Consider the following 234,009-nt stretch of genomic DNA (forward strand, 5'->3'; position numbering starts at 1 on the left):
ATCAGCAATGTGTCAACAGGGGCTGACCCTGGAGGTAATATTCAAATCCTTATTAGCTGTTGCCGTGCTCCTAAAAGATGACAAGCACTGATGGATAGCCCAGTGATAGCCAGAGCTCCTTCTGTGAAAGTATACCGGCATCCTGTCAATCAGAGTGCTGCACTGGAGAGGAAGATTGTTTGTCATCGCAGGGCTGCCGCAGGTCAATTAAGATGACAGCTGTGAAACTTCATGCCAATCAAGAAGGTGTGTGTGTGTATGTGTGTGTCTGTCACTGTGAGGAGGATTTCATATGCATCCATGTCAGTAATATTTAAGTAATATTTGCCTATATGTGGTAGGGGGATTACTCTCTCCTCAATAGAAAAATGTCGTTACCCAGGAGTAATTTTGAATGAAATGATTGAGCTGGTACAATCCTCATAGTATGGGTTACCACTGTTTATGAGATGAATTCACTTACATGTGAACCCCTAAAGGATTTATTGCAAGTAGTTCAGTGATGATCTAGTCAGACAATGTACTGATTGTGATATTTTGCTCATGTACATTAATGATGTAAGTTGATTGTATGAGTTCTAGATGTCGCAAGGTGGCAGGGTGAGCACGGCCCGTCGAGTAGAGGTTAAAGTAATGTGGAATTGCTAACATGTTCTAGACATCCAAACAAGACATCTATCACTGACAATGTGTTAGCTCTTATGGCCCAAATCCAATCAGATAACATCTGAAAACACGTTGAGGAAAAATGATTTGTTTAACTGGCCTTTGTCACCGAACAATTCTATTTCAGGATACTGAATAAGCACATGCGATCATCAAGTGAAATCAACCATTAACACATCATGTTAGGTAAGTCAGGGGCGGGGGGGAAGGTGAAAGAAGGGCACAGTGTAGAACGAGAGCTACTGGAAAATGTAAATGAGCAATGCTCTCAACCATGCCCCAACCTCATCCTCAGATGTGCCCTTTGAAGGTAATGCAATTAGACGGTCTGGGCCGTTTCGAATACTCATGCGTCGCACTGCCAGGGACGCTGGATCTGTGAGAGAACGAGAGGGGATGTGACAGCCTGTAAATGGGCCGTCCAGGACCCCATCGAGGCAGGGACAGGGAGACCCCGTCTCGTCTCCCGGACAACCCAGCTGACTTCATCTGACTCTGAGATGGGTGGTGTTTCTGACAGAGGTCTGTGCTGGAGGTTACCTAAGCTCCAGCACGGCTATCAATATCTTGGAATCACAAGGCAGTATAGCGCACAACTATCCAAAATCAAGAGCTCCGAACACATTTTGCAGGTTGTAGTTCTATGGTACTGTTAGGAGTTTGTGTGAATGTGTGCATCAGAAAACAGGGATGTTCCGCGACACTTTCATCAACTGTAGTTGTGAACCTAACACACAAGTGCACCGTTACAGTTGTCTTTTTTTGTTTTTTAATGTCAGTCGATGTTAAATGTTTATCTGACGTCACTTGTGATACTAAAATATATTTGGTGATCTTTGTGTACGAAGAATATGAACATTGCTTCATCCCTTGTATCCTTGAGGGTATTGTAGTGTGTTTGAATGTGTGTGCATGTGCCTGTATGTTTGTGTGAGCACTGGTATCTTTGTGTGTGCACGTGTGTGCATGTCTGTGTGTGTGTGAAGGCCTTCTCTTCCTCTGGCCTCAGTGCCTCCTCAACTGTGTGTGTGTTTGTCGGCTCCCCAAAGCATTCACGTGTTTACCTCTTCATTTGATTGACAGGGGAGATGCGGCCTCCCTTCGGGTCAGTGAATAAGTCATCTGGGTAGCGGCCCGGGCCTCACAGACTGACAGTCGGCACTATCACAGTCCAGTCAGAACTGACAGGGGGCCCCCTGCGCCCCCCCCCCCCCCATACATACACACACACCATCCCACCCCACCACCGCTCCACAGAACCAGACCAACAGGGGTTGGCATCCATATTTAAAACCACAGTGAGGAAAAACAACAGCCTTCAGCCTTGAGAGGGGCTGTCCTGGGTGTCAAGGAGAATCTGCCCGCGGGGATCTTCCCTCCGTCAGGTGCGGCTGATGGGTGGATTGTGTGCGGGATGCCAGGGACAGTGGCCACGCTGTTGGTTTCTGTGGGCTCAATAGGAGCCCCTGAGGAAGAAACCTCTGCCAGGACACCCTTTCATCCACAGGGAACCTCTCACGTGATCTCTGTTGTTATTGGGTGGATATTTAAAGGATGCACTGAGTTATGCAGACAGATTAACGGGCAGACTGCTTTTATACTCTGCATGATGGTAGCATAAGGGATGGTCCCTTTTCAGTAGCTAGATGTGTGCAGACCCATGTTTAAAATGTAGTCCTCTCCATAAGCTTGTGTGGATGCCCATTTGATCCAACTGCAAAATCCAACAAGCATGTCGTGATAACCAACCTACTTGCAATGCCAAGGCTGTTCACACGGCGGAACCGAATGCAAAGTGCTGTCTCCATTTTTATCTTCCAGTCCACCATAAGAAGTGTACACACCGACCTATCGCTAACTTGCAAGCTGGCTGCTACTTCTGGTGTGCTTCAAATGCCATTACAAGAAGGGGCAACCTCTGTACTTTACTATCTCCCTCAGTTATTCTGGTGTTGTTTGGTGGCTGCCAGTTTCTCCACACAACCACATGCAATGGAGATGGACATGGGGCAAGGGTGTGTGCAGAGCGGGTGGCCTTGGATAGGGAGCATCCTTATGGGATGCCACTTAGACAAAAGGCTGGTTAATGAGCGTAACGATGGGTCCATGGTGGTGGTGAGTGAACTGGAATGGGCCGGGCAGATGTCACCTCAGCTCTTCTGGGGCCCAGGGGGTGGGTTGGAAAAATCCATCGGAAATAGAGCATGCTTTTTGAAGAGTTGTGGAATTGGCTGATGGGTACGGTGGTTTTAGAAAAACGTCATGGAGCAGCTGGCCTTTCTGATTGATCACATGAATCACATTGAGATCGAGATTCCCTACTCAGGGGCTGTAGAGCCAAGTGAGAGGCCCTGAAAAGGTCAAGCATTGACCCCAACCAATTAACATTAGTCTAAAGGGTTGAAGGTCAATGTCAAAGGTTTCAATATAGGTATTTAATGCAAAATGTTGTTTACATGGCTTGATCTTAATTACAAAAATGTTGAAATTATTTAGTGAGTTAAGGGTGAAATGCATCCAGAACATACATTTTTCTCTATAATCACAATCAATTAAGATGTATTAACTATGCCAGGTGATCTTCACAATTGTTAATACTTTCTGTCTGATCCATTTTGAAGAGCTTAAAGGTCAAAGTAAACTAACACTTGCTGTAATATGACTGTGCAACTGTTCTGGGCAAGTTTCCCTTGTGCAAGGATACACCCTGCTGGTGAAATGTGTGAGTCTCTCTGGTGGCAAACGTTGGAAGCCATATTTAAAATGCACATTTCTTCAGTGTGTCTATTACAGATAGATTGAGTTATATATTTTTTCTTTTTATGATTTCATGTAATCTATTCGACTGCTTGGATGTAGTCAAAGAAGCCATGTGTGTGACTCGTGTTTTCACAGTAATGCTTTACATCACAGAAGATCAAAAGTCAATGCTAGAACATATAAAATGTTAGATCAACAACAGATTGCCAACCAACCAAAAAACAACTGTTTGACGTCAAATAGTTTGGAGGCACGAGAAAGGAAAAAGAACAACATGGAAGGAGGAGAGGACTGAGGAGAGACCAGCAGAGAGACCAGCAGAGAGACCAGCGGAGAGACCAGCAGAGAGACCAGCGGAGAGACCAGCGGAGAAACCAGCAGAGAGACCAGCAGAGAGACCAGCAGAGAGACCAGCGGAGAGACCAGCAGAGAGACCAGCTGAGAGACCAGCAGAGAGACCAGCGGAGAGAGGAGAGAGAGAAGAGACAGTTGGGGATGGAGTACAAGCTTCATAAAGAATGAAGGACTGTTGCATGCAGGGATGGAGGTGGATTGGATTGGCGAAGGACAACACTAGACACCATTCCAAGATGTTGGAGGCTGCAAAGATCTAAAAGATGACAAAAGAGGCTGAAAGATGACGGTCGAAGGGAAGGGAGACAGAGACAGAGTGTTGGAAGGATAAAAATAATCTGATTCTATGCTCGAATTACCCCTTTCAGACTGAGCTTCGTACCTGTGTTTATAAAACATTCAGATGCCTATTTTTAGAGGGTATTTTAAGAACGAGTCCGAGGGATGTTTCCTACATGGCTAATTTTAGTCAACAATAAAAAAGCTCACTAGCTTTTCAGCTGAAAGGTTGGGATGACAATTCACGTCTGTTTTTTGTTATTAAATACTGTGGGGTAGTGCAGCCACTTACAAAATGACAAATGACAACATTACATTTTTGTAATGTTGCAAGAAAGCGTAAAATAAGTTACATTGTTTGTAATTGTTCTCCTCCATAGCTGTGATGCAGTTCCCTAAAATCTAATAAATTACTTCAACATCTAACCACCTGGTGTCAGCATGATGCTATGTACAGTACTTCAAGGCACATGAGCTTGCTAAACCTTCTCTACAAAAGATGCAAGCAATACATGTTTGGCCTTAAAATGTTGCTTATTTTCCAAGTATTTTGTGAAATACTGTAAGTTACCTCATAGTTGTCAGTAACCGTTACTGCTATTGTTACAGCTAATGTTATTCTTTGAATGATTCAGCAAACAAGGTTGTTTATAGTGACCAGCCCATAGATATATATATCTATGGACCAGCCCATTGACCTCGGTTTTATGTAATGGATCTGAATCACTCTAATACATTAAGATATTGACTGGACCTTGACTGGCTTACAAATTCAGAACTCTAGCTTCTGAATGTGTTTGAATGCCTTTATTTTTGTTATACAAGTGTGTGCAATTGTGTGCAACAGGTAGACTGGCTAGACCAGTATGGAATAATGTGCCTTTAGTAATCCTATATTGCCAACATTTCTTGTTCAGATCATCATTTATTTGCTCTTAGATCTTGTGAAACTATAAATTCTCAAAAATGTTCACTTGAGATTGAATCTGTTGTTGACCCAACCTTATTTAGTCTGCTCTGGTTTGTGGTACTCGAGAGTAAACAAAGGGATGAGTTGCCGGCTGTTTGTGTTTCACTCCACTGGTTTTGCAGCAATATCAGTTGGAAGAGTATGTTCCCACTGCTTTAAAGGTACACATAGCAACGTGACATCAAATCCAGAAAAGCAGGGACTCACCAGGCATTCTACGACAGAAGACATTTCTCACATTTCGGCTTCTGAGAGTGTCCGCATTCAAATTGAATGAACCAATAGAGCTCACATTTACATACGTGTGACACGTTGCATGTGACGAACGTTCGGGCAGCTGCTACAGTAAGCCCCTGTCAGTCAGCAGAGACCATGACTTGTGGTCAGTCGCAGTCAGTTCAGGAGGAAACAGCAACAATCAAACAAAACCAAAAAGCCCCCTAATGACAACAATCAGTCCTGCTGAAACACAAACACATGCCACCTACGAAAAGGGCCCCCAAAAATCCTCAAAGGCTGTTCAAACAAACAGCCCACAGTCTGAGAAAGCTTGCAGTGTGGGAAATTTCTACAAAGCAACTTGGTTCTTCCTTCTAACACACAATAGAAGTGCGGCAAGTGCGGATGAATAGGGGTGCGCTTATTTGGTAGGGTTGGGCTGGAGTTCAAGTATGTTTAGAACCCCCATGAGTGTTTTGGACCCCCCACACCCACATGTCCAAAACACTCATCTTGACCTTGCAGCATGACTGTGGTCACGTACTGTAGAGTGCTGACTAATGACTGGCCTTGTGGCGAACCTACAGTACAGTGGTGAATGTCCCCATGTCATCTCACAATCTACTTTATTTACTTCATCTAATTTGACGGTATATTTATTTTTTTCGTTGCTCTGACATTTTATGCTTAGCAATTCCAATTGTCACCTATTCCTACCAATGATGGTGCTTATCTGTTTTTTTTCCCCCCCTCTTTCTTCAGAGATAGCGTTGTCTTGTTTGTGTGCATGCTGTAATCTTAGGGAGAAAGAACATTCTTTACCTCGTCGTGGGAATACAAGGAAGTACAATTTTCCATCTATTTACATATGAATCTATGAAGGGTCATCCTACCAAATGACTTCAGCTGGTTCTAAACCCTGTGAACAGCCAGCTAGAAAAGTTCAGAAGAGCACCTAATGTCATCAAAAGCAATACACTTAGCATAATATGTAAAATTGTCCTTTCATGTTTAGTCATTTCCATAGAACAAATCGAAAGAGCAAATCTATTTTCTGAATGGAATGGTTTCTCATCAAACACACAACGGTACTGTCAATGCTAGTACATCTCAAGGAACTATGTGAAAAACATACTATATGAAATTATCTTCTGTATGGTTCATTCTCTATTTGAATCTGATGAATCACACTGTTTGTTTTATATTCCCTTCCCACACCCTAGAGACCCCCTGGAACTTCTGAATGTTGGCCAGATGCTAGCTATCTAGCTTCAGTCCTTAAATTAAAAAAGTCTTGTTTCCATTGAAGCTTGTGTTCAACCAGCTATCCCTACACTAATAAAAGGTCAACCTTCTTTGGAAACAATTTACATTAAAGCCGCAAAATGTGATTTAGTTCCAGGAAGTCATTCTCAGACGCTTCCGAAAGAAAACATACAAACATGATGGACAGAGGACAGCAGCTACTGCAGCTGAAGAATCAGACTTCTGTTTTCAGCAATTCTGTAATAACATCCCTCTATTGATAAGATGCGAACAGCAAGACCGATTTCATTCATTTTGGTTCAGTCTTTTAACATTTTTTATTTGAGGAGTTTTCCACAAACCCAATATCTGTTCAAAGTTAAGGAGGACAGCTATTCCATCATGTCCTGACAATAATATGCAATTTGTTTTTTTAACTCTCATTTATCACCTAGATCATTCTCTTCGGTTGATGGGGAATCCATTTAATTCAATCTCACTTGAGCAGTCCTGTCTCATTCAGAATCATCAACTAAACCTAAAAAATACCCCTCTTTCCCCCCTTTTATCCTCACACAGTTTGTCTCTTCTGAAATATGTTACACCTATGATATGTTATTATGGTCATTTGGATTGGAGTTTTGTTCTTTTAGAGACAGTCTTGAAGATATTCATAAATGGCTTTATCAACAGAATTGATGTCCTTTCTCTAACCACTGTTTCGCTCTACATTCTCTTGCAAAGCATTTCATAATTTTGTTTACTGATCCTGATTATTGCTTTGGTTTGATGTATGTTCTAGATGTTGGTATAATATACTGTTCAAAACTGTTAATGTTTCATGTTATAAATGATAAAGTTTGTCTGTCTAAACACAGCACTGACTGCTGTGTAGTGCTGTATCTGTGTCTACAGTACTTGACCTCGAAGTCATACATTATATACATTCGTCATGCTGATCGGGCAAAAGAGTGTTGTGATTTAAACAACCGCAATGAACAGACACAATGCCAACACTACTTTCATTTATTGATCATGGCAGTGAGTTGACAGTTTTACAAACGTGTCATTGCATATGGATGCTGCAGCGACGTTAAGGGCCATTTTTCAGAGGTATTTGACACCATGCTATAAGAATATTTACGTACAGATGAATGAGATGATATATGCTGTCATTTGAATACGTTCGTTAATGGTTCTTTCATCGTTTAAGTGAGAACTAGTGGCTAATGTGTTCAGTTTTTGGCAGTTTTTTGTTTGCTGTTACAAATTACACAGGAGGGTGGACTGATGGCATGGTGGCTAATACATGAGATCCAGACGTGTGGCTTGTGGGCGGTGTGTGTAAGCAAGCTGAGGGGCCTTCAGGATTTAGGAGGATGTGGTCTTTGACGGTACTCTGGGAGGTGATGCATGATCCAGCCCGCTGGGACCAGCATGGCGACAGCAAACACTGACATGATGAAGAAGCTTTGCTGTGGGAAAGAGGAGAACTGACATTGTAAAAACATGTTGAAAATGTTACTCTTTTTAATGCTAATAAACAAATGGTGATAGGTACAAGCTTTAAAGTCAACTTTACAACATGGCACATATGAAACAAAAGATGTTTTGATTTATTGCACGGGTGTTAGAAAGGCACTTTGAGACTATTTTGCACACCTTCCTAGGAGGTGTGCAAGAATTGCATTTCTTGCACATTCAATTGCATTTCCTAGAAATGCAATTGATTTACAGTAAATTACAGATACCTGTCCCCCCAAATCAATTACTGTTTTTCCCTTTACCCTGGTGCTCACTGGGCCTATATATTTTACAATTGAGAGCCCTTTGGAAGAGCTGATTCCCCTTAGTGGAAGATATTGTGATCGGCCAGACATGCATTTAAGAGTTTGTTGATAAAGTGATTGTGTATAGATAATCTTGAAGACTACTGACAACTTCCAGTTTACCAAAAGCTGCTCCTCAGGGCATAGCATGAAGCCCAGGCAAACACACAGAATCAATATTTTGCCTACCAATCAAATGTGTATGTATATTGAACAATAACATAAGATCATGATGGTCTTGTCATAACTCATTACATCCAATTGGATAGAATAATTGTTTCTGGACAAAATCTCTCAATGCTGGAAGAAGACCAAAGACCATAAGGAGGTTTTCACATCAAGAGACTTGCTTGGTAAGTAAGTCAGGATTCTATTCAAATGAAAGCACATAAATAAGTAATTTATCATTTTCATTGCTAAGAGTCCCACAAGGTTTGAATGTGTTTATGCCTTTTCATTTACTGAATATAAATATTGAACACTTCTGAAAGTAACACGTACAGTATATCTAGCATGACTTAATATAGGTTGGCCAATTAACAAAGATAAAGTTAACTTTTCATAGACAACATTGACTATAGTTGATTAATCGTTAAATGACTTACCAAATGGTGATGTAGTACTACTATAATAAAATACCTTTCTCCATGTATCTATAGAGGGGCTTAGAACGACAGCAGAACTCACCCCTGGTCCAATCTTGTTTTTGGGCGGCTTGCTGTAGATGTTGGACCTCATCTCCTGCAGGACTGCCTTTGTCCGGATCAAGGCTGAAGTTGGGGAGCTTCCCCTCAGAATAACCAACATCCTGATGCTGGTGTCAGGTCTGTCCGGTGAGTGTGTGTGTGTGTGTGTGAGGGATGGGGTGTGGGATACGGGGCATTCAGCTCTTAGGTCTGATCTCAAGAGTGCCTGAAAGACTCCCCACATCCTGAGAAACAGACAAGGACCTAAAAGAAGAAATCCAAACCAGCCCATTAACAGGGAGGAGCCTGGTAGATGATTTTGGCAGTCGTAAGGGGGGGGGGGGGGGGGGGTCACTTGTCCCTCAACCTTCTCTTCTGTCGCTAAGCAAATCATGAACTTGAAGTAGACAGTGTCTGCAACCGCAAAAAAAAAGCTTCCAGAATGTTCCAGTTGCTTTCAGACTAGTGAGGTAGTGCTATGATTTATTCGAAAGAAAGGTTGGTCAGAGGTGCCACTAATAAGGGGAAGTAAAAAAGAAAAAAAGCAATTATGCCAGGCCTATGATGCAAGACAGGTGATAAATATCACCCTTGGTGATGTAATAAGCGTACATTACCACAAATACAGGCCTTCCCAAAGACAACCTCTAGCCTCTCTGCTCCATGGATACTACTGTTGGGAAATCAGAAAAAGAGTTGATTGGACAAAATAGCAGAAAGGGGAAGTTCTACCTAGTCCATCAATTTCCATTCAGATCTAACACCTTTTCTTGTTTCTCAACAAGATAATACTGTTCCTGTCTCACAACAAAAAGGAAGGTAAGTACAGGATGTACACTGATTGCTCACATTCTTACTTTGGCCACGAGGACAGAGGGGCAAATAGAACCTGGCACAAAACAATCCAGCATCTGGTGTTCTGGTCTTTGTCTGTGCAGCAGGTGTTTTGTCCAGTGTGATGGTCGGCTGATTGCAGGTGATTTGATTTGCTTTTCTGATCAAAGGAGTGAGAGCATGATGGGGAAAGCAGCCAACTGTCTTTTGTGTTGCCTGTCAGGGTCGGTCTAGAAAAGCGTGCCTCATCGGTGACAGCTTCTTTGTTGTGCAATATTCCACCCCTGTGAGCAAGTTGCTAGTGGCCACTGGCCAAGCAAATATACAACTTCCATACTGTGATATTTGAAAGGACAAAGCCCCTTCAAAAAGAGGAATTGCACCGCACAATATGATTCAAACTGGTTAAAAACAAACATGCATGTTCCTACACTGTTGTCCTTTTAATCTGCCAAAGGCATAGACTTACTGCAAAAACCGGAAGGGGAAAACAAGTTCAAGAGGATTGGATCGGACCAGCAGCTGATGTAGAAACAACATCTGAAATTGGTTTTATTGTAGGCTGGGATTATGCCTGGGATCTTTGTTTTATGCAGCATACATGTAGACCTAGGTTTAATATCACACTAATGATTAATTCAGTTGCAGTCAGAGTTGCTTACACCACTGTCAACCAATTGCAGTTCAACATGCAATCAATACCACAACACAAAAGCTATACTGTACTTTGTCACCTCCCTTTGGAGGAATGACTGTACTGCCTTATTATTACTTCAAACTGGAACTGGGAAAAACAGACAGCAATCCATAACATGTAGTTTAGTTTCATTCAAAAACATTTATATGTCCAAATGTATTCTGGGCATTTGTGATGTATATGATCGTGCATTATATATTACAGTATTTGCTGTAAATTGTGATAATTTTTTTGGTAGTAACATTCAAACAACTGTTGAAACACCTGTGGTTTTGTTTTATTTGAAAAGCTGTGCTGAATTTAATTTTAGACTTGCACTTTCTATTGACTGTATAAAGCTTAATAACCTGCAATGATGAGGTTTTACAGCTAGTGGGAGCACGAAACCAGTATACTTGCATTTTAGAATTTCGATTTTAGTTTTTCCCACTCTGGACTCAATCCCCTGTCACTGCCACGGCTGGCAGAGTAGCTGAAGACTAGCTAGCTAGAATGGCAATGTTAGTAATCACTTGACTTGTCAGAGACCAGTAGATACACTCAAAAACCAACTCTGGGCAGTCATAGTAAGTCAGTAGTTACATTTTCAGGATTTTAAAACGGAATAAAGACGGTAACTGAAGCAACGACACTAACTAGCTGGAAGAAGGGACGACTTCGTCGGCTGTGGACGGTAGGTGTGTGACGCGTAGTATCTGAACTCGCCCGAGTCCGACACATAACAGAAATGTAGCTATCTAGCATTCAAGCTAGATAGCCAACCACCATACAACGTCTACCAAGCTAATAAATTAGTAGCTAGCTAGCTATTTAGCAACACTGGAAGGACTTCTTGTTGTCGACGCACCGTGTGAACTTTACCCAGGTAGGTTTCTAGGTGGCCATAGCTCGAGATAACATCCGTTCGCCTACTGTTTTCCACTGACATTCTTATGGTACAACCTCGCGTGATTAATTATATAGCAAGCTAGTGCTAACAGTCTAGCTAGCGTCAATTGAAGAGTAGTCTAGCTGGCTAGCTTCTTTTCCTAACCTCCACTAGCTAGCTACCTGGCTAATGTGGTTTGAATTTAGTTGACAATGCAGCATTGACAACTGATATCTACCTCTACGCTTACAGCAGCCAACTTACTTGATATTTTGTTAGTAACTATTTAGGATACCTTAAATGACAACTACTTTGAGGCTAATTAGTCTATCTTAGCTATCCAGGTGTTCTCATTTAGCTAGCTAGCTTAGTAGCCTAGAAAAGAGCATCCAAGTGGCTACTGGCTGGTGTTTAGTTATTTGGAGCTGTGTTTGCGGTCTCAAATAGAAAAGCATCTACTATACTGAGAAAAATAAAAAATTTGAAATGTACTGAAAAACCCAACAATATGGACCTAGTTTCCTTTTGTATATTTCTTGGGATATTTGGATCGGTAACTACTTTCACGTTTCTCACAGTTTGCATAGACCTTACGTGTGTTCTGTAACATTCAGCAGGAGAAGGATTAGCTCGCTAATCCAATTTCTCAAGCCCTCCAAAAGTATACATACTATATGTTGTACAGAAACTACTATTATAGCCACCTGACAGGCCGTCAATGTTGAAATAGTGGTTTGGTTAAACCTAGTAAAATGGGTACAAAATGAATGATGAAGCTAAATATGAAACGCTTGCACGTAAGAACTGCAGTAACAGTATGACATTTTATTCTTCTCATCACTTCCCGCTGGCTCCTATTTCCCTTATTCAGCTTTTCAAGTACTTTCGGTAGCCTATCCCTAGAGGCTTTTACCATTGGTGGCAGGGCTCAGGATGTGTTGTTTTAGCAGCAGGAATGCATTTTCCGAGGCGGTGGTAAATAAGAGTGATTGGCATTGACCATAATGTCACAGCGCACAGCTTTACGGGCTTGATACATGTAGCCTAAAATCGATTTATTTTTCTCCCAGCAGTTTATGTAAAGATTCTATCGAGTGGCTAGATAACACCTGTGTGTGAGAGTCTAAAGTGTGAGGTTGTAGACTGGCTGCTTCCTAGTGTTTGTCCATTGGCAGTGTTTTTAGTCAGTGGAACAGGGTACCATTGGCTCTCATAGAGGTATCTGAAAAGACACCATCTCTTGTGTCCAACTGTGGAGGGTAGCCTATACAGTGCCGTTCACCAATGATTACGTCAAAGTTTCGCATTATTAGGCAATTCAATCACTCAAAAGACTTGTTTGCATTGATAAACCTTACTGCGCCGTGGAAGAAGATAACTGCATATCTTCTTAAACAATTTAATCAATTGAAGTGGCTTGGAAACACTGGAATAGATCAGATTTGCTTCATATACATCTTGGTTGCTGCAGTGCTTTGATTCATTCACCCTCCCTATTGGGACCCTTATAGTGCCTCAGGATAGAAATAAACATGAAGTGTCCTTCCTCATCCTCCCTGTTAAAGGCGATGATCTCATTTTAGGGGATTTTAAAGTAATGCTCTGTGTTAGATCATAGAATAACTTCTGTTATGCCCACTGTAGGTTGCAGGTTTACATGCCAGTTAAAGGACATGGCATTTCAACAATAAGATGCATAAACAGTTTAGTACCAGTTAGGGCTGGGTAATATGGGTAAAAAATTATCACGATAGATATTTATATTTCCATTTGATCATTAAGACAATATAAATATAATATAAATTTGTTTCAAAGGTGCATATTTGCTTCAGACAAGAATGCCTGTACAAACCAAAGGCTTCAATGTTTCTTTTTTAACCTCACTAAATTTCTTTTTTAGAGCTCTAAGCTCTTACAAGTTATAAACAAGATATATATCAATTTCCATTATAACTTCTAGCTAACGCCGGCTTATGTTGAGGTAGTTACTGTCTACAGGCAACAAAGACCAAGTCTGTCTAGGTTGAATGATATTTATCACAATTTTAACATTCACAAAACAATGTGAAAGCTATAAACCCTGAGACGTTATGAACAAGATAAACTAAAGTGCATATCAATTTGCATTATAACTTCTAGCGAATGCCAGTTTATGTTGAGGTAGTTACTGTCTACAGGCAACAAAGACCAAGTCTGTTCAGTTGGTAAAAAAGGTTTTGCTGTATTAGACTTGGTAGCCACCTGTTTACTACACAATTTGCACCGAACATTGCTCTGCTCTTTGTCGGATTTCAAAAAGCCAAACCACTTCCAAATAACTGAAGAAGACAAACCCTTTTTATAAATAATTTCTTCATTGGAAGTTGCTCCCTCGCCATGGCTATTGCTGCCACTGTTTTCGGCAACAAACTTGTTTTCCGCGGTTAATATTAGCTACTCCACTCAAGGTTCTCAGTGTATTTTAGTGGGTGTATACCATTTCTCCGCAACTTCCTGCTGCATCACAGAAATTAAATGGACCGCTGTTCCTAATTATTCTCTATCGACATTATTGAAAATTAATTAATGTTATATCTTTGAGGGAAGTCATTACTTCGATAATATTTATCGCCCAGCCCTAGTACCAGTGTTATTTTACTGATCCAGATTGGCAGCACAAACACTGGTTCTCAGTCGAATTTCATTTTCCTTCAGTTGTCCTCGACTGCCAGTGTACTCAATGTCAAAGTTAGCCAACCCCGACAAATATTAGGAGAGAACGCTATTTGAAATACCTAATAGAGAATGTGGCACCTCATATTAATGGCCATGGGGCTATCAGTCATGTGTGAAATCGTAGGCCAGGCATAGGCTACACGGAAATGTTTTTACAAATGGAACTGTCAGAAAATGTCTCGGCAGGCCAGCCTCTATTGTTAGTCTTAGAAGTCAACCTTTACCTCCGGCCCGTTTCTAATCGCACCTGACAGGTTAATTTTTTTAGACCAGATATATGTTCAACTGTCCATTATCAATCTGTTCAGACCACTTAAGACTGCGAAACTAGCTGTGACAAAGTGACAGCCGCCAAATCCAACACTTTTTGGCTCATTGGAGATACAGTCCTGCTTCAGTGACCTGGTATGCACTGTCTTGACTTGGCCCCCGCTTATATCGTTGTCAGTTAGGACCCAACAGGAAGAGGCACCGCCTGCAACATGACGACTGGCTGAGCTCAGTAATTGTATACCTGGCAGAGCCCTGTTCTTTCAGTTTGATCAGCAACACCTCTTGACATAAAAACACGTCTATAAGGCCCCTTCATTTCTTTCCTACATGAAAAAGTCCTGCTTTTTCTGAGTATGGGTGTGTGTCACCCCTGAAATGTAGATCTCTAACTGCATCACACACTTGTGTCGACGCGAAACGTAAAACGGTAGCTGACAAGCCTAGAAACCAGAGATGGCATTTCATTCTTTTAACTTGAAACACCAGTGGTTGATTCATTAAGTTGTTGGAGGCAGTTTATTTATTTAAGAAATTGTAATGATCCTTGTTCTCTCAAGCTGTGCTAATAAGCAATACTAATGTAGCCTTAGTTAGTTCACACCTTCTTATCAGTAGGCTACAATGACCTGGATATGAAAAACTGAAATATAGCTTAGCAGTGGTCACTACAGACGGACAGCAACATTTCTGTTAGCTAGTAAAGTATTCATTTTGCAGGCTACAGCGCCAAAAATACCTTTGTTTGACCTCTGCCGAGAGAGAGAGAGAGAGAGAGAGAAATTGGAGTGGGAAACGAAAGTGGGGCGTTTTTTCCCCCCATACTTGTTGTCCTTGGCAACATCTTTTTTTTCTTCCAAATGACATTCTTTCCTGGAACTGGGCTAGAAGAGGTTTCTTCCTTTGTTCAAGGGCTCAGCTGTTACCCCACCTGGGGTTTCCAACCACCCAGTTTCCCTTACTTCCTCATTGTCTTCCCCTTCCTCATCTCTTCCTTCAACTTTACCTCCCCTCAAGCTTGCCGAATGAATCAATAGACAAAAGTGTGCTTGGCATTTGTGGTTTCGCCTATAAAACATACGGAAACTTCATGTCTCATTATGTTCTTACTGGTCTCAGTAAATCTCTGTCTATGCTGGTTTAGCATATTCAGTTTTAGCATAGTATGGACATTTCTCTCCAGAGACTCTTATGTTAAATCATTGTCTCACATCCAGGGCAGATGCTGAATATTTTGAATAAACTACAGTAACTAGTAGTACATTTAGTGACGTGAATATGTAAATTTGTTTAAAATGTTTACTCAAAACATTCAGTGGGCCTTACGGAGCTATTGGAAACCTCAGTGTCTTTGTCGACCAGTGGTTGAAGATCATATCGTTCATTATGTAGCTTGAAATCTAGCTTTTGTCCTCATATTGAGAACAATAAAATGTCAAGAGTAAGCATGCCTGCCCCAAAGCGTGCTACAAGACATGGTAACATGGTAAAGTGTCAGTCAAGGGAGTCAGGTGGCTGAGCGGTTATGGAATTGGGCTATTAATCAGAAGGTTGTCGGTTCGATTCCCAGCCCGGCCGAATGACGTTGTGTCCTTGGTCAAAGCACTTCACCCTACTTGCCTCGGGGGGAATGTCCCTGTACTTACTGTAAATCGCTCTGGATAAGAGCGTCTGCTAAATGACTAAATGTAAATGTAAAGTGGGTCTTCAGCATCATACCATTAAGGATAACTGGATCTTTGGATACCTACTCATCCACTCTTCTTGGATAAGAAGCAGTGGAACAGTTGAGAAACTAAATGCCGCTGCCCTTTACAGTGTGGGAAGTGACTGCAGGAGCCTCTTTCTCGGCCAGATTCCAAGAGGGGCTGCAAAAAGGTAAACGCCCAAGTCATACTTCAGTGCAGGGCATAGTAGATCTCCCCAAATCCTGGCTTTACAGGCTCAAGACTCAGAGGTTTAATGCTGTCTAGGAAGCCACATTGTCTTGCAGGACGTATCAGGAATTTGCAACAAGGATACAGAGGGGATCTGTAGCCCAGACGTTCTTCCATTCTTCGTTCTCCACAATACACTCTTCAACTGAGCATTTCAATGCTGCCTTCAGTCTATTAGGTGGTCAGCCAAGACTCATGCATTTATCAGTCTTGGAATACTTTTGTATAAATAATCTTACAAAAAATACTTGTTTGCACTTGGTTCTTGCCCCCCCCCCCCAAAAGAGGCACATCCCATGGGATTGTAAAATGCTAGGATTTACCACCAACGAATACATTTTGTTGCAATCAAGACCAGGATTGATGAATTTTACTGATTATCGTCTGATAGTTATTTCCTAAATCACCCATTCAATAAAAATGTCAGCACCACTTACACCATGAATTTGGCAGTAGTGAATACAGGTCTCGAGTATCATGGTCAGAGTAATCATAACGTTCTTATGCCGACTAGGATAGTCGTTTTTGTCATGCTACTCCAGCCAAAAAGATTTCACATGATATTGCAATAAAACGCCTATACGTGCAGGCTTGGTTCCTTCCTTGTAGACCTTGGGGAAAAGAGAGACATAATTATGCACAATTTTGGAGTCTCAAGATGCATTGCTGTCTAATGCTAAGAGCTTTTTTTCCCACTCAAGAATTTTTGGATAAGGGAATGCCTTGTTTTGAGAGTCGGGGGTTCTTCAGATAGGAGATTTGTTCTATTTATAGGCATTTGCACTTTATACTCTGTGCTTTTTTTAAAGATGAGGAAATGTAGGGATGAGAGTGTATGAGTAGTGTCCCCCCCTTCCATAATCCAATGTTTGGCAGAGGTGCACAATTTCTTAAATGGTGAGAATCGACAAATCTATTTAAATAACCCTCTTGTGGATCTGAAGTCTTAAGGAAATCAAACTAAAATATACAAAAATGTTGAGTGATGGGTGAGTAATCTTTTTCGAAGTAATGTCATCCTTTCAGAATGCTAATATTGCAGTAAGAGCAAGTCACATGTCATAATTCACAGAAGCCCATCTTTGCATAATATACAAAGAATGTGCCATTACCGTCAGCCCCCCACAAATAAAGTTTGAAATGAAGCTAAAATGCATAAAGCACCTCTACAAGGGATTATTCATGGGACCTGACTAAACGTGCAAAATAGATGGATTGATAATACTTTCATTATCCATTTCTGGAAATTTGTCCTTGACGTCACCAGGTTCCATCGAGTAAAAATGACTAAAACACAACAAAGAGAATAGCAAAATGCTTACCACAGGACACACTCACAACATACACATTATAAACACAACACAGTAATACAAAAGGAGGCTGAACCAGTTATCAAAGGTTATGATGGCAATATCATCACGATGGAAATGCCACTTTATCAAGAATATACAATTCCTGAGCTATTCAAACCATCCACTTAAAGATGACCATCTGTATTGTCATTATTGCTGTGGACAGGCTGTTGACTTGATCCTCACTGCCACTATAGTTTCTAGTAGACATCCACAACTGACTCGATTGACTGCCTTTTGACAGTGGTACGCTACCTTGCTATCTTGTCTTGCGGTTACAATGGTTTAGTTTGTAGATGGCAAGCTTGAGCTATGTTTTATTATCTTTAAAATGTAACTTGCTGTTGCTTATTAGCTTCAGGTTTAAGGCTAAAGTGGAAATCTATGTCTATGGCCTTGCTTCAGGGGGAAGGGGAATAAACACCAGCAGCTGGTTGCTAATGAGGCTTATTTGGGGAACAATAGAAGCTTATATTTTACAAGGATAGCCTGTCTCCCAGTATCAGACAACTCTCAGCCATGGAGCAAACTGCTGTAGCCGCAAATGAGATTGTGCGGATTAGGATAATGATGACGATCATGGATGTGTTAGGCCTAGATATTTGAGAGTTTTTGCTCTGCCATAAAGTAGGCTATCTTGGATGTCAGACGGACACTCCCTCGAATAATGTATTTTACTCAGCCTCAAAACCATCTGAATTTAGATTGGTTTCAGTATGGTCTTCGTTTCTTGAGGTTTAACCACAAAGTTTTCTGTGATCTTTAGTTGGATGACTCTTCCAGATAACCATCAAAAACCGTGCTTGAGTTCTTATGGGATGAAGACATGTTCCAACAAGTTAGCATTAGCATTCAAAGTTAACAACACTTTAACACAAAGTTTACATCTGAATAGATGCCTTTTTCAGTTCATAGAAGTTAAGGGACAAAAGACATCAAGGGTGGCTGGCTGTCCTACATTGCTTAAACTCAACCTATTATCTGTTCACTTTATACATTTTGAAGCTAAAGCCTAGGTCTCAGTCATTTGGATACTTGTAACATCTTTTAACAATGGGCTGTTGTCCCAGGTTACTGTTATTTCACCTGGTTAAAACCACCCACTCATATCCCTCATTGCTGGGGTTTATAAATCATACTGAACTTTAGCCTCTCTGGACAGTTTAATTGCATCACTCTGCATGCAGATTTTTGGGAGCACTTCTGCATCCCAGCATACATGAAAATACCTTCCAACTTAAAGGCAATTGGACTTTATTTGCTGTGGTATTCAGATTGTGTACTTCATTGTACTTTGGAGCTCCCTTTTAGTCTCATGGGCTATTCTAGGCGGAAGTGCAGAGCTGCCATCAAAGTTTTCTTTCTGTAGCTTGATCCTACTTTCCAATGCTGGACAACTGAACACAGCTGTCAAATACATTTTTATACTGCCCACATTGTTACAGATGAGTCAATGGCTTTCAGCTCATCAGGGAATGCAGTTGACTTTTTTTCTGAAGTAATGTAGGATAATCTAACCAAGATGTGGAGAGAGACCACACTGCCTTGCGGTTATAATTTTACCCAGAATCCCTTTTGTGTGCATCCAAATAAGGATTTGTCTCATTACAAGTCTTTTGGTTAATGGATCCTCTGCTGATCACTTCCCTGTGATTTGGTCATCTTTTGTATGAGCAATCTAGCACTTTTCATTATGGTAGACAATAGTAATTAGTCATTTGGTTACTTCGACTTATCTAAGTTTGCCAAATTGTTTGATCATTAGGTTTAAATCATACTTTGTTACCCACCAGCCACCTGGGCTTGGAGTTTCTGTCACCCAAGTCCCATTTAGACTGAGTAATTCAGGCAAATGTGCAGTAAAAGTTTTGCATTAAACTCAGTGATTAGAGATGGATGGCTAGAGTCTGGTGAATTCATGAAATATTGTGATTAATTACAATACTAAGTATATTTGCAGACATTTTCCCTCCTTTGCTGGCAAAACTTATATTGTGGCACGCTGGAGCGGGCTTCTATGGCCTCAATGGCACAAAGGCAATCATCCAAAGTCTCAGAGCATCTGTTTGGATTGTGCGCTAAACACCACACACCTTTATTTCCCCATCTGAGTGACTCCTATAGCAAAGCAAGTTGATTAATCAAAGCTTTTCTGTATTTAAGCCTGAAATCACTCAAAACTAATCATCTGTATACCACCACATTCTGTGGTTGCATCATGTCTTGAGTTTATCCAACTCTGAGTTATGTTTTCAAACTAGCAATATCCCTTGATGAGAGACATTTATTTAAACAGAATTAAAGTGGCAACAAAGCATTAGAGGGCTATTTCTCAGTGTTCCCTGTTTGAATGATAGAAAAACTGTTGTCCATAAAACCTGAATTCCTTTCTCTTAAGACCTCATCGTCACCTTGGCAGACAACCTCAGGATGCAACTCAAGACTGTATTTGCATATTGTTAAGATCTTGCCTTCTGATTGTAGGTAAAATGACTTCATTCTTTTCAGTATGGAGAAAGCAGAGCTTTCTGGAGCTACCACTCACACAGTTGCCGATCTTTATGCACAAAATAATAAATAAAACATACAAAAATCCTACCAAAAATTCATGTTATTTCCCCCCAAAAGGTGGAGAAATGTGCGTGTTAGTCTTCTCTGCTGTAATCTCTGCTTTACTCAGACCTTAGATGGTGAAGCTAAATGGGGTCCTGGATTGTGATGGTATCAGTACTAAGACGAACCACTGACCTCTCCTCAGGGATGCTATATCTCCTCTCGGCAGATAGGCCATACCAGTGGTCCCGTCTGCAAGGAAATGAGCCCAGTAGCATCGCCACAAAGCCCTGCCGTCACAGCACAATATCTGGCCCACAGAGATTGATTGAGAGGGACCAAACTGAGATAACTGCAAGTGTTACGCGGCCATGGTGTTTATTTCGCAACAGTGCATTTGTTTTCATTCGATTATTGACAAGGATAGAGAGTGCCGTTAACAGTGCGGTTATTGTTGCAGACTAGGGCACAGGACCTAATCACAGATAATGAGGAGGTCCTCTGACGCCTCCTCATGACACGGGCGATGGGGGCAGTAAAAATGCCACAAACGACAAATAGAACTGATATTATCCGTACGTTTGTTTAATGCCCTCTTCTCTCCCACTTACTCCAGCGGCATGATGTCGTGAAGGGAATTGACCCAAGATATCTTGCGTTTGTCTCATAAGAGATTCCTATATAAATCACTGTCATTATTATCACAAGAATGCCCCGCTCCTCCACCTGCCCCATCTCTGTTTACCTCAGGAATGTCGCTGTGATTTATACCTCACAGGCGGCATGCCTTGGGACTGTTGATGCCTTCATTAAGATGGTAAGAGTGTCTCTGAGGAGGGCATTCAAACAAGAAGGCTGTTTCACCCTTTCCTTCTTTTTCCTCAAGCGGTTCAGTGTGGTTTCCATCTTCATTATCCTGGCCATAAGGGCTTTGGTGCAGGGCCAACCCCCCCCCCCCCCCCCCCCCACCCAACCCTCTCCCCCCCAAACATCCTGTTGTCTTGTGATGGACTGACCTTTTAGGCCTAATTAGATGTTTTTGTGGAACTGTATTTGCTGAATCTCAAACTTGGATGCAGGGGGGGGGGGGGGGGGGCTTTGTGTGTTGGTTGAAGCATTCCTCAAGATCTCCCTGCTAAAGGGCGAGCGTGTCCTCGGAACATCTTGGCTTCAGCTTAAATGTCAGCTTTCCTCCTCTTCGAACAGGATGAGTTCATGCACTCATGCAGAGGACACCAGCAAACTATCTTGTGCATTGTAACCATTTTTTAACGAAGAGCAGCACATTGTGACCCATTTTGAGCTGCCCGGAGCACAGCACAAGTCACTTCAGGTCTTGATGAATACTGTCACTGACCTATGTTGCTTGAACAAGAGACCCTTGAAATGATTCATGTGCTTTCAGGAATATCTCAAAGCTGAGGTGATGCAGCACTGGCAAAGACCTGTGTCATGGTAATAAACAGAGAAGAAGATTGCCAGCCGATTTATGATGTAAGACAGGCGGAAATCCTTTAGCCCATTTCCCTTTAGGCTACTCGATGTCGGTAATACAGATGTTTTTAGGCCTACTTAATCTGATTGTTGCGTAGCAGCAGCCTGGCTCAACGCAGCATAATGTTTCTTTTTCTTTCTTTCAAAGATTTATTTTCGGGTGTAAACATTGATAAATCAACCCCCTGGAGGCATCTTGGAGCAGATATGGTATAAACCTTGCCACTGTGACTTGCCACTGTGACTGGTTCTCCACAGTCACAGTGGCAAGTCAGCCGATGAACAGGGAATAGTGATTCCATTGTCCATAATGATACAGTTGTCCTAAATACAATGTTTTTACCCCTTCCACTTAACCGCCACACGGTTGTAATGGTGTGTTTGTGTGATGGAGTAACTACAGATTCATGCCCAGACCTGTGTTCTGTGCTCAATGCTGTATAATTCTGTTCCTCTTTTGAAAATTGTGCCTGAAGACAAGTTGTTAGTCCATTCATTACGTTATTAAATTCCTAATGCAGTCATGAAAGTGTAAAAACCACGATAGACTGCAGAGTAGCTACTAAATGACAGCCTTCGCTTATCCCAGATTCCAACAAGCCTTTAACATCGATTAGAATCTATTCGGTCCCATAAAGTAATTACCCCCGCGGTGTCGTATGCAGGACAACTTGTACTTGAGAGAGAACAAAGATAATTAGTTTATTTTTTTAAAACCCTGCCTCAATCCAAGTTTTCTACACAATTATTATTACAATTTATTATTTCTATACAATTATTAACTGAGCCACACCTTGGTGGCTTGCTGGATAGTGTAGCGCTTGGGCTTGGGCCTTAACACAAGGCAGGGACCCGGGTTCGATTCAGGCATGGGCCATTTTACTGCATGTCTTCCCCTCCGTCTCTTCCTGTCCTTCCGGTCACACTCACTGTATTTACGGCGCTACATCCACATGGTTGATACTGCTAAAAGCAGGATGAGGGAGCATGACGTGAGTGACTCGTGATATTTTGCTCTGATTAATTGCAGGTTGACGCAGTGCTGCGTGATTGAATTTGTCTGTAGGATAACGTCCCCTCCACATTCACACGCCAGTCCTGTCCTTCCCAAGACATTGACTTGGAAAACTGTGTTGTTCATGTGCGCTTGTGTGAGTTTTAAGGCGAAGGTGAAAAGTGCACGTAGACACACACAACACAATTAAATGGAGGTTACTCATGGCTGTATGCTATTACTCTGTCTGAACAGACCATGGGGAGTGGTTTAGAAAGTGAAAACATCTATTATAATATGACACAGCTCTTGCAAAATTAATGTCATGTCTGGTAGTTCATATTTTACAGTGCATGGCATTCTAATTAGTGTGCTTGTCGAAGAGCGGTAATATTTTCTTTCCACATGTTTTAGCTGACATTGACAAACTCAGTCCAGATAGGCTATGTTTTCCCCTTTCACATAACCTATTCTTTCAGAACGATTTTTCCCCCCAGACTACATTTTTGGTTTCGATGAGTGTTCACTTTATTCCCCATTACACTTGATCAAAGCTTGTGTTCTAGAACTCTGATAAAAATCCGACTTGATGCACAAAGTAAACTGCCTTGGCTTTATTTGGCCTGGAGAACATCTCTTTACGTTCCAGTTTAGGGATGCGCCTTATTGGGTGGAATGGTGGCCCGGGGCCCCCGGTGGCGCTGGGCCCCGGTGCCCTCAGAGCTGCTCCACGGGTGAGGCTCTGCTGGGTGGATCAGACATCCCCGCAGCTGGGCGGGTGTGGCTTGGCTCTGTCCCCTCTCATTAGTCTCACATAATCCAGCCTGCCACGGCCTTCAGGAAGCTGCCACGGGGGTACCCACCACCCCTCTCTCGCCCTCCCCTTCCCGGCTCTCCGTCGGTCCTGAGAACTTTTGGGAGGCCCCTGGAAACAGAGAGCTCTTTATCCTGACTGATTTTGTTGAATGGACATTGCTTTTGCTCAGTGGTCTGGTAAAGTGTTGTCCCCTAAACACATTTAACTTTCACCCCCTCGTTTTTTGGCTCTTTGCGCAAGAAAGAAAAATGGCTCTCAGTCCTCCCATGCTCTCATTGTGTGTGATGTGCACAATTTGATTATGAACACACTGCATTAATGTGTGCCTGTTAGTGAAATTATTCCACCATAAAAGAAACATTTTCCTATAAACAACTCTTTCTAGTTTCATTGCAACATGTTTATGGTAAATGGACTGCGTTTATGCTGTGACTTGTAAGACACTCGATCCTTTTTACATCTCAATTAATGCTCTTGAATTTGTCGGCATAGTGTTTACCACGTAACCCCAGGACTGGTTTAGATTTTCCAGACACGCCCAGAGAGCAGGGAGCCACTGCAGATCCACACCCTGGTGGAAACACCCCTATGTTGTCTGATGAGGTTGAAAGCCTAACCGATGACTTTCTTCGTGTCTGAAACCTGAGAGGTGTGTGTGTGTTGTTATGCTTTATGCTGTTGAGACTGCTGAGTTGATCTCAGTCAACATACTGCTCTGTAACCCCCACTGGATCCTGAGATCAGGAGAAAGGTCACACTCACCTTTCTAAATAGTCTTGAGCTGAATCTCCAGCGATGGTCGTGAAAAACTTGAGTACTTAGCCTCAGCGGCAACACTTATGTTTACATTATGAGCAGATTCTGACCATTGGAAATGCACTGAATGGAGAGCGCCTCGGGGGGGGAAGAGTGCCTATGTTTGAGAGAAGAGGAAAACGAAAACTCGTTATCACCACTCCACATGTCTGACATACCCTCTATGAGCTGTCAAGGAAGATGTTTGTTTCTTTTCATAGGCCTGTGTTCACACATTGGAAAGGTATTTAGCAACCAAGTGTACAAGCCTCCAGTGAGGTGTTAAGTTCATGCCTCAAAATTTTTAATTTATCTCCAGCCAACTTTATTTAATACTTTCCCCATTATATCAATTTTTAATGGTTCTCTCCCATGTAGAACTGAGAAGAATGTGAATCGCCAGGAAAAATGAGGCCGCTTTGGGAATGTTGATTTGGGTGAAACTGGCAGCCGTGTGAATTGTTTGTTGAACCAGTAATTGGTCTGATTCTGTGTTAATGATTTAGTGTGACAGTGAAAGTGTGAGGAACAGTGACTAGTTTTTTGCAGTGAGCTTTTATGGGCAAAACTTTTTTTCCTTAAATACTTACAATTTAGTTTCTGAAGCAAATACATTATCAGATTTTGTATAGGTTACGTCAGTCATAAAAGCATAAAGGTTACTTATTTCAGTTGATTTTGCCCATGTTAACAAGGCCATCTTCATCAACAGCAAATTGGCTCTTGTATGGATTGGAATGTTGTCCCCCCCCCAGTCCCCCATTGCATCACTTGCATAACCTCTTATCTCTTTGTCAGCTACTGTTTTTGGCGCGCCACCTCGGTCAGAGAACTAGCCTATTAATTTATTCCTTCTCTACTTCTGTCACTCAAGTTGACAGGCATGTTCCGGCCATTTGTACCCATTTTCTGTCAGTTTCTGCTGTCCCCTTTCTAACGCAGCCATTGTTTAATATAGATGGCAAAGCATCGACTCATGGACAACTCTGAACAACGTAACAAACTATTATAAATGTCAGAGAATAGCTTTTTCTTTTTTTGTTGTTGCTCGGAATTAAACTGATATTTATTAGGACCCTCTGTCCTTTGTAAACTTTGCGTGAAATCAACAATTCCTGCCTTTGAATTATTTACCATGCGTTATAAGTACAACATCTATATTACATTTAACAGACAGACAAGCATTTAATATTTGGTTTGCTGACTTCTCTTTGCAACTGCTACTGTCTTCCAGAATGGATAGGTTTAACCTCCCTCACATCCATTAGATAAGCGTATGCCAGTCTAATGAGCTGTTTTCCAAACTTTGCCTAGCCCCCCCCCCCCCCCCCCCCCCTCCCTCCCTTCATTCCTAAAGTGCTTATTTTGACTTGACCTTGTGTGTTATTCCCAATTCTCTGAAAATAAGGTTTGTCTGACACTGAGTGATTTTTTTAGGAACAGGTTGAGCCATGTGATCAAAAGAATGAAGGGGGAGTGCTGGTGTTTTGCCTCAGGTTTTTAACACTCCATCAGCAAGACACTTGTGTGATGTTCACAAATTGGCGTAGGCCACAGCCGAGTACCTCAAGATAGATGAGGTCTTGGAGCCAGAAGTCAGACACTGGTTTCATCATCCAATTGAACCATTTCTGAAAAATGGTGGATCCTTCAAGGTGTTACAAATTAATTTATCAGGCTCCCTGCAGGCTCCCTGCAGGCTATGTTTCAGATGGCACCTAATCCAATGGCCTCATTGTTTACGTGTTAGACAGGCCATGGTATCGGATTCCAGGTAACAACCAAAAAACAACCAGTTTCCAGGATTTTTGTGTGAATGTCATGCATTTTGTCTTTGCAGCCGCATGCAAGCATTTTTGGTAAATGGGAAACACATTCCTGAAAAACCACATACCTAGGGGTGTTTTCCAATGAAAACATACATGAAGGGTACCTTCAAATGTTGTGTCTGAACCGTGTATTCCGGCCCCCACTTTTGGCTTGTGATAATAAAAGTGTTAACCAGAGAAACCTTTGCTCTGACTGTCCCCCTGGGGGTTTAATAAATGAAATGATTCCGTTTTGGGTGAAAAAGAGGTGGAGGAAAAAGTTTTCAAAGTAGCCTAGTCCTACTTTCATACAGTTTGGAGTTCTGTCGATGCCCTCTGGTTGTAATGTCCTTAGAGTATAAAAATATCTAAACTCAAGCCACATTTACTCTAAAGTGCACATTCAACTATGTAAATGACTGCTCATGTTGAGTGTCTTATTTCAGAGAGTAGTTTTTTTGGGCCTTATTGCAGTGGGGAGGGGGGGGGGGGGGAACGAAAGAAAATAAAAATCCTTTCCTCACAGTTAATGTTGCGAGTAGTGAAGGCTGGACCCTGATGCCTCCCAAAGCTGCTGAAGGCTACCCCCCTGTGCTGCTTTTGGCAGGGCCAGATTGGCCTGTAAAATGAAACATAAATATCAGGATGTAGCAATAGCCACACTGGGAAAAAGAGCGTAAAAGGTTTGGTATTACAATTTCTGAAGGTTTTCTTCCTCGCCGGGCTAACGGGAGATGGTTGATCGGAATGAAATTGGATCGTCGTTTGCAAAAATATCAACAACACTGGGTTGGGGTTTATTTCTTGAAGAAAACGTGATATGTGTAACATGTTGTTTGTGTATGTGGCATACAATGTAAATCACTTCTCCTTCTCTGTTACTTTTCAGAAATGGCAGGCGGAGCTACAGGCACTGAGACCCAGTCTCTGCCTGTGTCCGGACCCTGACTTGAAGGACCTTTGCTCGGCCAGAATGTGCCAGCAGGAGTGGCCTCAGTGGTCCGTGTGAAGAGGAAGTTGAAGCAGGAGAGGATGGGTGTCAATGCCTCCAGCTATCCTCATTCATGCTCTCCTCGTTTTGGGGGCAATTCACAGTCTCAGCAGACTTTCATAGGTGGGTCTTCTTGTCTCTTAACAAAATAAGAAAAACAATTTAAAAAAAACCTTGATCTTTTAAGACACATAACATAAATCTATATATAGGTTTTGGATTAAAATTTGTAATGGTGGTCTATAAAAGAAGCTGAAAATAGGAGTATGTGTGTACACATGCCATACTTGGCTGTGTATGTAACCTTGGAACAGCTAGGATAGAAATGGAACATTGGACACAACCATAAGTCATTTGGAAGACATCCGTGTTTTTGTGTTTGAGACAGCCTTGCAGAGAAGCACAGACCAACTCATCAGACATTCTTTCCATTTGAGAGCAGGTGTGGAGAGGTGCAAACAAAATTCAGAAGCTAATAAGTTACCGCCAGATGTCTATTCTTTGGTAAAATCTTTGGAGTACTTCCCATATTGAAAGCTTACAAAAACAACATTTATGTAGTTGCAAAAATTAAAACAAAAGCTATTTTTTATTACCTGTGTCCTCTACATGTCCTTGGCTATTTTAAAAGTTACCACTTTCCTTCCAATGCAACAGAATGTTGTTTTTCTACGAAATCTTGAAATGATTATAATAATTTAGCAACCATATAATATATAACAAATCTTTTGATTTTTATTGAAGCTTGAGGCTCACACCTTTTATCTTTTGTTTTTATCAAGATTCAAATGTCAGCTTTATGTAATCCTCAATCTCTCATAAGAGGCTTAATTGAAAATATACATCAATTTTATCTTCATGAAGGATCTGCATGTAAAACGCACCAAGGAGAAAAAAATATATCCAAGTAGCTTCCTGCCTCGATTCTTAGTCGACAACTTGGAGTGGTTAACAAATTGGCAACAAAATACTCTATTACTTATATTGAACTTGACACAAACCAGTGGGACTTGCACAGGGATGTTTGTCTCCTGGCTAACACTTCCTTGTCTTCTCAGGGACGTCATCCTACAGCCCACAGGGCTATGGCGGCGAGGGAAAGCTGTACAGCCTGGAGCCGGGCTTGGACAAGCCCCAGGACAAGAAGAAGAAGAGCTCAGGCCTGGCCACACTCAAGAGGCGCTTTATTAAGCGACGCAAGTCCAGTCGCTCCGCCGACCATGCCCGCCAGATGCGCGAGCTCCTGTCGGGCTGGGACGTGCGCGATGCCAACGCCCTGGTCGAGGAGTACGAGGGCACCGCCGCCCTGAAGGAGTTGAGTCTCCAGGCTGGGCTGGCACGGGCCGAAGCCCGGACCTTGCAGCGAGATCTGGCATCGCTGTACCAGCACAAGTACTGTACCGATGTCGACTTGATCTTTCAGGATTCTTGTTTCCCCGCGCACCGTGCCGTGTTAGCGGCCCGGTGCCCTTTCTTCAAGACTCTGCTGTCGTCTTCGCCAGGCTACGGGGCTGAGGTACTCCTGGATGTGGGGACGGCGGGCATGGACGCGTCCATGTTTTCGGCGCTCCTGCACTACCTGTACACAGGCGAGCTGGGCCCGGAGGTGGACGCGCGTCTTCGCAACATGGACGTGTTGGTGCGCCTAAGTGAAGAGTTTGGCACGCCCAACTCGCTGGAGGAGGACATGAGGGGTCTCTGTGAACACATGTGTTACTACGACTCCCTGCTCAGCTTCTCCTCCGACTCGGAGCTGGTTGAAACCTACGGCGCCGTGCCCATTGTGGGGGGCCGTGCGGGATTAGGGGGTGGAGTGGTCACTCCGGGCTCCGCGGACGAGGAACTCCGTGCTCACAAGGCTGTTCTCTCGGCCCGCTCGCCTTTCTTCCGGAACCTGCTTCAGCGGCGCATTCGGGCCGGCGAGGAGATCACGGAGCGAGCCCTGCACACGCCCACGCGCATCATCCTGGACGAGTCCATCATTCCGAAGAAGTACGCACGCGTCATCCTGCACTGCATGTACACGGACGTGGTGGAGCTGGGGCTGGTGCTGAGGGGCAGCCCCTCCGCGGGGAGCCTGGGGGAAGTGCAGGCCCTGGTGGCCGGGGCCAGGGGCAGCGGGACTCGGGCCGAGGAGGCCATGGAACTCTACCACATTGCCCTTTTCCTGGAGTTCAGCATGCTTGCCCAAGGTAAGCCTTGATTTACATTTACATTTAGTCATTTAGCAGACACTCTTATCCAGAACGACTTGCAGTAAGTACAGGGACATTCTCCCCGAGGCAAGTAGGGTGAAGTTTCTTGCCCAAGGACACAACATAATTTGGCACGGCCGGGAATCGAACCGGCAACTTTCTGATTAACATGCCGACTCCCTAACCTCTCAGCCATCTGACCACCCTTGATGTATTTTTCTACTGCTATTTCCTTTTTGTTTTGTCTAGACTGGACTTTGTTTACAGTCTAATGACTTAACAGGCTGTTTAGAGTGACTAACCACCGCAAATGGTGTTGCAATGTAGCAATGCCTTTTGACCTCTTAAGTGAGGGGTTAGCTCTTGATCTCCCAGGGCTTGAGTTGTTCGTTGTTTTAACTCTCGTGAAAGAAGAAAAGTCTTCCACCACGAAACTAGGCCTATGTAAGTCAACTTGAATCCAGAAGTGCTTACTTATCCTCCCTCAAAAGTCTTTGGCTTTGACATCTTATGGAGAATTGATTGAATCCTAGAACCACATTCAATCTTAAGTTTCATTTCTTCTGTCACACATCACTGCCCCCAGATAATAAAATGGATTTGGAAACCCAAAAGTACTTGGTTCTTGAAATGGAGTATTGACAAGGCCATTCTTCTGGGTTTCACTCAGATGAGGCATATTCCATAAAGACCACACACGGATTATTATTTATTTTTTTTATGTTCAAAATGACTTCCTTTTTAAAAATGTTTACAGAAAGAACATATGTTTAAGGAAGACAAGTTGGTTGCTCACCAACACAGTTTAACTGCTCCTTATCAATTGAACAGCAGAACTGATCAGTAATCTACATACTGTAACTGTGAAAAATATATTTGCCGAAGCCTGATCAACTTTCTGTACAATGTCTATCATGTAAAACATCATAGAACTTACAAATGCTGCCAGGCTGCAAGCAGCAGGAGCTGTTGTTGTTGTTGTTGTCAGGGGAGTGACTGACAACCACAGCCTCTCAGCTCGGTAACATGCTGTGACACACTGAACTTGTTGTGCTGCACAAGCCTGCCACAACCCCCAAGGGACCCACAGGTTATTCCCTCATGTACAGAGGCAAACAGCCATCGCTGAGTGTGGAAGTCGCTTGGTGCTGAATTCAACTAACCTGGTCCTAACCAGACTCTCGTACATTTCATTTGTACAGAGAGTCTTGCCTTGCTCCATTGACAAGCGTTGACTTCCTTGTAGGCGGGTACTCTGTTGAAGTTTAAAACTATTGGATCTGCCCAGAGCCACTCTGATCTGCCGTAACCAATCGCTAGAGTTCGCCTTAGCCAATTCCTTCACCACTACTGTAACAGAGCTAGCTGCCGTAGCTGGACAATCAAACTGTTCCCGAACCCCGTGGGGAGGAGGGCCACAACATCATGGCCACCAACAAAACTCAGCAAAACTTGTTCTTGCTCTGGCTTTAGCTTATGGATATTCGCTCGCAAATTTCTCCGCCGCCATTACGGAACTACAATACAAACTAGCGCATGACAGCCACTCCCTCTGTTCGCTGATTGGCCGGTAGAAAATTAACCGGAGACATCTGACTTACTTACCTCATGGCCAGACCTAGTACAGAAGCAAAATCAAAATTGAGCGGAAGTACGTAGGAGGGCAGAGCCAGGCTAGAATTCAACACCCCAACCAAAGGGAAAAAGAGAGAAGAGCTGTGTCCTTTCAAAAAATGGAAGTGTGTAATGTGACAGATTATTGTTACTCTGTCAACCTTTTGTCATGCTATTCTGTTTGGTTTTATGAACTGAATGTATGGACCCATGTCATGGTGTAGGGCTAATCCGTACCAAAGGAGTTGCCCTTAGGGAGCAGGAAAGGTGCTGCTCTCAGGTCACAGTGCAAGTGCTTCCGATCTCCTAGGAGAGTTCAGGTGTCTGGTTTCGACCTCTCCACTCCTCTTCCCTGTCAGCAGTGATAATGGATATTGATCTAGTGGAACCATGTAAGGCTGTCGGGTGTTTACCGCCAGTACCTTGGTTTTCTTGTGAAGGTTCTCTACTGGTGACAGCAAGCTGAAGCAATTTTAATTACAAATAGAAATTCTTGTTGGCACAAATGATTCTTCAATAAATATTAATTGGTAAGGATTTGGACATGTGTGAGTTTAGGGAAGGTGATTGACTCACGGAATTAAATCCCTGATGCAGTGATTCGGCTTCTAACCACAAGATAAATATGTAATGACATCCTTTCTGTATGCAAATGTGAAATGATTTGATAGTAGGGAGTGAGATGGAAGAAGCCTAACCTCCAAGGGGGCTTTAACTCGGCAATCAGCAAGGATACATTGCTTGCACCATTTCCTTGCAAATCAATTTTTACATCTCATCTGTTGAATGTCGTGTTTCCACCGTCTAAAGACTTGAGGTGTTTCAGGTGCGTCAGTGTTTCAGATTAGTCGGCCTAAATCCATCTGGATGAACTGGGGCCTTGAGGACACGCGCTTGCATTTGAAGCATATCTACCTCACGTTTGGGTTAACTCTCCCTTCCAGACTTTCTTCTGGACGAGTTTGTTCAGGTTCTAAAGCGTGCGCTCCACATGTCTGGGACAGGGCCCTCCCCCAGGGTTATTCAGGTTTAGCAGACTGCCATAGCCAGCTGCTTTCTCCCTAACCACTCACCCAGAGGACTGTCTCTGGGGAAACTTGCTAATGCTGTAATATCTATTTACCATTTACCATTGTCTGTGTTTCGCTCAGCAAGTCTCGTGTTACATGACTAAATCAATACCCGTTTCTCACCGAGGTAGCATCTGACAGTGGCGTTTAGAAAGCTGAGGAAAGCTGAAATAAGCTGAAGAGCAACTCTCACACTTAGGCTAATGTCTCTTAAACTGTCGTTTAGGCTAATGTCTCTCAAAACGTTCTCTGCATGGTGTTTCATTTAGGGCGTGGTGGCATCCCTGTGCTGGTGGTGGTGTCTCATTTACCCAGTGTCTAATGTTTATTTTTGACGTAGACACTTCCTCTGTCCACTTTTCAGTTCCTGAGAATCTCCTTTGAACAGTATGGGGGGTTCTAAAAGTATTCAGCCTGTCATAGAGTCTCACTGCACATGCTACCATTTCATTTCCATACAGTTTATCAAGTTTATGTCCAAATGCATTTTATTCTCCAAGTCTAGTGTTCTCTTCTTAACTCTTTTTCTGAGGGTTTGTCTCAGTTTGTGTGAAATGCTTTTCAATTCACCGGTGAGTAACTGTTTAATGCGGTGTGATCGCACAGAAAAGGTTGTGTCATCTCTTGATAATCGTCAAAGTACCTACCACCAAGCAAAATAATGGGCTTCACTTACAATTATGGCTGACGTTAGACAGGAAAGCTGCCATTAATATTCATGGTCTCTGGTGTATCTTAATCTCACATTATTTAATGTTGTTATATACAACAGCACTTTAAGGCAACTCCTTTAGCAGATATTGTGCAATCAGTTTGTAGTGGAACAGATCTGAGAGTTCTTCCTTAGTGAAAGACCCAGAGGAACTCTACAACGCTACCATCCTGTCAGGTCAGATAAGGATCAGTCCCATCCTGTCTCGAACAACATTGGCGCAAGTTTATCATTCTTCCACCGTTCCATATTACAAAGCAGATTCATTCTTGGCCACTACGCTCTCAGCCCACTGCAATCTTCCCAGAATTGTTTTGAGGCAAGCTCATTAGAGAACAGTGGTTATGGTAGACCAAGGTAAAGGTAAGGGACTTTCCCGGTGAACATTTAGTGACCACCATTGTGTCAGTAGTAATGTAACATTGTCTTTAGGATTAATAACTTATGGTGTTACTGTCCCAGATGGCAAGACACGTGAAAGGAAAATTACTCTTTCAATAAAGAAAAGGAAACCTTTTAACCTGCCTACAAATTAAACCATGTAATCAGTCCATTTGGTCACATTATTTCGAAAAAAAATTCAACTTCTATCTCTATCCAATTTATACAATTAAATGCTCAGGGTAGGTCTATCCATACTTGCATGCGTTCATACTGAATGCATGCTACTAGCTAACACACTAAGGAATCCTTTTTAGCAACTACGCGCTAAAAGCCTCTGCTGTGAAATTGAAGTTGTGACCCCTGTGAAACGGACCCGCTGACGACAGTTTAACACCCGGATGGCGTCTAGCACGTCGAACAAGTAGATGGGAAGGGATAATGAATGTGTCTGCGGTGCCACAGTGGAGCAGATACAAACTAGGGGTAGTGGGGCGGTGAGGTGAATTTTACTCAGCCCACGAGGGGAATCATTATTACACTTGTTCATTACACGGTGCTGCCCATGACGGATACCTCCACCGAACCCAGGTGACATTTGGGCAGGGCGGAGGAGAAGTTGTTGAAAAATGGGAGGTCAAGTTGAAGATGTGAGAGATGCTGGTACTGTCATACATCTTCATCAGGCCACATGCCAACGACTGAAGGCAACTACTCACTGTCAAATATCACCTACATGTTTTATTTTACACTTCGCAACGACAGGCTTATTTCTGTCCGGAACTCCCAAAGAGCTTTTAATTCCTGTTGGCGCCAATAGTACATAATCATAGTTTATTCAATTTCTAACAGTCAGCCAGGCAAAATATGAATTAGACAAGTACATCTATGGAAGGTTGTAGAACTAAATACCAGCTTACAAGACGCTTACTCAGCCATCAGTCCAACCTTCCATAGTTATGTACTGTTGTCCAAATGTTGAATAGAGGTGGAACTATTGAGCACTTTTTTGGTATCTGTCATCACAAGTTCAGTTACGGCAGGGAAGAGACGAGCAGGAATAGAAAAGGAATAGAATTGCATCATGCACCAACAGAAGAGAGTGGGATTGGAAAAATGATGAGTGAATAAATAAAAGGGTGTTCTCTCCCGAGTCTCTTGCCTGCCTTGCGCCGGTGAGGATAACGTTAAGTGGCACCCTTCAGTGTGCACGCCGGCTGGTTCAGTAGTGCAAATGAGCCGGCGTGTCGGCGGAGCCCCCAAGCTGTCGCCTCGTCTGGGAGACACAACACCGGCTCCCTACCTCGGAGACCTTAAAAATGCATTACTTTTCATAATGGATGGAGAGACGCCGGAATGGGGAGATAATGGAAGAATTAATCATGCTTCGTCTGAGGTTCCAATTTCATGTGTTTCTTTTGCGTATTTTTTCACTCTTAAATTGAAAAGTTGTATGTGTTTTTGGGGGGTTTGTTTTCAAACTTGGCGGCCGTATCCGGCACAGATTCAATTTTTTATGTTTGTTTCAGCACATTTGGCCAAATTAAATAGGGCAGAATTGGTTGTAATACACATGTATAATAGTGAGAAGACAGGTTATTAAGTAGTATCTATTTAAGCTAGATCGGCATGTTGAATTTTAACATAACATGCTTTTATTAAAAGCCACAGGCTTGCAAACTGCATTGTTACCCCAGTTTTAGAAACCTCAAACAAATCGAAAGACGGTGTTTGTTTAAAAAAAACTAAAGAGATTCAAAAAGAATTGTCACTGTCACAAACGTAACAATTTGGGAAAATGCAGTCTGTCCTTCTTAAACAGCTGTAACCAATACAGTCGTTAAAGGCTGGCAGATATTGTCCTGTAAATCAGCACTAGGATAGATGGACTGTAATGTTGCAGTCTTGTAAACCAGCATTGATCATCACGCCCCCAACATCTTTTCACTGTTTTCTGCTCTGCCCGTAAACATGGGTGTGGGTGTACGCATGTGTGGGTTCAACTCTGGTTTCCTGTTGATTTTGTTTTTACCGCAACACGGGACCCTGTCCTCTGACATCTACAATTCATTGTTTCACTTTCCACTCACACATCTGAACCATATCTGTATCTCTTTTTACCTTCCCCACCCCTTCCCCTCTGTCTCCTTTCCTTTCTCCTAGCCTGCCCATCACCGGGCTCCAGGGTGCAGGCTAGTTAATTAGCCGGGGCTAATGGATGTGTCCATGATTGGGGCTTCACCACTGGCGACCTCCACATTTCCACAACCCCAATGTTGTTGGCCTTGGCTCTGAGTGTACAACACCAGGTTTATCAGAGTGTACATTTTTACATTTACATTTTAGTCATTTAGCAGACGCTCTTATCCAGAGCGACTTACAGTAAGTACAGGGACATTCCCCCGAGGCAAGTAGGGTGAAGTGCCTTGCCCAAGGACACAACGTCAGTTGGCATGACCGGGAATCGAACAGGCAACCTTCGGATTACTAGCCCGATTCCCTCACCGCTCAGCCACCTGACTCCTCTTGAGTGTAAAATGAGACCGAAGCGCACGTCCTGTATGTTACATGGCACAACCTTGATGCTGGCCTCCTTTCTCTGAGAACCTCACCTTGAGCAAGAAAGGGGATGAGATGGAGCATGTGCCGTTTTTTTCTGAACAAAGACCTTTTTTATATATATAATAACAGGAAAGGTTTCAATGTTTTCTTCTAAACTCCACAGATTTCTGACTGTGGGCGATATAACACCGTAATTGAGTCAATTATGGCAAAAAGCCTCCTGTTGAAAAGGATCCACAGACGATTATACACCCACTTGACCCCCTGTAATGCATCACACTAATGAGAACAGGGACTGACTCAACCAGCAGTTTACCGCCAAGACCAGGCCCTGGAGGTTGATGGGAGAAACCCATCTACATAGCTTCAGTGCAACGTTAATTATATGAAACTGACGGTTGTAAGTAACCATTATTGGTTGACGTTCAGTACCCTGTAAATGTTTAAATAAGAACTATTGAAGAGAAATCTGTGGCATTATCAGTGTCATGATAAAACCTTGTTTTGAATGTTTTTGGAGATTATTTTGAGAACAATGTCAAAATCCTAGTTTTCTCGACAAATGGCAGCGGTAAGCCATTAATGCCAATGGCGGACGCAAGGATTGAGGTTCAGATCTGTTAATGCAACCTGGCACGCTTATGAGGGAGTGAATCTAATGGGATTAACTTTGAATCTACACGTCTGTGATGTGGGAAAGCCAGTGTGTGTGTCGGAGGAGAACGAGATTGCTCCCATGCATTTCTATCAGCCTTACTTTCCAGCCAATATCTCTCCCATTCCTCTCCTTCTTGAAACCAGTCCGGTTGTCACAGTTCCTCTGGCTGATACCAGAGTAAATCCTGCCACCTCTTAAATTCCAATCACTCGCACTGCAGGGGCCAGATTTTACACATCCAGCCCACAGTTTCCAGGAAATGAAATTATTGTCGGGGCCACGGGATCATTGCAAATTGAGAAAACAAAACTACTAGCGCACACACAATGCTCCCTGATTGCCGCATCAGCAAGCGTTTTTTTTCTCCCTTTTTTCTTCTCAAAAGCAGAAAAATCCTCTTTGCACATCTTCACAAAGGGTCTGCAGAACTTAATCTGGTCGACCATCGTGGAGACCCATCACCACACTCCCACTCCAAATCAACACCTCTGTAAAGGAGAATCATCAGAGTGGGTCGGTGTATCAGACAGCCAAACCAAGCTGTCCCCATCCTCATAGCCCGCCCAGGAACGAGGCGTAAGCCAGCTTTTCCTAAGGGCGCTTCACAAAGCCCATCATCGAAGTGACGTTTTCATTTAGTTCATCGGCAAAACGGCTTATGGCTTCACTGCCCTGCGCACCCTATCCCTTCTTCCCAAGGCAGAAAGTGACAACTAGAAACTGAATGTGATTTATTTGTATTTTCGCCAAACTCATGGTCCTAAATGGGCCTTGCAGCGATTCACAGCACAGAGTAAAGGTAAGTATTGATTAAGATGATGTGGCAATGGCCACAGGGGAGGACGACCTGATTTTCTTCTGAGCAGCAGTCCCTGAGCTAGTTTTACAAAGGAGGAGGTGGCTGGAGAGCGTAGCACAAGCCGTAAGGCAGAAGATTCCCAATGACATGAACACACGTTGAAAAAGGAACAGAAAATTCACATTGCAGCAGTCTGGTCCTTTCTGTTTCATGGGTTTCTATGTTGCATAGGATTAGGATATACATGGGATTAGAAGAACAAAACACATCTGTTATGATTACTCCTGGTGCTGTGGAACTCAAAACGCCACGTTCCAACTTCAAAAGCCGGTGAAGAGACGCCACCTAAACCAGTCAGCCGGCGAAGAGACGCCACCTAAACCAGTCAGCCGGCGAAGAGACGCCACCTAAACCAGTCAGCCGGCGAAGAGACGCCACCTAAACCAGTCAGCCGGCGAAGAGACGCCACCTAAACCAGTCAGCCGGCGAAGAGACGCCACCTAAATCAGTCAGCCGGCAAAGCCACGCCACCTAAACCAGTCAGCCGGCGAAGCCACCACCTAAACCAGCTAGCAAAGAGACACCACCTAAGCCAGTCAGCCGACAAAGAGACACCACATCAGAAGCAGCAGTGACCTTGCATGACTTCTGCTCTCATCCCCCCAGACCCCCAGGGCCAGCGAACTGACATTTCAGAACCGCCCAGCCCCCTCCACAGGAGGGCTGGAACTCACCGAAACGTGCATGTCTAGTGAACCACATACAGCTCATTGCAACAGTCTGCCGAGGCGGCCCTGCTCGTGACTAGCACATTCACATGGTCGACACGATCAACACGCAGCGAGAGACACAGATGGCAAGGGGGTGTCGTGCCTCTGGGAAATTTGGGATTTTCACGAAACCAGATTCCATCGTGAAGGTTCTTTTGTCAGAAGCCGAATGAGACACACAACCTTGATGTGACTTAAGTATTTTTCCCTGGCCTGCTTGCGGGACCTTCGTGTTTACGCTTTATGTGAAGTGCTTCATGTGAAGTTAATGTTCCAGTGACTGGCGGTATTGGATATTAACATCACATGTTGAATGAGATACGAAACGGTATAGCAGTGAATGACAGTAACTCGACAGGTTTTTATTCACTAGAATATTGAACACTGCCTTTCAGCAATGTGCAATTGACTGTAAAGATTTTAGTTTCCACCGTGCTGTTTAATGCTGATATGCATGCATTCTTATCAATATTTATAAAGTAGTCATGGTGATATGAATTTACACCGTACACCTGCAATTATACCGTATCTCCTATACACGTGCGTGTGCATTCACATTCTCACCCTCCATTTACATCCCTCAGGCTGTGAGGACATCGTGGTGGAAAGCATCTCTCTGGACACGGTGGTGGCCATCTTGAAGTGGAGCTCGCAGCCCTACGGCTCCAAGTGGGTCCACCGGCAGGCCATGCACTTCCTGTGCGAGGACTTCAGCCAGGTCATGGTGTCAGACGTGCTGTATGAGCTCAGCAAGGAGCCCCTCCTGTCCGCCATACAGTCCGACTACCTGCAGGTGAGATGACGCAAAACACACACACACACAGACTATCTCTGTCCTGTTCCTTTTCACATGAGGTGGTTTCGCAAGTCCCTCCAGCCGGTGAATGGGATAAGGTAAAGGAGTCTTAATTTTAGATGCACGGCTTCATGATATGATTTAGCCCCCTGTCTCCTTGCCAGTTGTGAGCGTAACACGGTGACTCATTGGCGTTCCGGGCTTAATGAGTCAGCGTTATCAGATAGGCCTCTTCTACATTTCGAGGACACTAATATGCCTTCTCCAGACAATCTGTTTGGGAGGGGGGGGGGATTTTTTTTCTGGAACCAATCAACTTTCATGCTGGATTGATGTGCTTCCATAACGAGGCTGGTGTGTAACAGGGAGCCGATCGGGGAGAATGCCAATTGGAGGGAGGGACAGATAATGTGATGAGGGATGGAGGGAGGGAGGGAGGGACACTTTTATTAGGGACTTTATGAGATAAGGGACCATACGAGGACAAGGGTAGTGAAACTGCAAAATGAGGACAGGCAGGTGGGGGCCCAGGCGAGGCACACTCGGGGAGGGTGTGCTCTGCCTCGGCCCAGCAGCCAAGCTTCTGGCTGGGGAGGGGGTCCAGCCCCAACACTGCAGCCCCACAGCCCCAACACTGCAGCCCCCCAGCCTCACAGCCCCAACACTGCAGCCCCCCAGCCCCAACACTGCAGCCCCACAGCCCCAACACTGCAGCCCCCCAGCCCCAACACTGCAGCCCCACAGCCCCAACACTGCAGCCCCCCAGCCTCACAGCCCCAACACTGCAGCCCCACAGCCCCAACACTGCAGCCCCACAGCCCCAACACTGCAGCCCCCCAGCCTCACAGCCCCAACACTGCAGCCTCACAGCCCCAACACTGCAGCCCCCCAGCCTCACAGCCTCAACACTGCAGCCTCACAGCCCCAACACTGCAGCCCCACAGCCCCAACACTGCAGCCCCCCAGCCTCACAGCCCCAACACTGCAGCCCCCTAGCCCCAACACTGCAGCCCCACAGCCTCAACACTGCAGCCTCACAGCCCCAACACTGCAGCCCCCCAGCCTCACAGCCCCAACACTGCAGCCCCCCAGCCTCACAGCCCCAACAATGCAGCCCCCCAGCCTCACAGCCCCAACACTGCAGCCTCACAGCCCCAACACTGCAGCCCCCCAGCCTCACAGCCCCAGTACTGCAGCCCCACAGCCCCAACACTGCAGCCCCCCCAGCCTCACAGCCCCAACACTGCAGCCCCCCAGCCTCACAGCCCCAACACTGCAGCCCCCCAGCCTCACAGCCCCAACACTGCAGTCCCACAGCCCCGGTACTGCAGCCCCTCATCACCAGCCAAATGGTCTTCGATGAGCAGATTAGTGCCCACCACGGGGGGGCTCTGGCTCATCGGAACAAACTGTGAACATTTGACGAGCCAACTGTGGTAAACACACTCCAAGCTGGCCAACCCTGTTCAGGAGTAGTTTACTATCATCAGTGGGTTCGTTTATGATACTGTGCAGCAAATGTGCCTTTTGTGGTGCTTTGTGGTGTATTCTTGGATGGTGGGCTTCGCATAGGTGTTTGCAGTCTCATAGAAGTTGGAAGTAGAGGTGATGGGAATGGCCTCGTTCATGTGTTTCTCTCCTCTCAGGATCAGCCCAACCCTCCCATGCTGACCAGACCAAGGTCTGCAAGTTAAAAAGCGTGTAGGTGACACTTGACTGGGCGTGTGGCGAACTGTTTACCTCGTCCATCGATGATGTGCCACATGTTCCTCCTCTCCTACATGTTGGCCGTGTTGAATATGCCTCGGTCCTCTCGGCTTTTCCGCGGTTCCTAATGAGGGGTTCTAATGAGGCCAGGGGAGCGGACCTTGTGGGTAAGCTGTTGTCAGTGACCCCCTTGCTGGTGAAATGACCGGCCTGGTTGTGTTGTCTCGTTGGCAGGCCAGCGAGCAGGACATCCTGAAGTACGTGGTCAAGTGGGGCGAGCACCAGCTCATTAAGAGGATGGCAGACCGAGGTGAGCATCTCTCTCGCACGCGCACTCTCCGTTGTGCTCTCTCGCTCCTTTTCCCCTCTCTCGCTCTCCCTCTCTCTTTCTTCTCTCCGTCTACTACGCCCTCCCCGTCCATCTGTCCTTCCTCTCTTTTTCTTCCGAGCCCACCTCTCCCCGAGACAATCAACAAATCCTCCTTCCCCCAGTCAGCAAGGCCGATGATTTATGCCTTTGTCCGGTTTAAGTGGATTGATAATTAGGCTGTGACTTGGCCGGGAGCAGGCTTGGACAGAGCTCAGATGTAAGAGCCCTGTCTAACCCCTTGAAGGGACAGAGCTAACTCTAACCATGTTCTTTGCCTGCTTGGTCTGGACGTGGAAACGAGAATGTTTTTTTTCTCCTTCCTCCATTCAGACCGTTTATTTCCACCTTCGTTTTATTTTCCTCCCCCGTTTGTTGTTTGTTTTCCGTTTTTTATTTGTTTTTGTTTTTTGTTTTTGCTCCTTGACGTGATTCTTTCCTCTCTTCAACTGCACGTTCTCTTCCATGGCCTTTTCAAGCTTTTTCCTAGAACTCTTTCTACTCCTGCGCCGTTTCCTACCTCCCCTCAACTTTTCTTTCCTTTACCTTTATCTCTCCCAACTGCATCTGTTCCCCCTCTCCTATCATTCTCTCCCTTCTATCATTCTCTCCCTTTCTTTCATTTTCTCGCTTTCTTTCATTCTCTGCCTTCTATCATTCTCTCCCTTCTCTCATTCTCTTTCTTTCATTCTCTCCCTTTCTTTCATCCTCTCCCTTTCTTTCATTCTCTCTCTTCTATCATTCTCTCCCTTCTCTCATTCTCTTTCTTTCATCCTCTCCCTTCTCATTCTATCCCTTCTATCATTCTCTCAATTTCTTTCATTCTCTCTTCTATCATTCTCTCCCTTTCTTTCATTCTCTCTTGTCATTCTCTCCCTTTCTGTCATTCTCTCTCTTCTATCATTCTCTCCCTCCTATCATTCTCTCCCTTCCTTCTTTTCATTCCCATCCTCTGGAGGTTCGGAATGCACCGGACTCCGGCCAGCGAGCGAAGGGCTCAGACACAATGCGAGGTGTGGTCCTCTGGCGGCGCCTCCTGAATGCCTGGGATGATTGTTCTCCTGTTTGCGTCCCTCCCCCTCAGAGCCCAACCTTTTGAGCGGCACTGCTCACAGCGTCAACAAGAGGGGTGTGAAGAGGAGGGATTTGGACCTGGAAGAGCTGAAGGACATCCTGTCTCCACTGCTGCCTCACGTCCGCATCGAGCACATCCTGCCCCCCAGCAGCGAGGTCCTCTCGGACACGGTGAGCGTCCGTATGCACTTCGGAGGGAAGCACGTGACCCTCCCGACTGTCACATTTTGACTGTTATTTCCCCCGTTGCCACCAACATTTGTCACCCCCCCCCCCCACAAAAAAAAGTCCTGTCTTGCTTCATAAATGTAGTTCCTTCATTCTCTGGCCTGTTTTTCTCTTCATTGCCTCTGCTGTTCTCCCCCTCCCTTTCCCCTCCTTCCCCCGGCTCCCTCCCCTCACGTCTTCCTTCCCTCCGCCCCCAGATGAAGAGGGGTCTGATCAGCACCCCTCCCTCCGACATGCTCCCCACGGCCGAGGGGGGAAAGGGCAACGCCTGGCTCCGGCAGAAGAGCGCCGGCATCTACGTGCGCCCCCGCCTCTTCTCGCCCTACGTGGACGAGGCCAAGGTAGCTGTGCAGGGAACCTCACGCCACCCTCAACTTTGTGGTCTAATATCCACTAGGGGTTTCGTCGGAAGTTATTTTTGACGAAAAGATGCCCACGGTTTCCTTGTTAAAATGCAAAGTGTGTCGGTGCAAGTTGGGAAGAGGCGAGTGTGTTGTGTACGCAGTAGATCACACACGCACTCCCTCACACACACACACATACAGAGAAAACCTTGTCTAAAGTGTCTTTGTGTTCCACCAGTCGGTGCTGGATGAGATTATGGTGGAGCAGACCGACCTGGTGCGCCTGCGCATGGTGCGCATGTCCAACGTCCCCGACACCCTCTACATGGTGAACAACGCTGTGCCCCAGTGCTGTCACATGATCAACCACCAACAAATGGCCGGCAGCCAGTCGGCCCCGCCCTCCGTGGTGGCCAATGAGATCCCAGGTGGGTTGGGCCCAGAGATTGGCATCTTCACCGATAATTACTGAATCTTGGGGAATCTTTGGGGGATATTGGGACTGGAGTTGGGGCTTTCCAACTGGTAGTTTAGCCTGTATTAGACTTTTACCTCATTTTTGTCACATGAATGTGGATGAGGTAAGGGACAGGAGAAGAGGAAGACGATATTGTTTCACAAACTGACACAGTTGCGCAAAAGTTCCATAAAACCATACATTGTGAACTCAAGCTAACCTCTCTGTGACATTCGGTTTTCAGTTGTTTTTTTTTCCCCTCTTCTTTAAGCACAACAAAAGGTAGCCGAACTCTTTTAAAGTGGGTTTTCTTTCAGAAAGCTCAGCAAAAGTGTATTTGAACCTCGCCTTCACAAAGTCCTCCGGTTCAGCCTTAAACATTCAGTAGGAGTCACATGGCTCTTCCACAGATAAAAAGCCTTTCTTGTTATCGGGTAACAATAAGGTGACGTCTGCGCTCAGCCTCCCACGCCAAAACAGGCCGAAATACAGGTTGCCGTTTGGCAACGTGTTCCCTGCGTGACTAAACAGGGTTGCGCAAACCGTTGCCTGTTTCTCGCCAGAGAGGAGGACGTCCACTCCTCCATCTTCACCCTTCTCCGAGCGACGGGTGAACTTCTGCGGCGAGTTTTCTCCTCGTCGATCGGCTCGGTTCGCCCACGAACAGGAGCGCGTGCGCTTGCATCCGTCGTTAACCTCGGCCGCACACTTTTGACAGGGCCCCCGAAGTTGTGCGTCAGCCTTCGATCGGTGCCGTGGAGCCACAACGATACATTCTGGAGAGGAATGCACACCTCTAGCGTTCGTTAGTGTGTTTTCCCTGTCGGGCGAGGAGGAGGTCAGCAGTATGGACGGGCAGCGAGGCGTCGGCCGGTGGGAACGGCCTCTCTTCCCAACTGCACTTCTCCCACACGTGCTTTCTTGTTTTCTCGCTCTCCCACAGTTTGCTCTCTCTCCATCCTCTCTCCATCCTCTCTCCATCCTCCCCCTCTCTCTCTCTCTCCATCCTCTCTCTCCATCCTCTTTCTCTCTCTCCATCCTCTTTCTCCTCATTCTCTCTTTCCATTATTTCTCTCTCTCCATCTTCTCTCTCTCTCCATTCTCTCTCCATTCTCTCTCTCTCCATATCCTTTCTCTCCATCATCTCTCTCTCCATCCTCTCCATTCTCTCTCTCCATCCTCTTTCTCTCTCTCTCTCATCCTCTTTCTCCTCATTCTCTCTTTCCATTCTCTCTCTCTCTCTCTCTCCATCTTCTCTCTCTCCATCCTCTCTCTCTCTCCATCCTCTTTCTCCTCTCTCTCTCTCTTTCCATTCTCTCTCTCTCTCCATCTTCTCTCTCTCTCCATTCTCTCTCTCTCCATCCTCTCTCTCTCCATCCTCTCTCATTCTCTCTCTCTCAATCCTCTCCATCCTCTCTCTCTCCATGCTGTCTCTCCATCCTCTCTGTCTCTCCATCCTCTCTGTCTCTCCATCCTCTCTGTCTCTCCATCCTCTCTGTCTCTCCATCCTCTCTCTCTCTCTCCATGCTCTCTCTCCATCCTCTCTCTTTTTCTGTCTCTTTACCGCCTCCGTTCTTCCCTCTCTTCTTCATGGCCAGGGCCAAAATGAAAGCGTGCGCTGCTTTCATATGTGCTTCCCCTTGACTTGATGGATGCCCTCAGGGGCTACTTTGAAGACTGTGCACAACGGCAGGAAGTCCTCCACAAACATACAAAGCCCCGCAGAGGTTCAAATGTTTACGATCACATGTCTACAATGGTTGCAGTTCACCGCACATCAGCTGGGCACAATGATCCAATCAAGCGGCTTTAGTACCCAATAAAGTGATCGAAGGTTTTAATACTTTTTTGGTTTGTTTCGTAATTAGTGTATTGATGAAGTCATGTATCAAAAACGTGTCTCAATTGTGTCTCTGTACCCCCCACACCCACACACACACACACACACACACACAGTGCCTAGGCTGGCGGTGGTGAAGGAGATGATCCGGAGGCTGCAGGACCTGCGCCACACAGACCAGGTGCAGCGGGCGTACGCCCTCAACTGCGGCGAGGGCGCCACAGTGAGCTACGAGCTGCAGATCCGCGTGCTGCGGGAGTTCGGCCTGCCCGACGCCGCCGCCGAGCTGCTGCAGGTACAGGGTGCACCCCCTCACCCTCCTCCACCCCCTCACCCTCCTCCACCCCCTCACCCTCCTCCACCCCCTCACCCTCCTCCACCCCCACCCTCCTCTGGAGTCACACGGCCAACACGACACTATCTGACACGCGCCCCTGCCCGTGTGATCGTCACTAGCCAACAGTGAGGCGCCACCGGGGCGTTCAGTTAGCATTAGCGTCGTGTGCCTCTTTTGCGCTGAGTCACGCATGTCAGCGTCCACGAGAACATTTGAACTCTTTTAGAAATGTCCCGAAATTGATTGCGTAGTCAAAAATATTGAAAGCCTAACTGCGATACAGGACCCCAAGCTATACAGTGTCCCATCCGTCGACGATCTGATGGTTAGCGTAGATGAGGGAAGTGCGGAGCGCCATTGAACGGCAGTTAGTGTGATTTGGGTTCTTTTCTTTCCTCCCCGAGCTGGGATGAATGTCACCGCTGCCCCACGTCATGACGGAATGTTCAAGGAATTTGGCCGCAGCACAGGCGGCATTTAGTTTTCTCCCCGCCCTATTAATGTTATTTACCTTCCTGTCAAAAGGGCCGAGGTGAACTTCAACAAGTATATGGCTTATATGTGACTTTGTGTCCAAAGTGCTGTGGTTTTCCAGACTGCCATAAATTATGGTTTAACGTCTGGTTTATTAAGTATCTTTGGCAGGTTTTTGCCTCAAACTTTCTTTCCCCCCCCCCCTCCCCCTCATCATTCCTGACTCATTCTTTACTCCACCCTGTAGAACCCTCACAAGTTCTTCCCCGAGGAGCGCTTCGGAGACGAGAGCCCCGTCCTGGCCCTGCGCCAGTCGGGCCGTTGCCGGGTCAACAGCAGCCCGGCGGTGGAGAGTATGTTCACCGACCTGGAGGCTATGGCTGCCTTCCACCCTCCCCTCCCTCCTCCGCCGCCGCCCTACCACCCCCCGGCCACGCCCAGCCACGCCCAGCTGAAGGCGGGCTGGCGGCCCCGCATCCCCTCCCAGCCCCCGTCGCGCTCCTTCTCCTACCCCTGCAACCACAGCCTCCTCCACCGCCAGCCCTCCGCCTCCTCCAAGCACGGCAGCCCCGCCTACCTGCCGCCCGGGGTGAAGGTCCTGCCGCCGGACTGCACCAACCCCCAGGGCGGGGGGGGACGTGCGCCGCACCTGGACAAACAAGGGGTGAGTCCAGAGGCCCGGAGTCTAGTGTCGAGGTAGGCTAGAGACGGAACGGTCTGTGGTTGTGACATTTAAACCGATGCGGTTGGTTGTGTTTCGCCATTTCATAGCTGCGTTTCTGTGTTTTCACCTTCCTTGCTGGTTTGTGTGTGTTCGTCCCCCCTCAGAACATAGAACCCGTCATCAACGAGTTCATGCCAGACATCGCCATGGGGGTGTCGGCCATGACCCTGAAGGAGCGCCGTCCCCCGGAGGTCAGCATGGATGTGGAGCCTCACGAGCCCCACCCCTCCCACCTGTCCGCCGCCCCGGCCCCGCCAGCGCCCCACTGCCACGCGGCCCGCCACCCTCACGCCTCCCGCAAGCGCCACGCCGCCGAGCCCAAGCCAGAAGTCCAGCCGGAGTACCCCGACCTGTACGAGTTCTCCGGCCGCCACACCGGCTCCTACCCCGGCCCCGACCTCTACAGCCACAGCAGGGCGCCCCCCGGGGGTCCCGGCCCCCCGCCGTCCTACCCCTCGGACCCCCAGCAGCACCCCTGCCGGCCGGCCGCCCCCGCTGGGGACCCCCTCCGCCTGGACGTCCTGGAGCAGCCCCCCCAGAGGCTGGACTTGGCTCTGGCCACGCAGGGTGGAGGGGCGCAGGCCGGGGCGGCCGCACACGGGCCGAGGGGGCGCCCCGGGACGGAGACAGACCTGACTTGTGGACTGGGGCCGTCCCGGCACGTGGAGGCGTACGAGGAGTGGGCCCCGGCACGCCGGGCCGGAGCAGAGACGAAGGGTGGCGAAGACTCGATGGGGACCAGAGACCGTAGGTCGCCCAGCAAACCAGACTACCCTTACAGGAAGTCTGCACTCTGACCTCTGGCCTTGACCCCCGCCCCCCCCCCTCCCACCACAAGTCTGAGATGAGCTAGAACTATAAACAGACTGGTATACAGACAAACTATCCAGACAACCTAAAGACAACTGCATCCGGTGATGGGCAGTGTAGTCTTGGGTGGTGGTGAGGCGTTCTTTCCATTCTCTCCCTCCGTTCACTCTCATGCACAGGTCAGGGGAACGGCTCCGAACACGGGGGGGGGGGGGGGGGGGTCAAGCCCCTTCCACGGGAGGTCAGTGTGCCGCACCAGCGAGGTGCAGCAAGTCACAGTGCCTTCAGCATAAGCACCACAGCCCCGGACACAGCAGGGGGGGAAGGCTTTGATTTGGTTGCTCTGTCTCCTCTTCCCCACTCCTCGGCCTTGCCAGACTCCCCATCTCTCCCCAATTTGCCCGACGATGAAGCAGCTGTTCTCCAATCACCTTCCATTCCCCCTGTGCTGGTGTACGTTAGAAAGAAATAGAAAATCACCCCCACACATTTTTTTTCTTTTCTCCCTCTCCTGGTTTTGCAGTAATAGCCCTTGTAATACTCTGCAGTCACAAGCTGTATGTCAGTATGGGCAATTTAAGAAAATTGGTAATCTTCCCACTGGGCACAGTACCGGTCAGGCCACGCTCCAGGAATACTAATTAGAGTGAAGCATTATTAGAGGAAACAATGAAGGCTCTGCTTTTAGTTTTTTTGGGGGGGCCTGATGTTTCTCAGCCTTTCGCCTCCACTCCAAACTGCTACAGGCTCTTTGGAGGGGGTTTGACCTTTGCTGCTGTTAAAGGGGTCAAGACGGTACGGTTCTGTTTTTCTCCTTACACGGTTGGCATTTTAAACCAGCCTGCTAGTATTTCACCATCCGTGAATTAAGTGTGTGTCATTCATGCATTCACCCCCCCCCCCCCCCCCGTTCTTGTGTGTCCTAGTAGCTCTAACCAGTCCTTACATCGGATCTCACTGAATGTCCATGTTGGAGCGGAGTATTTACGATGTCCTCTGGTGGATTTCTGTATTTCTTGGCGAGTTTTGGTCCAAGGTTATGTCTGCAGCGTTTTGCTCCTTCGTAGCCCATAGACTCGACACCCCGTCGCAGGCTGTGAAGAACGATGCTCCCCTCAGTGAGACCTGGCTCCCCTCAGGTAGACAGAGCTCAGCCAAACCAAACCCAGATCCCCGCACCTCCTCAGAGGCGATCCGAGCCGGAGGACGCCGTCGGCCCCATGAACCGACACCGCGGGTGTCGAGAGGGGCGACACCCTGCGCCCTTCCTTACATTGCTTCACCCCACAACTAAGATTACTACGATGTCAGAGGGGCGGGCAAGTAAGACGAGGTTGTTTTTTGGGTTTGTTTTTTACCATCCTCCGAACGGAACCATTCAAAAACCAGCATAGCATAAAAACAAAACAAAAAAGTGCATACCCATCGATTTAAGAGTACTGACAAGTTCATCGATTTAAGAGCACTGACAAGTTCATCGATTTAAGAGCACTGACAAGTTCACATTTTCTCCATATGTTGCTACTACCATTGTCCCCCCCGTCCCCCGTCCCCCCCACTGTGTCAAAAGACTCCGAACTCGAACTGTTATGATCTCTCACACCCAGAGCGGTGTTGTCGTGTCGTGCACCTGTATTACTACCGTTCAGCCTCCCAGAGGCTCATCCAAATGGCCTGATTTTTGATGTATTTTCTTGAAATGCAATGCTTTTTTTTTTTCGGTTGACGGCAGCGGCCCGCTTTTTCGTTTTCATCCTTCGTTTCTGTTTGGGTTTTTTCACGACTGCAGCGATGTTTCCGTCTAGCTCGGGGCGTGGTCTCTGGGTCCTCGTTGTTTGCCGATGGAGTGGGGCTCTGGTTCCATCCTGAAGGCCTTGCTGCATCCATCTGTGAGGCCGGCGATGGAAAATGGAAACTCTCGAGCAAAGTCGGAGCATGTCAGGGCAGGAGTTTTTGGATGCAGGGCGGCATCGTGCGTTTCAAAGTCTTCCAGATATCCAGGCGGAAGGGAACATATTGGTGTCAAGATGTGAAGGCGATGAGCGTGTCGATTTGAAGCCAGTCTCAGCTGGCAGAGAGGAGTTATTAATAGCCATGCTCCATTATTTATGATTACATCCAAATTCAATTTCTGCTGTGTCGAATAATTTCTTTTTTTTCTTCTTCTTCTTCACGCATGCTCTGAAGGATATTTTGAGTCAAGTTGGTCTGAAGTCAAAAGTGCTTGGCAACTAGTTGGGCCTACAGTAGTCCACATAAGCTATTCCTGAGTCTAACAGAGAGAGCTTATCCGACCCATCATGGCAACCCTTTTGTGATTTGATCAGTGTTTGGTGGACTTGACTCTGGTCCCTGGCTACACTGTGTCTACCTCTTTCCTGTCTCCCCGACCTTCTACTACCCTCATTTAAGTAATATTTCAAACCCTTACTATATTTTCTACCAACTGTTCCCTAATGGAAATCGCTGGAACTCTGATATATGCACATCTGATGCTGGTACTGCTGCTCTGCTAAGCTTCTCTCAGATCCTAACATCCACAGAAACGGTTACGGGCTTTCACACTAATCATTTCGACCGCCCGTGGACGAGTCATCTCCTTTGCTGCTGCTCTCTAGCGTGAAAAAGGGACGTGTGTGTGTGTGCGTGCGTACACGTGGAACTGTTCACGTCTCAGTGCATGTGGGTGTGTGGTGGTGGTGTGGGACGATGGGTCCTTTGCCAAGAAGTGAAGCTCAACAATTCCTAGAGGCCTAAACCATTAAGGACACTATAGTAGGGAGGTCTTCTTCATTTTGTCCGATGATCTGTCAGGATTAAAGAAAAGGAAAGATCATTGCATTTGGTTGGTGGTTGCCTAAAACTGTAAAAGGTGTAATACACTTAACATCAGTACTTGTTTTGCTATGGGACGGCTGGACAACTAGGGGGGTGGTTGGTCACATTGACATCCAGTCATAACACTATCCAATGCTACGAGACTACTCATTGTCATGTGACCGTCCCCTAAGAGACGAGGGTAGGAGAACCAGTGTGTGTCAGCAGCAGCCCATCCCCTGGCAACCCACAGGGCCCTGTCTCCAGAGGCCGCCACCCCCGGGGCCACGCCCCCTCCCCTCCTCCTGTAGCCCTCTTGGCAGTTCAGTGGTCAGCCCCTCCCCCACGGCCAAGCAGAGTGCCAAGCCCCTCGCGGGAGTGCCGTGGGTCTGCTCACCGGAGCGTGCAGGGGAAGAGCCGGGAGAGAGACCCCGAAATAGCCACTCCCACCTCCCCCCACCCCCGTTAGGGTCCCTGAGGCGTCTCGGTGTCAGAGCACGGAGGTCAGAGAGAGGAGGGGGTCAGGCAGGGGATGGATGGAGATGCGGCCGCTAGTATGGGACTGCAGACACGAGACGCTGTCAACACTTTTCCATTACAGAAATCCCTCCCCACCCACCCAGCAGGAGAAGGGATCGAAGCGATACCAAATCTAATCACACGTGGCCCTCCCCCACCACAGGCTCAGATAAGGGAATCTCCCCCCCAAATCCCCCCCCGAGGAGGTGTCGAAATACCGCTGTTTCAGTCCGTGCTCTTTTTCAGGAGCTTGGCTTTTTTTGAAGGGAACCGTTTGCATCCCGGGAGCCAGGATTGTTGCTCCCCTCGTCCGTTGTCCCGTTTGAACCCGTAGCCCTGTAAGGACGAACAAAGCTATAGTGGCGTGTTGAATGCATCGCTTGTAAGGTGTGAGTGGGTTTTACTCAGAATACTCCCTGACCGAGCTCATTTCAGACCCCTGTACTCCGTCTGTGGTCTGGAAGTACAAAGCTTTTGCTGGACAACGATCCGACTTTTTGAAGAATGCTTCAAAAAAAATTTGGGGGGGGGCGTTTGCAGTTTAGGCCACAGATTCGAGTTAGGAGCATGAAGACCAGCCTTTGCAGTATGTCTTAAGCTGTAGCGACTTTTGTTTAGGTTTTCATGCCACAGATGAATTCATTCCTTTGTTCTGTAGCATTTGAGCTTTTGACTACGACAGTTAAGCAACGTCGCGATGAAAGACGGAAGATCTCGACCCCAGCTCGAGAGCGACGATCGCGGTTTTCAAATACTGTTTGAGAGTCTAAAATGTTCATTTGTTGATTCATATGCTGTTGATGTTAGACGATATTAAAAGACTGAGGGTCTTACCTTGCACTTAAGTACACACACCCCCTCCCGTTATTGTATGTTCTGCTCAGTATTTGTTATCCTCACGATGGAGAGGTGCCCTTCACTTGTTTGAGCTGGACACCCGTGACATACCCGCCTACATATTCTCTGAAGATATATATTTTTTCAAGTACTCATTTGCTGGTAAGCTCTCAAAGGTCGTCAACCAATGTTTTGCCTCAAACGATGCACTCACTAATATCCTTAGGTTGTCCCAGGAACCAGCAGTTGTAGCTGGGCACGGTTGAAGGGTAGGTCGGTCGGTCGGTCGGTCGGAGGCGAAGGGAGGAAGTTAACTTATTTTTCTTCTTTCATGAACATCCTCTTTCAGGGGTGTACGGGGAGGGTTCTTTTGGTTCAAGACTGTTTTGTTGTGTCCTCTTCCTGTTTTAAACCCCCCACCCCCCCACCCATGGATGGAGACGAAAGAGTGCCTTCTCTGCCAGTGGCCGGGTACCCTCCTTACCTGCGTCTTATGCAAACCTTTTTCTACCTGCCCACGCAATCCAGTCTCTTTGTAATAGTGTAGCCAATGCATCGTGTACATAGTGATTTTCAAAGAGTATTTTTTTGGTTTTATTTTAGGTACCTTTGTCTCTGAAAAAGTATTGGTTTGTTGTACATAGACAGTTTTTCTATATATAAAACAAATATGCCCCATATATTTGTTGTATATATATATATAGAGAGAGAGAGAGAAAGGATAATACGCATTCTCGTAGCTACTTGTAAGGAATTGTGGAAATTCTATTTTTCTACTCTTCTCGATAAAGAGTGTGAAAGTGGTGAGCTCAAATCTGCATTTTAGGTGACTGATAAAATAAACAGCTTTGATAGAAATTAAGGATTTGTGTGGAGTTTTTTCCTTTGTGAAAAAAAACAACTGCTGGTGAGAATGTCAAGCTTAACAGATTTTCGTCTCAGCTCACATTCAAAACTTGTATTCCTAAAATCAATCAATGCAGGAAAGTACTCAAATTAAGCCATGATACTGGACAGAGGGTATTTTATGATTCCCCTGTGTGGGAAGAAAGAAAGCATTTTCCCTGTGAATTACAGGTGGGGCTTCTTGTATAACTTTGACCGACAAAACAGTAAATTGACAATTTCTTTATTTCTCAAAGAACAATAAAAAGGGACAAAAATCCGACATGGTTATAGACTTAACAAGGGATTTCGATGTGGTTCGGCACTGACTTCTACTACACTTGTGTCTGAATAAAGAATATTTAATAAGTACAGCAGTGACATTATTTAATCAGCAAGATGGTAATGCAATGGAGCATATTGTGGAGAAAAATGCCTTTTGTTTGGACCAGGTTAACTACGGTTTGACCCTTTTCTCTGACCCCTGCAAGGCAGTGAAGGGTAATGCATTCAGTTTGAATGTTTGAAGAAAGAACCTATTGAAGTCTACCCTCAAATGAACGCTTAATGAAATGTCAGGGGAACCGCTGTCATAAGCACAGGGTCCGTAATGTCTGTATACAGCTCTTTCCTTTTGTCTGGAAAAAGTCTTAAAGGGGCCACAATAAGATGGCCTTTCCTTCTGGGAAATAAAGATATATTCCACATTGATCAAAGCGAGCCTCTAAAATGACTGGCTGGGGTTAGTTTCCTTCAGTAACCTGCAGAGACCTAATTAACCGTGTAAATATTCTGAGGAGGAGCCAGGACAACAAAGCACACTGTTGATCAGAGCGGCATCAAGGCTGACACACCAAAACCGATTTTCCGGTACAAAACACGTTTCAAATGCATACTGGTTGAAAATACAGAAGACGGGAGAACAAACGACATGGACTCCAAAGACATGTGGGGAGAGTGGGACCATATTTTCACAAAGTGAAATGAAGAACAAGAAGTCAAGTAGCGACAGGTGTTTGGGAATGTGGGAAGGAGAGACGTGAGCAGGGGGGGGGGGGGGGGGGGGGGCAGATGGAATGGAGCCACTTCAGCTGCAGTAGTACTGGCCGGCGTTGGCCCGCCTCCTCTTGCGGCTCTGCTGCTGCTCGAAGAACTGCCGGATGTCCTCCGGAGTCACCACCTGGTGGACGCAGGAGAGGGGGGCAGTACCGGCGAGGTCAACACATCTCTTATGGCCCGTAAACGCAAACATGGAATCACACACACACACCCCCCCCCCCCCTTTATTTTTTTGTTGCTTATGCCCATTAACTTGAATTATCATCCTGGTTAGTAACGGTAAAAAGAACTGTGCAGGCTTTAGTACCTCCCAGATCATTTTCTCACACCGACTCACTGAGCATGACCCCCAAAGTGGTCCCCTCCTCTTGAATAGTAGCGCTAATGGCCAAAGTTGTCACTGACCTTTCCCTCCGCTGCGAATCTCTGCAGGAAATCCTTCAGCTCGGTCTTCATGTCATTGTATCCTGAGAAGGAGGAAAAGATACTGGTTTAGCATGCGGCGAAGAGTCGCTGCAGCTCTGATGGCTGGGCTCGCTCACCTAGATCCCCCGGTGGCCTCGCAAAAGGAATTCAATCTGGGGCACAATAAATGCAGCCCAATGGACAGGTCAAACCCATTCAACACCTGCTTGCCCTCTTTCCTTTCCCCGTTTACACTTTCGGGTTCAGTTTATTAGACATGAAGCCCAGTTCTTTATTACTACAAAATGTAAGCTCTGCATCTAAACCCTTCTTCGGCTTCATCACTTGGGCGATTAATAAGACTGAATTGTGCCCAGGGAGAAAAAAAAACCTTCTAGACATGAAGATTTCTAGACTTTCCATCACAAATCTCAAATGTAATGTCTTAATGTAGACCCACATACACATTCAGGAAGAAGCCATGTTCCAGGACAAGCCTGTGTCTTTCCTCTCTCCCCCCACCCCTTGTACCGTGGATGATCTCCAGCTGCTGCACGCGCCCGAGGTTGTCGAGGGCTGACATCAGCGGGTCGCGACCCTCGGCGCCGCCCCGCCGCTCCTGCTCTGTGGTCTTGCCCTTGTTCTCGTAGGCCAGGACTGTGTCGGACTCATCCAGCAGGAAGGACACGCCCGCCTCAGCGTACGACCTCTAAACGTCCCCCGGGGAGGCAGGAAACGGATAAGCAAACCGTACCAAGTCGAGGAGGACATTGAGGGTCTGTTGTGAACTGGTCTCCACAAATGTCATTTACTCTAATTACAGAAGCATAAATACTTCAAATACACACATGCTTCCTTAAAACGTGAGTTCATTCCTCGTCGACAGCTTGAGGAGATATTTAAAAAGGCTTTGTTCTAGAGAAGCAGTCAGGGCACCTTACCTTGCAGCTGGCACAGGAGCAGAGCTTGGTCCGCCAGGCTGAGGGCCAGAACACGGCTCCGGTCCGGGTCTTCTCCGGCCCTCTGCTCTTCAGCTCGGTCAGCCTGCACTCCGGAGCCTCGGAGGGAGACCCCACCTCCAACTCCTGGTGCTTCCTCTTACAGCTCGATGACCCGTTGGCTTTTGACTGCATAACAGACCGCGTGTTTAATGAACGTACGGTTCTTCATTCGCAATACGTGTTCTTAACTCTCCTCTAACCCTATCCTGGATGTATAATTGTGTCTTGCTGAGTCTAGATGTACGGTTGAATTCAAGAGAGACGTGAGTTTAGGAGTCAAGGAGTCTCGACACAACTTGACAAGATGGGGCCAGGCCAATTCACGACAAAGCCATTACACACGCCATTCACTCAAGCATCAGCGCTACTGAGAACTGAATAGCATCAGGCGGGAAATGTGTGCACATCTTCCCAGCAAGAAAACGGTTTGTATGGAAATGTAGAAGCTCTTGGGTTGCCATATTAGCTGTCAAATGACTTGAGAGGCTGACTAATAAAATTGATCTTGTTTATCGTACGTGGAGCCGCAAAACCTTAAGGCTGCTCCTTGTAGACCGGAGAATATGAGGTCTGGCACGGGCCATTTATCCCCTAAATACCCACAGGGTAGTAAACCAGCTGGGTGCTGCGCACACACACACGCTGCTTGGTGCTGGAGGAATAGTGCCACCTAGTGGTAATCCTCCACTCACCGGAGCACAGTCCAAACCTCTTTCAGAGTAACGTGAGGACAGAGGTCTAAACAGTTTTGTGTCAGTACGAAAATAAGAGATTTGTCCATGATTATATATATATATATACACACACGCCAACCCAACATTCATTTGACTCAAGCAGTTGAACAAGCCAGTTCCCTGTCCACGTCTGCTAAAAACAGCACGCATGGCTGCGTGTGGGATTCTAAGGTGACGTATTAACCCTTGTGTTATCTTCGGGTCATTCTGACCCATCAGTCATTGTGACCCACCGTCGTATTGCGACAAATTTACCGCATAGAAAAACAAAGTGAAGCTTTTTCTTTTAACCGTTGGGCTGTCTCAGACCCCCCACATTGCGAAAGTTAAAAGAAAATAATTTGTATTTGTTTTTGAATTGGGTAAAATTGGGTAAACACAACGATGGTTCGTTATGAACCTTTGGGTCATGTGACCCGAAGGCAGCACAAGGGTTAAATGTCTTATCCATTGTCGGCGTTAACAAAGATGGGGCTCCGTAATGAGGCGGAGCGGGGTGGTTGTCCTACCATGTCCTCCCCGTGGTTGGTGAGACTTGTGGAGGCCTCTTCTGTTCCGTCCTTCCCTTCCTCGCTGTGCTGTCCTCCTTCCGTCTTCACCTCCTCCTCTACTTTGCCCGGGCTGACTTTGGTCACAGGGGGCACTGTGTGGACAACCATACAATTAAGCCATGGCCTTCTTGTGAGCAACGGAGAAGATTCAACGACAAACCCCCCCAAAAATGACAACCGCAACTACTACACGAATTCAATGTGTGCAGGCAGGCACTCGATAACAATGATTATTTTATCCCGCTCCATACTTTTATACTAGCCTTGTGTTGCCTTCGGTCACATGACCCAAAGGTTCATAAGGAACCATCGTTGTGTTTACCCAATACAAAAACAAATTAAAATAATTTTCTTTTAACCTTCGCAATGTGGGGGGTCTGAGACAGCCCGACGGTTAAAAGAAAATGCTTCACTTTGTTTTTGTATGCGGTAAAGTTGTCGCAATACGACGGTGGGTCACAATGACTGATGGGTCAGAATGACCTGAAGATAACAAGGGTTAACATCCTTGAAAACCGTGTCGGGATGACGTCCGTTTTTTTTAAACCTTGATGCAGCGCAAAGTAAAGAGTGTGACGGTGTCACCTTCCAGGTGGGCTGCGTAGATCCACAGGAAGGCGTTCTTGTTCATGCACGACTCACACACCATCTCCTGAAGCTCCACGCACTCTGGAACAGGGCGGCTCAGGTGCTGCAAGAACATCGTTGGACTATGAGAGGCAAGTTCTCAATAGATAGTCATTTGCAGATGGGTGTTCCTCTTTCATTGTAAAACGGGTTTACATAGATGGATATATATCTATATAGATGACTCTGAATGTCGATTTCAAGGAGACCGTTTTGCTGGGGTGCTTTGCTTCCTACCCTGCCATGGAGCCAGTCCTCACAGACGATGCACTGAATCATTTCATCTTCCACCTGTGACGTGAGGGAAATATGTTTGCTGTTGTGGTTTTGACGTGATTGTATCATAGATTGGAAGGTAAAAGTGTGTTCTCACTCGATGTGTATGGAAACAAGGTTGTGTATTCGAATATTCAACACATTCTTACATGGTCTTCAGGGTCTGGATATGGTCTGTTACAAGTGCAATACAGACCAAAGAAGTTATGGCTGTACTTGTTGTCAGTGTTCAATGGATCTTTCTCCTACAAAAAAGAGTTAGTCAAAGAAAAAAATGATGTTTTCATATTGTTCTTGTTGTCATTTAAAGGATGAATGAACACATTCCATGAAATTGTTTGGAACCTTACAGAGTACAGCTTGCACTCCGTCTGTCCAAATTTGCTGTTTCCACAGTCACAGCGGAAGTTTCTGTGAGAAGATAGGGCATGTCACATTTCACAAACAAAATGAAGCTTTTGCCGCACATCTTATGTTTTGTCGAGCACAATTCGCCGAGCGCAATCACTGGTCTTCAAAACCATGACAATGCGAGACAAACATCTTGTCCAAATCCAACTCCAAGCATTTATCCAAGCTCACCTTTTGGTGTACAGTTCGAATAGATCATGGCCCTCATGGCATTTGTAGGAGCAGGCCAGACAGACGCCTGCTGGTTCACCCCCCTTCGGTGTGCAGGTGTTACAGGCATATAGGGCCTGTCTTTTCACATGCCCCTGCCAAAACAAAATCAAGACAAACATGGTACATGTCATAGATTGATTTGTACAAGAGGCAGATAGTAGAAACCTGGCCTGCCTACACAAGTGGATTAGTTTGGATAAATTAAAGCAGAACCTTAAAATAGCACACAGGTCACCTATGAATTGAAAAACAAAAGGTACCGTATGTGATCGTATCCCATTTCTGGCCTGTGCCACGGCACTTGCTTTTAGAGGTAGACCTCATTTTTTGCAGCTTGTTATTCAAAAATATGTAATAACTAACCACTATCAAACAATCTATAGCAAAGCTGTAGCATTGCTAATAATACAGAGCACGACAATGCATGTAGGCCTGTGTCTTTCATAACGCCAACAGGATACCTCTGGATATGAACACTTTTCAGAATCACTGCCCCCCAAAACGGCTGATGCCTCGTTCTCCAACTCCTCGTCCTCTTCCAGAACATCTACTAAGGAAAGAGTCGCCTCGTCTCCCTCATTTGCCGCCATCCTAGATGAGAAAGGGAAAATGACTGCAAGTTCCTGTTCCAGGGCAAAAAAAAACGGCTACCCAGAATACCCAGGCTGGTAAGTGCCAACAATATCGCGGATTTTGCTTGCAAAGTTAAAAACAGTATGTCGACCAATTCCACCTAAAATAAATAACGTCTAGCCATGAGTGCTTTGTTGACAACTAGACACAATGTTGCTTCAAATGACAACATCCGCACGATTTCCGGAATGTGCGACGCGTTAAATTATTTAGCGGGAATTAATTTTAAAAAAAGGACCTTTGATTACCCTGGTTTGCTCAGTCTGAAAGATATTTTCAGATGCTTATAGGTTGAAAATTATGTTTACATTGCATCCCATTAGTCTATAATGTGTTGACATAAACTATATCAACAAAAAACGTTTCATCTGAAAAAGTGCTAAAGTATCCGATTGGACGTAAAAGGTAAAGGATGTGACGACTTGGAAAGTTGAAAGTTCATAGTTTGCAGCATAACAAATATGGAGCTACGGGGGGAGCTCAAATATAGAGACGGAAGAAAGAAAGAATTATTAATAAAAACAGAAAATAGTTTACCCTCATTGATAGTGGGGATAAAGAAATTGAACGCCGAGGTATCGGTGCTTCTTACCGAGCTAGTTGTGCAAGAAAAACTTAACGGGGGCAGTGACGACCAGGGAGATTTTGAAGCTGATGATGGTGAGATTTAAATTATGCCATAGGCCCTTTTCTTTAGAGCTGGTGTCAAAGTAAAAAATCAAGATAGCTAGCAGTTTCCCAAATCCTATCCGTATGACTTTTCTTTATAAATTTGCTAGGTAGCTAGCGGGTTAGGGTGGCTCCCTTCTTTATCCATTCAAAAACAACTATTTACGTGCACTATCAAATGTAGCCTAATAATTGTTTGATTTGGTTATATAGCACCAACGCTAATGAGCAAAGCCTTGTTATGTCAGTCAATAGTTTCGCTGATAATCTCCTAAGAAATATATTGATGTGTATAACATGTATTTTATGTTGTAGATGGAGAGAATGACAGTGACGACGAGGAGGAAGACACAAAAATTGTGATCAAGGCTCCTGTGTCAGAACCTCCAGCAAAACGATCTAAAAGCCTGAGAACATAAGGGCTCAAGGGCCACAATGGCGCCTGGTCCACTACAACAAAACTGTGGGATTTATACTTTGTCATAACTCATGTATCAGGCAAATAATCTTCACCTCACAAAACGAGTGTAATTTAGGTTTATTTCTTGTTGACAGATCAGAAAGTTGTTCTAGTGTTTGCCTTCTTGTAAAAATGACTATGAATGACATTTTCCAAAACATTGTTTTTTTCTTCTAATCCCAGGCCTTTTTTGTTTTTGTGTAACACCGTGCACTTACAAAAGAAATACAATCAGAAGCTCAAACATACTCTTTCGAGAAAACAAACATTAAGACAAGCCCTTTGTATTCTTACACCACTGATTTAAGAGATATTGGAAAAACTGAAAATGTACATGTAGCCATGAAGAGTTCCAATGGAAGCCTGTGTCTATGAGCAACCCTGTGCATTCAAATTATGGGATGGAGGTCTTTGGCAAAAAGAATTCCACAAAATGCATAAGGACCTGTCAGTTTATGTACTTCCATGAACAAGTCTACTTCAAATTATTTTTTTACGGGAAGATGAAAGGTTTCAGTCTTACCGAGGCAACTCATCTGTCAAATATTTATAATGGTTTGTGACCACACCTGGGGGGTTAAAGAAAAGTCAATTAGTCATTTCAACAGCTTTTCTTTAGAAGGTTGCATTTAGGTCTGAGGACTTAATAACTAAATGATACACAAATATTTACAGTGTTGTGCCCAGACCTCTCAAATAGAGAATATGTAGACAAACCTTTCAACATAGCCAATCCTGGGAATCCCAGCTAAGTTGTTTACATATTGAGGTAATGGTTTTGAACTAGCAAATACTGAAACCCTGATTGGCTTAAATGACCTTGTTTTATTTTAGTAGGTGCAATGTTACACTGCAACTACAACTCCAAATAGATGGCACCTGTTTAAATGGAGAAAATGGACAAGGGGTTTATTATGATTAAGAAAACATGCCACAATAAATTACCTAAAATACAGTCCAACTTCCAAGTAGACAGTGCTTTATTGTATTCAAGGATCAACTGAAAATAAATAGTCCACCATTCCCTTTTAGTTAGATCCATATGCCAGATTGAATGTTACATAATTCTCAATTACATTCATTACTTAAGAACCAAGGAGATTCCAAACTAGTAGATGTATGTATGTATGTATACCCGTCAATCAATATAAAACAAAGAAAACACAATAACCCAATGCTAATATTTAAGTTCAAATGAATGTAGGAAATGTACTTGAGATCATGTCACAGGGCTGTGTGAAATGACACAGACAGCCATATTCATTTGTCACATTTTCATAGAAAGGGGAAGAGTTCAAAAATAGTCTCCATTTCAAATGGGAAGGCTTCATCCTGTTTCCTTTACCGTTTCTTTGCTCAGGATTTGAGATAATATAATTGGCAGTATTAATGTACCTTGGAGCTCTACATTTCTAAAAGATTCTGTAATTGCTTATCAATATTCCTATATTATTACACAACAGACCGGTGCTTCTAAATCCCACATAAAAGGACGCAAATATATTCACAAATTAATCATACGGTTTCATCAGTACAATGGCACACAATGTGAACAATGTTTGATAACTGGTCGCTGGGCTTCAGAATGTGAATGTTCAGCATACCAATCTTTACAGGAATTCCTAAAAAAAAGGCACAAGCTATTCCCCACCCCCCCAAAGAAATACTAATTTCAACCCATTTCATAAATACAAAATGTGTCCATATTGCAAGAGACAGAATGACACAAATGTTTTGTATAACAAGATATGCCACACATCACTGAACTAACACATTTGAATACATTCAAACAAAAATACACAGTGCTGTGATACTTGTCATTGTACGTTTTACAATGGATTTGAAATGTTAAAGTACCTACAGACCTTTCTCAACTAACTTGCCAATATGGCTTCTTCAATGCTTTCCTCATAAATTGTTTTTTTTTAAGACAGGGAACTGAGTTATTTATTAAAATACCAAAGTAAATGGCATTTTCATTAAATGAATAAACTGGTTTCACAGGTTGTATCAAGAATACCCAGCACCATTTGGTCCAATCTTTGTTCTGTGCAAGAAAGGACAAAACTCATTGGAGTGACACACCTACCCTTGTTAATTTTAGGGATCCCAGACGCCTACAAAATAAACCAACCCCTTAATCATATTGCCCAGTGAAGTCTGTTCTATAAAACACTGTTTTGTGATACTGCGAGGGAGTGTTTTGGAACATAAGGGTTGAGAGGGTCAGAAGTAAGTTGCCCAGTTAACGTGCCTAGTTAACAGCAGCTCCCCAGAGTTTCCCATGTCAGCAGTCCCTTGGTTGGCCCCTTCAAGTGTCAATCAGCTGCAGCCGGCTGATCTGATTTGATGCCTTGGCAAAAGTGTGGTGGCGGTTGCAAAGGACTGCCAGGCATATAGGCAGAATGCAGTAGCCCACTGTCTTGGGGTCAGCACGGGTACATGAGTAAAGGAAGAGGAAAACCTGGAGGTAGGGGATGAGGAATATGGTTGCCCATACCCAGAATGGCAAGAGCAAGAGATGGGTCTTGAGACTCTGGGCCCAGGTGAACAAGGAGGGGAGAGGAGAGGAGGCAGTGTCCCCTGCCTGGTTCTGCTCCTTCTCCTGGGCTACCCTCTCCACATGCTCGAGGGTGAAGCGGTTATAGGTCTGGTTTATTTCAAATACATAGTAGACGGCTGCCACACTAGCCAGCAGGTACAGCCCCACGCCAATCCACCCCATCCGCTGGCGGAAGTTCATCATTCTCCATACTCGGCCCTGGAACAAAAGCCGAGAGGTTGGAGGCATACAATCTAATTCAGTAAGTTTCAGGGTCGTTCATATGGGAATGAGTGTTTTATCACAGGGTCTTCATTCTTGTTTTGAAAATATCAGCTGTAGCACGGGCGACGGTATGCATACTATGCAATTAAAACAAACCAGTCATGAGAAACATACCCGATTTATTTAGCAAACCAGCTATATAGCACACGTTAGCTAGCCTTGCTAATTAGTGAGCAAATCTAGTTGTTTACGCACTTAAAAAGACAAACTTCTGGTGGAATATTTGTGAGAATGGTAGAGCAAGGTAATAGACCTACAACTAACACGTCAGGCTACCTTGCTAGCGAGACATTATGCTAGCCTACAGAACAAATACCATTATGATTCGACCTAGTTTGCTAACAGTAGCTAGCAAGCTTAAGTATTAAAGTTGTAAAACAGTTATTCCCTCACCTCGCCTTCGTTTACATGTCAACTCAATCAGTTGACTGAGGGCACTTGCCGATGGTTAATTTCATTTAAATTCATTGTATATTATTTCCAAAAGACCAGGCTGCTACCATGATTCTATCTCTTGTTGTCATATGACTTGTAACACCACAAGACTAGACATCCGGGGAAGTGTCATCGAAAATATGTCAGTGTGCCATCTACTGTTGAAACTGTAAACTATGTGTACGGCCAATATTTTACAGGCTGGTTCTACATTTATTACCTGTAGAAAGTGATTATATAGACACGAATGATTGTTGATGGCTAAAGTTACAGATTTTGTCCTTCTACTAGTGAACTTCTACTAGTTCAGTTTGCACAGTGTTTTTATTGGCCATACATAAACAGCAGTTCACCTTTCGCTGATGGAGTACAGAACACCATAATTAATCAACAGTTTTATTCGGCTTTTAGATTTTTAGGGAAAGGTTCATTAATGATGACGACACCTGCGCTTTCAAAATCAACCACGAATATTATTTCCAGATGATGGGTGAAATGGGTGTCACAGCCTATATTGTGCAATGTATTTGTCAAGTGCAAACAGCGTCAACACTTAGCTCTGTCCGCCTGACAGGGAAAATGTAACCAGGGAATACATGTTGAATCCTACATTCGTTTTTTTTTTAAATGTTCTTAAGGTTCACGTAAACTGTGACAATGTTTCAAAATCATATGTGTGGTATAGTACATGAAATCTCATTCTCAGTTTTTCACAATTGTTAACACGTTTCTCAAAACAATAACGGCTTTCTCAAAACTGCACACACAAAACTGAAAACTTTTTCATAGTCAAACATAAAACAGCACACAAATATGCAGGAAAAAAAGTTATATTTCTGAACAGTACACAACTGTCAACGGGCCTGCTCGACCCCCATTGAATCCAACCTCATTACAGTTTTCATATAGCTCATTAGCTGTGTCATGCTCCTGGATCTGCTGAAACAGACAGCATGAGAATGCAGAGGGAGTCAGGTGGCTGAGCGGTTAAGAAATCGGGCTAGTAATCAGAAGGTTGCTGGTTCGATTCCCTGGCCGTGCCAAATTATGGTGTGGCCTTGGGCAAGGCACTTCACCCTACTTGCCTCAGGGGAATGTCCCTGTACTTTCTGTAAGTCGCTCTGGATAAGAGTGTCTGCTAAATGACTAAATGTAAATGTAAGTTATAGTATAGACACAGATAGGTCAACACAGTGGGCTACAGTGAGACACTGTAGAAAAGGAACAATATTGGATTACAGGTACAATACATGCATGTGTCAGTGCTGAATGTATGGGACTTACAAGCACAAACTCTCGATGTAACTCCTTGATGTGGTCTGTGTTCCGGTCGAATGGGACTCTTGTTTCATCCACATGGCATTCCTGCGGAGAAAACGGTCCAGTGTAGAGAGGCTGCAGGCTGGATGTTTCTGAATGTGGCATGGTCAGCCAGGATCCTGGTTTGTATCTGTCGAAGTGTGATAGTGTTGTTTTCACAAACCATATTCACAATGTCAGTCTCCTGTTCGGCTGTGAAAGTGCATGTTCTTCCTCCACGGTGTGGTTCTCTTTCAGTCCTGCAAAATACAAATACTGTTAGCACACTGTATTCTATTGATATGCAGTATTTCAGTACACAAGGCTAATAGATGTCATACCTGTTCTCCATTCTAAAGGTTCTAATGATGGCAGCAACTGTGAAGCGCTGAGATTTGGTTGGACCCTCTGGCCAGCCTCCCTCATGCTCAAACCATGGTTGAGCATGTGGTCAACCATGTGGCCCGAATCTCATTAGAGATGACCGTTCTCCTTCTTCTTTCTCCTCCTTCCTCTTCTCCTCTTCCTCCTTCTTGTCTTCCTGTTCCTCCTCCTTCTTGTCTTCCTCTTCCTCTCCTTCCTCCTTCTTGTCCAATTCCTTGTCCTCCTCCTCTCACTCTTACCCTTCTCCTTCTCTGGTTGTCGATATGTTCGAAGTTCTCCATTGTTCACCAAACAAAACAGACGCTCAAGGCCCTTTTTATGCTGCAGTCCTGATCGCAAATTGCTCACCAGACCTGAGTGTTTAGAGATTTGAATAGTTGTGTGTTGTAGGTTGATGCTTTGAGATTTTACATGAGAAGTGTGTGCAACAACTGTACATTGTGTGTAGTGTTTTGACAACAAGATGATGTGTAATTGACATCAGTGTGTAAACAAGGAAAGTCAGAGTCTGATGCAGATAAGGGAGTGTGAAGTAGTGCCAAATTGGGTCAAGCAATTGGTACATGAAGTGAAGGTTGTGAAAATTGTGCCAAATTTTTGCTTTTTGTGTGTTAACAATTGGGAAAAACTGTAACACTGTACATTGATAAGTATCATGTTTAGATACAACACCCTGTTGTCATTCCCCACTGGAATGAGTACTGATCTATAATAAAGGACCGTAGAAGTTCGTAAGGAGGACTAACACAGTCCACTGTTGAATCACCAGTGTAAAATGTATGATTCTTTCAAATAATATGAGGTAGGCTACTGTGAATTAGTAACGTAAATGTGAAGCTGGGCTATTCTTGGCTTATGTCTGCCTCATTTCTTCTGAGCTGAAATGCATTTTGGCCGAAAAATTGTGAAATCATCAAAGTAATATTTAAATCTGGCAGTAGGTCCTTGAACCCCATTTGATCTACAATTATGACTAATACTGTGTTTAATGCAGTGGATATGGGTGCTCCTTCATATGCAGATGACGGTGCAATCGGTAAGAGAGGGATATATGTTCCCTTTTTCCCTGTTTTGAGGAAGGTTCATGAGGCAATATATAAGGTGGAGGATGGATCTAGTAGGGGTTAAGGCTGCCTGTGTCTTGCTGTTGTACCCTGTATGTTTTTCCATAAGGAAGGCTGTGGAGGTGTGTCTGCTCCTGCATGGGCAACCTCAAAAGTACTTTTTTTGAATATAGAAGGGAAATGTGAGAGTCCTCATGTGCTAGTGCCTGGACAGGTGTGGGATGGCTTCCCCCTGCCTGAAGAGTCCCTGTTTGCTGTTTCTGGGGCCTGCTGGTTCTCAACTTTGGATATAGTGAGCAGATTACATCAAGTTATTGTAGCAGAATTCTACACGATGAAGACCACTTTTTGTACTTACTACGTAATATGTAAATTCAATTAGTTATTTCAAATTAGTTATTTTGTTTGGCAGGGCAATGATGCACCTTCACCGAATCATTCAATTATTCCACCCGTTTGATGAACACAGCCCCACTGACTTTCACGGAAATTGCACAAAATACAAATTATTTCTGTTTGTTTTGCCAGGACTGTTTGTCACCACAAGATATTGAATCAAATTAGTTTGGTACTTGTTTTGGCATTATGACAAGGTTTTAAAGGGAAAAGATACCACCAATAGAAGTCCTAAGACATTAACACATTTCAAAAATAAAAGGTAGAGAACAAGAAGTTTTACTGCAAAAAGTATTGTTCAAATGCTGAACTGTAAGGATAAAAGAAAGCCAAATTACTATGAATTAACTAGGCTAGTTTTTCTTCCAAACTAACTTGACAGGAATACCTGCACTGCATTTACCCGTTTGACCATTCCAGAGATTACAGAGATCTCTCTCTCGCTCATCCACTCACTCTGTCTGTCTCTCTTTCTCTCTCTTTCTGTCCACATTTGTCAAGGGCATGCACACACCTTGGGGTGATGAAGTGTGTATACAAAGCACCAATGAAAGCTTCCAAATGGGACATATTGTCAGTCACTATAACATTCTTGCTGCTTAGCACGCGGTGCGTCAGAGGGCGTGCCAATCAGTGCATTTAAAACCATTCATTCAGTATGTAACTTTCGGGTTTAACAGAGTCTCGGTGCACCTTTTACATAACACAGGAGCTAACCAAGTGGGATTAATTTACAATGACTGTGAAGGACACAACCATGGGTAAGCCCACAATTAATATGGTATCAGGGATTGTTGTGAGCTACAAGGGGGGTTCTGCGTAGACTTAATAAATATCCCTGTGGATGTTCAACGTGATATACCTGAAGAACGGATGTTCTTGCGACAGTAGAGCCGACACAGCAGATTTTGCCCGAGTAGGCAACGTTCTGTCCTCATCAGCAATGTAGCTACTATTCCTAGTTTGCTTTAACATTGTCTTTCCTTAACAACGTTATCTTAGATTTTTCAGGTTTGTTTTGAAGACACTTTTACGCCAGATTCACTTAACATCGTAACGAAACTTTCTCAGAGATGCAGACTTTCCTTAAAGGAAGAAGAGTGGGCTATTGGCTCAATGAGAAAAAGCTTAAGAGACTCAACTTTGTGATATTCGTCGAAATGTGCAGGTAAATTCAAGTGATCGTTTTATAATTCAACAAAACATATACGTGCATAAATAGTAGTGGCACGGGGTTGGTCATTCACACTGAAGTATAGCCAACGCAGTTCAGGGTTGTCGGTTCAGTCAAGTGTTTTTTTTTTAAATAATAGCCTGCAGGCTATTATTTAAAAAAAAAACATCAACATCAACTTTAGTTCCTACATTGTTGAATAGTCCTCATAAAATAGTTTCACTTCATAAAATAGCCTATTTAAAGTGTCTAACTCATATCTTATACAAGTTTATACAGCTTAGTAGGCTACATCTGAAACACAGAGCCTATAGACAGGCTATTTAAGGCAACATGTAACTCGTTTGATTTTCTTCTAAGTTACAAATAGTTTTATTGTTACAGGTACATCTGTCAATGGCAATGTATTCTTTACATTTAACATATTTAAATGGTGTTAACTTATTCACCTGATTGTCATACATAAAATTGCAAGGAAGACATGCCACAGCAGTAGGAAATACAGTTGCATCTGAATGTCTAACATTGATCAGGCAACTCTTCACTGTTCACAAAAAAACAATCATCTAAAGGGGAGTCAGGTGGCTGAGCGGTTAGGGAATTGGGCTAGTAATCAGAAGGTTGCTGGTTCGATTGCTGGCTGTGCCAAATTACGTTGTGTCCTTGGGCAAGGCACTTCACCGTACTTGCCTCGGGGAGAACGTCCCTGTACTTACTGTAAGTCGCTCTGGATAAGAGCGTCTGCTAAATGTAAATGTAAAGTGTACGACTGAATCGCTTTATGGTGTTATTTGTCAAAGTGCTCAAACATTACAGTGAGTCTTGCAAAAAAAAAAAAAGGATTGCTATACACCTGATGCTATAATTGCTGGTCAAAGGCCACAAAGATAAAGGCTTGTCTCCAAAGACAGTTTGGGTACACTGGGTGTGAGTCCTTACAGGCTAGAGACAGCAAACAGTATGACTGTCATGCTACATTATGCATACCTGTTATCAAGAATTAACCCCCTCAGAGGCAATCAATAAATTGATTTGAGCAGAGAGACCTAACACAAGTAATGGTATCAAGGTGCAACCATAAATTCATAAAGCACAGTTTAATACAAAGGTACTACTGGCTATCTGGTAGGCAATCAAATTACAATGCAAACACAACATTTTTCTGATTCTAGGCAGTGACACATCTACAAAGCCTAATGCATCACTTCCAGTGATACTGTACTGAGATATTCTGTGGTCAAATTTGTGTCAGCAGTTGCCTGTTACACTGTTCCGTCTGTTGTGAAGCAATACACAAGTTAAAGGTGAAGGTTGTGGTAAGCACTTCATCTTGTGATCCTGTTCTGAAACGTGTCTCTTCACATCATAGAAGTGAGTAAAGATTTTGCAAGCAATCATAGGCTTGTTATTTAGCAAGAAACGGGTTCACTGCAAAGTATATCAACTCAAAAAAACAAAAAATGTTGTTAATTAATTGGAAAAAGAAATCAATGTAGCAACAAAATGAGGCTTAGGTGATAAGCAATGCTGGAGATAATGTCCTGTTATGTAGAGATCATACCTAAAATCAGTTTTTTATTTACTTTATGGAGTTCTGGATCAATAATAAAACAAATACAGCCGGAAATCATAATTCTAGTAAAAACTGTGACTTCTGCATCAGACTACTGTATATCATGTGTTAACATTATACAGCTGACAGTTGAGAAGTCTTAAGAAATATTCTTAAAAGAACATGTATACTACATGAAAGGAACCCCTGCAACAGTTTCCACAATTTTGACCTTAACTTAACACACAAACCAGATCCATAGATTTTGAGAGACTTTCAGATAGACTTCTTCAGTCCATGATAACAATGACTCATGGTTCAAGTTCAAGTCAAGTATGTTATTGTCAAATGCACAGAACAACACAGGGTCAGACTGGGCACTGAAATTCTTAGGAATTTCAGTGGAGCTTAAGTAAGTCCTTGTTGTTGCCACCTGATTAATAACACCTTATTAATAATAGAATAGACTTACTTAATGATTGTAAGAGGGGTCTTGAGGTGAGAAAAAAGCAACATGCCAAATTATATGATATTATGATGAGAATATATTATACCAGCATTATGTAATCATAATACCAACAACAATCATAGTAATACTGTAATATATGATGATAGCATTGAAATAGCATTGGAATAAAATGCACATCAATATAATATACAACATGGATCAATAAGCTTATTTTCTTTTCTTGTGAGCTGGCATCAAATCAAGACTCAAACAAAATACTTAGCTTAGCTAAACAATTCAGGGTGTCTTCTGTGTCTTCTGTGCTTTGGATGTAAGAAGTGAAGTCAGATATACACACATGGTAGTTTTCTTTCTGTTACCACTTATGCCTGTTGGAAATAGGATTGGAAATTTCACAATGTTGGCAAATAAAAAGGAAATAGAGACATTAGGCAGTTAAGCAAAGAAAACAAGCCTTCATCATGTTGCCCAAAAAGCAATTTTTTGGTGACTTCCTGAAAGCACTTGAAGAGTGTCTGTTTGTGGAAGCTGCAGGACCACAGAGAGTTACATAACCCGCTGGGAGATCACAGGGGTGCATGGTAGACAAGAGCCATCGGCTCAGACTGCAGGAAATAGGTTGCACTCCAGAACAGGTTTTGAACATAATTGAAATAACAGGTTAGTAGGGTTGCATGCTCTATCTCTGTTCAGCCATTGCAGATCTGGTTTAGCAAGTCAGTGATGTTAAAGATGACCAACTCCCATTGTCTTTGTGTAAGTAGAGGGAGCACTGCCTTTTTGGCTTTCTAAGACATGGATAGGATTTACAGAGTTATGGCTCTATCTTGCTAAATTAACTTGTATTAGAACTGACGTAAAACTAATGGAATCTGAGCCACTCACGATAAATTAGTCAGGCTGTGTTTGAAGTTGTGTATTTCTATTTAATATAAAGCTTAACCTTTGATATGAAGGAATTATGTTGAGCTTGAAATGATTTAGACCGCATTTTTGGCGCAAGCAACGGGACAAGTAGTATTTACATTATTTTCAGCTTGTACATGAGCTACGACAAACCAGCAGAAGGCCTCAAACATGTACAGGCTTGTTTATTTAGAGAAGTCTTGATTGGCAGGGGAATGATGCACCTTCCCCAAATCATTCAACTATTCCACCCGTTTGATGAACACAGCCCCACTGACTTTCACAGAAATTGCACAAAATACCCATTTCTGTTTGTTTTGCCAGGAGTGTTTGTCACATCACAAGATAACTGACTGTATCCCTTTCCCTTTGGGTTTCCAAAATGAAGCCCGGAGGGTTTTCTGTGAAGGAATCTCACAGAAACTTTTTTTTTGTAATTATCTTTTGGATTTATTTATTATTTGCAAGCAGTTCAAACTAACAACAATGTCCCTCTAAAAACAGACCCTTTCAAAACCAGTTGTGGAGTAGTGCATCACTGTACCTGTAAAGGTTCGCATGGTTTGTTGGGTTGCATACGTCTAATGAGTTATTACGAATCTGGTTTGGACAGTCAGCATGAGCAATGTCACAACTCGCATTATGTAAACAAAGCCGGAGTCAGAGACTAGATCTAAACCAAAACTGTTTGATTATAAACATCCTCAGTTTGGCCACAATCCAGTAGAGAGCAGCCTTTAGGATTTAGGATTGGCCTTCAGGATAAGTTGAAACTGTAATCTGACAGTTATCAGTGCAAACATTTTTAGTCATTTCATTTGTTAAACAAATTAAAATGAATATACAAACTCCAAGTGCTTGAAAGTGACGATTGTGTCAACATTGTGCCATTTTTGCAGAAGTGAGTTATTATTATTATGCACTATGTGCATCAAAATGGATTTATTTAAGAAAGATTGTGAAACAATTAACTTAAGCACTCCCCCATCTGTATCTATAAAAGGGGTGCCTCTTACTCAACTGTGTTTACTCAAAACGCATCATGTGTGTGTGGGAGGGTGGGAGGGGGGGGGGGGGGTGGAGCGGGAACGTGTGGGTAGAGTTTTCTTGTACTGTATGAGTCAGCCAGCTCATTTATGAGTCTGACAATACCAATTATAGGGTTTCCTCTTACCAAGGTTAGCACACTTCAACATACTTTCAACGACAATTCAATACTTTTGAATGTATCCAATAGAATTGTTATGCACAGTTGAAGACATTGATGCAAACGTACATTATTAACAAATGTCTGTACTTGAAATACAAAAGTACTGAAATACAAGTACTTTGTGATGAAAAACGAGCTGTTCATGGTGAATTTTAGTTAGGCCAGTAGTTGCTCTGATTTGTCAACAGTTGTGAGTTGGGTCGTTGAATACATTGTTTTGGTAAAGCAGGTGTTTATTAACCATCAAAGTTAATTGTTGATCCTCTCCCAACAGGATACAAGGCATTGAAATGATCCAGGTACGTTTCTCTATATCACCTTAACACTCCACCATTCCACCACTTAACATGTTGATATTTGCAAATCATTGCACAGTCCTCCTGCTCAACCAGATCACTGTATGGCTCATACATGTTTTAAGCTTTAGAGCTCAGTACCTTGTGATATGTAAGAACAGATAAAAGTTTATTGTTTTAAGGCATAAAATAACCGTAACTTTATGTCTACAATACACGAACATAGGCCATTCCCAAGCCTCAGTCATTAAACTAGCCACGCTCCCTCCATCCTTGACCTGTGCCTAGCCTAGTTCATTGTCAGTTGAATCTATACTGTCCATATAGAAAAGGTACAGCTCTGAAATATCCAATCAGGCCCGTGATTTTGGTATAGCTAGTTTTATATGCCCCGGTCGCCATGCAGGGCGGTCGGCCAAATGACGTAAACATGTGCAAAGAGGTTCAAGCTGAAGGCCAGTGTGGAAAGAGTTGAGTGACCTTTCCAATTGCAAGGACCATGGGGATGAACCGTATGCCATTAAAAATAGACATTCCCATCTTTAGGCAAACTACAAGGGGAAAAAATGTGCATCCAACAATGTGTTGGCATTGAGCTGGGAAGCTAGTTTAAAATCTCCAATTTCAAAATGGTGTCCATGATGGTGCACCAACACTGGGGATAGGGGACCCTTATGCCAGAACAGTAGAGGGCAAATAACTGTGGGTGTTTCGATGTGTTCTGTGAGTAAACGATTCTAACGATTCTATTCTACCACATTCTAAACAGAACTACAAGTTTGGAATGATGTAATGTGGCTAGAAGAATTTTTGTGGTGGCCAACTTGTCACACCAGGCATTGCTCAGTAAATGGCAGTGATTCATCTCAATATAGCAAGTATGCTGTGTGTTTTTGTGCAGTCAGCATGATGCATTTCACTGAATGTTACTATTTTGGTGGTAGAAAGTGTGTACCATACTACAAACAATATGAGCACCTGCTTATGAACAGATTGAGCATAAAAACTTTCTGTAAAGACAAGTTTAAAAGGACAATTGATAGTATTTATCGATCTCTCTCTATCCAACTATCTTATAAATAATAATCTCCCATGGAACCAAGTGATTACAAGATGTCGACTTTAGGGGTGTGAGGCTTTCAAGAGACCAAAGAATTCCTTACAAATAGAGGATGTTTTGAAAAACGTCAATCTGTTGCTCATTATCGTTTCCACCCTCAACTGCCCTCTCTCTCAGTCTCAGTTAGGTCCTCTTGTAATACCTTACAGGTGCTCTGCTATTACAATGCTATTCTATGAGTAGGAAGACAAACTATACCTGAAGACACTTTTTTCACTGCCGAAAAATATTAACCGCAAACTTCTTACATAATGAAGATGCCAAAGCTAGCTGAAAGAATGCTCAAGTTATGCCGATGTACCACCAGCTCTGCTTTTTAATTCCTTCTGTAGAAATTATAACAATGTGTTCTATAGCCGCGAGCCAAACGTTACCTAAAAGAGATTCCCAACAAGCAGCCAAATGAAGAGGTTCATTTCTGAGTTGGTTATTTGTAGAGAGGTGCGTTTGTTTTTTATGCTTTTCTGTCCATTTGGAGTCACAAGGGATGCGTCCTGGGAACAGTCCCAAAGTCAGCACATCCTTGTTTTAAGAAGAAGCATATGAAGAAGAGAAGGCTTGTAGAAGGATGCACGTTCTCTATGTGTTTGGAACGGGATACAGTCTCACAAAGCCTATAGACTCACAAAGGAAAAGCACACACAAACACAAGCAAACAAACAAATGCAGGCCCACAGACGAACAAATGGGGTTGCATGATTTTATAAAAAGACACACAAGTTGCAGTACGAGTCGCATAACTGACCAGTGTACCGGTAGTGAACGTTACAGTACAGTGTGTGCGTTGAGGACAAACAATGTAGGTGCATGAGTAGACGAGCATACACCGTAGGCCTCCAGTATGTATTCCTTGAATCACTCGAATTCATTGAAGTGCGTGCGTTGTCCTGGATGCCAGAAGTTCTTTCTGGTTGCCCTTCCGTGTTTCTAATGTACTGTGTTATCTTTGGACTGTGGTCCCTCTCTCCTCCCCTTCTCATCCCTCCTTCTCATGTCATGGAAGTTGACATGAGAACTGCAAACATGGTTGCACGTGTCGGAACAGCATGCAGTTCCATCTGATAATGTGCTGGAGCATGTCAAAACGTATAGCCTCCACCAACACTATCTGCTGTCGGATAGAAACAGCACACTGATAAACCCTGTCACCAAAACAAGACAGGCTCCTTCCTATCGTTTGTTGACTGCACGTAGCACATACTTTACTGAGCAATACAGTGATGTACACACTTGAGCACATATTGTAAGATAACATAGGCGGACAATTGGCATTTACGGGGGTTGAGTGAAAAGCAGAGAGGAAGTAGACTTTGAGTGGACTGTTATGTCACAAGTCATACCTAGGCTAACCACACCCAGCCATAGGTCGTCCACACGAGACAGAAGAAATCTTTTGTTAATGATCAACTAGTTGTAAAATACTGTTCTATTAGAGACAATAATTACTCACACTATCAGTACACGGACTCGAGATAATGCCTATCCCAAAGTGGGAAACACACTTTGATGTGTGTTTCCCACATCAAAGTTATTTATGGAAGCATTTCTTGAAAAGACAAAATATGCCCTGACCTTCAAGAATTGTTATTTGTATACAAATACTCTTTGTGTCTATGTACTCTTTCTTGTTGTTCTTGCATGAACTGTCAAACATTGGCAGTGTCCAACCATTTTGCTTGTAATGCATCATACTTGGATCCAACCTTTAATTTTTTGAAGGGTGTAACATGACAAAAGAAATGATCCTCAAGTCATTTCAAGCTTGTTTGTACCTTGTTTGTTGTCAGGGAGGTGTGACATACAATTTATAATAGCTTACCTCGAGTCAATTATTACTTCACAATTACATCCACACCCTTCAGTGTATGACCTCTCTATTACTCTCTTTGTCACTCTCTCTCTTTGTCACTCTCTCACTCAATCTCTCTCTCTCTCTTTCTCTCTGTTTTGTAACTGACATGGCTTTCCCAATACATATTTGGCTGCTGGCTGTAAATGTATATTTCAAATGTCTTTCATAGTTTGGGTGAAAATTCTTTGTTGTGACATCACTGCCAGTAGTTGCAAAACCCATGCACACAAAGTATAGTGACGATGCACAATTAATCTGCCATCTTAATATTTCTTAGCACTATTCAGAGGCCTCTTATTCGATCTCAATATGAATCTCATGACGGCCTCCGTGTAGCATTATGGGATACCTGGCGAGGCGAAGCAGGTGAACAAGCAGACCCGAAATAGAATGGTTGATTGTATGCAGATGTCACATGATCGCCACTTACTAATGAAATAGCAACATCAGTACAGGCCAGTCAAGGTAAACTAGATAGCACAACAAGGACAACTGTGTTTAAAATAACAATACTTTCTTAATAAGAGAAAGAGGTGGAGGACCCTGGCGTGCCATCATTGAACCACCATTAAAGGATGTTCAACATAAACAAACAGGGAACAGAACCCACAAGATAAACATTTTGAAATGGGTTGTTTGTCGTTTTACATCCCAGTTCCTCAGAAGCCACCATGTTTGTTATTGGCCTTCTGTTGGACCTTGTTTGTTTTAAGCAAGTGGACAGTGACAGTTTGAATGTGAATGTAAATCTTTTCATAGACGCACTGTAAGTTAATGAGTTAAAAGTGCTCTGAAAGGTTTTATAATAGAATCCAAAGCACTCTGGCATTGGCTCTCACCATTCATCCTCTTAATAACCCCATTCATTGTTACATAACAATGTATAATATACCTTATACAAAGTATATTTAAAATGTTCTTTGATTAATGTTCTGGATATGTACAAGTGGCATCAGTATCATACAGCAGCTAAGCTGACAGGCTTTTCGAGCATGTTTTAACCAGAGACACCGTCGGCTAAGAAGTTCCAGACCCTCTGCTTTAGACTCTTTGAAATCCTTGTCGGGAATCCCCTAAGGGTCCCCCATATTCCCTTCCTTCATCCCACAACTTGGTGGGTCTGCGGCCTGTTTGCGCTCCTATATTTGGTGACGGCGTTCACCCTTTGAACCCTCTCCTCCCTAACGACATGATACAGTGCTCAGTGCTGCTTTTCTTCCTCCCCGGCTTGTTCAGGGGTGGAATCGGATGTGGTTCAAGCATTTGTATTAGTTGCTAAAAGCCCCCCAGTTTTCGAATGTCACAAACGTCCCACTGGCGTCAGCCTCTGAAGGATTGTGGCGGCTTCACCACAAACCCCCCCCCCCCCCCCACACACACACACACACACACACACACTCACTTTCGCAGTTCAGACACTCACAGCAGTAGGTTTCCTTCACCATTGGCGTCCATGGAAAAGCTTGGAGGGTTTTGCCTTTCTAATTATTTACCTATTTTTTAATAAACTATAGGTACTGCAGTGTGATTAAAAAGGACGTGTTTAGTCATTGCTATTTTATTTGTCGGTGCTTCAGTGCATGGTAAAAGATTGCCAAAACAGCCACAGCTTTCAGAACCTCGCTATTCAAAGCAAGCGTTTTGTCAGTGTTTGTGTGAGGGCTTGCGACACTGATCTGTCGGTCATACAAGAGTATTTTGGTCTCCTATGACATAACTCCTCTGAAATGTCAATCTCATCCTCAGCTGGATCTTAGTCAGCCCCTGGAGGAGCAGGGTCCTTTTGACGTCATCATCCACAAGCTGACAGACCTCATCCTGGAGGCAGACCAGAACGATACACAGGCCCTGCTGCTCATGCAGAGTGTCCAGGTAAGCCTGTTCATGTGGAGGAGACATTTTGTTGTTGGATTTTGGTAACTACTGAACTTAAAGGGATGGTTAGGTGTTCTTTTGACACAGTTCTTGTCCCAGCATGTTTTTGAGCACTGATACTGTACAGTATGTTGCAGGGCAATGAAGTAGCCTGAGATTAGCATATTTCAACAATATTTGCAACATAACACATAACACAAAGTAATGTAGACCATAAACTGATAAATGATAATTGCCTTGAGGCAGAATTTTTCACTGTGGTAAAACATGATTTTGCCCATATTCTTTTAAAACGATATCAAGCAATTAATGGCCCCTAGGAAAATTTGATTAAATCTTTGGTAGATTTTGGTAGATTGTATCCACCTGCCCAGTCCTTAGTTAGGGTTAAAGGACTTTCAATGGTAAAGTTAGCAACTCAGTTTCACTGGCATTCCTTTTATTGCTTTGTATTCCCAGACATCTTGTAAACAGTATGCTCTCCACATGAAATAGTTTTGTGACCCATAACTCCTAAAAGCATTGCTCAATGTGTATTGTCAAGAAAAAAAACAAAATTCCTCTCAGTCTTTTCCCCTCCTTTTATGGTTTTATTGATAGAGGACAAAAAGATAAAAAACGTCCTCAAATTGTAAATACAGTATAAAAGAAATAGAGATGATGAACTTGAATATTTAGGTTACACATCCATTGAAGTTTATCTTCAAAAGTGGGATACTAGCTTCATTTAATAACAGCTTTTTTCCAGGACCTTGTACTGACAAAAAACATGTTGGACTGTGGTTCTTTTGTTTTTTTTTTGTCCCAGGACTATATTGATGCTCATCCTGAGACAGTGGTTCTGGACCCCCTGCCAGCCATCAGGACCCTGCTGGATCGCTGCAAGTCATACCAGCTGATCCACAGGCTTGAGGACAGCATGGGAGGTATGGAGATGGGGCTGTCCTGGAACACATAGACACACACACACATCATTTGGGTGAAGAGCTGAACCCCGTTCAAGACTGTATCGAGATTATGGCAGAACGTCTACCATCACACTGGGAATTATACACACATACACCGACTGACCACAACACACACACCCTCAGCATCCTCATTCAGTATGTGTATGAATCAGTCTTGACACACACTCTGATCCCCGTGGAAGAAAATCCAGGCGATTCCAAAAAGTACGGGAATCCCTGTGTTGCCACCAGTGGCTTCAGGAGCTGGCTCTCTGTTCCTCTTTTGTTCCAGCCTGGATGTCAGAACGCAGGCTCCATTTCGGGGCTTTCCGCTGGGGAAATGCATGGCTTAGAGTGGGTTTAGCCATAGCGTGTATGGAAACTGCCGACTGGCTCATCCTTTGTCCCGTAAAGCGTGGGGCACTCCCGAAACAAGGGCCAGCAGGGATCAGGAATGGAGAGGTGTTATCCAGGGAGATGGACCTAGGGTTGGATAGCTAGGAACCATGGCACCCGCTGCCATAGAATGTGGGAAATGGAGGTGTTCGCACAACCCAAAGGTTTTTTCACGTGGAAGTCCATGTGGAAGTCCATGTGGAAGTCCATGTAAATAATTTACAGATTAATTGCAATTTACAGGTTAATTGTGATTAAATTCACTGATTAATATAGAATTGACAGCAGGGCTAAATATATCACATCAAGTCAAAAGTTGCCCACTTGACCTTTTTGCAAGTATCGCATAGTGCAGAAGACCTGGGGTTCTCTGAGGTGAAATGTTTCTTGGCTCCAGACTTTGTACTGAAAGAAACAACTCTGTTTAGAATACTTCAAGAGAGAAAGTGTGTTTCCTATGGGCTTCTGTCACCCCAGCAACCACTTCCATGGCGATTAGCTGAAACATTGGAGAGAAGGACCCTGGGAAAAAGCAGATAACCGCTCGTGCTTATGTAACTGGCTACTTGAATGGACTTACACACGCCTAAATCAAACTCTAAAAGGAACATAGAGTAGACATTGCAGAGTCTACCTCTAACTTCTTAAGTGTCACAACATTAGGCCGAGAGAACAGCTTTTGTGCACCTCTGCAGTCCTGTTCCAGATCTCCCCCACACCCTAACTACTGTAGGCCCAAAGATCTTTTGGTCAGGCCTTTTAATAACTTCCCCCTGTCTTCATACTCTTGGTGGTTATTTAGCTAGGATTCTGTTTAGGCCTATTAGAGTAGTTCTGGCTCTTGGGGATTTGCTTACAAATGTTTATATGCTCATCCATTCTTCCCCCTCTCTGCTCAGTTTAGAGATTATTTACAAAAGGTCAGATCCGGAGTCATGCTTTAAATGCCAAGTCATCTCTTGAGGGGCAAAACCTTTGTTTCTTATATGAAACGACCATCAATTAGTAGATATGAAACACAGCCGTACGCTGTGTAGGACGAAGGATGGATAACGAGGGAGCGATAGTTAGATGTAAGCGACAAGAGACCCAAAAAGGAAGATTCCAGAGATTGAATGATGGACGGTGTTCAGAATGTTTCTGTCTGTTTGGGTAGGTGTGCATGTTTCAAAACGGGCTTGTCTGTGTCCCCAAGGACCAGGAGGCCAAGGCCACCACCTTGCTCAGTGACGTCACAGTGCCTGTATTGTTGTCAAACGAGCTGTGTGTTCCAGCTAGAGGGTCACGGTGAGCAAACATGGCGATGGGAGTCGACCCCATTGAATCGCGAAAATACGCAAAATAAAAAAGAGACTGAGAATGGGGAGGACTGGTAAATGTTGAGAGAGAGAGAGAGAGAGAGAGAGAGAGAGAGAGAGAGAGAGAGAGAGAGAGAGAGAGAGAGAGAGAGAGAGAGAGAGAGAGAGAGAGAGAGAGAGAGAGAGAGAGAGAGAGAGAGAGAGAGAGAGAGAGAGAGAGAGAGAGAGAGAGAGAGAGAGAGAGAGAGAGAGAGAGAGAGAGAGAGAGAGAGCATAGACAAGCCACAGATTTAGAGATTGTTTTGCTCAAGAGGAATTGTGCATTGCAGTGTTAATAGCAGCTGCATCCTAGACATAGACTCAAAATAACCATCAGAACAGCTTTGAGACCATAAAGGGAAGATATGCTTCTGCATGGGGGAGAGGGAGGGAAAGGGGAGGTAAGGCTGTCAGCGTTTAAAGTGGGATTTAAACAAGCAAATTGTTGTTCATGCTGTGCTTCTACACACACACAGACACACACAAACACTCCCCTTTGTATCTCCAACAGCCACTGGAGCCAGCCATAGGGTCACGGCTCGGCTGGCTCCATATTTTCGAAGAGCGTCAGTGAAAGATCAAAGTGTTGTTACATCATCTCCGACGGGTGGAAGAAGCCTTTCAGTGTGGAGTTTCACATCCAATTCGAATGTTGTTTTCACATTGTGACTTTGACCTACGGCACCACATGGTCGTATTTCTTGAAGCAGGATTAGTGCTCCGGGTCACACGGTCCCCCCCCCCCCCCCCCCCAGCAACGTGGTCATCTTTCTCTCTCTGTGTGTCTCTAACTCTCTCTGTCGCCTCTCTCGGTCTCTGTCTCTCTCTTACTCTCTCTGTCTCTTTATTCTCAGGTTTTGCTCCTCTAACCTTCTCCCTCTTCTCATTCAGCTGCGCGGCAGAATGAGCCACGCGCTTCGCGCCGCATGTAAAGTTAGATCGGAAAACATGAAGACGGTCACTGACCCGTGAAAACCTGTTTCCCCCCCCAGATGACAGGCTCCGCTCTCCTCCCTTCATGGTCCTCACCAGCGAGTGTGGGGCTGACACCCTGCAGCTCCTGCAGAAACACGACATCACCTTCCCCTTCAGTAAGTTAGCAGCCGGCTCCCTGCTCTCTGGGGGGGTTTGCGGTTGCGTTGGAGTACTTGTCCTTACAGTGGAGTCATTTTTACTGAATTAAGACTCACCAGCCGTTGATGTCACGATGAAACAACATTATATACTACTTGATTTTTCCCCACCGTGTGGATGATTAATTAAGGATATCATGTAAACTTTCAAAGAAGTGACTTGTGAAGCGCTTATGGTTGATTGAAATCGTTTTTATTTCAATTGCCGTAACTGAGAGGAATTGCAGTCTAAGGAGAGGGTCTAGGAACTGTTTGGGTAAAAACTGTCATTACTTCCCAGTTTTAGCAGAGCATCCTAAGAGAGTAAACCTTTTAACATTTTGATATATTTCTCTCCACTGCAGTTTGCAAACCGCGGGTGGCGCACGGCACAAATTCCCATGAGGTAAGAAACAACCTTTTTTCCCCCAGTCCTTTTTTAAGCGACGACTTTGTCGGTATATCGAGATGAAGCCTGTGTCTTTCATTCTGCCCCATCAGACAATAGAAAGACAACACCTCGGAGGAAAACTAGGTGACCTTCGACCCTTGTGATAGATTTAGGATTGGATCACCTCACCAATAGCTCACTACCCCATCAGACATTATGTCTCCGGATGATATTTTGTCCCACCCTTCATCCGTTTTGCCACCTCAAATGAAAACAGCAAGGGACTTTACTCATTAACTCCCTTTTTCTCGTTAAAGAATCGGATGGTTGTCGAGAGTGATGTGTGTCAGGGAACAAGGGATGGGAGGATGTGTCATTGGAGAGTCTGTTCGTACCTGGGTTTTATGACTGTGTACTTTAAGAGATAAAGCAGTTCAGTTTGCTGTCTGGGTGGGTTGGACAGCACAGGAGGCCATAAAGGCCATTGATTGTGAAAGCTTTCAATATTGAGTTTTCAGGCCAGATAAGAGCACACCTCTTTGTCACACATGTTGGGAATGCCCCCATGTTTTGTGTCACCTTTCTCTTATGTCAGACAGAGCTGTAAGGATAGGACTGAATGGTGTTTCAGTGGTGGTTCATTTCCTGCACATGCGGAATCACAGGTGAACTTGTCATTGTAGTGATCAAAAGTATTAATTATCTTTGACATAAATGGAGTTGAATGATGAACAGTCAAATCTGTCGCAGGTTTTAGAATTAAGTGGTAGTTGAAGTTTACACAGATCAATACAAGTTTCGAGTCTGGCTATTTTCAACATGGCTAGCTGAGTGATTCTGCGGCGCCTAGCACAGACTACAATTCTGCTTTCCTGGTTCTGCTTTTTATTTATTTATCTGTTTCACTTTCCTTAGATGGCCATCATCTTCAGCGAGGAGGACCTGAAGGACATCAAGCCTCCTTGTGTGATCCAGAACTTCATTAACCACAATGCCGTGCTGTACAAGGTCTTTGTGGTGGGAGAGGCGTACACTGTGGTGGAGAGGCCCTCTATCCGGAACTTTCCCTCCGGACCAGCAGGTGAGATAGGGAGTGCTAGTCTGCCCAACTCTATGACTCACTACAAAGCATTAAAGATCTCCATGTATCTGGTCATGTGTGCCAAACACGTGTCTAAGTTATTATTGCATTGAAGTCACCCCGCGAAATACTTCTACTAACAACAAAGCTAGCATAATCCATTGTCCAGATCAGGACAGCCTTAAGTGAGCTAAAACCCTTATGGACTTTACTTTAGAAACAGAGAAATCGAGTAAGCCTGTGGATACAGAGTGTGTGTAGGTGTAAAGGAGGTGTGTGTCATCTGTAAATGAACCCAACGTCACATCGCTCGGACTAAGCTGTGAGACACCGCTGCATCGTTGCAGCACATTCCCTTATAAAGAAACCTGCTACGCAACTGTTCATAAACACACATCCACTTTGAGCGGTCGGCAGCAGCCGGATTGGCATGCAAGGGACTTCCGAGGCGCTCCGTTTGGGCGTCCTCCCCCCCCCCCCCCCCCCCCTTGTTCCATGTCAGTGTTTGTGTTCGTCTCGGGCCATGTGTTTGTGGACGCGATCCGTCTCCCCGGTTCAACTCGCGGGCGCGCCTCCGAGGAGTGTCGTCACGGCGGCAGACACAGCGGGGCGTGGCCGTCGCCCCGCTGTGTCTGGAGACGCCGCTCTCTTCCGCCCCCTGTTGGGGCATAGCTGAATCGTCTGAAGGCCTAAATAGTTGTTCTTTCAAGTACTAAATGCCTTTGTACCAAGTAAGCACAAGGTATATATATATGTAGCCAATGACGTTACAAGTCATTTGATCACTGTTGTTCAAAATACTGTGATCAAATGACTTGTAACGTCATTGGCTTGTGATGTCACTATAAAGGGCTTCGCGAGGCCTGCATAAACAAAGTGATTCTTGCACTTGAATGTGAAAAGTCCATTTGAATGTGTCTTTAGTACTATTTCAGGATATGTTTCCCTCTAAAGATTTTTGTTTGGGAATTCTGTCTTTCAGAGAGAACGGCAATCTTCTTCAACAGTCACAACGTGTCAAAGCCAGAATGTGCCTCTGACCTTACCTCTGTAAGTATCTACAAAACGTCTTGTAAACACATAATGTCGTTTAATTTCTTTGATGTAATCATACCGATGTGGGACCGAAATGTCCCTTTCATGCTTGGTACTTTATAATATGCTCATTTGTTTGATGTCGTCACAAATCTTTGTTGATGTTGCCATTGTTTTTTGGGGGCTCCGGAGATGATAACCACAGTTGGAGAGAATGGAATGGTCTGGAACTGACCGCAAGTTTGTTTGTTTTTTCTCTCAGAGGGACAACGCAGAGGGTGTGTCCAGACAGCCCAAAGATCATGTCATCAGGGAGATCTCCAGGTGTCTGCGACAGACCCTAGGTGTGTCGCTGTTTGGTATCGACATCATCATTAGCAACCAGACAGGCCAGCACAGTGTCATTGACATCAACGCTTTTCCAGGTCAGTACTGCTACTTGAGGTAGTTGATACTTAACTGATGCACAAACAAGGTTTTTTAACAATACACCTGTCACAGCACTGGAGCTATGTTGATGTACTGTATTTCAAACCACTTGCATAACAAAACAGGTTATTGGTGAATTTGTAGTTAGGTCTGTGGTGGCCATTTGAATTAAATTTCTTTTCAGGCTTTTTCACAAACCAGAACTCACCACAAATTGTATTTTTATACTGTATCTTTTGTAACACTGCTGTGTGAGAGGTCAGCCGTACAGACTGTTTGGGTTATTCTGGAAAGCTCCACACGGTGGCTGTGTTGAGCCTGATGGACAAGCTCAGGATGAGGTCACGCTGCCAGAATGTTCTCTGTTTCACGTCCAAACACCAGGGAAGGACGGCATGACTGTGTCTGAGTAATACACACTTTCATTTGCTCTATTCTGAGAGAAACAAGTTGTATATACTCTGTCGAATTTGATATATTTGTAAGATATTTACTTTAAATTAGTTTAAAATAAGTATGTACATTCATATGGTAGAGGGGAGGTTTACTCACAGTATTAATAATCATAATTTTTTGTATTTGTAATGCGCCTTTCTTGCACTCAAAGCGCTACCATAGCAACATTGTTGTTGTGTTGAAGTGCCCGTGAGCTTGGCTTTGTGATGTGGATTTTATACTCTCTTGACCTTGCTGAGGTAGACACACGCACGCACACACACACACTTCACATGATTACTAAACACTAAACCTCTCTCATTACCATGGAGACGGTTTGTTTCCCACCGGTGGGTGTTCACAGTCGTCACTTGTTTGTGTCACGATAACATCACAAGTAGTCTGCTATCCTTCCAATCACCGACATGGCTTTTTTAGGCCTCTCTCCTTTCTCTACTCAGCATGATCTGTGTGCTTGTCATTAGCCCAGAGAGAGATAGCAGTCTCCTGACAGGAAATTACAGAGCATAAATCCCCTATAATAACACATTATTGTAATCATGAACCCTATCTGGTATAGACATCTAAACGGCAGTGTTATGGGTTTCTAGGTGACAAGGGAAATTGATGTGTGTTGTTGTGGACTCCTGACTTCGGAGATGTTTAACAGTCAAGTACAAAGAATGTTTTGAGCTTCTGCTGTTCTGTTTCCTGAATGGTTTCAACCTGCTGTTGGTTTCACACATACAGTAATTAGGCTGTAAATGTTGTTGTGAGAAATAGCTCAACTCTGTTCTTCTGTGCGGAGAGTCGCAAAGGACACACACAACCTCATTCTGTCCACATCCTCATTCGAAAGCACCTGTGTGTTTCCCTCCTCAGGTTACGAGGGCGTCCCCGAGTTCTTCCACGACCTGCTCAGTCACCTGACCAGCGTGCTGAAGGCGCAGGCGTCGGAGAAAAACAACCCCTGCGGGAAACCCTGCGCGCTTCTGGAAAAAGAGGCCGGCTCCCGCTTCGCCGAAGGCGAGGGCGTCAGGAGGGGCGCCCATCAGGGACTGGGATGTAACTCGGAAGTGCCGGCAAACTTCCCGCAGCACTGCGTGTCAGCCATAGCAACCAAGACCTCCTCGCACTGATACAAGTCTGTTCTCTTTCTGCTCGGAGAGACACGTCATGTCAATATGATCAAACAAATTAAATCTTCCTGATTGTGAGGAGAAGAAGATTTGAGAGGGGAATGTTCTCTGGTGGTTTTGCTGACTGGTGTAATTTTGTTCTTGTGGATGTAGTTCTGGCTTACTGGTGATGTTTCCCTTGTTTGACTTGTGGGAGCGTATATCCATGAGTGGTCCTTACAGGCGAATCACTGACTGAATACGTGTTCGTTGACGTGTGTGTGAATGTTATGTATGATACATGTTCCGTTTGATATGTTCTGTTTGTTTGCATGTGTGTGTGTGTGTGGGGGGGTGGTAAGACCTTTCTATTCTATCAAGTGCTATGTGTGCATACTCAGGTTAAAGTTTTTCCTTACTCAAGGCTTGAAAGGAGGTATCTCTGCCACCCAGCGGCATCGAGAAAGCCTTTCGCTGAAGTATCGGCGAGCTCTCAGACAGACATACCTCCACTGTGACTCTCCTAAGAGTTTTTTTTTTTTACTTGGACATACAAAGACTATCACCACTCCAAGAAACCATCAGCTCTCCATGAAAATTGATTCAGGGTGCAAGCATGTTTGAGTGTAACATGAAGGAAAATACATGTACTGATTTAGCGTGAGTTGGGGAATAACCTGCTGTCACAATTGAAATCATTTTTCTGAACAAATGCCTTTGAACAAATGGTGTCTTTTGTAAATGATAAATCTACATTGTGCACAACGTATATAATGTACATCCACATACATGTATATAACGCAGATGTATTCATTCATTAGATCTCTAAACAGGGGTATACAAATATACATAAGACCAAAGAGGCCTTTGTGACATGGGAAAGTTAACCTTTAAACTTTCACTTAAACTATCTTGACAATGTCATTGTGCTTTCACAGGTACAAGTGAGTGTTGAATGTATGTACAGTATAAATAGCTGCATATCAATTAATATATTATGTTGTTTTACCACAATGAGGTGTTTTGTTTCTAATAATACCTTGATAAATATGATCAATATTGAGAACTCTGAAATAAATCTCACATCTACATTATATTATTGAATCTTTACATTATATTTGATGTTGAGAAGACTTTTTTCTGTATGTACATCATAAGAATAGTATTTCATGGAAGGAGCGACTTCCATTCTTGTCTGCTCCTACTCGGTTTTACTTGCACATACATAATTCAAAACAAGATTTTGTTTCCAATATGCTAACTACACAAACGCAGCAAAGCATCAGATTCTGCACTCAGTTGACACGACCCAGCCATGGGCTCCTGACATTGTGGGTGGTTAGTGGGTTACAACCTTGGTTTAAGGTGTTTAGCTGTAATTTATTCCCCTCAAAGCCCATCAGTAATTCACTAAGCTACCTATGCTTTGTCAGTGCCTTCTATGCTCAGTGCAGATGTCACAGCCAGCCTATTCTGGAGCTAGTTGAAACTGAGCAGTCCCATCGCTTCAATCTATTTACATTGTATAGTACATCGCAAGGTAACCGCTCTGTTCTGCGCGGTTCTGCCCTGTTCTTTGGTCTTGGCACGCTAACAACAGATGAGAAGGTACTCCTAGCACTTGACGTGCAAAGCAGAAAAGAACACTGTCCTTTTTTTGTGCCACAAAACAAAATCCTTGCTATTTAGGCGTGAGCAGCATTGGTGGATAGCCGCACTCCAATCTTGACAGTGCTTCACGCTTGCCCAGGGTGCCATTTAACCTGAGCTGAGTAGCTGAAATTTAGAATGGATGGAGGGCAAAGAAATTGAAATGATGGCATTGACCTCTTCTATGCTGAATAGGCAACCTTTACATGAGGAGGAGGGGTGTAGCACAAGCTGCTGTGATACAGCACTAAATTTGATTAGTGGCATGCAGTGCAGTGGTGCGCTCCTCTGGAAATGTCACACAAACCCATCTGTCAGGGTTTCTATCGATCCTTTATTACGACTCAAATCAAACGGATCAAATCTGTGAGTTGTGAGAATCAGAGGTTCAGGGCTAAGCATGTTCCAACTTGTTGAACCCAAGTCAAACACACGGTGTTTTAGAACGATGAATCGTGTTCCCGGAATCTCACCCACTAAGACAAACAGTTGCAGATGACGCCCTCTGTGTTAGAATCAATATCTCTCATTCCATGTGTCGTTACATTTGATGATTTTGTTACTAGTATCTCTCAAGCTGTAAGCTTCTCTGTGGTAAACCAGGGATAAACAGACAGCACTATGAACAGACAGTAATGCATTGATACAATACTGCAGACTAAAGTCTTATTGTTGATCTACTGGGCATATTTCATGTTCATCGATTCTATATTGTTTCTGGAAGATGTTTAGAAATGTATGTTCAACATGGTTTACCATAGCAACAGTGCATTGATTTATGAATAAACTAACACCACATGTCTAATACTCTACTATTAAAGTAGGTTAGTAACAGTAGGCCTATCCTCATTTCACACATAGTCCAGTGAATCTGAATGTAAAGTGTGGACTAAATATATTCTCCACCAAGTCAGACAATAAACAGCCAGACATGTTCAGACATCTCCAGATGACTATCCAATTTATTAGTTTTCTTAGATAAAGTCCATACAGATTTAGCTTATTGTCAAGTTCATAATTTACCTAATAAAATGTTTGTTATTGCATTGGCTTTTGCTTTATCAAGCCATGATAAATCAAATAAATCAACATCCTAGAAATCATTTCCACATACATAAGCCCTATCGTTTTAGCGACAAGTGACAATAATTGCAACTGCTATCCTTTATCTAATGAGTCATCGCAGCGCTAACAAAAATCAGTTGGAAAGCAGGTCCGACGCAGTAATCGAGCTACAGCGGAAAGACAGCAAGGGAGGGAAAAGAAGTGAATGAGGTCCTTCTGCAGCCAAGCAATGGAGGTCCATTAGAGCCTTACAGTGTGTGAGTGGGTCGGTGGGTGGGTGGGTGGGTGCACATGAATGTGTCTGCGGCGCTCATGTGTGAGGGAGGCGAGTATTTCACAAGATATCTGGAGCAGGAGAAGGCTATCTCTCCAGACGAAAAGGAAGAGGGAGAGGGAGATGTCAAATCTCATGTCAAATTCACACCGGGCGCTGTCGCAACAGAACTGGTTGAGAGGAGGAAGAGAGGAGGAAGAGAGGTGGAAGAGAGGAGGAAGAGAGGTGGAAGAGAGGAGGAAGAGAGGTGGAAGAGAGGAGGAAGAGAGGTGGAAGAGAGGAGGAAGAGAGGTGGAAGAGAGGAGGAAAAGAGGAGGAAGAGAGGATGAAGAGAGGTGGAAGAGAGGAGGAAGAGAGGAAGAAGAGAGGTGGAAGAGAGGAGGAAGAGAGGTGGAAGAGAGGAGGAAGAGAGGAGGAAGAGAGGTGGAAGAGAAGAGGAAGAGAGGAAGGCTTGGGTCTCGTTCTCGCCTCAGCCTTGTCTCAGCTCATGGAGTTTCTGGGCGACGTTCTCCAGCTCAGATTCTAAGGCAGCCAGACTTGCAATCTCAGGGTCCTAAATTTTGAAATGTATATGTGTAGAGAGATAGACAGAGAGAGAGAGAGAGAGTAAAAGAGCAAGATGGAGAAAGAGAGACACAAAATTGACTGTCTTAATAATCATACCCATAACGTTATTAACAAAATACTGCTATGATGGCTCTAATACGCCCATTTTATAGACTCCAAGGGACTTCATTCTTCATATCGCATTGGAAATGTAAGCAAAGACAAAGACAAAAAAGGGCAAAATGTAAAACAGTTGTGGGCAACGGTTAGGGATAGGTCATAATTCAATTCAACATTTGACTGGGTGTGCTCTATCCTTTCATGAACTTTATAGTGGCTGGGCTTAAATGTTTGAGTGTTTGCTCTCTCTTGCTCTGTATTTCTCTCTCTCTCTCACACACACTCTTTCTGTGTGTGCGTGAGAGAAGGAGAGAGAGAGACAGAGACAGAGTCAGCACAAAGTATGGCGGAGGAATCAATTAAAAAGAACAGCAGGGATTGCTGTGTGGTCGCATTGCCATTGACGTTCAAACAATGGAACTAAGTTCACTTTCCGTTCTCTGACAGGACCTAATTAATGTTGAGCTGCATGAGGCCAGCTGTTTCTGCTAAGTATAAACTCCCAGGAGCAAACCATGATAAGGCATTTTAAATGAAGGTTGTTTTAAAAGGTGAGTTTAATTAATGGAACTGTGACAGTGTAACAACAGGGGGAGTTGAATATTGAGACAAGAAAATGGCCACTCCTATCCTTATGTTTTTATGTATTACTACTTGAGTGTTAGATCCAAACCACAAAGTAGAAAGTAAAATGTCTGTAGGTTGTGACTCCAGTGGACAAAATGCATTGCAACATTATCATCGAAACATTGCATGTACCGAGGAAGAAAATCTGTCAAATGAATGAAGCACAGTACTGTTATTTTGATGTAGACTTAACCTCTAGACACGTAGGGGATATTCAGACGTTACCTCTGTCTTCCTGATCGCACTGCCTTCTTCCTCTTCAGCTCCTTTCTCCGTTGGTATTCTTCGTGCCATCATCTGAAGCTCCTTCACCTCAGGGCTCCTTTGCTCTTTCTCTTCCCCCTCCTCTCCCACCACCTCCTTTGAGTGGTGGGGCACTTCCTGTGGATCTCTGACCTCCAGCGACCTCACTTCAGGCCCCTCTTCTTCTTCAGGCCTTTTCTTCATTGGCGCCAGCTCACTCTTTCTGCTCCAGTGCTTCGAGTCGTCGGCGCTCTCCTCCTCCTCTTCCTCCTCCGCTTCCCTGTCACCCTTCTTTTCTGACTCGGTGCCGTCACTGAGGAACATTCTGGATCTTTTCTCCTCCTCCTCTGCAGAGGTCACCGACTTCTTCTCTGCTGCATCTTGCTTTTCAGTTGATGCGGCACCTGAGCAGACAAAGAATAAGCACTCTTTGTCAGTTTCTTTCAGACCGAGTTCTTAATGAGTGACCTGGTTAAAGAAAAGTTTAAAAAGTCTCCCATTCCCTCACTCTAAATCCTTTCACTTGAATTTAATTGTATTTTATGGTCCCTTTGACCCTAACCCACACAACTGGGTAGCACAGTGTTATTAAAGTTTTTTGGGTTCAAAAGTATCACATCTGTCATTCTACTAAATAAAATACCAAGCCCATACAGTATTTCTTTCACCCTAATCTTGTATACTGCATAAAAGCATCCATTATCACCTTTGTGGATCGTATGCTACCCTTTACAGCTGCTACTCTTTATGGCTGTATTATGAAATACTTATAAGTTATTACATCCATATATAGCCAGCCTTCAAATAAAGTATTAACAAATATTTTCATTCTGACAGTCAGTGGTTATCTGCCTTGCTCTACTTGTTAAATGGCACAGAAGGGTCATCATTTAAAGGTTTTGCAGTCAGGTTGTATTCAGAAGTGGCCCTATGTAATAACAATAATGGAATAATCCCACCAAAACCCACCTGGCATACATCAAGTTCACCTTAAAAGAAAGCCATTTATATCAATATGTAAAGTATATATACATATATAAAAAAGATGCCTACTGTTGAATTCAAGGGCCGTTCACTCATTTTGTTAATCTATAGATGTGCTGTCAAAATGCCAGTCGTGTTGGCGCAACTCCAGCTTCCATTACTTAATTACATTGACCCACCCCCCCACCCTCTTCACACACCCCCAACCCCTGGAATTCATCAGATGGATGGAAGCTCTCACATCACTCATCTGGCATTGTGGTCTAGAGTCTCAATCTTCAGATTGTTCTCTTTCTTTTCTTTTTTTCCTCCCAAGTCTGTCCTTTTTTTGCAGCAGCAGCCTGCATGCCATCTTTATTTGTTCTTGTATTGCCCTATTTGGCTATGGTACTGTACTCTATGGCACAAACACACACTCACAAACACAGAATTCTTATTTTGTATCTTCAAACCTTTAGTAGAAGACTACCCTCACTGCCTCCCTCTCTCTCTCTCTCTCTCTCTCTCTCTCTCTCTCTCTCTCTCTCTCTCTCTCTCTCTCTCTCTCTCTCTCTCTCCCCCTCTTCTCTCTCTCTCTCTCTCTCTCTCTCTCTCTCTCTCTGTGCTTCTTACTCTGTCTTTGTCTCTATCTCACCCTTTCAAGCTCTCTCTCATTCTCCCTCTACCTCCCTTTCCCTCCCCCCCCCCTCTCTCTCTCTCTCTCTCTCTCTCTCTCTCATTCTCCCTCTACCTCTCTTTTCCTTCCATCTCTGTAATTGCTCAAGTACTCCAGAGAACAGTCCTTATGAGCTGGATTGATATGACATAATGAGCGGCCAGGTCATTTATTCCTATGGCACTTTATCATTATAACTACCACACTCTTTAAGGTGTGCTGCAGTGTAGTCACCAGAGAAGCTATCTGTGCATATGGTAACATAGCATTGTGTGTTACAGTAATGAACTTTGACAGTCACTCTTGCTGACAGTCAGTCTTCTACAATTTCCTCTTGGGGATGAATACCTATGGCTATCTATTGATCTATCAATCTATCTATCTAATAAGCAAAGAAGGACTTGTTTTCTTACCTTTGTGGTCCTGTTTCACATCGTCTTCCTGGCTTCGATCTTCCTCTGAATCCTCCTCGGAGGTCTGGCGCTTCAACTCCAGTCCCTCCTCCTCGTCATCTTCCTCTTTCCCCTCATCCTCTCGTTTCTTCTCAACCAGTTCCCCGTTCTCCCTGTTCTCCTCCTCGTTCATGGAGTCAGAGATGCGATTGTCGGGCTTCTCGTCCTCGTCGCTCTCCTCTTCATCTCTCCTTATCTCGTTGCCCTCCTGTGACTCTTCATTCTTCTCGGTGCTTTCCTCCTCTCTACCTCCTGCTGTTGTCCTTTTGTCTGCAAGGATAGACCTCTCCCCTGGTCCACCCAGCGCTTCCAGCATCGATCGATCTGTGGTGGAAGGAGAAGATTCACGGTCCATGAGTTATTCGTTCACAAAGAGAAATTGATTAGCTAAGAGGGCCAAGTCAGTGTACTGTATTCACTGTAAATGACATTTGGATAATGGTGACAGGATGCAATACTTGCTTGAAACTAAGAAAACAATAAAACAAACATCTGCTTTCAATATTTTGATTTATGTCAATTTGTCATGATAACCTGAAGCGTGAATATATTCAAACCACCCTGTCAGACTTGATGTACTGGAATTAGTATATACAAATGCTATTTTACTTGCCTAACATCCAGGAAATTGGTACACTAAACAAACTGCACCCTCAACAGTCAGTCCAGTGAACATAGAAGCACACAATGCTACATAACACCAGAAGAGGAGGCTTGGTACCTCCTACGATCATGCTGGGTCTGAGTTTTCTTGATTCATCTCCAAAGCGAGACAGGAGGTGGGTGGCTGGCTACATCCTCAGAAGTTGGTGTCACAACTTTGTGACAGTATATATTTAAACATGTACATTCTGACATAACATCTGTTTAGATCAAATGGATCCGTACAGGAAAGGAAACATACTCTAGAACACTTTTGTAAAGAGGGAATCAGTGGTCAGAGTGGGCGTCTTCAGGGTATCCTTTGACGGTTTTACATGGGGTAGAAATTATCAAGCCAGTTTATAGTTCCTTGGTGAATACAGCTTAAGAAATATACTGACTTTAGCTCACTTGATGTATGGTAAATCTTTAAGCCAAAGCATTTCCGGTAAAGCCACATCCAATCAAAATGCAAATTAGACATTTGATTGGTATCCACAGGCAAGAACTGTGTATGTAACTGTGACCTACAGAATACAAACGGTAGCTGACCTTATTTGTATTTATTTATCTCAGGACATCTAAATAACTCCAAGCAATCATGAATCAGCAAATGAATCCTGTCTCTGCATCCATAGATACAATATATCATAAATCACATGTACTCCAGACCTCTTCTTTCCGTCGTTAGCAAATAAACTGATGTCCTGTACACATCTAGAACAACCTGTTACATAAGTCTGTATGCAACCTTGGATTTAATATTTGTAGTGCTGCCTCCACAAGGTACCTTTTCAAATACCTATATAATAATTGATGGTTGTTGGGTAGTGTGCACCTTAGCATTAATGTAGACCACAACTATGACACGTAGTTCTATTTGACAACCCTATTCTATTTCTACAACCCTGCCCTGTCAGTGCTGCCCACTCTTACTGACGTTGGCAGGGAAACAGTTGCCCATAGGAACAGGTACAGCAACTGTGTTCCATATCCCAGTTCTGTCCCCAGTTCTGTCTGTCAGAGTCTCAGTGACTACCTTCATGTCTGTCCCTAATGGTTTAAATACATAGACACAGCACTGCCGTCTGACTAGCGCAGTTCACACAATGTTCCAGAGCATTTCTTGGGAAAGGAGTCGTTTGTATTACTCTGGATAGTAGATGCATTATGCTTGTGCACATGCAAACAAACACCTGAGAGAATCTCAACGTTGAAAAGAATGGAGACGATCCTAAACGCCGCTAAGTCTATTGTGTCCTATCAGGTTACTATGTCAGACAAGAGCTATCTTGCTATTTTGATGGGTCAAAAGAAAATTCCAAACATAACTGGATTATGATGCTGTCAACAACACGGGATTGTGCAATTGTTTGCTTGGTGTGAGAAGAAGTGCCATTGAAAAAGCAGTACTGCCTTTACTGCAAGTAATAAGACTCACCTGCAACATCCTCTGTGGGCTGCGGTGTCCTGGTCACATGATCAGCTGTGATGTCACTCTGCTGCTCAGTGTTTCCATTGGGACCTGATCATGTGGAAAAGATTTATTCAAGCATCTAGTTCATTTCCTATGTTTCGTGTCGAATCTATTACCTAGAGCTCCTGTGATTGTAATGTCATTTCGAAAATATGATTTGAACAGTTTATCCTTGACTACGACAGTATTCGGTTCTGGATGGGTTCCAAAATCATTGCTGGGTGGTGCATTCATCTGGCAGTGCAGCACCTGGCTGGGACTCACCTTGGAGGGCAATGTTCTGGAGCTCTTTGAGGAAGTTGTGATGGCGTAGGATGGAAACAAGCCTTTCATCTGCGACACACACACACAAAACATTCCAAAACACACATATGAAGTACTAGTGTGTGCACCTGCGTATGAACAAATACAGAAATAAGATATTTTTCACATACCACTCTCTCTCACACACACACATACATACATATACAAGCATGCCATTGTCCAAATAAAGTCCCAGAGCAGAACATACAAGTACATCACTGAGTATTAGTTGTTTATGAGACTCAGCACTTTCCTTTGGCCTCAGAGAGTTAATTGCCCTGAAATTTACTGCCTCCAAAGCACAAGCACAGTTAATCATTTGGACAAGAGAGAGGTTTCCAGTGAATAACAGCAGCACCAGGCTTTTCCCTTTCTGCTGACCCAGAAACAGCACCCTGTCTGCAGAGAGAACTCAGGAGAACATGTCTCCACACCTTTATTTTTAGATGAACGCCACAGCCTTCAAATGTTTCTTTCCTTTCTTCTTTTGTTCATCTTTTTCTAATCGTGTTCCTGCCTGACTTTGGAATGTCTTCTTTTTTTTATCACCCTCCCAACCGTTTTAATTTTTAGTTTTCATTTCATCACTGCGTGCTTCTCTTTTGTTCAGCCTACCTTTCACCATCTCTCCCTTTCCCTTTCTCTTGCTCTCTCATTCTCTCCATTTCTCTCCAATTTTCCCTCTTATTCTTTCAGTGAGAGGTGTTCGGTTTCCCTGCCGTGGCCTCATCCTGGTAACAATAGCTGTATGGGTAATGCAGTGATTGATTTTGCTCAACAAGGACAGCTTCAAGGTAATACAATGGGCCTGCAATTGAATAGCCATGGCCAAGTGACCAGGCTAGACTGCTCTGCTAGGTGTCCTGTTACACATACACACACACACACTTGCATTGAAACTAATAATTGCTTTTGGTATAGAATGGGATGTGCGTGTATTCATGAAAGCAAATGAAAGCAAATATTGGTTCCATTAAGACAGGTCGTATTTGTGACTGGCTGATTCAGTTGAATGCACCAGCATTGTTCTGACAGGAAGGTGAATTGACTTGCCTTTAAGTGGCGATTTAAGGTATGTTAACATTCAGAAATGGGGAACATTCATGCACCTTTTAAGATAGCACTTGAGTAAATTGAACTATAGATAATCCATTATCGTCCTCTTACAAATGCAAATACATAAATGAAACAAGGACAGGGTCAAGATAATGAGTTATTGAATGATTTCCCAAAGCAGTGATAGGCTGGCCATTTATCTTCCTTTGCATAACCTGTCTGTGACTCACCTCGAAGGGCAATGTCCTGTCTTTAAGTACTAAAACTGTATAATATAAAAAAAAACTGATTACAGTTGAGACTTCTACTCGGTTCTTATTCCAATCTCATAGAAACAGGATATACTGATCCTAAATGGGTTATAAGTATTAGATGCAGTCCACCTGAGTAAGTAGCTTACCTCTCCTCAGTGTGTCCACACACTCTTGGCGAACCGGTAAATTCTGTGGCCTCGATAGCACATCAGCCAACGCCTCCACAATGCACTTCATCACCTGGGGGGAAAACCAAAACAACACAGCCCAAAGGACAAGCATATAGCCGTCAATAAACCGAATATACTGGAGGAGAATATAGCAGTGAATACAGAGGGAATGTAGCCAATGGACAGGCTGCTCTTAATACAGGGGACACAAAACCACATGCACATCCAGTCAAACAGCCCCAAGACTGTTTCTGCGGCTGTTATTGTTGCAGGCTGTTTATCCACAGCAGGAGCAAACACAGTAGTCAGCAAAGGTAGGAAGGTTGGTGCTTCTACATTCAGAATTCTAACTGTTTATCATGTACAGTATCTGTTGCCATATTAATCCCCAGATGTCGTAACACTGCACTGTTGCATTGTTGACCTATTACTATTTGCACAAAGCTATTGCTATTTGCACTTCTGGTTAAATGTGTACTGCATTTGATTAACTCTGTACTCATAATATGCCCAATGACAATAAAGTTTAATCTAATTGAATAGATATTAGTGCAGCGACTCATTGGATCAGATATCTGTGGATTTGTTTTACTTGTTCTACTTTTTGAATATGCATTAAAGTCACACCATCTTCAAGGGCTCTTTCAAAGCATCCCTGTCTTCAATCAATTTCCCATCCCTCCCTTTAATGCCTCCATGTCCTTTCAAAGTGTCACCCCTCTGCCCTCTCTCTCTCTGTGTGACTTGCACGTACACATGCCTGCACAAGCTGGGTTTTGTTTTTCACGATGGGAAACATATCTAGCCCACCAATGTTGAGGTCATTGATCTCCATCGCAGTCTACCATTCAAGAGTGGCAACATTGATTTTTTGACAAAGTCACATTGAGTTTTCTCCTGACAAGCAGCATAAGACATTTAATACCAAAGTGCTCAGGATATAGTTTTACTTCAGCTTACACTTCAGGAGAAAAGGGGGCTGATAGCAGTGTTGGGCAATGGAAAAACAGACATAGGTGCAGACATTGTTTCTGCCCTTGCTAACTTCAGGAACGGTTTTCCATGGTCCCTGATTGATGATCTGAATGTTATTGAGTATTGTATTCATAATGTGGGCCTATATCCTAAATTTGATTCGATATATTTGATATTTTTCTATCAGTTTTGTATTTTATTGTTTAGAAAGTGACCCAGCATAGGAAAATCGAAAGGAAAGTCCACAGCTGTCGGTTTATTACTTAACTTGTAAACATTTTTATTTAAGTCATTTTATGAGTGTAAATTATGTTATTACGGTAAATATTATAAATATGCATAATTTACACAAAGTCTGTATGTTATGTCTCACGTGGTTAAAGTAAATTATGTACTTTGCATAGTGTAGTGGAGTTACGTGATAGATGCACGTTATGCATATAGTGTAAGTTGGGATATTGTAAGTAATAAGTTATGTCACTTGCATGAGCTATTCTATTGGCCTAAGTTTGTTGCAATTAAGAAAACTCTATTTCTTTATTCATGGTACATTTCATAGAACTCACTCTACAAACAGTAGTGTTGTTATTGTGATGTCATTGACTTTTAGTTCAATTCAAACATTAGTGAAAATTACACTGACCAACAAAGGAAAAATTGATGTTGAAGAAACCTTATGTGGAAAGAGATAAGTCGCAATTAATTTTCAGCTATAGGCTACAGTAGGCTACACCTTAGTCCTACTGTATACAATAATCAAAAAATACTCTTTGGGTTCATGCAAGTCTTAAAATGAGCCTGAAGGTTGGATCCCCACCTACCTGCGGCACGCCTACTCTTCCTCAAAATCAAGAACACAGTACTTTTATGTGAAATAATTCTTTACCTTGACGTCTTCATTCTCCAAGCGACTTTCAGGCACTGGCCATGACACAACTGCGTGGGAAATAAGAGAATGTGGATACATTTAAAGTCTCGCGTTTATCAATGAATACGGTATACTACATTTCTGCTGTAGTTTGGTTTCAATTTAGTTTTTTCTTTCTTTAAATTGCCAGTACCTTTCATTTAAAGCGTTTAGTTGCATTTTCCAATGCCGAATATTTAAGTCCTCATTGTTACTGAACGAGGATCATCACAACTAAAAGCACTGACAGAACACATGCAGGCGAGCAACATAACGCACCCAAACAGCAAAACGCTGTCCTTGGTGCTGAACAAAAAAAAAACACCTTCGCAGCTAACGGACTCACACAGACACACACGCGCGCGCGCACACACACACACACACACACACACACACACACACACACATGTACAACCTTCCAGTGAGCACTTGTCATAGAACTTTTAATAAAACTACATTCAGCTCACTATCTCAGCAATCATATTCACAGTGAACAAAAAATATCTTACCGCAAGTAGCCAAAATTGTAAAAATGAAGCATCCTCTTGCAATCATCTTTGCAAATAATACGCAATTTGCGATATGATACTCAAACACTGCGATGCGGAATATTATCACTTTTTGCTGAAACCGATGGATTATGGATGCATAATGTATCGAACTTGGTCGTCCTTCGTTATTTTTGTAGAGCCTAGTCCCTCTGCATCAGTGGACGTGTACCGCTGGTCAACATACAAGCTACTCTCCGCAACAGCACCTGCTTTTTATAGGATGCTGCTGTCTGAGAAGGAAATGACATCACAGCAAGAAAAGTAGGGACTACCATAATACCTTTCAACTTTGAGAATGGTAAGTAGGCAACTGAGTACTTGGTGGTATAATATTGCATATTACTGAGGGATGGTTTTATTCAATGGCATTCAGTGAAATACATAGTTTTAATGGCTTCCATGGCATTCAAATCCAATCAAATTGTATTTGTATTTGCTTCACACACGCACATAGAACTGCCCCTCAACCAACCTAAACCCTTAAGGAAAGCAAGGAAAAACTCCCTGGAGAACTAATTTGAGAAAAAATGGGAGAAACCTTGGGAGGAGCAGTTCAGTGAGGGATCCCCTGCTCCAGAGACGGTTGGTGAAACAGAGGAGCAGAACACAGGCTAAACATAGTCATATATCAAGAAAAGTGCCAATAGGTGTTGAAACACAGAACCCAGCTTACCCTCCCAAGGGCTATACAACTTGACGAGCAAGTCTTATTGGCAGTTTAGTGGTTGGTTACCGTCCAACTTCCTCAAGTTTGACACACCCAATGTGCTGTGACATATATGTGATTTGAAAAAACGCCTGTCATCTTCATTTGCATCATAAGTTATAAACAGTTATAAACAACGGTTTCGGTATAGTTTCCATTATAAAATTCCACAAGATCTTTCTGACACTGTACCTTTAACAATAACAACACAATTGACAGTAGAGGCAAAACTACCCTGTTAGTTTCAGTCACCCTTTATTTCCATTGCTTCCCTCTTAGACTGAGTTTGTATCTGCAGTTCCTATTCTTGAGATAAAGTATGAACTACTTTATTAAATATATTTTTCTCAGTGTGGCAGTATACACCTAGGCAATAGGTAAGCACTGGATGAAGTTGTTTTTCTAACTTTTATTATGATAGCCTCATTAGTCAATGACAGCAGTGGTATTAATTCATGTTCTTGATCAAAACAACAATGAAATACATGAAACTGTAAAATAATACAAATACCAACAGTAATATTAATAAAATAACTTGAAATAAATGCACCTAAATATTTCTAGATTGGACAAGCATTTGCATTCAGAAATGGTTAAGAGATTATCTTTGTTTTTTGTTATTTTAGGTCCTGAAATTCAATACATGTTTGGATGCTTTGATTCAGGTGATTTTCAGGTTGTTATGGAGGTAGATGGGGATGAGGTGTTCTATGTAGACTTCAAAAAAAAGGAGGCAATGTGGACAGTCCCTCACTTCCAAAATTTTAAATATGCTAAGTTTAGACAATTAGTTTACCAATATAGTGAACTGAGCAGAACATTTTGCCATACCAACTTAATCCAGGAGAGAAACTGGGCTGCCTCCTTCCCACCAAACCTCAAAGGTGAGGGAGACTGTTGTCTGTTGTCATCTGGGTTTGGTGGTGTATAGATTTCAGCTTTGTGATGAGAGAATATATGTAAATCTACTTTTCAACTTTTGTTTCCGGTTTCTGTTTGTCATGGAAGCACCTGGAAGCACCATTGGGAAAAAAGAAAAAGAAAAACCCAAAGAAAAAATTGAGCTGGAGTCAGAAAACACCTTAATTTGCTTTGTGAATGATTTCTTCCCTCCATCCATCAACGTGAAGTGGACCAAGAATAACGTGGAACTGACAGAGGGGTCATTGGGTCGTTATCACCCTAACAAAGATGGAACGTTCTTCCAGGTTTCCACCCTTACTTTTACCCCTCAGGATGGAGACGTCTATGCCTGCACTGTGGAGCACCCAGCCTTGGAGAGCCCCCGAACCCGATTCTGGGGTAAGATTATAAAGAATCAAATTATGTTTATTTAAAGTCGATTTTATTCACAGAGTAATAAAATCAAAATCTGACATTTGATGACTGAACATTGACTCATGTACAAAGTTGGTAAGTGACCTCTCTGTCCTGCTGTTCCACCAGAGGTGGAGGTGAATGAGTCCAGTGCATGTCCAGCTGTGTTCTGTGGAGTGGGTCTGACTCTGGGGCTTTTAGGAGTGGCAGCCGGAACATTTCTCCTTGTAAAACAACCACAGTCAAATCAGGGTGCTTGAAGAAGAACAACAAACGAGTAAAAGTATATATTACATTCAATGATTAGACCCTGTGACTTATTTCTCTTCTGGACAGGTATGTTAGCAATACAATTGCTGCTTTAAATTACACATGACTTTTGTACTGTTACATTACTATCTGTATGTCCCTTTAATATAGTAAAGGTACATTCTGTGGAACCTCACAAAATAGTGAGGCGGATGCAAATGTTTTTCACTGCTATCAAGTTATTTTATGTTAACATAATATGCTTGGTGACAATAAAAACATAAATAAAGATATCCTGTTATTAGTTGATGTTATTTGACAGTTGAAAAACAACTACCTTTTCTCATACCTATCATGGCTTCCACAGATAATAGAGGTTGGCAACAGCTACAGAGAGTCACGAGGGTTACTACATTTTTTGAGAAGACAACTGGTTAGGTTCTTACTGTCAGCTGCTACAGGAAGTGGCAAGTAAAAAAAAACATTCCTCCTTGTAAAACAACCACAGTCAAATCAGGGTGCTTGAAGAGGAACAAGTCAAAGTATATTTTACATTCAATTATTAGACCCTCTAACTTATTTATCTTCCGGACAGTTATACTGCTTTAAGTTACACAGTACCATTATATATAATAACAGATGACTCTTGTACTGTTACATTATAATCTGTATGTCCCTTTAATATAACTATGCAATAGCTTTATTGTTACACTGCAGTATGTACAGAAAGATCATTTCCTCTATAGACTTCCTCTACAAACTTCCTCCATAAACAATGTTTATACCACTTGTTTTCTCCTAGTAGTCACTAGCCATTGTGCAGACTTCATTTTCAGAATGTACATTTATGATGTGATAAAATAGTAAAGTAGTGTGTGACTGTAAAGACATTGTAATTATTTCTACTCGAAGTGTAACACAAGATGCTCACCAAGATGGATTCATTTACTGACAAGGCATACTCTCTCCTGTAAACGTGCTGCCCTTTTTACCTCTGCATGCGTGTTTCTTTGTACTTCTTCATTTTCAGTATGAAGTCATCAGTTTCCTTGTTGTTAACAGACACCAACTTAACCTTAGAGGTGGAAACATGTCTAACCTTTCTTCTAAACGCCTGCTGCTCCTGTTCATCTTCCCCTCACTGTTCGGACATGGTCAGTATTTTTTTATTTGTGCTCTTGAGATAAAGGTAATTTAATTCTTGTTTTTTTATGCTTACTAAGTTATAGTGGAAAGTCAGTCCTATCAAAAAAGGTAATAACCCTAACTGTTAGTAGTTTCTCATGTGCTTTATGTAGGATTTGGTACTCTCTAGAAAACACTGATAGGATGTATTCATATGACAGATTTAGTCTCAGGTTACAGTACTTCCTACACTTATACAAGCTCTCTTGTGTATTTATAAATACAAAAATACAGGATTAAAGATGTTTTGCCTGTCTTGGTATAACAGTACAAAGGCAAGACGGATGTATGAAATGTATCCGTTTGGAATATTTGGAGACCTTTTCAAGTTCAAGAAGACATGCCACTGTTACTTTATAGCAATTAAATTGTATTCTTGTTTACGTACTACTGACACCAAACACTGTGTAATTTGACGTGGAAATAGACATGACACTGTTGAAATGTTTAAGATGGGTTACGATTATGGAAATATCTGATTGAAAATGAATCTCTCAATCAACCCTTATATTATATTCTGCAGCATTGGAAACCATATGTTAAGCTGTTGACTGGTTATGAACGATAGAAGTTAGTGAGCCTAAGTGTGAGACATTGGTGTCAGAGGAGGATGTGAGAAAAGACCACTAATAAGAATGCAGAGGCCTAGCCATAATTCATGACGTACATTTATGGCCCAACTCCTAGAAGCGTGTCTGGAGCTCCTAGAGTCTTGTCTGGAGCTGTCGTACTAAGGACAGCGTGAAAAAACAAGCGTGAGCCCCCTAGTCTTAATTAAGACTCCGATCAAAGACAAGGCCAGTGTGTGGACACCCAACAGGGGCCTGTACATGTCCAAATTTACATAAAGTCAAAGGTGCCAACGCAATATAGCGTTTGTAATCAGAAACCCCCAGAACAAGGAACCAATTGGATGATAAAGCGTAGAATCTGTGACCAATTGTAAGTACCAATAGCAAAATAACACACTATAATAGGGAGAAAATATACAAGTGAAATGCCCGAAGAAACAGACCAGTCTGATCCCGGGACCACGCTCGCTTGTTGGAATTGTTGTCACCCTGAAGTCCAATAAACACTTTGCATCAAACTTGGCTGAGTTCCAGTCCCGTTTTTGTACTTAGAAGATTGGTTAAAGACTTAGAAATGTTCACACTACAAGACTTACAAATGTTCACACTACAAGACACTACAAATTCTGGTATTTCACAGTTGCGTGTAATTACATTACTCAAATAACAACTATTCTTTATGTCCTATTTCTAAGCGCGCTCCTCGAACGGATATTTCTCCCTCACAAATGCTTGGTGTCAAATACCGTCAAGAGACGCAAAGGATATGGAGTACATACTTGAGTACCATTTCAATGGCAAGTTGCTGCTGATGTATAACAGTACTAAAAAAAAGTACACAGGTTATACCCCCAAAGCAGTACTTGTGGCTGCTCAATGGTCCGGCACTTATGATATTCTGATGAGAGAGAGCGATAAAGATCTATTATGCAAATCTAACGCTGCTGCAGTCTGGGACACAATAAGGATGATTACAGGTGATTTGTTTCCTTTATTCTGCATTCATGGTGACATGCTAAACTGAATAAAACATTCAAGTGGAAAGATTGTTATTGATGTTTAGGTTTCATATTGTGAAACACATTGAATCTCCAGCCGAGCCCGACGTCCAGCTGTGGTCAGTGAAGCCTTTCAGCTCTGGACATCCTAACATGCTGGTGTGCAGTGCTTACGACTTTTACCCCAAACAAATCAAAGTGACATGGCTCAAGGACGGACAGCATTGGACCTCAGATGTCACCTCCACAGAAGAGTTGTCCAATCTGGATTGGACCTACCAGTTACACACCTACCTGGAATACGTGCCCAAACCTGGAGAGCGAATCACTTGTATGGTGGAGCACGCTAGCCTTGCTAGGCCCAAGCTTTATGACTGGGGTAAGAGTGTGAGAGAATCTAATGAGCTTAGTTATACGTTGCTCAGGCATTTGCTGTGTATTCCATTTGTGTAATTAGTCATTTTGAATCTCATGATAATTGCGTGTGACTAGGATTGAAAGTGAATTCCAAAAGGTCTATTGTGCAGTATTGTTATACTAATACTGATCTTACAATTATTATCTATCTATCTATTTTTCTATTGTCACTGAGATATACTACTTGCAAATCATAAATTCTGTGCAGACATGTGTGCCACTTCATATGACTATAAACTGACAAACTAAAATATTCCATTAGCTGTGATATTTACTGTCATTAGTGGTTAGTGTTCTACATATCATAAATTAAATGCTATATATTATTCACATATAGTCAAATTAATTAATACTATACATTATTAATTATTATTTTGTTATTGCAGACCCCTTGCCTGAATCAGAGACAAATAAAATAATAGTTGGGATTTGTGGTCTGCTGCTTGGAATAGTATGTGTGGCTGCAGGACTGATTAAGTACAAACTCAAATCTACTGGTGAGGACATATTTTATTCAATATTTCTTATTTTAAATAATCATTTGTTTGCCCTAGTGTCTTCACAAAATAGTTTTATTTTATGTTGTACTCTAATTGTATATATATATATGGTAATAAGGTCAACAACATTTAGTTTGGCAACTCCGACAGTAACAAGAGCAAGAGCATTTAAACATAAACCTCTAAAAGGAATTTAAATTAAAAAGAAAAAAATAATGATATACACATGAACTATACATTTTATTATGTATATATCTGTATTCATAACTATCTTTGTCGGTTTCTTAGCTGGAAGAGTGTTGGTGCCAGCAAGTTAAAGTTGGGACGTCCAGAAGCAGAAAAGATTCCAGTGCAGTCTGTTTTATGCTCCACTGACCACAGATGTTGAATCACATTTGATTTAAACCCACTTTGTCCTTGTCTTGAGGACTTCTCTGTGTGTGGAAAAGGGATTGTAACCCCAAAATACAGATCTACCCCATAACAGGCTGACTATACAGTATCGTAATAGAACTAGTGATGTAATTTTGCCATGAACAATTTAACATCCAGAATTATTTCAGATCTTTTTGGGTTGGTTCGTTGTATATTTTGCTTGGTTAGTCTTGATTACTTACCAAAATGTACTAACTTAAAGGTATAAGTATATAGTATTGCGATTGAATGTTTGTTCCCCATGAAGGACAGACATTAAAATGTAATGGATTGGGTATGCACAGGATTCCTAGTCAATTACAAACAAACGTGATGTAAAATGTATTCTAAATTATCCTAATCCTTTCATTTTCAACAAGCATGAATAAAAGTAGTATATTTTGGCCTTCCTATGTGTATCACCTTGTTATTTTGTTTCTGAATGAGGCCACCATGACCACATCATTTAATATTTATTTCATGCACCTTAGTGTTGAGTTACATTTACATTTACATTTATTCATTTAGCAGACGCTTTTATCCAAAGCGACTTCCAAGAGAGAGCTTCACAAAGTGCATAGGTCACTGATAATAACAACACGATAGCCCCAAAAACATTGCGGGTAGCCAAAACATGAAGCACATATTGTGAACAACCAAAATAAGTGCCAAAGGGAAGAACCACAAGAGCATGTAGTTAAACAAGTTACAATTAAACAACATGAATCGCTATAAGTGCAAGTGTACCTGTAGGAAATCAAGCAACAGTAAAAAATATTTCAACAATTTAAATCAGTTACCACTAACCAACAAGAGCAGCAAGACTCTAAGCAAGTCATTGTGATTCTTGAGGAAACTAACATGGGGTCCAGCAAACCATTCTTAAGTACCGTTGTACTCCTGGAACAAGTGCGCCTTGAGCCTTTTCTTGAAGGTGGGGAGACAGTCAGTGTCCCTGATGGAGGTGGAGAGTTGATTCCACCACTGGGGGGCCAGACAGGAGAAGAGCTTGTGTTGGGACCGGGCGCTCTTGAGCGGTGGGACCACCAGGCGGTTGTCTGAAGAAGACCGTAGGTGGCGGGTGGGGGTGTAAGGCTGCATGAGAGACTTGATGTAGTCGGGTGCAGTCCCGTTCACTGCTCGGAAGGTCATTACCAGGGTCTTGAATCTGATGCGGGCCGTGATGGGTAGCCAGTGGAGGGAGATGAGGAGTCTGGTAACATGGGAGCGTCTGGATAGATTGTAGACCAGGCGGGCCGCTGCGTTCTGAATCCTCCGGAGAGGGCGGGTTGCGCATGCTGGGAGACCGGCGAGCAGCGAGTTGCAGTAGTCCAACTTGGAGAGGACAAGTGCTTGGACTAGCAGCTGGGTGGAGTGCTCAGACAGGTATCTCCTGATCTTCCGGATGTTGTAGAGGGTGAATCTACACGACCGGGAGACTGCAGCAATGTGGGCTGTGAGGGAGAGCTCGTCATCCATGATAACCCCAAGGTTCCTGGCAGAGGATGAAGGGGTCACCGTCGCAGATCCCAGGGTGATTAAGAGATCGTGGGAGATGGAGGGTTTAGCCGGGATGATGAGGAGTTCTGTTTTGGCGAGGTTCAGCTGAAGGTGGTGCTTGGTCATCCAGGCGAAGATGACTGTGAGGCAGGCCTCAATCCTAGCTGAGATCCCCGGATCGGTTGGGGAAACGACAGGTACAGCTGTGTGTCGTCAGCATAGCAGTGGTAGGAGAAGCCATGGGAGGTGATGATTGGTCCAAGTGAGGTGGTGTACAGAGAGAAGAGAAGGGGTCCAAGGACGGAGCCCTGTGGGACACCAGTGGAGAGCTGGCGAGGGCCTGACAGTTTGCCTCCCCAGGAGACCTGGTAGGATCTTCCCGACAGGTAAGATGAGATCCACTGGAGTGCAGTGCCAGTGACGCCCATCTCAGAAAGTCTGGAGAGCAGGATCTGGTGGTTAACCGTATCAAACGCTGCAGAAAGATCCAGCAGAATGATGACGGATGACCTTGAAGCCACTCTGGCAGACTGGAGGGCAGTGGTGACTGAAAGGAGGGCAGTCTCTGTGGAGTGGCCAGTCTTGAAGCCCGATTGGTTGGGGTCAAGCAGGTTGTTCTGAGAGAGGAAGGCGGAGTTAGCGGCAGAGATGCACTGTAGGCATTATAAACACTGTTGAGATTTTCGAGAACTAAAAGGAGAAAACAAGACTAACTATGTGTTGCATGAAACCTTTGGACCATGTTGATATGTATAATGAGTTTGACACACCCAATGTGCTGTGACATATATGTGATTTGAAATAATGCCTGTCATCTTCATTTGCATCATAAGTTATAAACACAAGACAAATAAATGTTACACAAAAAAGCATTGCATATTCATAATTATACTGTATATCAATGGAGCCATACAAAAGCTACAAACAATTATTTTCAGGCGGTTTCGGTATAGTTCCCATTATAAAATTCCACAAGATCTTTCTGACACTGTACCTGTTTACGCTCCTGTTTCGCCCGCGAGACAAAAATGCTGCCTCCCCCTTCCTCAGTTACGACGCACTAAATTCTAACAAATATATTTTTTAGACGCTACACATGTTATACATCGTTGGAAAGCTACGATTCTTGTGCTTCCATTGAAATAAACCAATTCAAGATCAAGTCGCAATAGCAAGCAAAGTCAACGTCTTTTTCCGGTGAACATTCCTTCAACAATGCCAAAGAAAAAAGTTGTACTCACCCTAAGTTGTTCAAATAGGTCCAGGTGTGCAAATCATGCCATCAAAACTTGATCTGCGTAAGTCCCAAGGGTTCAAAGTATCTAACCATGTAAAGTAATTCGTCCAAATACAATGTTTTACGTTCATGAATAGCCATTATCCTTTGTTTCATTATGCAAGTTAGCCGACGGAAGAAACAACTTGTTCACATAAAAATGTTATTTTCTCCGGTTTATCAACGGAGTATTTACAAAATGAAGGTCTCAAAATGTCCGTTGAACCCTCCCCTTTTGATTGACACCTTGTTCGACCCAATAGGAGCTTCCATGCCCCGTTGACAGCCCTCTAAAGCCAACTAGGTCTGTGCGTCCTGCCCCCCCCCCCCCATAATCAGATAAAGCACTCCAATGTGTTCATGCTTCAGTTTTTGTGTTTCAGTATTACTAATTAGGGATTTAGCTATTATATATGATATTTCTAAGTACCAGAGATGGGCCAGAGATAACAATTATGAAAAATAATACCTTTTTATTTGACCTTGACCTTGGTTACAAAGGGTCATTTTGGAGTCTCCAAAAGACCCTTTTAGAAAATTCCTGGATGTACTCTTATAAAAACATGTGTCAAATATGAATATATTGTGGTATTATGTTTGACTTTTGATTTGAATTGGGTAAGGCTTCAACCTGTGGTCCAATTTAGTCTTCCAGATAATACCTACCACCTCTAGGCCTATTCAGGCCTCTGTTTTCAAAACAAAATCTAGGCGGAAATAGAAATTTTCACTTTCCTTGTGTTCAAGCTTCTATTACTCAACACTAGAATGACTGACAGGGGTCCTGACAACAGGGGACATAACTTCAGAGTGTCAGCTTTCAAAAGAGATCATTTACATGCATGTACTCCAAATGGTTCAAGAACAGCTTCCAATTTACTTTGGGTATGCTGTTTAGGCGTTTTCAGGCAAATTTAACAGGAACATGAAAAGGTTAACAATAACAACACAACTGAAACTACCCTGTTAGTTTCAGTCACCCTTTATTTCCATTGCTTCCCTCTTAGACTGAGTTTGTATCTGCAGTTCGTATTCTTGAGATAAAGTATGAACTACTTTATTAAATATATTATTCTCAGTGTGGCAGTATACACCTCGGCAATAGGTAAGCACTGGATGAAGTTGTTTTTCTAACTTTTATTTATTAATTCATGTTCTTGATCAAAACAACAATGAAATACATGAAACTGTAAAATAATACAAATACCAACAGTAATATTAATAAAATAACTTGAAATAAATGCACCTAAATATTTCTAGATTGGACAAGCATTTGCATTCAGAAATGGTTAAGAGATTATCTTTGTTTTTTGTTATTTTAGGTCCTGAAATTCAATACATGTTTGGATGCTTTGATTCAGGTGATTTTCAGGTTGTTATGGAGGTAGATGGGGATGAGGTGTTCTATGTAGACTTCAAAAAAAAGGAGGCAATGTGGACAGTCCCTCACTTCCAAAATTTTAAATATGCTAAGTTTAGACAATTAGTTTACCAATATAGTGAACTGAGCAGAACATTTTGCCATACCAACTTAATCCAGGAGAGAAACTGGGCTGCCTCCTTCCCACCAAACCTCAAAGGTGAGGGAGACTGTTGTCTGTTGTCATCTGGGTTTGGTGGTGTATAGATTTCAGCTTTGTGATGAGTGAATATATGTAAATCTACTTTTCAACTTTTGTTTCCGGTTTCTGTTTGTCATGGAAGCACCTGGAAGCACCATTTACCCCAAAGAAAAAATTGAGCTGGGGTCAGAAAACACCTTAATTTGCTTTGTGAATGATTTCTTCCCTCCATCCATCAACGTGAAGTGGACCAAGAATAACGTGGAACTGACAGAGGGGTCATTGGGTCGTTATCACCTTAACAAAGATGGAACGTTCTTCCAGGTTTCCACCCTTACTTTTACCCCTCAGGATGGAGACGTCTATGCCTGCACTGTGGAGCACCCAGCCTTGGAGAGCCCCCGAACCCGATTCTGGGGTAAGATTATAAAGAATCAAATTATGTTTATTTAAAGTAGATTTTATTCACAGTGTAATAAAATCAAAATCTGACATTTGATGACTGAACATTGACTCATGTACAAAGTTGGTAAGTGACCTCTCTGTCCTGCTGTTCCCCCAGAGGTGGAGGTGAATGAGTCCAGTGCAGGTCCAGCTGTGTTCTGTGGAGTGGGTCTGACTCTGGGGCTTTTAGGAGTGGCAGCCGGAACATTTCTCCTTGTAAAACAACCACAGTCAAATCAGGGTGCTTGAAGAAGAACAACAAACGAGTAAAAGTATATATTACATTCAATGATTAGACCCTGTGACTTATTTCTCTTCTGGACAGGTATGTTAGCAATACAATTGCTGCTTTAAATTACACAGTACCATTATATAGAATAACAGATGACTTTTGTACTGTTACATTACTATCTGTATGTCCCTTTAATATAGTAAAGGTACATTCTGTGGAACTTAGATAACTATGCAATAGCTCTTTCTGCACTCTCAAAATAGTGAGGCGGATGCAAATGTTTTTCACTGCTATCAAGTTATTTTATGTTAACATAATATGCTTGGTGACAATAAAAACATAAATAAAGATATCCTGTTATTAGTTGCCCTTATTTGACAGTTGAAAAACAACTACCTTTTCTCATACCTATCATGGCTTCCACAGATAATAGAGGTTGGCAACAGCTACAGAGAGTCACGAGGGTTACTACATTTTTTGAGAAGACAACTGGTTAGGTTCTTACTGTCAGCTGCTACAGGAAGTGGCAAGTAAAAAAAAACATTCCTCCTTGTAAAACAACCACAGTCAAATCAGGGTGCTTGAAGAGGAACAAGTCAAAGTATATTTTACATTCAATTATTAGACCCTCTAACTTATTTATCTTCCGGACAGTTATATTAGCAATACAATTGCTGATTTAAGTTACACAGTACCATTATATATAATAACAGATGACTCTTGTACTGTTACATTATAATCTGTATGTCCCTTTAATATAACTATGCAATAGCTTTATTGTTACACTGCAGTATGTACGGAAAGATCATTTCCTCTATAGACTTCCTCTACAAACTTCCTCCATAAACAATGTTTATACCACTTGTTTTCTCCTAGTAGTCACTAGCCATTGTGCAGACTTCATTTTCAGAATGTACATTTATGATGTGATAAAATAGTAAAGTAGTGTGTGACTGTAAAGACATTGTAATTATTTCTACTCGAAGTGTAACACAAGATGCTCACCAAGATGGATTCATTTACTGACAAGGCATACTCTCTCCTGTAAACGTGCTGCCCTTTTTACCTCTGCATGCATGTTTCTTTGTACTTCTTCATTTTCAGTATGAAGTCATCAGTTTCCTTGTTGTTAACAGACACCAACTTAACCTTAGAGGTGGAAACATGTCTAACCTTTCTTCTAAACGCCTGCTGCTCCTGTTCATCTTCCCCTCACTGTTCGGACATGGTCAGTATTTTTTTATTTGTGCTCTTGAGATAAAGGTAATTTAATTCTTGTTTTTTTTTATGCTTACTAAGTTATAGTGGAAAGTCAGTCCTATCAAAAAAGGTAATAACCCTAACTGTTAAGAGTTTCTCATGTGCTTGATGTAGGATTTGGTACTCTCTAGAAAACACTGATAGAATGTATTCATATGACAGATTTAGTCTCGGGTTACAGTACTTCCTACACTTATACAAGCTCTCTTGTGTATTTATAAATACAAAAATACAGGATTAAAGATGTTTTGCCTGTCTTGGTATAACAGTACAAAGGCAAGACGGATGTATGAAATGTATCCGTTTGGAATATTTGGAGACCTTTTCAAGTTCAAGAAGACATGCCACTGTTACTTTATAGCAATTAAATTGTATTCTTGTTTACGTACTACTGACACCAAACACCGTGTAATTTGACGTGGAAATAGACATGACACTGTTGAAATGTTGAAGACACCCAACAGCGGCCTGTACATGTCCAAATTTACATAAAGTCAAAGGTGCCAACGCAATATAGCGTTTGTAATCAGATGGCTGTACACGACGATGAGGAGCTCTGTTTTGGCGAGGTTCAGCTGGAGGTGGTGCTTGGTCATCCAGGCGAAGATGACTGTGAGGCAGGCCTCAATCCTAGCTGAGATCCCCGGATCGGTTGGGGAAACGACAGGTACAGCTGTGTGTCGTCAGCGTAGCAGTGGTAGGAGAAGCCATGGGAGGTGATGATTGGTCCAAGTGAGGTGGTGTACAGAGAGAAGAGAAGGGGTCCAAGGACGGAGCCCTGTGGGACACCAGTGGAGAGCTGGCGAGGGCCTGAAGGTTTGCCTCCCCAGGAGACCTGGTAGGATCTTCCCGACAGGTAGGATGAGATCCACTGGAGTGCAGTGCCAGTGACGCCCATCTCAGAAAGTCTGGAGAGCGGGATCTGGTGGTTAACCGTATCAAACGCTGCAGAAAGATCCAGCAGAATGATGACGGATGACCTTGAAGCCACTCTGGCAGACTGGAGGGCAGTGGTGACTGAAAGGAGGGCAGTCTCTGTGGAGTGGCCAGTCTTGAAGCCCGATTGGTTGGGGTCAAGCAGGTTGTTCTGAGAGAGGAAGGCGGAGTTAGCGGCAGAGATGCACTGTAGGCATTATAAACACTGTTGAGATTTTCGAGAACTAAAAGGAGAAAACAAGACTAACTATGTGTTGCATGAAACCTTTGGACTTTGGAATGATTGTGTATAATATAACAGATGTTGTCACTGAGGTTTTTCCCCTAGAGACAGTGCTGGTCCCCCACTCCTATCCCAATAGTATAATACCTAATAATTGATTTTTTTAAATGTAAAATGTAACAAATGATAACAATCTTATTGTAACAGGCCAAAGGCATCTCTTGATGAACTGGACAGATTGCTAGGTGACAAGCAATTTAAAAAATATATTTGTATTTTTCCCTGTTTGACCAAGTCTGTTTCATTAACATTTCAGATTGTTTGTGGATTGGGTGACCAATATGAATATTTTCCTATCAGTAATGAGTAAAGGCCCAATGGTGATGTGATATAAAGTAAATATTTACACACTCAGTGTGCTTATATTTATGTAGGAGAGTACATTAGAGCAGTAAGAAATACACTACAATACAGTGTGATGTCAAATGTGGTCGTGATTATCCATTGTGTGCTGTAAGTAAAACCTTTTCACGAGTGACAATAATTTTTTACATTTAGTCATTTAGAAGACGCTCTTATACAGAGCGACTGACAGTAAGTACAGGGACACAACGTAATTTTGCACGGCCGGGAATCGAACCAACAACCTTCTGATTAATAGCCCAACTCCCTAACCACTCAGCCATCTGACCCCTTCTTCAGCCTTCTTCAGTTGCACTCCGATCTAATGACTTGACAATGTTTTAGTTCTTAGTTCTAAGCGGTCAGAAAACACTGTACCTGACAGTTCATAGATAGATACATAATCACACCAATTTAACAATTCAACACATATATTTTTTGTTTGTTTTCCTAATGAAGGTCCCCTAATACTAATGCCCTGGAAGTCTGTGGAGTGCTGGTTAGTTCAAATGTCCTCCTTTACCACTAAGATACCAATCAAAAACTATAAAGACAGTTTTGCGTCAGTGGATGGCTCGTGTTGACTCTGTTTAGTACAGTACAGTTCTGTTTGCAGATGGAGTGGGTTTACTATGAATGCAATAATAATGTCCTTTTTAAAAGACACTGTGTGTGGAACACTGATACACTTGTGTTGAAGGGACATGATTACCCTGCAGGATGGGTCCACATGAGAAAAAGGTGACCTGCGATTGTGTGGATTATGTCTGAAAGCAACAATAAGGAAATCAAATGTACCAGTCACAAAAGGTATCCTTAAATTACAAAATGCTACTGTACATACATAAAGGACTTATCTCATTGTGTTATTGACAGACCATTTGCTAGCATTGTACAACGTGCATCTACAAGGGAAATAAAACAATGCTTTTTTTGTCATCAACAACAATAGCCGTCAGCCATGCACAAGCTGCTCCATCCCCTAATTGCTTTATATGATGAACTAATAAACATTTCTCAGGTTACCCGTCAATATACCGGGAAACCTAATGCCTGTATTTCAGGGTTTAAATCACTTTCCAACATGCTTTATAAATCCACCCCTTATAATGTCATTGCTTTCAACTTCCCAACCACTGGTGTGTATTGTTTTTTTTTTGTGTTTTTTCCATTATTCATTTCAGAAGGATAGAGAAAAAGGGCTAACTGAATTAGCATCGCTGAGCAAACCCATTAAAGGAAATGAGAAGACCCAATTGTAGACCTCACCTGCCTCTTTTGTTCTGTTTCGATTGTGATTTTCTTTACAAATGTGGACCGCAATGAAATGGTTAATACATGTTGTTTATTGACAGTTCCATGTGAAAGGCCAGGATAGGACACTTATTTTTAAATGCACACTTCATTCTTTTAGCACTGATCCCAGGTGGTCTGCTCTGCAGTTTGGTCTGCACTGCAAACGTTTGATATGATTAACATTTATTTTCACAATTCTGTCTGCTTCATAGTCACTATATTTTGGATCAATGGTTCAATATCAGTCAAACACATTTACATTTATTCATTTAGCAGACGCTTTTATCCAAAGCAACTTCCAAGAGAGAGCTTTACAAAGTGCATAGGTCACTGATCATAACAACGAGATAGCCACAAAACATTGCGAGTAGCCAAAACATGAAGCACACATTGTGAACAACCAAAATAAGTGCCAAAGGGAAGAACCATAAGAGCATGTAGTTAAACAAGTTACAATTAAACAACATGAACTGCTATAAGTGCAAGTGTACCTGTAGAAAAAAAGCAAGCAACAATAATAAAACAATATATCACAGCGAGTACAACAATTTAAGTCTCTCTTATCGCTCTCTTATCTCTCTTATCGCTCTTATCATTTACATTTTACAAAAACTTAAGTCAGTTACCACTAACCACAAGAGCAACAAGTCTCTAAACACATCCCAATGGCACTGTAGATTAACGGGTAATGTTGGCTCTAGATGAATGCCCCCTCTTGTGTTCATTTACATTTTACATTTAGTCATTTAGCAGACACTCTTATCCAGAGCGACTTACGCCCAAGGACACAACATCAGTTGGCATGACCGGGAACCGAACTGGCAAACTTCGGATTACTAGCCCGATTCCTTAACCGCTCAGCCACCTGACTCCAGTGCATGATGGTGCACGTAATGGGCACCAATTAAATTTACCCCAACATTGTTTGTGCATGCACCTACCTCTAAGTGTACTCAATTGTGTGGCTATTGACAGCTTCTTGTTCTTCTTTAAAAATGCATTTCAGCCACCACATCTGTTACTGTCTACTCTAAAACATAGTTCAGGTTTGACCGAAGATTTGAAGAGGAGGGCTACAGCAAGGCTAATGGACTGCCCTGTCAGAACACTTGTTACAACCAGGAAATAAAAATGGATGTCTGTCTTGTCTTCCCATAGCCTGCCGATCTGGGGTCGTTGGGTACGGTTGGCTGGCCTGGTCCAGAGATAAATAGGGGATAACTCCCACTCTTGGGAAACTTCCGGGTTCTGAACTGACATTCTGGTTCCGCTTCAGATGCCATCAAACGGATCTCTGGTCGTAGTCAGTCCTTCACTAACCAATCAGCATTCATTAGCAGAATGCTAGCGGGTTATGGGTAACAACGACTCACCCTGTAAGAAATCAAGATGACATAAATACTCGTTCATTCACTTTTGACCTATAATCCATGTTGAACATGCACAAACTACAATGATGATCCTGTGTATTCAAAACAATCGTGTCAGTCACAGTTAGTCAGTCCATCATGCAGTCATGCACTTGCGGTAGTTATGCGGTCGGCAATGTCGTTATAACAGTCTCAGGCTTGAAGTGAGGTACAGTGTGTGTATTTGTATATTTATTTTAACTGATTTATTACTTGGTTTGGAGTGTTTTTTGATGTGCTTTGTTTTGGTTTCTGTCTATTTGTTTCACCTTTTTATTTTAACAATTGATCTTTACCTCCTGAAGCATAATTGACAATTGACATAAGGGAGTGGGGTGGGGGCGGGCTACCTGGCCAAATTCGACCTATATAGGTGGACCAAAGACAAGACAAAAACGGAAGAAAAAAGCCAAGAGAACAAGCCAGTCAATAGAACAACGCAGCTTTCAGAGGAGCGTAGGCTACGGAATCAGAATCAGAATGGGTTTTAATCGCCATGAAAGTTTGCACAGACAAGGAATTTACTTTGGCAGGAAGGTGCATACATTAAACACATAGGAATCTTAAAACTTAAATATGTGGTCTAACTATACAAAAGGAACAAAGTCTAGCTAATACTAAGGGCATTTAGAATAAAAATAAAAAATAAAATATAAAGTAACCTTAATTTACAATCTAAAAATACAGATAGTACAAAAAATACAAATAGTACAAAAGATACAAATAGTGCAAATTCATTTTCAACAAGCATGAATAAAAATAGTATATGTTGGCCTTCCTATGTGTATCACCTTGTTATTTTGTTTCTGATTGAGGCCACCATGACCACATCATTTATTATTTATTTCATGTACCTTAGTGTTGAGTTAGCGGCAGAGATGCACTGTAGACATTATAAACACTGTTGAGATTTTCGAGAACTAAAGGAGAAAACAAGAACAACTGAAACCATGTGTTGCATGCTGCTAGCGGAACAGAAGCCTTTGGACCATGTTGATATGTATAATGATTGTGTATAATATAACAGAGGTTGTCACTAAGGTTTTTTTTGTAACAATTAACAATTCAACACATATTTATTTGTTGTTTGTTTTCAGAATGAAGGTCCCCTCATACTAATGCCATGGAAGTCTGTAGAGTTAATGCCAATATACAGCATGTTCATGGTACAATCTGAAATGAAGTGTATGTAACTTCTATGATTGTGACACACAACATAATATGAACCATCCCACCTCATTCATGATGTCCCATCACACAGATCAACCTGTGCTGGTTAGTTCAAATGTCCTCCTTTACTATTAAGATACCAATCAGAAACAATAAAGACAGTTTTGCGTCAGTGGATGGCTTGTGTTGACTCTGTTTAGTACAGTACAGTTCTGTTTGCAGATGAAGTGGGTTTACTATGAATGCGATAACAAAGTCCTTTTTAAAAGACACTGATACACTTGTGTTGAAGGGACATGATTACCCTGCAGGATGGGTCCACATGAGAAAAAGGTGACCTGCGATTGTGTGGATTATGTCTGAAAGCAACAATAGGGAAATCAAATGTACCAGTCACAAAAGGTATCCTGAAATTACAAAATGCTACTCTACATACGTAAAGGAGGACTTATCTCATGGTGTTATTGACAGACCATTTGCTAGCATTGTACAACGTGCATCTACAAGGGAAATAAAAAAAGGGAACGTCATCAAAAACAATAGCTGTCAGCCATGCACAAGCTGCTCCATCCCCTAATTGCTTTATATGATGAACCAATAAACATTTCTCAGGTTACCCGTCAATATACCGGGAAACCTAATGCCTGTATTTCAGGGTTTAAATGTTCACTTCATAACATGCTTTATAAATCCACCTCCTTATAATGTCATTGCTTTCAACTTCCCAACCACTGGTGTGTATTGGTTTTTTTTTGTGTTTTTTCAATTATTCATTTCAAAAGGGGAGAGAAAAGGGGCTAACTGAATTAGCATCGCTGAGCAAACCCATTAAAGGAAATGAGAAGACCCAAATTTAGCCCTCACCTGCCTCTTTTGTTCCGTTTCGATTGTGATTTTCTTTCCAAATGTGGACTGCGATTAAATGGTTAATGCATGTGTTGTTTATTGACAGTTCCATGTTAAAGGCCAGGATAGGACACTTATTTTTAAATGCACACTTCATTCTTTTAGCACTGATCCCAGGTGGTCTGCTCTGCAGTTTTGGTCTGCACTGCAAACCTTTGATTTGATTAACATTTATTTTCACAATTATGTCTGCTTCATAGTCACTACATTTTGGATCAATGGTTCAATATCAGTCAAAAACACATCCTCAATGGCACGTAATTTGTAGATTAACTGGTAATGTTGGCTGTAGATCAATGCCCCCCTCTTGTGTTCAGTGCATGATAAAGCACGCAATGGGCACCAATTACATTTACCCCAACATTGTTTGTTTGTGCATGCACCTACCTCTAAATTTACTCAATCGTATGGATATTGACAGTTGTTGTTTTTCTCGAAAAATGCATTTTAGCCACCCCATATGTTACTGTATAAAACATAGTTCAGGTTTGACTGAAGATTTGAAGAGGAGGGCTACAGCAAGGCTAATGTAATGGACTGCCCTGCCAGAACACTTGTTAAAACCAGGAAATAAAAATGGATGTCTGTCTTCCCAGAGCCTGCCGATCTGGGGTCGTTGGGTACGGTTGGCTGGTTTGTTGGGGCTGCGCCTGGTCTGGTGTAGATGTATGGATGATCCTGTGTATTCAAAACAATCGTGTCAGTTAGTCAGTCCATCATGCAGTCATGCACTTGCGGTAGTTATGCAGTCGGCAATGTCATTATAACCATCATCTACATAATTAGTAAAGTGATACAGACATTGATAAGACGCTCAGAAGTGAATATACGGTTCACAGTCACAGGGTTTAGGAACAGGAAGTGTTTTGATTCACTTTTAAATTTGAATGGCATGTCAAATAAAATAAACTTCATGGCTGCCGTTTCCTCCTTTATGAATTCCATCAGATACACAGCGGCCCAAAAATTTCCTTGTCAAGTCACATTACATAACCAATCTCAATCAATCACTCAATCAATAACTGGTTGGAAAGTAATGTGACTTAACTTTCGAAACTTGATCTGGTAACATGATCCATATTAAGGGCATGGTCCAATTGAATGAAACTAAGGTGTAGTTTGTTCAGTAAAAGGAAGATGAGGCAAAACACTCATATTTAGAAGGTATCTCATTCTTACCATGGATGGGCATATCAGATCGATGGGGTCAGAAAAGCTGCCAACAACAGATTTGCCTCCTTCAGGTTGGAACTGTCGGGGGAAAGAAGGAGAGCCTATTGGATGGTGTCTGAGAGAATGAGAGCCTATTGGTGGATTAATTGTCCCACATGGGATGGTGTCCTATGTGGGACAATTAATAAACACTGTTTAGTGCTCACCATGTTGTTCCACAAGCCTTTGGCGAGCTCCTCATGGCCCTTTATTGTAAAGTGAAAGCAGTCATGAGTGAAGAAAGTCATGTCGATCTTCCCATCCTGTTTGGACACAAAAGTGATATTGACACTTCTTCTCAGATTTGCTATTTTGATCTTCTGGAACCAATATTTTTTCGTGTGTTTTACAAATACCACTAATCCCTTGCTGCTATCTTTGAACACAGTTGGAATAACAAATCCTACAGTGTCAAGTCCTCTACTCTTTCTACATGTTTCCACTTGATGATCCAATAGTCACCGTGTGTGTTCAAGTATTTAATGGAGACTACCGGAAGGCGAGGAGGGTCAGCATGTTTCAGGAAGGGCTGAAGAATGACAGCAAAGTCCTCCCTGAAGAAGCGCTGACTGTAGAGAAGCAGCTCCAGTCTCTTCTGGAAAGAATTATTCATAATTTTGTGTCATATGGGAAAACATTTTTGGCAGATGGTCGGCTCACATAACCATGCCGAAACATAACCAACTGTAATATACTGTAATATATTGTCATTATACTCTGCTCATATAAACACAGTCTTCCAGGCAATAGCCTTTCACTTCAGGTGACATTCTGAGCCTACATTCAAGCTTCCATATCCTGTGGAGGACAGGTTCAAAAAGGAAGGATGAAATCTGTCTACCTGGAACTGTAAATTGACCTCCACTAGCTCCCTGAGTTCAGGGGAACTTGCCACTGGCTTTATGAGGCAGGAGCAGAACGACCTGTAAAAGGAAGAAGGTTCCAGAATGAGATACAGAGGGTTGTTCTAACTTTAAGTTATTCACAGGATGATTTGCATGTATTAAAATAGGACTGAATGAATGGATGAATGAATGTGGGACAGAATGAATGATGGAAGGAATAAAGGTGAAAACGAGGGAAGTAAGAAAAAGAAGAAAGGCTTTAAGTCTGGAATCTTTCAGTTTCATTTGCAGAGGGGCATTATCAATGGATGCAGACTGTATCTGGACACAATTGGATACAATTTGACCAATCAGAGCAACAACACGTTATTTTGTTATTTTCAAAAATGCATCAACAGTGCTCTCTGCAGTCAAACCTGCCCCATGTCAGATAAATGGTTCTTATTGGCATTGCACTTTTCACACCGGAGGGAAATCTGTTTGTATGGGCATGTTACCAGACTAAAATGTCAGAGCAAATAAACATGAGCTCACAGATTAGTCAACTTCCCAGGCTAGAAAGGCACCTCACCTCTGGAGCAGGCAGCCAGGTGTGGGCTTATGGACTTCCCTCAGGGTCTCCATGGGTAAGATCTGAACCACATTCACTATCATTCGTGGTACCTGGACCATGATGGAGACAAACACACACACATTTCCACTAAAACAGTTAGTTAGCACAGAGACTACATGCACTTGGTCTACTGTATCTTTGAAATGTAATAAATACATAAATGTATCAAATACATTGGTACATTTCAGATACATGATATTTGACCTGTTACCTCATTCATTAGCATCTCCAAGGAGACGGTCATATAGTGAATGAAATTGTCCACTGAAAAAAGAGTCTGTTAAAGAAAAGTCAGCAACACAGTGATTTTAAAATGCAGTGTTCTCTTCTGTCCTGATGCTCTACAGGACACAAACAATTCCAAATATGAAGTTAAGCTTCTTCATGATGTCACAAAGTACAACAATGTATTTCACGTATTTCAGGGAGAATGAGGTTAGGTTGAGGCAGTGAAGAGCCAGCACATCACACCAACATACCTTATCTTTGCAGTAATCACAAATATCATTCATGCCTATAAGAATGGTCAGAAGCTTCCAGTCCTCCTCAAAGTTCAGGTCCTGACGAGAGACAGAGAAATGTACTCAGAGTAATATATATATATATATATATATATACACTATATACTATATTATATATATTATATACAATATGTACCGGATAAATATAAAGAAAGTAGTGTTGCCACCTTTATTAAAAGGGGCAAAAATTGCATCAAAGGGCATCAAAATCTTTCGGTACATTTTGTGAATGAAGAATTACCTCAAACTTTCTCAAAGTATCAATGAGGTGTCTTGTCTGCCCAGGGAGATTGCTAGAAACAAACCATTGAATGACATTTTCAATTCAATGATGATCAATTAACAAGGTGAAACATGTGAAAGCATTCTGAGGGATGCAAAATCCTCCAGTGTGTTATTTGGGATACAATAATATGGAACATAAACAATGCAGAAAGTATCCTGAAGACAGGATCCGCAGATATTTGGGAGCAGGGCTTTTATCCTGGGGTCCTCCCGTTCATGGAGCAAGGTACTTGTGGCACAAAATACTTTCTGCGTTGACAGTGGGGGCATGGTAACACAACTAAATCAGATCCATTTGCAAGAGAGTTTCTTACAAAGTATTGTGTCCTGTCACGGCCAGGTTGAAGCCTGTCTCACTGAGAGGGGCGGGGCTTCCATGAACTGTCTTGCACATGGCAGGGCCAATCACGTTGGGGTTGAAGAGCTTGATGATGTCTGCAATAATATCGATGCTCAAAACATCATTGGTTTGAACAATAGACTTGACTTGAATTACTTGAAATAAGGTAGTCTTGATAGGAAATAGCTTGTATTCTGTTTCTTAGTAAGATTCGACTGATTATAGATTTATAAAAGGATACACTGCATGTGTCATATGCATATCTATACAAACAAATAAGTTACTTACTTGCCAGTGTGATGACATCGCTAAAAGACCCATGGCCTCCAATGCTATTGAAAGGAGCATGTTTTTGCACAACTACAAACTCAAATTTACAATTGAACTCAAAAGCAAAGAACCTGTATTGGAAGTTATTCTTGATTTTGAGTTACTCTTGGATTTTGTATGTTGTGAAAATAACTGTATGCTTATAACTCCAAGACACTTTACCTCCATGACACATGGCGGAACTCAATGGGAATACCAAGGACATTGGTAGCATTGGCACCAATCGCAGTCTAAAAAAAACATCATAGTAATTTATAGTTGAGCATTTGACCATTAGAGTCCATTTAGAATAAGCAACAAGCATATGGAATACTAATGTAAGTGCTTGTTTCACGATTATGGTTCATTTCACTGGGCCATATAGTTTATGCATGGAACTGTGAGGGTTAAATGTAACCTTCACTCAATGTGTGTGTCTTGTGAAATCCATCATATCAGAGATGATCATCAGTCTGATCATGCTCAAGTTGGATCACAGAAAAATGAGGATTGCAGAAGAAAAAAGTGGTCTTCGATATTTTGTAGTAACTGATCTGAAATACAGTAACTTGATTTGCAAAAGTGAAAGTCTTCCAATTGTGTGTGTTTTTTGTTTTGTTTCTTTCTGCATAATCAGTGTTAATCCAGGCCCTATGTTTTCTTTCACGAGAAAGGTCTGAAGTGTCAAATGTCAAGTGCAGTCCTCCTGAATGAAGAAAAGAAACTAAAACAAAGAGCTTCTCTGTACGACTAGTGTTCTAAAAAAGAAAAAAAGAGGACACAGGACTCAGTCCTCAAACACCTACTGTCAGGGAATCTCCCAGGGCAGCGATTACTTTGATGTCAGCCGCCTTCACAAACTCAACTGCGTGGGAAAGGAGTCAAGGTGAAGAAGCACAGAAAAGAGAACGTGATCCGATTTCTCAGAGCCAGGATCAGTGGCTCACCTGAATTGGGGACCGAAGGGGAGGGACTCATGTCCGGACATTGGAACAAATCATGTTTGAAGTTCACCGGTCTGGTTTTCTCTGGAAACTCCTAGAAAAATATGGGTGGTAGGAAGAAAACAAACATGTATGAATTCATATGATGCTCCAGTTACACTTGTGGTTTTAATGGTACATTTGAAGAGTGGTCAGAGGAGACAGTGCCTTGAGGAGAGCATCCTGGCTGTAGTGTCGGAGGCCCTCCTCATATTTCCACCACCAATCATTGCCTTGAAAAAAAAGAGAGAGCCAGAGAGAGAGAAAGAGAGAAACAGACAGAGAGAGAGAGAGAGAGAGAAAGAGAGAAAGAGAGAGAGAAAGAGAGAATGGAATCTTTAGCACTACAAAAACATGACTTAACACCAAACAAACAAACGACTCTTCACAAGAAAACATCGATGATGTTCGTCAAATTAAATCTTCTTGAGTTTGAATCATCACAAGCACTGCAGTAATACTCATTCTATCAAATGTTTCAAAGTCAACGGCCAAATTCTTTGTTAGCAGGTGCTCCATTATCTGAACCAGCATCAACCTGCCTCCACTAGGCCCCTCACTCAGGAAAACAAAGCAACCACGCTGACAGGGTGTGTGTGGGTGTGTGTGTGACCATGTGTGTGACCATGTGTGTTCAATATGCACAGAGACTGTTTGCCCTTATGCTTGTTCTAGCACTTACCTTTAACAGAGCAGGACGCTAGAGCGTACGTTGCCACAGCAATCAAAAGCCATCCCATAGTGGCACAAGCCAGCCAGTCGGTCAGTCGCTCGCAGGGACAGCACAATGTGATGAGTGGCCTGAGGGCACAGGCACTATATGCTGCTAGCCTTATCTCCCCCACCCAAAACAGCTGAGTGACAAAGTTCAGACCCCATTACATGAAGCAGAAAGGCTCGGTTGCGGAGTTGCATCAGGAGACCCATGCATCACACAAGTAATTTGCTGGAAGAATTACCAGCCATTGCTGTTTAACGTAAAGGCATTCAGTTACCAGTTACTGGTTGTTTTGTAGCCTTTTCTAGCTGTATTATGGCTTAATACAATTGTAACCTGAAAACCTATCTGGTCTTAAGCAAACAAATATATTTGGGTTAGGAGAGTCTGAAAATTCGATGCAACATTGTACATAAATACCGCCAAACAGGCAGCCAATTATTTGGCTGTGTTTTATCAACCTAGTCACAAATTTAAGTTTATGATATTAAGGCAACAAGAAGAACCCTCAAATACTAGTAAATGCAAGTCAATGATGTGAATGTATAAAAGAATTGCCCATACACCACTTTATTAATTTCTTTAATAAACTATTGACATCGCAATGGTAAAAATGCAGTATTTCAGACAACTTTGACCAGTGTTTCATCAAAGACAGAAAAAGAGTATGGAGTTAAATCCTAGTTTTAATATCCATTCAATACCCTTCATTCAACTGAGGACATCATTCTTATATTGAATGGGCAGGTTTTCTTAGACACGTAAAACAAAAAAAACAGTTACACATACTATTGAAAAGATTGTATGTTTCTTTACATGTTGACTTCCCATGGGTATATTGCTATAAACGATTTCTTCTTCCTCTGTACAATATGAAAGTCAAGAATGCCCTCCAAAGTATCTCTAAAGGAAAGATGGTCAGAGCTATGGGATCAGCTATAGCTTTCAAATTCATAAATTTTTGTTCTCTTTGATGAAAGTCCATTTCTGTTTCAATTTCAAATTGATTTAATTTCCCACCTTCCACCAAATACATAGACATCTGAACTACTGACAAATGTTTAAGATATCCAACTTCTGACAAGCAGTGAATGAACGCAAGTTCTGGACACGATTAAAATGTAACCAAAACAGAACATGAAGTCAAAACCATGACGGCCTCTCATTAAGGCGAGGCTTGCGTCTGTGCTTTATATGACAACACAATGGATTCCTGTCCATGCTCTAATTATTTCTGAGACAAGAATTAAAATTGTCATCGAAGATCTAGATTGATCCAGGGCCAAACTCTTGGTGGTACATACATCCTAACTGACTCAACCCTTCCTACTGTCGTTAACTCTTGGACCTCCTATTTCATTTATTTACTTTGTTTCACAGGATCCACTGGGATACCAAACAGAGGTACACAGTGTTGAGACTCAAAGGATTTGTTGAACAAACATTTATTTTGCACTATTTTGGCTGTGAATGAACAAATTATTGACAACTCCAATCAGAGGACTACAGTTATCCCAACAGCTACGTTTAGCTCACTGCTCAGTTAGTAAATCAATTTCCAATTCCAGGTGTGGCCGGTATCAACTCGGGTATGCACCGCTTAAGGTGTGTCAAGAGTAGCAGACTATGGGGTCCTTGAAGGGACCTGTATTTGCTCCCTACAAACAAGTTGCACTGTTCAAAAAAGTATTGTTATACCAACAATGTTTGAGATTATTACTATTAATATTTGAGACTGATAAGCAACCTGTTAGCAGGTTATAAACACAGCATAGTCATCAACTAATGTTTGTGTTTCAGGAAAACATTGAAGGAAAACATTAAGAAAGCAGCTAATATAAAATTAGCTTGAAAAAAAACAATCAGATGAAAACAAGCAAAATAATCAGCTTGGCTTGATAAGGAATTATGTTTATGACCAGAATTAATTCAATATCATAACTTTTCCATTGCCATATAGCATAAAGATGCTCATTTTAGTCAACGCCAACAAACTGTCTTCATATCTGGACTGTCGTTTCTGTTTCTTGACGCAAAATATTATTGGTCTTAGTTATTCTTTACTGTAAATAAAAATTGGAAGCATAGCTAACAAGACAGCCTAAACATGTGCCAAAAACAAAATAGCAAAAAATACAAAACAAATGGATCTGAACACAGACCAACTACTAGATCCCATAGCATTTGTTTCAATTGCAGGTAAAACAATTAATTTTCAAAATCATCTTCAAATGTGGCAACCCCGTGGCAAATTCCTTAGATGAGAGAAATTCCTCTGACGGTACCCTGAGTCACAAACTAAGAAGTCCCCAGTCTGCATTGTCCTCTATTGAACATCAATTCTCTATAACTTTCAGCCGACCTCCCCTTATCCTTTTCCTTCACGCATAGGTCAGAAAATTGGGAGGGAGGGAGTAGAGTAAATTGTCTTTTCTGCATGCAGGACAGGAGAGAGTGGGTAAGCAGTTATGCTCGACGTACCAGCTAGTTAGCCTCGTAGCTATTTAGCTGGTAGCTTCCCTGTTTTTTTTTCCGTTTAGGAGATTATGGTCTTGGGCACATCATTGTCTTTCAGTACCCAATGCCCTCCTCTCCTTCTCTCTCTCCCTTTTGTTCTCCAATCCGGCTCTCACTGTTGCTGTTCTGGCTCGGCGTCTGCCGCGGCCTGTTCCTGGTCTTGGGGCTCAGGCTGAGCCGGGGTTTCGGGTTGAGGCTGCACCTGCTCTTCGGTTGGCCTGGCGTGGGGAGCCGGGGCTGGGGTAGGGGGGGGCCTGGGGGGCAGCACAGCCTGGTGCTGCCTTTGGCGGTACGCGATGACTGTGCCCAGCAGCAGGGCGATGACAGTCATGAGGTAGAGGTCCCATTCTGGGCCCAGAAGCTGGTCCAGATCCACCTGGGTGATGAGCTCGTTTACCTGGTGGAGAGAGGGAGGGAGAAAGGGAGAGAGTACAGGGAGGTAGGGTGTGATTTCCTAACCCCAATTCAATCCCCTTTAAAAAAAAAATCTGTGAAGATTATAAGCTTTTCTATGATAACCCAATTTCCTTCAAACTAAATGAACATCAACTCAAACTCCCAGGAGCCCTGGAAGACCCACTCACGTTGAGGTCCTGTATGTACTGCAGGGTATAGACCAGAGCCAGCTTGCACAGGGCCAGGAAGACAGGCACCTGGGCATCGGGGCTGGCCTCGGCAGCCATGTCGTAGAAACGCTTGGCTAGATGGATGTCCTACAGAGGACGACGGCAGAGGTTAGTGGGGTATGTGCTTGTCTGTCTGTCTGTCTGTCTGTCTGTCTGTCTGTCTGTCTGTCTGTCTGTCTGTCTGTCTGTGTGTGTGTGTGTGACTGGGTTTATACCTGTGTGGGGTGAGTGTTTGTCTATGCGTGTGTGTATATATGTATTTCCAATGTGCATGTCTCTGTGTGTGTGTCTCCAGTGAGCTCCACCTGTTTGATCCCCAGGCCTTTCTCGTGCATGTAGCCCAGGTTGAACAAGGCCTGCGCCCCATGCTGCTGCTCCGAGGCCAGCCTGTAGTGGATGACGGCCGTCTCGTAGTCCACATCCGTCCCGTAGCCATAGAAGTGGTAGTCCCCCAGCTTGATCCTAGCCACGGTGTAGCCTGCCCGAGAGGAATAACAAACAGCAATCGACAGGTTTGTTAGTGAGACGAGGACTTTTGTTTTGAAAAGCGGGATGACTTTTGTTTTGAAAAGCAAGACGTCTGCCTGGGGGCCGAGAGCTAACGGGCGAGGGAGACGGTACTGACCCTGCGCTGCAGCCCTGGTCCATTGGAGGAGGGCTCGAGGGTAAGTCTCGTTCTCGCTGAAGATGCGCGCCTCTTCTGCTTCAAACGGCACACGCACACACAACAACATACGAAGGTTAAGACCACCGGCTTGGTGCGCTGAGTTTCAATGACGTGGATGAAAGTCTGGCCTTTGTGCGTTTAGTTTTCTTGTTTCTCAAATCGGAAAAAAAGAACCCAGAACCTGGACTCCTCTCTTACCATGTCCTTTTCCACATCAAAACACTGAAGCCTGGACCCCCCCCCAGCTTTCCTTCCGTCTAAAACGCACAAGGGGAATCAAGCCACCGGTAGAGCCCCACTGCCCTCTAGTGGTGAGGTGACGGGTGCGGTGCTTACTCTGGTCCAGGATGAAGGCCACGTTGCTCTGGGCGACCTCGAAGCCCTGCTCGGCCAGCAGCAGGTACTGCACGAGCGCCGCGTCCATGTCGCCGTCCTTGAAGCTGCTGTAGGCCGCCATGAGCCTCTCCGACCAGCGGCCGCGCTCGCACACGCTTTTGAAGAACTAAAACATGCACACGCAGACACACGGGACAGCCATCAGGGTTATCGGAACATCCACGGACAAGCACCCGGTGTGACCACTGAAACCCACCCCGGAACAGCGATCCATGGCGCGTTTCCGCTAAATGGCACCTTATTGGCAACGTAAACCATTTTCGGCTGACGGGCCCATTCAAGAGAGCGCTCTCTGGCTCACCTCCACGGCGGTGTGGCAGGAGCGCAGGACTCCGGTGCCCGTGGCGTGCATCTGGGCCAGGTTGTAGATGGCCAGGATGTGTCCCGCCTGCGACGCCAGGTTGAAGAACTTGAGGGCCTGTTTGTAGTCGCGCTTCACCCCGATGCCGTCTGCAGACGGAGAGGGGGGTGGGAGAGAGACGCGTGACTCAGAGGCCGCTGACCGGGAGGTGGGGGGTAGTTAGAGAGGAAAGGCGAAAGGCTGCCAGGGAGAACACAGTAGCGGGAGGGGAGGGAGGGAAAGGAGGTTGTGCGGCAGGCAGCCCAGACTTGAGGGGGAGTTAGAAGCAGCATGATGGTGGGCGACTAACATTGCACTGTTAAACTAGGAGCAGCACACTGAGCTGTTACATCAAACTGCACAAAAAACAAGACAGGAAGAGGGGGGGGGGGATATAGAAACTTATTCAGGAAATAAATGAAAAAGAACAACGAGTGTAAGTGGCACAATTCAATAAATGATTCAATTTCTTCAATTAAATCCACAGGGGTTCCCCAACATTTCATGCATGTCCTTCCCGCTCTCTCTCTCTCCCTGCTTTCCTGTCTCACTCGACCGCCTCGGGCCCCATAAAAGGCAAAAGGCAGATAAATCCCCAAACAGACGGTGCTTACTGTAGTACATGGTGCCCAGCTGAAGCTGGCCGTCCACCCAGCCCTGCTCCGCTGCCTTCTGGAAGTACTTCAGAGCTAGGTCGTAGTTCTGAAGGATAAACACGCCAGTTACCCCCACTTCACCATCCCCACAGAGCAGTGAAAACAAGACAAAACAGCGGTGTTGAACACACCAGGACTCCCATTCGGAATCTTCACCCGAACAAACCCTACATCTGAGGGTGTCGTTTCATCTTGGTTTTTAAGGTTTTGAAATGTAGTTGGAATTGTTTTCTAGTATAAATGGCTTATCTAGTGGCTTAACATAAGTCAACCACATGTTGTTTTAAGAAATCTTATCAAGTGAAATGTTCCTACTGCCCTGGAAGTCAAATGTACTTGGCTATTAATGCAGAATAGTTCTGCACTTCAATTTGAAAGGGCAAATTTTCTGCAGTTTTGTGAAGCAATCTAAATCCAAATGTCTCATTTTTGCGCAATCTGGTACAGCTTAAGTAAAACAAATTGTATAGGGAGTGTTAAACAAAAGATTCTTATGTCTTCAACCTAGATGGTGTCAGAGGTGACACTCACCACAGGGACACCTCTCCCGTAAAGATACGCCATGCCCAGCCCACTCTGCCCAACAGGATTCCCCTAGAGAGAGAAGAGAGACAACATTTATGACTGAACCACAGAACGTGAACACAAAACGTTTAGAGCAACAAATCATTTTGACCTTCATAAATGAACACAAGAGTGGTAAATCCAGCTCAAATGAACCGCATGGAGATGTTGAGTTTATCAGAGTAACTGTGAGGTGGTGAAGGTACTCACCAGATCCGAGGCCTTCTTGAAGTACTGCAGCGCCGTTTCATTGTTCTGGGGCACAAACTCACTGCCCTCGGAGTACATCTGCGCGTGACAGAGGGAGAGGAAAGAAAGAAAAAAAAAAAGATGTGGATGGAGAGAAAGAAGATTAGGAGAAAAAAAAAAAAAGACAGGAAAGACCACGGACAGACTGGGGTATTTCCACAGCATGTTACAGTGTTCAGTAAAGGCTAGTAGACTCACCTTCCCCAGGAAGGCCATGGCGTGAGTGTTCCCCGCGTTCGCCGCCTGGTTGAAGTAGTCGTAGGCCCGCTGTCGAACAACAAACATGAAGGGATGACTCGACCGATGCTGTGCAGTCACAGGCGGGCAGGGGAACGTGCATGGGGCTAGCTTTGAAGGTGCAAGTTAGGTGTGGGTCTCACCTGGTGATTCTGCTCCACCCCGCGGCCACCGTGCAGGTGGAGCTGGCCCAGTCCCACCTGTCAGGACAGCAGAGACCACACATGAGACCCTGGTCCAGCCTGCTCTTTCCCCCTAGGGACTTTGGGGCTCATTGGCATCAGTCACAACTATATCTGACAGAGATCACAGCATCCAATGTTGAAATAGGAATATTTAATGAAATATTCATATTAATTGACATATATTGAGACAGCGTGCAGGAGCTCTTCCATTGGATGAGTCCCAATCGATCAATCCCAAAACACGGAAGCCACATCCTGCCCACAGTGTCATGGAAACAGACGCCCCCCCCAAGGGGGATAACCCCAACTTCGACCCGAGAGACGCTAGAAAAAGGCCCAAGGGTTGGGGATACCTGGGCCTGGACGTCGCCCTTCTCCGCCAGGAACTGGTAGTACTGGATGAGGTCCTCCTCCAGCATGCCGCTGGTGGAGCCGGGGTTCTCCACCTCGTCCAGCAGCCGCACCCTCTGGACCGCGCTGCCCCCCGTCAGGGACACGTCGCTGGCCACTGGGGGTGGTGAGGGTTAGGGACGGGGGTGGTGAGGGTTAGGGATGGGGGTGGTGAGGGTTAGGGATGGGGGTGGTGAGGGTTAGGGACGGGGGTGGTGAGGGTTAGGGACGGGGGTGGTGAGGGTTAGGGATGGGGGTGGTGAGGGTTAGGGATGGGGGTGGTGAGGGTTAGGGATGGGGGTGGTGAGGGTTAGGGATGGGGGTGGTGAGGGTTAGGGATGGGGGTGGTGAGGGTTAGGGACGGGGGTGGTGAGGGTTAGGGACGGGGGTGGTGAGGGTTAGGGATGGGGGTGGTGAGGGTTAGGGACGGGGGTGGTGAGGGTTAGGGACGGGGGTGGTGAGGGTTAGGGATGGGGGTGGTGAGGGTTAGGGATGGGGGTGGTGAGGGTTAGGGATGGGGGTGGTGAGGGTTAGGGATGGGGGTGGTGAGGGTTAGGGATGGGGGTGGTGAGGGTTAGGGACGGGGGTGGTGAGGGTTAGGGACGGGGGTGGTGAGGGTTAGGGATGGGGGTGGTGAGGGTTAGGGACGGGGGTGGTGAGGGTTAGGGACGGGGGTGGTGAGGGTTAGGGATGGGGGTGGTGAGGGTTAGGGATGGGGGTGGTGAGGAGGTTTTGAAAATAAGTAATTTGGCGTGTTTATACATATTTAGGTGTATACATGTCGTACTAGGACGGAGTGCTCATTGGAAGACGGGGCCGTGGTTCCTTACCGTTATTGGCCACCAGGCGGTAATGTGTCAACGCTGATTCGCAGCTCTGTGGCACACCCACGCCTCCCCAGTATCGGTACCCCTGTAGCCAGACACAGACAAACAGGGAGACCAGATCAACATACCCCTTTAGGATATTAACACATCCTCATCATCCTCCCCATCAGTGATCCAGTACAAACAAGTCAGGTGAGAAATTCCCTCTGAGTGACCTTCCACATTGTGTTTACTCTATGTTGATTTCTGCCGCCACGGTATCAGAAATAGGGCTGTACAAAAAAAAAAAGGCCGTCTATCAGTAGTGATTGTTAGAGTGCATGTCGCAGAATAGCACGGACACGCGCTTCCCACCGCAGTTGGGATTGCGTGTGTGAGTCCTTGAGAACTGTAAGTCGTAACTTATGTTGTCAGTTCATTTAAGCCTGTTATTGTATTAGTCTATAGTTCTTGCAAATTTAAATTAAGTTAAGACCATCCCCCACTGCTAAAAAAATCCTGGAGGAAACACTGACATAAATGCGTTCTAAAAAGGAGAAATACTAATACTATAACAAGGACATCTACGCCTGTGACTCACAGTATTTGTAAATAGGACTTAGGAGTCGACACATTAATCGTCAAGAGATCCGATGTCGACTAGACTGTACATCTAATACAAAACCCCCCTCCATGCGTTTACTTTGTGTGTGAAGGGAGCAATCACTCACCAGAATCATGTGGGCTACCAGGTTGCCACCCAAGGCCCCAAAAGTATAGTAAACCAACGCCTGAAACAAAGTGCAAAAGAAATCTGTGAAGTCATCTTTGATGAATAGATAGATGCAGATGAGTGTTACACTCCAGACGCAGACACAAGGCAGCGTGTGGCCTGCATGGCCATGTTTACCTTGGCTTGGCTTGAGTTCACTCCTAACCCCGCAGCATACAGGAAGCCAAGTGCCTGAGAGGGAATATTAAAGTGGCACAGTCACAAATGGCGTCACTTGAGACGATAACAACCCACGCATCAAAATCCCGCATCGGGCGCGACGTTGATGAGCGACAAACATCCTCAGCTAAATCGGCGTCTTGTTTTTCGGAACTTCAAAACCACTTTGAGTGGGATCTCCCGGGAGAACTGTTGATGGGAGACGATAGGCTGGCGTAACGATAGGCTGGGAGACGATAGGCTGGGTAAACGATAGGCTGGGTAAACGATAGGCTGGCGTAACGATAGGCTGGCGTAACGATAGGCTGGCGTAACGATAGGCTGGCGTAACGATAGGCTGGCGTAACGATAGGCTGGCGTAACGATAGGCTGGCGTAACGATAGGCTGGCGTAACGATAGGCTGGCGTAACGATAGGCTGGGAGACGATAGGCTGGCGTAACGATAGGCTGGTAGACGATAGGCTGGCGTACCGTCTGAGACTTTGGGAAGCCCTCCAGCGCCAGCTTCTCAAACAGCTCCTTGGCTTGGGGGATGTCCTGGGGCAGGTAGTCTCCAAACAGCATGGCGTGGGCCACCTTCTCCATGGCTTTGTGGTGGCCCTTCGCAGCCACCTTCAGAAGCTTCTCATACAATCTTGGAGGGGGGGGGGGGGGGGGGGGGAGCAAGGAAGGGTTGTGGTAAGCAAAGATGGCGTCAGAACTAGTGTCGGTGATACGCATGTACGCTTCCAGTGCCCGCATGAAGAACACAGTCATAAAAAGAGTGTTGAATCGTGTTTTTAGGAGGCTGGAGAGGGTAGGAGGTGTAGAAAATGTCTCACTCTTTCTTCTGGCTCTTCCTGGTGGTGGAGTTGATCATGCGCAGGGCTGCCTGGTACTGTTCTTCCGCTTCCTCCGCCTGGCGCCTCAGCTCTGCCTGCTCCTCAGCTGGGAGAGAGGAAAGAGGGGATAAAACTACAAACATGGAGGAACGCTATCCTTCACCAGATGTACAGGTAAGATTGAAACTTCCCTGTGCTTACAACTGCTCAGCTTAACCATTCACTACTTCGGTTGACTTTTTTTTTTACGATTGGACTTTTGGAAGTTCGAGTCGCTCAGTCCAGGCGAGTCTCTTCAAAGCTATTTAACGCTGCCACTTACTTTCACAGAAGCCCCATCTCTTGTCCCTGTCATAATCGTACGCGGTGGCGCACCACAGTCGACCGTCCTCCCGGCCCTCTGTGGTACAGTCCATGTAGTCGTTACCCTGGAAGAGGAAGGGGAAGAGGCAGGGCTCTCCATTGGCTGTGCCCCCAACCACAACTGGAACTGAAGAACAAAAACATGGACGTGTTTCATATTAAACTCAGACAAGAATATTGAGCCTTTGTATTGTGATTAATATTAAGAAGAGCGGAATTTATAAATTCTTAATGTATGAAGGTAAATCCTGAAGCAAACCATATTTAATCATATGTGAAAGCTAGAGAGCATTCAGGTGTCTATTAACGAGTATGAAAAATGCTGCACAGCAAAAGAAAATTGTTAGCACTCTCAAATATGCTGATGCAACTCTGAGGCCACAGGTGCCAGAAGACTTCAATTCCCAAGAGGGGGAACCATTTTATCTCACTATGAAACTGCAAACCTTCCAAGATGAGTGTCTGCCTTGCAGTACACTTTCATAACACATGGGACTTTTGAAATGACAGGTTTCAATTCAGCTAAATCAGATGCTTGTGACAACTTCAAACTGGTTACACGCGTAAACAACCAAGATAGTAATGTACAGCAACGAACCATTTCCTAGCTCTGCACCGGTGAAATAGTTTCCAGTCTAAATCTTCCACTGATGTAACATATAGTTCTTACTTTCTTTAGGCTTCTGTTCAATAGGAGGAGGCTGGGTGGGCAGGTCTTCCTTCTCCTCCCCCTCTAGAAGGCCATCTTCAGCCCCACTATCGGGCTTTGCCTCTACTTCAGGCTGAGAGGCCTTGCTGGGGGACGTCACCATACCTGCTACAATTCTTGACCCCACGGGAACGTCATCTTCATCAGAGTTTGGGTCATGGTAGGACTTTAGATGGGAGGAGAAAGTGCGAGAGTTAGTTGTCTGAATGACTAGAACTAGAAGATTTAGGGATAGAATCTTCCTTATCGGCTGATCATTTTATTTTGCCGTATTGTCTGAAAGAGAATGCTATGACCTGATCATTGAGATCAAGGCCATTTGCACATTCAATACAGCAGAGGAGAATAACATATATTGTGGTTCATCAACTGTAACAACTTCCTCTATAGGAGCTAAAATATAAAATGAGTTAACTAAGTCTTGTAAATATTTGTCTACCTTCAGCTCTGGAGTGTCATTGCCTTCGGCCTCTTCATCTGCAAAGTCAACAGCAGTAGACAGTCAGCTCATCGCCATTCTGCACTATACATGACCATACTAACATGCAATTTCAATAACAAGATACATTGGGGAATGTTAGGTTAGCCGAGGCAACAACCTGCTTACTCGCTTTAACACATTGCACCCGATCATTTGTCAACTGGTAATACGGATGTGAACATGTTTACACTTACCAGCTGTCACTACTTTTGAGACGACTATGGAGAAAATAATCAGAAGCCAAAGCAGTCTTGTCGTACTCGAACCTTTAAAATCCATTTCAGCCAGGTGACTAACAGCGGCTAGTTAACTGATGGTATTTCTATCACAAAACATTCAGTTCCAGTGTGTAGTCCCAGTTTGAGTTAAAAAGAGTGACACGCATTCACCGGCTGGCTACCTAACCAAGGTCCATGAAAATGAATATTTATGGACACACATACACAAAATGTAGCTTCAGAATCAGATTCCAATAACTGAATGGCTCATCGAGCTAGCATACATCAGCTGACAATTTAAGCTACAGCATAGGGATATTTAGCATGCTAACTAGCTAGCTACCTGGCTAGCTAAACAAAAAGGTGTCCGGTGTTGCTCGCCATCAACAGCCTTTGCAAACGATTTGTTACTAATATCTTGCAGGTTGTGTCGCCAAATATATGTACATTTGATGCGGTGGAATCGACTATTATGACAGGAATATCTATAGCGAGAGTTTCATCAGAAAACACAGCTGCTCGGCTAAGCTATCTTGTAACCTCTCACCCATCGCTAATCACTCGGATAGACCAATCGTTGGAAGCAGTACGTGTCGTTAGCCAATAGTTGGAGCCGATGAACATGTAAACCAATCAACTGCGCACACACAACGAAATTATGAGTTGACAGGTTTGTCCACGACAACGAAACACCCTGAGACCAGACAGTCGTATTAGCTTGCTGCTCTGTTGGCGTCGGATTCCAGGTGATCTGATCTCCAATGCTGTGTAATATTAAAGATTGTGTACACTACAGCATGTCATTACTAAAAATAAACTAGCATGTTATGAAATATTGTCGTTTAACAGGAAAATGTTGTGGCAATGTGATTGAGTTTTTGATAAGGGACAATTATAATGGTAGTTGCATGCATTATTTCAATACTTGTCAGGCAAAATAACATGTATTATGCATCCCTTACAGTAATTGATGTACAGCTGCCTAGCATGGATTTTTTTTTATCAGTGCAGACTTTGTTAAATATTAATTTATTCTCTGAATTTTGGAAAACATTTTGTCCAGACTGAAAATGTCAAAGATTGCAGGGGGTTACAATTCTGAATATACAGAATGTTACATATACATAAAGTAACAATATATTTAGGACTGCCCCTCTCGAATAACAATACAACACACACACACTGGTTCAGTTGCAGTTGCAAAATTCAGTTGCATTTATTTTATTTATCTGACACACCAAATGTGCCGAACTGAGAACAAAGTCCAAATCCAAATACTTTAGGCAGGTGAATAGAAGTTACATAGATCTAGTGACATGTGCTCTACATTGCCTTTCCCGAATGCGCTCATAATGCAGACAGTAAACTGTGGCCCTAAGAATCTTAAACCAGCAGTCTTCCAACAGGACAAGGCACGGTCTGTTTCTGCCGACACTGTAGGACTGGTGCTGCATGAGAATGAGTCGAAAGGGGAGAGCATTTACATTAAATAACCAGGTACTCTTATTCTTTTATACATAACTCAAAAGGATTAACTGTCATTAGAGACTGATGCCATATCCGAAAGTCTGTTTGATGGCTTGAAAGTAGTATCTCTTCCATCCCTCTTTCGTACGATCCTCTTCTGCCAACGGGACGCCCTTACATTCCAGCTTGAGCTCAGTTTCGTCTCCCAGGTCCTTCATGTCCAGGCTGATCGTAGCGTAATGTTCTGGGGAAGGATGTGGGGTGGGTTATACACACGTTCACATAAAACAAATCTCTACAGCTGACAGGTGGAACAGGGACAACATACCACTTGGCCAGGTCTTGAACCTCCATCTCATGACAATCTTTTCATCTGGGACCTAGAACAAGTCATAAAAAGACAGACACATTTCAATTAAATACCCCAAAACCCAATATTCGTGCCTGAAATCTATGTGCTGCTATACATTTAACAGCCACAAGGTGTCTTCAAAGACGCGTTTGACTTTATTCATGGTGTCATGTTATTCTAAACAGGTTAAAAAGTATAGTCTTACCAGATCCTGGAACTCTCCATTGACATTGCCATCCAACAGCTGAAACTTCCCTCCTTTATATCCCTCGACAACGGCTGCTGAGTGAGTGAACACCTGGACCATCTAAGAATGGTCAGAGAGGGGCTTCAATATTATTGTTGCCCTTGTATTATTATTTCTTGTTTACGTTGCCTGGCAACTGTCAACCAAGATGTGGTTACTTTGCAGTGTGGACAGTAAACACAGACCCATTCTTCAGTTTAATCACTGAAATACAGTAGTTAGCATGTAGCCTACTTCTGATCCTTAACCTTCTACTGTACTTTCTGTAATTGTGCATACTACAAATCTGTCCCACTGTGGGTCTCTTCCTTCCTTAAATATAATATGAAGCTACACGGGGTTGCAACACATGAGGGTCTCTGTGGGAGAGTAAAAGAAAGTTCCTCCCCAATTTCCCCAAGAGGATACAGGAAATACTTGAATGGTGAGTTTTGTCTGAAAACTCTACTTTAAATGTTGCATTGTTACTCTATTGCAGTGTAATATGACTCCAAGATTCAAGGCTGTAAAACAACAGTATCGCTAACCGTATCAGTAAACCAGCTGTGCACAATGTGACACCTGTCATTACATTACATTTAGCAGACGCTCTTATCCAGAGCGACTTACAGTAAGTACAGGGACATTCCCCCGAGGCAATTAGGGTGAAGTGCCTTGCCCAAGGACACAACATCATTTTGCACGGCCGGGAATCAAACCAGCAACCTTTGGATTACTAGCCCAATTCCCTAACCGCTCAGCCACCTGACTCTCGTCATAATACTCTAGTACACAACGTACAATCCACCCTACTATTATTTTCTGTTCACTTTGTTATTAGACAGTAGGATTGAGAGAACTATAAGTGTGATTACAGCTGGTAAAAGCTGCAGGTGGCATTCTGTACAATTAAGTACAATTAGGTAGTTTTAGTAGCATAAGGGTGGCCTTCCCATGAACTCAGCCAAGGCGAATCATCAAGCTGGCTATATGTTTAAACTGCCATCCTTATGCTCAATGTACTTACTTCCTGGTTGATGAAGGTTCTGTACAGCTCATCGGCAGAGGTCAGGAACCTCTCCTTAAGACTGAACTTGCAGGTGGCGATCTTGACACCTGAGCTGGGTGCAGGAGCTGGGACTTTGACTGAGGAGGTAATCTATGAACATAAAATATAATTAGATAGTGATAAAGACGTCACACGTATACAGAATCTGGATTTATTTGTATTTTTTACAATACAACCGTAGTTACTGAACTAATGTTAACTCTGAAAAATAGTGTTATTATGTTATTCTACGTATGACGAATGTTTAGCCAGTTGGCCACTTGCTCGTCACTGTGTACATAAAGGCTCACTGTGCTGCACAGAGGGGACCACCCACCTGAGTTTTTACTTCAACCTGGCTCTGAGTTTTGGACTGCGATGGCTGTGGCTCACTGACACCATTCACCGTGGGCAAGATCATACCCTGGGTGAACTCTGTAAGCAAGAATTGCCAGAAATCACCTTTACATGCAACTTGAAGGTCAACATGGTATTTCACAAGTCATTAAAATAATAGCTAAAACTCAAAAGTAATTTAGGCGAATAGGGTCTGAAAGCTGACCTGTCCTGAGGTGGCCGACGTAGCTCCCCAAGGCAGCTCGGACCAGCTTGATCCCTTCCTTCTTCATGAGGTCGAGCAGGGGTGTGTTGGGCACATCCTTACACAACGAGACGCTGATCTGTGATGCCGATGACAACACCCATGAGATCACAACAAGCGTTGTCATTAAATGAACAACACTTAAAAACTAGCATTTAAACTGAATCTGACCAACAATGGAACAATGTTATCTCAGGTTAATCAGAATCAGCTTTATTCGCCAAGTAAGTTTACACAAACAAGGAATTTACTATGGCAGGAAGGTGCATATGATAAACATTTAAGAATCTTAAATAGAAAATGTACAACAGTTCGAAATAATTCTAAACAATACTATCCAATGTAAAATATAAAATACAATAAAGTAAAATAAGTGCATGAATATTGACTGTATCTCAGCTCTCGCTTACGTCCAAGTCGTCCATATCATTTTCGTCCGATAGGTTTGAAACATCTATGTTCCCTTTGTACTTGATACCGTTTTTTGTAGTTCCTAAAGAGGGAAGGGACAGTCACAAGGCTTTAACTCTGAAAAGAAATACAATGGCAACACACCCACCCACAAAGTCAACCATCCTTGGGCTTTGTGTATTGGAGAATTGCCATGGAAACTAACGTATGAGAAGAGCAATAAATCATTACCTTTAAGAAACAGCTCAACTATATACTGACTGACTGTTTTATTAATAATGTTTTGGTAAATTGTTCAGTTGTCGTTGGTGGGATTACCTGTCCAGGATGCTTTGACGACCCATTCATAGAAGTAGATGAGCTTTCCTTTGCGATTGTTGATGGATGCCTCCCCCTCCAGTTTAGGGACGTCGGTGACTTCGATGCTGCCCTCGGCACCCTCCACGCGAACTCCCTGAAGCAGTTCCTTCAGCTTGTCTGACGACCACCCTGTGGCATCACGCTCCGTCCTGTGAGGGACACACAGTGCCCACGATAGTATTTAAACCTACAGTTCTGACTAATTTTGATGCAAAAGATACATTTGGTCTTCACCTAAAACAAAGACTTAATTCAAAACTTAAGGTTAGAAATGTGTATTATTAGTACAATCAATTCAATGAACATAATTGTCAGCGTTCTCTTCAAAGTGGATGGGGTATGGACTTGAGGACCACATTAGCCTTAGGCCTAAAATGATATCGAATATCAACAAATACATAATATAACTACAGTACAAACAGTATAATTTCACACTTGTTTGCAGTCATATCAAAAGAAAGGCTTGTTGGCCTATGGAGTCAGATGTAAAAATATCCTTCTTCCCATCTGCTTATCCTGTACTACCCTTGGTGTTCCTTAAATAGCTTCCCTTTCCCCCTTGGAGCAGTCCTGCACCAACATTCCAGGGGATTTGGGACAGGCCATGGCATGGGGCAGCTGCTAAGGGACCTACTACTTCTATTAGTTCTCACCAGAGTCAATACTGTATTGTCATCCCCAGATTCGAATGTAGAAAATACAGTGCAAATGGCCCTATTGTTGGAGGTAAAAGCTAGTCAATTCAATCCGGTTTTTAAAGATGATATCTAGTCAGAACACAGCAGTTCTTTCAGTGTAAGCCTATGGCAATCATATGACATATTGGTAAATAGACAGTACCACAGACCAGATGCAGACGGTAAACTAGATTTTTTTATACAGCTAAATGATTTTCACTCTTGTAACTCACACTACGGTGCGGTAGCAGGTGTAGCTTTGCTACGGTGCCATTTCTCTCCACCCAGCTGGCAAGTCTAGTTAAAAAGCGTTTCTGGCTCAGTCTAGGTATAGCTTTGAGTCTGAATCGACCCCAATGTTTCCTATCAAGGTTGGGTTTTAGCTATGCTAACTCAGTACTCACCAATGCCAGTTGTTGACGTTTGTCGCATCGGCTCGCTCTTCCACGATCCAGCGCGGATCCCCCTCTCCCCACTTAGCCATGATAATGTTATATGATAGAAAAACTAGTAGAAATGGTGTACCCAACCGATTTGACAATGTATACAGCTAGCAAACGTTGTATTGATCAACTGTCTAGCAGTCGCGATTACCGTTAGCCAGCCCGGGTACAACCACCACCACGCCAGCAGCACACACTCATGCACACTGACAGCGTGCCGTGTTATGTGTTAGCTAGATAGCTAGCCTAGCGTCCACTAATAACACTTTTTGGCTAAACAAACAAGATAATCAGTTTGACTTACGAAGTTGCAATAGCAAAAATCGCAATAAAGTAAAACTTGTGAGACTGACTTTAAACCCCGGGTCTTCGGATCTGTTCAATTGTCTGATAGCAGCCTGATTTATAACGACAATTGTTTCTAGAAAACTCGCTGAAAATGGCTTCGCTTTCACTCGCCGTAGAAATTGCTCGAACGGGGAAGTAGCATCCTCATACTAATTTCAAAATACATGTTACATGTTACGTACATATTTAACATGAAATGTCTCAATAACATGCATCGCATTAAATCGTAGTACATAGATAATATAAATATTATTCACAGTTTTGAAGTACAAAATAGGCATACAGTGGTCGCATAGCTAGATCTTTTTATGTGATCTTTTATTTTGAAGTTCAGTGTGATAGGTTCTTGTGATTTTCAGTGCGACTGACCGTTCTGACACAGCAGGAAGACCGTTTTCCGACAGGTTTATGACGTAACACATCGGTGATAATCCACTGTATATTATAAAAAGAAAATATCTTATCATCTGATTGGGATGTTGGCATTGAATTGAAGTCTGCAAACCATTGCTTATAGTACAACACGGAAGAATAATGGAACAAACTGTGTTTATAGTCGTTTTAAACTAGTATTGCAAATGCGGAAACGTCAAGTATTCGATACAGGTGTAAACTACAGTTCCCAAAAGCACCACAGTGCCACTTCTGAAGTCGAGGTGTTGCTAAAACGCTATCTTAATTACAAGTAAAAGGTAAATTGTTGCCTATATGTATTGCCTATTAATGTATCACTTATCTATTATTCAACTATATACAGTGTCGTTCTGTATAGTTTTAATTGTACATTATTATCTGAGGTAGCTCTACCTTTTTGCAGCCTCCAGAAAGAGTATCTAGATTTAAAGCTTCATCACAGGCGGGTAAACCAGATATCAATTAAGGGGCATAGGCTAACACTTCTAGCAGAACTGTTTGATTTAATAACGTTAATAAGGTTTGTCAGCAAATCAATTCTCGTACATCACATAGCGTGCACTATGCAGGTTGGTTAAGCAGTTTACTGTAGATCGTAGTATTCAAAACAACACAGACGAGGCTAGCTAACTAGCCACTTCTGTCACCTAGTTTCAGTTTTGTAAACAGCTGGTCAATTGGTAGTGGACGTGATTTGTTCATTTTTTTCCAGATGATAAGGGTTAAGCCGGATGAGGAAGACTATTGGAACAGTTCGAATTTAAAGGTCAAAGCTTTCACGTTTGAGGACGATGATGATGACTATACCAGGGTAAATATATCAGAAATGATCCCTTAGAAGGCTATGTCTATGTCATGGACACGTTGTCATATTATGGAAGACGTCGTTAAACCTGTAATACAGTGTGCAATTAGAAATGGCTGTTGCAGTATTTATTTCTAATATTTACTTTTTGTAGCTGAAGGAATCCAAACAGGCAGTGAACAGCATTCGTGATCTCGTTGATGAAGATGACGATGACGTGGAGAAGGTCAGCTGGAGTGGAGAACCTGTTGGAAGTGAGAGGATTATTATTAATGTTTACATGATGATATTAATGCATTGACGCCTATAATTCCTATTGTCTTAGAGCTAAGATAGGTCTGAAAAATAGCCTGTTCAAGCTGCTCTATTTAAAGGGACACTGAGGCGAAGAAGAGGGATTTGTGTGTCCTGAAGTGATCATGTGTTTTCCTTAGGCATTGCTTGGTCTGTCAAGGAGACGGCGTCCAGCACCCGGACAACAACAGGCGAACAACGGGAGATGGGTTTCCCCAAAATAGACACTGCTCCCTCATTGCCCAAGAATAACTCAGGGTATTCCTTAAGTTCCTTATTCAAAGGTAAATTCTTAAGTGCTTAATACGGTTCATATAGACACGCTTATTACTCGGTACATATTATAATAATATTGAAAATATTAAATATTACCTGTACTTTTGTGTACTTTTCTCACACAGCAAAGACCAAATTTGGCAATCAACAGTCCTTCTCTGAGTGTAAGCACAATTGTTGCTAGCATTTGCTAAATCTAAATAAGATGCATTATTGTGTTTGTGTGTTCAAAAGTGTGTAGACAGGGAGACAGAGAGAACACATATTTTCACTGACCTTTAGTAGATGGAATTATTCACAACTTCAATGTTCGTAAACATTTCCGTTGTTATCTTTATAGCTTTTAGTGATACGCACACCAGACATTACGCCCCAGAGCTTCGGAAGCCAAAATCAGAATACAAGGTACAGCAGTAACGCAGTTTAAATAATTCCATAACCAATCAACCATATAAAGAAACTGCTCTAGATGAGTACAATTTTTTGTAAACATGTAATTAGTTCACTTATGTCATATCCTGTTGTGATTACAGGACTACGTAGGCGATTGGACTCCTGATGAGACAGTGAAGAGAATGCAGCAGGGAAAGGTAACTACAACAGTGGTTTAATGTGCATTCAAATTCATGTGACCAAGTGACCCTTACATCAAGAGTTACATTTGATTGTATTCCCCCCATAGGGCTACTCTTTGGAGAAGTTCCGCTCTTTACAAGACAAACTGCTACTGTTGGACGAGGCTGTGAACGCACATGATGGAAACGTCATCACGGCGGTACAGTTCTGTTTTGTTGGAACAGAAAATAATAAAAACAAATTATTTTCATTCTAACACTATACTCTAATAACTATTTCTCTCAAATGCCTTATTGCAGATTTTGATATATCTAAAGAAATCATTAGGCAGAGGTAAGGGTATTTCAATGCGATTTTGTACGTACAGTTTGTATTTCAAGGTAATTGACCTTATGACCTTGCAAGATGTTTATAAAAAAAAAGCTTTGATTAAAGTAGTTAAGCATGAAGTTAAGATTCATTTGAAGGGATTTTATACTTTTGACAGCAGAGCAAAAGCAACTTTATTGTGTTTGACTTTATGAGGTAACGACAAAGTCTCTTTTCAGAAATTCTCTTTCGAGAGTTGATAAATAGGGAAATAGCTCTTCGGCATTATATTCACTACCTTAAGGAAATGGGAGAACAGAAGATTTTGTTGGAGCTGTTCAGGTAGGGCAGAGTGTGAGAATGGCAACAGTGAGAAGGTCATTTTTGAATTTGTCACATGATGCGGTCAAACTTCAAGGTCATACCTGTCTGTTTCTCTCCACCTTGTCATGCAATCAAGGTCCTTGGGAAGAACAGAAGACATGTCGGTATGTCCTTAAACATTTTGAGTTGGCATTACAAAAAGATGAGGCCGAAAAGGGGAATCGTTTTAAGAAAATAATATAATTTGATTAGCATTCAGCTCACTCGGCATTATACACACAACAAATGAACATAGAACATCATGAAATATGGCAGGCAGGGATTTGATCCCGGCTATCATTGTCCAAGCCAGTGCATGTTTAACTTTTTTTTTTATTGGTGTTTTTTGTTGTTGTGTTTCGAATTAGCTGTTGCAGTACAGAGAATACCTCAATATCAAAGAGGAAAACAAACGGAGGGATCACCTGAAGAGCTGCCTCAGGTAAAGACTTGCTGGACTTTTTTTTCTGTTTATGTAATTTTGAAAACATTGAAAAACGTGTATTTTATTTTGTACATTATTTGAAAATATTCATTCCCTTCATGGGGAACTATCATTGTCTTAAAATATTTGAGTGCAGGTTCAATTCATGAAGCATCATGATACTGCAACCTTTTCCCAGATAGTACAGGTGAAATAAGTATGCTATTTCATTAATAATGTAGTTATTGACATGGAGTGAAATCACAATTTGCAAGAACTGTCTTTTTTTAGTCTCCCCTTTTCACCAGACGATGCTATGCACATTCAAGACCACTACACACTCCTAGAGCGACAGATCATCATTGAGGTGAGATATATTGTGTGGTAAAATATAAGTGTACACTTCTATCACTGTTAGTATTTTGTTGATATTATACTGTATATTTTTTGTACATGTTTAAAAATAGGGAAGGGCCAACTGCCCATTATGTACATTTAGTTTCTCACAGAAAATGTCTCACTAACTGTCCTGTTTGTGAAAAAATTCTTATCATCCCTGTTAAAACCAGGCTAATGACAAAAAGGTGGAGAGCAGCGGCCAGACAGACATTTTTAAAAAGTACCCCAGGAAAGCCTCCATTCTCAACATGCCCATCATCACCACTCTGTACTACTCCTGCTTCTACCACTTCGGAGAGTCTGACGTAAGCTGCTACTGCAGACTGTTTGGTTATGATCTGAGCCTATTACCTCCAGCTTTTTGGTGTGTGTGTGATGGTAAAAGCCTGTTTGAGTAACTGTATTTTTATGATATCGTACTGGTATATGTTGTGAGTTTGCGGCATTTGAGGGAAAAGGATGACAATGCTCCATTCTCCCCCACAGGGCACGTACAGCAGCCCAGCCAACATTCGGAAGACTTTCAGGGTAAGACGGAAGCATCCTGGATACAACGTTATCTTGGTTGTTTACAAAAATGTCTCAACAGTGCTCCTGTACAGACGATTCACGTCTGTACAGACGTGAATCGTATTAAACCCACCCATATCAAATAAACGGTTGTGATTGACCCACTGCCGAGTAGAAATCGGCCATAAATCGGCCAGAGCAAATAAACATGAGATTTTTCTGGTTCCCAGGCTAACGACTCACAACATTGACTTTTCCTAGTACTGGTACGTTTCCTAATGTTGCTTTCATTTCACAGATTTCAGAGAAACAGTATCTTCTCACAGCCCTAGGTGCCAGGGCAAAGCTGAAACAGTGGTTTGATGTTGATGCACTGTTCACCTCCAAGAACTGGCTAGGCTACACCAAGAAAAAGTCCCCCGTAGGATTCCACAGAGTGGTGGACATCTTGCAGAAAAACAACGCACCTGTCTCGGTAGGCCATCTGCTTCTGTAGTGCCTCGTAAAGATGGTAGCCTACAAATTGTATCATTTTTATTTATGTATTTTTATCTCAGTGCTTTGAAAGAATGTGTGCATCTCACACTGCATTGGACTTTGGTTATGAGAGCAAAGATTTGGTTTAGTATTGTATTCGACATAAGTAGGATTCCTATGGCTAGCTTTTATTCTATGTCATTGCCACACCCTAATTTATGCTGTAGCCTGTATGAATGCACTCAAATATATGTATTCGGCTGTATATGCCATAATATCAAATGGTCCATGATGCTCCGTTTCCTTTAACTCTCATTTCCATCCATTCTTCTTTTCCTCTCAGGTGTTGCAAGAGTATGTGAATTTGGTGGATGACACTGACATGAAGATCAGTTTGGCGCAAAAGTACAAGTGCCATGATACCATCATCAATGTGAGACATAGATAAGGATAGATGCTAGCAGGACTAGATGAAGACGTAGTCCCACAACATACATTTATAGATATGTATATGCAAAAATGTATATACACTTCACATAACACAATGTCAATGATTGCCAATATTCAAAAAGCTCTATTGGATCAGTTGTGATGACTGATGTTTTTTTGTGTGACCCCATTATAGACCTACCGGGATCTGAAGGACCGGCAGCAGTTGATTGTTTACCGGGGGAAGATGGAGAGGGGGTCTCCAGAGGACAGAAAGATTGAGGAAATCCTAAATAACCCGGTAAGATGGCTGACAAAACTGGGGACTACACAGACATGGGAAATAAGTTCTGTTCTTTCTTTCTTTGTGACTCAAACAACTCCCTGGGTGCCTTAACGCTGAGGTGTAGATATGAGGATTAGAGCCCGACCGATAAAGGATTTTTAAGGCCGATACCAATACAAATATTTGGTGATTTAACAATCCAATATTCCGATATCGGCCAATATAAAAAAATATTTAAAAAATCCAGAAACGCGTAACAAAACAAACTGATTTCCCTAACAGTAGTTATTTGTAGTTTACATTTAGTCACTTTTAGCAGAAGTTCTTATCCAGAGCGACTAAGTACAGGGACATACGCCTGGCCGGGAATCGAACCAGAAACCTTCTGATTAATAGCCCGATTCCCTAACTTATCAGCCATCTGACTCCTGTTATTATTTCCTCACTAAAATAATATGTTAATGCAGTTTCTGATAAATAAAATGTATAAAAATACAAACTTCAGATATGAAACTTAAAGTCCTTTGAACAAAAACACAATAAAAATAACAAATGTAATATTCATTTATCGGCCATTATAAATGCAGATACCGATAGTTTGGAAAATGCTCAATATCGGCCGATAATATCAGCCCGCCGATATATTGGTCGGGCTCTAATGAGGATACTGTATGGAGATGGTGTATAGGAAACTGGTAAGGTCATTGAAGAATAAATGATGTCTTGCTGATGATACAGGCTTCTAGTGTCAGTGCCACCACAATAGTGGCAGGGGAGAATTAGACTAGGGGCTGCATCAAGATCCTGTTCTAAGAAGCACTTATTTATTTGAATAAATGTGCCCTTTATGAAAAATAATATCACTATTTAACATGTGTTGAATTATTGTTTTGTTGTTTTTACTTGTGTTAAATATTTTCACTGTCAGTGAACAAGTTCCCTGTTTTTACTTTCAGCAAATGCGGTGGAAAAACTGATCTCATCCCATGGAAGATATTAACAACAAGCAGCATTTAAGAATGATTGTCTACATTAGTAATATACATTTTTACCTGACATTATAAGTCAGGTAAATGGTGAAAGTAACAGGATGGCAGAGAAGAAACCATAAAGCCTAACCCTTCCCATTGTTTTTTGCATTAGTGTTGTCTCACATAAAACTTGCCCTATAAGTCAAGACTCTACTGAAAGCTGAATTAAGAGCACCCAAAGGAATGGAATGTTTAACCCAGCTCTAATATCAGCCTTGCCAAGTGTCCTTCGCTCATCCTGTGCACTGTGCTCCTGACCCAAGCTAATGCAAAAAGGTTCATCAGAAGAAGATATCGTCTGGAATTAAGTTTTACTCTGTTGTCATGCATGTTATGTCCTAGTACATTCCTTGTGTAATTTTAGTTTTACCAAACACGGAAATAAAATAATTGAATATTGATCATGTAAAAACACCCTCATGTCAAGTTTAAATCTTTTGTCAGTTTTATTGATTATTGGGTGTGCTCAAGCCTTCGGCGAGAGCACAACCTTTGTTCTCTCACATATATATTATTAGGTTCCTCCGGTAGGAGGGAACCTATTGTTATTGTTGGTATTCTTATTAGGTTCCTCCGGTAGGAGGGAACCTATTGTTATTGTTGGTATTCTTCTTATTATTTTTCTTCTCCTTGCGCCCCAATATCTCAAAAAGTCCCTGGTCATAAATTTTCTAATTTGGCACATTGATACTACATCCAAGTGGGTACCCCCACACCACATATGGGCCACATCGGACCATAGGGGGCGCCACAGGCCACGCCCAAAAGTCAGATTTTCAAAGTGATGGCATTTCCACCCCATTGCTCCAATTCTTCTGAAACTTGGTGTGCATGATTCATTTTTCATGAGGAACAAAAAAGCCTCAAGGACCCATAAGGTCCGCCATGATGGATTTTCCTGTACTGTGATAATTTGGGAAAACCTTCAAAATTCCTCTTCTCTTGAACCAAAGGTGAAATTGACTTGAAATTTGGTACAGATATGTATCATTGACGTATTTAAAAACGTTACTTAAGGCAATTGAATCAAGTACAAAATGGCTGAAATGGGTGTATTTATGTAAATGTCCACATTGCCTCAATATGTTTGTGTCACTAAATCAAATGTATTTTTGAAGGATGGTTCAAACTTAATAGGCTTTAAGGTGACATGCCCCTGAAGTACCATACAAAGTTTCACCTTGATATGTCGAAATATGACTGAATTACAGCTGTTTGAACTTCGACCAAATCTGACAATGCTCGCCATTGGAGAAACAGCTTTTTTTATTATCCAGTTTTGTGTAATCCATGTCTGGGAATGGCTCAATTGGCTGAGATGTGCTGGTAAGCAAAGGGTTGTAGGTTCAAAACCAGTCAGAGGCATTGTTTTTCAATCGATCAATCCTCCGGTTGTAAATTGATTTAAAATTCCCTTCCATGACAAGTTATGGCACTCCAAACAACCTTTTTTTTAAAACGATGAGAAAGTTATTCTATACAGCAGCAACCCAGTTTGATTACTTGTTTAGTTAAACAGGCAGACATCATTCTGAAATACCATGCACAATTTCATGCAATTTCACCTTGAAATGTCAACCATTTCTTAACCTTTGTCCCAAAGCTGACCAAAAACTAATACTCATATCACGCAGTCGGAGCACAGCTAGATAATCAGCGTCAGCACCCTTGGGTACCCAGCATGCAGTGCGGCGTGTCAAAAAACGCAAAGACTTGTGGAAAATAGTTTGGTTACAACAGCCGTGCGAGGGATTTCAGTTGTTGTGTTCGTTCAGTTAGATGTTTGTAGTGTTATTGTTGGTTAGTTAATATAATGTTGTTGGTCACCCTGATTGTGCATGTTATGTAGTTTAATGGGACCAGAGAATCGGCTGCTGTACTGTCACAGGTTATTCTCGCAAGGAGCTGAATTTGAGCTCTGCCCTAGCCCAGTTGCCCACATGACTATTGTTAGTTGTGCATTGACAGAGTCTGGAAAGAGATCAACTCAAGAAGAGTATCAATATAAGGGAGTCAGGTGGCTGAGTGGTTAGGGAGTTGGGCTAGTAATCTGAAGGTGACCGGTTCGATTCCCGGCTGTTCCAAATGATGTTGTGTCCTTGGGCAAGGCACTTCACCCTACTTGCCTCCGGGGGAATGTCCCTGTACTTACCGAATGACTAAATGTAAATGTAAATATCCTATACAAAGTTAATACTCAGCCCTTACTAATCATTAAATCTCAGCAGTTGGCGTGTAGCAGAGAGGCTAGAGAGACTGACTTGTAACCTTATGCTCATGAGTTCAAATCCCCATTCAGCCTATTGTTGTTGGCCAAACATGAAGTAGGTTTGCTCTCTTGTTGTCCAAGTCTTGATCTTCTACAGTGTACATGTTTATAATATTTTTCCATTTTGCGGAGGAACCCGCATCGCTGCTTGCAGCTATATTTATTATTATTATTATTTCTCTTTGCCCCCCTAAAACTCAGTCAATATTTGGACTACATACACAACGGCGGTGTCAAAAGGTTCGTCTTGGTAGTGATTGAGTTGCTTCTATTGGGATTTACGTTCCGTTGCATGGTTTAAGTGGAAATTACGTTTTTGTGGCGAAAAGTGAAGCTAACGGTGGCTAACTTGCTAGCCACAGTCAATGACGCTACTTACGTCACTAACGTCACGAAAACTCGCGTGACTACCTCTAGCAGAACATTAGTTTAGCAGCTCTTTAACTTCTGGGAGATAGCTAAGCTAACTGCTTTACTGCAAGGGAGCTGCAGAAACGCCACAAGCAAAGAGGCCAGGGTGATAACTATTTACTAATTTTACTTTGTGATATGACACACAATTGTGACGTGTAATGTACAATATAAGCTGATTTTATTAAGGAAATACATCTACTTTCGGAAACAGTAGTCTACTATGTCACTGAAGTATTAGCATCATGACATTAGCCTCTGTTGGCCGGGCAACACATACTACATTGGTCTATGATGCATCTGTTTTCAATCGTTAAAATAAACATTCCTCACAAATACATTTTCGTTGTAGGATTTATTATGACATTACATTACAAGTAAACGATTTGTGGGTGAAATTATCATTACCTGTGGTTTCAAACCAGTGTTGCTCACTGCAACGCTGTAGCCTAAGCGAGACACTACAAAAACATCTACACAGCTGTAGGAAGTCAAACGGCGACAGAACATGTTCGGCACTCCCCTTACTTAAATCAAAAGTCTATCTAACTACTAACCTTAACTTCATTGCCACAGCCTAAACTTTGTCAATCTGTTCATGAAAATAATTAATTTCAGCCTAAACCGTACAACGGAACGTTAAATCAAATTCAACCAACGCAATCGCTACTAAGACGAACACAGCAGTAGTGTACTGTACTGTACAATTTACCGGGGCAGCTTCTCCACACAGGGCTATATCGCACTTCGCGTTGTTACTAGTACTGACAATGATCGCTACCAGTTAGCTTTTTATGAAAGCGATTTTCCACTAAATAAATGTCAAGCTTATTTACGTTTTTGGGGGCATATTTTCAGTTAGCAGATGGTACTGTTTGAATCGCAATTCCATCTTCTACTGCTGGTAACGTCGTAGAATAATCTTCAAAGGGGGTTCTTTATTCATGAATGAATGCAATATGAGTAGGCTAAATGCCTTAAAATATCACGAGAAGGGAAAAACTTAAAAGGACGTTTAAGTCATAGAGATTAGGTCAATTTTTACACCGGTCTGCCAAATGTATTCGTTTTGATTCAACGATGAGGCTGCCGCTTGCAGGGGATATGAGAAGACATCTATTTCATTCTACACTTCACTCGTATTTTCAGTTGTAAATGAGCAGCAAAAAAAATATTTTAAATCTATGTAATCTTTATGAATAATAAGTATGCATTTTGCATTTCATACAGAAATATCAGTTGTAAAAATGTCATCCAAAAACGGACCCCTGTGCAACCGAAGCAAGCACACCCTACAATTTCCCCAGAAATTGTACCCTCTCTAGTTGTTTTTGTTTTGACTTGATGACATTATTTATTGTATTGTCAGATCTTTGTAACAGTTTAGCCTACCAATATTTTTTGGTTACTGTTGTGGAAGCTTAAAATGTATTGCAGCCATGTTCAGGGTTGGGGAGTAACGTTTAAAACGTAACCTACCCAACCCTGGCCATGTATTCATTAACACATCTACAGCACAGTGAGGTATGTAAAACTAAGAGACCACAAAGACGGTTGAAGTGTGGTCACAGCTTTTCCCTTTTCAGTTCCTTTAGTTCCTTCAGTTCCTTTAGTGAACCTTATTTAGCAATATAATTTTGCTTTTTGTCAGAGATTTTTGTTGGCTTTTTCACAGAGAAAACGAACAGAAGACATTCCTGGAGATCAAAGACTGAGTAAAGTGCTTATTTTGTTTGTTACTTACATTAAGGTGCACGTTTTAAGTCTAAGCAGCTCCCATTGTCCATGGCAAATATGTATTTCACAGGGACAATCTTAACGGAGGTCCACTCATTCTACTTTACCCCCTACTGCATGCCTTATGAAATAATGGATAAAAAAATTATTTGGTCAGACTTTTGTACTTATTATGGTGCACAATAAGCCTTTGAACACTAAATTTAATTTATTTTGTGGGGGTGAGGTACATTTGAGTATGTTACTTTAGGGCAACAACATGCAATAACGGTAGTAAATGGTAAAAATACATTTGATTGAAGATTCATATTTATTTCAATGTTTTTATCACATTTCATGAAAGTACTTATTAAAAAACACAATAAATGGAAACATCTGTACTGAAAAAACAAGACAGTGGCTGTCAATTATACTTTTAGAGGAGGTTTGTTACCTACAAGCAACAACGCGCAACAAAGGAAAAAACTTTTACAAAATTAATTTTCATTTAAATTTTTACATTAGGAATTCACACAGTGGCTCTAAAAGATTGGCATTTCAATTTCATTGTATTTAAAAAAACAGATAAACAGTAATGCTTTTTGTATCATTAGGTCAACAGCTTCACTGTGTGTGGAAGTCAAAAAAGCAGTTTTTCTCAGGAGTGTTAACTTTTCTCAGTGTCTGACTTCTCACTCTCCCTTTACCATAGAACATTGATGTGTTCATTCTCTAAACACAGAAAAAGGAACATTTTATTAAATTGGGTATATGGAAATGAACACAGATACACCTGTGTACCTGAATGTGTGGGTGCATGCACGCAAGCACATCCACTGACATGGATGTGTTTCTTACATTATCGGGACACTACCAATAGCTAAATCAATAAATAAAGTATAAAATATTGTTATTTATCATGTTAATCTCCAAAACAAGTTATGTAGTGGTAGTTAGTAAAATAATTATTTATTTACTGACATCTGTGTCATTTTATAAACATGCATGGCTACATGGAATCCTCAGTACACTATTGCATGTTGTTGCTTTGAGGCAACATAGCTATTTTGTCAATTTACTCAATAAATATTTGATGGAAATATAAAAACATTATACAAATCAAATCATAACTTACTCAAGATTGTGAAAATATTTTTTAGTTGATGAAAATCTTCAGGAAAATGCCCCTTTTTGACAGTTTTGGGGACACCAAAAACATGGCTGCCGTGAATGCTATATGTTAACTGTTGAGCAAATGATGCCTGGTTTGGTTTACAACGAGGACCGCAACTAACTGAAATTCAAATAGTCCCTGTTATCATAGGCCCCTGTCAATGACTGCGTGCGTGGGTTGCCTATAACTAAATAGGCTACATTGTTTTACCTGGATATAATTTTCTCTGAACATGTTTGAATTGAAGAGTCAATTCTAAACATGGTTTCCACAGGGGATTCTACACCAAATTATTCGGTATAAATATATCAATGTATATTTTAGGAGAAGGAAGCTAGAGATTGTTTCAGTGATAAATTAATAATGTGTCTGTCGCGTCCCATACCACCCACGTGACAATTGAGTCTCCTCGGGTACCTCCCCCTATCAAATCAGACATAAAGCAATGAACTGCATTAAACCAGCACACAAGCTAGATATCGGGCCGATGTGATGCTGACATATCCTCTTTACTAGGTTTACTATGAACAAGAGCGACACAGTACAACGGTAAGTTTTCTTTTCTAAATGTGACTGCACAGGGAGCTATTTGCTAAATTATTTGAATTGATTTAACATTGTCATTACATCAGCAACAGTTCAGTTATTGCACAGATACAACAGAGTATGTAAAACAATTAAAACACGTTATAGGAATGGAATCATGCAGTGGGCCATGTGTAGGCAATACACACCCACAACACTCCCAGTTGAGAAGAGAAGGTTCGATATTGAACAGTTGGCTATAAAGTGGACGCAATTTAGCTAATCGTGTGTTTAATAAGGCAAATTACAATTTATTTTTACCTTGTGGATTTTTCTAAAATTTTCAGACAAATATTTTAATTTCTGTTTCACTTAACCCTCGTGCTGCCTTCGGGTCACATGACCCAAAGGTTCATAACGAACCATCGTTGTGTTTACCCAATTTTACCCAATACAAAAACAAATTAAAATAATTTTCTTTTAACCTTTGCAATGTGGGGGGTCTGAGACAGCCCAACGGTTAAAAGAAAATGCTTCACTTTGTCTTTGTATGCGGTAAATCTGTCGCAATACGACGGTGGGTCACAATGACTGATGGGTCAGAATGACCCGAAGATAACACAAGGGTTAAACTGATAGTAAAATGGTAACGCATTATCATTATAAACCAAGGAGTAATTCATTAATTAAGTATTTAAATTTGTCATACATCATACCTTAGACAACATTTTAAAAAAGTAGCTGAAGAAAATGCCCTGAGCAAGAGATGCGGGTGTGAAATGAAAGTGCGCCCATGTAACATGGCTAATAGAAAACGACAAACAAGGGGTTTGATGTGCGCATGAAGTTATATGACCCATATTTTCCATTAACGTGTGACAGTAAGGAGGACATGTAACACAATGAAGATAAAGGCTCTCAACGTGCCGAGTATTCTTCTCATTCATATATTATCGATCCAGACAGTGTCTAGTCAAGCCTTGAGTGGAAAATGTGGACACTATTTTGAATCCAACTGGTATGCTGGTTTTGGACTGCTGCTTTATCATAACAGCTGTTTTGGCTACAGGCTATACAGTATCCTATTCTCTTCACTTCTATGCTGCACTTTCAGTTTCTCTGTAAAAAGTATGTTTGCTGATGCTGCTGGAACTAACCTAAAAGATTGTTCTCATAAAATCACAACGACAGGGTGCCAGACGCCATGTCAGACTATTCAAGACAGAATTTTCCAAACCATGTCTGCTTTGATAAAACCTAAATCAAATTACTGCTGACTTTCCCCATCAAAGTAGGTTTAAAGGGCTGTGATATGCTATGCATGGACAAGCCCCTTCACCCTCTCCACAATCCCTTTTTGGTTGCTTTGAGAGACTTCTTCTTGACAGTGACCACAATTTACAGGCTGTTTCCATGTTTACTGATCTACGTTCCACTGCATCCTACAGTATTCCCCCCATCTCCTTTGAAACTGGTAATTAATTTTTTAGGAGATGTCTTGTTAAGCTCGGGAGGCTTGTATGAGGTAGCAGTGGGGAGCTGTGGGGATTGGGTTGGAGTTGTTTTGCTGTTAGAGGTTAAAAGCTTGTGCAAAATATCTCAGACTGATGTGCAGCTGCTTTGTTACTGAAGCTGCATGATTTATCTGGTGAAAATGTAGTGCAGACGATCACAAAACTATTCCCAAATGCAATTCTGAATCTCTACATGGGGGTGCCCCTGTCACTGGGTAGAATTAATATAAACACATAGGCCAAGGCCTTACCACAAGTTTGTTTCCAGCCTGAATAATTTACAGCATGTCATGCCCTAGCTCCCCTGCCTTTCATGTCACTATAAAAGTAAAACAGAAAATACCCCAAAACTCTCCTTAAAATCTCAAATGCCTGGGTACCCTGAACAGTGTCATTGAACTAGTCATCGATAAAGTCCACCATCTCATCCTGTGTGGCTATAGATGATTATTTTAGGTTATGAGGATTTTTTAGGGTTCATACCATAACCCAAGAGACTGATGTGGTTGGTGCTTGCCTACTCATTACTTCTCAGCGAAGGTAGGGGGTGTTAAAAATAAAATAACGAAGTGACTATAAAATGACTATAAAACATTTTGCCACATTTCGTGATTTCCGTAATCCTGAGGAAATGACTGTGAAATCCAGGTCAGCCAACCAAACGTCTTTTGCTCTTGCAACAAATGACCAGCCCTGTACGTGATTCTGCCCGTTTCTTTTGACTCACTCATTAGACTCATATGTAGAAGGGTTTTTGGCGTTTTCAGTGAAGTGAAACAGTAGCTAGAGGATATGACTTGCATACAAAAATAGCAAACGTGACCTCTATTTGCCCCCCCCCCCCCCCCCCCCCATCCCCCCCCCGTCCCTCTATCTGTCCCCCAGACATGATGCATGAGCAGACGGTGACTCTAAGCAGCTCGGGGACAGCAGACTGGAGGGCCCCCTCCAACTGCACAACGCCGTACGACGAGGACCGCGTGCCCCTGGTGGTGCTCTACAGCCTGGTGCTCATTATCGGGCTGCCCGCCAACATGGCGACCATCTACCTGACCTGGCTCCAGGTGCGCCGGAAGAACGTGCTGGGCGTGTACCTGTGGAGCTTGTCCCTGTGTGACCTCATGTACCTGGCCACTCTGCCCACGTGGGCCATCTATGTGAACGGAGGCCATCAGTGGCCATGGGGCTCCATGGCCTGCAAGATGACGGGCTACTTGTTCTTCACCAACATGTACATCAGCATCTTCCTGCTCTGCTGCATCTCCAGTGACCGCTACGTGGCGGTGGTTTATGCTGTGGAGTCCCGAGGCATACGCCAACAGAGGCTGGCGGCGGTGGTCACCGTGATGATCGTCATGGTGGTAGCCGTGGGTCACGTGCCCGTGTTCACAATGCCGGAAGGCAACACAGACAAAGGGGAGAGGCGCTGTTTTGAGCCGGGTCAGAGCACTGCCATGGTGACGGGTTTTAACTATGCCCGCTTCGTCATTGGCTTCTTGATGCCGCTGGCAGTGCTGGTGTTCACCAACCATGCCATCCTGGCTAACGTGCAGGCCAGTACAGGACTACGGCCATGCGAGAAGGTGCGGGTGCGGTACCTAGCGGTGGCCGTGGTGGCGCTGTTCCTCGTCTGTTTTGCGCCGTATCATATTATCCTTTTACTGCGGGCTGTCACCTACCACTTTCCTGATCTGGGGGCTTGCCACTTTGAACAACGCATCTACACGCCATATACCATCTCTCTCGGCCTGTCCACCTTCAACAGTGCCATTAACCCCATCCTCTATGTGCTGTCCAGTGACAACATCCGTAAGGAGATGAGTCGCGGCCTGGCAGGCCTTAGGGGTCGCCGAGGAACCCTGCAGCCTCGCTCCACAGACAGCATCCCGCACAAAATGAACAACTCATCTCAGGTTGCTACCACCAATCCCAGTGGGTTGATGGGTGGTAGATGATGGAGGTGAGGTTTGATTGGATTCTATATCTGAATGCAGACTTTATGAAAGAAGGGCGTCAAGTTTACCACCCTTGTGGTACTCTTCACAGAACAGTAGCAATGTGAGACGATACAATGCAGCCTTGTAAAATGTGTTCCACAGAAGCACTGTTGTTAAGTTTGCTTAGGTAAGAGAAACAGAAGGATTGATAACTTTTTTTGCAGTTATTTGGATCTAGATTTCTTTTTTTTTTTTGCTATTGACGTACAAGATTGAGACATGAATGTGGGCAGTGTTTTCCGGACTATTCTCAGATGCCAATCACACCAGAGAGTGGTGCGGAAGCCAGTCTAATATAGTCCAACTTGTTAATACTTTATTTGTACCTTGAATTTTTTTCCTATTTATTGTGCTTGTTTTACACTGTAATATTGCCAATTTGATTCAGCATTTTTACTTTGATTTTGAAATAAGTAAATTGGGTGTATTTATTCATAGTGTATCTGGTTTATTGTTCATAAACAAAGACAAGAAATATATTTGTAAATGTTTTTCATTATGTTCTGTTTTGCAAGTAAAATGTGTGACATTTCTAATGATCTTATCAGCATTGTGGATGTCTTTCTGTGTCAGCAGCCTTCAACCTCAAAATCAGGCTGCAAGTTGCATAGAGATACTTTAAGCATGGGACGTTTTAAAGGATTCAGCCGGTCTGTGGTTTAGAATTGCCAGTAAAAAAAACAAAAAACGTTTTGTTACTCACAGGAAGTCAATTTTCTTATAAAAAAACAAAACATCCATCTAGCTCTTCTTAAGCTTTGATCTTGATGGATTAACTACATATGACAAAGTAGAGGACATCCATGAGAAAAGACAGCAAGGCATTACATGTATGAGACAAACTCTTGGTGGGGCACGTAAGGTTCCCATCACAAGAAGTGATTTCACAACTATCAGAGCGTTTATCACTTGTGCAAGAAAGTGATTTCCTGTGAAATACTTTGTTCATTCTCAGATTGATACACAGGAAACATCTTTTCTCACCAAGACAGAGTTCACATTTCTATACAGGTAATAGGAAAATGTGGTGTGTATTATCTGTAAATGTGTGCTGATGTGTATTGTAGAGGTCATGGTGGGATCTTCCTCCTCACCCAAATATCTTATCATTTTCAGTATTCTCTAGTATTAGGAAATTAAAGCATCTGTATATATACGTCTACTGTATATACCGTGTGGGTAATATAAATACTTTTGAATCTATGGGTAACATATTTTGTCTTCTCCTAAATAAAACTCATTGTTATATTAACCTATTAACCTCTATTTTTATAATCGGAGAATCCTTGAATGTAACAGGAGTTCAAACACATCCAACATGAAATGCAGACTCTCAGGAGACATATCTTCCCATTCTGTCAGTGTGCGAGTCTAGACAGTAGTAGACTTGGTTGTGAGACATCCTGCTGGGCTTGTGAGTGTGTGTGTGTGTGTGTGTGTGTGTGTGTGTGTGCGTGCGTGCGTGCGTGCGTGTGTGTGTGTGTGTGGGGGGGGGGGGTTAGCACTCTATGTGTGAGAAAGACAGGTGTCTGTGGTGTTGAGAGGTTGGGTGTGGTTGTCCATGTATGCTAGTCGTTGAGTAAAAAAAAAGAAACAGTTCTTTCGTTGTGAATGACTTACAATACATTTGGCATGAAACAGTCGAATATACATTTAAAGTGCGGATGATTCGTGCACAGTGACAAAATGAGCTTAATCATTTATTTAGCAATTGGAACTAACAAGGATTCTGCTACAAAAAATATATTGGGGAAATATCAACCACTGTATCAAGTAGGAATCTTTGCATAATAACATAGATTTATGGACAGCATACTGTTTCTATCTCTAAGGTTCATGGAGAAAACACACTTCTCCCATTCATGTTCAAGGGGTTCAACCTTACAGCCATACAATCATGCATGCGTAACATTCACTCAGTCTTGACATGGGCCGGATGTTACTGAGATTTCAAAACCCCTGACGAGTCAATAAAACAGGCCCCACTTCTCACACTGTAATCAAACCTGTCCATCTGTCAGACAAAAATCCCTGTTGAAGAGGTTCATGGTTATGTGCAGCTCTGTTGCTTTGCCTGGTGTTCTAACCACAATGTCATTCGTTCAGCAATGAAATGATGGAAGCAATAGGATTACTTTTTCGTGGTGCACTGTAATGACATTGTGACTGTGCTACGTTAATTGGGAGGAAATCAGCATTTGTGGTTGTGAAGCAGCTACTGTGTCAGAGTTTTAGAAATCTTTGTGTTGTTTGTTTTTCTAGGGAAACAGTCTCTGCTTACAGCATGCTTGTCCTTGGTCCCCCTTGTGATCGTTCATTTACCATCCCGTTGTTTAGTGAGTGTCCCCTACTCTATACTGAACCCAGAGAAGTCACAGCCACTGGGAAAATGCTTGTACACACGTATTCAATTATTCTTCTGCCTGGAGGTTGAAGGACTGCTTTTCTCATACAGAGTTTCCACCTCATCAACCTGATTTCAGTAATCAGTCCTGAATACACAGCACAGCCTGCATGAATAATAGTGTGAAGAAGAACTAGGATGTTTTTGCATCGGACTGGAGGTTTTAATCATCCTCCCTCACACATATGAACTCGATTTGTATGTGAATTAAATAGCATACTATCTTAGAAAGTATATTTATATTATTTTTTTTTGGGGGGGGGGGTCACATCCTTCATACTGATTTTGTTGTTTCAGAGGGACAGCCATAATAGATTCAGTTTGCGATACAGTATATCACTGAAAATGTCCAAGGGGGGTACTAAAAGACCATTGCTCCCATCCCACCACCCCATAGTACAACACAGCATGAAAGGGTACATTTTGGAATAACTACAGAGGTCATACTGGAGACAGCAGACGGTCATATGGTACATCTGCTTCCTGTCTTCCACATATCTCATGAATAATGAACCCACTCAATGACCAAGACAGGCTGCTTAATTGTACCCCAATGAATCATTAAGTAGGCAGCACCTGGTAACAGCCAATTGGGGCTCTTCTCTACCGAGAGGGGAAGTCCCACATACCCCCCCCCCCCCCCCCGGCCCCTCCTCCCTGCTACCCTCTTGTCCTTGGCCTGGCAGTGTGGTTGGTCCCTGACAGTCTGTTTGGGTGAGGTGGAGTGGGCAACTGTCTGGACAGCCTAATGGCCTGAGGTGCTGAGGGGTCCTGTCTGTCGGGCTGACAGGTGACAAGAGTCTCAATCTCAGCTGGTGGCCACTTACGCATCATTCACCTGACTGCTCAGCCTCGCCCCCTTCCCCTCTCTGGGTGGGGTTGTTTCTGGGCAGGGTTGGACGGAGGAAAACGTGATGGGCTGGCGAGAGGAAGAGGAAGGGAACTGGGGGCAGTTGTTGACAAGGATACCAGTTTCCCCTCAGGTTTTATTAAAAATTGCATTGTAGTCAAATTCATTTGACTTCCTTCCTATTTTCTCTCATGGTACCCATGCTCGCTCGCTGTTATGTCTTTGGCTTTGTTTTTCTCTCTCATATATTTCTTCCTGTCTACTTTTTTCATGAGCAGCGTGAATTATTCATGCATAACAAGCACAAGCAGCTCCCTCTGCCTTTAGCCTCAGAAATACAATCAAACCCTCACAACCTCTGGCATTCCTTGGATAAACACTTTCCAAAAGATATTTACCCAATCCATAAGAATTCAGGCTGCAGAAACCACAACATTAGAATGCAGATGGTACTTCGATACAATCTATATGAAAAATATCATGCTCCAGGTAGACTCTTTTCCACACAATAATCCTGTCAATAGATTTCTTCCATTCATAATTCATTGACCCAAATTCACTGACACTTCATCTAACTAGATAACAGTATTGAGAGATGGTTGTCATAGGCTAGTTACCCAAACACCCTTGATGAATGAAGGGAAGTAAAAATATGACGCGTACACATGGAAAAACTAACTTCACTTAGTGACTTGTCTGCTTAGATAATACATCTATTTCAATAAAAATGTAATATCTTGGTCAAATGTATGGGAGTCATGACTATTATTAAGGTATTAGAATTCATTATCTGTGGTCAAGAGAGCAAATGATATGTTTTCTATATTGTATTTACCAAAAAACTGATGAAAGTGGAACAAAATGACTGAAAAATCACTTTGCTTCCCCCTAGTGGTTAACAGTTGTACACGCCTCTAGCGGACATCAGAGTGCTTTGAGAACGTTTTGGTGGAAAAGTTCATACCTCATGTGTCATTTACATGAGGTTATGGCTTGTTATAACGATTTGTAGTGTTATAGAGGCCCAGATACTAGGGTCATGTTGAGAAAGTGGGTTGGACGGATGAATGGATTGGTGTACGGATTAATGGATGGTCACGTAGACCAATATGGGTGGGTGGTCGTGGTGGGACAACCAATGTAATATAGTGATTTAATAAATGGATCAAATGATGGAAAATCTTTCATTTTCACAACATGTTCTGAACAATAAATAGAGCTGTTTTCTACCACTAGATGGAGACAGATCCTTGGTTTATCTCTGGCAATGTTTCTCACTTATCTAATATCTATGAGTGTGTAATTACTGTCTCCCTCAATCTCCCGCTCTCTTCCTTTTAATCTCTTTCTAAAAAATCCCTCACCACTTAGTGACCAAATATGTCTAGTCCTTCCCAGCAGTGAAAAAGACATGTAATAATTTGCCCTGCCTGACCAACTCTTTGCCGATATTTCCACCCCAAATCTTAATCTTACTGCATACTTTGACAACGGGTAGCCTACTAATGACAGTTGCTTCCATACCTACCAGTGGAGTCCTGCTGTAATGGAAGAGAAGTAAATGTGCTCCCATGCTGACTCACTTCCTCTTGTCTGTAGGTTAGATCATGAGTCACTCAGACAAACAGGCACACGTATGCTGCCGGGGCACAAATCCTTGTTTAAAAAAATGCATGGTAACCAAGACGGGCAACAACAAAAAAAAACCTGCTTGACAAGTTTGGCAAGCTCCCAACAAGCAGCCAATGCATCACAGATATATTTTGTTGAGGCAGAAGTAGGCTGGACAATGTTGATTCCAAGTTGAGGTACACATGGGATTGCTGCCACTCATTTGGTGGTGGTGGTGGCGGCGGGGAGATTGACACACTTTTGGAATCAGTCAATCTCATAGACTCTGTGACATGTGGTTCGAGGTCTTAAACCATGATTAAGCAACTTTCCAGAATGGCAACATTTCGACATCAAATGTGATATTTATCCTCACAATGTGACACAGTTTGGTATACTTGACCATTATAGCGCTCACACCTGTTGCGATGAAGTGTAATATAATAATAATAATTTAAAATGAGAGACATAGGCCTACACAGTGGTAGACTTTGCGATTTCCGGTCATCCTACACTGTGATACGTTGATAGGGGACGACATGGGGAAGAGTGGGGCTTGGTAAACAGACAGTGTCCACTATTCTTTATTTTATTATATTAATTGAATTGGATAGTGTGTGAAATTGATTATGTATCTATGAATATGTAGGGGTATTCTGGGCACACTGTGCACCCCTCAGAATACATCTACATCCTCAAAATACATGATCAATTTGAAACATAATCTAGTTCAATTGGTTACTGGTCCAATATTGCTATGAACTGGGGAGGGGTGTTTATCCCTGTCCTGGACTCCTGTTTGTTGTGACATCATTTGTGACATCATTTGTAATGACCTCATGTTCTAGAAGAATTGCTGACTTTCATTGGCTCCTCACCTCTTTCCTCTATTTGAACAAAAGCACAAAGACAGAATAAATAAAAAGATATATACTAATTTAAATGAGGCTTTTTTTGGTATATATCATGTAACCATATAATCCAAACTTCCATTGGGCCTCGTGATGTGCAGGCTAAAAAGGCAACCGTGTTAAAAGTGTGTTACTGGGTGCATCCTCCGCAAGCTGTGCCCTGTTTCTCTGCTGTCGCCTTTGTTCCTGCACCTCAGCCTTGTCCGTGACGGGGCTGTCTCTGCCTATTGTGTGGACTGATGGCCAAAGATGGGACATATGTTGGAAGGGGGTTAAGGTTGTCATCGGAACACAATGAGAATCTGCACTCTCCACTTTCAGGCAAAGATGAGTCTCACAAATAAAAGCTTTTGGTCAATACCAGATGCATAGCCAACATTTTGGTGGTGGTGGTGTTTGTATGTAGGGGTAGTAGACACACGGTATTGGGATGCAAACCTATTGGTCAAATTAATCCTTTGATGGTTGCACAAATGATTTCAACATTGCCTTACATGGAAGTTCCCAATGATATTCCAAAGTAAATTTAGGACTGATTTGCATGGGGCAATTGATGGGGCATTTATGTATAATGCATTCACTAATGTTTTTTTGCAATACAATGGTGATACTTTATTTCAATCTCTTGAATTTAAGGTTGGAACATTTGTGTGTATTTGTGCTCGACTAAATGTTAAAGGTTCTCCTCAAGTCAAGGTACTTAATTTTTGATTTAGTACATCTCAGATGGAACATTAGTCTAAAAATGTTTCCCAAACAGAGGCCTTATTGTGTCCTGTCTGCCGGCTAGACCCGTGGTGGAATCTGTTTCTTCACTGAGGCTTTTGTTCATGTTTTCCTGGTTCATGCGATGGCCTGTCAATCAAGCTGCATGTGTCCGCCCACTTTACCCTTCCCTCTGCCGCAGCTGGCCGCCAAGCAGTCGATCTGGCTTCGAATTCAGTCTGTCTGAGAAAAGCGGAGAGGACTGCGCTTGTTATTTCATTACCCACGTAGAGCACATGAACACTCTGAAAATAAAACGAATTATTTAAAGGTAAGTGCGTAAAAATTGACGCTGCGTTATGTAATGATGTTTCGATTGTAATGAGTTAAATTGTCCGTCTGCTCTTTAAAAATAAAAGTCCCCCAAATATAGTAAATGCGCGGTCGATTTCGAACGCAAGTGCTCAATGCGGAAGTTCACGAGCGGAATTCCTCATCAACCTTATTTGTAGGCTAAGTGTTACTCGGTAGCGTTTTATATAACTATATTATTTGGGTTTAAATATGTATTTACACGTTGTGTGACTGTATCCGAATACATTGAAACTTATGTTGTAACTCAAGTTTTGTAGAATGGATTCAAGATGGCCTCTTGTGTCCTCTCCAGGTTGGGGTTTGTGCATACATTTGGAGGCTTCTAAGTCTTCACTACATTTACGGTATAATTAAATGGTTGCGACAGTTAATTTATAAAAATGTCCTAGAACATCCACCGGGCCCCAATAGTTACTCATACCTCTTTTTCCACTGTATTACGGCTGAAGTGGACTCATCCGGCGGTGATGGCAACGTTCTAATACCACGTCAATGCGGTGGGGGAGGGGAGTGTGTCTTGGGTGGAGCTTGAATACAGCACAGGCATATGGGCAGAAAGGACTCAACCCCCTTATACTGGTTGTGGAACAAGCGGTTTGGCATACGCTGCTGTGTCTGTGATAATTCACATTAGTGGATAATTTGAAAATTAGCAAACGGAAATGTTGAATTTAGAGAAAGTGTATTTTTACTAGTGAAAATATATGACGTAATCACTTTAGAAATTTATAGTCAAAAGGCACTATGCACAATTTACATAAGACAGTATTGAAGAGCTAAAAAAAGTTAGATTATAATGCAAAGGTGTATCAACCATCTCAGCTGCACTCCTGGAGCATGAATTTTACTGACAGGAAATACTCGGTAGGACACAGACCTTTCACTTTTACCTACATTTGCCCAGTTCAGTTCATAATATAACCCTTTTTTGTAAAATGAGTGCAAACTTGAAAGGTGTTTATACATTACGTGACACCTCCCCTGTGATGTAGTTTTAGTTGCAGAGGATGACATTCTGGTGTCAGATGGCATTCTGGTGTCTGTCCCTACAGTGCTGGGATATCACTCTTGTGTCAGGTAGGCTGAACCCTCATGCCTTTATCTAAACTTCCACTAAACCTCCCCTTCAATGTTGTCTGTTACTGTACAAGGGGTGTCTATTGAGACGTCAATGTGATGTTGTGTGATTGATATTTAACAAATCATCTCCATTGCACAGAAAGTCTGCCCCCTCACTATCGAAAATGATTTGACATCCTGTGATGTGATACTTTAATTTGTTTTGCCTGCAACTAACAGTAGAATGGTTTGGTGTACAGTATCCACCTTGCTCAAAAAATAAGGACATCTTGGTTTTCATCCAATGCAATGCAACATCAACAATTGCATTGAAGATGTCCTCAGCTGTTCATAATGTTTAACTTCACCTGATTCAAGTAGTATGGGCCAGTGTATCTCCCCTCCCCCCGTGGCACACAAGCAGTCAACCATGTGGCGTTGGATGTAATGTACATTGACATGTAGTGGTCACTGTCATGTGTTCTTCCTGCTTTAGTAGTATTTTGGTCACTTTTAGGCTCCTGTAGCCCTGTGGGTGGCTGTTCGTCATGACTGCAGTTTCCCAACACTTGTCTTGGTACTGGATGTATGTACAGTGCAAGTGCTGTTCAGCCATGAGACATTTTCCATTTCTGTGTGTGTCTACCACCTTGATTTCTATACAGAATAATAATAAACGTACTGTACTTACAAGTACTGTTACGCATTAGCCCTTTTCAGTTTTGTGTCTTCATTTTTACATAGCACAATTCTTTTGCTTTGGCAGATACTTGCATTAGGGTCTTTTAGACGAAAGGCACTATTGCACATCTTTGTGGTTTGCATCACATGGCTCAAGTATCGTTCTGATGTTTTCTAGGGTTGCAGTTCATCGTAGTTAGGAACAGTATTCCAAGTACTATGTTAGGCAAAATCGTTTCTAAAATCTGTGTAAAATGTGCTTTTGAACCCCTTTGTTTTGACAGGCATTCATTTTAGGTTTGTAACAGAAGATGTTCAGTGGATGTTGACCCTGACAAGCAACGACACTCTGTGCTCAGAATTCTGATGAATGCCAGATTGCCATTGATCTTACTACTACTTCCACTCCATCTAATCCAAACTACAAACGTTGTCAGTGTCACCTGTTTCTAAACAAGAAACCGGTGGCTCACCTAAGGCAGGAAGCAAATGAAATCTGGTAGCAAAATGTTTTTTTGTTGTTGTTTTGATAAGTCCAGTGATCTACAAAGTTGGGTGTTTCACTCAGCAGGTGTCTTGGTGGTCTGCTTGACAAGACCTGAAAGAGTTGAGAACAGAAGCAGTTTGTCAGTAACACGCTGAAGTGATGAGCAAAAGAGGAAGTCGTCTCGTGTATATGCCCGTGCGCCGCCGTAGGAAACGTAGAGAAAAGTAAATGAACAAACCCTTTCAAGTATCTTTTTTTGAATCGTCTTTTGTGGTGGTGTTCAGATGCAGTTGCTTCAGGTTGGAAAGTGAATGGATTAGCATTATTCATGTTAGAGTTTGTTTAGAAACCCCTTAGTTCTATCGTAGTTATATTTTGACTTAGCTACCTATGAAGAAATGTGTAGCATCTTTTACACAGAAATGTACAAATAAACAGCAATACAGAACTGACATTTAAAAAAACAAAATGAAGTCTGTAAATCTGTCACGGTATCTTCTAACCCAGGTCTTCGGCTCACCTCCTTCCTCAGGACCACTATGTACTCTAAAGGCACCAAACGTAAGTTCGCTGACGGAGCAGACGCGGTGGCCGGCGGCAACCCCGAGGGTCCCAAGATGGCGCCATACAGCCTGCAGCGTCAGTCCCTCCTGGACATGTCTCTGATCAAGCTGCAGCTGTGCCACATGCTGGTGGAGCCCAACCTGTGCCGCTCGGTGCTCATCGCCAACACCGTGCGGCAGATCCAGGAGGAGATGACCCACGACGGCAGCTGGCAGGTGGTCACCGACGCCTTCGCCAACTCCGGTCAGAGCTCATCTGAACGCCTGGTTGCCACGGAGGTTCTGTGCCGGTCCCCGGGACTGGAGCAGGATGCGGGGCCCAAGCTCTTCTCTGTGATGGGCTATGATGGATGTCACGAAGAGGAGGTCGTGGCCGACGAGGCCTTGTGTTCTGTCGCTATAAGCGACAGAGCCACTACCTGTCTCTTGGGGACCATTGGCCACTGCTGGGAGAGGGCCGAGCTGAGGACGGAGGCCGATTTAGAGAACGGCGCGACTGAAGACTCGGGTTTTGGAGATGATGAGGAGGAGGAGCTGTCAGGTCAAGAGTCCAAAATGTCAACGGGAAAGGTTTTTGGAAAGTTTGAGATCAAAAACAATAACCCCGGGTCAGACGCAGCACTCGAGGAGCTGTTTTCAGATGTTGACGCCTCTTACTATGACTTGGACACCATGCTCACCGGCATGCAGAGCGCCCCTAAAATGGGTCCTTACGACCTCTTGGACAGCCTGGCTTCCTCCCATGGCCCTGCCTCCAACTCGAGCTGTAGGGCCGATCTCAATGAACTCGACCACATCATGGAGATAATTGTGGGTTCATAGACTTGCTTCCAATCACAGACACTGTTATCATGTAAAGCTGGTATCTTTCATTTAATTTTGGTTTAATCCACGTTAAGGCTTGGATACTGCCCCCATTTTTGTGTGTGCCATCGCTTTGTCCTGTATGTGATGTGACAAGGCCAACAATGACACTTGGTGAATTATATTTCAAAGCAAGTAAGGAGTATTTGAATTGGTTTTCAAACTTCATCATTCTTATTTCTTTTGCATGTTTTTGTATGTGTATTTTTTTTACGTTTTTTTTTGTACCTATTGTTGGTTTTCCATTTAATTTATTGTACTTGCAGAATATCACTACATGAACTGAGCGCCGAACAAGATATTTACATGTACAAATATTTTCTTAAAAAATGATGAAAGATTGATAAAAAGTTTATATAAAAGTATTCTACTATATATTTTTAAAAAGTTATACATTTTTGATAATTTTCACTATTGTTTTATTTTCTATATGCCTTTATCCAGAGTATCTGCACAAAATCTCTTATGTGATTGGGAGTAATTTAGCATTTGTCTTCCTAACTTTGGGTATGTTTGTGAACTATAGCAGCTAGGAGGTAGAAAACATGTTCAAGAAAACAATATGCTCATAACGTATTGCACCGTCTGCCTTTGTCTTTGGTTTGGTGCTATTTGTGCAGTGTAGCATTGTTCTGACTCCTACAACCTCAACACCTTCAGCCATACAACTTATGCACCAGGGTTAGTTGCACCTAGCCTGTGCGCTGTCATTTGTTTGCCATTAGAAGTCACATATTCTGAATAGTTTCTTTTTCAAGTGAAGAATATTTATGGGTATTTCCCATTTGTCATGACTTTTAACTTATTATATTTATTAACTGCAAACATATATGCTTTAACTTGGTCATACTTCAGAGTTTTCAGTTGTGAAACATGGTATTGGGTTACAAATGTTATTGTATGAATTTAGTGCTCTTACAATGAAAGTATTTAAACTTTGTTAGGCTAAGCAAACTATGGCAAAATGATATATTGGCTGTGTTTGCAACACTCAAAACATGCAGACACCTAATGCGGTATACGAATAACCTGTCTTACTAAATAGTTTGTTTAGTTTTCTACATTTGTCACTTAGTGCAGTCGTTTTTAAGACACCTGCATGTTGGAATCAGGATCTAAAGAAATTGTTATTCCGCACACTTTTTGTGTTCAAAGGTCTTTGCTCAGGCACATGATGACATTGGGAGAAGAATTTGTATTGACTGTGTGGGAACAATTAGGAGTGAGATATATTACTTATTTTATCATTAAAGATGACTTATGCGGTTTCTGACCATGATCTAGTATAGATGATGCATTTTTATACATACAAACTGTAGCAGTTTATACGTTTCAAAAAATAAAGGATACAACATATTATTACGGTGTGTTCTTTGTGTGGCATCAGTGTACTGTGAGAATAAGGTGTGTTCATTGTTGCTATATTTTGAATCTTGATTTACATTTATGCATTTTAGCAGACGCTTTTATCTAAAGCAACTTCCAAGAGAGAGTTTTACAAAAGTGCATAGGTCACTGATCATAACAACAAGATAGCCCCAAACATTGCGGGTAGCCAAACATGAAGCATATATTGTGAAACCAAATAAGTCAAATTTAGACACAAGACAACTCCCAACTGACTGCATCAAAATATGAAAGAAAAATAGGCCCTATCTTGGTGTAGGTTTACTGCACCACTTAAGAGGAACACTTAAGTCCTGCTCTACCTGAACAAAATAAAATGGTAGGCTATGATAAACCCCTAGTGGTGTTACTGTGTATTCATGATCAAAAGAACATATCTATAAATAAAAGTTTATATTAGGTGAATTTTCTTTTTTACAATATATCAAAGACCAATACTTTTCCAGATTAATTAATTAAGATTAATTATCTGATATGAAGCAGATTATAACACGGTTGGAAGTCATTATTTGTTTATCCAATGTTGAACGGTTCGTATCTACTAGAGATTTTATATAAATGTATTTCCAAATGCAGTGCCGTCTGCTCTCTTGTTGGTAGTCACGTTTCATTGAGCGCAACACGACTAGGTAGGGGAGGTGGGGGATTTCTACTCTGCCAATCAGACGTAGTTACTAGGCGGGCCTGAGATTTCATTGGTCTACTGGAGGTTATCCCACCTGACGACCGTCAATCAGCCGGACTCATAGGCCGGACTACCTTCCCGTAGGTTCTTGATGGATTGTATTGTGAAACCAACTCAATAGTCCTCAATAGCATTTCCGGTTTTGCGAATACACCTTCAGATTAAGAGCATGACCAGTGCTGTTCTCATACAAATTCGGATTTAGCTATCACACTTGATATGACTAGTGTTAGCGTATGTTAATGTGACATTGTTTATCACCCTGGGGTGTAAAAAATCTGGGATTTTATACAGTTAAAATCATTGCACTTTGAATTGTTTAATGAAACAGTCAAATCAATCTAAGGGTGTTGCCATGGTTTGTACAAGTGCCTATTCATCATTGCACCAATATAAATTCTGTAACTAAATAGTTCATCTAACTAGTTGCCATGTTGAGGGGGCACAATATCTAGTTATCACAAATTGAACCCAAATAATTTTACGATTTGAGTTTAATTGATTTGAATGACTATTAGGCTGAATACAATTGTATCTTTTTGTTAATATTACTGTAACCATCCTGTGTATTTCACTAAAACGTTTGGGAAAGAAAGTTGACTTTTGTTTCCTAGCCTTTATTCTGAATTATGTTAAATATAACCGGAAGTTGCATTGTTTATTGCGGCTGGCTTTACGCTGCTTGGCGTGGTACATGTGGACTGACTTTCAGTCTTCGCTTCACAGTTCAAACTGTAGCTAGACACAGAAAGTCAACCGTAATGAAGACTTGTCATACAACCCCGGAGGAGTTTTGGAAAGGGATGTTTTTACTTTGGATGTGATAAACTAAGGTGGAGGGGATTCAGTTTTAATTTATCATGCTTTACCATAATGTAGTTTCCGGGATTAAAGTAGAGTAGCTGGTTTCGAACTGTTTTTTCTTTTCTAAGTTAGCTAGCTAGCCAGTGTTAGCTTGGCTATCTATCTGTACTAGTATCTGCTCAACTGGTACAGTACGAACATACTTCAACGTGTTTTTACAATCAGCCATACAAGTACATAGCTAGATAGAGCAAAACAATGACATGGGTCAAAGGGAAATCATGCCATACAAGACCACACTGGTGAGAAGGAGAAACGGAATTCAAACTGCCTCGATGTGCAGACTGGATGTCGAGTCAGCCGAGAAGGGAATTGAACAACCCGAAGATGTCCACCATTCGTCAAGGTAAAACTTAATTGACATTGGCTAGTTTAAACTGTAGTAAACATGTGTTATCATTCATTTAACAAGCTAGACACATACTTATTTTCAGCATTTAGAACTCCAGTGGACTATAACATAATTTATGTTGTCAGCTACGTTAGCGCTAATATAAATCACCAGTGCAGTCTAGTACAGTAGCCATCTTCATCATCAAGCAACCCTCTAGTCTAGACTTTAACAAGTTGTCCCACACGTATTCTCAAATGTTCGCAAAGGACTCGACAAACGTCCTCACATCTTATGTTGCCCTACTATCTTGAAATAGCATAGTATAATTGAGTTGGCTAGGCTAGTAAGTTGATTAAAAGTAGCGTAGTGTTTGCTAGCTCTCAAACGCGAATCTGCCATCACCAGTTTTCTTTTATTGAATAACACTGTTGCAAACTTGGCTAACGTTTTAGCTTGCCGCTTTGCTGGCTTGCTACCCAAGTTATAGCCTAACGATATTTCGAATCTATCATGTTATATTGTGGTTCAAAGGCAATCTCACTTACTGTACTTACGATTCCAAGTGATTATCGGACCTAGCCACTAACACACTCAGCTAGCGTTTTCATAAGTGAGTTGAGCAGAGGCACAATACTTCTACTGCTGCGCCGCTGTGTTGTTGCGTAATTGGATTTAACACGACTCGTTTGCTTAATGTTTCTGTTGAGCATGTGAAGTTGAAATCATTAAGTTATTGAGCCTCAATGCTCGAGACAACGATCACAACTCACGTGTAGTCCATAATATACTCCCTGTTGGGTTCAAATCAGATGATGCCAATTCAGTCGGAATAAAGGCTCTGAACATCGACCAGGTACCATAGTAAATGCAGGCATATGCTAGATTCTAATGAATTTAGTCATTGTGACACTCGGAAAGCTACTAGTACATACAAAGCCTTTACTTTTCACAAATGTGGGTGACAGACTGGACTCATCCTTTTGGGTACCATAAGTGAGAAGCCGATGTCAAGTCGTCATAGGTCCAGATAGTTTTTAGGAACTTTTGAAAAGTAACCTGGACACTGGCATCCTAAAGCAACTTAATAGACATGGTGTACAGAAATAGATTCTCTGATCTCAACACTTGGAAGACTTTAGTCTTTCAGTGTGAGAGAGTTGCAGTGTGAGATAGGCCGTCAGTGCATACGCATTTTAACAATTGGTTTTTAACACGATCATTTGGCGAGGGTTTCCTGAAGTCTAGCGTCTGACTAACCGACGTGACTCATTCGTTATTCGTGACTCATTTCATCGGGGTGGTTCTGCCACCCAGTGACAAACCTGTCCATATAAAGACATCCGTTCAAAAGGGTCCGTATTCTCAACTGTTGAACAGGACCCCTCTTCTGCTCATCGACGGAAGGCTCCGCCTCCTCCCCACTCCCCTTCTAACTGGAGCTCTCTTTCCCCGCAGTCCTCTCTTTCTCCCTCTCCCCTCCCACTTCTTTACACTCCTCCCTCCATCTCTGGGGGGAGGGGGGGGGGGGGACAGAGAGCCGTTGCCTCCGAGGCTGAACACAGGAGGTGTTGTGACTCCACCGTGCAGTTTTATTAACCGTTAAAACAGAAAGTTGTCGCCCTCAAGGGAGTTGGTGCGAACAGTTGTTCGGGGTATGTTCAAGAGGTGGAGGGGAATTAAGTGGTTTTGTGGATGCATGCATGTGCTCCAGGGAAGGTGTGAGAACTCGCCTGTTAACAGTGATGAGAAACGGCCGCGCCAAAGGGGAAGAACGGTTACACCGACGCGGTTATTTCACAGGTTAGAAATATGCTTTACGCGCAAAGAAATCTTTTCTTTTTTTCTCTCAATCCCAAACGTTACCCTGTTGTGTGTTGTCACAACATTTGAAATGAGGCGTATCAGCGTAGACCTACTCACAGAGGTTCTTGTAGCTAGATCCCCAGTGTAGCAGTCCTCTATCTATGCGCGTGTTACAGTCTGTGTTACAGTTACTGTTGCCTTTCAGGCTTTGGCCTCTCATCCAGCGCTGTTGCCATGGTAAGCAGGCGTACAGAGAGAGAGAGAGGGAGAGAGAGAGAGGCTAGCCTAATGAGAGAGGCCCCTTTAAAAGCACGGCTGGCTGCTTCACAGCTGCCAACGCGAGGCAACCTTGCCCCATCCGCGGCCGTATTATTTGAGTTTCTTCTTTCAATAGCGCGCACCAGAATACGGGGGACTTTTTAATTGGTAGGAAAAATTATTTTATTGAACTTTGAGGTCTGATAAGAACGTCCACACTTTTCTAGTGGGCTATGTCGCGACCACTCGGGCACTGAAGTAGGCTATAGTCTATGTTAATGTAGGATTAATGGTGACTGAGCGTCAGACGTGCAATATGAAAGTCAAGAGATTGCGGTATTTTTAGTCCTAAATTGAGTTTCAGCAACCAGCAGCAAATCTGGTTTCGGTCATAGAGGTTGCAGAATCACAAGTCAGGGAGAGCAGGCATGCTACAACGTGCACCACTCAGAGCAAACCTAACAGACAATGCAGGTCAGCAAACGTCCAGAGCTGCTGTTATGTAATCACTGGCGTCAGACTCCTCAGAGCAACTGGCCTCCACATAGATATCAAGCAACGCAGCATATCCCCCTTTTTTTTTTGAGTGGGGGAGTGGAACCCCGAGGGTGTCAGAAGAGCACGAAAGGTTGAAAGAAGGCTCAATGGGGGGGGGGAGGGTTTTGACATTCAAAACGTAGAGAGGATGAGGAGGGAGGGGGGGGGGGCTCTTAAGAGGGACGTCGTCATTCCTCTCCGCCAGGTACGCAGAGGAAGGGACCGCCTCCGCAGCGCAGAGAAGAGCAAGTCTGCACGCCGACCTGCGGAGGATGGCGGGTTGCCAATGCAGCCGCGCGTGACGAGCGAGCGGCGGACGCACACGCGCCTACGGCAGAGTGGGCACCGGGCTGCCGGTTTCCTGTCGACGCCCCCTCAGCCCTAATGCACTCTGATTGGACCGGGGAGGGAAGGGGAGGGCAGGAGGGGGAACGCTCGCATCAGACGATGGGATCCACCACAGTGTTCCTCGCGTTTCTTTTATCCGTGACAACTTAAGCGGAGAGAAATTCTCCTTCAGTCCACTCTCCAAACTGGAGGTGTAGCCTAGTTAGGGGGGAGGTGCCACAGTTGATAGATGTCACTGGTGGTGTTGGGGGAGCTTTTGGGCAGAGCAGTGTTCACTGGTTGGGCAAGAGGGGCCCGTGTTTGATAGAATCTACCTCAACTTGTTCCCTCACCCCACCCCTGCTCTTGTGTACAAGCAGAGGTGGCTCTGATAGGAACAAACAAGAGACAGCGATGCGGAACTGCACCCCTCAGCCGGGCCATCGCCTGGCCCCTCAGGGACCGGATCTCAAGCTGACACCCAAGGTAGATGGATGGGGATCGCCATGGCGACTAGCGTGGCTCTCCAACACTGCGCCTTGCCCCCCCCCCCCCCACCGTCCCCCAGAGAGGAACAGTCCATGTGACCCGTGAGTGCAGCGCTGCAGTTCTCTCGCTCAGTGTGGTTGGAAGCAGGACAGCCACAGAGCCACAACCTCTGATTCTAAAGGCCCCTGCAGCCAGGCTTAGACGCTTGTTTATGTCATTTCGAGGGCTTCTGCATTTGGTCAGTTATTTATTCATCCACCGACAAATTGTCGATTTCATAATGTTCCGCTCTATGCGTTGTTCCACAGAGCTACCGCAGTTTGCAGGAACGCACTCGCCTCTGAAGTCTGACAATAGGAAGGAGAGGCTAGAATTTACAGTAAAGAAACATCCCTCTGCAGCCCTTCTGCGGCAGTCCAGTCCATTGAGTTTCCAGCTCTTCAGAGAGGCCATGAGCCTGTTGACCTCCTGATGGCGTTCCGGTCTGAGAGCCGTTAGCACAGAAACTAATGGCACAAGTCACACCCACACACAAACATCCCAAGATGGAAAGGGAAGTTCTGATAGCTAAATACATCGTTTTAAAGTGACTTTGATCATCAATATTGATTATGTTCAAAATGGCCCGACATGATCCGATTGGCCCGCGGCCTAACGTCTTGCCTCCTGATGTCCCCCCCCCAGGTACATGGTGGGTCGGGGGGTTAAGCGTAAGCTGAGTGAGTGTGAGGACCCTGTCCCGGGGCTGCCCTACCCCCAGCAGAGGCAGCTGGTGCTGGACCTGTGTCTGGACAAGCTCCAGAGCTGCCAGCGGCGAGCCGAGCCCAGCCTGCACCGCTCGGTGCTGCTGGCCAACACGCTGCGTCACATCCAGCAGGAGATGAGGCAGGAGGGCCGGCCCCAACTCCCGGAGGCCCCTCCGGCTCCCTCGCTGCTCCACGCGGCCACCCCTCGGCACTCTGCAGAGCTGCCGGCCGTGCCCCCGGACAGCGCCCTCTCGGCGGCCCCCTCCTTTTCGCCTCCGAGCGCCGATAAAGAGGCCCAGGCGGCCGAGGCTGAAGGGAGGTCGTCCGACTCGCTGTTCGGCGCCTTCGAGATCACCAACTCCACCAGCTACCTGACGGACCTGGCGCCGGACGACATCTTCGACGACATCGACACGTCCATGTACGACTCGGCGGACTGCTCCGTCCTGGTGTGCCCCGCGTCCAGAGGGGGCGCCGAGGACAACCTCAAAGCGTTCTCCGGCTACACCACGTCGAGCACCCTGCAGCTCTGTCTCACGGACCTCAACGACCTCGACCACATCATGGAGATCCTGGTGAGCTCCTGACCGGCCGAACCTCCCCACTGGTCAACACTGCTGTCTGCCGTTTGCCCTGCAGCCGGCCGGGGATAACGACTATTTCATGTTTCCTTTTTTTACGGACATTTCTATTTTTTGATACAAAAACTCAATGTATTTATGTGAAAGACATGCCTGCCAGATACACTTCAGCCGTGTGATGAATGCACATTTTCGACGGCAAGCTTGTTCTGATCATTGTTCCTATAGGGAGAATATGCAGGGACTGAAGTATTACTATTGAGACTTATTTTTATTCGATGGAGAAGAATAGAACCTGTGAGAACAGGAGAAGAACCTGTGTGGAACAAGGATGTATTTATTGAGCACTACAACTATTAATCCCTATGAAAATGAATCGGGACGTGCATGTTCTCACTACCTCTTTAAAGCAAAGAGCGGTTTATATATATTTACACACAAAACAAAACAACAACAAATGCGGTGCATCACCAGTTTTACATTCTGACTAGTTTTTTTCCTCTACTTTTGAAAACGGGTGATTGTCAATATTGCTTATTGCACTGGAGAGAATTGCCTTCATTACAACCACAATCTCAAAGCATAGCTGATCATTCCACAAAACCTATCACTTATGCCTTGTCCGCTAGCATTCTAAACTGGTCGTGGACACCAATGTTCACGCTCCAAAGTACTTTTCAAGAGACACTGGCTTTCCTTTGTGTTCACGTAACGGCGGTTTTACGTAAGAATCTCAAGGAGACGCCGGGCATCGGAGGTCAAGAACGATCAGGATGTTTTGCAACTCTGACCAAGGATCTTTTGAAGCATTTAAGCAGTGGGTTTTTTTTGGGTCACTGTGCACAAATTGAATACAATGTATATTTTCCACGTGAGATTGTTCAAAAATGCAGAAAGCCTCCATGTAAGGGGGGAAACACAGTGCCTATAATGGAGAGAGAAGACTGGCAGAGGGTGAAACTACCCAGCACAAATGCTCAAGCCTTAGAGGGGGGGGGGCTGCAACCTGACGGCACTGTTTTTAACCATTTGTAAGGGATCCTCAGTCCTCTAGATAAGCCATGCGACCAGACGGGGTCTACCCCCGAACCCCCTCCAAAAAGCTGTCCTCGCCAAAGACTGGAACCCTGCGAGAACGCTGCGCTCTGCCACGGAGAACAATCGAGTGTCCGATTGGGATTTCAATACATGACACTTTGTATTCTCCTCATGGCCTTTTTCTTTATTTCCATCTCTGCATCCAATAACGCGTTTGGACTTTACTCCCTAGAAAATGCAAGTCATGGCTAGATAGCCAAGTTGCGTAAGCACAGTTGCTAGCCCGAGCCGCTCTGAAAAACAAGCTGTAACTAAACTCGAAAGAGAGGCACTGATTGGACTTCATCCCAAACTTGATTTTGGTCAAAGGGGTCAAATAGTCTGCATATGTGCTCCAAGGGACTGTCCGGCATGGCTTGCAAGCTGTCCCCTCCCCCTCCTCCCCGAGACTGCAGAGAGAGAGAGAGAGGGGGAGGGTACAGAAGAGTGAGAGCGAGAGATTAAGGGGGTGAGGGGCAGTGGCTCCAATCACGTGGAGGTCCTTGCTTGTGGAAAAGGCTACACTGAGAGTTTCACAACAGCTGGTATGTGTGTGCGTGTGTGTTGGTGTGTGTCTGTGCTCAGCTCCACCCTGAAAGGGGGCCCCCGTGTCTGCGTCCAATAGAAAGGCAGGAGGAGGAGCCAGAGCCGCCAGTCAACCAGTATGCAACTGAATAACAAACTGCAAGCAGCCTGACGCAGTTCCTTCCCTCTCTGTGGAATGTGCTCCTGTCTCTGGTGGTTTTCAGTTTGGGACAGAGGGCTTTGCACTGTGGTGCAAGTGTTGCGCTGTGTTTCCAAATGCACCGGTGTCCCAACTAGTTAAAAATATAAGGGAACAAATGTAAACGATGGGAACTGTAATTCACACTGCCTCTCATACTCCGCTCGTCAGCTCAGCTAACTGTGAGCTTACGCGGGATCTCCAGCAGTTCTCTGTTGTGAAGCTCTCAAAGTCTCACTGGATGCCACACAACAGACCCCCCCCTCTCTCTCTCTCTCTCTCTCTCTCTCTCTCTCTCTCGCTCTCTCGCTCTCTCGCTCTCTCGCTCTCTCGCTCTCTCGCTCTCTCTCTCTCCCCCTCTCTCCCCAACTCCCAGGCATGGCTGCCACACACAAGAACCCCACCCTCGTGATCGAAGGAGTCTCGCCCAAGCCAGCCAGTCTCCCACTGGAAGACATCAACCACAAACAATAAACCAAGGAGACTTGTTTATGACACCATCAGCATTCTTCTGTGGGTCCTTCCCTCCTCAAGACTGCTGCGCGCCGGCCTCAAAATGAGTTGTGAATTTCTCAAGCTTTGTAAGCTTTTTGTGTTTTTTTTTCTGTGTGTTGTAGGTATTTGTATTTATACAATTTTCCTGTGATATCGCTTTGTTTATTTGTACGACAAAATTCGAATAATATATTGCGTTTTATTTATGAGACGACAGTCTGTGGTCTCTGTAGCAGAGTTTGGCCCCTGTATTTTATATTCCCGTTTAATAGATGAGGTAAAAACAAAAGATGTCTGTAAATATTTGTTGTGAATCATGACGTTTTTAATTGTCCAGAGGTTTATTAATTGTACTGTTGGTGCACCCAGGCCTTCCACTTTGTCAGTAAGTTCTAAAGATGATTGCAATGGACCAGGCAGACTAACTGGCAGCTTTTCACCCGGTTATCAAACTGAACCAACTTGGCTGAGTTAACCAAAAGATTTGATCCATAATCACAGTCTATGTACTCGTTTGTCAGACCAGTCACAACTGTATCCATAACTCACCAGTGAAACACAGGGACATTAGAAAAACACTGGTTACTTCAGAAATGTTCTAGACCTTATTTTTGTCTGAACTGGCTTTTTGTCAACAATCGGTCTCATATAATGACTTGGTGAGAGGACATTATTTATTCATTTGAAAGACCTTGTCGTTTTATATTCATACTTGACTACTATGAATATCGACCACAGTATCTTCAAACAGGCAAATGCCTTGTTTACTCAAACTAGGCGATAACTTGATAATCGAGTCGACCTTCCACCTGCGTTTAGAGGTCCTGCTACCACTTCAAGTCCAGAACAAGAGAAGTAGAAAATACATGGGCGCATAAAGAATCCTTTTAGTCCCAAGTGCAATATGAACATTACTGTTGTTTGACTGTCTTGTAAAATGAGAGCGTATGTGTCAGTTCTACAACATGATTTTCAGAGGATATGATCTTGCTCTCTTAACCACACTGGTCTCATGCTAAGTTCACTTTCAGTATGGATATTTTTCTTGTCATCTGGTTTTGACCATTTAACACTCTGTGTGTTGTGTACATAACAAAGCAGGCTATTTTGAAATGTATATCCTATGCAATATTATTGTAGCTGGTCAGTTAAATCTGAAAATAAATATGGTATTTGTATTTACTTTGTCAAGCCTGCCGTAAATACTGCGAATAGAGTACTTTCTTAGTATAAGAGTACCATTAAAATGGAGGGGAGAAAAGGGACCTGATAAATATCCTTGTCTAACAAAAGAAACCCAGCCTGTTGGATATCAAGCATGGATCGCCCCCTGGTGGTGGACACCTGAAAGTGCTCATTTCATAACCTTGGAAGAGGTAAGTTCACTCGGGTTCCTCGGGCACTGGAGCTTCCTGCAATTTGACATGTGCAGAGTGCACTGATTTATCCCAAAGGATTTAAAACGTTAAAGTTAACTTGCCCCCTGCTTGAAATCTGTGTTAAAGTAACAGAATATTCCACTTAGTGCCAACATCCAGAAGCAGCATTTTTTTAATGATTAAACTGTGACCTGTAGGCTGCAATATTATGGTTCCCCTCAACATTTGAAGGCGGGCATTCTGAAATATGTAAGGGTGACAAGTACATAACGAGCTATGTGAAAACAATGACTTATTCATTTGGTACAGCTTTACAGGGGAGACCGCCTTCCAGCTTTGAACACAGGAGGCTGTGTGCTGAACCTGCACACATTTCCATGATGGCTCTGTCAAGCAGAGAGCTGAGGAATCCCTCGAAGCAAGAGCCCACCGCTGTCTGTTAACCCTTGTGTTATCTTCGGGTCATTCTGACCCATCAGTCATTGTGACCCACCGTCGTATTGCGACAGATTTACCGCATACAAAGACAAAGTGAAGCATTTTCTTTTAACCGTTGGGCTGTCTCAGACCCCCCACATTGCAAAGGTTAAAAGAAAATTATGTTAATTTGTTTTTGTATTGGGTAAAATTGGGTAAACACAACGATGGTTCGTTATGAACCTTTGGGTCATGTGACCCGAAGGCAGCACGAGGGTTAATTAAAAGAGAAATCCAGCATCTGGAAGCCTTCGTAGTCAAAGACTCCCTGTGTGAGCGTGTGTGCACACCCCGGAGTGCCAGTGAAAACGCTTCGCACAGGTCTGCTTTTGAAAGTGCTGTTTCAAAAGCAGATCTCTCTAAAAGTGTAACTGTGTGTGGGGGTGATGAGTAAGGCTTCAAGTTTAATCATACAATTGATGAAAAGTCCTTAAAAATATAGGCAGACATAATGCACAATCATGGCACTTTCAGTATTTCCTTATTAACGTTGTGTTAATGCGAAAGATTTTACTGTGACAACGGGCTGGAATGGAGCGCAGTCAAGTAACACTCAACTAGCCACACTCCTATTAGTGCGCACGGTAGAATCAGGTGAGGGCGGTCGCCAGTTACGATGGAGAACTGGTATCCACGGATTCTCCATCTCTTTCCTGCCGATCTCTGTAACACTCATTCCATTAATTGAGAAGGCTAGCGTTTGAAATGTCTGTTTTCCGTGTTCGAGCAGTGCAGCATCTTGAGCCCCACCCTGGGTTCAACGAGTTGAGGGGGAGGGGGGGTGCCCCCTGCTGCTCTCATCAGGGGTGGACTCTGTGGGAAGCCCCTGTGACTGAGGGGGAGGACAGGAAGCACGAGGCTGGTTTGGTGGAGGCACACATCAGACAGACAAAAGACACCCACGTTACTTCAGCCCTGCATTTCGAAATGGAAGGAGGTGTTCTGTCTTTCCTCTGCATTTTGTTTAAAAACGTAATGGAAAAAGGTTCATATTAATATACATGTCGCTTTATGTAAAAAAAAATCAAAAAGGTGTTGTGATGGAACACTTGTGATCCCATCAAATGTTTGCGTGAGAATCGTTTTTGTAGAATTAATTTTTATTAATTGATCCACCTAAACTTAACACAAATTCACATTTTCCCTCTATCGCTCTATATATAACACACAAATACACAACACATGTTTTAATAAAACAAACATAAAACATCACAGTACAGCATATGTGCAGTTCAACTAGGAATGGCCGCTCACCTCTGGTCTGTACGTTTCAGAGCTGAGTGAGGAGGACTAGCTTGTAGACACTAGACAACATTCGAGAGCCTCTGCTCTGGCCTTCAAGCTGCAGGAGAGAACTCAGCAGCATGATTGGAGTTGATTACGATGCACTCCTGCGTGCCTTAGGTAGATTTTTGCAGGCAGCGTTCCACTCACTGAATTGGCAGTTCATGGGTTTACACTCGGACTCCTGGGTAGTGTAGTCTAATGTAGAATGACCCAGTATCCACCAAGCAGGGAAATGTTTTATTTTAAAGGTATTATCTTGTTGGTATTAGAAGTCTTGAACTAATAAGTCCATCTACATAGACATTTGCTACCTTGGATTGAAGGTCGGCACAACCAAGAGACACATCAAACGAAAATGTTAGTTTTCTTCAAAATAATGCATCTTTACTCCACAAGTCATGGTAGGCATCGTATCGGGGCCTTATTAGCTCACTGGTTAAGCGTGTTTCACCATGCAAGATGAGGCCTGAAAACAGGGCCTTGGGTAGTGCAAGTACACCCCATGAAAACTGCTGTCTTTCTGAAAATATTTGAACATGATGGACATTTGCTATGAAATGTTTGAAAGTGATGTAGTTAAACTGCCCCAGCTGTGGCAGCCGCAAGCACACTCACAATTTCCCCCCAAATTGTAGCCTCTAGTTGTACTATACTTTACTTTAGCTGTATGTGGCACATTAAACAGTAAATTGAATGTTTATCATCGTGATGGGCTTTGACCTCCAATATCGTTTTCCATCCATATCATGGATGCATTTACCTCCTAAAGTCAAGAGTTGGTAGTTGATTTTCAAACACACGCAGAAATGTCTAAAACATGTTCAATATAAGGCATTGTGTACAGACGTAGGTTTATAAAAAGTTATTATTTAAGAGTGCACCAACCTTTACTCACAAATTTCTCAAAGTCATGGCAACAAGGGTACCAACATTTTCCCAGCACACACACAAATACACACCAGAAGCACAACAGATACTCTTTTATTGTCTGTTCAAATTTTTGTTGCTAACAATTCAATAATTACAAAGATTTCAACTGGTGATTTTTTTTTTTTTTAAGAGAAAAAAAGCAGTAGTGTTTTTGAGGATAAAGTCTCTTCTTCAGAGAGCAGGGCTTGAAAACAAAAGTCCTGGGAGGCCGGGAGGGGAAGTAGAGCATTGGGAGTCGGAGGTGGGGACTCATACGAAATCAAATAAAAAGGGAACAAGAAATATCACTGACACAAAAATCATGAGGATTTCCTTGGACTAAAACAATGTGCAAGTTGAATACAGTGTTTCTGAAAGAAAAGAAAAACCATGTCTCTGTGAGCCCCTCAGCCTGCAGAGTAAACAAAAACAAGTCGCTTCAGTATGTAAGTGGATTCTGTAAAACCAAAAAAACAAATCCAAAAATGAACAAAAGGGCACTGAAGGCACACTCGAGAGATAAGCGGATATGATGTCACACATGCCTGTATGTCACACATGCCTGTATGTCACACTTCTGTACAGTGACACGTCCCACACTCCAGAGGGAGGAAAAAACACCTATTCACACACTCCCTCTTGAGGCGATACAGCTCTACAACAGGACGCATGTGAAATGCCTCGCACTCATGATTGAACAGTTAAACATACAGGGGAGGGGGGCAGCCTAGTTCCAGAGGGTTCTCTCTATAGTAAGCGGGTCGTCACGCATACCTAGCTTTTTTGTCTTCTTTAAACATAGCACACAAAAGCAGCAGCTTGTGGAGGACTCTTATTTAAAATCCTATGAGTAACGTAGTCCTTGTTTTGTTTTTTTTCTTCTTTTTTTCTTTTTCTTAAACAGCCGTTCTTAGATTCTCTCCATTTTTTCTTCTGAGTTAAAACGCACAATCGAGATATTAATACATTGCAGTCTCTTGATTTTTGTAATTTTTTTTCTTTTTTTTTTCTCAGTTTCTCAGTGATGGTGAATTGTCTCACCGACTATACATAATTTTCTGGCAAATATCTAAGTTAAAAGCATGAATGAATGAATTAATATTACAAAGGCTGGTGGAGGAAGTGTATAATAGCAGTAAAATAAGCTCACTGGTTTGGCTTTAAACCCCTACAGTCTTTTAGGTGGCAACTCCAGGGTACTGGTCTGATAATGTGGTCCAAGAACAGCTGACAGGGTTACAACCCTCAAACAGCAGGGGCAGGGGGTAGTGAGGAAGTAGGGATTTGTAGTCCTTGAAGTGGGTCCATCTTTTTTTTGTACAGTTCTGTTTGTGTCCCTCTAATAGAGTTGAACATCTCCATCAAAATACTATACGCATTAAAAACAAAACAAGTTATTATTCCCTCGGATTTCTCCTTAATTATTTATAGAAATACAAACTTAAACCTATGATCAAGATCATTCATAATGATTTTTTTTCTTTCTGTGAGTGTCCCATAGTCAGTGATCCATGAATAACCTCAGCTTATCACAGCTCTGTATTAACTTAAACTAAGCAAGGAACCTTAAAAACTTGAGGGAAAACAAATGAATGGCCTGAAGTGAAAACAAACCAAAAAAAACTACTGCGTTTCAACACAAGGGCTGTTTTTTTTTACCCTGTTAGCTAAGAAATATTCCTCGCCCACAGAAGGAGGCCGTCATTCCTCATTTGCCAAAGCTGCTGCTCGTCACACAAGGAAGCTTCCCCATTGGCTGCTCAGAGAGTAGTCCCCACCCAGGCCTCTGGACACCCCCAGTCATATACCTCCAGGATCCCATGTCATTGTTCTCACACCAGAAGCCCAAGCACACAGGTACAACAACAGCTGGGGGGGGGAGGAGGATGGAAAGTGAAATCGTGGGTCCGGCGACGACACACTGAAACCCATCATGAAATTAGGAGGTGGAGAAAGGAGTTCTGGGTCAGTCGCAAGAGGTGTTGGTCCTCCATCATTAGGCCTGGAGATGTGTGTGTGTGTGTATGAATTAGTGGGTTGTTTGGGCAGGCAGTTGGCTGAAGACAGGGGAGGGGGAGGGGGGGTAATGTCATGAATGCTCATAGTGCCATATATTAATAACACACTCCCCCTGCATAGGAAGGAAGCAGGTGAACACGGAAAGAGGGGGTACAACCCTAAAATCATCCAATCGAGTCAAAAAGGGAGGACGAGGGGGGTGCATGGGGAGGTTCTCAAAGTCTTGATCTTGGCACTTTTAAACAAATCATTTCTAGTCAAGTGGAGGTGCATGTGGTTAAATATGCGTATGCATCTTCTGTTAGTGTGTGTGTGTGTGAGGTTGGCGTGGGGACTTCTCTGGGTGTTAAGAGGAGGAAGGGCAGGAGGAGGTGGTGGAGGAGGGGGAGGGAGGGGGGGGCAGCGGAGGTCTCAGCCGTCCAGCGTGTGCTCCAGGCCGTCCAGGGTCAGCCGGCTGCGGTGGGGGGAGTTGGGGCTGGGGGGGCTGCTGGGGTTGGAGCTGTTGGAGGGGGTGGAGTGCTTTGTGGAGTCCGAGTCAGGCTGGGGACGAGAGAGAGAGAGAGAGTAGAGAGAGAAGCAGGTGAATCCCATCATTATGGCAAAGGATGCCAGTCATTCTCCATGTTTAGGAGATGATGAAGCAGTCGTTTGGGATGGTATCGGAGGTGTGTGTGTGTGTGTGTAGGTGTGTGTGTGTCTTTACCTCTCTCTCATAGTCCTGGTCGGGGTCGGAGATGTTCCGAGACGACCCGGCGCCTCCAAAGTCTGAAACACACGCAGGCAGGTGCTCAGCATTCACTAGGAGGTCATCTGGACAGGGATTTTAGTCCAGTGTAACGTGTATGTACGCTAACATGTCTGGCAACGACTTCAATGAAGTATGTTAACTATGCAGGAGTGTGTGTGTGTGCGCCGGTGCCCTCTCACCGGAGGCTGTGCGGGTGATGTGGGTCTTGCTCCTCTGTTGCCGGGAGATACTGGAGAGCGGGCGGGGCTTGTCTTTGGCCGCGTCGTCCTGGGAATGCAGCACGCTCTGTGTTCACGGAGGGACGGACACACAGACAGAGACAGGCCAGTCAGACCCAGCCGTGTGTCCAGACACACGCTGTCGTATGAGCGGGACAAGTGAGACATGGGTTAAGACGTTCATATCAACAAGCACCCCCACGGTCGTTACGCCAGGACACACACACGCGCGCGCACACACTCGCACGGCAAGGACACACTTTGGGGAAACGTTGCACACGTACGCGGGACATTTTGACAAAATTCAATGGGGGGAAAACATCTGGCGACCGCCGTGAGCCTTTCAGTGGCGGTCTGGTCTGCTCAGGTGAGCCAGCCGAGGAGGCCATTCCCTGTCCTGTGTTTGAAAGGTTTCTCTCCATTGAACCCTGAGATTAGCCCGGGGGGAAAGGCGGCACTTTGCTGGGGCGACACACTGCACAACCACACAGCAGCCAGTATGCGAAACAGTGAACTGAGTGAAAGGATAAATAAAATAAACTAATAGTAAAATAATTATTCGAAATACATTTGAAAAATTATAATAAACGACACTCAAGATGCACTCAAGCCACTTCAAACCAATAAAACGTGAAACCAGAAAAGAAAATAAGAAAGGAAGGGTAGGGGGAAAAGAACTGTAAGGAAAAAGGGCGGGAAGGTGCAAAATGGCGTCGAGGCTGGGATGGGATGCCAAGTGAGAAACGAGAGAGTGAAGGAGGAAAAAAAGGAAAGACTGGAAAGAGAGCGTTAACGACAGAGAGAGAGAGAGAGAGAGAGAGAGAGAGAGAGACAGAACGGTGAGGCCTGGCCTACCCTTCCCAGGGAGGAGGTGGAGGGAGAGGAGGAGGAGGAGGAGAGCTGAGGCAGGCTCTGCTGCGAGGCGGAGATGGAGGTGGGCTCTTTCTGCAGGTAGAGGCCCGCCGACACGGGGCTCATGTGATAGACGTGCTCGAAGTTGATTGGCGGGGAGATCAGGGCGTGGTGGCGGGAGGAGGAAGGGGAGGGGGTGGTGGCGGCCTCGCTCGCCTGCCCCGGCCCCGGCAGGAGACGGGAGAGGAGGGAGGAAAGAGAGACGAAACAAAGGACACAGGAGACAGGACACAGAGGAGGAGGAGGGGAGGAGGGAGGGGTGAGGAGAGTGAGAGAGGGGGTGAGGGAGAGGGTAAAAGGGTCATTCTCGAAAAAAAGGGGAGGAGGGAAAGGAAGGTAAGGTGGAGGAGGAAAAAGGCATAGGGGATGACATCACGAAAGTAGGATAAGGCAAGTGTTCAGTGGAATGGCGTTTCCCTCGGGGGTTAGGATGCCGATGGGAACCGTTCGAGTTAGAGAGGAAGAGGTGCCACCGTGTTCGGCTCTGGCGGTGGCTTGTGATTGTAATGGTGGTTTTATGGCATGCCCCCGGGTAATTGGCCATTATGGCCATCACACACTGTCAGTTAGTTTGTCATTATCAGGCTTTTACGTTCCTGCAAATGTCAATTTGGCATAAGCAGCCATTTATAATTAAATCTAACTGTAATGTACAAGCACACTTGAGCGAGCTCGTTTGGAAACACAGCACTGGTCCACCAACTCCGGATTACGGCCTTAAGCCACGAGCGCTACATTGACTTCAACTCAATCATTACGGACCACCGTTTTGGCTACGGCAAGGTCAGTTTCGGTTATTTGGTGGCAGCCATTTTGGCTCTGGCTGCGTGGTGTGTTGTGGGCGGTGGGAGGGAGCCATTACCAGAGGCAGATCCATGAGAACCTGCATGCCGTCGCCAGGGCCCATGTGCGCTACGTGGTTGAAGTTGATCGGGTTGGAGATCATCTTGGACCTCAGCTCAGGGTCCCTCAGCATCTCCCTGTGGAAACAACACGTCTGGTTAGCAGCATCTCCCTGTGGAAACAACACGTCTGGTTAGCGCACCGATATCAACCGCCGCTGTGCCTGTTGGTGGCTCACTGAGATCCACGACGACCAAACCCGTTTCAATATTTGCATTCGATTTCCCCCGCAAACTACTCATCCGAACGACTTCACTCAGCGACACTGCGCATCCTCTGGTCCTGAGGGATTCACCGGACCCATTTTCAACCTCGTACTGGGCCCGGTTCTCGAGATCATCGAGCCGCAGACACACGCACAGACAAGAGATTCCTGCCTTGCTTAGAGAACTGTGGGTTACCTCCTCTGCTGCAGCCTCTCCTCCTCGGGCACTTTGAAGAGGAACTTCCTCTTGCTGCGCGTGCGGACCATCAGCTTCTTACTGTTCTCCGACGTCTCAGGGATGGCCAGGTCTCCTTCTACTCCAACAGAGATGGAGAAAGAGAGAGGGGGAAAGAGAGAGAGGGCGAAATAGGAGAGACATGGAGGGAGATAATTAGGCCATCAGTAATTGACCATTTTTGTGGTAAATAATAAAGTAAATGGGAAGGGTTTATGACTAGCCTGAACTTTTTTAGCACCTCTACTTGGAGGTGTGGCTTCGTGTAGCGTAGATGTGAGAGGATTAACTCTTGGCCAATGAGTGAGTACGGGGGGGGGGGATTCGTACCTGATAAGTCGTTACTGAAGTAGATGAGGCGAGGTTGCTCACAGCCCAGCAGGTTTAAAGTGCCCTCCATATTCAAAGGCCTTATCTGTGGAGACGAGAGACGCAGATAAGGAGAGGTACACGCGTACACACACGCTCGGCGTCCGAGGGGGCCGGACGTAACGAAAGCGCAGGCACGTTCTGTGGACGGCTCTCTCACCCTTCTCAGTGAGATGGTCTGGACCCACTCGGTGGTGTGGATATCGAACACGTCCACTCCGTACTCACTGTACACCGTGAGGTAGGAGGAGTTGGAACCTGAGGGGACGCAAACAGGACGAGGTGAGTCGGGACATCTGAGGACAGCCGAAACCATCTACATACTGTCAGTATAGTCTTATGGAGTCTTATCTTACTGTCACAGTATTGTCTTACTGTTTTATAGCGTTTTCTCATAGCCTTATGGAGTCTCGCGAGGAGTTGTCAGCGTAAACAAGTGCCGAGTGTCACATGACAGACTTTCATTGGCACACACAGCTAGGAAGTAGGAAGTACTAGGATTCTTTTGTTGGCGTACTTCCTATCTGCCATAGGGGTCAACCCTCTAACCATCTCGGCCGAAAGCATTTCCAACTCAACGCTACATCGAAACGTTATTAGGGGGTCCCCCCCCCCCCACGTACTGCAGGCGAGCGGCGTGGCGGGCCACATGAGCTCCTGGGCCCGGGAGCGCCGGCCCTGCGGGTCCACGTAGATCCCCAGCTGGCTGAAGCAGAGCAGCAGCTCGGCCGAGCCCACCTCCAGGGCGTGCAGCGCGTCCAGGGGCTGCTGGGCCAGGAAGGCCAGCGACGGGTCGCCGGGGCTCACCAGGCTGACGGGGGACGACTCCCCCTGCAGCGCCAGCAGGGCGAAGCCGGACGGGTAGCCCACGCACAGGCGCTCGCGCACCATGCCCAGCCACTGGGCCACGCCGGGGGCCTGCACCTCCCACAGCTTGCGGTGGTGCGGCTTGGCGCGCGTGATCTCGTAGCACAGCACCTGGGGAGGGGAGGGGAGATTATTGCACAACTGTTGTCAAACAGCTGATTCTCGACAGTAAAATACATATTCAATTCAAGTATAGCACTGTGCAAAAGTCTCAGGCACCCAAGATGTTCTTTTTCTTCCACGTTGAGAAACGTTTTTGTTTAATCTCGACTTCATTATTCCTCAAAGCATTTTTTGGTCAAATGTTTACAGTTTTTAAATGAGTCGCAGCCTTTTTCCACAGTACTGTACATGTGACGCTCATGTGCCTGCATCCACTTAAAGCAGACAGCCTATGAAACCCCCCCCCCCCCCAGCGACCACGCCCAGCGGCCACGCCCAGCGGCCACGCCCGGCTCACCCTCACCTGGCGTTTGACGGCGGCCAGCATGCAGGCGGGGCCCCCGGGGCGCAGGGTCCCCGTGATGAGGGCCTGGCAGCCCTTGGTCTCCGTCAGCTTGATGTCGAAGGCCCCCTCTGCGCCCTCCAGCACGCCCCAGGGGTGCAGGTGGACGTGGCGGTTGCGGCCGCAGAGCAGGGCCACCATCTTCTCTTTGGGGATGAGCTCGATCTGGTGCACCTTCTTGCTGTCCCCCGCCCGTACGATCACTGGGGTTCAGGAGGGGTCAGTTAGAGGGGTGGACGGTGGGGGGAGTCCACGGAGGTGGAGTTTGAGCTCAGCGGTGTGTGGATTGGGTGAGTCGATAAGGGAGTTGACGGTGAGTGATTCGCTGCGATTGCGGTGATTCGATTAGTGAGACGATAGTCTTTCAGAGGTTTCAGTGAGTGGTTGGACAGAACAACATTGGTCATTCATAGCACATCAGCATTTAACTTCTCTGACATTTCTAGATGGCAGTTTCAATAAATAATTCTCAGTCCCTTGTGATACCTACAACTAGGAACTCTAAAAGCACCAGACTGCAACTAAATAAAACAGAAATACATGAAGTCCTAAAGGTTGAATTTGCACTATGAGGATAGCGTGCGTAAACGCTAGTGACGGGTGTGTAAATGTGTGGCCGGGTGTGTTCTCCTACCATCTCTGGTGACCTCCACTACAAACAGGCCCTCCTCTGTGCCTAGGGCGATGCGCTCCCGATCTACACAGGACGACAGAGCGGTCAGAACGCATTAGGACAACACCCATGCGCGCACACACACAGACATACACACAGACATACACACAGACATACACACAGACATACACAAAGACACATATACACACAGACACATATACACACACAGGAATAAACAAGGGTCTAATCTATCTTGGCCTCTATACCGCACACACACACACACATCTCCCAGACACACACACACGCGTCCTCCCGAACCACCACCCCCCCCCCCCCCCCGACTCACCCACGACGGCGGCCGACAGCGTGGTCTTGATGGCGGGCAGCGAGGAGTCGTAGGCCTCGTGCAGGGCGTGCACCACGCGGTTCTTCAGCCGGTTCTTGGCCAGGATGTTCTGCAGGCCCTCCAGGATGCCCACCCACTTCCTCTTCTCCGCCTCGCTCTCCGCCAGCACCAGCAGCGACACGGCCCGCGCCGGCGAGCTCAGCAGGGACGACGTCACCTGGAGGGGAGGGGCCCGGTTAAGGTCGGCTCCGCTGGGCTGAGGCCATCGCGCTTGGCGGTCATGCTCAATTGGGGACAACCGTGCCACCAAGACTTCATGTGTGAGATGACACTTCCCATTTTGAGGGGAACGATACACATACACACACATACACTTCTACATGCACACAAGGTCAATAGCTAAGGAGGGTGTTGTAGTTTGTACGGTATATAGCGCCTCCCGAAGGGGCTCATTGATGACTGGGAGAACGTACCCTAAAAATGCAGGGGACGTCTTTGCGGGTGGCGTGGATGACGTCGGAGGCCAGGACAGAGTTGACAGAAAACTCCTCATCTCTACAAACACACACACAACGCACATCGTTTATGCCTTTAGATACTCATACTCTCGTCTAGGAAGGAAACTAACAGCCGTCAAAATCACCGTTTGAACCTCTGTCTGACAGGGTGTACACGACCTGGCCGGATGCTCAGACCCGCGCGGAATCCCATAGACACTCACATGCGCACGGAGATACACAGACCCACACCCACAGACCCACACAGTCATCCCCAGAGGGCTGCAGCAGTTCTGGTGTTACCTGAGGTCCAGGACCTGACTGGCCACCACGCCCGGCTGGGTGGACTTGCCCTCGGGCACCTCATACAGGAAGAGCTTACAGTCGCACACCACGGCGTACGCTCGCTGCCAGCCCTTCTTCACCCCGGTGGGCTTGGGGATCTGAGGAGGCAGGGCCACAGGAAACATGTAAATAGCGATCCTTCGACCGGTTGAGTGGCTGCGTATGTCGGCCGGAGAGAAGTGTAACGGATATTCCCGGTGGGGGGGGGAAGCTGTGGTCCGTGCGTCGCCTCAAGTCTACCCACCCTGACGAACCCCTTGTAGGCGGTGCCGATGCCCCTCTGCACGTCGATGCCCAGGGGCCTCTTGGCCTGCTCGGGGGGGATGGGACACACCAGGGGGGCGTTGTCCTTGCAGGAGACGTGGCAGATGAAGGAGCACACTGGGAGGGGGGGAGGGGGGAGAGGGAGGGAAGGGAGAGGGTGTTTAGATCAACACAGTCCAATGTGTGACACGCATCTTTTCTCTTTTTTTTTTTACGGCTTTTAATTTATCGAGACGGTTACAGAGAGAGACAGGAAAGTAGGGGGGGATGGAGAGAGAGAGGGGGAAAGAGAGAAGAAGAAGGAAGAAATGCAGGAAACGGCCTGTGCCAGAATCAAACCCACGTTCTTGACGCTCATTTTTCAAAGTTGGATGAGGCCCAGAGAAAGGGAGTGTGCGTGTGAGTGTTAGCATGCGAGCGTGGGGGGAGGGGAGGGGGGGGTCAGTGGTCCGGTACTGACCTTCGCAGGCGTAGCCCTGGCGGATGAGACCCACCATCAGGGAGGTGCAGTGAGTGCACTGGGTGGGGCTGGAGAAGGTCTTGATGCTCAGCTGGTGAGCTTTGGGCTGGAGAGACACAGGGAAGACGTGAGCCCCGTGACATGGTGTCCACACAGGCAAACAAGGCTCTCGAAAAACCCGAGAGGGAACGCTCATCAAAAGGCTATGTGGTTATAGTATTAACATGAGCGTACCGTGTGAATGCAAAGTCAGGGACTGTGTGTGTGTGTATGTGTGAGGAGGTACCTTTGGTGTGGTCAGCAGCGATGTCGGGTACACTGGAGAGGGGGTGGTTGGGGTAGCAGCAGGGGTTTTGACTGGCTCCTGTGGGGAAGGGGAGGGCGTGTGAGTTCAGAGAACATTCTTCCGACCACCAGAGGGCAGCGACGTGCCCTGACCACTATTCAGGTTCAGAAACACAACTGTATATTTCCCCTGTGCTTGCTTTGTCTGAATTTGCCCTTTTTAGGGACTTTCTTTTGTTTTTCTGTGTCCAAACTTGTGACTGGTACTGTAGGTATGAGAAGTTACAGTTTTAGAGCTACTGGGCAGATATGCCAGGAGTAGTGTGACAGGAAGTCAGGGTCGGGGAAATATAATGTCGAGCGAGAAGGAAGTGTGTGTGTGTGTGACGGGGCGGCGTGAGACGGCCACTCACATCCTGCTCGGAGGCCACGGAGGGTGACGAGGACGGCGCGTCTGACTTGTGGGGCGTGGCGTCCACCTCGCTGATCGAGCTGGTCTGGAAGAGGGAACGGACGGAGGAGGGAAGTGAGTCAGTCAGTGTGGGCGTGTGTGTATTTATGAGTGTGTGGGTGTCTGTGTGTGTGTGTTTATGAGTGTGTGTGTGTTTAAGAGTGTGTGTGTGTGTGTTTATGAGTGTGTGTGTGTGTGTGTGTGTTTGTGTGTGGTGGGTGTGAAACTAGGTTGACAAACACACACACACACACACACGCACATTAGGGTTCACCAGCACTGACAAAGCTAGAGCACTAGGTGGCACACATGACTGCTGGATTCGGCTCGCGTCGCCAGCAGGGGGAGCCAAGTGCTCGACCGACACACACAGAGGGACCGTGGACATTTACATTTACATTTAGTCATTTAGCAGACGCTCTTATCCAGAGCGACTTACAGTAAGTACAGGGACATTCCCCCGAGGCAAGTAGGGTGAAGTGCCTTGCCCAAGGACACAACGTCAGTTGGCATGACCGGGAATCGAACTGGCAACCTTCGGATTACTAGCCCGATTACTAGCCCGATTCCCTCACCGCTCAGCCACCTGACTCCTTATACATTTGACAGCGAGGCCGTTCGATGTTGGGCTTGGAGTGTGCTACGGTGATTTTCACTGATTGGTCTCAAAACCCATGAGCCTGTCTCCTCAGATCTGTTTGGGAATTGCAACACCACCTTGTGACGCTTCCAAGCCCAGCATCGAGTGTCCGTGTACTGTTGTAAAAGTGCTTTATCATCTTACTAGGTGCAATGAAGGTGCATTTTTAGGACTATGTCTAGTGATAACATTGTTATCACTCCTTCTCGATATCTAAGAGATTCTAAATGAGAGTGAAAAGCACACGACTGCCACCGTCATGGTCTTTAATCAAAAAATACAAGATTGGGTTGAATGATGGAGATCATTTGGCATGCTATTCTAATCAGTTTTTAATTAAAGACAAATTCGAAGGGAAATCTGCCCTCTCCACCAGCTAACTGGCTTTGCACACACACATACAGACAAGGCCTGTCATTTACTATTCTGTTTGGTTCCACAGGGTTAATAAGCTCCAACTCCGCCTGTTAATTTCTCATTAGCTGTCGCGACGGCAAACAATTATGCTAATGAGTAATGGGTTTTTGTGAGGTCACAGGCTACGCTATTGAGGAGTTATACAACTCACGCTAGCTTTTTTTTTTTGCCGTTAGAGGCTTGGTTAATGCTAACGTTGCAGATTGCGATGCAGAAGCATGTTCTAGTGAGGCCGTTTGGTTAATTCCTAGAGCTCCTACATAAGCAGTGCAGGGTTTAAAGAAGGTGAACTATGGGAGGAAAGTGCAGCCAGCTATGAAAAGGTTCATTTTATGATCAGAAATGCAAACATGGTGCTATCACTTCATTGCTCGATTCTGCCCGGAAAATGTTAGCTTAAACGTCAAGCTAATGCTAACTGGTAATGGTGAACTGCTACTTGCTAAACATCTCGAGGGAAACGGTTTTGTTTCAAAGTACCCTTTCCCTCTTTTAACCTTTTGGTATGCTGGCAGCACAGCTCTCCAGGGTTAGGGGTAGAATAAGACATTAGGGGGGGGGGGCACTGGAGGGTGGACAACTGAGCAGCCAAACTTACTTCATCCCAAAACGCTAGCAGAGACGAGGCGGATGAGGACGAGACCGAGTCCTTTGTTTTGTTTTTGTTTATTAAATGGGAAATGGGATGGGTGAAACACAGGGAAGAGGGGGGACAGAAAAAATAAAAAGCACACGACATCTTCAGGTTTTCGGGAGTTTTTTTATGGAGGGGGGAAGGGGGAGTGGGGTGGGTTATCTTGCAGATGAAGAACACATGAGATGCCATAAGCTGACAAGGTCGTTTTGTGGTTAACTGCGGGGTCAGGTTTAAGAACACCGCTTCCGGCAGGCCATCCCTGGGTTCGTTTATTTCGGAGGAGACTCTACATTCCGGAGCCAAAATGGCCCCTCAACTGCAATCAGTTTCCTCTGAAACTGGCACGGAATAAGCCAACCTGATGCGACTTCCATGCTAAATAACCCCCTTTTTCACTGCTATAACAGCACGGGGGGGGTTCCGTTATTTGACCTTTGCGTTCAGCAGCAAATTCTTTCTGACCGTAATGCAGTGCACATGGAGTGATGACAGTGAGAGGAAGCGTTTAGGAGGCGATGAGACCCAACCCGGGCTCTCTCGTTTAAGCTCAGGTCGCGATCAGCTCTCGGTGGCTCTTCCCTCGAAACGCCACTTCCTGCCTTTTTGCGGCCTTGAAGCCCCTCCTCAGAACCTGGGCCCATTAGCAGCGGATCCTGTCCAAGCTGTGGCCTGTTGCATCGGATTACCGTGCGATGATAGGTAACATAACCCCGATGTATTCCATGGGGGGGGGGGGGGGGAGGCAGGAAGCACCGTCCTCCCCATACACCCTCTGTTGCCTTTGATGTTTTTCAGGTGATGAGGTGATTGAGTACATCAGAGGCCCGGCCAATAAGGGCTCTGGAGCTTTGAGCTGGCTGCGGATGTCTGTGTGTGTGTGTGTGTACAAGTCTGTCAGGAGTGTGGGAAAGAGAGTGTGCACTGTGCTTGTTTAAATGTGTGTGTGTGTGATGTAAAAGCACGAGCGCCATCCAGAGAGACACACACATCATTATATCCGTCCTAACCTCCCAACGCCCTCTCACCCCGAGCACAACAACATTAAGACTGGTGTTTCTACGGGTCGAGGGGTGGAAAGTGACACTCACTCTGAACGTCAGGTCGTGGGCGAGTGGAGAGGTGTTGAAGTACTCGAAAATTGAGTCCTGGAAATCGGGCAGTTTGAGACCTGAAAGCGAGAGAGAGAGGGAGAGAGAGAGAGAAAGGGAGAGAGAGTGAGACAGGGACAGTAATGGCTGTCAGCTCTGACTGAAATATGCACTGAATCTTTGTATTTGTATCATGACAGTACTGGACAAAAGGAGCTACTATTTTAAACTGCTAAAGGGTGTGTATACAGGTAAAAAAAAAAAAAAATCCCATGCACTGAGAAACAGCATGTGGTCAGTGTGAGTGCAGTGTCCAGTGGAGTGCCAAACCCAGGGTTAGGGTTCTGGTTGGCCAACCTTTGTCTGAGCGTGTGCGGCTTTCCTCCAACTCCTTCTTCATGCTCTCCATCTTCTCGGCCATATCCCTGCTCCTGGCCTCCGAGTCCTTCAGTTTGCTGTAGACACGAGAGAGAGACATAGAGAAAGAGAGAGAGAGAGAACGAGAGAGAGAGGGGGGGGGGGGGGGGACAAAAGGCAGAGTGAGAGGAGACAAGACAGATGAAGTCACATTTGCGGCCATGCCCCGTCTACATTGTCACTGGATGTCAGTCTTATTTAACCCTCACTCCGCCCCCTCCAACCCTAACAGTCTCAGGTTTCCCTTGAAAGCGGAGGGGTCCGGGGTTGATAAAGGGGGAGGGGTCCGGGGTTGATAAAGGGGGAGGGGTCCAGGGTTGATAAAGGGGGAGGGGTCCGGGGTTGATAAAGGGGGAGGGGTCCAGGGTTGATAAAGGGGGAGGGGTCCGGGGTTGATAAAGGGGGAGGGGTCCGGGGTTGATAAAGGGGGAGGGGTCCAGGGTTGATAAAGGGGGAGGGGTCCGGGGTTGATAAAGGGGGAGGGGTCCGGGGTTGATAAAGGGGGAAGGCTTGGGGACTGACCTCTCGAAGGAGATGTTGGCCGCCTTGACCTTGCGCAGCTCCTCCTGCACCAGCTGCTTGGCCCGGATCTCTGCGTCCAGGGCGGACTGCAGCTCCAAGCGAGCCGACATGTCCAGCTTCTGGCTGCGGCGGACCTTCCACAGCGGGTCCTGGGAGGAGGGGACGACAAGCAACAAACGTCAGACTGAATTCAGCAGGTCTGAACCCATCTGGCCGCCTCAGTCTGAAACCACATGGCAATTGTCTTCAGTGATTAGATGCGATTCGTGTGCAACTTTCTGACGGGCAACAATAACATTGACGCTTTCAAGATTTGTTTCGATGAGAATTTGTATACGTGTGGGCATGGAATTCACAGTAGCTGTATACAAGCTGTGTGTGGGGGTGGGACTCTTCAATTAAGACATTCATTAGCCGTTTCTGGGCATCATGGGATTTAGCTTGATGGGCATTCCTCAGCATGGCTCAAATTGCATTATCATGGGCTGCCAGTTGAAATCCCTCAATACATAGATAAACACTTAACTGAAGGTAATGCTTGTTAAGATTTTTTTTGCAGCACCAATAGCCTTTTTTCCAGCCTTCCTGGACAGTGAACTGGTACCAAACTGCAAGCTGAGCCCAGACATTCCCATCAAGCTAAACCAAGCCAGCTAACCACCTCAAACATTATTTCCTGTGAGAGGTAAGTGATTCGGCATTTTGCCAACAATGTTCATTTACTGGAAGCAATCTTTCAGTTGCAAGTTTCACTTACAAGTTCTCGGAAAACTGGCCTCACAGGAAATAATTTGGTTATTGATTCATCTGTGATGCAAGCTGCGTTCAATCACACAATCATACATCCGTAAAAACAGAAGTGGCGTCATTCGTTTCGAAACCTCAAACACCAGTGTCACCATGACGAAAACAGCCAATGTCAAGTATTTCGTCCGATTTCAAGCCTATCCCCCACCCTCCCCCATGCAAGCGGCGAAGGTAGGGGCCTCTGTTATCGAGCGGATGATGGGAGTGAGCGAGGACGTGTCATTCCTGAGGCCCGGCCGTGACAAACACAAGCGTCTCAGGAAGCCCGGATGACATTCCATGGATGCCGGGACAGATCGTGTGACATCACGGCCCCCGCCGGGACAGGAAATGATGAGGCATCATATCCTCTCCTCCCCCCCCCCTCCCTCCTCCCCCGATACCTTCTCACCAGACACCGACTGGCTGTCTCTGACCTGACACAGCCAACCCGACGACTCATGTTACATAGGGAGGAGAGGGGGGAGGGGGGTTTAAAGGATGTCCATTCTCAATGTCAGCCTCCGGCCTACACTGTACTGCACACGTGAACCACATCATCTTGCTGAAGCCCAAATGCTTTTGTTTCCCCTCTTCACTGTCTAAACGCCAGTCGTAGTCAGTAAGTGCATCTTCTTCATTGAGTCTCTCCTACCCATCAAATGTATTTGAGGTCACCCTTTTACTGGTAGGCATCGGTCAGCTGGAGAAGTCTGGCCCGGTCCGGACAAGATTGAAGTAGCTGTGATGTACAGTTCCTTCCAGTCAAAACTGACCTCAGAACAGCCTGTGACCTCAACTCGACGACCTGCTCATTTTCCAGACAGTTACCGCTGTTCTGAGATCAGTAGTAAGGAAAGCAGAGCGGATGGATACAAGGAACAACTGCACTCATCCTAGAATTCACTCTATCCACATTTTGGCTTCTACCCATTGATTTGTTCCCAATCTGTGTTTGGTTAGAACTCGTAACATGCATGTGTAATTCTTGATGGGAAAGCGGTGGCGATTGACAGCGTCTCTCTCAATGTGTTTCTGAGGTCGTCAAAGGTATGGAAACGCTTCTTTGAGGAGCAGTGTCTCTTCTGTCACTTGTACGGCCCCTCGAATTCTTCTGCCAATTTCCACACGATTCAATTTTGCTTTCTAGGTCTCAAAACGCTGCAAAGTGCCGGTCGCTTTTAGAAGTGTACCGGCTGGGGATTACAAACCCACTTTCACACTAGCCTGAAATACCAATTCAGATCACGCTGGCTATTCCAGGTCGTCATTTTTGAGGAGCATCGTCGATTTGACCAACCAAAAGAGACGGGCCGTATGAGTGACAGACAGGCTACCCTATTGCATGAGAGAAGATTTGGGTTCTGCCGTCAATGGGAAAAGGCAGTGATTTGAGGTTGGATTTGATTGGTAGACTCACCCTCTTGTCCCCACCAAAAGGGGGCAAGGGCCTCTGAGGAGGTGTGGCCATTCCCGAGTCTCGCTGGGTATAGTTAGGAGCAACGCATACAAATGAAAACACTTCATGTACAACTATATATTATGGAGATTAGGGCATGCTATTTTACAGTGGCTTAAACCCTGAATCCAAATAAAAACATGCTTTGAGAGTGTGTGTGTGTGTGGAAAGGGAGGGAGGGACGTATTTGAAATGCCAGCTAAATATAACTGCGGTGCAGTAGTAGTGGTTGTATGGTTGTATTTCCAAAGGCTTGTTTTTAGCCCTCATGACTAAGAGTCATGTCTCTCCATGACTATGTGATTATTAAGGCGTAAAGAGGAGGGTCATTCATTCGTCTGCATTTAGTAATGGGAAGATATGACTTCCCAGACTTGACAAAAGGCCGTGTGTGTGCCCACTCACACGCGCACGCACACCGACACAAACGCACCAGTGTGTCATATTCCATTTGTTGTCTCCAGAGTCAAATTGATCACAAGTGGCTAACATCTAACCTAATGGGCCCCTTAAATAAGGATATAACTATCTGGCCGGCAGAGTCCATCCTATACTTACTTCCAGCCTTAACCTTGTTATACCGACAGGATATTAAATCAAAACGTGACCTTGAGTGCAAGGTTCCCCTCCTGGTAGCCTAGCCTAACGTTGGCAGTTGTCATCTCCCCTCCATCTATTCCCATTAGATAGGCTATTTAGGGTACAGCTGCTCAGAGCAGACTTAGCCTTAGCTTAATGGCATCAGCACTGGCATGGAAAGGCGGGGAGGAATTGTGTGTATGTGTGTGTAGGGGGGGGGTATAAGGTACATAGCTGAACAGGTAGACAGAAAGACCGTACAGGCTTGTTTTCAAGTTTAGAAGGAGAAACATTAAGGGCCTGTATTTATCTGTGATGAGAGCTAAAACACATGCCCTACCTTTATGGAAATGTCTACAACGACTCAAACAGGTGAACTCTCTGACTAAGCTCGATCGAAACAAATGTCGAAAAATGAATTGGACTCACTCATAACCGGTCCCAATTACTCTAAGGCAATTCAAATAATTTCCTGAACTGGCCCTAATTGGAACCGAAATGGAATTAATCCCGACCGTGACACCTTGAGAAGGCTACACCCTTTGTCCTCTCGGCCGGTCTATTTCTAGAAAGCCCCGGGATGCACCGGTGCAGACGCGAGGCGCATGGACAAGACGCCGCGTCCACTCGCTCGGGTGTTCAGCTGCGGCGCTGCCCCTCCAGCATCTGACCTGGATAGCTCCCATAAAGATTCCATTGTCCTCGCTCGACAGAACGTGGGTGAAAAACTCTTATGCAATGTTTACTACAAACATCTGCTCGGTGGCCGACTTAAAAAGAAATAAAAAAATTTTTTAACAAAGAATGATGCCGTGCACATGTCTGCTTGTAGTATTCTGGTGAGGCTACTCCAGAGTGGAGCCTTGCTCGCCGTGGGAAGATGCTTTCACGTTCTGTGTAGGTAAGTGTGCTAAGTGGGCATTCCGTGTGTGTGTCTCGGGTGTCTCCTCATCTGTCCGTGAAGGCATGGTCGACTTAAAAATCCATAGTGCGTACGTTTCATTGTCTGTGTGTGTGTGTCCCCGTGTAGGAATCATCTTACAGTTCTAGTAGTATGATCAGTCCTAGATCATCTCTCTCAGCCCCTTCTTTCCCGCTCATTTGTTTGTGTGTGCCTGTGTAAAAGCACGTTTACATGATGTACTGTACGGGGGGGGGCTTCCGTGTGTGCGTGTGAGAGTGTGTGTGTGTGAGGGTGTGTGTGTGTGTCCTACCAGGGGTCTGGAGCCCAGGCTGGAGCTACGGAGAGACTCGAGCTCCTCGGTCATCTTGGAGGCCAAGGCCTGCAGATATCCACGAGCATCCTTCTCGTCGCTCACCCTGCGGAGAGAACACGAGCACGGTCGCATCAGGCCCGGCATACTGCGTGAAGTCATCCAGCCATAAAAAGAAAAACCCCAGACTGAAATGATTTATATGATTGATATGAATGCGCTGTAAAAATCCGGTGGTTTGAATTATACGAGCGTGCTGTAAAAATGTGGTTTTTTGAAGCCCTGTGGTTCGTTGAAGCCCAAGTATCAGACAGTAACTGGAATGGGGGGGGGGGGCTTGCATAATGAGCGCCTGGGCTGGTGTTGGAGCCGTGCGCGTCCCCACTCACCACTGGATGATCTCAGCGATCTGGGCCTCCCAGTGGGCCACGCTCTCCTTCTTAGAGGCCAGGTCCTGCAGCTCGTCCTCCAGCTGACGGTTCTGAGCGGATAGCTTGTCCACAAACGTGCACAGCTGGCCGTGGCGGACATGGAGGAGAGCGGGGGGAGAAGTTATTTCGGGAGAAATGGTGGGGGGGAGCATGTGGTCGTGTGTGTGTGGGGGGGTCAGGGGGGTCAGGGGGGGGTCAGGGGGTTCAGTGAAAGAAAGAAAAACACAAAAAAAACACAGGCTTCGCGGTCCTTACCCTGTCTGTCTCGGCGGTCAGTTTGCGGTTGTCCTCGCTCAGCATGCTGCGCTCGCGCTCGTACTTCTCCTTTAGCGCGCCCACTGACTCGTCCATCTCGGTTTGCCTGGAAATGATTTGGAACATACAATGTTGGAAGATGACATTGTATGAAGACACATGGAAGGACACACGCAACCTTCACTGCGATCAATGCACAGTTTCTCAATGGCCAGTGTATGATGCTTCGTAGACCATTTAGTCTTTCTCCTATACCCTACCCAGAAATAGGTATGGAAGGGAAGCTAAATCTCATAACCAAGCTTAGCATAAGCTAGCATAGCCTAGCCAAAACCTAGGAATCTAAACTGAGACTAGCTTAGCTTAGCCTAGCATAGCTCACCTCTCCCTCTTGGCCTTCTCCAGCTTGTCCTTGAGCATGAGCAGCTCCTTGTGGAGGGAGAGCTGCTGGCCCTCGGAGTCGTGAAGCTCCTTCCGCAGGCTCTTCAGCTCGCTGGTGTGCGAGGCCTCGCGGCGGACCAGCTCCTCCTCGTAGAACAGCACCTTCTTGTCCAGCTCCGACTTCACCTTGGAGAGCTCCTGCTGGGACTCGGGGCTCCCGCTCCCGCTGCGCCCGCTGCCCTGCTTCATCTGGGGGGTTGGGGTCGGGGAGAGGTAGAGGGGGACAGGACGTTAAGGTGGATCAGGGCCACAACGCCTTGATTGCGTGAGACGCTTTTTGGAGTAGGTCACAAAATGTCATCCATCCGCCCGTCTTTGTGCGCCGTTCAAAGAATGTGAAGGATATGCACCTCCGAAGCGCATTCCAACGGGTTGGTAGTGACTCGCTCATCCATTTTTAGGACAGGGAAGCATACAGGAGGGTCCGAAAAGGAATGCAACTAGAGCAGTGACGTCAGAGAGGGAGTGAAGGGAGAAGAGGAAGAGAGGTGGAACAGGGACAGTACGCGCCCAGCAGTTCAAATGAGGTCAGAGCTCACAGAGGAAGGAGGCAGGAAGAAACCCAAAATGGTGGCCAGACACAGATTCCTTTCTCGGGTTCCTTTCTACTTTATTTTAACTCCTAGAACCTCCTAGAACATAGGGAACCTTCCTGGTCGACCCGGGCTGCTTGGCCTGCCTGAGGGGAGATGTTACCGTGGTTTAGAATCTGAAGAGAACCCCCTCGCGCCCCTCCCTTCGCCTTCATGCTCTGTGGACCAGCTGTTATTCCGGAGGCCATTGCCAACAGCAACACGGTCCACAACAACAAACAACGGGGCTAAATATAGGCAAGGACAGAAGGAATCCCCCTCCGTCAGAAGAGTAGTAGGGCAGGGGGATGTGGGAGAGATGTGAGAGGAGAAAGAGAGAGAGAGAGAGAGAGAGAGAGAGAGAGAGAGAGAGAGAGAACACAAGGACAGGTGATGGACGACTCACTGTTTAGTAGAGTGGAAAGAGGGGAGTAAAAGGCTGGAAGGAGAAAAGTTGAAATTGCGTGTGTACTGAGAGCAAGGGGGGTGGAGACAGACGGGCTGATGAGACTGGATGAGTGAGGATTGGGGTGTGTGTGTGTGTGTGTGTGTCCTCTGACCTTGAGGGTCTCCAGCTCTGTCTCCAGCTGTTTGGAGTAGACCTCGCTGTGCTCCCGGAGCTTCCTCTCCTTTGACGCCTCCGCCTTGGCATCTTCCAACTGGGCCTCCAGCTAACACACACACACGAGAGGTTGAGCGTCTAACAAACACAGGTTAATGCACACAAACATGTTCAAATACACTAATAAAAGTAACTAAAAGAAAAGCTGAAATACACCCCGGTTGTGGCAGGCACTCTGGGTAATGTTGGCATTTTATATGAATAGATTAGAGCATTGGAAAAGAGGATATCTGCTAGGTTTGTGAGAGCTGACACAGTTACCTAGGGAAATTTCGCATTATATGCTTCCTACAGCATGTAGACACAGCATGTAGACACTTGGTAAATATTAACCAATTGTGTCAAGTGACTGAGACAAAGCGATAAAAGTTTGCTCCCGTGTCAGCTACAAGCCAAGTGCTAATGGGAAGCTAAGCGCGATGAGCATGCGTGCCCTCATTTAAGCAGGAGTTGAATTAGCGCCAGTGCGCCAGCTAACGCGAGCCGGCCTCGGGCTCACCTCCTTGCGGGCCTTCTCGGTCTTGCGGATGTCCTGGCGCACGGCGTCCACCTTCTGCACGGCCGCCTCCATCTCCTCCTCCTTGTCGCGGAGCTGCCGGGAGAGGCGCTGCTTGGTGGAGCGCAGCTCTGCCATGCGCTCGCTCAGCTCCGAGAACTCGTGCAGGGCCAGCTTCCTCTGGGAGTGGGCCTCCTTCAGCTCCTTGGTCTGGGACTTGAGGCGCTCCAGGGACTCCACCAGTTGCTGGTGTGTGGGGGGAGGGGGTGGGGGGGTGGAAGAGGGGGGGAAAGGAGGGGAGGTGGGGGTGGACGGAGAGGGAAGAGAGAGGTGAAGAAGAGGAGAGAGGTGATGGAGAAGAGAGAGGGGATGGAGAAAAGAGAGTTGAGGGAGGGGACGTAAAGGAAGGTAAGAGAGAAGTGGGTGAACAGAGAGGAGGGGGAGTGTGAAAGGGGAAGAAAGAAAGAGTGGCAACAAGAGAAAGGGAGAGAGTGAGAAGGAGAGAGCAGAGGGAGGGAGGTGAGAGGGAGTTTGGTGGGCGAACGGGTGGGTGAGGAGAGGAGCGGAAGGAGAAATGCCAAAAGAAGAAAGACAAGAGGGGGGGTTGAGAGGAAGGGGGAAATGACAGAAGTCAGAGACGAGTGACACAGAAAAAGGAAGAGAAATGAGTGAGGAGGGAAACAAAGAGCAGAGCGAACAGAGGGAGGGATGGATGTTGAACGAGCGAGACAGAATGCCAGCCGCAGACATGAAGGGAGAAGGAGAGAGGGAAAGGGAGAGCGAAAAGAGGACAGGGAGAGTGACGGAAAAGGAAGGCGCGGGGGGGGATGGAGGGAAACCACAAATCAGTTTAAACTCTAGACATAGCAAATTTCAACCACCACTAAATCAAATTGTACTCGTAGGGATGCTACTTATTTTAAAAGGGTATTTTTAACCAAAATTCCTCATCCATTTACAGCTGTTTTTAATACACCTTCACTAGTGTAGAGCGTTATGGGGTTGGGAAAGCTTGCATTTTATCTGACTTCATAGCGAGCTGGGAGAGGGACCCACATACGAACAAACAAACAAACATGACAAACTAGTTTAGTGTCAACGCACTTAAACCCCAGTCTAAGGAAGATGTCAGGGCCAAATAGCTTGGCTAAGGCGATTAGCCAAATATGTGATGCGTCTGTCGAGAATTCTGACCGACCACTAATTTACGGCATGGCGGAATTCATCTAAATAAAAATAGTCCTTTTGTTTGTACACTGGGTTGATGTACCGGACTGAGAATATTAGGTTAGGAAGACTGTGCGTGGGTGTGTACACATATGTCATTGTAACTGTTGATGTTAGTGTGTGTGCGGTTATTTTGTGTTCTTCATGACATCTGCGTTAAGTCAATACACCAACTGCGTCATTGCCATCCGTAACAACAGAGCACGTTGACTGAAAAGGCAACCATGGCGACCTATGGTCAAAATATTCCAAATGGCGGAAAAGTGACAGGGTGCAACATAACAGCTGAATACATTTTCCCCTTCTTAGGGTTTTTCCCTGTTTGACAATTCCACTGGCGCCGTTTCAACAGCCAACCTCAGAATGTAAAACTACCGTATTCTTCCACAGAACAGCCTGGAGGTGTTGAGCGTGTGAAGAACCTACCTTGTGGATGTCCTCCTTCTCCTGCCTGAGGGCTTTCACCTGCTTGTCCAGGGCCTTCAGCTTGGAGGAGGAGCTCTCGTAGTCCTGCCGCAGTGTGACCGCCTCCTCCAGCTGCTGCTCCAGCCTATCAGAGTCTGAGGAGAGGAAGCACTTCCTGGTCAGCGGGTGGCTGATTGGTCCACTGGCACATAAGCTCAAGACGACCGGGTGTTAGATTCATAATAGTAAACTTGGAGTTAAGTATTCTATAATGGGATAGACACGGCCTGGACATTTTACTAAACCATTGTTGGGTTGCCAGGTTTGTGGTCGTTGTGGGTTGCCAGATGTGAGAAAGAAACCCCCCGCCCGCCCTCACCTGATAGTTTCTTTTTGAGCCTGTCAATCTCCTCGTTGAGCTTCTTCATCTCCTTGTCTCGACCTAGAGTGCCGGCTCCGCGACCCGGGGCGTGGAGCGCCAGGGTGGACTCTAAGGGTCAGACACAGACCAGAGGTCAAAGGTCAGATTCAGGTTTTATTACAAAGAACAACCAGGTGGACAGAATGATCCATTGTCCCTATGATTGTCAGATGGAGTAGGTTGTCAGAAATGTCTGAAATTAAACAGTAAGTACACATCATACAGTGTTGTGTGGAAATCATTATCAGCAGGTAAGCTAGTAGTCTGAGGGAATAACCAATGGTGTACAAATGCGGTTATGTGACAAGTGTGCGATTGTGCAAATTTTTCTGCAACAAAATGTGTCCGCGTGTTTGTTTGCTGAAAGTAATTTGTTTCTTAGCCACAAGCTACACAGACGACACACAAACATGCAGGTCTACTTGTCCTCTTTCCTCTCCCTCCCCTCCCTCCACATCCCCCTCCCTCCACATCCCCCTCCCTCCACATCCCCCTCCCCTCCATCCCCATCCCCCTCCGCTCACCCTGCAGCTTGCGGTTCAGCTCCTGCTTCTCCTGCTCCAGCCGGCGGATCCTGCTCTCAAAGGCCTCCACCTCCTCTCCTCCCCCACCGCCCCCCTCCACGGACCCCCCGTCGGGCAGCACCTCGCGGCCCACGCTGCCGCGGTCAGAGAAGCAGCTGTCTGTGGTGTAGGTGAAGCCAACAAATGGCAGGTGCTGGCCCGTGAAGCCGGTGTGGGACACCTGAGGGGCGATGTCCTGTGGCAGAGGGTGGGGAGGGTTAGTCGAGTCTTTTCCCTCCAACATGCGAGAAGTTGGCACTTTGCATAATGGTCCTGTCATTTTGGACAGACGTGGCTGAGCGATTGAAAACGTTTTTGGTCGAGATAAAGGGGCTGTTTGAGCACTCCGGCTCCTACGCAACAACCATGACAGCTCGTTCCTTGCTTGGCTAAACCCTGAAAAATTCTGCTTCTGTAAAAATTCAGGACACAAGTCTGGTCTTCCTCAATAGCTCCGCATTCATGAATGAAGGTAAAGCCTTCTAAAAACAAAACACAAAAACCCCTCCAACCCTCCACAGAGGTCCTAAAGTGTTTCTGTTTAAAAAGTAGTTTTAAAAGGGGATAACACTTTGAAGACTCACGACTTTCCTGGCTAACGTACCGCGTGGGATTAACGCGCTAAGCTAAGATAGCTAGCTAGCTCCGCGGTGTCGCGGGACGCTAACCCACCGGGTTCTTCAGCACATCGTCGTCCACATCGAAGTTGGACGTGTCGGACGGCGAGCTGACGTCGGGGATGTAAGGGGCCTCGGTGGAGCGGATGTGTTCCCAGGCGATGCCGGTGAAGAACGGGTGGTCCTTGAAGTCGCCGATGCCGTTCTGGCCGAGGCGGCGCTCGCGCGAGCAGATGAGCCGCTGGATCAGGTCCTTGGCGTCCTCCGACACGTCGCTGATGTGGGAGGGAAACTGGAAGCGCTCCTGGGGAGGAGAGGAAGTGGGTTTGTTGTCTTGAGTGTCAACCGGGTGGGTCCTTTGGTAGGGTGTGTGAATGTTTCACAACCTTTTCCTAAGATCTCCAAAAGAACATTTCGCCTTTTTAGTTGAACGAATGTGAGAATGTACTATGAATGCGTGTCCTGATTTAGAAATACATATCTACATTTGATATATTAACATACAACATAACGCAGACAACCAGACTTAGTTACGGAGAGAAAGAGTGTGTTACCAGAGATGAAGAAAGAGATGAAGACAAGAAACAAGAGAGACAGCAGTAGAAAGGGGAGTTGAATGCAGACAAGAGTATAACTAGTTCCTATTTAGACATGATGAAGCCTTTGATTAAAATAGCTGTAAAGTAGGTAAGTGTTTTAGGAACTGGCCCCTTGAGATTAGTACTTAACCTGGATTGCTTCAGAAAATACTACCCTGAAAAAGAGTCTCCCTCTACACAGACGCTTTGACGAGAAATCATTCTGTTGATAAATCCAGTCTGTTTATGAATACTTAAGCCTTGAGTCAACTATAAATAAATCACAATCGATCCATTATTGAGAGAAAAAAAAACTGACCGCATATATGATTGATAATCAAAGGAAATTAAAACAATCAATAAATAATTGAGAGGAGACAGTTCTCCAACACATCGAAACTTATTTATAGCACAAACCACAAGCTCCCTCTATCGAGTCACCAGTGGTGTGTGTGAGATCCTTCAGGAGTCCAGAGCGAGGAGGAGAGGCTGGGGCGAGGAGGTGAGGCTGGGGGTGCCTCGGCCTCTGACGCTGGCCAGGGCCCTTTGAAGCAGCCATGCAAATTCCAGCTAAATCCCCCCGGGTCCTTGCGTGCTAGGCACTAGCTGCTGTTTAGCTCATGCCTGCTGCATGGCTAACCAAGCTAATGCTGTCAAGGCTAATGGCCCAAGGAGCGCACCTCGGGTCTCTTTAACAGCCTTCATTGTGTCCTTGAATATGTTGTCAAATGAATTACCTCCTTTAAAGGGGTCTTTTAGGCTTGGTGGTCAAATGTTTTAAGGTACTAGACAAGGCTTCTGTTTAGGCGGCGTATTCCCCCCCAAGAAAAAATGTGACCCCGCCAAGCCCATTCCTCTAGCAAATGTGGTTCTGGTGTTGGTTAAGAATGTGGAATCCGAGGAGTGTCCGCCATATTGGCAGCCGTTTTACGACTCCCTCAAAGGGCTAAAGGCCAGGTGTTGTTTTGGGGGGAATAGGAGGTTAAAAACAACAACGTTGCCATGCATCTTTATCCCGTTCTCTCGCGGTTCCCCACCCGCCTCGTTCTCTGACCTCGCCCAAGATGGCGGCCGCGAGCAGGGGGCTTACCTCGTGGTTCATGATCTTGCCGTAGGTCTCCACCAGGGACTCGGCGTAAAACGGGGTCTCGCCATAGAGCATCTCGTACATGCACACCCCCAGGGACCACCAGTCGCACTCTGGGCCATACTTCCCCATGCCGTCCTCCATAGCCTGCAAGATCTCAGGGGAAATGTAGTCCGGAGTGCCGACAGCTACTGAAGACTGGACCTAGGAAGGAGGCAAGGGGAAGAAGAGGAGGCCATTAGAGTTGTAATCTGACTGGCAATTCAAACGGGTTCCAGTCTCTCGGACAATGCCTCCGGATAACTGTCCTCTTTATGGTGGTCCAATATAATTGAATCTAAATTCTGGGCCATCTGGATTATCTGTCCCTGAAGTGAATTTGATAGTAAAAGCATAAAGTGACATGGTGCGTATCTTCCTTATCCAGCTGAGAAGTATTGTCCGATGGCTTCAACCTCGGGGCTCTCAAAATGAAACTGAAATTAAACGTAGTTCACACACTCATAAAGCTTTAAAAGGCCCTATTAAACTTGCAAAGCCCTATGCAAATGCAGTGTTTTTTCTTAATTACCGAGATCCCTGAGGCTTTTGCAACACTTGCTCCAGTGTTCGCACACAGACAATTAAGGTCCTTATCACGCCCGTTTAGCCCTACGGCCCCCCGTGAACCTCGTCAAAACCGCCGAATCATCTTTGCCGGGGTCAAGCGTTCCTCTTCAGGAAGGAAAATCAATCATCTCCTCAGGCAGCGCGGTGGATAAAAAGGTTGCTCGCAAACTCTCGGAGAGCTGAAGTAATGAAAACAAGTAGTTATAGAAGAGGGAGACGGGGAGACGGGGGGGGGCAATAAATGTGGTTCAATAACCCCTGACTCTGTAGCACTCTGCTTACAGATTTAGCTGCCATGTGACCTCCCCCCCCCCACCCAATTCATTTCCCCGTGTCAAAAAAGCCATTATAATAGAGGGGAGCGCTCGTTTCCATCTTACACAGGCTGACCTGTGTATGCTAGGCCGCATTAACTCACTCTACAATATTGCTTAGGTTGGGGGGGGGAGAGACATCAAGCCACTAAAGAGGGTCACAAAGTTCACGGCGATATAGACTGGCGTGAGTTATTGGGGGAGTGCATTAACCTCCGTTTGAAGACCTAAAAAGTTTGGAAGGGGGCGGACGACAAGCTTTCAAAGTTGTAAACTTTCTTCCAATCATCATTAACCAGCCTAAACATATCACTTTCAACCTACGAGGGTCCCACTTTGATCGCGGCCCAACTTCCCATCTAATCCCACAAATATTTCACCCGAGCGACTGCTAAAATGAATCGCATTTCGCCTCGACGTGCGGACCGCAAAAACGCCTAAGACGGACCGCCCACGCGGCCGATGCAATTCCCAAATCCACGTTCTCCAGCCCCTCTCCGCTGTATGTGGCGAGGTCAAGTCCAGACAACAGACATCCCAGATGGAGTAAAGACTCAACCAGGGAACCCAACCCTTTCGGATGTTTCCCGGAAACCCATCCAAGACTGCCTCAACGGCGCCACCGCATTCGGCAGAAGGATGCACCTAGCGCCGGCAGAAGGGATCCACTTCTCCGGGAACGTCCGGGTGACGTGCAGATCAGTGGGGGAGGTGGTGTATGGAAGCCCTTTCCTCCCTGAATAGACGTACTGTCCCATTCTTCGGCCGTGTGAGCGGCCGTCCGCTACACCGTCACAGGGTTGCATTGTGTCGGCGTCGCCTCACACGGTCTTCCCGTGTTTGGGGACGTGTACAACAGACCAGTGTTAGGGGCGCTCTCCGTGCTCCGAGCTCGCTCTGGGGGTCCAGCGGTTGGTTTGCGCTTTCAGTCGACTTTTCCGAAACGACTCGAAGCGGTTTCGTTCCGTTTTTCCCCCACTCCAAAGGGTGTCTTGAGAGTGAACCCAAGTAAGCGAAAGGACTTCAGGACCTGTTTCATTTTGATCATGCAGTAACCCCTGAGTGTCTGTCTGCAGTGAGAGTGTGTGATTATGAACCGCGAGCCTTTGACGTGGACTTGAGTGGTGCAGAGGACGTACCTCGGCAATGCCCCCCCCCCCCACCCACCCACCACCTCTCCCCTCCTTTCCTTCTCCCTCTCTCTTGCCCTCTTTTATCGGGAGGTCTGTGAGGAGTATTGACCTTCGTCTCCTTCCGTGTGCTGCACGCTGTTCAGACTGCAGGCTAGGCTGTCGGTTGTTCTACTGTGAGACGTGGTTCGAGGATGTGGCAGGTGCGGACGAATGCATGCGCGCACACAGATATAAACTCACAGATGCACACACACAGGTCTACAGTTTTGTGTGTGTATGTGTGTATGTGCGTTTGGTGTGTATGTGTAGTGTGTGTATGTGTGTAGTTTATGTGTAGTGTGTGTGTGTGTTTGGTGTGTATGTGTAGTGTGTGTATGTGTGTGTGTGTTTGGTGTGTGTGTTTGGCGTGTTTGGTGTTTGGTGTGTGTGTGTGGTGTGTGTATGTGTGTGTGTGGTGTGTGTATGTGTGTGTGTGGTGTGTGTATGTGTGTAGTGTGGTGTGTGTATGTGTGTAGTGTGGTGTGTGTATGTGTGTGTGTGTTTGGTGTGTGTGTTTGGTGTGTTTGGTGTTTGGTGTGTGTGTTTGGTGTGTTTGGTGTTTGGTGTGTGTGTGTGTGGTGTGTGTATGTGTGTGTGTGGTGTGTGTATGTGTGTGTGTGGTGTGTGTATGTGTGTGTGTGGTGTGTGTATGTGTGTGTGTGGTGTGTGTATGTGTGTGTGGTGTGTGTATGTGTGTAGTGTGTGTGCGTGCGTGCTGCTCACCGTGCCATCCTGCATCATCTTCAGACAGGAGCCAAAGTCAGCCAGGCGGATGTGGCCGTTCATGTCCAGCAGCACGTTGTCTGGCTTGATATCTCTGGAGAGAGGAAGGAAGACAGAGAGGGGGGGACAGGGAGAGAGAGAAAGGGGAGGAAGAGAGAGACAGAAATAGAGAGAGAGACAGAAAGGGAGAGAGTGGCAGAGCAGGAGAGAGAAGAAGAGAGATGGAGAGAAAGAGTTTGTTAGGCTGGACGTGTAAAAGGCCGATTCCATTCCTCCTCCATCCTGCCCCGTCAGTGTGTGTGTGTGTGTGTGTGTGTGTGTGTTTGCCATTCCACTTGGGATCCAACTGATTCTAACAGAAGCATCAGCCGGTAGGCTCACAACACAGTCTCAGAACACGTTCACCGTCTGAAACACACGCACTTCCCTTCCCCTCCCTTTTGGCAGTTCTCTCCCAAGTGGATTGTGCGGACGAAACAGCTTGGCATTGTTCAGCCTCCCTCCCTCCCTGTCACCCCTCCCTCCGTCCCTCTCCTCCTCCTCCTCCTCCTCCTCCTCCTCCTCTCCCTCCCCTCTTCCTCTCCCTCCCCTCTCCCTCCCCTCTTCCTCTCCCTCCCCTCCTCCTCCTCCTCCTCCCCTCCCCTCCCCTCCCCTCCCCTCCCTCCCTCCCTCCCTCCCTCCCTCCCTTCCTTCCTTCCCTCCCTCCCTCCCTCCCTCCTCTCCCTCCCCTCTCGGTTCTTCCCCTCACGCTCGGGTCCGATGAGGCAGCATGATGGGTGTCCACACACAGACACTGTGCCCTCTGTTGTGCCAGGACTGGCTGGCACCCTGCTGGGCCCGGCGCAAACACATCAACACAAACACATCACACCCCCAGCGCAAACAAGCCCGGCCACACACACACACACACCCACGACATTCCCATTCACAGCTATCAATACAACTTCCAAGCACCTTCATTGGTGCATTTCTCTGTCTCCTGGCTGTCTCTTTCACTCTCTCACACACTCGCTTTTTCAGACTGGGGGTGGACACGCTAGCATGAACACGCCAGAAAGCGAAAGCCCGAGTGTATCCAATGCGTGCGTGTTTGTGTGCGCTGGTCTAACCTGGGGAGCCAGTGATGTACAGCCCTGTCTGTGTGTTTAGCTTAGACCCCTGGCTTGAGCACAAGCAGACTGTAAACAGCGTGTCAAGACTCTGGGTATGTATCGAGACCAGGCTTCCCCAGGGCCCCCCCCTCATTCTGTCATCCTCTCCCTCCATCACCCCCCCCCCCCCTTCATTCTGTCATCCTCTCCCTCGCTCTCCCTCCATCACCCCCCCCTCATCCTGTCATCCTCTCCCTCGCTCTCCCTCCATCCCCACCTCCCCTCATCCTCTCCCTCCATCACCCCCCCTCATCCTGTCATCCTCTCCCTCGTTCTCCCTCCATCACCCCCCCCCCTCATCCTGTCATCCTCTCCCTCCATCACCCCCCCTCATCCTGTCATCCTCTCCCTCGCTCTCTCTCCATCAGCCCCCTCATCCTGTCATCCTCTCAATCGCTCTCCCTCCATCCCCACCTCCCCTCATCCTCTCCCTCCATCACCCCCCCTCATCCTGTCATCCTCTCCCTCGTTCTCCCTCCATCACCCCCCCCCCTCATCCTGTCATCCTCTCCCTCCATCACCCCCCCTCATCCTGTCATCCTCTCCCTCGCTCTCTTTCCATCAGCCCCCTCATCCTGTCATCCTCTCAATCGCTCTCCCTCCATCACCCCCCCTCATCCTGTCATCCTCTCCCTCCATAACCCCCCCCTCATCCTGTCATCCTCTCCCTCCATCACCCCCCCTCATCCTGTCATCCTCTCCCTCGCTCTCCCTCCTTCACCCCCCCCCCTCATCCTGTCATTCTCTCCCTCCATCACCCCCCCTCATCCTGTCATCCTCTCTCCCCCCCCCCCCCCCTCTCCCCGTGCACTCAAACAATCTCTAGGCGTAGCACAGCCATGAAGTGGAACCATGCCCGCCTGCTCACTGTCTGGGGATGATCCAGGAAGGAAGTGTGGCAGGGCTGGGCTGGGCCAGATGGTTGCCCATGACAGGACTCCATTTCCCAGAGGACACTGCTGCCAGGAAGTGGCCCCTCTACACCCACATAGAGAGGAGTAGGTATCCGTGTACAGGGCCAGTGGTATGGGACAGAAACAGGATCAGGACAACACAGGGGAGAAGGTGTTTCTCTGTGTACTTTGTCTTCCAGTCGCATTAAACACAAACAAATGAACTTCGATTATCCCTGTCCACAGTGAACAGCCTTGATACACACACACCCCTGTGGTAAATCCGTTTTTTTGCATACTCACACTTTCCTCAACCTTCACCTTTTCATAACAAACAAACACACACACAGAGACAGAGACAGAGACAGAGACAGAGAGAGAGAGAGAGAGAGAGAGAGAGAGAGAGAGAGAGAGAGAGAGAGAGAGAGAGAGAGAGAGAGAGAGAGAGAGAGCTTACCTGTGGACGTAGTGCTGCTGGTGGATGGAGTGGATGGCCAGCACCATCTCTGCGACGTAGAACTTGGACATGTCCTCCGGCAGGCGGTCCTCGAACTTGCTCAGCAACGTCAAGAGGTCACCGCCCACGTAGTAGTCCATCACCAGGTACTGCCGAGGAGGAGGTCAGGATAGCGCAACACAAGTGAATTCATGCAGTCCTGTCTTTTATAGCCTTCATTTTTCATACCGGGTCAAATAAATGTGACATGTTTTACCACGTCGGACTTGAGGGCATGTGGCCCTTGTGTGTGCGTGACATTGCTCACCAGGTAGTTGTCGTCCTGGAAGGCGTAATGCAGGGTGGTGATCCACTGGCAGTCTCCGTTCACCAGCACGTTCCTCTCCTCGCGGAAGCACGCCGTCTGTGTGTGTGTGTGTGTGTGTGGGGGGGGGGGGGACACGCTGTCAGGTCAACGCAACAGGACTCACCCAGCACTCCCTAGCGAGTCTCGTGGACGCTAGGATCATTTTAGAAAGACGTGGATTGGAAAAAAGGGCTACAAATACATAAGAATGAGAACTGTACTATCCTATATTTCATTTCAACATTTCCTTTTGAACCTCTTCCTAAGGTAAAAAAAAAACGATACAATTGGTCATCGTTTCCGTTTATCTAAGGTTTTGAGCGTCAAAGACGTCATCACTGCTCATATTAGGGGAATAAATATGAACCTCTCTCTCGGCCACCATGTTTCCCGCCCCGCTCATCCAGTTTCTCACTCCAGCGGTCTTTCTCTCGCACAATTTCCCTCGCACATTGACGCTCATTCATGGCTCCGCCGCCCTCTCGCCCTCCCTCACGCTCCCATCATTAAGTGACACGACTGATGCCATGGGGCGGCCGCTGGGACACTGACTTGCTCTTTCCGGAGACTTCCTACTTCGAGTCGTGAGATGTCAGCCCTTTCTCTAGAAGTTGGGACTGAGTTCCGCCAAAAAAAAAAAAAAAAAAAAAACCTGTCTGACCTGTCCTCTATTAAAGTTTTGTCATCGTCTACTGAGAGTTGACGATTGACAGGGCTCGTTTGGACTCATTTGAGCCATTAGAGAGAATTATTCTTCAGGGGATGGTGCAAAGACTTAAAGTGGATGGGTGGAGTTTAAACCCTGCTTCGTAATGGCTTTCTAGAAATCTAATATAGATGAGTAAATGCTTCACAAATCATTTATGAGAAAAGTTGCAATTTAAAACAGTTGATATATGGAATATGTGCTGCCACGCCCGATACTGCCGAAATATACTGGCTCATGAATCGTTTATGGAATATCGACTATGTCTTATAAAAATGCTTTTAAATGTCGTGATCGATCATCGTGAGACCCTTACGGGATGAGATACTTCCAACATTGATAGATTACGATCTCTAATCATTCACATTATCGACAGAATAAACCTAGAAGTACGCTTTATATGTCTCTATAGAATGGAATAAAATAAAACAATGCTTCAGAGAAATGAACAGATTTTTCTTGACATGACTTCCCCAAACCACTCAACTGCATATAATCCAGTCAAATGTCTAAAGTTTATTTTCTCCCCCAACATGTTTGGAATGCCATTTCCCTGTACTGGCTGACACATCCAGTGCTAGTTACTCCCCCCCCTGCGCAGTGAGGGATTGTGGGGGATTACTGACCATTACAGACAAAAGCTCCCTGGCCGAGTCTTGGGCCCGAGGCCCGTCAGAGCCCGCGGGGCTGAAACTAGGTCAAGACGAGAGACGGCCATGTCAAAAGAAAATGGCCGCCGTGGCGGTGATCCCTCGGCAGGGCTCGGCCCCTGGAGTCCAGAGGGCCGGGGGGGGGGGGGGGGAGCTCTCTAGAGGTAAGCCTCTAGAGAGCTGTTTCCTGTCAGGTGCAATCTTCCTCCCTCCCCTGCCCTCCCTCCCTCGGATACAAGCTGATGGATAGCGCAACGGACCTGTTCGGGACGTCAGATCTTGTGTCAGATCTGTGCTTTCTTCCATGAAAGGTAAGTGTGCAGGACTGGCAGAAGAACAAGCGGGAGGGCTGATGAAGGAGATTGGTCGTCGTGTCAAAGGGGATTCTTAATGCGGTACTGAGTTCATCTAACTAGGCCATCCATCGTTTCAACCCTGCTTTGGCGTGGCCCCCGACTGACTGACTGACTGACTAACTAGTTGCAGGACAAGGTAGAGATCACCGTGATGTCAAACGGGAGACACAGAAAACGTGGCACGTTAAAATGACGCCGATATGAACAAGAACATTTGCATTTTCTTGTTCATGGCAGTTTGTGTGCGTGAGTGTGTGCGTGAGTGTGTGCGTGAGTGTGTGCGTGTGTGCGTGAGTGTGTGCGTGTGCGCTACCTCGGCTCTCTTGAGCATCTCCCACTTGTTCAGGATCTTCATGGCGTACACTCGTTCTGTGTTCTTCATCTTCACCACGGCCACCTGAAGAAGAGAGGGGACGGAGGAGTGAGAGAGAGTGAGAACAACAACCTTTCTTTGTTTATATTCTTTTTTTTGTTTGTTTTTTAAACAAGGAGAGAAGACTTGGAGAGACGCACACCATCAGCAGTCGGGGAAAAATGCTAATACGGTGATGCATTAAAATGCATCATCATTAACAGATGGAGAAATCTCTTGCCTAATTGATGTTTGCTTTTTTCCCCTCTCTCCTCCTTCTGCCCTACTTAAAGGAAGTCAGCCTCGTTGGTCTCCCCTAGGACCAGGAAGCTCTCCGTGCTACCGGTTTTGATCCTCAAACCACACATCCACGCGTGGATGAGGGGAAAAAAAAGAATAAGGCTGCGTTCATGGATGCAATGCTCGCTAAAGGCCTGCTACTTGGAAGTCGACGGGCAGTCACAACCCACGCATCTTTCCCAAACTCGTTTTTGGTTGGGTTTTGTCATGCTTGCTCATCATCGACTGTTCCATCTAACGTGTAACCAAACTTGTTTTGAATGAACGTGACGACGGGTAGGACACAATGGGCTTGTTGTGATGATGACAGTTAGCATTTGCATGTTGGACAGTGGGTTTGTTTGTTAAGTCGCAGCTGAGCACAGCCGTATTAGGAGGAGAACGAGGTAAGTGACCAGTCGGTCTTCATTCCTTGCAGCCATTACCCCCGTTAGTAACATGCCAAACACACCAGACGCCAAACCCACACTGAGAGCCAAAGGCCCGGTTACACCTGAATGCTTCCTCGAGCTCCACTCGTGACAGTGACGTATGCACGGTGAGCAAAGGCCACAACGGCAACCAAGTCAATTTACAGAACGTGACAACAAGGTTACAGCTTGTGTGTACAAGCGGGCCCAGTGGTGAAAGCCCACCAGACAAGAGTTACGAGGCAGAAAATCCATGGCGGGAACACAGAATTCGAAGCAGGTATTATTCCTGGAAGACAGTCAATGAATTTCTCGCCACCTCCCAATCAGGGAATAGTAGACCTTTATGTTGAGATAATAAACAACAACGTTTATTATACGAGTATGTATGCATGCGTGCAAGTTCAGGCACGTCATTCACATAAATATAATTCATGTGTGTACATTCTAGTCGGTCATGTTAACATGTGGCGTGACTTTTGGTCAGACATTGTGTTTGTTTTTCCCTTGCACACAATACAGGGTGTGTGTGTGTGAGTGTGTGCGTGTGGGGGAGTGTGTACACTATCCATGGTGTGTGTGTGTCTGTTTACACAAGTCAACTGCCAGAGTTGGAAGTACATCAGAGATGCTTGACCAGACCACGAGTTGCTGCCTCAGCAGTGCAGATAGCAACCTAGACAGTCACACGACACACACACACACACACACACACACACACACACACACACACACACACACAGGGTAAGGGACAAGTGGCCCTCCACAGAGCCAGGTTGAGCTGACAAGAGATTGAGAGCACACTCTCTTCCTGCAGTCAGGAGACATGTAGACCGGGACAGTAATTGAGCAAGAAACCAGCCAAAAGGTATGCTCGGATGTAAACAAAACGGGGAAAGTACACAAACACACTGCTTGAATTAGGACGGACACACACACACACACACACAGTCACAAAATGGGGTAACCCATGTTGCATGGCGAGCAAAAAACAAAACAAAAACAAACACGCACACGACACACAAAGTTGCAAACACACACACTCTCTCTCTCCTTATCAGTGCTGCCCTCCTCGTCAAACCAGATAACTGACCTCATTACAAAAACAAACCCAACCCTCGCTGCTCAGAATCCCTCTTTTCCCCTTGCTCGCCCGCTCGCTCGCGTCCTCTTTCCTCCTCTCCTTTTTTAGACACAGATTTATACCGGGCCAGTCTGACCTGATTCTGCGCCAGGAGGGACATGGTGGGAGGCGTGTGGCGGTGCGTGTGCATGCGCATACACACACACGCTCATGCACATACACACACGCGCTCATGCATATACACACACACACACGAGCAAGTACACGCAAACTCACGCATTAGAAGGGTGCAAGAACCAGACACACAGATAACCCAGTCCCTCACTGGCGCACTTTGACATTAAATGCCGAACCAGTCACGTGTTCGCTCTGGCGTCGACACACACACACACACACACAAACTTGCAGATAAAACCCCCAGCATAGGAGAAAAAAAAACGCAGCCTTGGTATCAAAGTGCGCAGCGCTCCATTGAACTATGGGGGGAGGGGGGGGGGGAGAAGGCTTTGAAAGGCAGGGTCTGGTTTCATGGTTCTCACTTGGACCGGAGCCATTCAATCTGGTTTTATCAAGGATCGTCAATGACTGACAGGCCAGGGGACGGGGGTGGGAGCAAAGAGCTTCCCGACGTCCCATTGGCTCAGTTAATGATTGACGCGGGTGGTGGCACCACAGATATTATGCATGGCCGTGCTACACTGGCAGTCTGTAAAAAAAACATATATATATATATATATTGCTGTAGTGTTTGGTAGTCTGTGCGGCTTGGCTGCTGCTGGGATTGCTGAGCTGATATCCATGCATGGTTCCAGGCTGTGTGGACTGGAGGCTGGGTCTGGGGGGGCGTGTGGGGAGGCTGTCTGCCACCTCGGCTCTCTTACCAGTCACAGCCTCTTCTGGACCTCTCTTATCACATGCTCCCACTGTCTTACTGACTTTCTCAGCTCAGGGTATCTGTGTGTGTGTGTGTGGCTATCAGCTTCCCAAAACAAGGATCAGTCAGTGTCTCCATGTCTCACCTTCCCAATCCCCGAATTCTCACACTTTCGGTCTCACCCCTTTGTCCTTTCTCTCTCCGTCTCTCTCTCTCCGTCTCTCTCTCTCCGTCTCTCTCTCTCCGTCTCTCTCTCTCCGTCTCTCTCTCTCTCTCCGTCTCTCTCTCTCTCCGTCTCTCTCTGTCTCTCTCTCTCTCTCTCTCTCTGTCTCTCTGTCTCTCTCTGGCCGTCCCTCTCTATCGTTCAGTGCGTCCTGTTTTAATAAGTCACACAGGGTGGGTTTCACTGGAAGGAAGGTCCAGGGAGGGCCGCAATTTTTTGGGCTGCGTCCCGAGGTGCACGGCCCGGTCTCTCTAGAACCCTGTGTACCCTGGCTCACCAGCCGTCCCTCGCACTCCCCCTCGCCCTCCCCCTCCCACCAGACACGGACAATGAACAGGGAAGGGGTGATAAAGAGGTAAATAGAACAGAGTGAGATTGAGAAAGAGAGTATGAGATTGTGAAAAAGACAGAGAGAGACAACATTTAAGAGTAAAGATAGGGGGTAAATGATGGAGAGAGAGAGAGATGGAGAGAGAGAGAGACACACACCAGGGGGTCATAAACAGGAAATGCAGGCCCAACACTTATCAGGAAACACATCCTGCAGTCAAGGAGTCCACAGGAAACTGTGCATGAGGAGGGAGCGAGAGGCGCAGTCGACAGCAGCGCCAAAGTAGCAACGGAGGCCCTAAACCTCGCAAAAGAACGGCAAGGCAGCAACTACCTCAAAATATGGGTTTGAAAGGAACGACAGTCATAACCTATATCCGTACCCCCAGACTGGGTAGACTCCACTATGGAAGTACAGTAAAGACACGTCAATGTTGTATACAAAGGAGAGTGTCTCTGGATGTTGGAAAAACAAACAAGCACATGTTAGACAAACAAGCCCAATTTGAGTTAACCAACACCAAGAAGAAAAAACGCCCCTTGCTAAACTGGATTAAAACTAAGAGCGATTCTTTCCTGTGGATGATGCTGAACGGCCTGAATTTTCGCAGAGTCACCGCCCTTAAGATGGCACCCCTTAATCCAAACAAACCACATCCTTGCTTATAGCCAGAATCGCTGAACCATAGAGTCAGCGCAAGCGGGCCCTGCCCAGCGGAGCGTGTGTGTGTGTGAACATGTGTGGTGTGTCTTGCTTGTGTGTGAAACGGCGCAGTATCTGCAGAGGGAAACACTATTTTTGTCAGAGTTTCCTCTTTGGCCACGGTATTCCTTTTCTGTGTGTTTCCTGGAAGTTCGGCCTGGCCTCTGGACCTCTTTCCTGTGCCTGCCACCACCGTCTCTGTGTTTGAGGGGTTGTGTTTGAAAACCACACATCCGTCAGATATTTTACCTCATGAACCCGTTTCTTATACACAACACCTAAACCTTTCACACACACACACACCTGACAGCAAGGCTGACATTCAATGGTAGTTATCGGCCCCCATCTGTGAACCAGAGAAGCTAATGGGTTGGCCATTGATTAACTCCGGGGTCTTATTGATTAGCTACGCCTCATTAAGTGGGGCAGCCATCACCCACCTCATCAAACCAGAAGCAGTTAATGATGGGGAAACGTTCTAGGAAGGTTATTTAAGGTTGGCTGTCCTCCGGGCGCGTTGCGACAACGTTATCACAAAGTTGTAAGGAAGAATGACTGGTAATGCTTGAGCCGGGGACCGATAGTCATGTTGATGGGAGCCTCTTATCAAACCAAAGCAGGTCAGCACCATTGTGATATTCAAGTAAGGCTCCACAGTTCAAATGATGTGACAACCTCATGTCATGTTGTGGCTTTTCAGCTGGTTCATTCTGTGATTTCAAAAAACTACAGGGCCAAGCAATGTTATTTAGTGCAAGCATTAGATTATATAGGTGGAGCAAAAACAATTATAGCCGACATGATGAGGGCACTGGGTGATGCTTTGTTTGAACATGAAACGGCCTACCCACATTCCATTTTTAAATGTCTGACTCATATTGGTTATTTAGCTTCAATGGAAATTAAGGCAATTCATCGTCATGGCTTTAGTTGTCACTTGCATCAAAATGTTTACAGTCTTTGTTTAAAAAAAAAAGGCATTATTCAGCCATACAACTCCTCCGTGACAATGACAGCCTCGCCCTCTAATCCAGACTGATTTTACATGACAACGCATGTGTTTTTTAACCTTGCAATCTGGATTATGTGGTGTTTGTAAATCTATTTTCCGGTGACAGCAGGAGTTAAAGGGGATCCAGATGAGAAGTGAAAGAACAAAAATGACAAAATATGTTCTCTCTCTTCTAGAAATTTCCCACATAAGAAACCCCCCACTAGCTGATGTATTTTCTTCTGGTCCCGTTGTGGGACATGTACAACAACGTCCCACTCACAAACAACAGATCCATCATCCACGCCCTGATTTGTCCAGGCCCCCAAAATGGCCCGGCGCTGCCAGGCCACATCCCTGAGGGACTAAGAGCTCAGAGACAGAGAAGGAGGGAGAAGGAGGGGGGAGGGCAGAAAACCTAAAAAGAACTTTTGGATGAAGTAGAGAGGGTGAAAAAGGGAAGACCTTCGACTTCTATTTCTGTTTCCTTTTACGGCATATCAAATGACCTCATTTGATTTATTTTGCCATTCGGTTGAGACCTAGTTCAACATGGAAGCTTTCCATGTTGAAAAGACTTATCACAGGTATCGCTGGTTGACTCACCTCTCCGAATGCTCCTCGGCCAATCACCTTGAGCATCTCGAAGTCGTCTCTGTGAAGACGCATCTCCTTCACAGTGGTGGTGAACGGCTTCACTGTGGAAACAGAACGGACGGAGGTTGAGCCAATACAGAAATGAAAGTTATGCATTTGAATTTATGGTCAAGTCAAGTTGAGAGTTAAGTCAAGTGTTGGTCCCACATGGTAAAGCCTGAAACAAGAATAGGAGCCAATGGCTTTTAAAAAGGTTCTCAAAACATTCAATCAAAATGAAGTAGGTCTTTTAAGAGCAAATATTCACAGCTGTTTAACATTTCTCTTCAAAGTTAAATGTGCCTTATATATTTCTTTTGGAAACAAGGCTCTATCAAAATGAAAAGTTGCCAATCCTTCACAAAGAAATATGCATGAGGCCAAGCAGCGGCTCATTTAGATTCACTCTGTAAGAACGAAAATGATCAGAATCTTTGCACCCAGGGAACATTCTAGTCCCTTTTACAGTCCATTTACTTGGAAATTTAACATTGCACAATGTTCTGGTCTTAGACACTCACGTCAACATTGTGAGCGGTGTGTTCCTCACACTTGAGACAAGCCATTATAGTCATAGACTGTTAGCATGGCACCCCATCCATCCACCCCTCCTCCCTGCTTCACGATGCTCTGCAGGGGGGCTGGGGTGGGAAGGGTGGGGGGGCCCCTGGCACGGACCCAACCGTGGCCGGTGTGTGTGTGTGTGCGCGCGCGAGTGGAGAGCTGAGCTCCTCGCCTTATGAGGACATGCAGACTCTGAGCTTCCCGCTCTCTTCTGCGTAGAGACGTTTATCACTCCCCAAGGCTTTTAGTTTAAACACACGGGGCCAACCTGCCCCTCGGCTGCCTCTGTTCAGGACAGACAAGGGAGATGTGTGTTCCTTCTGTAGGGGTGTGTGTGTGCACATCAGCTGCTCTCTGACCAAGCAGATCCTTCACAGGGGCCAAACAGACAACTTGACGGGTTTACGATTCCAGAATGGGGCCCGCAAAGGCCTGGCGACACATGTATGACACTCGCGTGATGTGTAGTGCGCGACACCGCGAACGTTTGGAAGAATGGGCCTTTCAAACGGCCGCTGAATATCTGTCTGGTAGAATTACAGCATTGTTTGTGTCACGTGCTCAATAAAATCACATTACTATGCTTACTGTTCCATTGAGTTTCACAGTGAAACACCATACGAGGTGGTGAGGATTTCCTCTGCCCATAAAGAGTGAACAAGTCGTTAAGTGTCGCCATGACACAAAGCAGATACCTGCTGACCAATGACCACCCAGGGATCAAGCCAAACACAGAGTTTGGTCATGTAACGCTAACGGAGATGATTTAGTCTTGTTGTGGCAATGAAGTTGGCTTACACAAAGTCACAATGGAGTTTGAAAAAGAAGGTTAAACTGAGTAAGTGTGGTAAATATCTGTACAACCTTTTTAAGCTAAATCTCCTCAAAAAACATATTGTAAAAAAACGTATAAATAATGGAACATGGAATCAATAGGATGTTTATAAAAAATCAAATACATTTATGTAACAAATGTGAAAATAAGTGTCTCTCTCCGTCTCCTAAAATGGCATCAGCGGACCCGTCTCACCACTGCAGAAGGAGTGAGAGGGATGAATCAATAGGAGAAGCAGGAATAAGTGTTCTAAAAGAAATATCCTTAGACATTCTCACTATAGGAGCTGAGGAAAGAAGTGAGAGCACTTCGGCAATTACACAATGCAAACTAACTATCAATACAAATTGGATACTGGTGTCTTCACATTCGCATTAGGACGCCCCAATATAGTGGAGCCCACTTTGGTATAAAGCCTCGACACGCATCCCCACTGAAGACAAAGGCCAACCTTGACTATTCTGTATGAAGAGAGAGTGTATGTGTAAGGAGGATTCATATGTATAATCTGATAATCCTCAGCCTAAATAACGTGACATTTTCTGTAATTCACGCAAGCCCCGTCCTCCCAATTACAATGAGCTCCCATCGCTGGCAATCTGAATGATTATGCGACGAAACTGGAACACCAGCTGGGGTAGCTTTTGTCTGGAAACATATCAGTATGTCTTTTTACAGAACTGTTTTGTTTGCAAGCTCTGTTCCCACTTATTGATCACATGATGTCCCACACATAGGCCTGTACAAACCCAGGCCTGTGTGTCTGGCTTCTCAAGGGATCCCTGGAAAAGGTAGACATAATGTCAATGAGGACAGCCCTAGCTTGAGACGAAATCACTGCAAGAATTGCAGTGTCATGAATGGAGCGCATCTAGCCACTTGGTGGTCGAAGGCTGTCTAAAAAAAAAAAACTATATCGATAGCTTTTCCTTACCTGCATGTTGAATAGTTAGCCGTACGTTTGCAAATAAACCAGAGACAGAAAGCCCTTCCAGGAAATGTCTTCCGTTGCCCCAAGTAGTTGGTGAGTGGCTCTGGGTCCCCCCCCCAGAGCATTCAGTATTCATTGGGTGAGCGACTTACTTTGGCAACTACATCTGCCAAATGGGATAGAGGAGGGAGGCCTGCTGTTCTGACAGCTGCTTTAGGCTCGGTTACATGCCTACAGGGCATCCTGCTTGGCACAGGACCCAGTGCCACTTGGAGAAGGGGACATCGCCGTGACAGAGGCATCAGCTGTTTATGTTGGTGGCAAGAGAATCCATTGTCTTTTAATGAAATAGATGAGCCTAAATGGATGCATTCATGTCAATGCAAATGGTCATTCGTGGGCTTGGCAGGAAAATGTGCTCGGTTGGGACGCTAATGCTTGGATTTTGTTCACAATCATAGGGGAAAAAACTTGAAAACTAGCTCCTGTGCTCATGGGGTCGAAGTTCACAGTAAAAGACTGCCAGGGCCATCTGACTCGGAGGCATAAATGTGACAAGACAGCCTCGACATTTGAGTTCTGTGTGGGTGCACTGTGTTTCTGTCTGACCTGGACGGGTGTGATGTCGTCCAATTCTCTGGACGACATCCAGGGGCTGTTGTCCCTCAATACAGGCCCGACTGTTCATGCCCATTCAAAATCGTTATCAAGATATGGGTCCTCTGACAGATACCATTTTGAGGATAGACCTGATATAGAACCATCTCATATAGGGAGATCATAATAGTTCCTTTATTACACCCCGGATCCCATTGGCTCTTTTAGAGTGGTCATCTTTATTTTTCTTCACAAACATAGTAGGTGGCAAACTAACACTACTTGCTATAAAGTGCTGGTTCTTTGTTCAAATCCTAACAAGAATCCATAAAATGTATGTCCTCAAGTGGTACAGCAACTAACTTATCTTGCTTAGCTCTGCACAGCTCTACAGCAGTGGGCAGAGACCAGTGGCACACACTCCCCAACACAGGCACAGTGGGTGGCAGGGATACAACAACACTTCTCTGTGAATCACTCCGATATAAATACGTCTTGAGAAACAGCCGTTTCCCCCGAGGCTCAGGGCGGACGTTACTCGACAGACACTGGGCGAGCAACCACAGAAGAGAGAATAGGCCTCACTGTTTGCAGTGGCCATTTCCAGTTTCAAACCCCCCCAGCTCAAACAGTGGCTTTGGACTCAAAACGTAATTCATAACTAACCGAATATTTGGGACCGAGAGTGGACGAGAAGGCTTCTTTTGTCCTGCGCTAGCTGGAGGGAAACGGCAGTAGTTGTTGGTCTTGTGGTAACACTGCTAGCACTGTTCTTCTGTCCACGTTGGGTCAGTAATGATGGAGAAGGAGGGCAACATTGTTGGCTTGGGCCCGGGACAATGTTTTTGACCCTGTTGTGCATTTGGATCACTACTAAGGGCCAAGTCAGGACAGTGTTGCTATTGGCTTTCTGTTGAAGAGGCTGGAGGAAGGATGGAAGGGAGAGGAATGAATTAGGATATGCTGAAAAGTCCAGACTTTCAGTGGAAGACCCAGAGAGGACTTAGGGACATAAAAGTCTTCATTTTGATGAAGTTGTGCGTCATGAAGTTTATTTCCCCTGCCGTCTACTTTTGTCTCACTGTCAATCACGTCTCTACTCTGCAGGCTAAAGGCAAATTAAATGTTCTCTGCATATTTTCCTGATAGAATTTGTTCAACAGGATACAAGAACGGACTGTTTACACAGGCCAAGCTACCCCTATATTATTTACAATCTGCGCTGACTTTCATGACAGTAGACATATATCACAGTGAACACACCAGACATTAGGACCCTGCTCTAGTGGCTTCTTCATTCTCGAATACACAGTTCATCTTTTATTTATCCGTTTGCTTGGCAGGCACCATTATCTAGGGCAACTTGGTTCACATTTTAAAGGCCGTTTTCCTTCATGATTTCCTTCAGCCATCCCTTTGCTTCCTGGCAAATGAATCCACGGACAAATAAACCGGGGCGGGGACCACAACAACGAAGACGAGTCTATATGGAGCCCGTGAAATCCAACCTAAGCCAAGTGATCCGTAACGGATTCTTTTTAAGTTGGCAGCCGCACTGAAATTCCATTAGGATTTCCAGCATGTCCGCTTGATTGGCAGGGTATCTGATGTCCTGCTGGGCACACGGAGAAATGCTTTGGGGATGACTGACAGGCAGCCATGATGAGGAGGGAGAGAGCTGAGCTGAGACAGTATGGGGCCCCGGGCAGGGCAGACCTGTAACTCTGACCCAGGTGAACTTGAGGTGATGCGGGGCAGCTTTACATTCACAAACCAGGAATAAGTGGGTGTTCAGGAAAATACATGCTAGGAGAGCAGCAAGGTTCTGATTCTGGGGGCTGGGAGAACAGAAAATACAGAAAACCCTATCATAAATTCCTGCTCCTATCCTATTCCTCAGAAAAGCTTCTCTTTTCGATAACTACAGCTATTGGCATTCCACGGCAATCTTTGTGTCGTACTCTTTAGATTTATTTTTGGAATAAAATAAAAAAAATGTTGCCTAATAACAGCACCCCTTTTCATCAATTTTCTTTGCATTTGTCGGTGTTCGTACTAAGTGTTCTTTGTGTATTCGGATCCATCCCGGGGAGAGATGGTAATGGCAGTATCCTGCTCTGTAAGCAACACCTCTGGGCCAAGTACAACTATGAACTTCAAATAGTAGCTCTGCCACTGTGTGTGCTTTGGCCAGGTCCGAGATAACATTGCTTGCTAGTAGTGTCAGGGTCCACAAAGAACATGTGCATTTAGCGTCTCATGCAGAGTCAGTCTTAAGTTACCATTACCTTATTATCTTAGGAACTACGGTACAAGAAGTATTTAGGTTAGGCAGAGGCCTCCTATATATTTTGAAGTTTATGAGTGGATTTGTAATGGGAGAACATAACATAGCCATGACATCTCAGCTTCAATCATTCTTGGAATCTGGGCAACATCGTGGCGGGTGCGCACAAAGCCACACAAACATTCCCATGCTACGGTCTCAAAACAGGACCGAAGGAGGACCTTGCCTCGGGGGGCAGGTATCGGGTGTACTCAAAATGCCTACTAAAAGGCAACTACTTAACTGTAGCTTTTGCAAACCATTGCATCGCCTGGTGACACTTAGCAGGGAGAGTACATGTCGGGTCGCAGCCAGACAAACAATGGGTTGAGGGCGATCACCTGATGCCAACACCTTCCTCTGCAGTTTGTCCTCCCATCTTGTCAAGGAGTCCGCGCCCAGTTTACATAAGAGACTAATAATGCTTGAGGTGGATCCAGCAAAAGGGCCATTTCAGTTCGAGGTCTGCCCCTCCCTGTGGCAGTTTCTGAAAGCCTGACACTCTCTCCCTTGAGCATGTAGGAAGCCGGGGAATGTCTGTTTCAGGGTCACACCCCAGATAGGTATCATGTTACAAACTGGTTGACAGTTCAACAGCTATTTAAACATTCCCTTGAATCAAGCCTTATACTCTTCCAACAGCTATGAAAGGACACAAATGCTATACAAAATATTTATATGATGCCTTGATTAATCTGATCATAGGTAAATGTGTAATTTATCTATAAGCAATGGAAACAAAAAACAAAAACATTCTAGCCTATGTATGCATTATTGAAAGGATTATGATCCTAAAACCATCCTTCTTAAAACTCTCAATTAAACAAACCTGAGATTTAAGTAACTTACAAAATACTCCTGTAATGGCGATAAGATCATCCCCTTGATCAGAATTATGTCACTCATTAGAACCTTGTACGCATCACACGCCCATTTTAGTGCATTCACACTAGCTTTCTTGCTGTGCAATAAAGAACACACAATCCCTCTCCCTTCTCACTCAACCATTCTGACAGACACAAAATGGGCTAATTAAACATTGACGAGCCAGTCAGATTGAGACGGACATGCCGGGAGCAGGGCCTCAAGTGTGCTTAGCTGAGAGGAGGGGGGGGGGATGTGGGGATGGAGGTGGATGGTAGCAGGAGGTAAAAGCATCAGGGCTCCGCCCAGGATTAATCTGTTATCCTGTACCAGCTGCCACCTCCACCACCCCCACCCTCTCCCCCCCTGCCCCCCACAGAACCAGCCATTTACCTCAGGACAAGCCTTGCACCATGCTGGGCATGTGCCTCACTGGGCTTGGTGACCAGGCCTACTACCTTGAGGATGAGGGCGCCACGGGGTGTGTCTTACTGGAGCAAATCCAGGGTTCAGAACGCAGGTAGAGTGTCACGGAAGGTAAAGCTGTAGTGATCAGGATGGACACCAAGCACAGCTGTCTCGGTCTGCATGTCCCTACGTTTACATGTCGTTTCCTGTGACCATACGAACAAGCTACGCTGTTGCCATTGTTGCTGAGCCTCGCCTGGTTTTCGACGTCCATCGGTTTTTGAAATACATATCGGGCGATCAATTGTGGTCATGACCTTCAGGGCTTGATCCCTCTCGACACCGAGGCTAAGGGTGACGTAGGCCATGTAACCCACAATCTCTTACCTGACATGACTTTAAACCTATATTAACCCACTTCCTCCCTGCAGACATTAAGACGGAGAGAAACCCGTGACTTGCTGCAGGCTAGGATGACTTGGTGGGGAGTTCTCTTTGACGTGAACTTCCCATGAGTATACTGCAAGAGGATAAATTAGGCTTGGGGGAAGTTTATGACTATAAAGCCCACAAACATTAGGCATTCTGATGGGTCAACAGTAACTGTTAACCACAACTGCGAAGTGTGCCTTATACAGCAGATCTTCACAGAGTCCACAGCTCTGGAACTGCCTACTGTACAACTTTTTCACCTCGGAGTCATTAGAAACCACATATCCCACAGCTTCCCTCAGATTCAGAGCTGAATTCACACTTCCTTCTTTTGTGGTTGAGAGAGTAGCGTGTCAGAAAAACCTCTGATGAGACCACATTTAACTCACCGCGGAATGTTCCACCAGCTCCACAGACAGAAGATTGCCTAAAGGTGTCCCGTTGTCCAAGACAGGGACTGGAAGGTGTCGGATAAGAGTAATATTACTAGAAAACCAGTCATGGGTTGAAAGTCACAGGAATCACCCATATGCCCCATTGGTGATTGGTGAATCCAAAGAGGTTTTGGTGTTCATTGAATGTTCCAAACAGTGGTCCATTTTCACCCCAATAAGCAAGGGAGTTGCCTAAACCATCTAGCCCAAGTGAAATGCCATTTAACTCCTTCCTGTGGGCTACGACAGGAAGTCCATGATGACAAAGCCTTCAAGAGGCAAATGAAAGTGCTTTGTAAATGTACACCTGAGTGTTGTAAACAAGCAGCTCAGTTACAATGGCTCCACAGCATGGCAGCACTAAGACAGAGCTTTCGTTACAAGCTATACATGGGTGTCAAGCAAAAATATTATTTCCCTCATCCATAACTTAAAGAAATATGCTATGGCTTAGGGTGCCAAAGATGCCAAATTCAGATTACAGAAAATTGCTTGCGGTGAATAGACCAGCTTATGGAGAAACCACCATCTTCCTGACAAAGCAAAACAAGATTGGGTAGGCTACGTTTAGTGCTTACATTACCTACTTAAACTTTTGATGACAGCTTTTCTGCCAGGGTCAGATCAGAGCTTGTTTTGTATGCTTAAATCTATTTGCTCTTAAATCTCTTTAATTCTGTTTGGAGGGCAAAATCTTTTTAACAAAAATGCTGTATCAGATATTTTTCTCTCCATGGTACTTTGCCATTAATTCCTGGATTTGATGAAAGACCACTGGTAAGAAGGTGCAAAGCCCTCTATTGATGTGAGTTGCTGTGAAACCTGTGCCCACACCACACTGCTGTGACATTCCAACAGAGAGTGCCAAAACACTGTTCATTCAGCCATTCCCTGCTGCTGCTGCTACAGGAATGATCTCACAGGGCCAGTCGAACAGCTGAGAGGCCAGACCAAATGCTGGTAATGAATGTCTCTGGAAGCACCGGGGTGTGACAGATCCAAATCCGTGTGGCACGCGGTGACCTTGAGCAAGGCCCCATCGCCCCACCCTTATCGCCTGGCAACAGGGGCCCTGCAGTCTGAACAGAACTACATTTCCCATCCAGGCGTGTGGGGATGTTAATACTGAGCCATTTTCCACTGTGGAGGCCTCGTGCCTGCTAGGAAGGCTTTGAGGCAAACGCTTGGGAGCCAAACGGCTAATCTGTGTCATGCCTGCGGCCTAGCGCCTGGGAGCAGAGGAGGGGGGAGGGATGAACGCCCACACATGCCTGGTGTTGGGGGAGGATATTAGCAGGAATGAGTGGAATTCTCTTTGGTCATGCCATCGCTTCCAGTCAGGAGGCTTTCCCTTGACCATCAACTTAAAAAACGGACTTTAACTCCCAAAGAACGCGCCTTTCAATCCCTCCTGATGGCTCACTGTGTTGATCATGACGGAGCGTTAGGGCAAGAATGAAAGACAAGAGGAATCCCTTTGCAAACACTCCTTTTGTTCCGACAACATCACTCCCCTTGTTCAGCCGCATCAATGGGAGTTTGGCGCTTGAATATCGTCCATTCTGAGAGGCATTCCTACATCCTGACAAGCCCTGTCCTGTTTCTGTTATCCCTGCCCGTGGAGAGAGGGCTGTAAGCAGGTGATGCAACGGTGCTGCTGGGAGGTATGTGCTTTGAGCTGGGTTGGCCCCGTGAGAGTGCGTCTATGCCTCATGCAATAAACACACAGAGCCATTTGGCCAAATGGGAGTTGTCGACAACACACAGGCGAAAGAGGACATTCCACACATATTGCCTACTCCCATTCGGTGCAGTTCTTTATCGTGAAGCAGCTTATATGCTGCACTCAGCCTTCCTCAGGAAGTGTGTCTCTCTTAAAAGCTTGTTCATGCTAATGTTTCCAATTCCTTGGTTGATTGGTTGTTATGTTATTTCAGTAACTCGTTATGCAGAGCCACACTTCAGGCCTAATCCACGATCCTTAAAATAGCATCGTAGCTTTAGTTCGTATCATTTGCATCGGAGAGGGCTTCCTGTCAAGACTGTGTATTCATTATAATAATGACCATTGATGGTTCAGCTCTGCCTCAAAGAGTGACTGGGCATAATACACACTACTTGGGAAAGGCCTTGTCTGAATGACAATGCTGTCATGGCTTTAAGCGGAAAACATTCTTGCAGGTTATCTATGCCTTTTAAGTTCTCCTGTGTGGCGAAAGACGCATGTGACAAGTGACTGGTTTTCTGTTTGAAACTGGTAAAGATAAGCTAGAGCCACTCCAAAAGATAGACACAGGTCGATAAAGACGCTGTCCCGTTTCTCAGACAGAGCTGAAGCTCGGGTCTGCTTTTCTCTTGCTTTTAAAAAGGTCAGCATGCGCCACAGTGGTTAAACAAGCTAGACTGTGCCATCTTCTAGTCAGAGGTTATTACGGGTTTGTTTCATGTGAACACCAGCAGAATTCCGGGATGGGAGTTAGTCGAAGCTCAGTGCTCCTGCGCAGGCGTGGCTTATCTTGCTTACCATTGCAAGAATGTTTACATTTAAATTTTAAAGTATGTTGTCGAAAAAGACGCCCCCCCCTCTCTCTCTCCTCTTGATGATGGATAGTGCCCATAAAGTGAAATCTGACATGCAGATCATGCTATGGTACTGGCTTAATCTCCTAGTCCACATAGACCCTGACCTTGTCCCGGTTTACTCAGGCTATATGGTGGTACAAGCGTGCGGTGTGGCATTAATGGAACACATGCAAGGTAGTGGTGGGGGTTGGGGTGCCAAGCTGGCTCTGAGAGGACAAAATCAAATCTGAGCTGAATTCTACTCCAATGCTTACCACTGTGCTAATACGAGACCATTCCACTAATCCACCGTGGAGCTGGCCACAACCACCATGATCTCGTCTGAACTGGGTGGCAGTGAGGCATAAACACCTGCATGCCAGCCTTCCCCTACCAACTTTGGCAGCTAGTTCACTCAACTATGCTCCTCGGTGCTTGGTTGCACAGGAATCTGGGTCCTCGCTGGGTAATGGGACAGGAGCACTTCAAGCATATCAATTTAATAATGCCACTGACATACAAAAGCCAGTAAAAAAAATGCATCCGAGAAACTTAGCTTCAGAACAATAACCCCTTAGAAGCCTACCCATGGGCTCAACCAATGAAAATATATTATGGAGATCATAAGCAACATTCTGCTATTTCTTATAGCGTTTCAGGTTTGTAGAGAATCCGGATGTGTATTGCGAATGAAGACGTGCAGTAGATACTGTCATAACGGCTTTGCTCTGTAGGACTGAACTGCACTGGTACAATAAGGTGCACTTGATACGCTTGTCGGCGATACTCGAGGACAATTCACATGGCTGTTCTTCAGGGAGCTGGACTTTAATTGACGGGAGCTCTCTCATCAATCGCCTGTAGTGGGTGGTAAGTGTATCACCTCATTACATCACAATGGGTCACATCTTATCTTATCACAGTGGTGTAAAAGGGGAAGGGTGAGAACACTCCCACCTATTCCGGAAACATGACTCAGAAGAAAGAACGCAATCTCGCTTGGCCTCAGGGTTAGACGATAAACTAATTTTGGCCGGAGGGGATTATTGTTAGTCCATCTCGAATGACCCGTCTCAAAATTGACCGGACCAGGATCACTGAGATGCACGTCTTGCATGGCATGCCTGCTTGCCTGCATCCATGAGGGAGTCTAGCTCATCCATTGCCTCACGTTACACCCCTGGATGAGTTCCAAAAGGGGACATCCACATCAGTCATGTCTTCAGTAAATAGATTACCCTCGGAAGGCCAGGAGGGCCCATATTGCTGCGATTTAAAGACTGCTGGGTGATACCTTTGACAGTTGACTGGAAGAAGGGGGCGTTGTACAAGACTGATGCACAGTCAAACCCAACTTACGGCACCTACTGACGACAGGACCGTTGAGGACAGCGTCGCTCTTTTCGGAAGCAGACACACTGGGGTGTAATCTCATTACTGACGTCAATGAAACGCCCCGGGAGGAGAATCCTCTCATTGTGTTGGATGACTGTGGCTCGGGGCCAGTTTGAAAATGGGGTATAGCTCACCTCTCAGCAGGGAGGAGGTAGGAGTGAGAAGGCTATGGTGTGTATTTACAATTCGTAACTTGGAAGCTACTAAACTTAGGAGGTCTGCTTGTCGGTCACCTGCCTTGGAGCATCATTCTTCAGGCAATACATTGGAGGTCTACTGGTCTTGGGAAGACGATAACATTTATATAACTGCTTCCACATCTATAATGTAAACGAACGCAGGCAGAAGGGTGGAATTTAGCAACAGATTCCAAACACAAACCTTTTGAGTGTACTTTGTTTGTAGTCTGAGTACACGGACTGAGTCACAACAGATAAGCAGTCCAATAACACAGTACATTCACCTCTGTGAGAGAACATTAACCAGGGCACAATTCAGGAAACACTGGATTTCGTGAGCCATTTTAATGGGACAAAACGGTTTGTAGTTACAGAAAATGTGGGCCCCATGACGTGTTTTGTGCAACAAAAAACACCAGTTCACTTTAAACATGGTATTAACTTCATGGGCTGAAACGGAATAGTTATTGTCTTGTCCTTGTTCGCACGTTATGTGCCCTCTGTCTCTCAAGATACAAGCAAACAAGATTGCAACCTAGCAAGCATATGGTAGGCTGCACTTCTGCCAGGAGAATTTGCACAATGCAGTTAGCTGAGAGAACACGGACCATGTCACAGTCAGGAGTGTTGATCAAATCTCACTTACCCCATTCCAGAAAATCTGTCACATGCTTCTCCCGTTTCAAAGGAGAGTTGCTGCATTCGTTGTACAAGCATATCAATATATCCAGAAGGGTCTCGACGCTCAGTGAACTTGCATTCTTTTGGGTCCCGTCCAAGAGCAACTGCTCCAACTTCTTCAGGCGCACCTTCGCTGACATTTTCTATTAATTAAACGGATAGCTACCACTCCCTCCGCTAAAGAATAGCTCCACCGAATTGGTAGCTATAGGACAAGAACGCAACCTAGTCTTCTTAAAGCTCACCCCAAAAAGTATTTATTTGACCAATGCGGAGCTCTGCTCCCAACTTGCTAGCTAGCCGTGTAGGTAGGCTAGCCTAGCCAGCTAAAAAAATAAGCACGACATTTTTTATAATCACGTATCACAGTTGCGAATTGTTTTTATGAATTGCCACGATGTTAAAATCTATCCGACTCGAGGCCTTGTTGGTCCCATTTGCTATAATCCCGATAAATCTGTACTTTCCACTCAGAAAATGGGATGTCGGGCTTTCCCCCCGTCGAATCTCACTCAGGTTGACCGGCGGTCGTCCATTCTCTCGTTCGGATTATCAACTCGATCGCATGCCAAATAAATGGTATTCAGCGCTCCTCAAAGAAGAGTTATGTCCACGAATTTAGGGAGTGGCTGTCTTTTCTAATGTGAATCCCTTTTTCTTGCCAGGCTCCACAGTGGAAGCCGGTGTGGCTCGGTACGAAGTAGAATATGGCTGAATTCTTGTCCAGCCTTGTCTCTCCCTAGCTTGCAAAGAATCCAGACCGGAGACTATGGAGCGCCCGCCTACCCACACCGGAAACGGTATGGAAAGGTGACGTCATTTGATGATTGACAGACACTGGGAGCAACTGGCACTGACCTCACCAGCACACATACAGTGGTATCACTTTACCATTACCGTTCCTATGTATTTGACTTACTGCTGTCCACATGTTTTTACCTGTAAAAGCACGGTCGTTAATGCACTTTACTGGTATTGTTGCCAGCACACATACAACAGTATGTGTAAGCTATGCATGGAAAGCCATTGTTCACAACATTTTGGAGGACTTTCACTAAATAGCACATGCCCCATGAATGGACTACACTCTAAAGCCTGTTTAATTATTTTGCAATGTTGAGTTATCTCTAAGACAATCATTCCAAAATGATGAACACTAACACCTTTTAATCAATCACTAGTGTTAAGGTTAGGCTTTAACACATTGCCACCACTACAATCACAGTGCCTGCATCATTGTCTCATTGAGCTACACCACAGTATTATACTGACACTTTCCTTTACTCTCATGGTACAGTTTTACTGTGAAAGTTGAAGTAACTTTAGAGGAGAATGCCCAACGATTTATTCCACTAGAATATTTGATCCATATGGTAAAATGGCAGTTGCCTAAGAAAAGCAGGACGACGTTAGGGTTTGATCATGGTGCAGTGTGTTGTACCTAGCATGTGCCCATAAACTCGTGATTTAGTTGGAGGTATATTCTACTTGTTCATAGAAGAAAGTATAGGACCGAAATGCCCACTTTGTCAGGCCATTGTGTCTAAAGGAAATGCCATGCACGCTCTTATAGGAGTGCACTCGTTTCGTCTGCGTTTGTGCTCCTCTCATCGAGGGGAGGGGGGGGCATAGACAGGATATCCTGGGCAGCTGTGGCCGAGGGGCTGACCTCATTGCACCCATGTCGTCTAGTAGGCCTTGGCTGCTCTTAACCCAGAAGGATGAGTTACAGCCCTGACCCCCACGGACACACACACACGCACACACACACACACACACACAAGCACACACAAGCACACATCGCATACACACAATGTATACCCAACCATACAGATGTGTACATAGGACCACTGGACCTATTATGTGCTAAATGTACATTAAAGTACAACAAATAGAAGTAAAGGTTTCATGCTCATTTCAGATGAAAGGGATGTCGTAAATGTTTTTGAGTCCTACATTTGTAATGTGATCATGTGTGAAATGTAGACCAAATGGATCGAGATTCTTTGATTATTCGGGTATATCTCTGAATGTGTTCTCATTTTGCTTTGGGATTGGCACACAGTACCCACACCAACCTGCACAACAGAACCCATCCTCAGGCTACACATTCTTGTTGGGAATGGCATTCAGTCACGGCTTGCAACAAGAAAACAGGACTGGGCAGCGTTCCATAAAAAAAAACACATCCTCCCTTCACCTTGCATCCTCATTCACTCCCTGCGATCCCAGGTCATATGTGGCTATACTATTTTAGGTCTCACTGTTCTCACTTAGGCTGCTGAGTTATATTTCATGAATAACGTGGGGAGTCACCATGAGTCAGTGACTCGTAGACCTAACAAGGTTACGAGGCAGTCATTGGAAATGGAACTCGGCCTGGACTGAGGGAGGTGAGGTTCCTTCAGTGCTGCAGGAACTTCCTGCCTGCTCGCCAGACATTCCTGCAATGACAGGGAGGGGAGGGGAGACCCTGACTAAGACACCACAAGATCTGAGTCAACATGTCTGTGCCTGGGTGTGAATGTACTAAATATGTGTGTATTAGTTCACTGGTGCCTTTGGG

At 44.6% G+C, this 234,009-nt stretch overlaps 17 protein-coding genes and 2 long non-coding RNA genes across 36 annotated transcripts; 10 read left to right on the forward strand and 9 right to left on the reverse strand.

Annotated features, from left to right (window-relative positions):
* Positions 1-7,503: 7,503 nt before the first annotated feature.
* Positions 7,504-9,511, reverse strand: LOC134024817 (uncharacterized). The gene is made up of 2 exons (XR_009930936.1): positions 9,010-9,511; positions 7,504-7,968 (listed from the first exon to the last, which is right to left on the reverse strand). It is a non-coding gene; the product is annotated as an uncharacterized LOC134024817 (long non-coding RNA).
* Positions 9,512-26,906: 17,395 nt separating this feature from the next.
* On the reverse strand, positions 26,907-38,714 carry LOC134024758 (uncharacterized). The gene is made up of 2 exons (XR_009930923.1): positions 38,459-38,714; positions 26,907-27,272 (listed from the first exon to the last, which is right to left on the reverse strand). It is a non-coding gene; the product is annotated as an uncharacterized LOC134024758 (long non-coding RNA).
* Positions 27,126-52,087, forward strand: btbd7 (BTB (POZ) domain containing 7). Its single transcript, XM_062467410.1, has 10 exons — positions 27,126-27,256; positions 28,192-29,325; positions 38,479-38,687; positions 40,632-40,707; positions 41,849-42,009; positions 42,264-42,407; positions 42,649-42,838; positions 44,824-45,002; positions 45,766-46,182; positions 46,347-52,087. Exons 1-10 carry the CDS (start codon positions 27,175-27,177, stop codon positions 47,037-47,039), a joined length of 3,285 nt encoding a protein of 1,094 aa, XP_062323394.1. The 5' UTR covers positions 27,126-27,174; the 3' UTR covers positions 47,040-52,087.
* A 251-nt stretch (positions 52,088-52,338) lies between these two features.
* ubr7 (ubiquitin protein ligase E3 component n-recognin 7) lies at positions 52,339-58,189 on the reverse strand. Its single transcript, XM_062467411.1, has 11 exons — positions 57,849-58,189; positions 57,346-57,479; positions 57,114-57,174; positions 56,913-57,008; positions 56,725-56,778; positions 56,446-56,551; positions 55,819-55,952; positions 54,516-54,701; positions 54,106-54,283; positions 53,575-53,636; positions 52,339-53,290 (listed from the first exon to the last, which is right to left on the reverse strand). The coding sequence occupies exons 1-11, from the start codon at positions 57,975-57,977 to the stop codon at positions 53,198-53,200; spliced, it is 1,233 nt and encodes a 410-aa protein (XP_062323395.1). The 5' UTR covers positions 57,978-58,189; the 3' UTR covers positions 52,339-53,197.
* A 262-nt stretch (positions 58,190-58,451) lies between these two features.
* On the forward strand, positions 58,452-59,428 carry si:dkeyp-55f12.3 (uncharacterized protein LOC568418 homolog). Its single transcript, XM_062467805.1, has 2 exons — positions 58,452-58,680; positions 59,005-59,428. The coding sequence occupies exons 1-2, from the start codon at positions 58,482-58,484 to the stop codon at positions 59,106-59,108; spliced, it is 303 nt and encodes a 100-aa protein (XP_062323789.1). The 5' UTR covers positions 58,452-58,481; the 3' UTR covers positions 59,109-59,428.
* Positions 59,429-60,041: 613 nt separating this feature from the next.
* On the reverse strand, positions 60,042-62,532 carry tmem251 (transmembrane protein 251). Its single transcript, XM_062467804.1, has 2 exons — positions 62,370-62,532; positions 60,042-61,910 (listed from the first exon to the last, which is right to left on the reverse strand). The coding sequence occupies exon 2, from the start codon at positions 61,893-61,895 to the stop codon at positions 61,461-61,463; it is 435 nt and encodes a 144-aa protein (XP_062323788.1). The 5' UTR covers positions 61,896-61,910; positions 62,370-62,532; the 3' UTR covers positions 60,042-61,460.
* A 3,628-nt stretch (positions 62,533-66,160) lies between these two features.
* Positions 66,161-85,383, forward strand: itpk1a (inositol-tetrakisphosphate 1-kinase a). Its single transcript, XM_062467425.1, has 11 exons — positions 66,161-66,315; positions 66,566-66,722; positions 71,140-71,164; positions 75,880-76,005; positions 76,817-76,934; positions 79,681-79,779; positions 80,166-80,206; positions 81,107-81,272; positions 82,255-82,322; positions 82,570-82,732; positions 84,054-85,383. The coding sequence occupies exons 2-11, from the start codon at positions 66,628-66,630 to the stop codon at positions 84,308-84,310; spliced, it is 1,158 nt and encodes a 385-aa protein (XP_062323409.1). The 5' UTR covers positions 66,161-66,315; positions 66,566-66,627; the 3' UTR covers positions 84,311-85,383.
* Positions 85,384-86,883: 1,500 nt separating this feature from the next.
* Positions 86,884-97,425, reverse strand: chga (chromogranin A). The gene is made up of 8 exons (XM_062467424.1): positions 97,199-97,425; positions 96,669-96,718; positions 94,784-94,877; positions 93,289-93,357; positions 92,989-93,072; positions 90,867-91,229; positions 88,797-89,218; positions 86,884-87,831 (listed from the first exon to the last, which is right to left on the reverse strand). Exons 1-8 carry the CDS (start codon positions 97,242-97,244, stop codon positions 87,748-87,750), a joined length of 1,212 nt encoding a protein of 403 aa, XP_062323408.1. The 5' UTR covers positions 97,245-97,425; the 3' UTR covers positions 86,884-87,747.
* Positions 97,426-98,217: 792 nt separating this feature from the next.
* On the forward strand, positions 98,218-99,798 carry LOC134024775 (H-2 class II histocompatibility antigen, A-K alpha chain-like). The gene is made up of 4 exons (XM_062467445.1): positions 98,218-98,323; positions 98,573-98,830; positions 98,955-99,248; positions 99,393-99,798. Exons 2-4 carry the CDS (start codon positions 98,590-98,592, stop codon positions 99,521-99,523), a joined length of 666 nt encoding a protein of 221 aa, XP_062323429.1. The 5' UTR covers positions 98,218-98,323; positions 98,573-98,589; the 3' UTR covers positions 99,524-99,798.
* A 562-nt stretch (positions 99,799-100,360) lies between these two features.
* LOC134024771 (rano class II histocompatibility antigen, A beta chain-like) lies at positions 100,361-104,009 on the forward strand. Of its 2 annotated transcripts, XM_062467434.1 has the most exons (5): positions 100,366-100,666; positions 101,965-102,246; positions 102,365-102,646; positions 103,071-103,181; positions 103,473-104,009. In XM_062467434.1, the coding sequence occupies exons 1-5, from the start codon at positions 100,603-100,605 to the stop codon at positions 103,499-103,501; spliced, it is 768 nt and encodes a 255-aa protein (XP_062323418.1). In that variant the 5' UTR covers positions 100,366-100,602; the 3' UTR covers positions 103,502-104,009. The 2 variants fall into 2 exon arrangements, with proteins under 2 accessions (XP_062323416.1, XP_062323418.1); XM_062467432.1 differs by lacking the exon at positions 103,473-104,009 and having other exon boundaries at positions 100,361-100,666; positions 103,071-103,415.
* Positions 104,010-107,365: 3,356 nt separating this feature from the next.
* Positions 107,366-109,368, forward strand: LOC134024773 (H-2 class II histocompatibility antigen, A-R alpha chain-like). 4 transcript variants are annotated; one of them, XR_009930924.1, is made up of 5 exons: positions 107,366-107,479; positions 107,697-107,954; positions 108,079-108,354; positions 108,499-108,705; positions 109,039-109,368. XR_009930924.1 is itself a non-coding variant. In XM_062467442.1 (4 exons), the coding sequence occupies exons 1-4, from the start codon at positions 107,422-107,424 to the stop codon at positions 108,627-108,629; spliced, it is 723 nt and encodes a 240-aa protein (XP_062323426.1). In that variant the 5' UTR covers positions 107,366-107,421; the 3' UTR covers positions 108,630-108,979. The 4 variants fall into 4 exon arrangements, 3 of the variants coding, with proteins under 3 accessions (XP_062323426.1, XP_062323427.1, XP_062323428.1); XM_062467442.1 differs by lacking the exon at positions 109,039-109,368 and having other exon boundaries at positions 108,499-108,979; XM_062467443.1 differs by lacking the exon at positions 109,039-109,368 and having other exon boundaries at positions 107,697-107,735; positions 108,499-108,979.
* Positions 109,369-116,160: 6,792 nt separating this feature from the next.
* On the reverse strand, positions 116,161-121,488 carry si:dkey-177p2.18 (phospholipase B1, membrane-associated). The gene is made up of 14 exons (XM_062467426.1): positions 121,287-121,488; positions 121,146-121,204; positions 120,523-120,590; positions 120,319-120,362; positions 120,005-120,125; positions 119,647-119,698; positions 119,364-119,444; positions 119,096-119,161; positions 118,843-118,934; positions 118,268-118,349; positions 117,920-118,021; positions 117,594-117,689; positions 117,394-117,465; positions 116,161-116,892 (listed from the first exon to the last, which is right to left on the reverse strand). The coding sequence occupies exons 1-14, from the start codon at positions 121,315-121,317 to the stop codon at positions 116,728-116,730; spliced, it is 1,131 nt and encodes a 376-aa protein (XP_062323410.1). The 5' UTR covers positions 121,318-121,488; the 3' UTR covers positions 116,161-116,727.
* A 1,090-nt stretch (positions 121,489-122,578) lies between these two features.
* Positions 122,579-133,796, reverse strand: sel1l (SEL1L adaptor subunit of SYVN1 ubiquitin ligase). 2 transcript variants are annotated; one of them, XM_062467420.1, is made up of 21 exons: positions 133,195-133,796; positions 132,959-132,996; positions 132,481-132,685; positions 131,770-131,937; positions 131,448-131,553; positions 131,098-131,260; positions 130,584-130,637; positions 130,405-130,464; positions 129,698-129,779; positions 128,831-128,985; positions 128,436-128,492; positions 128,254-128,322; positions 128,017-128,094; positions 127,774-127,836; positions 127,201-127,288; positions 126,548-126,696; positions 126,187-126,352; positions 125,809-125,883; positions 125,489-125,661; positions 125,142-125,270; positions 122,579-124,954 (listed from the first exon to the last, which is right to left on the reverse strand). In XM_062467420.1, exons 1-21 carry the CDS (start codon positions 133,277-133,279, stop codon positions 124,670-124,672), a joined length of 2,448 nt encoding a protein of 815 aa, XP_062323404.1. In that variant the 5' UTR covers positions 133,280-133,796; the 3' UTR covers positions 122,579-124,669. The 2 variants fall into 2 exon arrangements, with proteins under 2 accessions (XP_062323404.1, XP_062323403.1); XM_062467419.1 differs by having other exon boundaries at positions 125,809-125,886; positions 133,195-133,795.
* Positions 133,797-134,412: 616 nt separating this feature from the next.
* ahsa1a (AHA1, activator of heat shock protein ATPase homolog 1a) lies at positions 134,413-139,253 on the reverse strand. The gene is made up of 9 exons (XM_062467428.1): positions 138,765-139,253; positions 137,642-137,832; positions 137,323-137,405; positions 136,874-136,991; positions 136,649-136,746; positions 136,291-136,422; positions 135,243-135,344; positions 135,014-135,065; positions 134,413-134,929 (listed from the first exon to the last, which is right to left on the reverse strand). Exons 1-9 carry the CDS (start codon positions 138,842-138,844, stop codon positions 134,760-134,762), a joined length of 1,026 nt encoding a protein of 341 aa, XP_062323412.1. The 5' UTR covers positions 138,845-139,253; the 3' UTR covers positions 134,413-134,759.
* Positions 139,254-139,548: 295 nt separating this feature from the next.
* On the forward strand, positions 139,549-145,890 carry vipas39 (VPS33B interacting protein, apical-basolateral polarity regulator, spe-39 homolog). 2 transcript variants are annotated; one of them, XM_062467423.1, is made up of 19 exons: positions 139,549-139,850; positions 140,286-140,376; positions 140,525-140,624; positions 140,805-140,948; positions 141,066-141,104; positions 141,281-141,345; positions 141,474-141,530; positions 141,623-141,715; positions 141,816-141,849; positions 142,065-142,167; positions 142,286-142,313; positions 142,557-142,630; positions 142,904-142,979; positions 143,182-143,316; positions 143,498-143,539; positions 143,820-143,996; positions 144,342-144,431; positions 144,624-144,728; positions 145,670-145,890. In XM_062467423.1, the coding sequence occupies exons 4-19, from the start codon at positions 140,870-140,872 to the stop codon at positions 145,688-145,690; spliced, it is 1,218 nt and encodes a 405-aa protein (XP_062323407.1). In that variant the 5' UTR covers positions 139,549-139,850; positions 140,286-140,376; positions 140,525-140,624; positions 140,805-140,869; the 3' UTR covers positions 145,691-145,890. The 2 variants fall into 2 exon arrangements, with proteins under 2 accessions (XP_062323407.1, XP_062323406.1); XM_062467422.1 differs by lacking the exon at positions 139,549-139,850 and having other exon boundaries at positions 140,278-140,376.
* Positions 145,891-151,756: 5,866 nt separating this feature from the next.
* Positions 151,757-156,591, forward strand: gpr132b (G protein-coupled receptor 132b). The gene is made up of 2 exons (XM_062467427.1): positions 151,757-151,863; positions 154,239-156,591. Exon 2 carries the CDS (start codon positions 154,241-154,243, stop codon positions 155,306-155,308), a length of 1,068 nt encoding a protein of 355 aa, XP_062323411.1. The 5' UTR covers positions 151,757-151,863; positions 154,239-154,240; the 3' UTR covers positions 155,309-156,591.
* Positions 156,592-162,013: 5,422 nt separating this feature from the next.
* cdca4 (cell division cycle associated 4) lies at positions 162,014-167,219 on the forward strand. Of its 7 annotated transcripts, none has more exons than XM_062467436.1 (4): positions 162,055-162,162; positions 163,199-163,283; positions 163,783-164,657; positions 164,966-167,219. In XM_062467436.1, the coding sequence occupies exons 3-4, from the start codon at positions 164,593-164,595 to the stop codon at positions 165,816-165,818; spliced, it is 918 nt and encodes a 305-aa protein (XP_062323420.1). In that variant the 5' UTR covers positions 162,055-162,162; positions 163,199-163,283; positions 163,783-164,592; the 3' UTR covers positions 165,819-167,219. The 7 variants fall into 7 exon arrangements, with proteins under 7 accessions (XP_062323419.1, XP_062323424.1, XP_062323423.1 ...); XM_062467438.1 differs by having other exon boundaries at positions 164,231-164,657; XM_062467435.1 differs by lacking the exon at positions 163,199-163,283 and having other exon boundaries at positions 162,014-162,162; positions 164,515-164,657.
* Positions 167,220-168,627: 1,408 nt separating this feature from the next.
* On the forward strand, positions 168,628-177,365 carry si:dkey-177p2.6 (uncharacterized protein LOC568712 homolog). 3 transcript variants are annotated; one of them, XM_062467429.1, is made up of 3 exons: positions 168,628-169,162; positions 172,456-172,665; positions 173,249-177,365. In XM_062467429.1, the coding sequence occupies exons 1-3, from the start codon at positions 169,020-169,022 to the stop codon at positions 173,895-173,897; spliced, it is 1,002 nt and encodes a 333-aa protein (XP_062323413.1). In that variant the 5' UTR covers positions 168,628-169,019; the 3' UTR covers positions 173,898-177,365. The 3 variants fall into 3 exon arrangements, with proteins under 3 accessions (XP_062323413.1, XP_062323414.1, XP_062323415.1); XM_062467431.1 differs by having other exon boundaries at positions 169,023-169,162; positions 172,456-172,561; XM_062467430.1 differs by lacking the exon at positions 172,456-172,665.
* Positions 177,366-180,295: 2,930 nt separating this feature from the next.
* Positions 180,296-232,204, reverse strand: cdc42bpb (CDC42 binding protein kinase beta (DMPK-like)). 4 transcript variants are annotated; one of them, XM_062467415.1, is made up of 39 exons: positions 231,409-232,204; positions 219,206-219,297; positions 213,646-213,729; positions 211,582-211,677; positions 211,275-211,423; positions 208,774-208,867; positions 205,959-206,159; positions 204,346-204,594; positions 203,635-203,869; positions 203,069-203,179; positions 202,711-202,844; positions 201,061-201,303; positions 200,500-200,610; positions 199,309-199,556; positions 198,927-199,032; positions 198,630-198,754; positions 198,241-198,346; positions 194,203-194,351; positions 193,621-193,718; positions 193,264-193,343; positions 192,137-192,187; positions 190,444-190,527; positions 190,032-190,109; positions 189,746-189,851; positions 189,266-189,402; positions 188,980-189,119; positions 188,653-188,734; positions 188,180-188,396; positions 187,855-187,917; positions 187,182-187,423; positions 186,472-186,826; positions 186,009-186,106; positions 185,810-185,894; positions 185,441-185,558; positions 184,999-185,116; positions 184,080-184,292; positions 183,186-183,291; positions 182,962-183,023; positions 180,296-182,798 (listed from the first exon to the last, which is right to left on the reverse strand). In XM_062467415.1, the coding sequence occupies exons 1-39, from the start codon at positions 231,581-231,583 to the stop codon at positions 182,670-182,672; spliced, it is 5,370 nt and encodes a 1,789-aa protein (XP_062323399.1). In that variant the 5' UTR covers positions 231,584-232,204; the 3' UTR covers positions 180,296-182,669. The 4 variants fall into 4 exon arrangements, with proteins under 4 accessions (XP_062323399.1, XP_062323401.1, XP_062323400.1 ...); XM_062467417.1 differs by lacking the exon at positions 184,080-184,292; XM_062467416.1 differs by lacking the exon at positions 192,137-192,187 and having other exon boundaries at positions 231,409-232,203.
* Between the last annotated feature and the right edge of the window lie 1,805 nt (positions 232,205-234,009).

The sequence above is a fragment of the Osmerus eperlanus genome, chromosome 8 (assembly GCF_963692335.1).
Source record: "Osmerus eperlanus chromosome 8, fOsmEpe2.1, whole genome shotgun sequence".
In the NCBI taxonomy this organism is placed as follows: Eukaryota; Metazoa; Chordata; class Actinopteri; order Osmeriformes; family Osmeridae; genus Osmerus; species Osmerus eperlanus.

Coding starts and splice junctions, on each gene's coding strand:
- btbd7 (XM_062467410.1), top strand. CDS start 27,175: ATGGGTGTCAATGCCTCCAGCTATCCTCATTCATGCTCTCCTCGTTTT. Junction 27,257..28,191: donor GTCTCAGCAGACTTTCATAG/GTGGGTCTTCTT, acceptor TTGTCTTCTCAG/GGACGTCATCCTACAGCCCA. Junction 42,010..42,263: donor GCGAGGTCCTCTCGGACACG/GTGAGCGTCCGT, acceptor CTCCGCCCCCAG/ATGAAGAGGGGTCTGATCAG.
- ubr7 (XM_062467411.1), bottom strand. CDS start 57,977: ATGGCGGCAAATGAGGGAGACGAGGCGACTCTTTCCTTAGTAGATGTT. Junction 56,552..56,724: donor AGGACTGGCTCCATGGCAGG/GTAGGAAGCAAA, acceptor ATGTTCTTGCAG/CACCTGAGCCGCCCTGTTCC. Junction 54,284..54,515: donor GCTCCTGTGCCAGCTGCAAG/GTAAGGTGCCCT, acceptor GGGGACGTTTAG/AGGTCGTACGCTGAGGCGGG.
- si:dkeyp-55f12.3 (XM_062467805.1), top strand. CDS start 58,482: ATGGAGCTACGGGGGGAGCTCAAATATAGAGACGGAAGAAAGAAAGAA. Junction 58,681..59,004: donor AGATTTTGAAGCTGATGATG/GTGAGATTTAAA, acceptor TTTATGTTGTAG/ATGGAGAGAATGACAGTGAC.
- tmem251 (XM_062467804.1), bottom strand. CDS start 61,895: ATGATGAACTTCCGCCAGCGGATGGGGTGGATTGGCGTGGGGCTGTAC.
- itpk1a (XM_062467425.1), top strand. CDS start 66,628: ATGCAGACTTTCCTTAAAGGAAGAAGAGTGGGCTATTGGCTCAATGAG. Junction 79,780..80,165: donor CGACATCACCTTCCCCTTCA/GTAAGTTAGCAG, acceptor TCTCCACTGCAG/TTTGCAAACCGCGGGTGGCG. Junction 82,323..82,569: donor GTGCCTCTGACCTTACCTCT/GTAAGTATCTAC, acceptor TTTTTCTCTCAG/AGGGACAACGCAGAGGGTGT.
- chga (XM_062467424.1), bottom strand. CDS start 97,244: ATGATTGCAAGAGGATGCTTCATTTTTACAATTTTGGCTACTTGCG. Junction 94,878..96,668: donor TGGAGAATGAAGACGTCAAG/GTAAAGAATTAT, acceptor TTTTCCCCCCAG/GTGATGAAGTGCATTGTGGA. Junction 91,230..92,988: donor GCCCACAGAGGATGTTGCAG/GTGAGTCTTATT, acceptor CTTCCACCACAG/ATCGATCGATGCTGGAAGCG.
- LOC134024775 (XM_062467445.1), top strand. CDS start 98,590: ATGTTTGGATGCTTTGATTCAGGTGATTTTCAGGTTGTTATGGAGGTA. Junction 98,831..98,954: donor CTTCCCACCAAACCTCAAAG/GTGAGGGAGACT, acceptor TTGTCATGGAAG/CACCTGGAAGCACCATTGGG. Junction 99,249..99,392: donor CCCCCGAACCCGATTCTGGG/GTAAGATTATAA, acceptor CTGTTCCACCAG/AGGTGGAGGTGAATGAGTCC.
- LOC134024771 (XM_062467432.1), top strand. CDS start 100,603: ATGTCTAACCTTTCTTCTAAACGCCTGCTGCTCCTGTTCATCTTCCCC. Junction 102,247..102,364: donor CACAATAAGGATGATTACAG/GTGATTTGTTTC, acceptor TTGAATCTCCAG/CCGAGCCCGACGTCCAGCTG. Junction 102,647..103,070: donor GCCCAAGCTTTATGACTGGG/GTAAGAGTGTGA, acceptor TTGTTATTGCAG/ACCCCTTGCCTGAATCAGAG.
- LOC134024773 (XM_062467442.1), top strand. CDS start 107,422: ATGAACTACTTTATTAAATATATTATTCTCAGTGTGGCAGTATACACC. Junction 107,955..108,078: donor CTTCCCACCAAACCTCAAAG/GTGAGGGAGACT, acceptor TTGTCATGGAAG/CACCTGGAAGCACCATTTAC. Junction 108,355..108,498: donor CCCCCGAACCCGATTCTGGG/GTAAGATTATAA, acceptor CTGTTCCCCCAG/AGGTGGAGGTGAATGAGTCC.
- si:dkey-177p2.18 (XM_062467426.1), bottom strand. CDS start 121,317: ATGAGTCCCTCCCCTTCGGTCCCCAATTCAG. Junction 117,690..117,919: donor CTGACCCTCCTCGCCTTCCG/GTAGTCTCCATT, acceptor GTGTCCAAACAG/GATGGGAAGATCGACATGAC. Junction 117,466..117,593: donor AAGGCTTGTGGAACAACATG/GTGAGCACTAAA, acceptor TTCCCCCGACAG/TTCCAACCTGAAGGAGGCAA.
- sel1l (XM_062467419.1), bottom strand. CDS start 133,279: ATGGATTTTAAAGGTTCGAGTACGACAAGACTGCTTTGGCTTCTGATT. Junction 130,465..130,583: donor TGAACTCAAGCCAAGCCAAG/GTAAACATGGCC, acceptor ACTTTGTTTCAG/GCGTTGGTTTACTATACTTT. Junction 125,887..126,186: donor GGCCTTCATCCTGGACCAGA/GTAAGCACCGCA, acceptor TGCCGTTTGAAG/CAGAAGAGGCGCGCATCTTC.
- ahsa1a (XM_062467428.1), bottom strand. CDS start 138,844: ATGGCTAAGTGGGGAGAGGGGGATCCGCGCTGGATCGTGGAAGAGCGA. Junction 136,747..136,873: donor CGTCGGCCACCTCAGGACAG/GTCAGCTTTCAG, acceptor TCTTGCTTACAG/AGTTCACCCAGGGTATGATC. Junction 134,930..135,013: donor GTTCAAGACCTGGCCAAGTG/GTATGTTGTCCC, acceptor ATCCTTCCCCAG/AACATTACGCTACGATCAGC.
- vipas39 (XM_062467422.1), top strand. CDS start 140,278: ATGATAAGGGTTAAGCCGGATGAGGAAGACTATTGGAACAGTTCGAAT. Junction 140,949..141,065: donor CTTAAGTTCCTTATTCAAAG/GTAAATTCTTAA, acceptor TTTCTCACACAG/CAAAGACCAAATTTGGCAAT. Junction 141,716..141,815: donor ATGGAAACGTCATCACGGCG/GTACAGTTCTGT, acceptor GCCTTATTGCAG/ATTTTGATATATCTAAAGAA.
- gpr132b (XM_062467427.1), top strand. CDS start 154,241: ATGATGCATGAGCAGACGGTGACTCTAAGCAGCTCGGGGACAGCAGAC.
- cdca4 (XM_062467435.1), top strand. CDS start 164,593: ATGAGCAAAAGAGGAAGTCGTCTCGTGTATATGCCCGTGCGCCGCCGT. Junction 164,658..164,965: donor CGTAGGAAACGTAGAGAAAA/GTAAATGAACAA, acceptor CTCCTTCCTCAG/GACCACTATGTACTCTAAAG.
- si:dkey-177p2.6 (XM_062467429.1), top strand. CDS start 169,020: ATGGGTCAAAGGGAAATCATGCCATACAAGACCACACTGGTGAGAAGG. Junction 169,163..172,455: donor GATGTCCACCATTCGTCAAG/GTAAAACTTAAT, acceptor GTGTACAAGCAG/AGGTGGCTCTGATAGGAACA. Junction 172,666..173,248: donor AGGAACAGTCCATGTGACCC/GTGAGTGCAGCG, acceptor TCCCCCCCCCAG/GTACATGGTGGGTCGGGGGG.
- cdc42bpb (XM_062467415.1), bottom strand. CDS start 231,583: ATGTCAGCGAAGGTGCGCCTGAAGAAGTTGGAGCAGTTGCTCTTGGAC. Junction 219,298..231,408: donor GACAGATTTTCTGGAATGGG/GTAAGTGAGATT, acceptor CTGTTTCCACAG/TGAAGCCGTTCACCACCACT. Junction 192,188..193,263: donor CCCACGACCTGACGTTCAGA/GTGAGTGTCACT, acceptor AACAAAACAAAG/GACTCGGTCTCGTCCTCATC.